Source organism: Chionomys nivalis, chromosome 17, assembly GCF_950005125.1.
Source record: "Chionomys nivalis chromosome 17, mChiNiv1.1, whole genome shotgun sequence".
Lineage (NCBI taxonomy): Eukaryota > Metazoa > Chordata > Mammalia > Rodentia > Cricetidae > Chionomys > Chionomys nivalis.
Genome location: NC_080102.1, coordinates 44,406,073 through 44,694,430, shown reverse-complemented (window position 1 = coordinate 44,694,430; position 288,358 = coordinate 44,406,073). Strand labels below are relative to the sequence as shown.

Below are 288,358 nucleotides of genomic sequence, written 5' to 3'. Positions count from 1 at the left end.
GTCTGGAAGAATGCAGTTCCCCAGCAATGCTGACCTCGGGAGCTGGCTGTTGGCCCTCTACCTGAGTCCCAGTTTCCCAACTACCCACAATACTCTGCCATCCCTGCTCCCTTGAACTCTCGGTATGGACCCCAGTTGGAGAAATGCCACCAATTCTCTTGCTACTGTTTTGAACACTACCAAGGAGTTGTTTAAATGGATGTGCACTGTCCTAGTATAACCTAAACATCTGTCCTTCAATGCAGGTTTAAAGATTGGGAAGTGTTGCTAAAACCCTTCTCTTTTAGAGTGCTAGGGAGGCAGGACACACTGGCTTGTGGAGTGAATTAACACCTCGCCGATGGCGTTGGTATTGTGACTGTCTCTCTTAATCTAGCTGTAGGAGGTGACCTCCAAATAAAGATAATTTAATCTGCAGAAATCACCCAGCAATTGACTTTCTCGAAACTGATATTAGATGAAATATCTGTTCCACTGAGCCTGCCTGTCATTAGCTATTTCCCGCTAGTCCCCATGAAAGGACTAATGTACATGGTTTAGAATCCTCCTATGATGTTGTCGGGTTTTATAAGCACAGTCTTTTATTAAGGAATTAGCAGCAATGTGGGGTGTGGGCTTTGCGAGTTTGGACAGACAACCACGGTGTTGCTTTGGGCAGAGTGGACTCCCAAGGGCTGAGACTGAATGGCAGCATCAAAAAGACCAATACCACGTGTGCACAGGACAAGAAGGATGTGAGTGCAAGGAGAAAGGGAAGACCTATCCCTCAGGTCCACAGAGCCTGCACTGAGGAGCTATGCTCTGATAGGCCTTGTAGTCACTACAACCCAGGACACACACTACCCACCCTGGGCCATCCACCACACTCTCCTCCTGACCCAAGCTTTACAGCCCACATAGACAGCATGCTGAAGGCTATATTCCCTGTTCATACACATACTAGCACATAGCCCACACTTCAGTATACCACATATATCTTTCTGGTTTTCTTGAATATGGTTATTCTGTGTTTTGGGGGCTGGCACTGATCACAGTTTAATGTCTTCCTTGCTCATTGACTTAGGTTGGGAAAAGGGACCTAGTTCAGAGATGACTATGACTTTCAGTTCTGCCCTTCTCTCCCCAAATTTTGAAAAGTTGCACCTTTGTTTTTCCTACCTGATTCCCATGTCACTATGAAATGAACATGACTGTGATCCTGGAGGTTTCACCCTGAAGGGGTTAGCTGCACTAGGCAAAGGGAAAATCTCAGCATGTGGGACCAGGAATGAGGCTTCTTGCTTCTCCTTGAGCAGTCTGCTGGCCGTGTATAGGGAACGAGTGTGTCTAAGCCCTGTGGCTCATCAGTGTCTGGTGGGGGACTTGGAGGGCCCCTGTCTCCCAAACTGGCTCATGCAGAAAATGCTAATTCTATTTGTTGTTGGAATAACTGGATGTTCACATAAAACATATGCAAACTCCAGTCACAATGTTTGCAAATGAGACCAAGACATAACATAGCCCTGAGTTAAACAACAGAACTCTCAGCATGACAAGGAGAAAACTTCAAGGACCTTGGGTACCACATTGTCATTTGTGTGCAGTGTTCGAAGCACGATCCATAACAGCAATACATGATAAGCCGTCACCAAAAATAATACTCCCTTTGTGTGAAAAACATAATAAAGAGAATAAGAAGATTAGGAGAAAGGTTTAAAGAAGAAATGTTAGATAAAAGACTCTGATCCAAAATGAACAAAAAAGCCTCTCAAGCTCGGTAGTAAGAAAACATGTAATAAGATTATTACCAAAAAGATGATGCAGAAACTTCCCACTACAAAACCCAGGCACAGTGACACCCATCACTCCAGCTACCGGCACCTGAGGCAAAAGCGGCACTTGGGCTCAGAAGGGTGGAGCAACAAAGTAAGCTCAGTCTGTGCAGGGTGGAGGGAGAGAGAGAGAGGTGGGGGTCTTCAGAAAGAGGGAGAGACAGAGACAGAGACAGGGACAGAGAGGCAGAGAGGTGAGAGTCGGAGGCAGAGCATAAAACTGTTCACTTAGGAATTAACACAAGATGCACAGCCATGAGAACTGTCCAAACCAAAGTGCTGACGGCATACGGGCCCGATGTGGGGAAACGCCATCTTTCACTCCCTGCTGGTGGGAACTGGAAACAGGACAGCCACATGGAAAGACAGCTCGTCGTTTTGCTAAAGACTCTCACTGTGTAACCCAACACTGTGCCCCATTGCCAGGCACACGAAAGAACAGAAAACTCATGTCCCTACAGCGTCTGGACCCAGATGTTGACAGCAGCTTTATAAATGCTCACTGAAGTTTAGAATCAACCTTAAATCATTGGGTGTGATACAAATACTCTCGCATATCCATTTAAAGGAATATCACTCATAGTAGGACAAAGAAAGTTACCAAGACACAGAAATACATGGAGGAACCTTAGCCATATATCCTAAATGAAAGAAGCCGATGTAAAAACCTATATAATTGCAATTAAATAATACTGCAGAAAAGGCAAAACACTAGTTATTACAGAACTTAAAAGGAGGAGGAGATGAGTAGGTGTCTCACAGAGGGTTATAGGTCAATAAATTCACCATAGGCCGTGTCATTCATCCCAACCCACAGGACACGCCATTCTAGGAGTGAGCCCTGGTGTGAACACAGACACAGGGTGATGAAGGCCTGTCACCAGAATGCTGCTGATACGGATGTAGAATGACCATGACCTAATAGTATAATGCTCCTGAACTGTCAGATAACAGCAGAGAGGAGAAGGGACTGAGGGGCCAGATTTATGTGCAAAAAGTCTACATTTTGGAGTTGTTCTTCAGTCCTAAAAGATCTCTAAAAGATAAAGTTTTGTATTTTTGTGAAAGGAAAATGACAAGAAAAATTTTAATTGCCAGATATTAATCTCAGATTGAAGGAGTCTGTTGAACTACAAGGAGCTGTGGAAAAGGCAATTCAACCCTAGGTATATAAGAATAAGGACTCCTGACAGCCAGAGAGCTAGGGGAATATTAAGAATGATAGGGAAAAAAAAAAAAAACAAGAATTTACTCTAAAATTGTGAGTGAGAAGCAATGAGCTGAGGGAGCAGGGAGTGGCACCCGAAGGGGACAGAAGATCACAGAGTTTCCTGCTTATTATACTGTCTCCCAAGAACAGGCACGACATGGAGTCAGAGCAAGAGAAACCAAAGTGCGCAAGGACCTGCCTTGACAGGCTCAGACTATAACGTCACTGCTGTTTGGATTTGGAAAACCGTGGTCGGCAGGATGGAGACAGAAGAGGAGCGGGGAGGGAGTAATTTAGAACATAAGTAGAAGTGGGGTTTTCTCTTAGAGGATGGTGATGACAATTTTATATCACAGTTGTGATAATATTTGAGGCATCTAAGGTAAGATTTTAAATGCAGGACAGCACAGGTATATTATAGGGGGGAGACCAAAGGCCCAAGATCCTGCCTCTTTAGGGATTTGTGTTAGAACATCCATCGTTGTTAGAGCCTCTTTGTCCAAAGTGCAGGCTGCAGTGTTACTCAACACTGAACAGGAGAAGTGAACCAGATAACAGGAAAGAGGACAAATGACAAAAATAGCCATCCAAAGTGCAACAAGGAGTGACTAAGAAAGCCACGCTAAGTGGGCAGGTCATTTGTGTGAAGTTATAATTAATCCTTAGCATATACTTAATTGTATCCAGTGAAATGGAGTCAGGCGTTCCTTGCATGAAGCCAGAAGCTCTCTAGCTGAAGAGAACATGACTCCAATACAGAGAGTGGCGTGGTCTGTCCGAGAATGCCCCCCTGCCCCGTTCACTCAGGCATCTCAATACTTGGTACCCATTTGAAGATGCTGTTTAGACAGGGTTGAGGGGTATGACCTTACTGGAGGAAGTATGTGGTCCAGGCAGTGTTTGATCATAGCCTTGATCCATTTCTGGTTTGCTCTCTCTGCTTCATGCTTGTGGTAGATGTGAGTTCTCAGCTTTCTGCTTAGGTTGCCATGCCTATACTTTGCTTCCATGTTCCCTTTCACAATGGACTTCCATCCCTTGGGAATGGTAAGCCCAAATAAATCCTTTCTTCCACAAGCTGCCTTTGGCTCTTGTGTTCTATTACAGAGACAGGAAGTAACTAATACAAGGAGTGTTTATAAGATGGGTAGATAGCCAGGTGGTGGTGGTGCACGCCTTTAATCCTAGCACTTGGGAGGCAGAGGCAGGCGTTTCTCTGTGAGTTCGAGGCCAGCCTGGTCTACAAAGGGAGTTCCAGGACAGGCTCCAAAGCTACAGAGAAACCCTGTCTCGAAAAACCAAAAAAAAAAAAAAAAAAAAAAAAAAAAAAAAAAAAAGATGGGTAGATAAAATCAAAGGGTAGGGAGCATGGGAAGCTATACACCACAGAAGAACAGTAAGGCAGATTAAACTACTATTGGTGTATCCTTTTTTTAAAAAAAAAATATTTATTTATTATGTATACAATATTCTGTCTGTGTGTATGCCTGAAGGCCAGAAGAGGGCGCCAGACCTCTTTACAGATGGTTGTGAGCCACCATGTGGTTGCTGGGAATTGAACTCAGGACCTTTGGGAGAGCAGGCAATGCTCTTAACCACTGAGCCATCTCTCCAGCCCCCTATTGGTGTATCCTTATCCTTATAAAAAGTTTAAAAGAAGACACACTCCCCAGAAAAATGTACCAAAGTGTGTGGCATATCAACACAGCAGGGTTTATTAGGCTGTAAGGGAGAACAAAATAGTGTCATTTTGAGAAACATGGGGAGAATTGGAAATCATATTAAGTGAAATACGTCAGGCTGGATCAATGAATAGCATGCTCTCTTATATGCAAATTATGAGTCAGATGAAGGGGTCTCGTAGGGAGGGGAAATTGGCCAGGGGTAGGAGAGACAAGAAAGGATGGAAGTGTTTTAGATGGGATTAAAGCATATTAAGCACATGCATGAAGATGTCACAGTGAAACCTACTGTTCTGTGTTAATTGATGCAACACAGAGATAGCAAAATTAAAGGAGTAGATAAGACAAACAGATAAGGACTAGGCAATGGGACCTCTCAGGTACAAAGATTTGTCTGTGAAAAAAAGGAACAGGAACTGGAAGTTGTGGTTTGGAAACAAGCATAGTGGCACATAAACTGAGATGGAATCAAGCCAAGAAGCAGAGCTAAACACGGGAATCATAACCTGGGGCAAGGATGGCTCTCGAGCTGCAGGGAGGTCGAGCTTGAAGAAAGGAGTGTTTGTGGGAAAAATGCAACTCAGTGATCCCTCAGTCATTCCACTCCTGAATCTTAACTACAGGTAGGTGAGGCATACACAACTCTTAGGCGTACTTAATACTCTTACAGAAGAACTGGGTTCAGTTCCCAGCACCCATATTTGGCAGCTTATAACTTCATGTAACTCTGGTTCTAGGGAGTCTGATGCTCTCTTTTGGCATTTTTCCCCTTAGAACACCTGGAGATCTCAGGATTGCCAATACTGTCTGCCCATACTCTGAAGAGTTGGGATGTGTTGGTAACGGGTTTCCAGGTTCTGGCTCTCACTGCATCTCCTGGAGCAGAACAGCTCTGTGTCAAGTGTGGTGAGGAGGATTCTGGTGTCCCATCTGCAGAGCAATGGGGCAGCACCAAGTCTGAGAAACTGCCAGGGAGAGGATAAGTATGGAGAACAGGTATCTACCCCTCCCAGGGTTCACTTCCAAGTCTTGAGGTCTATGGTGGAGAGGAGGCCTGATGGAGCAGGAGAGTAGGTGTGGGGAATGGGATGAACTGTAGGGGTCCCCAAAGTCAGCCTAAGGGCAGGCGCAGGATGAATTGTCACAGGCTCAACAATGCCAATGTGTGCTGAGTTAAACTGACTCTAGGGAGCTATGTGGCTTGTGGGAAGGGCAGGAGGACATGAAGACAGAGCCCAGACTGCCTCTTCTTAAGCTGCACCGAGCCAAGATTTGGCTCTCTCAGGGCACCTCCGGGAAAAACAAAGAGATATTAAGAAAAACAAATCTAAGATCCTAATTCCTCCGTGTTCCGAAAGGCACTCCGAGGGCAGGTTTTCACTCGCCATTAAATAATTCACTCTGACACCAAAAAGCAGCAGCAGATATTCTTCAAACAGCCTAACAGAGCAGGCTGAGAAGCAAGGAGTCTGAACCTCTCATCTTTCTAGAGCCCCTGTCTGAGATGCCCCACCCAAACCAGCCAATTCCAGCTGCCGTGGCAGAGGGGCTTGAACAGGGGTGCGGGGGATTTTAGAGGTCACCTTCCTCCTGTGACCCCATCATCATCTCTTCCTGTGACTTCAGGACCCAACTCTCAGGAATATGATTGCTTTGTCCATTAATCTCTAGGAATTTAGGCTTTGAGCCAAAAACCTGGCTTTCGCTAGCCAGCAGTCACAGGTACAGAGGCATACGGGCTCACCCCACTTCAAGAAATAGTCCTAAGGAGCCCCCTCCACCTTGTTTTGCCCACTGATTCCCAAGCACAGACAAGCCTAGGCGCCCCATGAACCTTAGTGCTCCTGAAGCCTGCTCCCCATCCCCGGGCAGCCTCCTGGACCCAACCTATTGCAGTAGTAATTGCTGCCCTGGCAGCACCGGAGAGCAGATGGGCAGCTGCTGCCTGCTAGAGTGGCCCTGGACAAAGGTTACAGACAAGATGTGGTCCTAGAAGAGTCAGGTGGCCTCTGAGCAGGGCAGATGGTCCTGTCCTAGAGGAAGTACCTGGAACAGGAAATGGGGCAGAGACCGTATACACCAATGGGAATGCAACAATGCTGAGGACCTTACAGGTTGCTGGGGAGTTGGGAGGTTGTTGCTGTACCAGGTGTTCACTTCTGCAGGATATATCCACCACAGAGGAGAAGCCAGACATCAAACCACATGGTCTCTGGGGATCCTGGAGGCTGGCCAGGGATGACATGAAACAGACCACCTCCAACACACACACACACACACACACACACACACACACACACCCTACACACAGAGCCTGATGTTGCCCTGTGGTACTAGAATCAGCAGACTTTTGCTGCCTGGCCTAGTTAGCTGGAAACATCTCTGATGATAGGTGAAAACTCTCAGGACATACTGGTGTGTAGGCAGAGACTTGCTTGCTTGTTTCCTGGCCACCCTGACCCAAAATAATCCCACAGAAACTATAGTAATTGCAACACTGCTTGGCCTATTAGCTTAGGCTTCTTATTAATTAACTCTTACATCTTAAATTAACCCATTTTTATTGTTCTATGTATTACCATGAGGCTCATGGTTTACTGGTAAAGTTCCAGGGTGTCTGTCTCCTTTGGCAGCTCCATGGTATCTCCTCGACTCCACTTACTTTTCTCCTCTATCTCTGTTTGAAATTCCTGTCTTGCTCTATTCTTCTCTGTCATAGGCACAAAGCAGATTCTTTATTAACCAATGGTAACAAAACATATTCACAGCATTCAGAGGGGAATCCCACATCACATCCCCTCTTCTGTCTAAATAAAAAGGAAGGTTTTAACTTTAACATAGTAAAATTACATATAATAAAACAGGTATTAAGCAAAATTACAGTTACAATATTTGTATCTATTTTATCTTTTATCATAACTAAGAAAAACTATAATTATAATTATCTATTCTTTAACTTCATCAAAGACCACAGAAGGATATAGTATTACCTAAGTTAACAGGAAGTGCATTGTAAGCAATTTCCAAAACTCTAGAATTGACAGAGAAATCTCGCTGCCTGGACAGTCACCCAAAGTTCTTCTGTAACACTGGGGCATCCATCTTCAGCCTACAGGCCCATAGTATCTGGTAGACTTTTTCATGAAGTAGGAAATTTCAAAGACAGTTCTGCCTATATTTGCAGTTTGTCAATCACTTTCTTCTGTGTCCTTCAGATTGTCTGGCAGGCTCTTTCATGAAGCAGGAACCCTGAAGGACTGTCTCACCTTCTTTAGGTACCATCAGCAGTCATTTTACTGTGGGTCTTGAATGTCCAGTTTATACAGCATACCATCAAGCAGTACGGGCAGGTGCAGTTTCTTGCCCAAATGGCTATCAAACTCCATAATGAGCCTTTTCAATGTCCATCATCCTCTTGAAGTAGATTGGTGCCACCAGGAACAGATGTGTCTCATTGTCATGAAAAGTCCCAAGTTCTTAAAATATTGTAAATTCCATATTCTGTTAGTCTTAGAAAGGTTTGAAGAATGCCTACCCATCTGAAATATATCTCTGTACATCTAGAAAACCAAACTAACATGACTACAAGCTTGACTATTACAGATGACTATATATTAACCCATGTTTCTAATTATACATTACATTTTTAAATGAGTTGCACAAACACAATATCTTAACCAAGGGCAGAAATATACATAAAAAGTTGACCTTAAATTTGTATCAATAGACCAAGAATGGTGCATATGAGCAAGAGGCAAAACAATGGACAAGTCATTGCCTTCCCCTAGTTCCACTGGGAGATAGGACATTCTAGAGGTATCTGAGCTATCATCATAACTGCCCCCACCCCACCCCCAACAGGATCTGCCCACCTCAACACCTTTCAGTAGCTGCCCCTCGGCACCCTGGGCTTAGAGTTTTCCTGAATTCTTCCTCTCCCCATTAGTCTACACAAGCCTTAAGGCTTAAGTGTTCCTCAGTCCATGTATAGATTCTAGTGCCTCCCTGAGCCCCCTCATCCAGATTTCTTGACTCTCCATCCCAGTTTCTGTTAATGTCCATGTAGAAGCCAGAAAACCCTTGGAAAACAGGGTCTAACCAGGCCTCTTTGACCTAGGATTCTGCAGTGTGGCTCCACTTGGGTCCCAGCATCCCTACAGTGTGGTTTTATGCATCTTTCCCCAGTCTGCCATCACTCTATTTTCCTTCATCCTCTCTCCTCCAGCCCATCTGACCATCCTGATATCCCCAAAGCTCCATGGCCAGGAGTCTGTCTGGAATCACCCCCTTCATATCACTGCTCCAGGATCTCCTTAGGGATGTTGGCATAGACTGTCCTTTCAGAGAGGGCCTGGTGGCAGCAGCCAAGCCATCCTTCCCCCATGGTACCTGTTACACCCTTGGCTTTGCATTTCTTCATGGTACCTAGCCCATTCCTGCTCCTTATTGTTGGGCCCCATTGGTCTCCAGCATCTCTCTCCTCTCTATTTACTACATGAGCACAAGGCCATGCCTATTTTATCCCCATTCCATGCAGCCTGCCAGCCATTTGTCTCATGATGTTACCACCCAACCCAGTACGCCACCATCTACCGGGTCCAGAAGCCTCCAACTGACCCAGGAGGCTGTCCGTCAACAGAGCTTGGGACTCTAGTGGAGACAATGGAGAAGATGCAGCTGGAGGTGTTGTATGCTCCCATGACACCTCTGTCTGTCTGTCACTTTGCCTTTGACAGGAGCCTCCGGTACCCCCGACGTAAACCCAGCACAGGAATGCAAACACAGCGCTGTGTGGTAATTGCTCCATGAAATCTAGATCCTCTTCCTGACACGCATTTTAGCCACTCGGCTAATCATTAACTGATACTTTGCTGCGCGGAGATAATATTTCTAATATGTAATGCAATTTGCTGAGTAGAGAAAGTGCTTACAGTACAAAGCTGTTACCAGAGGTCGAGGCCCTGTATGAAAATTGATGGAGATACGGCCTCTCAAAGGCAGTGTGACGTCTGCTGTACCAACAGTCCCGGTGTGTGCTGTTTATCTATGCAGGAGATGTGTTTGTAAATCAAGGAGAAAGGAAAATCAATGAATCTGCATCTTTCCTCTCTCAGAAGCCTATTAGACGGACTTTATTTAATGCGGGGCTCATTTGTCGTCCATCACTTAGGGTGATGCACGGGGGTCAAGACCCACCAATAATTTTAATCTCCTAAAAGCACATTTCTATGCTAATTTTTAATTACAATTAGTGCCAATGTCAGCTGTTAGCTCTGGTGGCTGACTTAATGATCTGCCTGTATTATACTTCTGACGTGAGACTTGAAAGGAGAGGTCGCTGGGGCAAACAGTGATTCGGATGTCCAGTGAAATGATCTGAAATGCACTCAGCTCCCGTGTCTGATCCAGATGTCTTTGTCCTGAACCTCATACAGCATGGCTCACACTCAGTCCACTGGACACAACAGGCCCTGACCTAACCGCACTCACTCGCTGAATCTGAACCTTTCATTGCCCCGTGTGGCAGCCAGCTCCTTCCAGGAGCTCAAAGCCCACAGCCAGACACAGAAGAGGGACACTGGCTAGGAGGACTGTGCAGCGCTTTAGCAGGCCATGAGAAGGAACTTTGTTCAGGTCCCCAAGGTTGACATGAGTTAGTCTTTTCGTTTCACACTGGGAAAAAAAGTCCCTGACCAACTCGTGATGGATGCTATGGAACTACAGTCCATTTCAACCATCTAAAACAAACAAACAAACAAACAAACAAAGACCCTTAAGCTGCTCAGGTCATGAGAAGCCCCAGGCCCTGAGACTTTCAGGGTTTGCAGATAGTTTTTGTGACTGGCTGTTTTCATGAGACTTTTTGTTAGGCCCAGGTGAAGATCTAAACTCTAAACTAGGGGAATAAAAGGACCTTCCAAACACAGAAAATCTCTGTCCGAGCATCAGGAAGCAGATGTGGGTGTGTCTTTAGGTTGCCTATATATAACACAAAGTCTCCCTATAGAGCCCAGGCTGGCCTCAGACTTGCAATTCTTCTACTTCTGCCTTCCTGGGAGATCTGTGATTAAAGGTGCTCATCACCGTACTGAGCCAAAACTCACTTTTAGAAAATGCTATTCGGACCGCGAGGGGTGCACCCACACACTGAGACAATGGGGGATGTTCTGTCGGGAACTCACCAAGGCCAGCTGGCCGGGGTCTGAAAAAGCATGGGACAAAACCGGACTCGCCTGAACATAGCGGACAATGGGGACTACTGAGAACTCATGAACAATGGCAATGGGTTTTTGATCCTATTGCACGTAATGGCTCTGTGGGAGCCTAGGTAGTTTAGATGCTCACCTTACTAGACCTGGATGGAGGTGGGTGGTCCTTGGACCTCCCACAGGGCAGGGAACCCTGATTGCTCTTTGGGCTGACAAGGGAGGAAGACTTGATTGGGGGAGGGGGAGGGAAATTGGAGGCGGTGGCGGGGAAGAGGCAGAAATCTTTAAGAAATGAATGAATGAATTAATTAATTAATTAAAAAAACAGTGATATGGAAGTGTAAGCCAAATAAACCAAATAAACTTGAAAAAAAATAAAATAAAATTAGATATGAGAACTTGAAAAAAAAGAAAATGCTATTGTATATTTATTAATAAATATGATATCATATATAATATATAATGCCAATAAATAGTATATACATATAATGCTAATAAATATAATAACATATATTTCCATATGTGTGTGATGTACAAGGGAAAGATCAGTCTGTGGCTAAGGCCCATACATCAGTCCCACAAGACCAGATCAGTGCAAGAGCAGCCCAGGAGATGGAGGTTGTGAGGGCTCTTGGGAAGGATTTGTCATCACTTCAGAGCCGAGCCAGAAGCCTCTGAGAGGAGAGAAACTTGGGTGACAAGAAGGGCTGACTGTCTGCAACTCCCTCAAACAGCTCTAGATAGAGGTGTTGGCCTCTGAGAACAGGAAAGGGCAGATAAGAGAGAAGTCACTGAGAGAGCAGGCCTGATTGAGTGTCCATCCCCTCTGCAGACTTTGCAGTGCCCTGACCCGCCTGGCAGAGGGCTCCTTTCCTTCCTGGTGGCCACCGTCCCTTAGTAATGGAAGCTGACAGAATGCAAATGCGTCTCTGAAGGAAGCCACAGAAGTGGCAGTTTCTCTCATTTAATTTCAGATGGGCTGTCTGTCTCCTGGGTGCGTAGTCTCATTAGAATTCAGAGACTAATTTTATCCATCAACATGAGATTATTGGTTTGAGTAAGGTGCAAGGGGCGTCCTCAGAACGACTGGCTTGCATACCAGGAGCCCCCATGAGGGGCAGAACTGATCTAGGCTCTGTGAAACCTCCATAGCACAAAGAGCCAGAGCTCAGAACAGAAGCCCTATGACTGTAGTGCCCCAAACACTAGGGGGGTTGGATCAGATGCTGGATTCCTCCTGGCAGGGAGTGAGGAAGGAGCTTTAGCTCCATCTTTTCTCCAGAGACATGCTCAAGTTCAAGACCCAAGAAGAATTCTGATAAGCTTCAATGTATAGTCCTGTAACCACACACCAAGGCCATACCTTTGGGAGTCCCAACAGAGCTCAGATGAAGACCTCATGTCACTGTCTCACTTAATCCTTACAACCCTTCCAAGAGACATCACTAAGTCCACCTAGCAAGACCCAGTCAGCAGTGCTTGTGCCACGGCTGGGTCCCAGACCTGTTTGGTCCTAAGGCACAGCTTTGGTCTTTATGGTCAACCCCTGGTGGTTACTTGGCAGGGACTGATGCTCAAGCAAACAATGCCCAGGAGAGCCAGATACCAGCAATTGCTATTTTGTGTTGTGGTTTCCTCTAAATAGAAGCGTTCTCTCCTGGAAAGAGGAGTGGGATTCATTAAGACTCCCCAAGTAAATGAAATACATTGGATTGGGGAAGCTCGGGGAGGTAACATGATCACAAGTCTCAAGGGCAAACCAGCTGCTTCGGGAGACTATTACACTGAGGAGCTGGCTGTAAGTTGTGTAGAGAGCTGTGGGATAATTACCTATACTAGGTGGAGTCTTAAGTGATGCAGCTACCTCTGATGCGTCCATGGTCCTGTGAAAACCCCAATAAGCTCACTGGTTTGCCACACTAGACTTGGGTGGGAAATTTCTTTAGCTTTCCCTTTCTGTCCTACCAGAGTGAAGAGACATTTAATCATAGCTTCCAAGCAAAGTCACATGACCAGGCAGAAATAGGAGCAAAGGGCAGAGAGCTCAGTGGGGACGTTCAACCATCCTGCCTTCTGCAGACACATCAAATGACCTCACATGCCATGCCTTACATCCTTATATTTTCTTCTCTCCTTGTACATGTCCTGGGGTCCCCACACCATGGTTTCTCTTGTAGCAGAAATTATTATTATGAAACTGGGGGGAAGATGCAGTACACAGAGGGTTGGACTCCCCCTGAAGAGTGCAGACCTCCTGCCATAGCGATTCAGCAAGGCTCTATGTCCCACGGAGAGCCCCCTCTTTATTTGCAAAGAGGGCAGAGCTTTCACCTGGGTCCTGTCACATGCTCCACCACATCCTCAGGCAGAGCATGACCCTGAATAGGTGTCCCTCTGTGAGAAATGAAAGTGGCGACAGTTGACATGATAGTGTCAGAAAAATTACCAAGACCCGAGGAAAGTAGTCCTGGCTGTGAAGGTGCAGGAGAGAGCACACTGGGGTGAAAGGATTGAGGTTGGAGGGAGCAGGCTCCCGAGGAGCAGCAGCCAGGGATCACAGGATGCTTCCCTTGTGCTGATGGTCCGCTGCAGAAGAGAGAATCACATTTCATCATTGTGGTCCCTCCAGGGCAAGTTCTCCATTATCAGGGTCATGATAGCTGGTGGGAAAAAGACACGGAAAGTATCTGTGGGTAGCTAAGAGCTGAATAAACAGCAACAGAAAAGACAGTGACAGGCCAAATAGTCTATGGAGATGCCAGCACTTAGGGCAGGTGGTCTCTACAGAACCCAGCTCTCAGGTTAGGTGACCTTTAAACATAACTGTTTCTCAGGCCAGGTGGTTTCTGGAGATGCCACCTCTGAGGCCAAGTGGTCTCCACAGAACCCTGCTCTCAGGCCAGGTGGTCTCCAGAGAACCCAGATCTTCTGTTTGCTGTTAGTGCCACTAGACAGCATCCTCAGTACCTGGATCTTGTAGAACAACACCTTAGAGCCAGCAATGGACATATGGTGATAGGAGCCTCCAATGCCATGATCACCAGACAAATGCACAACCTAAGAACTCTCTCACCACAGGTCCTAGAAACCAGGCCACAATATGATGACATGGCATTACTAACCAGATGGAAGAAACTAATGATTACAAACCAGGTTGTTAACTGTCTCCCCACTCCAACTCCACTCTGACATAACCTTCAACAAAACTACCTAACTAGGCATTACCATCATTGGAGGATGCAGATAGATGAGCATCAGCATCACATGGACCTTTAGGGGATGAAAGAAGGCAGGATGAGGGCTCATCTCTACCAGCATGCCCACACAAATCCTTCAGAAAAGCAGGAAGGAACAAGAAGCAGTGTCAAACTCAAAAAAATCTCTGAGCCCCAGTCTTCATGTGAACACAAGAAAGAGACTACGGGGACTATGGGAAGAAGATGGAGGACTCACTCAGACAGCCAAGGCTCCAGTGGTGCCAAACATCCCAAAAAGGTGACCTCTCAGAGGTTAGACACTTGCCTCTTGGAAGAGAGTCTAACTTGCCAAGGGCAAGAATATGGTAGGAAGAGAGAGAGGAATCTGGGGTAGGTGAATCTAGTAGTGGCAATACCAAGACACACTACGAGGCTGGGAGATGTCCTGGGCCACTACCTCCCACACAGGAACCTGCCTCTCAAGCATAGGAGCATGAATATCACTGAAAAGTAAGCAAAAAAAAAGGTTGGTCTGAGATTGTCCAGAGCTTCCCTGGTGAAAATGAACAGACAGTGCTTGAGGATCCCCCGGTGAGAGCATGTAGTGGATACCATGGGCTGAAAAGATGCCCCAGTGTGACCAACCAGAAGCTGAATAACAGTAAGCTGAGCGGATACAAAGAGCTCAATGCCACTGGTGAGCTGGAGGAAGAGAGAGAGGCATCAGACCTCTGATAAGCAGAGGATAGAAAAGCCAAGAAATGAGCCAGTGGAGCAGGGAGACGCAGAGAATGCCTGAGAGCTCGGAAGACAGTTTTCCAGAGAAAGAGCACAGTTTAGAAGTGACAGTTCAAGAGAAAATGGACAGAGATCAATCAGATATGTGGGAGAAAGGGGAGAAAATGGGCACAATTTTACAGAGATTAGAGAGAAATGGATAGCCAGGGAACTGAAGCAAGGAAGATGCGGGATGGTTTGAGTGGGTTCCTCAGAGGGCAAAGGGGTGGGACACAGCTTCCAAAGAAAGATGTGACGAGCAGGAGAGGTCGGTGTGCCCAGATCTGTGGGTGCGGAAAGGCCAGTATTCCATACACCTCTGGATTCTAACGATAAGGGCTTCTAGAGCAATGAGGTTAAAGGGTCAAGCGTATCTGTCTGCAGAAACATCGGAGAGACCATAGTCATGTTTGCATGTCCTCCACTGTGTGAACATAAGCCGAGGTGATGACAGACAGTCAGCGCACTCATGAAGAATAACAGCAAGACTATCATGGGACCGATCACCAGCAAAGCCTGGCACTGGGAGACAATGGAACCTCAGTAAAGAAAAACACAAGCCGAGGAATTTGTAATCTCAAAAGAAGAGATGATAATAAGGGTGTACATGGCATTAGAGACACCTATATGGTCTGTGTGAACTGCTGTGCACTCTTCCACCTCTTCCATGCACCCACATTAGCAAAGAGAAATAAATCCATCCTGGGCACATGGGAGTGTGTGCCTGAGACAGAGAAAGAGGTATAAACCAAACCAGGGGCTGAAATTCCAAGACAGCATTCCCAGGAGTCAAGGATCACACCATTAACTTCCAACACAAGATAAGTCAACCCGAAACATTGAGCAAAACAAGAGGTCATAAGAGCACAGCATTATAGATATGAATGTGTGTGAAAGCACATAAAATTGATACAGAGAAACCATAACTCAGTTGTAGTGGCTCATGCCTGCAACTTTCAATATGTAGTTATCAGGAGTCAGAACTCAAAACAAAACCTTAGCACTTCACAAATAACAGAAAAGAAAATTAGGCTTCTAGATGTTTGAACACAGCTGTGCTCTGAAGAAAGTGTACAGTAGTGTTTCATGAAATGAACAAAATAAATACACAGTTCAATAAGTGGTCACACATCGTCAAATACCTGTAGAAAAGCAATAGCGTGTAATCAATAATGAGAAAATGGTTGCATGCTGCAGGAAGGTACAAAATGACTGCATGTGTCACTCAGGTGTCCTGAAAAGATTGCTCAGACCTCCTTGATTGAAATGCATGTCCTTTTTTTCATTCCTTCTCTATAGGTCCCCTTGCTCTTTCTCTGACAGTTCATCTGATAAAGAGTATGTTGCTTCACCCTGGAAATCAGTAAAGAGATCCGTGATGTCAACCACAATTTTTTAAAGGAAAGCCCATACATCTATGAAGGAGGAGATGACAGAGGCAACATCTTCTAAAGTAGAGGACTGTTTAATCTTAAGAATGGGGAGGGGTAGATGGGAAAGGGGAGAGGTCAGGAAGAGAGGAGGGGAAGGAAACTGGTAATTATGTAAAATAAATAAACCAAGTGTTATTTAAATAAAGAACCAAAAAACAAAGAGGCAGGGCTGTGAGTTGTCTCAGGGGGTAGAGTGCTTTCCTTACAATCATGAAGACTTGACTTTGGGTCCCCAACACAGAGCAGGTACAAACTGTATCTCTAATCTCTGAGTTGGTAAGGTGGAAGAAGAAAGATCTCTAGATTACATTGGACAGTTATCTAGCTAACTGGTAAGGTACAGACTCAGTGCAAAACACTGTCTCAAAAACAGGGTAGAGTCAGACCAAGAAAGACATGTGATGACAACTGCTAGAATCCGTACACATGCACACTCAAGTTACTGTAGTTGGAAGTTTCTGTCCCCCCTGATCCCACAGCTGTTCAGTCCCAAAGAAACACAAAGAGGCTTATATTAATTATAAACTGTTTGGCCTATTAGCACAAGCTTATTATTAACTAGCTCTTCCAACTTAAATGAGCTCATAATTCTTATCTATGTTTATCCACATGGCTTAGTACCTTTTCTCAGTGCAGCATTTTCATCTTGCTTCCTCTGCATCTGTGTGGCAACTGCAGACTGAGCCTTTCCTCTTCCCAGAATTCTCCTAGTCTGGTTTCCCTGCCTAGACTTCCTGCCTGGCTATTGGCCAATCAGTGTTTTTATCAATCAATCACGAGTGGCAAATCTTTACTGGCTGCAAGAGCATTATCCCACAGCACTTCCTTTTTTGTTCTTTTCAAAACAAGAACTCTGAATCTAATCTCCTTTGTTTAGCTTTTTTCCTGACCATTATCAATAACAACTTTCAACCAACACTCCAAACAAAGACAAACATCCATAATCTATTTCTGGAGAATGTGGGTCTTTTTAGTCTACTTCCTGTTGACAAGGGATGCTGATAATCTTATAAGGATCACCCAAAATTTAGGATTATGGTCAAGTAATTCTGAAGTATTCTGTAAACCTGGATCATCTCAGCCAGCAGTCTTGAGGCTGCTAAGGATATAAAACTCAGAGGAAACTGCAACAGAGGTGCTCTAAAACATTGGATCATCTAGGCCATCTGCTCCTATTGGAGATTTTCCAGGGGATCATCCTTGGTTAAACCTTATTTTTCTTAACCCAGAATGAATCCACAGCCTCTCATTTCCTGTAAAAAGAAAAGCAAAACCTTTTCTCCAAAGTAGCATATCCTTTGACTTAAATTTTGATGTCAAGGCATTTTCAAAATATATAAGTTTAATTAATTCAGCAGCATTTATAATCAAACGTCTTTTAGCAGCTGTTGCTCTTTCCTCAGTAGTCAAACAATTCAAAGACAACACAATAACATAGAGTATCCAGATTCTCGTGTATTTTCCATCTTTACTTGGCTTTAGTTTTTTTTTTAAGTATTTCTTTTATTTTTATTTTTAATTTTTTTTTTTTTGAGACAGGGTTCCCCTGTGTATCTTTGACTATCCTGGAACTCACTTCATAGACCAGGATGCCCTTGAATTTACAGAGATCCATCTTCCCCTGTCTCCCAAGTGCTGGGATTAAAGCTATGTGTCACCACACCCAACTACTCTCTTTGTTTTTGTAAGAACCTTCTCTATCCTTTTTCTTTTCTCTACTAAGCCTACATATATTTTTAAACACACTGTAGACCGTTAGAGGTTTTTTGTTTTTGTTTTTGTCTGAGTCTGTCTTTACTGTATATCTCTCTTTTTCTGACCAAATGAGTCTTTACTTTGCTATGCATTATGGAAAGGATTAAAGCTGTGGCGTTGGCAGCTGGATCTACTCCTCTCCTTGGCTTCCTGAGAGTCTAGCTTCATGGTGGAGGTACTAGCAGGAACCACTTTTTTTTTTAACCACAGCTCAGTGGAGTTTCTAGGTCCATGACACTACCAAAAAGCATGCTAGTGGCTACTCATAAACACCATTTAATTGTTAGGTGGCAGGGTCTCTTAAAAGAGCTGCGAGGTTTTTGCTGCTAACACTGAATCAGGAAGTCTTTCTTAAAGGAACCTTGCCTTTACTTGTCTCTAGCAAATAGAATCCACCTGAGACAAAGTTGCTACTAAGAAGCTGTGCTTAACTTTGTTCTTTTGTCTGTCTATAATCCTTTGTTAAAAAGCTTTCTCAGGCTTTATGTGGAAATTCTCACCCCACATTGGGAACCATTTGTAGATGGAAAATTTTGTCCCCCCTGGTCCCACAAGCTGTTCAGTCCCAAAGAAACACAAAGAGGCTTATATTAATTATAAACTGTTTGGCCTATTAGCACAAGCTTATTATTAATTAGCTCTTCCAACTTAAATGAGCTCATAATTCTTATCTATGTTTATCCACATGGCTTGGTACCTTTTCTCAGTGCAACATTCTCATCTTACTTCCTCTGCATCTGTGTGGTAACTGCAGACTGAGCCTTCCCTCTTCCCAGAATTCTCCTAGTCTTGTTTCCCTGCCTAGACTTCCTGCCTGGCTACTGGCCAATCAGTGTTTTATTAAACCAATATGAGTGACAAATCTTTACAGGTGCAAGAGCATTATCCCACAGCAGTTTCGCACATAAACATGTATACACACTCACACATACACACGCATACACCAGAATAAGTTATTTTTATGAACTTAAAAAAATAAAATTTTAAGACTGAATTAAAAAGGAAACTGCAAAAAAAATTGCATTTACTAGTAAGTAATTCAAGTCTAGGTAGGCAGTCTAGCAAGGCCAAGTTTATATAAGAAATGAAGCAGTGTCTAGTACTCTCAGCCATCAGGCAAAGGAAAATTAAAACTACTTTGAGATTCCATCTCTTCTCAGCCAGAATGACTTAGAGGAAGAAAGCTGGAGATGAAGCACAAATGGGAAGAAAGGAGGCCCATTGACTGCTGGTGGAAATGTCATGTTGTAACCACTGTGGGAATCAGTGTTAAGCCACAATTAGTCCTACAATACGACACAGCTCCACCACCCACCCTTGATGACATACCTAGAGAAATCTAAACCCTACCACAAAGACACTTCCATACGCATGTTAGTTACTGCATTGTTTACAACCAGAGCAGAAGTCCAGCAACAGATGAATGGGCAAAGAAATTGTGGCGTGCACACACACACACACACACACACACAAAGGAATAATATTCAGCTGTAAAGAAAAATGAAATAATAAAATTTGCATGAAATTGCATGAAACTGGCAAGTATTATCTTGAAAAGAGTATCCCAGACTTAGGAAGGCAAATACAATGCTTTCTGTTGTATGAATCCTAGATTGTAGTATTCATAGGGGGCCATAGATCATGAAAACAGAAAGGGGCCATCAGAAGGGGAAAGGAGATCTCATGAGCAGGAAGAAACTTAAAAATTGGAATTTTAAGAAAGAGGGTGGCTGTTATAATTTCACTCCTGTTGCTGTGATAAAATGTTCTGTGACAAAAAGCAAAAAGCAAGAAGGGGACAAAGGGCTATTTTAATGCACAATTCAAAGTTCTGGTTCATCATAATGGGGAGGTCAAGATGGCGCTTGAAGCAGTTGGTCACTTGTACAGTTGATAACAAGGAGATATGAAGGCATGAATGATCAATGTGCGCACCCTACACGCCCACAGGCCAAATTATCCATCAGTTCTTCACTGGCCTTCTCTTCACAGGAGATTCTAGGTTGTGTCCATTCTTGGCAGTTAAACTGACCAACACAGTAACAGGATACTTGTGAAAACATAACAGGAATTAGTGGGCAGGGAGGCAGGAAAGGGGGAAGAAGTGGGGCAAGAGAATCAATAAAAACAAAGTATTATGAGAACTCTACACTAATGGCTTTGTATATTTAAATTTTATGGTGCTAATATAAAAAAAACAAAGAAAGAAAGAAAAAAGACAAAAGAAAGCTATAAAGATCTTAAACCATGAAACAACCCCAAACGCTCACATTTCACCCAATCTTTCCTTCTAAAAATCTCATTATTCAGGATTAATTAGTTTCCAAATCCTCTTTCTGAACCAAGGTATCTGATATTTTAATACCAATATTTGAACATTATTCACAATAAAAAGTCAAATTAATGACAACTTGTGCATATTAATTTGAAATGTCAAATATGATATTTAAAAATCTGCAAACAATATGACAGATGGTTTGTAAGCAGCGTCTGAGTCATAGAAAATTAACTATGACATGACAACTGGGGTTCATCCCGGGAACACAGGTGCCACTCAGCATTAAGAGGAACCTTCGGAGATTTGTCATCATATTAAGTGACAGAGCAGAAAAAGCTCATTTGGCCATCTCTACAAAATTCAGGAGAGCCTGTGAAAGAATCCAACACTCGTTCCTTATTCTAGTAATATCCAATGTCAAAGAAGTTGATCACTATATTATTTTTTAGCTTAATACAGATTAGCCAACCGGCAACCAACCTAACAGAGGACCACCAGAAGCAGCTGTATGAACACACCACGACGAGAACACCCACCCCTTCCACTCCTGCCCATCACTACTAAGCAGGCAACAGTCAAAGAAATTAGGCAAAAGAATCTAACCACAGTATTAGTGACTACAAAGGAAAAGACAAGAATTTTTTAGTTCATGGATGACATGACATTCAGAAGCCACACAGAACCATGCTGCTTTTATGACTATAGTTCTATAGTGTAATGTGAAATCAGGGATGGTGACACCTCTAGCTTTTTTTGTTGTTTTTGTTTGTTTTACAGTTCAGGATTGTTTTTAATATCCTGGGTTTTTATATTTCTAAATAAAATTGAAGATTTCTTTTTTTTTTTTTTTTTTGGTTTTTTGAGACAGGGTTTCTCTGTAGCTTTGGAGCCTGTCCTGGAACTCCCTTTGTAGACCAGGCTGGCCTCGAACTCACAGAGATCCGCCTGCCTCTGCCTCCCAAGTGCTGGGATTAAAGGCATGTGCCGCCCGGCAGAAGATTTCTTGTTTGTTTTTTGAGACAGGGTTTCCTCTGTGCAACAGTCCTGGCTTTTGTGGAACTCACTTGAACTCACAGAGATCCGTCAGCTTCTGCCTTGCAAGTGCTAATATTAAAGGCATATGCCACCACCTCCCGACTTGTGAAGAGTCACCAGATTGGGATTTTGATGGGCATTACATTGAATCTGTGCGTTGCTCTTGGTAGCAACAATACTAATCCTACACATCATGGGCTTGGGAGGTCTTTCCACCTCCTGGTATCCTCTTTAATTCCTTTGTTGGTGTCTTAAAGTCTTAAAGACATCACTGTAAACATCTTTCACTACTTTGGTCAGATTTTTTGAGGCTATGATGAATAGTGTTGCTTCACTGATTCCTTTCTCAGGAGGTTTGTCCTTTGTTTATAGGAGGACTACTGTTTCTCATATGTTGATTTTGTACCCTGCTACTTTGTGTTCATTGAACCCTGTGGTCAGGTGTTTCTGGTAGAGTATTTAGGGATCTTAATATATAGGATCATATCACTGGCGAGGGAGTACACTTTCACTTTCCCCTTTCTGATCTGCACTCCCTTCTCTCCTTCACTTGTCTTATTGCTCTAGCTAAGATTTGGTCCAGTGGGGGTGTCTGGAGAGAGCTGAATGTGATCAAAATATATTGTACAAAATTCTCAGAGATCTAATAAGAAATGAGAGGGGTTAAGAAAACACAGAAAATAAGAAACTACTAAAAAATTAAAACCAGTGGACTAGGGAAATGACAAGAGCCACTGTGCCACTGTGCTCTGAAGCATGCTTGCCATGACATAAAATGACAGGAGCCTCTGTGCACGTTGGCATTCCTTTCTACAGCAAAACTCAGTGTGGGAAAAACCAGCAATGGGGACTGATAAAGAGACAATAAAACAGCACTCTGTTTTCTGCAGCTATAACAAAGTAACTGAGGCTAGGACATCTGTAAAGAAAAGAAGGCTGTTGATTCAGAGTTCCGGAGGACCTAAGCATGCTACCAGCTAGGCTCAACGCTGAGGACTCGAGGGTGGATGTCATAACAAGGTGGAAGCATAGGAGATAAAGACAGGTCTCCTGGAAAGACAAGGAGCCAGTGTAGAATTCAGAGCTTAAGTTTGCTCTTTTATCGCAACTGGTGAAGTAACTAGAGTCCCAGGAGAGCTATGTTAACCCCTTTGTGAAGAAGACATCCCCCCTAGGACCCTGCCTCTTGAAAGAGTTGCTGTCTTTTACTTGGTCTTAACCTGGGCCCTATGGTTCCAGAACATAAATCTTTGGGCCACATCTACAGCCCTCATGATGAGATGCTTTATGCCAGTAGATGAAGCTGCATACTCTAGCACAGGAGGAGAAAGCAACAGGACACACATCTTCCTTCTCTGTTGTGGTTGTGATGAATGCAAATGAAAGCAGCAACCAGCTTCCACATGTGAACAACATTTATCCATCAGTGACTTCTCCACGCACCCAGTAGCAATCAGGCACTCCTTCGCGGGTTGATTCCGTCAACTGATCACTGTATTGCAGACATAAATTGGCTACAGATCTAAGTATTTTGTTCAAATCCAAAGAAATATTCTATGGGATTTGTCCCTGTGGACAGAACAAAGAAAAATATTGTACAGTCTATTGTGTTCTACAGAATCGTGTGGCACCATCCTATCAGATAAGTAGGTGCGCGGATAGGTAGATGGATGGACAGATGGATGGATGAACAGACAGACAGACAGATGATAGAATTGATGATAGGTAGTGTAAGTAGATAGATATAAAGACAGACAGACAGATGATAGAAATAGATGATGGATAGGTAGCTAGATCTATCTACAGTAATAATAATAGTAATAAAGAAATGTGGGGCCGAGCGGTGGTGGTGCATGCCTTTAATCCCAGCACTCGGGAGGCAGAGGCAGGCGGATCTCTGGGAGTTCGAGGCCAGCCTGGTCTAGAAGAGCTAGTTCCAGGACAGGCTCCAAAGCTACAGAGAAAAACTGTCTCGAAAAACCAAAAAAAAAAAAGAAGAAGAAAGAAAAAAAGAAATGTGGGTTGATGGGAGAATTTTAGTTTTGGTTCAACATTATGCATATTATGCATAAATAACCCAGACTCAAGGTCATACTCATGATGCTAATTTTTAAGCAAATAAGAAGATGGCACAAACATGTGTTCCCATATGTTCACGTTTGCAGAACAAGGTAATGTCACCATAAAGTAGAGCCCGAAGATAAAGGAAACAGGAAACATAAAGGGGACTGGTGGAGGTGTGTCTGTGTCCTAAACTGCCTGTGACTGTAAGGCCACTGAAGTGCTCTGTGGAGTGACAAATCAAAAGGGTAACCCATCCTAACAGTCGTGCAGCAAGCTAAGAACCCTGAACCTAATTCCATAACAAGCAGACGAGAGCAAGGTATCAGCTGGAATGAGTTCACACAATGAAAGCACGGTGTTTTGATAATGAAAAGGAGGCGGAAGTAACTGGATATAAAGTGATGCTTCTGTCCGGCCAGTGCTAGCCGTGATTCTTCAACTGTGCACATTGTAGGAAAGCTAGGCATGTCGGCTGCAGCAGGAAGGATGTCAGGGTGTTCATAAGGGCTGGTGGGAATCCTGAGCACAAACTCAGAGTATGCTTCAGAAGAGCAAGAGGTGTTGCCATGTTGGTGCTGTCTTCTTACTTGCTTAAAAATTATCACCATGAGGGCTGGAGAGATGGCTCAGAGGTTAAGAGCACTGGCTGCTCTTCCAGAGGTCCTGAGTTCAATTCCCAGCAACCATATGGTGGCTTATAACCATCTGTACTGAGATCTGGTGCCCTCCTCTGGCGTGCGGGCATACATCGAGGCAGAATGGTGTGTACATAATAAATAAATCTTAAAAAAAATTTATCACCATGAGTATGATTGTTTCTGGTTTTATTATGTATAGTGATGACCTGACACAGATTCTGCCATTGCCCCACTTTCCTTTACTTTATTACTGTGAAGAGTCTCTTTCTACCTCTCTCTCTCTCTCTCTCTCTATATATATATATATATATATATGTGTGTGTGTGTGTGTGTGTGTATACATACATACATATATATATATATAATCTGATAATCTGTATGTCTGTTTGTCTGGGCAATGAGAGACACCCAATGTCTATCCATCTGTCTCCAAAGCTGCTTTGTTCTCAAGGGATTGGAACTGTATGGAGAGACATGGCCCACTCTGGGGAAGAAGGCCCACATGGGATATCAGAAAGCAGGAAGCTATGTTACACTAGTGGGAGCCCCAGCGCTCCTACCAACCTGACAGATTGGTTTCTTCTAGACACCAGGGTGTGACCACAGTGGACTGGACACAACTCAGGTATATAAAACCTGTGAATTTATGGTGTCACATAAAAATGGTTACGTCCACAGCAACTATGAGAAGCTGCTGGGAAACCATTCATTTATACAAGATACCAGGAAAAGGAAGACTATGAAGGGTTCTGTACCTTTCCACACTGATTCACATTTCAGACCCTGAATGGAGGAGAGGAAGACATCCCGACATGCCTGGATGCTCTCTAAAGATCCATCCCGGGTGACATTTATGACACACTCAAAGACCTAGAGCCGTCTAGGCTTTGCTATGATGGAGATAACCCCTGCCCTAGTGAGCAACCCCACCAAGCCAAAGGGACAAACCTTCCCCTTCCTACCCAACCCCATAGTGGACCTAAGTGCTGAGCAACCTGCCACAGCCAGTCCACATTCCTCCCTATGCTCTAGCTGCCAGGATGAACTCACCATGTGGGGGCTCAAGCTATGTGAGGCACATCTACTCTATAAGACGGGGTCTCAGCCTTCCTTCACATTGTTCCCATGACACCTTCTGAGGCCTTCACCCCACTCCCTCACCATACCATATCAAACCCTGGAACATTCCCCCAAGTCTTAGCAGAAAGAACATTCCTTGAATGCAGTAGATGCTCAGTAATTGCCTGTAGCTTGACTGAACTTGTAAAATGAGTCTAGACCTGTTTTTTTTTTTTGTTTGTTTGTTTTTTAGCTTGCTAAGGGAGAGGTTGAGGCCTTAAGGGACCCCTTCCAGCAGGGGGTCATCTATCCTTAGCTGTGCTGAACTCTACAGAGACCTTCCCAGCCACACCTACCACGGGCAGGTGGAAGTATCAAGCCCCATGCAGGCTGCTCAAGATCCCTCCCTCAACACACACATATAATGGGCCACTGATCATGTCTCCTTTCCCTTTCCAGAATGTTTCCAAGGTGATCTCTCCCTTTGATCTCCATTTGCATATAAGGATGGCTCCAGGAGATTCTTTCCCACCAGGGATGGAGCATCCAGCCAGTTGTGCCTGAAGTACAGGTGGGAAGGCACAGCCTACTGATGCTGGGGAGTCACAGAGGGATGGACGGAAGGATGAAGAGCTGAACAGGTGAAAAGCTATGCCCAGAAAGGGAATGGATAACTGATGTGTGTGCTCATTCCTGGTTTCCTAGTGTGCAGAACCTCCCATTCTGGGTGGCCCCAGTGGGCACAGCCTCCCTCCCAGGTGTCCCAGTATGTAGAGCCTCTCCTCCCACATGATCTAGTGTACAGAGTGTCCCCACTGATATGGTCCCAGTGTGCAGAGCCTTCATCCCCAGGTGTCCCATTGTGGAGAGCCTTCTTCCCAGGAGTACCATTGTGCAGAGCCTCTCCTCCCATGTGAATCCAGTGTTCAGAACTTCCCTCCCAAATGGTCTCAGTGTGAAGTCTCCTCTCCCAGGTGTCCCAGTGTGCAAAGTCTCCCCTCCCAGGCGGTCCCAGTGTGCAGAGTCTCCCCTCCCAGGCGGTCCCAGTGTGCAGAGGCTCCTCTCCCAGGTGGTCCCAGTGTACAGAGGCTCCTCTCCCAGGTGGTCCTCAGGTGGTCCCAGTGTGCAGAGCTTCCTCTCCCAGGTGGTCCTCAGGTGGTCCCAGTGTGCAGAGCTTCCTCTCCCAGGTGGTTCCAGTGTGCAGAGTCTTCCCTCCCAGTTAACCCAGTGTCAGCACCTGCTCAGTCTAGTCATTGAGACCTCTTTATCTGGCCTGGTGTGCATGCGCATTGCTTTCCCACTTCTGTCAGCAGCAAGACTGTTCCCTGCCTGAGGCCACAGTGGCAATCGCACAGGGTGCTAATGGGCATTTTGAACAGAAGATAATCTTAATGTTTTCCAAGAGGTCTCCGTGGACAAGATGCTTTGCGCGCCCACCTGAGGAGCCAAATTCCCGCTTATCCTCCACTTAGGAGGAGGTTGATTAGGCAGCTTTGTGGAGGGCACCAGGGGAGACCCCGCAGGTCTAAATCCAACTCTTCACCAGAAAGGACAAGGTGAGCTAGGCTTGGAGCACGTGTGCAGCCCAGACAACCCTTGGGTCGCGAGCAGCCACGTGTGGCCCAGCTGCAGTGTGGGGTAGGAATCCTGGATGCTGAGCAAGTCCTCTGCAGAAAGCCAAGCTAGGACTGTCTGGAACTGTGCCCTGTGCCTCCATGTCGAAGACACAGTGGGCGAGACTGTGGGGATCTCCGTGAAAGACCAAGCTGGGTGTCAGCAGGCTCTATCACTGCCATTGAGCTGGGGGTTGGGCCCTGTCACGCAATGGTATGGTATTTGCCAAGCTTCCAAGGGCAAAGCAAAATGCAGAGCTCAGCCTCCCTTTGGAGCTGCAGGCAGGGGTAACCCTGAGACACGGATATATCAGGAAGCCCCAACTGCCCAGAGAACTGGGGATTATTCTTCTATACTGTGCAAATATATGTCACTGTGATTAGTTTAAAAAACAAGTTGACTGGTCAATAGCTGGACAGGATACAGTTAGGCAGGAAAGCCAAACTGTAAATGGTGGGATGAGGAAGTATGGAATCTGAGGAGCCACCAGCCAGACTCAGAAAGAGTCGAAGATGAACATACCATGTTAATAGAGGTACCGCCATGTGGCAGAGCATAAACAAAAAATATGTAAAATTTAGTTAGTAATACGCTTGAGATACTGACTGAGCATTTATAATTAATAGAAGTCTCAGAGTGGTTATTTGGGACTAGGCAGTCAGGACAGGAAACTTCCGCCTACAGCTTGTCCTTTTCTTTTTCCACTTCCAGATGTTTGTGTGGTGTACATGCAAATGCAAGTTTGCATACCTGCCAGTGCCCCCATCCCCGTGCCCCCCCCATGTGTGTGTGTGTGTGTGTGTGTGTGTGTGTGTGTGTGTGGTGTAGGCCCAGGGATGCTGTCTGGAATCTCTATCAATTGCTCTTACATCTTATTCATTGAAGTCTCTCAACCAAACCCAGAGCTCAGTGATGTGGCTGATCATGCTTTGCTTTGGAGATCCCCTGTATCTGTCTTCCCTTGCTGGCACAATAACAAGCCCCATGGGTATGTACTTGGGATCTCAGGATCTGAACCCCACATTTGAGTGACAAGAGTTTTAACCACTGGGTTCCCCCAGAGTTGTCCTTATCTGGACATGGATCCCCATTTAGTGGGTGTCAGGTGAGGCTGGGGAGTCACTTGGATTCACATGTTACACAGCTCATGGTGTCACGTTCCACCCACAATGATGAGGGCAGCACCACCCACTTGTCCCTGAGGTACTCTGACTCTGTCCATGCTGGTATCAGGCTGTCTGGTACAGAATCCAGACTTTAGAAAGCCAGGCAGCAACCAGCGGTGGAGGAGGTACTGGCATGGAGCATGCCTGGATCACTGACTTCCTGTCCAGCCTGGCTACCTTGTTGCTGGACTCTTCCCTTTTCTTCCAACCACACGGGAAGCTCTGTCCTGCAATGTCCTGAGCCTCCCACAGGGTCAGATACTGAAAGCTGGGCAGCCAGGCTGGGCTGCTGGCTGGGCAGCAGGCTGCCCTCCTCTAGGTTTTGTGTACTATGCCCTGCCTTGACAAAGATGCCAGCCCCTCATGTCCTGCCCAGGAAGCACATGAATGCGGGTCTCTGGCCATCTATCTCCTTAATGACTCCATTTTTCACTCCAAATGTCACCATTGGCCTGCCTGATTGAATGGGCCTGTTCTGGCCCAGACAAAAGCAAGCTAGGCCCAGTTGGTTGGAGGTCACCCACAGGCCAGTCAAGGGCTTCAATGAGGCTGTGACTGGGTGCAAACAGGCTGTTCAGATTTCTTACTCACAGTATGCTGTGATATTCCTGAAGGGGTCTCAGGTAGGGAGGAGGTCCTACTTATCCCTAAACAATATAGTTGAAAAATGGGTCTGTTTTTTGGTCCCAGCAGAGGGTCACTTGCCACTTCCCCTGCTATATCTGTTCACATCTGTCCTGGCTCATGGTATTCACTGCTTGCATGGTCCAAAGAAGAGGGCTGCCTTTGTAACTAGTTAAGTTTATAGCACAGACCAAGGGAGGTCCCAGCCAAGAACAGGGCAGGGCTCAAGGTAGTGTCACCAACTCCACTAAACCACTTCATAACAGCCATTTTGGAAAAATAACTCCTTCGTTAGCTCTTCCAGAAGATTCTGAAGGATGCAGGACAGTATCAGCTGCTCAAGGTGTCATATCAAGGCACACTCTTAACTGCTATGTTGGGCACTGAGCTATCAGGGGCATGACAGGCTGTGTCCTCCCATGAACTCCGAGCAATCCCAGGTAAGTGGCAGGGGCTAGAAGTGCAGACTTTACAGATGGTTCCTGGGTATGAAGCCAAGTGGAGACTCTCTCTTGGTGTCTGGTCATCTGCTTTTGGCACTGGAGACATTGGCAACATCACTGGCTTAGGATTTAGGCAGTCTCTGCATCATATCATGAAATCTCACCAGGCAGTCTAGACTCAAGACTGTGACATGCGAACTAGGGTAGCTGTAAAGTAAGGGCTGCTGCCAGCAATCAAATTACAGATGACGCATGGGTCACCATCCGAAACCAGTCACGCTGCTTCTTTCATAGAATAGTCTTTGATTGGATCCCTGATACCTGTCAGTCTCCTGAGACTCTGATAGGCTGTTGCTTCCTTTCATTGCAATAAGCTCTGTGACATTTTGCTAAGAAGAATGATCATTGGATGCTGGCAGCAAGGACAGACTGCACAGAGATGCTGGAGGGGAAGTTGGCACCAAGAAAAGCTGGCCATTGCTTTGGGATACTCAACCAGAGAAATGATTGAAGAGACATGGCCACATCTGTGAGAACCATGGATGAGAGGACATGTCTAGAAGAGGGACAGTGGGAACCTGAATGCTGTAAACCCCACTAGCACATTCAGGACATCTCACACAATGGGAATCATCTCTCCTGGATCCCTACATGACACATGATACCCAGAACACAAAAATGACCCAGTCAATATATGAGGAATTAAGGAGCAGAGGGGTCCTGATATATCATCTTCTAACTGTATATTTATCTTCTATATATATATCCCCTCCACAGCCCTTAAATAAATATTCAACCTCACTCTGCATGTCATGTCTATCCATGTCTCTGTATCCTGCCCGCCTGCCATGTGTCTCCCTGCCTGGGACCAGCCACTGCTTGGAGACCAGCAACCGTCTCTGCCTGGGACTGGCTGCTCCCAGAGCCCGCTTCCTGCCACCATATGGCCTGCCACCACCACTCAGGCCACTGCTCTGGGACCGGCAGCCATCTCTGCCTGGGACTGGCTGCTCTCAGGGCCCGCTGTCTGCCGCCATATGGCCCGCTACCACCATTTGGGACCTACAGCATTTCTGCTGCCTACTGCTGCTGGGGATCTTGCAGCATTTTAAAAAATATATAGGCCGGGCGGTGGTGGCGCACACCTTTAATCCCAGCACTTGGGAGGCAAAGGCAGGCGGATCTCTGTGAGTTCAAGACCAGCCTGGTCTACAAGAGCTAGTTCCGGGACAGGCTCCAAAACCACAGAGAAACCCTGTCTCAAAAAACCAAAAAAAAAAAAAAAAAAAAAAAAAAAAAACCAAAAAAAAAATATATATATATAAAAAGAATCACACTTCACCAGCCTCAAGTCAGAGGCTTGTATGGCCAGAGCATATAGAAGGCCTCAGCAAGCGCATCAAAGTTGTCAGCAAGGGCCCTGTCTGACTTGTGTCCCCCCTCCCACTGTGGTGAGTCAGTGAGAAAGACTCCAGAGAGCTTTGCCCATGGCCTTTCAAGGTGTCGGCTCTGCGAAGTCTGAGAAGGGAGATGAGATATCAATGACTTTGGTAGGTGAAACAGAGAAAGGCACTCAACTCAGGAACTTTCATCCTTTCCTGGGATTAAGGACAGCTCAGACCTCTCTCTGAGCCCTGGGATATTTTCAGTTACATTAAATGGATGATAAAAATGGTGCTATAGCCCTGAATGTGGTCCCAGGGTCCAGGCAAGCCTGAGCTACATAATCCTGAATTTCAGGCAGTCTGAGCAATATAAACCTGTCTCAGACACAAAACTAAAAAGACACACTAAGACTGGAGAGATGGATCAGCAGTTAGGAGCATGTACTGCTCTTCCAGGGACCCAAGTTCTATTCCCAGCACCCACATATGGTGGCCCACAACAGCCGGTAACTCTAGCCCCAGAGGATCCAAGGCTCTCTTCTGGCCTCTACAGGCACCACCAGCAGCAGCATATACATAATCACATATGGACATACACTCATATATATTGTTTAAAATGAAAATGAACATGTATTGATGAGTATTATGATAATTTAACAGTCCAGAGAACAATAAAAATTCCTTGGAAATGAAATTATTAAATTTAGCACAGTAAAACAATTTTTAATTTGAATTATTATTTTTTCAATCATGTAAAGGGAACAGGTCTAACATGAACAAAAATTTTGTGCTGGTGCATGCCTTTAATCCCAGCACCCAGGAAGCAGAGGCAGAGAGTTCAAGGCCAGCCTGGTCTACAGAGTGAGTTCCAAGACAACCAGGGCTACACAGAGAAACTCTGCCTTGGGAAATAAATAAATAAATAAATAAATAAATAAACAAATCACAAAAAGATGCAGGATTTACTCTTAAAATGTGCCCAAAAGAAGTCATGTGACCCTCACAAGCAGGTTTTTCTGGAGAACAGAGTAGCAGTCTTGTCTCCCTTGTGAGACCAGCAGAACTGAGACACACAAATTATTACCAGTCACATGGCCCTACCTGTGTTTACTACACCTCTTAAATCAAACCATGAAACTACTAGAAGAAAGCCATGAAAGGAAAACCTTGATCGCTTTGCATCTTGTGATGAATTTTAAGTCAAGCGACGCTGGTGTGGTCCCTGAAAGAAAGGGTGGGTCAGAGGACACCCAGATGAAAACATCTGCAGGAATCCTGATGGACAGCAGCAGGATGAGCATCACCACAGGCAGAGCTGCGTGCAGAATGTCTATGTGAGAAAGAATTTGCTCCTAAAATGTAGAAAAAGCCCTTGAACTTCAACAAGAGAGTTAAAATATGAGTGAGAGAACAGAAGAGAGCCTGTGGCTGAAGGACACATGGGTGGCGAATGAGCATGCGGGAGGAGGCTAAGTGCCAGTAACTGTGAAGGTGATGTCAGTCCAACTAAACCACAAGGTGATAGCCCTTAAATGCAGCCGAGGATGCTGAGCCATGGGACTCTCATTGACTGAGTGTGAAAATGAAAACTCAGCAGCTGTTCAGCCCCCAGGCTGGATGCCTATGTGATCTCTGTGATGCACTGAAGGCCTGAGGGAACTCCTGGAGCAATGGTGGTCTCCAGTCTATGTTGGAAGGCAAAAGACGTTGGCTCTGATGGCAGCAACAGCCACAGTAGCAGAGTGGATGCCCTCACCAGCAGGAAAGAAGCAGAGAGGCAAGCAGTACTGCTTCTTCCTAGCATCTCCTTATATCTGAGTCAACCGAGTGAGGGTTTCTTCCTCAGGTAATCCTTTCTGGAAACATCCCCACAGACAGGCCCACGGGTGTAACTCCCAACTGAGTTAGGTTCCAGTCAGGTATAGTCAGCAGGGACTTGACGGGAAGGGAGGAGAGCTGAACGGATAAAACAGGATTTCCTAGCCACTCTATGAGCTACTGTGGTCAGCTGCAACATACTGGGTATTCAGTAAAATGCACATAACTCTACAGCACATAAATCCAAAGTTAATATAGTTGTTCATCTATGTTTTGAGTATAGCAAGTTATTGTAGATATATCTATGCAATATAACACACACAGTGGAAGAGATATATCTATGCAGCATAACACACACAGTGGAAGAGATATGTCTATGCAGCATAACACACACAGTGGAAGAGATATGTCTATTCAGTTTAACACCCACAGTGGGAGAGATATATCTATGCAGTATAACACACACACAGTGGAAGACTGAGGCAATCAGGTTTTCTCATCTGTCAGCTCCAATACAGTTACTCCTCCTGTTGGAAGCAGCAAACCCCCTCTAACTGTTATCTCCCCTTCCTGAGCCCAGCCACCATAACCTCACCCCACTGTCATCTCTGTGAGCTTGACTGCCTCGGCTTCCGTATCTCAGTGAGAATGTGCAGGGTTTGCCTTTCTCTGCATGCTTTACTTCACTTATACAAGGTCCTCAGACTCTCTTGAGTGACAGTTTTCTCCTGTTAAAGGAACACATGTGCACACTTTCATAGTGTGCACACATGTACACTTTCATGAAAACACATAGGCACACACATACACATATGCATACATGTACACATGCATGAAAACACATGCACATGTGTGCACATACATGTATGCACACATGCACACACATATATAAAATGCATAGACACATATGCACACATACACGCAAATGCACATGTGTGAAAACACACACATGCACACACATAATAAAGAGGGTATGTGAAAGAGGAAGCAACTAAGAGAGAATCTAATGTCAGAACTAGAATTATTTGAACTGTGGGATAAGTTTCATATAGAAATAGTTAAAAGCATTAAAAAAATACACAAGTCAGAGTTGGTGTGACTAAATACCAGATAAATGAATAGGAGGAAATAGATCTATACAGAGCAATTGCCAGGTGATTTTTGTACTTACCACATTCACCTCAGGTGAAGGAGAGTGGTGTCTCCGCCTTAAAGCATGGACCACACTACCACTCTAGTACAAAGACTACACAGGAAAGCCTTCTACTAGAAGGAAAGCCAGGTGACCTCACCCCCAAGAGGTGAGCAGGATCCACATTCCTGTACCACCCCGGGTTGAATTTTTATTCTGGACACGGTATGGTAGAAACACAATTATGTTCTCAAACACAACATAGTCTACCAAGAAACACCATGTGAATCCCGATCAAGGGAGGCCCACAATGTAGTGAACAGGACCCCTCAGAACATCCAAGACGGTTTCAGATGAGAAGTCTAAGCAACTACCTCAGCCAGGAAGACTGAAAGGTGACATGACCATTGAATGTCCTCAGATCCTTGAACAGAGATACAGACCAAGGAAATCTGAGAAGAGTGGGCAGTTGGGTGAGTGACACACAGCAGCCTTGCCCAGTCAACCATAACCAGACAGGGAAACTGGGTGTGGATAATTCTCTGCATTGCCTTTCCAGAGTTTTGTGATTCTAAAACTGTCCAAAAAGTTAACTGTTTTTTAAGAACCAAAACAATGGCCCATGTGCCAATGGTCTGTCAAGCCTTACATTTATCCCTGTGGCTACTGTCTTGACCTGGGCTGTCCCTCTGGCCTCTCGGCTCCAGCCTTCCAAAATCTCCACCCTCTGCTGTGCAGTTTGCCCAGGGACTGAGCGATTCCCCAGCTGTGCCCAGCCTGGAATGTTGGGCAGAGAACAAACACAGTAGGTTAAGAGTGGGGCCATCAAACCCAAATAACCAGAGGACACCGAGGGCCTTGCTCCCTGCCCATGCAAAGTCACATACCTCTCAGAGAGCTTGCCGTCTCAGCTCCAAAGCCACCATCCATCCTGAAGAAGCTTGCAGAAACCTTCCCAATCTCAGGTTTTTCTCTTCAAAAATGCGTCTGCACATTCCCAGGCTGTGCCCATCCCCCTTCACTGGCTCCCCACCTCCTTCCAGGGAAGAGGGCTTTTTTCAGATGGCTTCTCACAGCTCCCTTCCCAGTCAGTGTCTGAAGGGGATGAATAAGCACCCCACGTGGCTTCTTCATATTATAGGGTAAGGAGGGCCGTCACTCTGAGACCAAGACTTCTCCAGTCTGTTGCCCCATCCAGCCCTCCCACAGGGTACTCCCTTGTACAGCCAAACCCTTCTTAGGTTTCCAGACCCCAGGACTGCAGAAAGCTAGCAGCCTCATATCCTGTGGGTTCGGATCTGCCTGGTGGAGATGGAGTCTGACTCTACTTCTCTCTTGACTGGACCTTCAGGGTCAGGCTACTGCTTCCAGACGTGTCAGTTCCTACCCCATCCCCACCATCTTCTGTTGCCTGCCTCAATGTGCTCCTTGGGCCTCCCATTAGGTCTTTGAAGTTATTCAGAACAGCTGATTTACATTATCTGTTAAGTGAACCACTGAGGCAGGATGGCAGAAAACGGGCTCTCCCTGGGAGCAACACTCTGGGGTTAAGACCCCATGCTCTCCTGGCTACCGGGCCAGTCTGCTATAAATGTCTCACCTTCAGCTACACACAGGAGGCAAGACCTGCCAACTTGCAATCATGGAAAATCCGTATCTAGCATTTTTGTTCTGGAAGACAGTATCTCCTGTTCTTATAAGTAGCTAGAGCAGCTCCCACTGTGATTAACCAGACCGTGCCCAGACTGTGCTCGTCAGTTCTTAGCTCTGAATATTCTCATTTCCACCTTGTCCTCCTGGGCAGAACTTCTCAACCAGTGGTTTGACAAGGGCTATTGCCTGCTCAGGAGAGCAGAGACCCAGCCACTGAGAAGCCTGGGCTGGCTGGATCCCAGCCTTGACCTGTCCTTGGTTCAGAAGGAGGGCCTGAGAGCATCAGAAAGAAACTGGCCTTTCCTGAGTCCTTGCCCATAGACCCACAGGTCTCCAACCTTAGAGAAGAGAGAGAGTTGTTCCGCTGCCTTCTGCTTCAGTCTTTGCTCCAGAGTCAGGAAAACCAGACTAGTGGACCAGAACCCACGTCCAGTGAAGCCATTCTTGTCCTTCCATCACCAGAATAGCCAGGAAAACAGGCCTTGGACCAGACTGAAGACTTAAGTACATTAGTGGAGGGGAGTATCCAGTCCCATAATTCCAGGAAATGCACAGAGGACCTGAATGCATTCCACTGGTATGTCTCTCCCTGTGCCCCGATACGTACATGAGGTTCTCGGCTGGAAGGCAAAGGGGCTTCTCTCTTGGCACAGACCAGCCTTGGCATTCAATTTGATTTCTACTCCCCACTGCGTTGACTGGGTGCCAAAATCCTCACTTGCCAGAAAGAAAACAGAAGTGATATGTCCAAGGTGTCACAAGACAAAGGAGCTGCCTGACCATGGGATTGCATGTTCCAGCCCAGTTCATACTCAAGCTTTGGAGGAGGCTGGGCTACTTGGCTGCAGTACCCTAGGGTACCTTGGCCAGACTTCACCCAGAGTCGACACACTTGATCCACCACGTGGACAAGGAAAAGTGGGACAACCTCAGGGTACTCTCTAAAGGCACTCAGACACAGCAGGCTTTCCAAAGGCCAGGACTTGCCGAGAGTGAGGCAGGGAAGAGGGGGAGGCCCCTGCTTGTACAGAGAGGAGATGGGCACTTCCATGGATACGACCATCTCAGAGGAGACCCTGAATGAACTCCACTTCCCATCTGAGAGCAGTCTCTGATGTGGAGGCTTCCCAGAACAGCCTCTCTACCTCAGGCACACGGTTTGCCTCAAGTGAGTACTTGATATCTGGTGTGCTCCTGATCTGCAGAGGGATCAGCAAAGAACCAGGCATTTCCTGGGCTCCTCCCTTGGATCATAAACTCTATCCTCAGATACTTGAGGAGTTTTACAATCAGATGCGTTCATCACCAAACTGATACCTTTTTTTTAACTTTGAAATTAATAATCCAAGATTCTGCTACATATTTTATGAAAGCCTCTATCTTCCCTTTAATGAACTCTATGTGACTAATCAGAAATTAAAATAGATAAAGTGGAACGCTGGCTTGTAGTGTGAGGAGGGGAGGACAAGGGGTTGCCTTTGGCTGAAGCTGGCCTTGGAGACAGCCGCAGACAGGGTGAGGGGAGACTGAGCTTTGAAGAAGGCATGAAGGGAGAGTATGAGAGATCAGTGGTGCTTAGAGGTGAAGGACTAGACAGGACGGTCCTGCTGGCCCTGCCCCTCAACCCGTACACCTCCATGGGGTGATATAGTTAAGGCCTGGGGTAGAGCACTTCAGAGATATTTCCTTGCCACAGCATCAGGGACTCAGCACTCAGTACAGAGACAGGCAAGAGCTTCTTCTACTTCCCCAACCCACACTCTTGTGGAGTTGCTGTCAGGGAGCACAGCTCAACACACTTGTCTAGGTTGTTGCCACCAGGGCTGCTGGTTATTGATTTAGCATTAAAGTTCAAAAGCTTCAGAGATAAACTCTCACTTTCTTTGTGCAGGCTCTCTTTGGCCGGAAGTAGAGTTCCCTGTTGAAATGCAAATTTCCTGGAGTGAAGCCTTGCCAGGCTGCTCTGCTGTGCCTGGAGACCTGAAACCCTGAGAGAGAAAGAGAGGTTGACCCTGCAACACAAAGGGAAAGGGCCCAGTAACTAGGGGCATTGTGGTAAGTGGGCTACAGAGCCACCAATGGCCTGAACCCTCTCTCTCTAAGCTGGCCCTGACCCCTGGGCTATATACCTCTGATTCCAGCAAATCACTTGGCATTTAAAATAGCATTATAAATGTTCAAGTGTACTTGCATAAATGGCCAACAGATGTATGCATTGAAAAGATATCCGAACTCAATGGGATCAAAGACGTGCAAATTAGAGCCACAAAGAGATGGATATCTTTCCTGTTTTATAAGCTGGCAATGATTAAGAAGAACTATAATCCCCAATTTGGCATCAAACTGAAGAGTGGGCACCCTCCTGCCCACTGCATGGGTGAGTGAGAGTACTTCTTGTTGGAGGGTGATATTGGCAGCATACAGCTGCTTTTAGAACACAAGGCCTTTCCTGCCTTTCCGCCCAGTGATGCCAGTGCCAAGAGTTTATCGTCTCAAACTTAGTAAGTGAGGTTGAAGGACTAAGATGTTACCATGCTTACCAGGGTCCTCACAGTAACAGAGCAGTAAGTAAGTACAATGACTCATGGGACGGGTCCTTCCCACCGCTTTAAGTAGTGAGATGACCTCCACTTATGGGCAGCGTTTCAATGCTAGAAAGGTATATGAAGACCATGGAGTATAAGCAGGATTCATGGTACCTACTCAGTCAGCCCAGGCACTAATGGAGCATCTATCACATGCTAGAAAATTCCAGGCTCTGAGGTTCCAGCAGGAAGCCAGCAGTTGAGGGCCCTGTCCCATGAGATGCAAATGGACAATTTGTTCATCTCCCAGGGCTCCGGTCACAGCCTCCACTCCCTATGAAAGCCAGGCTGGCTTCCCACCGGCTACACAGGGCGTTTAGATTCTGTATAAGGTTTCATACAGAGGTTCTGATGCAGGCCTCTCCGGCCCATGGCTTTACTCCCTTCAATTGCAGCCAACCTTCATCTGACAAGAGCAATGAGGAAGATGCATGAATAAATAATTCACACTTTTAATTCTCCGTCGTTATAAGATATTATCTGAATTGGTCTACCTCATTATTGGTTGCTGTTGTTATTTCCTGTGTCCGATTTATAGCTTAAACTTTGAACATGTGTGTTCAAGGACAAACTGAACTTGGGTTCAGCACTGTTTGGAGAACATCATGGATAAGGGAATGACCAGGATTGAAGTGTTTTAAACTAAAGTAATAGAAGGGGGTGGAAGGCGTGTATCTCAGCCCCTCCTCCCCCTCACCCAGGGACTGTGAGCCTGGATCCTCACTGGGTTTGACTCATGAGTAATGAGGGGCTTGATTGGGTCCCTGCCTCTCATCCCAGGATGAAAATAGTACATGAATCCAGCACTGGCTATAGATTTGCCAAGACTGATGCTGCCTCAGATCAAAGCCACTTTAGGAAAAATAACAAAATGACAACAAAGAGCAGGTGGCACATGGCCCTAGGCCCAGTGGCACAGTCATATGGAGCTTCCACCCTGGACTCTTGAATCGTATAAACACAGACTCTGTCCAACCCCAGAGAGGATCACCATGACAGCTACAACCCCTTCCCTCAGTGACCCATGGCCTTTGGCAAGTGAACCTAATCCCAAGTTAGAGGCAGGGAGGGCCAGTGAGAACCACGTTCCTCACACTTCACACCTCCAAGGGAGCAAATCAGCAGGCATGTGTGCTGTTACAGGATAACGGTATAGCCAGAGTCATGTGTCCAGTCTTGACTCCTGGGGCCTGAAACAGATCATCCGCAGTTAGAATCACTATGAAAGGTTACCTAGCTAAGTGAAGTCATAGTCTTGGATTTGATTCAGTAGGACCCATGACTCTATGCAAAGAGGAGACCAGGACACAGTCATAGTGAGGAACAACCCCGTTTGAAGACCCAGGAAAGGAGAGAGGACTCTGGAGGAGACAGCTCTGTAAATGCCTTGTTTTGGCACCTCTGGGCTCACTGTAAGGAAACTTTTTGTTTTTTCTTTCTTCTTCTTTTTTTATTGAGCTATATATTTTTCTTTGCTCCTCTCCCTTCCTCCCTCCTCCCCTTCTACCCTCTCACATGATCCTCACGCTCCCAATTTACTCAGGAGATCTCGTCTTTTTCTACTTCCTATGTAGATTAGATCCATGTATGTCTCTTTTAGGGTACTTTTTATTGTATAGGTTCTCTGAGGTGAATTATAACTTTTTTTGCTTTATGTCTAAAAGCCACTTATGAGTGAATACATATTATATTTGTCTTTCTGGGTCTGGGTTACCTCACTCATGATGTTTTCTAGATCCATCCATTTGCCTGCAAATTTGAAGATGTCAGTATTTTTTTCCACTGTGTAGTACTCCAGTATGTAAATTTACCACATTTTCCTTATCCATTCTTTGGTCCAGGGACATTTAGGTTGTTTCCGGGTTCTGGCTATGACAAATAATGCTGCTAGGAACATAGTTGAGCACATGTCCTTGTGGTATGATTGAGCATCCTTTGGGCGCATACCGAAAAGTGGTATTGCTGGGTCTTGAGGTAGGTTGTTTCCTAGTTTTCTGAGAAATCACCATACTGATATCCAAAGTGGCTGTACCAGTTTACACTCCCACCCTTACCCCACACCCTCTTGTGTTTGATGATTCTGTGGTCTGCCATGCTTTCTGAAGCAGCTCCCCAAACATAGCTGTGGTGCAGCTGCCTTCACAGCTCAGCCACTCCATTAACCACTTCTGCTTCATTTAAAAAAAAAAAAAGATGATTAATGAATTGGAGAGATGACTCAGCAACTAAGAGCAGTTGTTCTTGCAAAGGATCTGGGTTCGGTTCCCAGCACCCACATAATGGCTCACTACAGTCTGTAATTCCAGCTCCAGGGCATCCAATGCCTTCTTCTGGTCTCCATGGACACCACCTGCAAAACACAGACATACATGAAGGTAAAACATACATATAAAAATATTTTTAAATTTTAAAAGTATTTGCTTGCCGGGTGGTGGTGGCACACGCCTTTAATCCCAGCACTTGGGAGGCAGAGGCAGGCGGATCTTTGTGAGTTCGAGACCAGCCTGGTCTAGAAGAGCTAGTTCCAGGACAGGCTCCAAAACCACAGAGAAACCCTGTCTCGGGGGAAAAAAAAAAAAGTATTTGCTTTCCTTTCCCCTCCTGTTTGTGAAACCAGTACTCTCTATGTAGAGAAGTCCATGTCAGCCTGAAACTCCTGGGCTGAAGCAATGTTCCTGCCGTGGCCTCCCGAATATCAGACAATGTCTGGCATTTATACTCCCTTATTTCTGTTCTTCATATTTCTGTTCATTTTATTATTATTACTCAGATCCAACCTGGTCTCTGCAGCCAGCGGGTCACTGAGGCCCATGTGGTTAGTGAGACCTTATTCTCCAGGATGGAAGCATAGGCTGCCCCTGTATAAGAAGCACCCCGCAGGCCAGAAGTCTCAGGGACAGGCTGCTTGGTTTAGGTCCACACTGCTGCAGACTTTCCTCTCTGACTTGGGACCTCTGGCCTCGGAAATAGTTTGCTTTCGTTGGTTGAAATAAAATGCACTTTAAGGGCTGGGGAGCTGGTTCAGTTCGTGAAGCGCTTGCTGCACCTTCACAAGGACCTAACTTCTGTCCCCATCACCAGTGTTGAAACTAAGCACAGTATTGTACACCTGCAACCCCAGCGCTTGAAAGCTGAAAATGGGTGGATTCTTGGGGCTCACTGGCCAGCCAATCTAGCCAAAATGGTAAATTCCAGGTTCTCTGAGCATGCTAGCTAGTTTTATGTCAACTTGATACATGTTATTATCACCTAAGAGGAGGGGACCTCAATTGAGTTTTCTTAATTAGTGATTGATATGGGAGGTCCCAGCCCATTGTGGGTGGTACCATCTCTGGGCTAGTGGTCCTGGGTTCTATAAGAAAATAGGTTAAGCAAGCCATGAGGAGCAAGCCAGTAAGCAGCACCTTTCCTTGGCTTCTGCATCAGCTCCTGCCTCCAGGTTCCTGTCCTGCTTGAGTTCCTGTACCTACTTCCTTCAGTGATGAACAGTAATATGGATATGTAAACCAGGTAATCTGTTTCCTCCCCAAGTTGCCTTTAATCATCATGTTTCTCCACAGCAATAGTAACCTTAATTATGACAGTGAGAGACCCTGTCTCAGGAATACAAAGTAGAGAGCGAATGAGAAAGACACCTGATTCCCGTCTCTGGTCTTCACATATAGGTGCACAATGCACATGCACTTGTGAACATACATACATGCATACAAACACAGGAAGTTTAACTTCACCCCATCACAACCTTGCGAAGCAAGATCTCTGGCTTCTTAGGAGCAAAAGAGGAAACTTGCAGACAGGATTGCACCAGCCCCTCCAGCCTCCACCCTGTTAGGACTCTACTCACGGGTGGGAAGAGCCAGAGCCAAGACCAAACCAAACTCTCGCTTGGGTCAGTGAAACCCGTCGAGCCGGGCACTTTGCTGATGTTCAGTTAAATTTCAAGCAAGTTGCTCAGAGTTTTGCAATGTCCAAGGTTACAGGAAAATAAAGGCAAATGGTCCATTTTATGGCTTGACATCAGCTACCATCCACGGGTAAGTGGGCACCTTAGCATGGAAATGGGTGGGTTAATCTCCCCCACACCCCGTTTCTTCCAAATGTAGGGAGCAGTGCCCTGTCCATTACTTCTCCCCGAGCTCCTTTCCCTAGGACATTGGGCACTAGTCATAAGAGCCAAGGCACTTTTCTAGGGGACGGTATTCCTGGACATTGGAGAGGGCACCAGCACCGACAGCCCCCGACTCTGTCCTGATCCTATTAAGGGTATCTCCAATTTGCCTTAGTTTCCCCCAGCAGCCAAGGACCCCACAGTAGCAAAAAAGTGTCTGTGGTTCTTATTCATAACACATCACTGCCCTGGCAATTCCCACAGTGGCTCGCCCTCCCTCCCAGTGACAGCCAGGGTTCTCAGCGATCTTCGGTCCTCTAGAGTTTCATATTCCATCACTATGCTGATCTCACTCACCCCCTGCTCCCACTCTGACCCTAAAGCATGCCTGCTGCCCATAGCGCCCCAACTATGCTAGGTCAGGAGCTCCTCCAAGCCCTCTGCCTCCAGCTCCTCTCCTCCCACGCCTCTCCTCCCTCTGTCGATGCAATGTCAGCTTCATGCTGCAGCAATGACATGTGTTGTGTGACAAGTCTTCCTGGGGAGATGCAACACACATACCTACTTACCCAAGATAGGGACACCCAAACAGTTCAAGTATAGGTACCACCAAAGTCCACTTTGGTGAACCGTGAGTTGTATTGGGATTACTTACCAGAGTGTGGGTGAGGGGTTACTGACAGGAGTGGCAATGACTCCAAAGACAGTTGCTCCACCAAAGTTCACCCCTGAATGGCTGCCAGTTCAGGAAAGCTGGGAACCTGGAGCTCACTGCACAGCCTAGAGTCGCTCAAGCTGTCAGAGAGTGTCCTTTCCAAGTAACTCTGTTGTTCCAAACTTCTTCCAGGTAGCTTGGCTGTTTTCTGCTTCTTCTGGGCAGCTGGTCTGGTCTCAGAGTCTTCTTCGCCCTTTGGCTCTGTGCTTCTGAGAGGACCTTGCAGCGTTTATTGCTTACTCTGGCATGGAGAAGCCTAGTGAGTCTGTTTGGTTTCTGGGACTTCCTGAAGCTAATCATGAAGGAAGCTGTGTCCCAACAACAATATATCTGAGACGAGGAAAGCAGAGATTGCTTAGCTCACGGTTTAGGAAACTGAAAAGCAGGGTTGCCTGCATCAGCTCCATTGTGGAAAGCAAGAAACAACATATCCAGAAGCCCTTATCTGTAGCAAGTGCCATGACTTAAGCCATAGAGTGGGGGAATGAAAAGAGTCTATCATTTCTTTTGAGGGCACGCCCTTGTGACTCTCGTGGTGATGAACGTACCTTCCACAAAGACATATCCCCAAGGTTTTGCTGTCTGTTGGGAGTGCATTTGTGGGGACTGAGCTGTACCCAGAACACCAGGGAAACCAAAGCAAGTTTAGTGACTATAGATCTCAGTGTTCACCCTAGCCTCCTACAGAATAAACCCCCAGAAATCCCAGCATGCATGCATCCACACACCACCATCCATGCATGAACATAACACTACCATCATAACCCAGTCCCCAGCTCAGTATCCATCCAAGTCCTCACACTAGTACCTCATAGCTCCATCCCAGCTTAGCACCCAGCGCTAAGTACCCCTTCCTAAGCACCCACACTCCACCACCCACATTCCAGTGCCCAGAACCTTGACCTAATCTCTTTTTCTCTGTGGTGACTTCTGCTTCTAACACAATGAGCAATGGCAAATTCCAGAAAAAATGGCTCTGGGTGCGTGTATTCTATGATCTGTCTTCCTTATCCAGAGCAGCTGTAGAAAGAACAACCTGGGTTCACACCTATAAATCCTGGGCTCCTTGAGACCATGCCTTAGAAACAAGGTTCACACACCAAGTGAGATTTGCTGTTGGATTTCACTCCTTCCATCTCTCAGTGATAACATAAAGGGTATGAAGAGCAAAGAAGGGGAAACCATAGCCTGTTGTAAGATTGGGCAGAACTGACACTGTCTTCAGTATATTTACAAAATCAAAACACAAAGAAGGCACTATTAGCAAGACCCAGGCGCTCTCTGCAGTCCCAAGGAGGGTGGTGGAACATGACGTGCCCCCCCCCCCCAGAAGGCACTGCACTAGGCTGCTGTTCATGCGGATAGCATGGGATAGCCCATTGTCACAGATTCCCTAAAACCACACACACTGAACGAAGGATGGGTGAGGAAAGCAAGTCTGATGCCTTAGCAAGGACAGTTAGTCCTCAGTTAGAGACCCAGAAGGGCTGTGGAAGGCTCTCCAGTCTGGAAATGTCGATGACAGATATGAAGGTGGAGTGCAGGGAGAATTCACACCAGATACCATGTGTGGGGCTGCCCAGACACGTAGACAGAAAGACGTGCTTATAGACACATGCATGTAGACAGAGACAGACACATGGGTGCATACACAGATGCATGCATGCAGAAAGAGACAGACAGACACATACAGTCATACATAGAGACACCCAAACACACATTCTCATACACAGTCTGACTCACACGGGACTGAGAGTCAAAGAAAGTTGAACAATAGCTAAGTACTAACTTTAGGCCCTTTTCCCGTCTCTATGAACATCTGGCTTGAAACTATCTCTTCTCATCTAAACCAAAATAGAGAGAGATAAGAAGAAGAAAAAGGAAATAATGTAGAAGAGGAAATTAACCATATATTTGACCTGGGATCAGATTGAAAAACATTAGTAGGAGACATCTCATCACATGAAAGTAAAAAGACTAGCTTTATTTTTAAGATATAATGAGTCAGGAAATTGGGGTCTTAAAAAACAAAATGCCAGAGGCCCTGAAAGCAATAACGAAAGAGACGGAAATTAGTTGTGACAGAAGGGAAAAGGTAGAGCAGTCGTGACAAGAGGAAGCTATGCTAAGTGCATCCTGTGGGTGACCAGCCATAGTCAGGGAAAGACTGGCACAGACAGTATCAGGGAACGGAAGCAGGTAAGAATCATAAGATAGTTCCAAAAAAAGGTTTCCTAAATATGATTATATGTCTTTATATTTGTATACATGGATATATGTACACAGATTCTGATATATATTTATATAATATATATATATATTTGTAATTACATTTTATAGGCACAATTATATAACATATATGTAATTTAAATTGTTAGCCATAAAGGAGAGTGAAGCTATTAAGAATGAGAGATAAAGAAACACTACTTACTGCAGAATTTCACTGCTCCAAACATGTAGTTGATATAGAGGACAATACTGAATTATTATTGGAATTTTCTGTAGGCTCTTTCAGTGTCAAAAGAGTGCAGAGCAGCATTCATAAAGACTTTAGTGGAATGAAAATAGCACTCAATAATTTTATATCCAGCTAAGCTATTCCCCAAGTAAAAAGTGAAGTCAGAGCTCTTTCATCAAACACAAAGGTGGAGGCAGTGACAACTATGCAATGCCATTGTCAGCTCAGGTCAATAAATAATGCATAAGGCTCATGAAATAAAAAACAGAAGCAGGGATATATTATGCAGTATTAGCATGACCAAGAAAATAACTAAAAACAACTATACCAGTAATACACTTTACACACCCTGCATTTTCAGCCCCAGCCTAATGCAGTTGATTTGGGCCAACAGAAATCCAGCAAGTGATCTAAGAGAGAAGACAAGAGATGGGCACAGAGTCCCTCCATTGAGACCTTCCTTGAGCTGCTGGTCCCATGGCTGAAGTCACTGCTCCTCTCACGCCACCACCTTCACCTTCCAGTTTCCAGTGACCTCTTTCTATAATGACCCTGGGCTTGGTTCTGATTCTTCCTAAGGACAGCGAAGAATTGCTTTCCAGAGGAAGCAAGAAATGAGGGAAAATAAAGCATTCAGACATAGGACACAGAATAGGCTACCATGAAGTTGTATGTGCACAGTAAACACTCAATGCAACCGATTCTAACAAAGCCAATTCTGACAGGTAGGCATAAGCTAAATACTGGAGCCATACCTATTACAAAAGAAAATGAACCTTGAAAGCAAATGGAAGGACAGAATCCTGGAAATGTGTGAGAGAAAGAAACCATTCTTGTGGCATTAAATTAAAAACAAAATTAACGTTCTAGAAAGGAGAAAAGCCACTTAGCAGTGAAAAAGAGAAAACCACTGTGCTGTGGGAACTCATCCAGTCAATAGCCTTTAAGATGCCGGCCCACTTTGGGCATGGTCTCATGTACTATAAATGCAGACAAAAAGCATGCATGGGTCTCTTGGCTGCTGGATTCAATTCCAGTTCCCAGCACATGCAGAGGACTGTCGATCACTACACTTCCTGTGAGTTTATCTCCAAATAAATATACTCCATTCCGGGCTATTATAGAACTCTTTTGTACATCAACACCACTGGGGAACTGTAACATGAATTCTAATTGGTCTTATTAATAAAAACCCAGAGTCAGATATTAGGGGGTGAAACACGAAAGATCAGAGAAGCAGAGCAGCCAGTTACTTGTTCTTATCTCTATGAAATCCTCAAACCGAATGGGGTATCCTGTCTCTACAAGTCCTCAGACTGAATCCTGAACTCCTGTCTCCTCCCACCTTACATTCCTCTCTCTGCCTAGCCCGATCACTTCCTGTCTCCACCTCCCTCGTGCTGAGATTAAAGGTGTGCTTGGTTTTTTTTCTCCTTCAGACTGATTCAATCTCCTGTAGTCCAGGTGGCCTTGAACTCACAGAGATCCATCTACTTCTGTCTCCCCAGTGCTGGGATTAAAGGTGTCTGCCATCATTGCCTGGCGTCTATGGTTAACTAGTGTGGCTTGCTCCCCGCTCTTATCTTCAGGCAAGCTTTATTTGTTAAAACGCAAACAAAATTTTACCACAGGGGACAGGTTATATTTGTCTGGCACATATAAAAAAGTACAATCAACATAAACATATAGGAAGATTGAAAAACATGACAGGCAGGATGAATGGGAATCCAGACCATACCATGCTTTATGACAGAATTGTAGGCTGTTGTCTCTAGGTGTACACAAGACATTCATGAAAGTCATCTGTATGAGGCCATCCATCAGATCTCAATATAGCGTAAAGCAAACAAAATGGTACCTTGAAACGGAATATATAGTCTGTGAGCATGAAATCCAGTGCAGAGTGACAAAGAGGTGGAGACACACTGGAGCAGAGTGAGCTGTGCTGTGTCTACACCATGGGCTGTCCTGGTGGAGTTGTCTATCCAGGGCTGGGGTGGCCATGTATTTCATGTTTCATACTTCTTTAAGTTGTCTATACACAACTTTGAAGGCATAACACAGGTCACAGAAACACAAGTTAAGATAATTCTACAAGCAGATTCTTGCCCTGATAAATGTGAAAACTTAAACTTATTCCTAGAAAATTATAACTTCAAAGAAAAAATGACCTCCAAAGTAATACCAAGCCCAAGTAGACCTATAGCTATGAAAGAAATGGATTAATTGTATTTTTAAGACCGTCTATGATATGTTTTTATTATTTTTTTAAAAAAGGCATGAGTGGTTTTATGGATGACATCTACCAAGTAGACAAGGAATAGATCACTCCAATTCATAAAGAATTTTCCAGACAATAAAAAAATGAATGAACTTACTTTATGACATGAGTTTAATCTTGATCCCCAGCCAGGCAAGGACATCATAAGAATGGAAATCACAGGTCAATATAATTAATGGGCATAGACTTTTAAACAGCATTCAAAATATTAACAATTCAAGAGCAGGAACCCATCAAAAAATGACTCATGACCAAATTGGATTTTCTTAGGAGTAAAAGGGTGCATTAACCCTTCATGCTACGGCTCACCACATAAAACCACACAATTATTGTGATGGGTTCATGGCGGTGCACTTAAAGATGTAACTCCACCTTTAGTAGGAAGCTCTGAGTGAGGCATGCACAGGAGAGCATCCCGCACCTGAAGGAGTTCAGCTGTGAACCTTGCAGCGAGCACGATCCTTCTAGAAACTCTGCTTAAAATTCGCAGCCAGTTAATGATACTCTAGCCTAGTGAAGTAAGACAAGAGAAACAGGTGAAGTGTAAGAGGATCATCATAGACATTAGTACCAGGTTACTTAACTGAATTGAAATTATTTAAATTAACAAAACACCCCCCACAGACTTAGTGTGTTAAAACAAAACAAAATGAAATAAAACCCACCAAACAACAACAACAAAAATCAAAACCCTGAGAGGTAAGTCTACTGATGAGAAAAATCATAAATGTCACCAAAGGAACAGATGGTTTAAATAATAATAAAAGGCAGAAAATCTGATCAAAGGAATAGCATATATGAAACTATAAGGGAATGGAGGGATGGCTTAGTGGTTAAGAGCCCTTTTCTCTCTCTTTTTTTTTTTTTTTTTTTTGGTTTTTCGAGACAGGGTTTCTCTGTGGTTTTGGAGCCTGTCCTGAACTAGCTCTTGTAGACCAGGCTGGTCTCGAACTCACAGAGATCCGCCTGCCTCTGCCTCCCAAGTGCTGGGATTAAAGGCGTGCGCCACCACCGCCCGGCGAGCCCTTTTCTCTTGCAGAAGACCTGAGTTCCGCTCTCAGCACACACATTAGGCAGCTCACTATAGCTTGTGTTTCCAGCTTCAGGGGATCTACCACCCTCTTCTGGTCTCCATAAGCACTGCATGAACATGTATACACCACACACACACACACACACAGAAACACAAAGACACACACACTCCCCACATACACATAATTTTTTTTTTCTTTTTTGAGACAGGGTTTCTCTGTGGTTTTGGAGCCTATCCTGGAACTAGCTCTTGTAGACCAGGCTGGTCTCGAACTCACAGAGATCCGCTTGCCTCTGCCTCCCAAGTGCTGGGATTAAAGGCGTGCGCCACCACCACCCGGCTATTTTAAAAATATCTTTCTAAAAGCATAGCATTTAGGCTATATATATATATATATATATATATATATATATATATCAAAGGAAACACTTAACTTGCTGGATGAAAGTAGATGACAGAAGAAATAGTCAAGATAAATAGAAATTTAAAAAAAGATTAAATGTCATTTTTAAGTTTTAACGAATAAAGAATTTTCATGACAGAAAATGACATTTTAATATTCAGGAACCAAAACTAATAACTTTGGTGAAATGCATGAATTTATAGATGCAAGAATTCCAAAAATAGCTAAGAGTGGTGGTGCATGCCTTTAATCCCGCACTTCCTGTGCAGAGACAGGCAGATCTCTGTGAGTTCGAGGACAGGCTGATATACAAAATGAGTTCTGGGACAGCCAGTGCTATACAGAGAAACCCTATCTCAAAAAAAAAAAAATCCAAAAAGATTTTTTAAATATATCAAATGAAATTTTGGGTGAGCAAAGATGAAGAGAAATCATTGAGGTTAACTAGAGACAAAGGGCATGTGAGAACAGGAGAGAGAAAGTCGGCAGGCAACACCCTCCAGTCAGGGCGGGCAGAGTCTGGAAAACAGGTCTCAACATCCTCAAAGTTAGAGGGGGGGGGGTGGGGGAGAGAGAAATGAAACAAACAACAAAACCATCGAAGCCTAAAAATCCTTCAGGAACAAAGGCAGGGCACCCTCATTTTCTCATAAAAGAAAATAAGAAGCATTTGTTGCCAGGAGACCTTCTCCAGGAGGGAAACTGGGAGGTGTCCTCGGGGCCACAGTGAGATCCTGCAGGAGGGGAACTCAGATTCCCCGGGAACAAGTGAAGACTGCCACAATAGATGAATAAATACACGGGGAAATAGAAAGACGGTTTCCGTTTGAAATGAATGTGTCTAATGAAATAAAGTGAAGAAGATTGCATTGTCTCGGAGCTTTTCAGTGTTTGAAGAAGTCTACGTGGGGATAGAATAAAATACCATGATGAGAGAGAGGGGGTCCTTATAGCGAGGAGCGTTCTACATTCCACACAAAACAGAGTCAACTCAGAGTAGACGGGGAATATATATAATATATCCTAACTCACAGAAAAGTACCTAAAGAACAATGCAGACTTGCAGAGTTCTAAGTCAAAGGCTAAAAAATGGATGTTTTAAAATGCAAGAGCAGAAGAAATGCAGAGGAACATGCAAAAATTAAACAAGCAACAAGAGCCCCAAATTCCACTGATAGAACTAAAAAATAGGCACGGGCTGGGAGACAGGTCAGTGGTTAACAGAACTTGCTTCTCTTGCAGAGGACCTGAGTCCAATGCCCCAAACCCAACTTCGGGTCACTCATAACTGCCTTTAACTCCAGTTCCAGAGGGCCTGGTGCCCTTTTTTGATCTCATCGGGTACATGTGTACATGTGCACACATATACATGCATGGATAAGAACAAGAATAAATCTTGAAAAGGACAGTTTTCTATAAGATGAGCAATAATAAAATAAAGCTGTCTGTTAGCTATGGGACTTTGGGTGTGTGATGCCAACCGGGGCAAACCACGGTAAGATACAATCCCACAACAAGAAAGCTATTGTGCCTACTCATGATTTATAACTCAACCCAGGTAAGGAAAAGCATGAATTTTAAAGAGCTATCCAAATGTGTTGCTCAATGGCTATTTACAAGCATTAAGGAAAACTGTAAAAGGTACCTAGAAACGGTCAGCATCACACTCAGCACATTTTAACATCCTCCAGCCATTTATAGAGAAACCTGATGCAGGTTCCATAAAGAGAGAACATTTAAAAAGCCCCCAAGTCTTTCCTCTAAGTGTGACGGACAAAGTGTTACCCCTGACCTTGCAAAGTATCATTTGCTTAAATTTATTTCTTATTTATCACATTTATTTATGGGCTTTGTTTTGTGTAGAGGTGCCTTGTGCACGGGAAAACGACCCCCTCACCACACCAGCATAGACTCCACCCGCAGCGTCACCTTGGACCTGTGGCCCCCGGAACAAGGAGGAGCTGTCATTTAGCCTGCCGTGTCTCTGGGATGCTGCTGAGATGGCTATGGTAGACTGGGACAGGGGTGAGTGCCAGACTGAAGCTATATATTAAAACCCACAATTTTATGTGTTAAATGCGTGCTGTTAGCTGTCTATTTGTCATACCCCAAAAGAGTCATGTTTAAAAGCAAAAGTTTGCTTTTGTTACCATCTGTGTTTATTCATGCTCCATCTTGTTGTGGCATTTCATTTGTATGTTAATAAATAAAGCTCGCTTGAGGATCAGAAAAGTAAAACAGCCACACTGGTCAGCCTTACACACAAGGTAGCAATGACACACGCCTTTAATCCCAGTAGCCATACTAGCTTGCCATAGAAACCAGGCGGTAGTGATGCATGCCCTTAATCCCATAACTAGAGAGGAATATAAAACAGGAAGAGACAGCTCTCAGACACAGTCTCATGCTGAGGTTTCCTGGGGGCAGACCACTATTTTGGAGTGAGATGGAGGTAAGAGCCAGTGACTTGGCTGCTTTGTTTCTCTGATCTTCAGGCTGAACCCCAACATCTGCCTCTGCGCTTTTATTAACTGTGCATCGTCATCTGATCATTTGTACAGTGTTCTCTGTACCATGCTTTCTTCTGTGGGGTTCTCCTACCTGCTCCCCTTTCCCCCTCAGCACTGCACTAGGAACAGGTGTATTCAGGGTGTGCTGTGTATTGTTTCTCACATTCTGATTCCTGGAATTTTATTTTAGTAACACGTCACAGTCATGCATGCTAATGAGGTATGTGTATCAGAACACGCACATACCTACCTGTATGAATCAGACCAGGGCAAAAGAGGGGTGTGTATCAGAACATACTCGTATTTACCTGTATGATCAGATCAGGGCATCTAGTGTTCTCTGACCTTGTCTTTGTTTAGAGGCTTTGAGCTCCCAGGAAGACAGACCAGGTGCCAGGAACTACACCCGCCTACCGTGTTATGGAAGCTGCAGCCTCCATTTCACTGTTTGTTTCCTTTCCTGGTTTGTTTTCTATTGTTGTGATAAACACCATGACCAACAGTTGCTTGGGGAGGAAAAAGTGTAGGTTGTAATCCATCAGGGCAGGAACCCAAGTGGGCTCGCAACTGAAGCAGAGGCCATGAAGGAACACTGTTGACTGGCTTTTCCCCCCTCGGCTTGCTCAGTGGTCGGGGTTCACCCTCCCACCTCAGTTGGGAATCAAGAAAATTGTCCCATGGGCATACTGACAGGCCAGTCTGAGGGAGGCAATGCTTATTTGGGGTTTCCCTCTATCTCAGTATGTTAACATCCAAGATTCGCCATCGCAGTTCCCATAATCCAAACTCACAGCAAGCATTCCCTCCTTGACTCTGCCCAGCGTCCCGTATTTTCTGGGCTCATTTGATTCTGCCAGTCACATGTTCAGGTTCCTCTCTCTTCACACACTTGACATCATCTCTTTTCCTCCTTTGGTCTTTCGGGTACCGGCCATTCACCCACGAGTCCTAATTTGAATTTCTCCACGGCTGATAATACTGAGTTTCTTTCCCATTTGTTTGTTCACCATTTTCCTTTCTTTAAGAGATGCTTGTTTGGAAGCTCTAAAAATATCTTTACAAATTCTTCATATTAGTTAATTACTGGAAGAATCATTTGTAAACCTTTTCCCCCAACCTTTAACATCTAACTCCAGTTCCAGGAGATCCAACGCCCTCTTCTGGCCTCTCTGGGCACTGCATATATGTCTACATAGGGGTGTATGTAGGCAAAACACCCATACATATAAAATAAAAACAAATTAAACTTTAAGAAGTTACAGAGATAGTATTTTCTACACTGTGTACTTTGGTAATGAACCAGTTGGCTGTAGGTACAAGGGTTGATTTCTTGGTCCTCCCTCTGTTCAGCCCCATTACTCTGTGTGCTGTGCCTGTATGTTGTTCTGTAGTTACTGCATTCTGTAATATGTCTTGATGTCTACAGCTTTACAGCTTTTAATATAATAATTTTATTAGTTCTTTGAGAATTCATTCATGTATAATATATATTTTGATCATATCTACCCCTATTCCTCACCCAGTTCCTCCTAGATCCAAATCCGACCTCCCCACACCCTCCCAATTCCATGTCCTTCTTTTCAAATAACTCACCGAGTCACATGTGTGCCATATACTCACGGGTGAGGGGCCATCTGCTGGTACTCTATCATTTTGTTCAAGATTGCTTTAGCTAGTTGGGATCTTTTGTACTGCTATACGAATTTTAAGATTGCTTTTTACAGTTCCACGAAGAGTGTTATTGCTATTTCAATGGGAGTTTTAAAGACTCTCTAAGTCACTTTGAGTAGTCTGAGCATTTTAACATGAATTTTTTTCCACCCATGAACAGGGCACATCTTCCTTTCGATGTGTCTTTTTATTTTATTTTTATTTATTTTTTTTGTCTCAATCAATGTTTAGTATCTAGCATTGAAGAGAACTCTCACTTCTTTAACAACTTATCCCTAGATATTCTTCTATTAAACTATTAAAGGGATTTAATTCATGTTTTTTTCCAGTAAATTCATTACACATGTTACTGATATTTGAATGCTGGATTTGAATCCCCCAACTTTCCTGAACTCATTGTCAATTCAAGTTGTCTTTTATACTTGATCTTATCCAAGGCCAAGATGCAATTTTAATCACATTTAAATAGAGTCTTTAGGTTTTATGTATACAGAATCCTAACATCTGCAAACAAGGGTAATGAGACTGTCTTCCTTCTATTTGCATGCCTTCGGTTTACCACCCTCATCCAGATGTTCTGGATTAGTCTTAGTGTCCTGCGGAGTAAGTGCACTGGTGGTAGACAGCCTCATCTGGTTCCAGCTTTGGATGCATGTTTTCAGTTTTCAGTATGATGTTGGTGGTAGTTTGTTTGACACATGTATCCTTCATCATTAAGCCACAATCCTTCTATACCTAATTTGTCCAGTTATCTTTAAATCATGAAGGAACGTTAAATGTTATCAAATGCTTTCTTTTTAAAGGAACATCTATTGATAGGATTGTGTGATTTTTATCACTCATTCTGCTAGTATGATGAATTACAACCATTGGTTTGGATATATTAAACAATCCTTGCATATCCTGGGTAAATCTAGCAGGATCATGATGGATGCTATTTCTGGTGTGTTGTTGAACATGTTGGCTAGAATTTAGCTATGAGCATTTACATGTATGATCATCAGGGATGCTGCATATAGTGATCCTTTTGGTGTGTGATTTTTCTGCTTTTGGTATCTAAGTAGTGCTGACATTATAGAACGGGCTTCAACTAGTTCTGTCACTTTTACTCACTACCCAGATGATCCCAAGACTGTCTGAACTACACAGAGAAAACTATTATCAAACAACCAACATATGCATCCATCAAATGAGCAACACCAAACAAATGAGCAACAACCCATAAACAACAATCGAATTCTGTTAAGTCTTTTTGTTGTTGTTCCTCAATTTCCCTTTGGTTCAGTCAATGACCCAGGGTTCATTCAATGACTTTTGCCAGTCTACTCCTGTTTGTGTAATTCCTGAATTGTCTTATGTTGCTGATTTAGGCTTATTCCACTGTTGTCAGAAATGATATATGATATGATTTTTATTTCTTGGATGTTTGAGGCTTGTTCTGTGGCTTAATATCTGGCTTATGATGGAGGGGCTGTTCCACATGCCCTGAGAAGAATCTGCTCTAACAGGCCTGGAACACATTGTCTCACATATATGCTAGGTCCATTGCTCTACAGTCAATTGGCTCTGATGTTTTTTTGGTTAATTTTCTGTCTACCCAGTCTATCCACCAATGGGAATGGAGTGCTAGAGATCTTACTGTCACCACCCTAGAGCTGCTTGCTCCTTCTATCTCGGACAAGATTGATGTTCCTGACCTGGGTACATTCCTGCATCACTGTGGGGTGACCTTTGTCCTGTTTCATGGTTTGGGTTTTGAAGTCAGCTTTTCTGACACAGGAATAGCCATCCCTCATTACTTTCTATTTCCAGTTCTGTGACATCTCTTTTCCCTCCCTTCACTTTCATGCATAGATTTTAATAAATTATGTTTTTGTCATTTAAATGCAAATATTTTAATATATTCACTGTATAAAGCTGAAGCTCATCTTTCTCTTTTGAAAATTGTAGTTTGTGACAATTAATTTTAAATGTTTTATTTTTCATAATATTTTTTTCTTTAAAAGCTTCATACATTTATATACTCTATGCTGGCCATGTTCATCGGTCATCACCCTCCTCCAACCCCCAGAGTGTCCTTCATCTCCGTCCCAGCCTCACGCTTTCTACTTTATTTTACTTTTTATTACTAATAACATCCTTAGTTATATATAACATGATATTAATGGGAGCTACCTCTATGCATATGGATGTGAGACCTCTATGAGTGGCTTACCAGGGGCCATCTCCACAAAGCAGACTGACCCTCCTTCCTTCTTCAGCTGCCATCATCTGACGTTATCCCTCAGTTGGGAGTCTCTTCTCTACCCCTGTCATGCCTTGGTTGGCCTCGTGCTGGACTTGTGCAGGTGATCTCAGTTGCTGTCAATTCCTGAGCGCATTGCCAGGCAATATCAGAAGTCGGCATTTTAACGCTGCCCGCTCCATCCACTAAATCTTACATTCTTTCTGCAGGCCCATGCACAGCTAGGTACTTAGAGCTGTTATCCTCAGCACTTTGACCACTTACTAATCTCCACTTTAGCTGTTACTCACTGCAAAAACAAACAAACAAACAGAAGCCAAAAAATAAACAAACAAGACCTCCTCTAACCAAAGCTAAGAACAATGATAATTTGTGGGTGGAAACATACATGTTTAGAATGCACTTTGACATCATGACAATTCAGTGAAATAATGACAGTAGGTTCCCTCCACACCATTGCGGGGCCTGGGCCCTCTCCACAGTCCTAAGCTTTTAACTAGGGGCTTACAGTGTCAAGCATGAAATCCTTCCTGTAGAGCATACTTCATATGCAATCAAAGAGCACTTGGTTATCCCCCTAACCACCATGCTACTATTGCACAAATAGGAACATCTTGCTAGTGGGACAGTGTTCTAGCATGCAGGGTCCAGTCATGGTAATGGTAATAATGACCCAGTCAAGTAAATGGGTAAGACATTGATGTCTTTTCTCCTCCAGCAGCCTACAAAGCAACTTCTGGCACCGTGAAAGCTAACCACTAGGGAGAAGATGGAGTTTTCTATGTCCTGCATCCAAAGTGAGTTGTGTCTGGAGTAATGGAGTCTTACCATGTAGTTGTGGTGGGCACCCAAGAGCAAAGGCAATAGTCTATGTTTTTTTGGGTGCCTCCGGGGCTACCTTATTTAATGAATCATAGGGATTTATCCTATGGCTGACATTGATATAAATTTAATAATGTGTTGTCTGAGAGCAGTATTGTCCTCGCCTGTCCTCTCAAACTCCATTTTTTCTTCCCAATACACAAATGTGTATGTATATATTTTTAATTAATTTCAAGTTAGCAGACTTCCATAGAGCTTCTTTATGTATACTTAGTCATGACTAACCCACCTGCTACCCTTGCCTCATCCCAATCCCCCATCCCTAATTAAACCTTTAATCTCATGTCTATCCCCCTGTCCTTTCATGGCATCTGTGTCTTAATTATTCCCTCTAATTAGATTTTTTTCTTAGGTTGGAAAAACCTATGTCTCCACGTAGCCTTTGATGCCTCTTTGTCGTTTTTATTGGCTTTATTAGTCTATCAGTCAATTGGACATATGTGCACCTCTATTTCTTTTACACTGTGCCGTCCTATTCCTCTTGGCTTATTCCTTTCTGTCTTCTTCGTGGTCATAAAACATTTCAAGCTTGTTGATTCAATTCTGTTGTCAAATATAATTTTTGGAATTATTTTCGAACGCTACAGATCACAAATATGTCGTGTCAGTCTAAGGTTAAAATTATATTATTTCTGAAAATAATAAATTTTAAAACCATCATTTTCTATTCTGCCACCGATTCTTTGCTCAATATACATATATAATATAGACTTTCTAAACCCTTTAAACCCAAGAACATACATAACAAAATGATTTTTATTTTAAATGGTCATGCATATTCTAAATAAACTAAGAGATGGTGCATACACATACATGCATATTTAATACTTCAACATCTCTTTCAGTAGGGACCCTCTGGCCATGATTTTATCATCTCTGTTTTCCTGGAAAGGCCTTTGTTTCATCTCTATTTTTGAAGATTAATTTTTCTGGCTATACCTTTTGGCTGGCAGGTATTTTTCTTTGTCACCGCTCTCCTAAGTCTTAGTATCTCTGGCCTCCTGCACTTTGGATGAAGACTCATTAATCTCACCATTGCCCATCTATGAAAGGTGTCATTTTCTTCTTGCTGTTTTCAAGAATTTATCTTCATCTTCATCTTTGAAGCTCTGACTCTCTTTGCTAGCTTAGTTTTCTGATTTTTTCCCCCTTATTTGGGAGTGACTCTGAATAGATCTGTCTGTTACTCTTCTGCCTAAGGCTGGAAGATTTGAGCCGTGATTTCTTGAAATCTTTTCTCCCCATACTATATTTTCTGGAGCTCTGATTACAGGTTGGACTGCTCGGTATGGGCCCAAAGGTCTCTGAAACTTTCAAATTTTTCTTCAATCATTTTTCTATCAGTTTCTCAGATGAAGCCATTTTTATTGATCTGTCATAGGTTCACTGGTTCTCTTTCTGGTCCCTTCAATCTGCTCTTGAGCCATCTGGTAATTATTTCCATTTCTTTTCTGATATTGTATTTTTCACCTCTAGAACAACTATTTCACATATATATTTCTCTCTTGAAATTCATTCATCAATACCATCTTCTCTCTTAATCATGTGGACTTATTTATAATGACTATACATGTTAATAATCTACACTGTCATAACTCTGAAACCTTTGCCAATGCCAACAAAAGGTTGCCTCTGGTTGGCTTCTATGCTTGGGTTTTTCCCAAGTGCCAGCCAGTTTCCTTTGCTTTTTTAGTTGGTATCTGCATGCTTGTGTGATTGCACAGGGGTGTGTGTACATAGAGAGCAGAAGCCGATGTTGGGTGTCTTCCTCAGCTACTTTCCAAATCATTTTCTGAGGTAGGGTCTCTCACCGAGCCTAGAGCTCAATGGCATGGCTAGACTGGTTGACCAGAAAGTCCTAGGAATCCTCCTGCCCCTGTCTTCTCACTACTGGTATTGTAGGCATGTGCTACTTCACCAGTATTTTTTTTAAATTTATTTATTATGTACACAATGTTCCTTGTGCAGGTTCATCTCCATGCCAGAGGAGGGCACCAGATCTCATTACAGATGGTTGTGAGCCACTATGTGGTTGCTGGGAATTGAACTCAGGACCTCTGGAAGAGCAGCCAGTGCTCTTAACCTCTTTACATCTGAGCCATCTTTCCAGACTCCAGTTTTTTTTTCATGGTTGCTGGTGATCTGAACTCAGGTCCTCACGCTTGTATAACAACTACTTTACCATTTGAGCCCTCCACCCGGCTCTCTAGTTTTCAGTGTCTTTGCATGTCTAATAAATGGTGTCAGGAAACTCACTCACATGTCATGGGCACTCTGAAATATCTTAGCCTTTGTTTAGGGTATTTGGCCAGAGCTCATCCTTAAATTTGAGGCTCACCCACCCTCTGGATGCTTGCTTCTGCCTTTTCAACTGCTGATGCCTTCTTCAAGGCTGAAACTTCCTTCTTCAACATGAGGAAGGCATAGATGGTAGAGCAAGGTTGGCCGGGGACACAGGATTCTTGCAAATATAGCCTATCATTTCCTGTGCTCTTTCTGCCTTCTCTGTGGGCCTCCCATGCATGCATGGCATTAGTGGTCAGCAAGGGATTCGGATAAAGTCTCTCTCAGCTTGCAGGTCTCAACCCACTTGTGCCCCAGGCTTACAAATGTCCCCTTCACTTTTCCAGCTGTTCTGTTGCTCAGGGAACTGTTGCCACCTCTGCTGGTAGGGTCATGGTTTTCACAGCAGGTGGGGTTCTAAGGAGCAGCCATAGGCAAGCAGCTGCAAACCTGTGGTCCTCAGGAGACACAAAGGCATCCCTTCAGAACCCATTCTGCTCAATTCTGGCCTTTTTTTTTTGCTTCCCAGTGTCTTTCACGCATAGCTGTGTTTAGACTCTTCAATTATCACCTGCAGGAGGAATCATACCCTGGCCTCTTCATCTTCCCTCTGGGTCTCCATGGTCAGCTGATCCTACTTCATCCCCCAGGCTCCAACATTCTCCTGGGGTCAGGAGATCTCTTTTCTGCCCCTTCCTTTTGGGGTTTTCTGAGGTGAGCATCTGGGGGGAGTACATTCTCCCCATCTCCAAGTATGTCCATTTCACATTCATTTACAGGTATATCTTTACCAGATCTAGACTATTAAGTTGGGAAGCTGTATTGGCCTTTCATTTGTATTTTAACAAATAAAACTTGCCTGAAGATTGGAGAGTAAAACAATCCCACTGGTCAGCCGTACAGACCAGGTAGTGGTAACACACACCCTTAATCCCAGTAGCCACATTCGTTTGCCATGGAAACCAGACAGTGCATGCCTTTAATCCTAGTGGTGCATGTATTTAATCCCAGCTCTAGAGAAGATTATAAAACAAGAAGAGACAGTTCTCACATGAAATCTGATTCTGAGATTTCTGGAGGCAGGATTGTCATTTTGGGCTGAGGTTGTGGTACTGGCTCCTTTGCTTTTCGGATTTTCAGGTTGAACCCCAATTTCTATCTCTGAGTTTTATTAATCGTGCTTCAGGAAGTTTTGATTTTTCTCCCTATCAGAACTTTCATGGTATGTTGTTGCTGTCAGGCCATGGAATGTCAAATACACACAGCCATCCCCAGGGTCAGCAGATTGAGCATGGACCTGGCTGGCTGGTGGCTCGTGACTTTGGTTAGCTGGGTCCTGGGGTAAGGGGCTTTCTCCTGTATTCCTTGCTTCTCTTGTAGCATTGTGCACTTGGGTGCAGTGTGGTCTGTCCGGAGGTGCTGTGAGTGAGCAGACCTGCATGGCCAGCTATTCCCACATCACTGCAGCAGCATTCTTGCAGCCAGCGACTTAGCCGGAGGTCATGGGACCAAACTCAGAGGCAGTTGTGGACTGCACAGGGAGGTGTGGGATCGTGCACTTGGCTCCAACCATCCATCAACCCAGAGTGATGAACTTGAATCGGTGGGCATACCTTTTCTCCCGGTGGGCCCAAGCAGCTGCATACTACTAGTGTCCAGGATAGTGCAGCTAATGCTACATTGCTCCACATCTGATGCTAAGGCTGCATGTGACACATGCACTGTGGAACCTTCCAGAAAATGCAGACTGACCCTAAGTTAACTAGTCCACATTGCTCATAAGAGGAACCCTTCTTCACCCAGAGCCTCATAGTGGACAATTGCACCCCCTCCCATGGAGCCTAGCATTGAGGTTTTTGGGTATAGAACAGGATTTCCCATAATGTTTCATACAGAACTTTCCTGGGGATCTCATACATCACCACCTCACCTATAATCTTTTCTGTGGAAATTCTGTGTCCCAACACACACACAAGCATGCAGTTAGCAATGCTAGGCAAGAGTTTGCACAGTGAAGACAGATATTTAGACCTTTCCCTGTAGGAAGCTTCCCTTGTGTTGAGGGAGGAAGTTAAGGAGGGACATCTGTCTCTGCAGATGTGGAGGAAAGAAAGAGAAGAGGAGAGTTGGGGCACACCAGCCTTCCAATAGACAAGTATGATTCAAACCTGCAGAGTGGGTGGAATCTAGATCATGGGGTGCTGGGGTTGTGTCAGGCAGCAAGGCATTCATGAGAGTGTGAAGACACGTGATCAGGATGGAAACAGACTGGCTGGGTGCAATGATAGGGCTATCCTGATCTTTGCTCTGGAGGCCTCCCTTATCCTGCTCATGGGAGCTTCTTTGTGACTTGTTTTATGTTCTGTCCAAACACAAGATTTACTGCAAACGATTCTTAAGGTGACTACTATAGTCTGACAAGTCAACACACCCACTGCCACTGACAGTACTGTGTGTGTGTACATGTGGGTACATGCATGCATACATTTGCATGGCATAACTGTGTTTTTATGTGCATGTGTATGTGTATGTCTATGTGTGTCTGTGTGCATGTTTACAAACTATGTGCATACATCCACGCATGTACATCTATGCATCTCAGTGCACACGTGTTTGTGTGTATGGAGAGAATGTGTATAAATATGTATACATTTGATTATAAACATGTGCATGTATTAGTATGCATGTATTATGCAAATGCAAGTGTATATGTAAATATGTGTGTGCTTATATGTGTGTGGTACGCATGTGTGTGTTTATATGTGTGTATGCTCTAAATGTGTGTATGCATATATGTGTGCGTATGTATATATGTGCATGGTATGCAAGCATGTATATACATACATGTGTATTGCATGTGTGTGTGGTCATGACACCTGAAGTTTGCGCTTTTACTCAGGGTTCAGGACTCATAAAATATCACTAACCAGAGTTTCCTGCTGCACACTTACACAAGGCAACATGACTCACACGGGTTTCTGGCTTCCACATGACTACTGTCAAGAGGAGGACCCCAGGTCCTGGGCATCATGGGAGCCATGACAACCAAGATTTGCACCATCTAATCCACAACCTTCTCAATGACCTTGATTGGCCTGTGTCAGAAGGAGGGGCTTTCTCTTTGAGCCCTCCCACTTTAGGCAGAACAGCATTTGCCATGGAGTCAGGAAATGGATGCTTTGAAAAGTTTCTTCTGTTTGACACAACTCCCCCTGGGCTATCTCCACATGCCTCTGCTAAGGTGTTACACAGCAAGGAGGCATACATCACACATAGAACATGGGCTCATTTGTCACAGAAGAAGGGGAGTGGCAGTTGTTGGATGCTCCACTCTTTGGAAAATGATGCTAGATTCCCCAAGTTGCTGGATACCTCGGACTGATCTGGACAGGGGACTCTGCTCCAGGGCAGGTTTAGCTGTAGCCCCAGGGCAGGTGGCAGGGGAGCCAGCGCAGATGTAACTCTTCTTAGAGAAATGCCTACAATTCCAGACTTTACACCCCACACTTGAAGGTGGATGAGGTGTCATACATGGTCTCTGTTACTAACGGGTAAGGATGCATTATGGTGGGGTAGGATGTGACCCCTAAATCTTAGAGGTTCCAACAAAATACCTTACACTGGTCCCAGTGCCTATCCATGGCATGGCAACTACTGTGGGTCTGTTTTCATTCTGAACCCCTTACTGGAGCAAACCTGTCTGCTGGTAGTAGGATCATGCAGATGAAAGCGTCTAACAGTGACCTGGTGACTCAGAAGTGCCCATAGCCATCAGCCACTGCCACTGGTGATCCACTGATAGGGAGTGCAGTGGCATTTGCTTCCTCCCACAAAGCTCACGTGGGGCTCATGAGCCAAAGGGGATGCTTGTTACTGGAAGCATGAAAGTCTCGTGTCCACCCTGTACCATTTTGCCATCAAATGGGGTTTGCAATTTCCCCGAGGTGTAGGAAAATTGGATATTATCCTGGAGTAAGATCACTACAGCCCCCACGGGGTGGCACAGGTCCACTGTCCAGTGTCATGGTCAGAACTCTAAGGCAGGCTCTCTTCCTTGCAGCTCTTCCTTTCTGGAGAATGGACTCCATACTGGGCTGATGAGTTCCTATACCCACGCCGCGTTGACTGGTGGCTGTGCCAGAATGCCCCGTCTCGTTATACCAGAGAGTCTGCCTGTGATGGTGAGTTTGTTGTCAACTTGACACAAACTAGAGTCACATAGGATGGCAGCTTCCCAGAGTGTCTGTCTCCATCTCTCTCTTCTATACACCCCTGTGCCCTGGGAATCACAGAGCGGTGTCATTCAAGAAGAGGTGTGACTTCCTCCTGCCATGTGAGTCCCCTCACTTCTCCGAGCATTCTTCCCTCTACTGCTCAGGATGGTGAGTGGGGAGCTCTCAGAGGCTCCATGCTGTGTCCAAAGAAGACTCACGACAGAGGTACTTCTTGATCATGCTTTGCTCAGACTTGGGGTCTCCTCTTGTCCAGGAGGAAACTTGCGCTACTGCGTGTCCACGCCCCAGAGTCCTGTGTAGTTGGGGACCCCCACACTGCTGATCAAGCTCTGCTCCCCCTGGCATGGGTATCTGTGCCTGTGTCCTGCCTTCCACAGGAACTGTTAGTCATTGTCCCCATGTGTCCTCTTCATTCTGCCCAGTTCCCTCCGCTCAGTGGCTAGAAGGCCTTGTCATCCTCTGTGAGTGGAGTTTATTGAGGTTCTCTGTGTGTCTCTCTGGTCTGGGTTCCTGCCACCAGGGTCTTGAGGAAACATTTCCTTTCTCATCTTGATTAATGGGAATCCAAACAGGTTTTACTTAATACTCACTTCCGAAGTCAAGGGCCATGTCCCTCCTTAGAGTCACTGGCCTCTTCTGAAGCAGGACTGGGCTGGGCCTTAGACAGAGATTGGCTCTTCTGGTTGATTTTGTCCAGGAAGAGAGTTTTCTCACAGAAAAGCCCGAGGAAGTGAGACAGGAGCTTCAGTTGAGCCACCAAGGCCGCCCCAGCTTCATGGGGCCAATGGCTACCCACAACCAGTGATGGAGACAAATTCCCCCCCTGAAGCGTTGGCGGAGGGGAAATAAACGAATGATATTCTTAAAAGCAGAAAACAAATGTGGTTATTATTTCAGAGTAATTCCATGACTTCAGGCACAAACAAAGAAATGAAATATATTTAGGATGCAGCATATCCCAGAGGTGTTGGCTTCTGGATGAAGGTACGTGAGGCCACAGAATGAGATGAGTCCTCACTGCAAGGAGCCAGCACGTAGAAGCTCTGAGGAGATGAAACCATGAGTTACCCCAGGTTTGAGGGGGCACAAAGATTAGATTGGATCTTGGGCAATATGTCCTATCTCCATTTGGCAGGAACCTGGCCAGGAGTGAGGAGGGACCAAATCCTGCACCCCTTCCCACACACGTTGTTGGGGAGTTGACTGGTAAGCAGGCTGAGCTGGGTAAGCAAAGAGGGACAGAGGCAGAGGCAGAACTCTGAAGTGGGGATGGCTGGGTATGTGTTAGGACAACAATGGGTCACTATCCTGAGATCTGAGATATTGGTTTTTCTGTGGAGCAACACAGATGACCCTCAAATCTAGTCCTTCATCCCTGAAAGATGGCATGCACGACCACGCCACTCAAAGCCCATTCTACCCTTCCCTATCTGCCTTTCCCAGTTGCTGCTCAACCCTTGGCTGGCCTTGCTGGGGAATAGCCACAGTCAGCTCAGACAGGTAGGAGAGAAGAACCTATCAATGACCCTGTCGACTGAAGGATAGAAGTCCATCTCTTCCTGTCAGGTGGAATCCTGGATTCCCCCAGGATCTGGGGTCTCTCCATGCTAGGGACAGTTTTGTGAGAAACAAGCCCTGTATGTCTACCCACTTCTCAAGCTGAGGAGCAGCTCATGACAAGATCTCCATGTGCCTTTCCGTCTAGATGTCAAGTGTCTAACAGGAGGCAGGGAAGACTCAGACATGGCAGGGAAAGGGGAGCAAAACTCTCTCTGGGTGACAGTAGCTGTCACCTTAGGTCATTTTACCTCAGTTATCTCCTACCTTCAAGGGACACCTCTGATCACCATCTTGGTGTTCAGTGAGGTGGGAAACACCACAGGGACCCTTTTAGGACTCCAGATCAGAAAGTGCTTTGCATTTTCAGTGACGGTGAAGACGAGCACGTGTGCATACACACTCAGACACGTAGTCTATGCCAGCCCCAAGCACCCGCATTCTGATGCTGGTGTTCTGCCACCGTCACCAATGCTCACACGCTCACCTGACTTCTCCCCGCCACCTTTTCCCACTGGTTCTGGGTCCTGGAACTCCGGGCTTATCCACAGAATAGCATCTCCTGGTGTCAGAATACCACCAACTTACATCTCTGAGCACAAGCACTGGCTCATGAACTTCCCACTGCATGGGTCCATGGCTTCACAGGTGTGCCTACGTGCCATAATGTGGGGCGAAACTCAATTGATTCCCAGAACGTGATGCTGGAGATAAGGCTCAGAGCATTTTGTCCTGGGTCACTGTGGAGGGTACAGTTCTGAAAGGCAGGAACTTGATCCAGGCACGGATGCTCAGAAGGTCCCCAAAGGGGAGAAGGAAGGTGATTTCTTGCTTGGGCTGTGGTTCCCAACACTGAAGCATGCTCTTGGTCCAGAAAGCCTCCCCAAAGTTCTGTCATTCCTCTAATGGGTAAACTGAGGCACAGGGAGAAAGCATGACTTCCCAGATGATCCATAGAAAATACAATCAAGTGGTATCAGCCTAGGCCTGAATGATTCCGCTACTATGCATCTATCTACCCAGCAGGGGCCTGGTGAAAGGTACGAAAGCCCTGCCCACTGGACAGCTGACCTGGCTGCCATGGTAGTCAGGCCCAGAGGGATCGTGATGTCTGATGGCTTTTGAAACTGAATCAGTTCTGGAGCAGAGCTGTCCTGGAGTGGGCTTGCATCTGCAGAGAGGGGAGATTCTTGTCCCTGAATTCTCTTCTGTCAGGTGGCATCTGGGCTTGTACAGAACTTTATAGAGGTGTTCACTCAAATGCGGAGGAGCCGCTGTCAACCCTCAGGTCCCTGGAGGGCATCACGAGGAGGGAAGGAAAGCACCCAGGGTGACTTTACGGGTGGGAGGGGAAATAAAGGCTTCTGACTGACCACAGGGCCCAAGTCCCAGCAGCAAGGATGGCTCTCTCAGAGATAACAAAAGCCCGTATATGCCATGCCCTTACTCAGGAGAAGCACACCCCCCACCTAATTTAGTGCCTCTGGGCCAGGGATAGTCTTCCCGTCCTTACCGGACTCCAGAGAGCTTGCTTGCCCAGGAAGTTTCCTGAATGGAATGTTTCCACAGGCCTATATTGGCTCCTCACCCAAAGAAAACTCCTCATGCCCTCCTGTGGCCAATTTGGGGAGGAAGGGATGCTTGTTACACAGCGCAAACCGGCCCCAGTTGTGCTGGAGAGGGAGCTGATCTTCCTCTCGGCACCAGACTCCTGTATCTCTCCTATGATGACTCCTTAGGGCAGTGGTGTGTGCCAATTTATCACAACTGAAACATTCCATCCTGGGGGAAGCTCCTTAAGACTCAGGAAGTACACAATCCACAAGCCCCCCAAAAAATCCTTTAAGCTTATCGGTCACAAAAACCTCCCTCCTGAAGGCTGTGTAAGCCATAAAGATGCTGAGAAGAGACTCATCTTTTGAGTTGCCTGCAAGTCATGCAGGGAGCTCCCTCTTCATGAGTTGTCACCCATGCTGGGTGGGTTTTCGGTGATGTAACCGCCTTGGAATTCACTATGCACCTGTCAGTAACCCCTCTCCCATCTCCTGCAACTCCAGAAAACTCATTGATACAGCACGTAGGACTTAGTTGGTAGTTATGGCTTTAGTCTATTGCCAGTTCTCTATCTGGGGTGAAAAGACATCTCCCTGAGAATAATGCCATACATGTGTTTAGAGGATGGAGGAGGGGACCCTGGAATTGGTCCCACTGTCTCAGACTGACTATGTTCCGACTGTCATACTCCAGGGTAGCTTACCATATTATACCATTGGGGAGGAGCCAGAGGGTGCTGATTCTTCCTGGCTTGGGCATTCAGACTTCACATGAGAAGGGGCAGGGTTTGGTTGGGGCCTTGGTAGGCTAATGCAAGCTGCCTTGTACTATTTCCTCAACCCCAGCTCAAGCCAGATCCCTAAAGGCAGAATGGTCTTGTCTACCTACCTGTGGCTTTGAAGATCGATGAGAGTCTCCTTGGAGGAACACAGCACAGAATACCAGAGCATCGTATCCCACCCAACTGCCACAGCTATTCAGGGTTGGTATTTGTCACAAGGAGCTGGCAAGTGGCACTGGGTGGCGACTCTAGGCCTCATCTCCAAGGACTGCTTTTTGGAGGCTAGAGCAGATTTCTGTGAAAAGGGAGTCCTTTGGGGAACAGGACTCCCCTGTGTCCTGGCCATTATGGCCCACAGGAACTGGGAGACAGGCAGATACATATGGCAGTCCATCTTCCCTCGGGTCACCTGGGATCTTTCTGGTCCACAGGGATGAAGTAAAGCAGATGATTATGTGTCTTTAATGAGCAGAGAACCCTCTGGGTGTGTCTGGGAGGCTCAAGGGTTCATCCCAGGGGTATGGAGTATAGCTGAGCAGGGCTCTCATATAGTATAGAAACCATGGGTACAACCTCTGAACCAGGGATGGCTTCAGAGCCCACTGCGCAAGCCCTGAAAATTCTTGGCACTCAACTCCCAAGGAGTGCAGCAAGCAGGAGCTGATGACAGCGTCAGCCTCAGGTGCAGTTATCAGGAAGGACCCAGGGCATGGTGCCCACCTACTGTCCCCACCAGCCACACCGACTATTCCCCTCTCCCAGGACACCACGGCCAGGGAACAAAAGCCATGCTTATCAAAGGACTTTTTTTCTTTATTTTCATAATTTAGCTGAATCAACACAAAATTGGATACCGTAAAACAAGGGGAAAATACGCTGCAACATCTTAAATCTCCCGGTCTCTGCCCTCAGATGGAGGTGTCTATGCTAGCTTGCCAAAGAAACGGCTGAGGGGAGGCGGAATGTATGTTGAGGTTCAGAGGTGAGATGAGACCTCCTGCCCTGCTTGCCCCCGGCGACATAGACCACCGGAGCCTGGCACCGTGCAGACAGTGGCCTTGCCTGGCCACCTCCTCTGACGAGAATCCCTCATCTCAGCCTTGTCGCTCTGCCCAGGATGCTCATCCCTCTGCATGAATGAAGGGAAGACACGTGGATATTGGAATGTGTCTCACAGAAATGGGCTTTCTTTCCTATCTTTAGCCTATGGTTGCTGGAACGGCATCTATATATTGGAGTTAAATACATTTTTTTTTTGCTTTTTCCTTTAGTAGCATATTACTAGCATGATAGTCATGTTAATTGGACGTGTAGGTAGTATACTTTTAGAAGAACTCAGGAAAATGAATGGGGACTGTGGCTGTCCCTTATCCACTGGCCTCTGGCACCACAGTGTAGGGCAACCAAGGAAACTGACTCTTCCCCAGTTCCTCCGCCCCCCTCCAGCCCTGCTGTCTCAGCCTCCTGGTGTGGAGACCGAGGACCTCTGAGAACCAAAGGGGCCATTTACTGGGGAAGGGCAAGTTGGCCAAACATGGACTCAAGATCTATGGGATGGTAAAAGGGGGTTAAGAGAGAGAGGGACCGAAATCCATCAGAGGAGGCATGACCAAAATATTGTACACGCAATGTTTACCAACACACAAACTCACAGGGGGTTGTGAGCTACCAGACCAAACCAAAGCAAAGAGAGACATAGCTTCCTAGAGTGAGCAAGGTCCTCTGCACCTCACCCACAGCTTGGCCCCTCCATGCCTGCATTGAGGTCCTCCATGGCCACCCCGGAGTCTCAGGGGGGCCTGGCCACAACTCTTGGGATGGTCAGACCTGCCGTTCAAATGTTAAATAGGATTTTCTACAAATATACAACATATAAAAACTGTTAAATATATAACTTTAGGCTTTTGCAAAATACATTTAATGATCTCTTTCAAACAGGGTTACTTCAGTTTTCTTTAATTTGCTTTCTGGAGCTAAATGGTGTATCAGATGAGATAGCAGTCACGGGAGACCCAGCATGCTCTTGGCAAATGGTGGATTATCCAACTATCAAAAATGGAGCTGTGGAAGAGGCATGTCTAACTGGTTAAAACAGAAAGTGATTTTAGTACGACAGAGTTGGTCTAAGCACAGGGGCAGAGGGTCTGTGTCCGGGGCCCTTGCTGTCCGCTGGGGGCCATCTCCGGCCACGCCCCGGCTGGGTCCTGCAGGTGCCCCACAGTGGTGTCCTTCTGGGCAAAGCCATCCTCCTAGAGCACGCTGCAGTGTTCGTGGGGCGGGGGTCTTGGCCGCGGATGGCCTCTCCATGCTGCCTGGGTCACCAGCATGTCTGCCACTGTGCCCTCCCCTGCCCCACAATCAAACCCGGGAACTCTTGGCAGCAGGGACGCGTCCACGTTAAAATAGATTTGCTCTTTGGTCTATTGAGTATACTGAAAGTATAAGAAAATAAAAGTGATTCAGACAGTCTGGGACACAGGAAGTGGTGGCTTCTGCACCGGACAGTCCCTGGACCTTGCGTTGTGGCTCAGCTGGCTGGGCTGCAGCCTCCTTGTTCTTGTCCTCCAATTCCAGGGAGCAAGTGGCTGTGGAGGGTGGGTGCAGCCAGGCTCCACACACCAGGTATTGCTGATTCCTGGCACCACCCCTGACCTGTGGGTCTGAGTCCCGGCCTCCTGGGTTCAGCTGGACAGACTTGAGCTCAGAGCTACGAGGAATTGGGCTGTCCTGGTTAGGCCTCTGGGAAACGGTGGGTATGTGGAGTACAGGCGGTGTCCACACGGGATGGAGGACTGTGGCTGAGGTGTAGAATCTCCAGGGAGCCACTCGACCACTCCCAGGGGCACCACAGGGGCTGCGACTGTCAGGAGACCTGAAGAGCAAAGATACGGCAGTCAGCCTTATACTGGAACCACCCAGTCACGTTTCTGGCACAGTCCCTGGCACATATACCTCCCCTCTTGCCCGTCATGGGCAAGTTTATCATCTTCCAGAAGTTGACTAAGATTGCAGACCTGGATGATGGTGCGGGGTGGGCAGATTGGGGAGAGGGGTCACTCTGCCTAAGATTATGCCCCAGAAGCACCATCTTGTCAGTGTTCCAGGGGAGGCTGCCCTCTGCTGGGGAGCCAGAGGAACATCTGTAAGCTCCCCAGCTGGTCTACGTCCACTTGGTCTCCTAAGAGTGCTTGCACCAAACTGCAAACTTAGCATTCACCCCATGCTGGCCCAGGAGGCATGCATTTCCCCTCTGGACCCTTTAACAGCTGTTGGGAGGAGAGGAGGCACACCCTTCCCCCACCTTTCAGCAACCAGACCAAGACAACAGACAATAAAACATCTCCAGGAGTCCTACAGTGACAGAAGGGAGAGGTGAAAGGCTGGTGTCAGCCATGGGAGAGGCTTATCTCCCAGGAAGAGCGCTCACACAATTCTGACAACTTAGCAGAGCACCTTGGAGGAGAGACTTGAGCTGAGACAAGTATGGGCCAATAATGGGAGAGACCACACCTTGACCAAGACTCTTGAGTCACACATACACCTTCTACCCTCTGCGCCTGAATTTCTTCAGTATCTCACAGATGTAGGGACCACTGGACCTCTGATTCCTCCTCCTACTGTATCTGAGTGGAATAAATCTGCTTTCTCTGCTTTTCACCAAGGCTGGTCTCTGTTGTATTAGGATGGATGATGGGCCTTGCTTGTTGGGGCTACCAGCACTCAAACTATGAACGCTAACACCCCTACTAACAACTCCAGTTCTGTCACTCTGGGGAAGTGCCCTGGGACTTATTCCAGAACATGGGATTGGTATATATACATAGAGTGAGCTCCAGCTGCCGAGTGGCCTCTCCAGGCCACATGCCATGGTAGGGGGGCTTCAGGGAGACCATGGATTGTTGGTGGCAGCCACACTCCATAGACTGGGCAAGTTTATAGGTGTAGCAGCTTCTTTGTATCCTTGCATACTTACCAAACACACCGGGGCAATTGTGTCTGAAAAGCTCAGATTGTTCTTATCAATATCCCTCAACAGTGCATGCTAAGAACAGCTCACACAGCATTCACACCATAGTTAACAGATGTTTGGTGCGGGAGAACTGTCTGTATTCTGTCAATCATGTTTTAAATAAATACTGATTGGCCAGGCAGGAAGTATAGGCAGGTCAACCAGACAGGAAGTAGAGGCAGGGTGATGAGAAAAAAATTCTAGAAAGGAGGAAGTCCATTCCTCCCAGTCCTGCACAGACCATGGAAGAAGCAAGATGTGTCCTGCTGAGAAAGGTACCGAGCCATGTGGCTAACATAGATAAGAATAATGGGTTAATATAAGTGATAAGAACTAATAAGAAGTCTGAGCTAATGGGCCATTCAGTTTATAATTTATGGAGACCTCTGTGTGATTTTCTTTGGGACTTGCCGGCTATGGGAACTGGGTAGGACAGAAACCCCAGCTAGCAGGCCCTGTTACAGATGTTGACTAAGACCACAGCATCCTACCTCTCTCTGTGGCTTGACAGACTTGGTGTGGGCTTCAGGGATGCTTACCCCCTCCCTCTACTGTCATACTGAACTGATGGGTCTGTGGTCTGTGTCTGCAGCACATTTTGGAAGGTGACTGTTAGATATGATAGGATGATGGGGGCTGTCTGCAAACACAGGAAAACCAACAGCTGAAACCACACACATTTGTTATCTGGTGACATTTCCTTGGAAGACAAATATATTGTTGAATTATCAAAAAGTCACTCTTTCTAAATGTGTTCTGGGGGCCGCTCTCCCACCACTGTTCTGTAGCAATAGTCTCTGCTCTTTCTAGAAAGGAACAATGTGGAAGGTCTTAGTATTACTCCATCTGTCACACACACACACACACACACACACACACACACACACACACAGCTGGTTTCTGTTCATGCTCTCTTATTCCACTATAAACCCCTCCTATCTTCCAGCACCATGAAGATTCTTCATGGTGAGGGACCAAGCAGGCCATGCTTAGCCCTGTGTGCTCCCCCTCCCTACACCTAAAGCCTTCTACCTGATACTGCAGGACTGGCTGGAACGACCCTTTCCAGAAGCACAGAAGCTCTTGACTGTCCTCTCCCTCCCAGACCCTGCCCCCAGGTGCCAGCGTCACAGAGCAGGGTTCACTAGGCCAGGTCACTCAATGGTCAGTGAGGCCATCCCTGAGCATGGACCTGTTGGGACATAGCTCATAGGCAGCTTCCCACCCAGCCAGCAGGGATAGCCTGCTGGCCACTCCCTGCTGAGCTCCTGCTTCTGAGTTTGCCTGGGTCTGCAGACACGATGGCTGCACATGGATAGCTCACAAGATCAGCAGCTCCGCAGCTCACAGTTCTAGGGCTAGTGTTTGAGGGCAGCTCAGCGGGGCTGGCTCCAGCTGCAGGGGATTGCCCAGATCTTCTTGAGGTTAGTTACTCTGGTCTCAGCCTCATGGTGACAGGACCCTGCCCCAACTCTCCTACACAGCTCAAGTTAGGGCAGTTGCCACTTGACACTCTACACATGGAAGTGCACTCTGCCTGGAGGGCCTTGTCACTAATGCACTATTGTAGCCAAGATGCCGCACACTTATCGAGCAGAGACGTTATTCCTCACTCTCTGTTGTCTCACTTAATGGAATATTGGCTACAGAGCTGTTATCTACTGGTTTTACTGTGCTGAAGTATAACGACACACAAGCATGAAAAATGCTCTCATGAAATCCATTACTTTATTGCCAACTTGAAAGATAAATAAAAATTAAAATCCTGTTTAAGAATTGATAAAAAATAGTTTACAAATCAGAGATGAATCTATGAATGTTTTAAACCATGAATATAATTAAAAAAAAAAACATTGTGTGAAACTCCCAGAACAAATTCTAGTTCAATAAAGGAATATACAGACATAGACTGGAGGGATGGCCCGGTGGTTAGAGCACTGGCTGCTCTTCCAGAGAACCGGGGTTTGCTTCCTAGCACCCACATGGCAGCTTACAACAATCTTGAACTCCAGTTCCAGAGTACCTGATACCCTCTGCAGGTCATCATGGGCACTGCATACTCCTGGTGTATAGACATACATGCAGACAGACATTAAGTAAATATTAAAAATACAAGAGAGAGAAATACAAACCCAAGCAGCAGAGGAGATGACATGTAAGACTTAACCCTCCTGATTACGGAGCCTGATTATGGGGGATGGGACAAAGGGATCTGCATATCCGCATTAGCAGTATAAAAGGTGCCTATGCTTAATCAGCATGCCTGCTCTCTATGGGTATGCCTGACTTTTCAGAGCCTTAGAATTAAAAAGTCCTGCTCTTGCTCCTGGGCCTCCAGTGCTTTTTTTTTTTTTTTTTTTCAGTGAAGTGAGGTGAGGGTCCACATGTTCCATTTAGTCTGACAAGTGGCAGAGCAGCATTTTGTTTGGTCTCCTTTCCACTTTCTTTTTGTGGTTGGCGGTACTAGTCATTCGCCCAAAACATTTTCTTGTCATTGGGTACGCCTATCCATTGTGGTGTGTCACTGAGATTCGCTTTTCTTACTTAATGCATCTGTGGCTCCCTAGCACAGTTACTGTAGGCCAACGATCCACGACCTTTTGCTTTTATTTATATCACACTGGTCAAAGGCTCGGCCTCCCTCCCTCTTCCTTCATTTGTTCCTTTAGACAGAGTTTTGACACCCATAGCCCAGGTTGAACCTCCTTGTCACAGCCTCTGAGTGTGGAGTGCTGGGATTTCTCTGGTGAATTCCACCACACCCTCCTAGAGGTCTTCACTAATCCTTCCATGTCGGCTTCCTCCATCGGCGACACAGTGAGGGCTCATTCTACAGATTTCCGTCTGCAGCAGCCTCTTCGGCACCGAGCTCTGGAATCTTCTGGAATACCTAACCACCGAAACAGGCACTGTGCATGCCACCTCCCTTTCCAGGTCTCAAGGGGGCCTCAGGTAGAATAAGGGGATGCCAAAGATCTCTGGAGAGAACTTGGGGGTGGTAGGTAGGTGTTGTGAACTCCTCCAGGGACGTGACTGTCATTCTGACAAGGGTCCTCATGCTGGACACAGAGGGACACTGAGGACTGCTGCTCCTCATTGGCTACTGAATGAGACCAGTGCTGGATGGTTCATGGTGTCTCCAGCTCTCAGCTTGGATGTCACTGCCACAGCTGCCCAAGAATTACAGAGGCAGTATGACAAAGATTGGAAGTTCATGTCCACACATGATCTAACATTACAGAATGATCACTGTAGGGCCTGACCCCCAGGCTGGGACATTTGGAATAGGTCTCTTCTTAGCTGCCCCCAAACCACTCTGGGATTGAGTGGAGGGCAGGGTTATTGGACAAGATTCTGGGAGAGCAGTCTGGTCAGCACTACACCTATGTGGCCACAAAAGAAGGACCCACAAGCCTTTCTGGGCTCATGCATTCCAGGCTATGATGGATTTCCAACATCAATCTTTGTTGGGGAAGGCCAGCCAGAGGGCCCAAGTCTGTGACTCATATGTTGCTGACTGTCACAACTGCCATCTCAGCAGTATGCCATCTGTGTTCCATGTATGTGCCCATGATAACTGACTTGTATAACCAGGCATGCCCAGAGCTGGTTACAAATATTACCCTTGAGAGTCCTAGACCTTTAGCTACATCACTTTCCCACTCACTCTAACCTCATGCTCCCCTTCCCAGTTGTCCAGCTGAGCACTGTCCCTTTCTGGTCCTGGATGTCCCCAGATACTCCATCTAATGGGTCAGCACAATCCAAGATCTGTCTTTTTCAGCTGGACCTGAGACCAAATATCCTGCCCACACAGGACAGAGAAACCTGCCTCAGAGCCCAAACTGTGTGGGGGAAAAACAGGGGGCAGTGCAGTATCCTTCTGCTTGGTATAGAAACTGGGAGCCATAGTAGGCTGGTCTGCAGTCAGACCCTGACTGGCTGTCTTCAGGCACCAGCATCTCCCAATACTCTCCTGAATGTGACACTGAATGAGGATTATGGTGTCTCCAGAGGCTGTGCTCAGGGACAGACCATAGGAAAAAGAGGTAGGCATATGGCAAAGTGATGTGGGATTCCCCTCTGTATATTATGAATATGTTTTATTATTATTGCTTAATAAAGAAGTTGCTTTGGTCTATGGCAGGGCAGAATATAAGTAGGTAAGAAAACTAAATGAATGCAGGAAGAAATAAGGCGGAGTCAGGCAGATGCCATGTAGCTGCCAATGGAGAAGAATGCCAGAAACCTTACAGGTAAGCCACAGCCTTGTGGCGATACACAGATGAATAGAAATGGGTTAACTTAAGGTGTAAGAGTTAGTTAATAAGAAGCCTGAGCTAATAGGTCAAACAGTATTGTAATTAATACAATTTCTGTGTGATTATTTGGGTCTGGGTGGCTGGGAAATAAAAGCAGAGTCTCCATTTACAGCAAAGCTTAGCAGACAGTGAGTGACAGTCTCAGACAGTAACTTGTGCCCACCTGATGACCCTATCAATGATGGTGACTGCTCACTGGTCCCCCTGGCCCTTTCATGTAGAACTCATGCATTGAGTGCTGTAGCCCCGAGGAATGAAGCAAGGTCCAGAGGGGATTGAGATGATGGCAGAATCCACAGGGCCCTAGAAAATCATCTGCAGTATGATGGGAACACACTGTGGCACAGATTCTATGGCTAGGGGAAGTCCTGGCACTGTCCCGTCCATGGTTGTGACTTACAAGTACCTGGCCCAACAAGTAATGAACACACCCAAGCCTTGGCATAGTGCCATGCTGGAACAAATTCCCACCTCCACACAGGCCTTGTTCTGTCCCTTAGGAACCACCATGTCTACATGGTATTCTGAGGATAGACCTAGGGGATACATGGGAAGCCTTCCTGGTTCTACATGACATCCTTCTTCATTTACCTGAGCACCAACTTCCCACTCGGCCAATAGCAGGGCACAACAGACACTCCAGGGTCTCCAGGCTTGTTGGGGTCCTATTGGACATGTCATAAGGCTCAAGATGACCTATACATGTCCCGTAAGTATCACATGACTTCATTCCTATCTCCTGCTCACTGCCAGTACTGTGGTCCTACCCTACCTGGCCTTGCTTTCTGCTCCATCCTCAAGAAGGGCACTACAGAGGCCTTTTCTCCCTGCTACCCACCCCACCAATGGCTAGAGTGTCCCGCAAAGCCTGTAAGCTGAACTCAAGGAGCAAACCTACCAGGAGGCCTGGCATGACTTGGGAACTCAGCTCACACTGATATCACATCCCAGATAGGTGACTGTTCACTCTGCCTACAATGCCCTCTCTCTTGGACGTCTGACCTGTCACTAAACCATTGGTGGTGCCGAGTGTCTCCCTGATGCCATGGGAACACTCCAGACAGAGGGGTGATCTCTATGCCCCTATCCTGAGCTCCACAGTGGGCTGCCTACAGCTCATAGGGTACTGCCGCTGCTGTCCCGTTGAGTTCTCACCTGCCCACGGGGCTGTGGCTCTGTCTGTTAGTGCCCAGATGAGAACTGAACTTGACTTAGAGGTAAAACAGACTTGCCAGCCGAGGTGAGCCCTCTCCTAATCTCATTTATGCCACTGGGATAAAGGATCCTGACAAAAAGCAATGTCAGGAGAAAGCTCTTTCAGTTGACAGTTCCAGGTCACACAGTTCATTACTTCAGGGACATCAAGGCAGACACTTGGGGCAGTGGGTCACATCACATCCACAGGAAGAGAAAAAGAAATGAGTGCCTGATGCCCATTTGCACCAACTTAACCTCATAGAGTTCAGGGCTCCTGGTCTAGGGAATGGTGCTGCCCACAGTAGACTGGATCTTTCCACATGAACTACAATACCCCTCCAGACATGGCCACAAGCCTACCCAGCGTAAATGATCTATCACAGAGATTTCCCAGGCCATTCTAGGTTGTGTCAAGTTGACAAGGTTAATAGGCACAAGCCTAACCTCGGGCCTTCTGGGGCTGGCACTGCTGTTCTGTACTATGTACCCAGGTTTAGGCTAATCTGGTATCAGCAGATTCATGAGACTTCCCCCAGTGACTGGCCTAGACAGGGTGGTGATCCCATGCTCCCACCAGCAGAGACTATTCTGGTTCAGTCCTATCCACCTCAAAGGTGTAGTTTGTTGACTTCCCTGTATGTGGCTGTTCTGGCTTTTCAGACTGAGCACTGGTCAGACTGACTCCAAGAATAACCCTAAAGAATCCCTGAGGCTGTTGGTTTGGAACAATCCACTCACACAGGATTGTACTTTGCTCCATTCTGAGTGATGGACAGCAGTATGGTGAGGTATGGATATGGCTCACATCAAAGGACATGACTCGGGCACTTCTATGACCTGGGTACCAGTGAGGATGCTGTGGCTGATCACCTCTTTAAGGTGGACAGCAAGGTTTGCCTTCAATCTGGAACCAGCAAAGCATCATTCAGAAACAACCCTTCTGCTCTGTCCCCGGGTGTGTGACTTGTGTTATTCTTATTAAGAGTTTCATGTGACACTGTGGTGAGGATATGTCTGTCTCCTGGACAGTGGAAGACCCCACAGGAAGACCCTGGGAAAATCAGGAAGGAAGGAAGGAAGAGCGGTACTTGGCAATAGCTTGTGCCCAGCAATCTCCTTTCTTTTATGGATTGTTCCATTTCCTGCAGGAAGATAGAACTTGCAAGGAGCCAGGGCCTCACAACTGTCAAGTCACAGATCCACAGAGGGCAGTCATAGTCTGTGATTTAATTTAAAATCATAACACATGGCTGGGTATGGTTAGCCATATGCTTTTAAATCCTGACAATCAGGAAACACTAGAAACATGGATTAAGGTAGGTTAACTCCAGGCACCCAAGGAGTACTATGAAGGGTGGGGAGTCAGGGTACCCTGCTCAGGCCGTTTGTTTATGTCTGGATGGTAGAGCCCATCTGGTCATGTCTGGGAAGCAACAGAGGGTTTGGTCCTCTGGTATCATGTTCATGGCCTGTCTATCTTCAGCCCAGCAACTTATAGCTTATCTTGAGTCTAAGACTTCAAGCCCCAACATCATGGTAACCATCATGGTTCAGAGATGAGAACCAGGATACCTTTTCATGACTTTCCCAGTCTGCTGTGTATCCCTCCTGCTTTGTTCTTCCGCTGGGCTACTTTGTCACACAGGAGGGACTAAGGCTAGTCCCTCCCCAGGGCAGAATGTATCTTCCAGGCCCAGTGTTGTACTACATATTACTTTTTGAACATCTGGTTTATACATAAAATGTGCCTCCTTTTACTTAAGTTTCCCTAGGTTCAAACATAGCTACAGCTTAAGTTAGTGTTTACCAATGAAGAGATTGGCAGAAGGTGGCAACCTATGATGAAAAAGAGAATAGTTGACATTCTGGAATGTTTTTGCCCAGCTTAACATCCTTGGGTATCTCTGACCCTGACATTCTAGGGTGGGGTGTCTCTGCCCTGGCTATTCTTACAGTCCTGGGGCACTTAGTGGTAAGTCCAGCCTTCAAACCTTCATGACCAAATGGGTTCCATTCTAAGTTTTGCCTGCAAGTTATTCACATCTGGGAGGGAGCAACTGTCAGTTGGAACAAGATGATTGTCTCCAGGAGACACGTCTGCCTGCTTCCAGAATGCACTATCCAGGGAGTCCTACACCCACCGCAGTGACTCAGCTCCTGAGAACACATACTGGGCCGCAAAGGACACCCTAGTGGAATGAGTACAAGGAAGGCCAGCCTGCAACCTGCTCTGCTCATTTCACCCAGGAGAGAAAGGCCAGAGGGTGATGCTACCAGGAGTAACCAGCTATTCAGGTGGCACTTCTCTGGATCATTTCCTACAGTGCTGGTACCCAGACGCACTTCTGGGGTTACAGTCTGACTGTGAGCTCGGGGCAACAGAGCCACACAGCAGTTACAAGGCTACTCTGGCATCCTGCAGACTCCAGCTCAGCACTCATAGTGACTGGGGTGGACTGAAGGATACATGGCAACAGGTACTGCCTGACTTCTAAGCAAAAGGACATATCTGCTGAGAATGGAAATGGGGTTCAAAGGCACTGGGTCATTTCTGCAGTCAACACACAGGGTTGAGCCCTGAAACAATAAGTACCGTGCACACTTTGATAGCATGCTGGTAACTGGATGAAGGGCCTGATGGGTCATTGTAGGCGACAAAGATGTGTTCCTGTATAAGGAACCTGCACATTGACAGCGCTGAGTATGGAGCCACCTGTACTCAGGTTCAAGGCATCCAGGATCCCCTGCCTGGCTGACGATGGTCCCAGGAACACAGCAGAATGACCTCCTGCCCCTCCAGGCTGGTTAAGAAGACAGCAGGACATGGTTTGTGTGGCAGCATCTGATCAGATCTGCATCTTCAGACAGCAGCTGTGTGAGCTACTTAGCTTAGTTAAGCTGGGTTCTGTTTGCAGAGAGCCTTTGCTTAGGGCTACCTAAATGTGAATTCCCCAAGACACAGTAGCAGAAGCAACTGCAGGGCTCAGGAAAGGCACTGGGCCTAGGTGCCTGGCTCTCACTCCTGGGATCTGCTGCTCCATCTCCAAAGGTGGAGCTGCACCATAGTTGGCCTCATTTTCAGTCCATTGGAGACCTGAGGTAAGCAACACCACTCTGCTACCTGAGGACCAGGGTCGACCTCCAGGAGACAAAGTCCCTCACCCAGGAAATGTCAGAGACTAAGGCTTATCTTGGAATAGCCCTTGCCAACAGTCAAAGACAAGAGCTCTGAAAAGTGACTTAGATCTAAGGCCAGAAGGCTGGGCAGACAGCCCAGCACAGACATGTACCTTCAAACTGCCCAATGGCAAACAGCAGCCCTGATAAAATTCGCAAGCAATGTCTCCCCACAGTATAAAAATGGGGTGTGATCACTGAAGCACTCCAGGGCCCACTGGGACCCATGGCTCTATGTTCAGGACTCGTAGGACGCTCAGAGGAAAGCCTTGGGCTTGCCCGAGGAATCTGCCCACAGTTATTCATCCTTCCATCAAGTAGTTATTGATCTTCCATAAACAAACTCCTTCACAAGGAGGGAACCAGAGAGGAGTGGATGCGGACTCTCTCCTCAGCGGGAGGGCTCTGCCTATGCAGCTAGCCTTGGAGGAAAGCTGAACTTCTGAACTTGGCTCTTGTGCCTTTGTGACTGGGAACAGAGACTGTGCCCAATTACTCTTGGTACCCTGGATGGTAGACGGGATGACCTGTCTACCCTGACCTTGGTTCTAGCAGATGTAATCAAGGTAAGATAGATTATGGAGGATGGTAATCTAATGGCTGGTGTTGTTACAAGGGCAGGATTTGGGGTTTGAACACCGATACAAACAGTGCTGTTAGAAACAGCCACATGGAGACAGAGGCAAAGACTAAACTGGTGCAATCATGAGCCAAAGAATGTTGGGAGCACCAGAGACTTGGCAAGGCACAAGGAGTCTTCCTCTATGGAGGCTATGGAGGGAGCTGGCTCAGTGCACACCCACATCTTAGAGTTCTGCACTTAGAGCTGTTAACAAGTTAAGCTTCTGAGGTTAGAGGCCACCTACCTGTGCCCAACGGGGCTCCCACACTGTTGCCATATGAACCCCACAAAAGCAGGCAGGACTCAGGTACTACAGGCACTTGCATCTAAGATGGTTTGGGGTGTCACTGCTGGATTAGATTAGCATCCACCATTCCAGAGTCTCTGTGTACTATCCTGACTATGGGCAAGGGCTGTGATGGGCTGAGATCGGAAACAAATACCTCTGTTAACCTCCACAATGAAGCCCATGGGCAGTCTGCCTCGAGAAAAATTAGAGGCCTTCACAGCACCCAGGGGTTCCCCTATCCTCTAAGAACCCCAAAGACTGTCTATTGCATAGCAGGCCCTGAACAACCAGGTCCTGATCTCCACTGTGTACAGCAGGAGTCATTCCCTATTCTCCTTGCTGCCGTCATGGGATCCCCTGACCCTCTTCCAGCTCCCAAGGTTCCCTTTGGTCTGCTAATATTGCTCCTTCTTGGCTGGCGGAGATAGCAGGTGAAATGAACTTCTTGCTGGGCTGAATAAGAGCCAGAAGAAGATGGGAGATCACCCTCTACCCACACAGAGGAGGACAGGAGCGGGACTGTAAAGAATCAGCTCTTTAGGTCCTAAGCCCACCTCCAAGCAGACCCCACAGAGGCAGCTAAGGAAAGGCAGGTAGGCCTGCAATCCCAGGTGACTAGCCCCAATCCAGAGCAGAGAACACAGGGACAGTTCAGACCCTCATACAAAGGCACAGACAGAACAAGTACAGCAGGGCCATGTCAGGAGCCATTTCAGGCTTCACCTTTCTCACATCTCACAGGGCCTTGAAGGAAAAATCTTGAGACAAGAAAACTTAAAGTTAGCCAAAACATTACGTGCTGACCGTGGAGACTCAAGCTCTGGAAAGCACCACAGAGTGTCTTCATGGCTTCCTGCTTATCACTAACAGTAGGTGTTCTAGCCACTGACCTTGCAACTGCCCTTCTTAGCTACCAAACTGCCCCACTTAGTTGCCTAGCTACCAAGCCCCTCCTTCCCCTCCCCCTTTCCTCAGTTCCCCCTTGCCCTAGCTCCTTTCTGAGGAGTACTTAAGACATGAAACTTGCTTCAATAAAGGGGATGCCTTGACAAGGAATACTGCTTGGCGTCCGTTTCTCTCTCCCCCCATGTCTTTCAGATAGTGCCTCTTCAAGACCCTGGAATAACTTAGGACCTGCTGGTTGGGTCAGGGCCAGGCTATGAGAGCAGCCCAGGACACACTCAGGAAGATGGACAGAACATCACATGCTTCTTCCTGAGATCCCCCTTAACCAGCAACAGCTAAACTTCCAGAACCTGAGCTGGGAGGAAGGTAGACATGACTAGAGGGGCTGAGGCAAAGGTCTACCCAGTGACAGCAGTGGAGTGTCACTAGCTGCTGAAGGACACTGTGGCTGGATACATGTGGCTAGACGGAGAGTAGAAAAGCAAGAACCAGACAGCCCTTCTATGCTATGACGCGATGCTGGGACCCTCTGAGCTATATGTGTACTGTCCCCAACTTAACTGTTACAGGGAGAACTGGCTGCAGCACTGCTTTAAGCAAGGTACAAGCGGCATACACTGGTGAGTTAAATAACCTAGCTCCTCTTGAACATCAGCTTGAGTTCTAAATGAATTTGAATATATAGTACTTATAGTTCTGCCTTCAATGCTTTAAAATCCATTTTGAGTTTTCAGGTGTTCTGTTAGCTCTCTAGTGTGGGATTTTAAAGAAGCAATTCACCCAGGAGCACTAGACAGTAGGAAATAATCAAACTGAGAGCTGAAATAAAAAAAAAAATAATAGAAACAGAAAACAATACAAATAATCAATGAAACAAAGAGTTGGTTTTTTGAGAAAATCAATAAAATAGACAAATCTTTGTCCAAACTAACCAAAAGGGAGAAAGAGAATATCCAAATCAACAAAATCAGAAATGAAAAGGGGGACATAACTACAAACACGGAGAAAATCCTGAGAATCATTAAGTCATATTATAAAAACCTGTACTCCACAAAATTGTTAAACTTAAAAGAAAGGGACAATTTTCTGGATTGTCACTTACCAAAATTAAGTCAAGACCAGATAAACAAATTAAACAGACCTATAACTGCTGAAGAAATAGAAACAGTCATCAAAAATCTCCCAAGCAAAAAAAGTCTAGGACTAGATGGCTTCAGTCAGCTGGTTGACCACAATACCTATGAGAAAAATACTGGCAAATGCTGTGGGACAATGGTCTGCACCCTGTCATTTCTATTTTAAATAAACACTGATTGGTCAATGGCCAGGAAGGAAGTATAGGCAGGGTGACCAGGAAGGAAGTAGAGGCGGGGCAATGAGAATTCTGGGAAGAGGGAAGTTTCAGTCTGCAGTCCTCACCCAGACACAGAGGGAGCCAGACACAGAGCAAGCAAGATGTGACTGCCTCACCGGAAAAGGTACCAAGCCACATGGCTAACACAGACAAGAATTATGGGCCAATATAAGTTAGAAGAACTAATAAGAAGCCTGAGCTAATAAGTCAATCAGCTTATAATTAATGTAAACCTCTGTGTATTTATTTGGGACTAAATGACTGTGGGACCTGGTGGGACAGAATCATTAGTCAACAGGCAAATATGTGTATGTGTGAGTGTATTTGTATGTATGGTGTAGGCTATATGTGCATGTGTATGTGAATGTATCTGTGAGTGAAAGCAGGTGTGGTGTATGTGTGTGCACATGTGGGAGTGGCATGTACATGTATGTGCTTGCAGGTATGATATATACACGTATGATTCATGTATACATGCAATACATGTGCCTTGTGTGCATATGGCTGTTTTGTATGCATGTATATAGCTGTGAGATAGAAATACACATGGATGAGGTATATGTGTGAATGTGTAAATGTTGTGGGGATCATATACTGTGTGCACACAGCTATAGTGTATACCTGCTAGAGAAGCTAGTCAGTAGTGGAACCCCTGACCTCAGAGGCATGCCAAAATGGGTTGCTAAGTCTGTGAGTTCAGTATGCAGCAATAGAAAACTAACCCATCCTGCCCAGGAAGAACTAGCTTCTTATACATTTTAAACTGGAATGAGGTTAGGCACGAGCACATCAAACTGTCACACCCCTAGCTTTAGCCTCCTTCCTCAATTAAGTGACGGTTAGCAGTGAGGATGGTCCCTGGTGAGGTGACATCCCTCCCCCACAGGATCCACAGCAGTAGGTCCTTGAGGGACAGAGCTAGAAGCTAAGGTGCTCTGGATACCTTTGAGGGGTGCAGACCCCCAAGAGAGCAGAGATAGGGACTCGAGGGCAAGTATCTGGTTCACCTTTGCTATCTTGAATCTTGAGCCGCAGGGTGAAGAGTTAAACCCTGCAGCCCAGCAGTGAGCTTTGGGAATAGAGTGCTGGCTAGATTTCAGGTTCTGAGCAGGACTCAAGGCATCAAAGAGATGTTATGGTCGCACAGCACTGAAGTCCATCAGGAAAGGGCTCCTGAATTCAGGCTAGTGAGATGATTCTGAGCAAATCTCCCTAGGTGGAGCGCACAACATCAATATGGCCACGGTAGCTGTTTTACGGAGATGGTGCTATTTAATGATATTTAATCAGGAATTGTGTTTGTATATTCACAGGGCTTGGGTAATCACCACCACAGTTTGGCTTAGTTTAATTTTGTGTTCTCAATGAGACACCATACCATCAGTAATCAGCCATCATCCACCTTCTCTATAAGCTCCTGGCATTTTCCTATCATTCTGGTCTTCTCAGACTGGCCATTTTACAGAAGCAGAAGAGGCACGCAGTGAGGACTCAGTCCTGGTTTCTTTCACGCAGTACGAAGCGTACAAGGTGTACCGCATGGCAGCAAGCAGCAGTGCCCATTCCTCTTCACAGCTGAGGGCAGTGTTACAGTTATTCACCCACTGGCCACTGATGGACACCTGGCCATTGAGTGGCTGGCTGCTTGAACAACGTCACGATGAACAGGTGTGCACGTGTATGGCCAGGCAATCCTCTTTCGTGGGTAGAAAAACACGAGGAGTGGAACTGAGGGTCCTGTGCCAACTTTAGGCTCGATTTCCTGAACAATGGCAACCCTGGGCTCCAAGTGCACTGAACACTTCTCTCTGATTATCCAGACTGATGCTGTCCATACACCTTCCAGAAGACTGATGAGTTTATGCATCCTCGTATCTTCTAGAAGGCTACAGAGGTAGCTGGAAGGAGAGAAAACCAACTGCAATGTCTCTGATGACTGCCACCTCATTTGTGTTTTTATCAACTATGGTAGGAGAAGAACCTCCACACTTTCTTCTGCATTCTTGCTTCACACGGCAGGAGTTGGAAATTCCCACATCTCATTCCTTTTCCTCTGTTGACTGTTTCTGCAGCATGCAAAATTGTCCACTGCTCCATCCAATCTCCAGATTACCTCGGTTCTACCTATAATTCTTCAGCTTTACGATGAGTTACGTATTAAAATGATTTCAGTAGAACAGATATTTGGGACACTGATCCTTGAGAGGAAGGGGGCAGTGGGCTAGGGGTTAAACAAAGGGCACCAGGCATCCTAGGCATATGATCTGCCATAGAGCTGTACCTCCAGTCCAGAGGTTTCTCCACCCCAGCCTAGAGGTCTGTGGTACTTGAAATGCCTGGCAGCTGCAGTCTGTAAGTCATGCCACGAAGTCAGTGCATTCATGCCTCTGCCACATTTGGTACGTCCTGCCTTCATAGAGAACGCTGCCCAGCTCACAATGCCAGGGGGCATGAGCTGCTGCTATGGAATTTGGCAGGTGGGGCTTGAGCTTGCAGAGTTCTTCCTCTTTCTGAACTTGGTTCAGTGCTCCTCCTTGCTCTGTCTTCACCAGCCAGCTCTGTTTTCATCCCATTCTGCAATCCCTAGGGAATTTCATCTAGGACATGGCACGTGGTAAGGATCCAACTTGCCCTTTTCCCAATATCCTAAGGCAATCCTCCCAGCAACTGCCGATGCTCAGAAATGCTGACGTGTCCCAAATCCAACTCTTAGGAATGCTTAGCTCCATTTCAAGGCCACATTTCAGGGTCTGTTCCGTGGGTTAGGAGACAATAGTAACAAGCGCTAAGCATTGCCAGACTTTAATGAAGTGTCTGGGACTTTGTCAACACGATTCTTACCGCATGTCATCTAGGCCAGTGGCAGAACCAGAGCTCAGGCTTGGCCAGAGCCTCAAGCCCAGAACCAAGACCCTCGTATGACTCTCACGTGACCTTTGTCTCCATGCCAACGTTGGCGTCATGTGTCTGCTGTAGCAGGGCAAGGACCTGCACACCCCCCTAGCTGAACTACCTTGAAAAAAATGTAAAACCATCTTTAAAGCCCCTCCCAATTTCACTGGAAACTTAATGGAAATTGTGGCGTCAGATGTGAGCGAGCACAACCGATCCCCCCTCCCCCAAAGGCTTTATCTCTAAACAGGGCAGCTGGGTCCGGTCTACGTATCCACTGCTTGTCCAACTCCTTCACCACAGGGTGTGCGTGGGCACGTCACACTCAAAGTTGAAGACACTGACTGCAGGTCCAATTTTTTACTTCTGAGCCATCCTGCTGAGCTTCTGGGGCCCACGGGGCTTGCATTTCTCACCTCAGATCTTTCCAGCACTGGTTTTTCAAGAACGTGCAGAGAGTGATCAGTGGTGGCGGTAAACCGAAGCTCCTGACTGGCCTCCCTGCAGGGCTGTGCCTGCCTGCAGGACAATCAATGCCTCTGGCTTTAGGCAGACACAGTACTGGGAACACCAGAACCACGGTGACGCTGAAGTCTGAGGCTGAGGCTTCCAGTATTGCTCATTTGATTTTCACAATTTACATGTACAGTTACTATGTGCCTGCTGCCTTTCAGGTGCACTGGCTGAAGGAGAAACTCATTGGGGTGGGGGTGCAGGTAACAACTTACTGAAGTATCTTGTACTACCTAACTTTGAAAAACTGAAGTACGACTTCATTTCTTATACAAACCCTGCTGTATGGCCACTGGCTTTGTCTTACTTTTCAAGGGTGCTGTGGTTTCCTGCAGGTGTAGATGACACGTGTCCCATTTGATAGTGTCATTGGCAAAGGCATGCCGCAGTAGCAGGAACCCAGATGTATCTGCAGTGTTTCAGACAGCTGAGGGCTCAGTCCCCAGGGGTACTTAGCTGGGTGCTTCCTGTATATCCATAATGCCCTGCAACACCAGCCTCAGTCTTCGTGACAAAATGCAATGTTGCTTTTCCATTCTTGGGGATACATCTGCAATCAGGGCTTCCTGAAATTAAACCAGCATTTTCCCATTTTCTCATTACTTAGGAGGAAGAGTCCTGCATGCTAAATACTTTAAAGAATGTGCCTATTAAACTCCCTCAGCCTAGGAGTTTACAGGAGATTATTAACATCATTTCCCTTTCTGATATGTTTGTTCATTTTACACACACACACACACACACACACACACACACACACACACACAATCATGCATACAGTCAAAGCTCCCATTTCCCAATGAATACACGGGCAGTTCCTGCGCTTTTGAACAGTCTGAATGCGAGACTGATATTGTTCCTTCTACATTTACTTTTTGGCCTTAAAAATATGGGTTAAATAGAAATTAAAAACAAAACAACACGTCTAAAGATACAGTGACCGAGTCCAGGTGTTTCTTTTTTAGCTAATTAATAATTTCAATGTTAATTTTTCCTATTTTTGGATGGTTGCTTACCCCAAATCTAGGTTCTTTATTTTCACGGTTTCTGATTTGTAAAGACTCACTCACTCTGAGAACACCTTTCATTAGAGACGCTGAATTCTTTCTGCTTCAACCTAAACGGGACCTTAGTTCCATGTGTGACTGTCCAGTGTGCTCCAGCCCCGTTCTGATCACATCAGTGACCTTACCAGTGATGGCTCACTTTAGCACCAACGCTGGAGGTAGCATCTTGCTTATTTTATATGGACACAGACCAAAGCTCTGCGAGCCAGTTTACCTCTGAGGTAGCATGCTGCAAGACAACCTGTTTTCAATCCTCTGTGGCCTTAAGAAAGCAGAGCTCCATGATTTAGACTGGAAAGGAAGGCTGGCACACCTCTTCCGTCTGGGAGCTAAAGATATTTTTGTGGTGATTTTGAAAATGATGATATATGAGGAACAGCCTTGCTCATACTCCAGTTTCCACAGGTAACTACGAAAGCATCTGTGGGAAGGTGGGATTCACAGGACCCATGTCCTGCTTTTCTGGCCTCCTGCTCTTGGCGGTGATGATTTGATCTCTCCCAGTCTGCCAGATATACAACTTTCAAACTCCATGTAACCTTTAACTTCAAACACCAATTCTGGCCATTTCGTCTGCAGTCATGCTTTCCTCATCTGTGTCTCTAACACGCTTGTCAGCTGTGGGGGTCCCAGACTTTACTCCTTATTTTCAACTTGAACTACAATGTGCAAAACAACCACAGCATTAAGTAACTGTACTGACATGACATCACCATGCTCCAAGTTCTTTTATCTCCTCTCTTGCTTTCTTTTTGATCTCATCACTTGGTACAGTTTTCTTTACTCACCTTAAACCTTCCTGTGTTGCTAAAAGTACCTTCAGATAGCTCCTAACAGTTAGTATTTTGAACAACTGCCCTTATAGTCCTTGCTTTTTTGATGGTGACAGCTGGTCCATTTACATTTATTGTTTTCACAGGCAGTGATGTCCTGTCATCCACAATGCTCTGTAATGTCTTCTGGCTACCCTTCTCTCCTGGCTCCACTCATTTTGCACACATGCTCAGATTTTCTTTGCTCATTTGTTTGTGGTGCTTTAGCAGACAGCAGGCTTAGTTTCATTGGTAGCTTTCAATGTCAATCAAATTGAGGAGACCATTTCCCAAAGGACCGAAGCAAGCCATCCTGGATACTTCTAACTACAAAGAGGGATGCCCCTACACTAAGGATGGCCTCGGGTGATCCTTTCCACATTGCTGCTGGTAGCTCCCTGGCCATTCTGAATCAACCACAGGTGACACTAGAGCATCATTTACATAAGAAGAGTTTTGCACAATTCAGAGGAAATTAAGGAAGAGGCCTGGGAGTTTGCATTCAACTGTGTAGCCATAGCAGCAGGCTGGCTTCAAACTGAGATCTTCCTGCCTCAGTATCCTGAGTGCTAGGGTTTTATACATGTGTCCATCATACACTGAGATTGGTGTCAGTGGTGGACATCATTCCTCCCACACATAAACTCTTCTATATTTCCTTCCTGATTTCAGGGTCTTCTTGCTTTATTGATCTGAGTGTTAGAAAGAAAGACTTGGTCCCCTGGGCAGAAGAAAAGTTCCAACTAGAGAAGAAACTTGAGTAGATCTGACATGTATCTTTTATTCGCCTTTTTAGCAACACTCTATTAGGGTATGCTCTCCCAGTCATGGAAAATATTCCTGGTTACTCACTTAGTCCAAAGCAATTAGAAATAGGATTGCATTCATGAGGGAGATTGTGTTTTGGTCTCCCGTGCTGACAGCGCTTTCTTTATCTTCCGGCTTCAGGTCTCTATGGACTCTCAAGACTGTTTGTGTCGGCATGGTTCCATGGACTTGCGTTCTTCCAACTTTATTTTTCTTCAGTGTCCTCTAAAAGGCTATCACACAGGTTTCCTTCATTTACAAACTCAAACCCATCCTATGATCTAGTAGAGTTTTTTCTTTTGTTGGGACTTTTCTTGGCCCAGGGGACATGCATCTTTCTAACACCTTACTTCCCCCTGAAGCTCATCTTTCCCCTTCCTGATGCACCCCTGCTCTCAGGCTGCGTGTCCCGTCCCTGACCTCCAAACCTGTATCCTTCATTTTCTTTGTTCCACTTCTTCGTTGTTTCCTAGTTCTAAGATTGCTCTCACACTGTGGTTTTCATGTCTGCAGGGACGGTCCTGTTAGTTGTAGCTTCCAATACATATCTGAATTCTGCTCTTAGGTTGCCAGTATTTTTACAAGCACCACATGTCTCTGTGGGAAAGCACAGAGGGTCTGCCCTCACTCTAGGCTCTTTTCTGCCATGTCATCCCATAATAATGGCCATGGCCATGTTCAGCTCCAGCAAATCCAGGCAACATCTTTGGGGCTGCCATTGTGAGCCCAGTGGGCTGCTACAGGGATACCTGGCCCTCTCTTCAGTATATTCCTCCTCACAGATAATGCTCATTCCCCCAGGCTCCAGTCTATGGCCTGCATCTCATCAGGCAGAGACCAAAGTTGCCCTGTACTCAAAGGTTTGGATGCCAAGTCTTTAGATCCTCTTTACTCCCCTGGATATGAGTTGCTTCATCCTCTTCCAGGCTGGACCTGGGTGCTCATACTTGTGAAGAAATACTCATTTTCATGTGACCACCAGGAGGCTCCCACCAGTCAGAGGTGGCCTCAGGACTCGGTTCCTGCTATTAGAAATTTGGGTTCTACCTCAGCTTCGTTAATTTCACTCCCCTCAGAGATCAAGGAACAGACAGGATGAGTGAAGGGTCTGAACTAGGCCCTCTCTTTGCTTCTCATTCACAAAAGATGCTCTGTCCACCAAGTAAGCTTTGCCAGCCAATTCTCTTGAGTGGCCATTGTTCCTCTTACAGGAGCAGAGTTCTGGTGGCTCACCATCTGCCTTCCTGTGTTCCCATCTTCACCATCCTCATATATGCAGGATTCTTTTTTTTTTTTTTTTTTGGTTTTTTTTTTTTTGTTTGTTTGTTTTGGTTTTTCGAGACAGGGTTTCTCTGTGGTTTTTGGAGCCTGTCCTGGAACTAGCTCTTGTAGACCAGGCTGGTCTCGAACTCACAGAGATCCGCCTGCCTCTGCCTCCTGAGTGCTGGGATTAAAGGCGTGTGCCACCACCACCCGGCTATGTCCTAGGATTCTTTTGCACGGTGACTCACAGTCAAAGTAGGGATCACTGGTGACATGTGCTGTTTGCTCTCTAGAGGAGCCCAAAACCACCTTACAAGGGGAGTCTTTTCTTGCCCTTGAGTCTCGATGATATTGAGAGTTCTTATTTCATTATTTTAAACACCTTCTGTAACTTGAAGCTGGGCAGAAGATGAAGCCAGCCTGTTGAGTCCAGCCACTGTATTAATTTACAAATCATGGATCCTTCTCCAAGGACTTGGGAGAGGCACTGTGCTCTCTTCCCATAGTTACATTTCTCCTACAGTGAAAAAAATACAGCTCTCTCACCCCCACTCTGGAAGCCTACCCAGCAGTTGGCCGCATGCCCTGTGAGATCCTGAAGGCCATGGCTACATATAGCAGATTCAATCAGAATCAAAACAGCACACTTGGGAGATGCAGGGCCCTGATCTTGCCCACTGCATGAATGCTATCACACCAAAAAGGCTTCCCAGAAGAGGGTCCTTCATCTTACACAGTCAATGGGGTGTGAGCACCCCAGGATACGCTGGGTGTAAAAGGACAAAAACCTTAGATATAGAGACCCCCTAATATCTCAGAAGCCTTTTCCCTCCATCCTTTCCTTTCCCACACCAATAACCTGTGAGGCTAGCTGAGGAACCCTCCTGCCTTCTCCAGACAAGAAAACCAAGGCTTGGGGAGACCCGACTGCCACAAGTCACCTGCCCAGAACACAGAAGTGTCAGTTCCCTAGGCTAGGGATCAGAGTGTCTAACACAGAATGTTCACTTGGTACCACACATCAGTCCTACAATAGGGCTCTTCTCTCAAGATGTATCTAGGGGTTATTATGCATGCCGCAGACTAATTTATGAGATTTATGCTCCAGTGCAGGGGACGGGGCATTTATGGGGACCTGGTGGCAGATCTTCAGTGTCCACTAAGCTGGTGCTATTGCTGGGACAGATGCCCTAGGACTTGATGCACCTGCCAAGTGCAATTTAAACAGTGCAATTTTAACAGAGCAATTTAAAGCTATGTGGATAGTGACACAAATTCCTCAACTTTGCTTTTTTAAAAGATGTATCCCAAATACTGTGCTGGAGAGTTTTATGTCAAGCCTGAGTTATCTGAAAAGAGGGAACCTTAATTGAGAAAATGGTCCCCCATAATACCCACTACAGGGCATTTTTAAAGATTAGTGATCGATAGGGGGAGGATCCAGCCTATTTGGGTGGTGCCATTCCTGGCCTGGAGGTCCTGGGTTATCTAAGGAAGCAGGCTGAGCAAGCCATGGGGAGCAAGCCGTTAAGCAGCAGCCTGCTCCCATGCCTCTGCACCCAGTTCTACCTCTAGGTTCCTGCCCTATTTGAGTTTTTGTTCTCATTGTCTTCACTAACCAACAGAGATATGGAAGTGTAAGACAAACAAACCCTATCTTCCCCAATTTGATTTCTGGTCATGGTATTTTGTGACAGCAACAGAAATCCCAGGACAAATACCTAGGCCAAAGGCTCACATTTCATCTATTCATATATCAAAGGCTCATATTTCATTGCCTCTATTAGCACACAGAGGACACTGCAAAGGGTCGGCTACCAGAAAAGCCACTCGTGCTCACTCATTGCTATCTCAGCTGGCTAAGGTCAGCAAGTCAAATCTGTACACCCTAACAACAAGGACCAACTCAGGGAACCTGGAGCCATGGACCAAGGGATAGCCTCCTAACACCTCAACAGCTTCCATGATGAACACACAGGCACTGACTAGTCTTCCAGCTTTTATGCTCAATAATATCTCATTATTTCTGATATAGCTGAGACCTGCATTTACTTCTGTCCTTAATGATAACAACACCATTTTTATGTGACAGAGTCTAAGGGCAAATTACACCAACACAGAGAAATAAACTTGAAGCACTCCGAATGTGCTGCCTGTCAAGATGGAACTTGTCCCCTTCTTGGTGAAAGGCTTACCTGTTGGACACATGCCTAGTCCAGTAGGTGGCAGTGATCTGGGGTGGTGCACCTTAGGGTGGTCACCTGGGTACCAACTTCACTGTGTGTAGGGGAGCCTGAAGGGCCTATGAGAGTTGACCATTGTTGATGTGGGATATTCTTCTGTATATGTGCTGCTTTTATTGGTTGATGAATAAAGCTCCTGAGGCCAATGGCTTGGCAGAGTAAAGCAAGTGGAAAATCAAAACAAAGATAGAGAGAGTGAGTAGGCGGAGTCAAAGAGACACCATGCAGCTGCAGAAGGAGAAATATGTCCCTGGAACCTTTCTGGTAAGCCACAACCTTGTAGCAATACACAGACTAATAGAAATGGGTTATTTTAAGATATAAGAGCTAGCTAATAAGAATCCTGTGTTAATACACCAAACAGTGTTGTAATTATCATAGTTTCTGTGTGATTATTCAGGTCTGGGCAGCCGGGAAATGAACGAGCAGTCTCCTTCTACACATTGCGTTGGTATTTTATTTGTGATCTAACAAATAAAGCTTGCCTGAAGATCAGAATGCAGAATAACCACACTAGTTAGCCACAGAGGCCAAGCAGTGGTGGCACACCTTTAATCCCAGCATTCAGAAGACAGAGGCAGATGGATCTCTGTGAGTTCAAAGTCACCCTGAGCTATATGAAATTGATCCAGTCTGAAAGAGAAACAGGGTCATGACTCACACCTCTAATCCTAGTACTTGGGAGTCACACACCTTTAATCCCAGCACTATGTAGGTGGAAATAGGAAGGGATATGGTTGGGCAGAGAGAGGAACATAGTGCTGAAGGAGATAGGAGCTCAACGCATTCAGTATGAGGACCTGTAGAGACAGGACGCCCCATTTGGTCCGAGCATTTCGTAGAGTTAAGAACTAGTGACTTACTGTGCTCTGCTTCTTTTAGCTTTCATCCCACTAGCTGACTCCAGGTTTTTATTATTAAGACCAATTAGAACTCATGCTACAGATCATCCTGGGCTCTACTTCAGCTGTGACTCTAGGGCCTAACACAGTTTTCTGGAACATTCTATAACCTGCCTTTTAGGAGCAGCCTTCTTCAAGTCTAGAGGGCCATGGAGGAGGGTGGCTCAGGACATGGGGTCCTATGTAGAATTTACACTCAGGAGCCCCATCTTTTCTATGGATAGCATAAAATCATTAAGTGCTCAGAATGCTGGACCGACACTTCCGGTGCTGGCTCCACTACCACATTCCACGGGCAGAGGCCTGTGGCGCAGCAGTGTCTACGTGACGCAAAAGTTGTGAAACTGGAAACAGGTCGCACCTTAGCGCTGTTCTAAGCAGTGCACTAGGCACCAAGATAGATGAGTGTGTCCACTGAGCACCAAAGACTGACCCTGCAGAGAGCTGTGAGGGTTTCAACAGCTTCTTGACATAGGGGACCATGCACTTCAGACCTACACCCCTGGCCTCCAACACACAATCAATGTGCCTGAGAGATGGGAGAAGGGACAGACAGGGAGACACAAAGAGGCTGAGCATGTGTCTTGTCCCCAGTTTCACAGGCTCTACTCTGGGAACACAACCTTAAACAGACCCTGAATCTTAAACAGACCTTTAATCTCACGGGAACCCTTAGACATTCCAGTGCCACCTTCAGGCATGCTTGGTGCTGGCCCGGCTTCTGGTCACCTCCCTTATCATGCCACTGCCGTATGCCCTTCCCGTGGCAATGGGCTCACCCCATACCCACCTATCTTGTAGGACTGGGCCTATTTCCCACTCCCCACTGAGCTAGTTTCCCCAGCTTCAACCATTTGCTACTTATGTATTTAAAACAATTCAAAGAACAAACGCTTTAAGGAAAATTGAGATGAATGCAGCCCAATTACAGAAAAGAGGGACCAGCAGTAATGCCTCTCCTTCTGAAAAATGCCGACAGGAATAATGTAGCTTGGTCAAACCAATCTCTTTTTTTTGTTTGTTGTTTCTGGGCTCATATCCACCGAGAGCATGAAGAATGCCTCTGCTTACAATACTACTTGATGCAGCACCGCCATATACATTTTTGTTTACGCACGGAATCTATTAAAATGTCCGGCTATTACCGTGGTGATGAACAGGGTGACTCAGAGGAGCAGAGAATGGACCGCGTACAGATCCAAGTAATGACTCTAGTCTTTCATCACTTGCGCCGAACAAAGACGGGTTAGGGTGCAGACAGCGGGCTCCTGGGCTGCCCGCCTCAGGGCTCACACCACTTTTTAATCCAGTCTGCTTTGTCCTTGTAAGGACGTCACGTCCAGAGAGCATCTAAATCGATCCGAGGTGCAGGGCTGCTGGGCGAGAGGCCATCCCTGCTCGAGGGTCGCAAGCAGGATTTTCTCCTCCTCCTCCTGTTCTGTGACACTCCTTTTTGGCAGTCTGCCTGCTGAAAGTATTTTGTCTTGCATGATGGTTTTCTTCTGCCCTGTGAGTCTGGGCTGGGCTGCCTCTGATCACACTGGAGGTGGGGACAGCAGGCTCTAAGCTTTGGCCTAGGTGTGCCAGTATACTGCAAAGTGGACGAGAGACCTGATTTGCATTCTAAGGGTTGGTTCCCTGGGTTCTCACGGTACTGGGCCTGGCATCAGGACTCAAAGGATGATGGGAACCAAGCAGGTTTAAGAATGAGAGGTCAATGCAGCACAGTTACGTCAGCTGTGTGATGGGGGCTCACTGACTTCCCTCCTGTTGTGGGATTCAAACAGAGAATCTCCCCAAGAACACCCAGTGTCCACTGAAGGCAACCCATGACCACAAACCACTCCTCTTGCTCATGTGAGATGCAGGAAGGCACACAGGTGCCCTCTTTGGAGCCGCTACCATGCTGTCACAGGGGAGAAGTGTCCCTTGAAATGATCTCACTTGCCACCTCCTTTCCCGTTGTGTCCCTTTGTGTCCTCGGGGAGGGGTTCTAGGTCCTCAGCCTTGCCGTCTTGGCCTCATGGATTCTGCTGCCCCGTTGGGGATCAGTATTGTCTGGGCTAAGGAAGTCTCTTCTACCCGAAAACACTGATAGAACATTCTGGCAGCTAGGGAACTAGAGGTCAAGAGTCACATCTGGCACCTGTGTCCTGCAACATCTGGGCTGGGAGAACCTGGATGCCAGTCTCTGCTTGAGTAGTCCCCTGAAGAGCACTACATTCTGAGGTCTGCCCCTCTCTCTCTCTCTCTCTCTCTCTCTCTCTCTCTCTCTCTCTCGCGACTAAAAGCAACTTGGGAAGGACAGGATTTATTTCCCCTTATACTTCAGGAAACAGTCTACCACTGAAGGAAATCAGGCCAGGAGGTCAGGAACTCAAGGCAGGAAGGATACTACTGCCTTGTTCCTCTGCCTGCTTTCTTAGAGCACTTAGGGCCACATGACCACGGGTCACACTGTCTACAATGGGCCGGGACCCTCCCACATCAATCACTAACTAAGAAAATGCACTACAGACTTAGGAAGGAATTCTCTCAATTAAGAGAAAAAATGACTCTACCTTGTGTCAAGACAGGACAGTGTGGGACTGATCTCATCCTTCTGATGTTTAGATTCTTTTCAGCACCTTCCAGGGCCTCATACCTCACTCTGGCAGCTCCAGGATGGAACTCTCTATACACTCATCCCTGGGATGTATAGGAAACCTGCACCTTCCAGTTCTGCAAATTTTATAAGTGTGTGTGTATGTGTGTGTATATATGTATGTATGTATGTATATATATGTGTGTGTGTATATATATATGCGTGCATTTGCGGGGAGAGGTGTGGTTCCTCTCTGTCACCTCTCAGGTGCCATTTACCTTGTTGGTTTTAAGACAAAGTCTCTCATTGGGACCTTGGACTTGCTGACCAGGGTAGTCAAACCCCAAGACACTGCCTCTGCCTCCCTTGGGCTGGAAATTGCAAATGCATGCCAACACATCCAGCTTTTTATGTGGATGCTTGGGGTAGAACTTGGATCCTTATGCTTCCGTGGCAAGCACTTTATCAATGCGCTATCTGTGGGGTCTGAGGCTTCCTAGGGTTTCAGCCCCTCTCTTCTGCTTACAGTCACCACGGGTCCCCTCCTAGACACATGCTCTTATCTCCTCTGTGGCTGTCTTTGTCCTTTCAGGAATAAACTATTTCCTTTGTCACGTCCCTGTCTCCTCACAGGGGTCTCCAGAAGGCTAATAGGCAGCATAGGGTCTGGTCCTTTTTAGCTGGGGGCTGAGACTAGCATTTGGTAAGTATCCACAAAGGCCCTCTGAGATTTGTTGCTCCAATATGGGGGAGCCTGGAGGTGCTCCATTCTTCTGTGGAGCCCTGTGTGACCCCCGACACTAGTGGGAACCGAGGCACATGGGTAGCTTGGCACACAACTAGCCATGCTCAGGGACCCATGTTGATTCCTGGGAAAAGACCAGTCCATCCAGTTTTCTGAGTGTTTTGGTATGGCCACCAGACCACACAAAACCTTCAGAATTCGATAATGAAGACCTCAAGGTTCCAGCTCGGCATGCAGCAGCTCCTGAGGTCAGCTCTTTCCCCGACTCCCAACTTGGCAGGAAGCTGTAGTGGCAGAGACGTGAGTGGAATGGTAGAGCCCACTGAACAACTGGCTGTGCATCAGAAGGGACCAGGGCCCTCCCTGCTCCAGGGCAGCTCTCCTGAAGAAAGGTGCTAAGCATGGTAGAGAATGCTGTTGGAACGGCTGAGAAGCAGGACTGTCTGCATTTGTGTTCTTTGGTGATATGACTGATCTTGGTGCTCTTGACCTCCAGATGCCCCAGTGGGTCGAGGCACAGGCTGCCCAGCTCAAGTCAGCAGCTAGTTGCAGGCAGGCTGAGAGGAACTGGCCTCAGACTGACTGCTTGAGTGGACTCCGCATCTGTAATAGAGGCCCCCAAACATTGGGTGCAGAGGCCAGATATCCACACCCACATGTGTTCCTCCAGTCGGCATCTGGACGTCATTGACTCTATGTTCTCTGGGGCACACACTTCTGTGGAGTGCTAACCCTTGAGCAGGACTCCCAGAAAGCCCTCCCCAAACCTCCCTACCCCCACAACCGTGTGTTTATGCATATGGAATCAAAATGTGATGCTTAATAGCTAATTGAGAAAGATGGATTCCAATCCAGCTGGTTTATTCTGATTTAGGGAACGGTATGGCTCACCACCGAGCATCTTGCAATTCATAAACATCACAGAAATGCAGAGTAAACACTGACTAGAATATTCCCGAAAGCCACTAACATATGCAGGGCGCAGTGCAGCCAAAGCCAGCTAACATCTGCACTGACATTGTTGGCCAGCTATGAGGGACCAGAGTCCCCACCTGGTATCCTCTAGCCCTTTCATTTAGGTCCCCTGGATGTCCTGCTAGTGGAAAACAGGAGTCTGGGAGCTGTAGAAGAGGAAGAGAATCCTACTCCTTGCCCCACCTCTAGAAACAAAGTATCATAGAAAGGAAGGGGTGTTGCTTCCATGCCCAAGGAGAACCTTCAGCATTCACTCTTCACCTGGCTCAGTGCTGATGGATGCTCACAGGGCAAAGTCTAAGGGGCAACTCCAGAGGCAGCAAAGCTCGTTTGTCTCCTGAGTCATCGGGGCCATGGACTTCCCACTTTCCACGGTGACACCCATCTCACACAGCACCACTGTGCTTATGTGGCTGTAAGTGGCACTCGTTCCGGTGACCCGAGAAGCATTCTAGTATTTTTATGACCTTTCTTATTCCTTTTACATGCTGATCATGAGCCAGTAAATTAATTTCATGACCCACTAATGGGGTGGTGACCCACGCTTTTGAGAAGCAGTGATTTCAGAAATGCGAACATCAGCATGTGCCTGGGGTCTGGGCTGAGCTAATCAATGGATCCATTTATCACACGTACTTAGGAAGCCCCAGGAGGGGACAGGCTATAGGATCCCCAGACCCAACGAAATGCCCGTGAATAGCCCCCCCCCCTCGGGTGACACAAAGAGAAATATAAACAGCAAGTGACACCGTGCTAGGGTTAGGGTATCACAGTGGAGCGTGGATGCAGAGTTGGCATAGCTGGGGTGCAGAGTGGACAGGGGTCTTGGTTGAAGGGAGGTTCTATCTGGGATGAGTGACGCTGGAAAGAAATTAATAGCCACTACGTGGTCACCAGGCCTCTTAAATATAACATGTGACAACTGACATCTTGGAAAAACAATTTTCCAACAATTTATGGTGACACGTGGAACCTATGCTACAAATTTACTCTATAAGAGGCCATGATGCAATCACACAGTAGAGACTTTAACTATGTTGTTAGAGACAGGGTTTCTCTATGTAGCTTTGGAGTCTATCTGGAACTCTCTCTGCAGACCAGGCTGGCCTCAAACTCACAGAGATCCCCCTGCCTCTGCCTCCCAAGTGTTGAGATTAAAGGTATGTGGCACCACTGTCCGGCTAACAGTGGTTTCTTTAGATCTGGCTTGAGAAGCAACATTTTAGACAGCTTAAAAACACGTCACCTTAGGCTCAAGATTCCGGTAGGAGTCGGGTTTCATTTTTTAGACTCAAGGACACCATGTGGACTAGACTGCAGAGCTATACAGCTCCCTTCTTGCTTCTGAGGGGGTAAAGTTGGCTCAGGAGTCCCTCACACTCACCCAGTCCACTGTGGTACCCAACTGCAATTATACATGTCCATCATTGCCCATCCCTTCTCAGTATGACTCCAGGAAGTGGGGAATACATCCAGCCTAGGGCTACATCTGGTCCCCAAAAGGACACAGGCTGGGCATTAAGAACATCTAGCCTTGTCGTGACTCTGCACTGAATCATGGGAGGCACTATAGATATGCAACTCCTTTCCTGGCACCAGTTTTCACCACTGTAGCACTTACCCAGGTGCCCCGATAGCTTGGGGCGTAGTCGGGGAGGCTAGGCCCTACACAGGAGACCACGATGGGGCACTGGGCGAGCCTTCAAGCATCCCTCTGCATGGTTATGGCTGATAGGGCTCATCACTATCTATTATCTCACCTCATACCTATCTGTGGCCCAGGCAGCTCAGGGGGTCAACCTGTACCTGTGGTCTTCACAGGGCAGAGGCAGACATAGGGCAGCATCCTATACCTGTGGCTTCCCCCTCCATACACCTCTACAGGCATCTCAGAGCCTAAATCTCTTTGAAATGTGTTTGATTCTGTGTCCACTCAGCCCAACAGGTTCCCACACTAACCCCGAACAGGTCTCAGCCTTGTTCTCAAAGAAGCCAGTGATAAGTGAGAAGTCACCAACCCGAGGAGGCTTACCCATCTGTCTTGCCCAAAGACTTTTCACCTCTCAGTTGCCTATCAGATGGATAACTGTCTGCAGTGCCCAGGCACTATGTGGGGCCAACACACCTCAGAAATTTCAAAGAACGGGCAACGAGAAAAACAAAAATCAGAGCATCCCAGAGTCCTCAGTATTCAGCCATCTGTGGAAAGAGTGGCTCTGGAGATGAAGTTGTCTGTGGCCTCCAGAAAGAGCTTAGTGTGCCTGGCTCGATAGGATGAGGGGACTGAAGTTTCGGGAGGCATTGGGGTCTCTTAGCAGTCACCAGATCATATCTAGGGCAGCAGCAGAACCAGAGGTAGCCCCTTCCCTAAACCTGAATCTGGATTCCTCTTGGCCTCAGGTGGGGTACAGAAACTTGCTCTTAGATTTTGAGGTGCCTGATGTACTTCCACATCATCCCTACAAAGTAAGCAACCTCGGTGCCAGCAATATGCACCGAGCAATATGCATTGTGTTAGCTTCTCTTCTGAGACGACCAACCCAGCTGATCAGTCTATGTGGTTCTGCATTCTGTGGCATGGTCCCCGTGTACCCAAAGACCAATTGATTAGGGACAGGCTCTCTGGGACTCAATGCCAGAGGGTGAGGAGGAGCTGACTGGGATGGAGTTACCAGTGGCCACTTGTCCCTGTTTCATCCCGAAGTATCCACATCCATCACGGGGCCGTGGTGTCCGCTCACTTCTCCCCAACATGCCCACAAGAAAGAAAAGGGGCCACATACCGTGGTGGTCTTTATCCGCCCTCCGGGCTGTGTGCAAGTCCAGCCTGACCGGTTGATTAACAAGTCGCAGCCTTCCCCCTCCAAGCAGGGGAGCATGTCACACCACTGCTTTGTCTTGATAATTCGTGCTGTGGGAGAGAGCAGAGAGCTGGTCAGTACGCCACTCCCAACACGCAGGCCTCACTGAATGGCTTGCCTGCATCCTAAAGCTGGGCCTGGCATCTGGACCACACGGTGGGAAGTTCCATGAGTGGGTACTATGCCATTCAGAGACCTTCCACATGGAGGCTGGCCACACCCTGCCTCTCCTGGGTGTACTATCATCAATCCCCACTTGCAAGTAGTCACTGAGAGCATCAGAACATCTTCATCACGGCGCCATTCCCCTTCCAGAGGGCAAATGCCCTAATCTTCTTTTCTGTTAGAAACTGATAGGGCATGTCTTAAATCTATTGAGGTGGACACCCACAGGACAGCTTGGGTAGGACCAGGGCTCAGTGTCAGGAGTGAGGCCTGATAGAGAGTCAGCAATTCTATAGGAACCATGACCCCCAGTCATCTACAAACACAGACCTGACTCAGGGCTCTGAGACTGGCTTTGTCTTGAGCCCTGGGGCCTACAGGGGTCTAGAGAAGAGCTGGAAGTGGGGAGGTGGTCACAGTGTCCATCTGAACAAGACGTCAAAGCCTAGACATAAGAAAACCACCCTTCTCCTTCACTGGAAACCCACCCAGGTTTGGTGGTCAGGCCTGGTAGACAGGAAGTCTGTGAGAAGCTTATGGGAAGAGGTACATAATGGAGTTAGTATTCTTATTACCAGAATCTTCCATGGCCTGCTCACCTTGCTAACCTCCTTCCTGAGGCAATTCTAATGACTGTTGCTTTACTCAAGAGACCCATAAACAAGGCTTGTGGTCCCAGTAACAGCTAAGTCTTTGAGATGTTCAATCATGCTCAACATGATGGGACTTATGATCACCTAGGAGATGGTGGAGCACACCCATGGGTGTGTGTGAGGGCTTTTCCAGAGAGGCAAAGGAGGCTGACCTACCCTGAACACAGACAGCATCATCCATGGGCTGGGTACCCAAACAGAGTCAAGAACAAGGAGAAAGTTAGCTTAGAATGGGCATTTTGTGTCTACCTCCTGGTGTGAGCCATGCAAGCACAGGCTAAGACCCGTGAAGCAAAGAGCTGAAATCAACTCTTCATCCTGTTTCTGCTAGGTATTTCATCACAGCAGCAAGGGAGTGATAAACACCAACACCCGTGGGCACTGTTGGAAGACTCAGCTATGCAGAATTCCACACCCAACTTTAACCTCAACATCAGAGATTGGAGTACACTTAGAAACTTTCACGAAAAAGAAACCAAAAAACAACCTGTAAGACCTTTGGGGTCTAGGGTCACAAAAAGACCAGACAAAGAATAGGGTTATGCCTCTTTTATCTGCCTATTCTACAACCTTCATGCCTGACACACTACTCCGCACGCAGGAAGGCCTAGCCTGGATTTCTCATGTTCACCCAGAGTTCACTGCCTCAACTATGAGCTTGAGTTCATTCCCTTTGGACAGCAAGGACTTGTGCACTGAGAACCATCGCATTTTCTGTTTGTGCTCCTCCTTCAAAAAGCCACATACTGATTGGCCCCACAGCCTAGGAGGTGCAAAAAGCTGGTGGTTAAGCCTCAGGATTGGCCAACTCTGTCAGAGCAGAGTGGGAACCCATCTGTCACCCTCACAAGACACAGCTGCAGAGACCTTTCCATCCCCAGGAAAGAGGGGATGACAGTCTCCACCCAATCCAGCTCCATCCCTGGTCCCACTCACAACCTTTCCAACACATGGGCTTCCTCTCTTCTCCTAGACTTTCTTTTCAATTTCGCTCTAAAAAAAAATATTGATGTGCAGGACTCCAGATTTGCTTAAATGAGAGGTACAATTCCGCAGAATATGTGTATTACAATTTCTCCCCACTTTCTCACAGTAAGGGGTGACAGCTGACAAGTAAGCTCTGAAAAGACCTATGAGCTTGGGTGTTGTATACTCAGACACAGTCCTTCAGCTGGGCAATTGGTGGGCACCACTGCTTTGACAGAGTATGTGCCCAGGACCTAGTAGAGGAAGGGTGCAACTGGCAGTGCTTTGCTCCCCATTTCTTGATATCTTGATTTGAACATGCAGTCCTACAAGTCACCCTTCACATAGGACCAGAGAGCTGGCTCTGGAGGCAGTGATGGCCCTGCACTACTTAGGCAATGGGCGGCAAAGACATAGGACAGAGCTCACACAGTGAAGGCTGGGCTCCAGGGTTACTACAAGGATCATGGGTCTGGAGAGCCTGGAATAGTTCAGAAGACATGAAGGCAGGTATCCTAGATAGATTGATGGCCTTTCTGTAGCAGGCTTGACACCCGGCAGGGGCTCCATGATGAAGTGCACGCAGCATAGAAGACAGGAGTTTTGTAATTGACTAGCTATGCCTGCCACAGGCACCGGAGAGAATGCCACGGGATACGGTGCTTGCCTTACTCCATCCCGGGCTCTTTATATCAGTTGCCGGCAACAGCCAGGATCCCAGGCTGTTTCACATTACTGAATGTTAAAGCTGTAATATAAATTTGTGTGCTGAAGTCCCTAACCCTTGTATTTAGAGACAGGACCACACGGAAGTAACTGAATTCAAACAAGGACACAAGATGAATTCTGAATTGGAAGGATTAGTGGTCTTATAAGGGACCCAAAGAATACCCTCCCCCTCCCTGCTTCACAACACACCACCAGTGAGGACACAGCAAGAAGGTAGACTCAGCAAGCTAAGATCCAGAAACTGGCCCTGCAAGTATAGTGGCCTTGAACTTCCAGTGCCCAGAGCTAATGTTAAGCCAATAAGCTGCCTGTCTGGGGCATTCTGCTATGGAAGCCTAAACTGATGGATGGAGTGAGGACTGCCCCATGCTTATGTGAGTCATTTTGGAGTCCCCATGAAGAAGAGACCTTGCTCCCTCAAGGGTCGGGGGGGGGGGGGAACAAAAACAAAAAAAATCCCTTGGCTTCCTGGGGAATGGCTTTAAGAACAATGGCTGCCCCAGGCTGTGACCCCACCCACACCCCAGGCCATGGGTATCCGCCCAAGCCACTCTCCTGAAATCCTACTAATCACACAGCACAGGTGGCTCGTGGGCAAGCAGAGTTGGCTTGTGTCACACATCTGTCCCTGCCTGTTCATTAGTTGTGCAAAGTCACCAGCAGCTGCTTCTCCCAGCCTTGATGTGTCATTTTTGGTGACAGCAAAAGATGGCATGAAAACCGTCTCAGGCACCAACAAATGTAAGCCCAAAAGCCTGAAATCGGCTGCCTCAGGATCCACACCTACACCTCTGCCCCCAAACTCCTGTTTGCAGTGCTTGAGAACTTTCTCAACTCTCTGTCTGTCTGTCTGTCTGTCTGTCTCCCCCTTTCCTTCCTCTTTCTCTCTGCCTTCAGCCACGGAAGGATGCAAGTGACAGATCAAACACTGCCATGAGCAATGTCCCTCTCTGCACCAACCTGTCCCGATAAAGCAGCTCAGAGTGGGGTTTGCAGGTTAGGGAACCATAGGCTCCCAGTCACTCTGTCTCTGCCTGCCTAACAAGTCAAGAACAGAACTGGTTGTGAAGGAAAAGGAAGCCTCCAGCTACGAGAAGAAGCAAGATCGAAAACCAACATATATGTCACCCAGAGTAGGTCCTGAGGTGACGCAGTGTGAACTGGTTAGGGTAGGGTGGGAGCACCGAGAGCCAGCTGTGGCCTGCCTATCGGCAGGACATACCAGGAATGTGTGGGCTTTGGAAGTAGAGAATGACTGGTGGGCTAAAGAAACCTGGGTCTGAGTTCAGATCCCATCCTATATTGTATCAAGACTACTTTCTGTGAAACACACATAGGGCTTCTGAGCCTCCTTCACCCTTTAACATCCGGGTAAGAAGTGGGAAGAGGGATAAAGCTTGTAGTCTGCTGCCACTAGGGAAAGCCCATACATGTCAGGACAACATACACAGATATGCACAGGACAGAAAGAGAGTATCAAGGTCCTAATGGCCTTAGGTTATGGGAGGGACAGAGCTTCTGTCCAGACCATATGACATACACATCCTCACAAACATACATGTGTACAGACATGGGTGTGCACATAAAATACATGGACAAAAACACAAGCACATGGTATATATTTCATACGGTGTAATTACAATACCTTTCAATATAAAGCAACCTATGTGGATACACATGCAAGCAGAACACACATTCATACATGCACTCACATATGTAAACCTAGGATATCCACCCACATGTACCTGCACCGCACAAACATATTCACACACTGCATATGCATGTATAAATCCTCATATAGACATACCACAAATACACATGTATAGAATAACATAGATATACCTACACAGGTGGATATGTAACATACACATAAACACACATGTATACATACCACACTATATATGTATACATATATCATGCACAAATGCACACAGATACACACATATGCTTACACATGCACTCACAGCACATACATAGCACACTCACAGATATATGCACCATGCATCTCAAACATGTGCACATGCATGGACAATAAGTACACATATGTAAATATATACACATATTCAGACACCATACATGTCATACATATGTCTATCTACACACGTGTGTGCAAGGATATAAGCACACACAGCTAGACTGTGTTGTTGGCTGGTCTGTAGCAGCACACAGACAAGCAGAGCCTGGGCATACCCGGGGACCAAGCCTCTGAGGACACTGAACAGCAGTGAACACACACAGGTCCTTTTGTTCGTTTGCTGGAACTCAGCTCACCCAGCCCAGCCTACTTCCTGTTGGGGGCGGTGGGAGACACAGTGCCGGGCCAGCACCAGGCTACCACATCCTAGGGACAAAGGGGCCTTTCATGCCTCCACTTCACAACTTCATCTCACCCAGAGCATGGGCTGAGCTGGTCCTTCTCTGGCCCTGTTGGCACAGAGCTCTCAGTTCAGGGGAAAGACGTCCAAAGGGGCTGATGGGCACTCTTAAGGAGTGTAAGTGAAAGTGGGCAGTGGTCCGCATTTGGGCAGACAACTGCCACAGCCTGCAGGGTTCCTCAGCCTGTGGCAGTCAGGAGGTGGAGTTTCGTGTATAGCAGAGTCCTAGAAGAAAGTGGATACTCTAGAAATACAGAGAGAGGGCAAGCACGTGAGCTTCAGCCTGGGAAGGAGAGGAAGCTGCCCTTGAGAGGGAGAACATTCCAGAGCCCAAGCCTTCCACAGGGCTGCAGAGTGGGACCCAGAGACACTGCCACACCAGTTCCATATATATGCTTCCCCAAAGGCAGCATGGTGGACTGCAAGTAGTTCCTCTCCACAGTGGCTGTCTGCATCACACACATATACATTTGTGCAGATAGCATGCCCCTCCACAACACACACACACACACACACACGACAGCAGTCACATGCCCATACCATAGGGCAGCACACACATACACTACAAAATGCTGTTTCCATACACACCACACATCCCTATCACACATGTGCAAATAAAGAGCACACACACACACCACATGCACACCTTAAGCTGAGTGCAAAATCTCACACACATACACACCCCATTCCACAGAGACCTATACCAATGTCCATGACTGACAGCCCCATACTGCCAGGATCTGTGGCAGTGTTCTGAGGACAGTGGGGCAACTTGCTCCCTTCACTAAGCCTCTCTTGTGGACACTTGGGCTGGTATGAGACAGAATTTTGTCCCCAATGTCCCAAGATCCAGTACGGAGCAGCTGCTGGAGCCCAGACCCTGGCCAGACAGGTGAAGACAAGTAGCCTGCAGGCAGAATGCAGAAAGTAATGCAGGGTACAGGGGCCTGGGGCTTTTCAGGCCTAGGATGGGTCATAGGTTGTGAGGGCTTCTGGGCAATTTGCCACAGCCTGGCAACCTTAAGTGGAGTTGAAAGCAGCTGTTTAGCTATCAGAAGCTCAGACAGAGGGTAGAATTTGGACAAAAGAGCACAGAGTTGGGGAGAGAAACAGATCTGAGGTGGAATGAACGCTCCCCACAGGGTGATGTTAAGAGAGAGGGGGCCTTGTGGGCTAGAGGACATGGGCTTGGGCTCTCAAGTGATGTTTAGACAGGCTGGGAGGACCTCAGAGCAGGCTGGGAGGACCTCAGAGCAACCGAAGGCTTTGTCGCCTGTGCAAAGCGCAGATATGTTTTTGTCCCCAATCTTGGCAGGTCTGTCATACACCACCATGTTACTTCCAGCAGTGGCAGCCACTCACCTTAGTTCACTCTGTTATAAAATGATTTTATATTCTGTTTTCCAAAATATTCCCCAAGCCACCTAATATATCACTCACTTCCATGGCAGAATCCTTTGCTGGGCCAGCTCAGGCCTACGTTGGATATTCCTGGGAAAGAGGAGATGGCAAGCCCATTCCTGTATCCAGTTAGGGAACTCACAACTGGCCCTAAGCACAGGAACCAGTGATGACACCCTACATTTGGGGAGATCAAATCTTGTAGACCCTGCTTTCTGCACTTCAAACAAGGAAGGCTTGGCCGGGCATGTTATGACCCCAACCCTGGGGTTACTCCTCAACTGTATGGCAACCCCAAACTCCCAGAAACAACACTTGGTAACTGCCCAGCTGTAAGACGCACTGTCTGGAGTCATATTCCTGAACCCATCTCGGGGGTAAGGGAGAGAGAGAGAGAGAGAGAGAGAGAGAGAGAGAGAGAGAGAGAGAGAGAATATGCTACCAGGGTCCATCATGAAGAGGCAAAGCCCCACACCTGGGGCCATGAATGTTCTGTGGCTACCTATGGGTCCTTAGAGGAGATTCCTTGGTCCTGGCTGTTCTCATTATGGGAGGACAAGGAGGACAACAAGAACTGTGAGCTTTCTCCCAGGTCTCCTTTGCTAGAAAACCCAGGCTAAGCCTCAGGAGATGAGCCTTCTCTCTCCTGTCTTTTCTCAGTGTGTGTCTTATCAACAGAGATTCAAGACTATAAAATATACAGTACCTCCTGTGTGGTGTGGAGGGGAAATTTTTGATGGCTGATCTTGACTGTGTACTTGATGGGCTTTAGAATCACCATGGAAACAAGTCTATGGGAATGTCTGTGAAGCATTATCTAGATTGGGTTAACTGAGGTAGGAGGATCCACTTGAAATGTGTGTGGCACCATCTGTAGGTTGGGGTCTGGACTGTGTTAAAAATAATAAATAAAGAGAAAACAAGATGAGTACAATACTCATCCTGACTTTGTATACAATTCTTATACTCATCCTGACTTTGTATACAATGTGACCCACAAGTGCTAACACTCATTGCGGCTCCCTGACTTTGGATACAATGTTACCTGATCACTACCACTAATTGCTGCTCCTTGACTTTGGATACAATGTTACCTGATCACTAACACTCATTGCTGCTCCCTGGATTTGGATACAATGTTACCTGATCACTATCACTCATTGCTGCTCCTTGACTTTGGATACAATGTTACCTGATCACTAACATTCATTGCTGCTCCCTGGCTTTGGATACAATGTTACCTGATCACTAACACTCATTGCTGCTCCCTGGCTTTGGATACAATGTTACCTAATCACTAACACTCCTTGCTGCGCCTTGGCTTTGGATACAATGTTATCTAATCACTAACACTCATTGCTGCGCCCTGGCTTTGGATACAATGTTACCTGATCACTAACATTCATGCTGCTCCCTGACTTTAGATACAATGTGACCAGCTGCCTCACACTTCTGCTACCATTCCTTCCTGACCATGAGGGGCTGCACCCTCAATCTGTGAGCCAAAGTAAACCCTTTCTCCCTTAACTTGCCTTTTGTCAGGCATTCATTTACAGCAATGAGCAATGTAACTAACACAGGCTCCCCATGCTATCTGCCCAGCTTGTTTCCCATGAGTACAAAAGTGTGTCCATGCACTCAAATGTAGCAGAAGTTCCCCCATGAATTCCACAGGCAGGGCAGTGGGGCACAGCTCCTGGGAAGGCTGATGCCAGCCTGTAGTGGCAATACCTAGCTCCTCTGCGGGCTCTCTGCCTCCCACTCCCTGCCTTGCAGCAGTTCATTGGCACTAAGCACGGCAGTAAATAAGCAACGAAGATTCCGTTCCCGGGCCCTGCAGTAATTGGATTACTCCCATTTAAAGCAGCACCCTGTCAGGCTGCAAGGTAGAGCTGTTGGCACGGCAAGGAGACAGCGTAAACGAGTTATCAAGAACCCGCTATTAAACATGCCTTCTGGGATGGCTCTGGGTTAAATGGAAGGTGTGATGACAACAGACAAAGCCTCTGTTATTAGCACAGTTCAGGCAGCTGCCCTTACGTATGTGCGAACTGGCATCCCCTGAATGAACACAGACGCTATCTGAGTACCAGCAGGTAGTTCTTGCACCCTGGAGTCTACTCCCTGAGCTGTGGCTCTGGGAAACACCTGCCCTGTAAAATTAATGCTGCAAATTTCAATTTTACTGGTTTTGCAGTTTTGTTTGTGTTTAATTGTAAATGGGCTTTGGTTTATTCCTACCCTACAGTCTGGAAGGGCTTATCTTGGCTTGAGTTCATATCCCTACATTATAATAAAAACGATACAGCTCAGCAACAGCTGTGAGGGAGCCGCCCTTCCAAGGGCGTTCTGCATTGTCTGAGTCTGAGGAATGTTCCTGTCTGCCCATACCCAGGCCACAGAGAGCTGGTCAGAGGAGCAGAAGGTACAGCTGGGGTGGGGTCTACCTGGAGTGGGGCTTATCTGGAGAGAAGCCTGATCTGCCCCAGGATAGGGTTAAAGAGGTCTCCCCACTAGTGGGGACACAGCCCTGTTACGTTCTGACCTTCAAGAGCCCAGATAAGGAGCTCACACTGGGCCCAGAAAGCTCCAGTCCTCAGAGACAGGGCTATAGCTCTCCTACAGTTCTGGCCTCATCCCGCTGGGATTCCAGCAGGGGCTCATAGGGAAGGGATGATGATGATGGGCCCTGGCACAGAGATGTTGGGTAGAATCAAGGAACAGCTCTGAAACCCGTGGTCAGGGTCCATGCTGGATCACACAGATTCTGACACACATGAGGCTGTTTTCGTCCCTTTGGAGTAAGAGAACATCCTGTCACCCGGGCGGTAATCGGATACTGGTTCTAGGTAATCAAGGCAGAGAACCTGAATGAGCATTGATTTTAGCTCACAGCTGGGCCTGGTCAGCTGCCTCTCCTTTATCCAAGCAGACCTGGGAAGAGATATGCACGAGGGTACCATGTTGAGCTTGGAGTCCCTCCAGCACATATTACTGAGGCCTAAAAGCCTACGAATCAGGCTGCACAGTCTCCTCTGCTGCCCACCCTGCCAAAAACTCTATTCTATAAGCCCAGAGAGTTCCCTCTGCAGGAAGCATTGACCCCACATCCGTCCTGCTGATGCCATCACTATCATCATGTCCACTACGGTCACTATCACCACTCCATTAACATCACCATCATCATCACCGCTGTCACTAGCGCCATTTTCACCGTCATCATCCACCATTGCCATGATTCTCAGAATTGCCACTGTTCTTAAAATTATCATCATTAGCATGTCTGCCACCACCACCAATACGAGCATCCCCACCATCTTTATCATCATGGGCCACATCAACATAATTATTACTGCCACTATGGTGTTCACCATCATTACAATGACCACCACCACCATCTCTACGCTCATTATCAGAATTACCACCAACCCCATCCCCATCATCACCATCATCACCATCACCTTCACTACAGACTGTGAAGACAAAGCAAGGGTTTAGAGAAGCGTGATGTGAGTTCTGAGGTCTCCTTCGGGCTAGGGATTTCCGTACTTACCCTAGAGAATTTTTTTGGCTATGCTATGCTGGTAGCAGCAAGCTTGGGGTCTGTAGGCCAGCACTCTACACAAGTAGCCTACACCCCTTGCTACAGAGGGTTTGAACTCAGAAATGGAGGACCAGGCTCCAACACTACTCCACCTTCACTGGAAGAGGAGGAGAGTGAGGAGGCAGGGAGTGGAAATAGTGAGAATTATGGGTGGTTTTAAGGATAAAGGGTGTCAGGCACTAAGTCCCAGGTGCCTGAAATCTAGAACCACCATTTGTGGTTGGTTGAGCCCTGACCTGCAGTAGAACTATGACCGTTCAGTTCACTCTGGAAGACCCAATAGGTCCAACAGTAAAAGTTCCCCAGTTCACTACTTCCCTTGGGTCAGACCATACAAGGACCCCAGCAAATTTCCTAATGAGGTAAGAGACAGGGGACAAGTGTAAGAAAGGAGGAAGAGAGGGAAGTAGAGAGCCCAGAGCTGCCTTGTCTCACAGGTCATGCTGGGCTCAGCACTGAGCTATACTGCCATTCTTGCCTCTTCTCTAGGCAATGTCTATCTCCTTCTTTCCATCCCAGGAAGACTCTGTGAGAATCCTGTCTACAGATCATGCAAAGCCCAAAGACCATCATCTGAAATTTGCCATGGTTTAGAAATGGTAGCCCCAAGACCTGGGCTGAGCACAGGTCATGGGCACGAAGACAAGGGCATGCCTAAGAAATTCAGCCAGTCAAGGCCTTGCTGCTCTGGATGGATGTGCCTCCTCTCTCTATGCTTGTCACTTTGTTTCTTCAAGTGCCATAGGGAGGCCACACAGAGGGGTCACCTGTAGGGGCTATCTTAGCCTTCCAGAATCCTCTCTGCTCCTCTGTAGCTCTGGCCTGAGGCAGGTCCTCTCCTGATGCACTCAGAGTCTGAGCAGTTCCCATGACCACAGTGGCCAAGAGAAGACACTGTGTTCATGTGCGGTGCTCATGTCCTGTTCCCTCTCCTCTCATACAGGTCCAGGTCCTTTGTTGACCCCTGAACCTCCTCAGCATTGACCCTCAGTGAGAACAGGCTGATATCAAAACACAGACACTCCACTGTAGAATGAGTCTCCACAGTTTGAAGCCACACATGCCTCATTCCTCCAGGTCCACAGAAACCTCTGTCTGAGGAGGCTCAGATTGCTGGGCTTCATAAACTGGAGGATCTAGCCATGCCTCCCTGGCAGGCCTTGGAGGGCCCAGCCCTTTGGGTGGGCTGGGTTACCTTCATCCCAACTCTAACACCATAAAGCTCTGGCTTCCTGCTTCCAGATTTGCTATTGGTCTCTTTGGTTACATAAGGGGCTCTACTTGGGAGAAAATACTGAGTCAGCACTGTCATGGGTGAACATGGCCAGCAAGCTTACTGGAGCCTCCTCAAGATGCCCTGATCATACTGGGATGAGCTTAGAAGTACTGGTGTCTTCTTACAATGTTAGGTGCTCAGGGCCCATGAGGAAGGCAGGGCAGGGGCCTTTCATGCTGTATCTGTGCTGAGGAGGTTGACTCTGTGCTTTCTGGGCAGAACAGAGCAGGGTCACTGATTCAGGCTGCCCTTACCATAGCACGTGGGGACATACCCAGCTCAGAGTATAGGTCTGTCCTCAGAAATGTTCTGAGCACACTATCCCAGGTACTGTATTACATAAAGGGCCAGCATACAGAGTACACAAGGCAGCGGTGGTTCCAAGGCTTTCCCCAGGCAGTCAGGAGTGCTTCCAGAAAGAGGTGAGGCTTGGAGGATGAGGTGGCCCCATTAAGTGTGTAGGGCTGATGGAAGCGATGCAGGAAGACACAGAGGCCTGTGCTAACAGATAAGCTCATAGGTACTGCTGTGTGCCTAGAGTACACTGGCCAGTTCATATCCTGGGGAGCCAGCAGCAGCAGGAGGTAAAACCAGGCTTGGCTGGCCCAGGAGTTGGGAGTCACAGATATGAGACCTGCCCCGTGGCCATCTGTTCCTGCTTTGAGAGGAACGTGGCCCCAATGAAAGCAGGTCTTTGGTGGGCACTAGTAGAGTGTTACTTGGTCACAAAAGGATGACTGGAGTGACAGCACTGAACCCATTCTGCCTCTGTCACAGCCTTGGTGTAGGACCAGAGTTGTGCAGTGGAGCAATGCATGAGTCCAGAAGGACTTCACACTCAGGCTACTTCACAACCAGCTCAACAGCTGCACCACTGTAGCACATGCAGAAGACCCCCTTCCTTCTTAAAACCAAGACACCCCTTCCCACAGGTGGAGACTTTTCCCTTCCACTCCACCACCGGGGAGAACACAAGAGTCTTGTGTGAGGAACACCAACCATCATTAGGGCAGGCTATGGGCTGAGTTGAAGATCTTGGTGGCCATTCATGGGGCGGATGCCAGACTGGTCCAGCCTTGCCACAGGAGCACCAAGGGCCTGGGGGAAGTGAGGAACTAACCAAAGGAGGGTGGTGTTCTTGAGCACTCCACCAGAAATCTTCCCATCACTTGGGGAAGAATTGTCTCTAAGACCCGGGCTGCGTCTTGAAATGACAAGTTCCTTCCCGCAACCCTTAGACAACATAATTTAGTGAGAACTGCCACGATAATGATTTTGTCTTTAAATAGTTGCAGTAGAATGGATTAATTTTCAAGATGGCTCTCTGATTACAGTGATTCATTAGCTGCCTGGAACTGTCCCCCAGCCCTCAAGAATAGGGAGTCCCACTTTATGATTAGCACGTCATGCCACGCCAGTGCAAAACACTTCAGATTTGGGTAATCAAATTAGATTGAGAGAGGAGGGAGAAAGCACAGCCTGGAGTTGTCATGGGGTTCTTGTTTCATTATTTCATTAGGATCAAGGCAGGTACGTGGAGGGGGAAAAAAGAAAAAGTACTCCAATCATTTTGCATGGGCAAACTCTACTGAACTGATGGGCAGTTTAAGAGCAGAGAGAGGTGAGGAAGAGGCTTTAATTCCCATGTGTGGAACTGAAACATCTCCATTCCAGGGTTGGTGCAGCAGACCCTGGGAGCATGAGGAATCCTGGAACATTGGTCTTTACTATGTGGGAAAACCACATGTCCCTGAACTCACAGAAGGGGCATTCCTTCACTTTAGGAGCTAAACTGGAACTGCAGAGCAGTCCACCTAGGGCTAGTGTGGGAGGGTAGGGGGCAGTCCTGCCTACAGGTGAATGACATTTTTTCTGATGAGACACTGACCATGGCAAATGGGCATTGAGGATAATAATGTTGACAGCCTCCTCAGGCAGCCCTCACTAGGACTGAGACCTAGGGTTAGAGAAAATATCACTGGCAAATTCTTGAATTATTTAGTCTCATACCCTGCCATCTATCCATCTATCTACCCATCTATCACTCTAACCATTTATCTATCTTCCCATCTATCTACCTACCTATCATCTTTCTATTGATCTACTATCTATCCTTCCATTTATTATTAGCATGTACCATTCATCCCAACAGCATCATTCACCCATTTATACATGCAGTGTTCTTCTATTTACTATCCATTTGTACCAGCCATGAAACTTCCCTTGAGGCCACAAGGAAAGCTGGGCAAGCACAGATGGAAATGAGAGGGCAGAGGAGGCAGGAGGCAGGATCTTGGCTGCAGCTGGGACCATAGCATGTGCATAGAAGGAAACAGGCTCCTAGATCCTCCTGGAAGATTCCATCCTAACTGCAGAGTCACCTGCTTGAGCCTATGGCCACAACACATTAGTTATAACACAATTTGCACTGTCCCTGGGTCTTGGCTGACCCATTGTGGGCCACCTCACTCCCACTGTTCTGCACTGTGAGTTGTATGTGACCTTGGTTCTGGACCACAGTGATGCTGCACACAAACCTAGCCTCTAGGAAGCAGCAGATAGAAACCTCCCTCGCCGGTCTATTAGAGCCATCGTGACTACCTACCTCTTCTAGGCTTTGCCTGTCTCTATGACCCGCTCTACCTGTGTCTACCTCCAGGAAAGTGCAGGCCACTGTCCTCCAAGTACCTTTTCTGCAAAGGACAAGAAAGGCTTTGAGAAATTCTGAGGTTCCTGGCTCTGAAGTACGAGATGAGCAGGTTGGGAGTTCAAGATTACACCAAAGGAATTTTGAGATTATGACCTGGTAATGTCCTAGACAGGAAACCACCCAGGGTCCTGGTACAGACACTGCTAATGGGACAGAGAGAGGCAGGCTGTGACCCAGAGGCTTGCCTCCCACACCCCCAGCTGTGGTTCTCTCCTTATGTAAAGTCACTTTGGCAAATGGAGCCCTGTGTCCTCATACAGAAACACGGTTTTGAGCAGCATCTATAGATAGCAATGGTGTATGAAAAATATCGCTTGAGTACAGCATTACTACTCAAGCTGGAAGGGCTGGTAGCATGTGCCTTCTGTCAGTAGCTGCGTCTGTAACCCATGTAGAAACCATCAGCCCTCACTCTTGCCTCCTGTGTGAGAGCTGGCCAGATGACCTAGCATCCATCAATAGCTCATCTCAGCCTCTAGTGACTTCAGCCCAGAATGTGTTCAATCAAGAAGTGTTGTACCCTTCCCAGCCTTTAGGGGCCTGTGACAGTGGGCTGTGACCACTGATGAATGAGTGACTTGTGTAGGAATGTGAGGGGCTGCTCCTGCCAAACAGCAGCAACAGCAACAACTACATAACACTAGGCAAAGATGTAGAAGCGTGAACTTACAGAAGCCGTCACGTGTGTCTAGGATGGCCACATTTGTTGGGGGCGGGTTGGGAAGTCGGGCTTCACACTCAGTGCTCTTTTGCAAACCCAAGGCAACACTGTGAGTGAGTCAAGTGTGGAAAACAGTCACAGAAGCACAAATCACAGGCTTTGCCCACAGCAGAGAACCCCCAACCCCAGGTCCCACACCAGGAAAGTACCTGCTGAGTACAGACACACTGCATGTGACTCTCTCATCTCACCACCTTGTAGAGTCAGAATATCAAGGCTTGAGGATTGAGAGGGCCTTGGCCTGTCATGGGCTACTCCATCCTGTCAGGAGCAAAGAGGTGTGGGTGGAACAGAAGGCCCAGGGAAGGCAGATATGGGCATAAACCTGAAGCCACCAGGATGAAGAGGCAGTGTTTCACAGTGCCTGGGCAGCTCTTGAGTAGGTAGGGTACCTACAAGGTAGTCCAAGGACTTTCCATACCAAGATGACCCCAATACTGCATATGCTCATCATCAGAGTTTTAGACACTGCCTGAGGGGATACATCTGGGTTCATAGGTCAGTGCACATATTGAGGCTACTCCACTGGTTCCAAGGACCCCGACAGTCAGTGTGTGGCTAACTGTCCCAAATAATAAATGTACTGCTGGGCCCCACACAGGGAGGGAGATGCAAGGCAGAGACTGGGGTCTCATCTAGCAAGGTGGCCCAGTCATTGCATAGAGGACCTGAAGCTCAGGCTGCCATGAAAGAAGGGAGGCAGAGGGACAAGTGGACTTGGCCCTAGATTGCCTGGCATGGGGAGGAGCCAGCTCCTCTGGACACAGCTGAGTCCTGGTGTGGCTGTAACAGGTAGTGCACTGTAGGCTGGAACAGAAGTGTGATGCGTGGCTCTGCAGGTCAGGCATGTAAATCTAGGTATGTCTCAGCCGTGCTCCTCCAAAAGGCTCTAGGAGATGCTGAGGTCCCCCCACCTCCTGAGGTCCTGGGGGTTGTGGACAATCCTATGCTGTTGACTAGTAGATGTGGCACCCACTGGGCCTCTGTCACATGGTCTTCATTCATGGTCATCTGTGCCCAGATTCCTTTCACCAGGAGAATGACTATAACAGACGAGGTTCTGCCTCCTTCTCATATGACTTCATTTAACTTGAGCACATCTGCATAGAACTTCTGCCCAAGGACACTTCCTGCTTCCCAGCAGGCTGTTATTGTCCTGCTTTGAAAGACTTATCTTCTACACATAGCTGTGTACATGCTTGAGTGTAGGTGCCATCAGAGGCTAGAAGAGGGTCAGGCGACAGATGGCTTGGAACTAGAATTATAGAGAGTTGTGAGCTACCCGATGTGGGTCCTGAGGACCAAATGTAGGCCCTCTGTAAGAGCAGACAGCACTCCACCACTGAAGCCATCTTTTCTGTCCCACCCTGTCCCCCTAACCCTAGCACCAAATGCTTTATATCGAGTACCCCCTACCACAGGTGCCTTTCCTGTAGCCAGAAACAATACTGCAGGCTTGTGGACGGCCGAGAAGACACCACAATAACAAGAGAAGTGGACTGGCCTGTGCAGAGTCCATGACACTCTCCCTAGACTCCAGACCCTAGGACAGGGCGCTGCTGCTTGCTCAAACCACGAGGAGGAAGCTACATTTGGATACCAGACAAGGATCTATCCTGTCTGCAGAAAGGGTACGCCACTCTAAGAGTGCTACACCCGAACACAGCCTTAGAACCGAAGCGAGCAGTGTCCACTGGGAACCTCTGCTGGCTTTTGGTAGACTCATACGAGGGGCTTCTAACATGTGCTGTGTAACCCCTCCTGGCATGCTTCCCATTTTCTCCTGAGAGCTTTTAAACTGGAGAAGACCATATTTGGATAGAGTTTCCTCATAGTTAAGAAGCAGCAGAGACATCCCATCAGTCTGGGCAGCTAGTCCTTCTGGAAGGCGGAGGCAGGTTTGGGCTGGAGCTCTTGTTTCATGCCTCCACACACTCGTCCCCAGCTACTCTTCCCCAAGACTTTGGTCACAGTTTGGGTCCCAACTTTGTGGTTCTCTGAGCGTTCCACAGTTCCAGGCTCCTAGGATTCCTTCAGCATGATATTTTGGCAGCTTCTATAACAGCATTCCTGGGGAACTGCCTTCTTCCCAGCGCACTGGCTTCCCTAGGTAAGAATTTCTTCCTCACTTCCACAGGAGTCTGAAAGCACAGACTCTCTGCAGACCAATTCTCTAGAAGATGCCTGCAGGGTGGCCCTGTGCTGTGCAGACCCTGGTCCCCCCAGCTCCTATTCTGTCCCATGCTCTGTACCTGATTCCTACTTTCCTCTTCTGGTTGGCTGTTTCAGGACACACTTTCTATCACATTTCGGTTGGCGGTCTTCTCTCCGCTTCTAGTCACTTATGGCCTTTGTTGCTGAGCATGCAGGATAGCTTAGCATTGACCCGGGCAACAGGACAAGCAGTCTCCTGCCAGCATCGGCACAGCTGTGAATCCATTATTTATAGTGTTGCCTCTAGCAGGGGCAGGTCTCCAGCATGGTCTGGGACCTCATGTTAAACAGGCAGAGTTCAGTATGAACTCCATACGGGGTAGCTGGGGTGTCACCATGGCTGCAGTAGCTAGAGGAGAGACTCCACAAGTAGCCTCAGAAGGCCCCTGTGACTCCTAGAGACACCTGCCCTTCTAAATAAGGAAACTGGGGACCAGGAGGCCTGCCTAAGGCTGTCAAAGAAGAGGAAGCTGGATGGGCCCAGGAGTTCTCTGTGCATAGGCCAGTTGGTTACCACTAGACTGTAGAACACTAGGAAATGCTGGAGTCTAGGGTCCTCCAAATGGTATGAACCGTGCAGAAGTCAACAAGCTTTCTTCAGAAGGTGTTCTGTCCATTATGTGATCCAGAACAACGGCAGAAGAGAGCCCTGTGTTCATCGGTCTAAGTTTCTACTCCAAAGCCATTGTGGCTTACAAGGGTATATCTTGTGTTTCATGCTTTATTTTTCCTCTCGGTTCAGCTGTATGATTACTCGCCCTGTGAGACATGTCTCCTCAATGCCATCAGATGAGCATTGAGTTTCCATCCTGGGGTGGGAGACTCTGCTATGCACAGACTCTTAACCCTGCTCTGCTTGACCATGCTCCCACCAACATCTCAAGACTCATTCAATTCTGAGGCTTCCCAGGACCACAGGCCCAGCATACTCCTGGTACCTTGGCTCCTCCCAATATGGCCAGTAATGTATGGATGTGGGGCCTTGACCAGTCCTGAGAGATCTATTTTATAGGACAGGGCACGGTCTGTGCCCTTTGTGGCTTAATTTCCCACCCCTGCTTGGGTCCTCTGCACAGAGGAATCTAATTTTGCTAAAACATTTATGTTTCCTATTATAACTCCATGCTCCTTTGTCCTCCTGAGCTATTCCCCACCCCCTCCCTAACAACACCTACTCCAACATCCTCATCTCTACAAACATACTAGAATAAGGGAGGCATTCCAGGGTCACAGAATGACAGACATTTCCAGCACACACCTTTAATCCCATCACTCTGAAGGCAGAGGAAGGCGGATCTCTGTGAGTTCGAGGTCAATCTGGTCTACAGAGAGAGTTCCAGGATAGGTACCAAAGCTACACAGAGAAACCCTGTCTCAAAAAACCAGAACAAACAAAAAAAGTAAGAAAGACATATTTTTGCTCCCTGTCTTTCTATCTACCTAGAGAGTGACAGATTAGTTCTGTCCACTCTCCCCACCTGCAAACAGGACCTGAAATTGCCCCAACCACTGACATTCCTGGAGGAAGTAGGAGCAGACGGATCCACCTGCCAACTGTGTCAGGCAGCGGAAAGCTTGATGCTAGGACACGAGGGCATCAGAACACTTACTGAGAGTGTCCCCCAAGGTGGCTGTGCAGCTCTCATCTCAGACCCTCGCTGCTACCATGGTGTGGGACTGTGGGAAGCGTCCTAGCAAGTGCTGGTCATCAGGTTGGCGCATGCACGCCAGAACATGTTCATCGGTCTGTGCGAACAGCAAGGGTCTTAAGAAGGAGTGAGTCGGTTTAGAACTGAGTGCCTAGCAAGCATACCAAGATGTGCTGTGGGGGAGATGTCCTGCCTTTCTGTCCTGGGAGCCTCACATGCTACCTGGGTAAGGGAGCAGACCACACCTGCGTCTGAACAATGGCATCCTTGTTGTTCTGTTGTAGATGACCTCACTCAGCTGAGGTGAAGGTCAAGGAGCAAGAGAGGTAAAACCTGGGTCTAGACCCATGTGGACAGCTGACTGAGGGGACAGAGATGCTTTCTACCACTTCAGTAGGGAGGCAGGGATCTACCCTTGGGATATAGAGACTGCCCCATCAGAGGCTCAAGCTATAAAAGTGACAGCCACAAAGAAACAGGGGAACAGGAACGAGCCTTCAAGTAGCCTGGGGATTTTAAAGGGTAGCTAGTGCCCAACATTCCCCTAAGGGAATTATCAGATGTTCATGCACACATATGCACTCACATGTACATACACACAAAGGCATGCACACATATACACGTGTACACTTTCACACACATTCACATGTAGCACACGTGTGTACACATATGTGCATTCATATATAAACACATACTCACACTCAACCACACACTTAGAAACACAGGACAGAAGTCCACCTCCAGATCATAGTCTTCTCAATCCAGCAGTAATAGATATCAGCTGTCCCGCCTGTCACTATGCTGTTCTCCCTACCGCAGGGACAGTGGATCCTGGGCAACCTGAATTGGCATCCCCCTAAGTTTCTCTCATCCAGAAATAAGAGACAGGAACTGAGAACGGAGATAGGCAACCAATTCCAGCAAGATCTGAGCCTTTCAAAGAGGGTCCCAGGAATGCATGGACATTAGAGGGTAGGAGGTGTTGTATTAGCAAGCAAAGGGAAGAATCCCATAGAGGATATGAGTCTCAGTGTGAAGGACCTAACTGAGGGGTAGAGTAACAAACCTATGACCCCTTGCAGACCTGTCAGGACTTGGCGACCTGGGTTCAGAAGACCAAGAGCCCTGAGCACCCTGGCCCAAACGGCCGTTAATCACTCACACGTGCTCCAGTGCTCAGGCCTGTGCTGACTGACAACTTCCCTGCAGGACTTTCAAGAATGGCAACTACAGGGGAAAGAAAAATCAGAGCTATCAGGTGAAAATCCGTCAGTCCAATTGTAACTTCTATTCCCAAAGAGGCAAGCCAGTGATGCTACCCACTGGGAGCACTCAGATGAATGGGTGCAGGTACTGGGGTGTACGGGAATCCCTGAGCTAGGATAACATACCAGAATGAGTGACTATGGAGCAGCTGTGAGAGCGAAGCACAATCCCAGCTCTGCAAGAAAATCAGCTGGGCTGCAGTTCTATACCCTGCTAAAATACCACTCTGTAGACCAGGCAGGGCCTTCAACCATATGCTCTTCTTTTTTTCCATGACAAATTAATTCAAGGGATGGTCATGATGCTTAAGCAGTCTCTTTTGGGTGGTAAAAAATATTTCCTTTTTTCTTCTCTAGACCCTATTATCCCCTTCTGTCTAAATATTTACCACTGGATGCCCACTGTTAAGATAAATAATGTAGACACTATTACAGGGTAAATCTGGGAATAAATGTGTATGAAGCAGGGCAATTTCCCATAAGCTGTAATCCCCCAGACAGGATGACTATCAAGGTACAAAGGGTGTCTGTGGATGACGTCTCTGTATGTTGACTGATCTTGGGGACAATGCCAGCTGTTTACTGATGTTGCCTCACTGATGCGACCTCTCGACCTTGGTTTTGGTGTCCTCCCCGCATGACCAGAGAGAAAAGTCAGACTCAAGAAGGTGTAGGGATTACTTCAAAGGCATGCAGCTTCAAGTATAAGACTTGGGTTCTCCCACAGCCCCCTCATCAGATATAGCTTGGTTCATGGAGGGAGGTATCCTCTTTTCTACCTTGTAGACCCGGGCATAGGGCCAAGCAGCTGAGTTAATGATGCTCTCGCTTCTGGGTAGGATCAGCACCAAGATGGTATGAAGAAACATGTACAGCAGGCAACCAATGTCCTGCCCTGTAGAACGGGAGGTGCCCGAAATCTCCATAGGCCTCACATGCCAAGGTCTTTGCCAAGAACAGTCTGTCTGCTGGTGAATGTGTTAAGTGCCGGTTTGCTGGCATCTAGGAGATTCCTCTGCCAAATAGCATCCTTCCGAAACTGGTGTTAATGAGACATCTCTGTTACAGGTAAAGAGAGTAGGGTGGACCCATCAACTAAAGTGAAGGGTGCTACAGGCTGGAACCCAAGCAGCCAAACTTGCAGGTAGACATGGACACTAAGTTGGAAATGCCCAACAGAGGAGAGAAACCCAGGCTCCACATAGTCTGGGAGGGCACCAGGACTCAGGACTTACATTTCTTCTGCTGCTAGGAAGAGTGGCAGAAGCAGGGTGGGGGCAGTTTCCCCATTCTCTGTGCAACTGGACTCAAACGTGTCATTTCATAAGCACGTTCTGCTCCTCCAGGTGTACGTGTCTCTGGGATACAGACGACCCACGGGTGTTTTCTGATAAATACCCATGTGCAATGGTCCCCCTGGCCTCTTACTTTATGGGTAATGAGCAATGACAGTTTGACTTAACAAGGCTTAAGATTTTCATCCAAATAGATAAGTTAGTACCACCTGTCCCGGCCTTTGGAAATGGTGTTTCCTAGCCTTATTTATTATCCGGAGTAGAGTCGCCAGGGGCCTATAAAGCCCACTACGGAGAAGCCGTGGTTCATAATGGTCTCCATCATGGAAAATCACCCTCATATAACATGGGAGGCGCTTTATGGCCGTCAGAGCCATGACAAAATGCCTGGACCCACAGTTTTTGTATTAACTGACGAAACAGCAGAATTGCCAGGTTGGTACCAACGGCTCTTACATCTTCCCAGATGCCAAGCGCTTTACCTGAGGCTCCTCTCTAATTAGATCATATGGGTTGCCTTCCCAAATCCCATTCACAGATGCCCTCCTATCAGTGAGCTCCTGAGCCCCCTCTTGGGACTGCTGCGGCACGGGGCTCACCCAGTCCAGATCCTCCCATGAGCGTGAGCTCACAGCATACAGGCTTCAGGCTCTGAATAAGCAGACTGATATGGGTACACAGATCAAGTGCCCCCCAAACCTTCCTGCCACAGCCTTTTATGGGGTCTGTATTTAGATCGTCCATACAGCAAGAACCTTTGTTCAAAGAACATTCCACAGCCTCTCCGTAAACCCAATCATAATAACCTCTTCAGAGGAAAACTGCCCTAGATAAAGGAGCTGTAACCAACACTGCACTTATTTTCCATAAAAGCCACTATTAAGGATGGCAGACCCGCAAATGCACACAGTGATTAGTGGCCAATTACAGGATTACGGGTGGGCAGAGCTAGGGCAGAGCATGTTAGCGGTCCAGAGCAGTCATGTGGGTGAGATTCAGCCACCCTAAGAGACTCTAGAAGAATTAGCGGTCCTAGGGTTCACACTCCCTGCCTCTCACTGTGACTCGCGCCCCCTCCCAACATTATAGGATGAGCTGCTGAAGGACGGAATGGCCAGACTGGACAAGCTGCTAGTAAGTTGAGGTCAGCAGGGGCCTGGCCTGGAGACATAGTGGAGGGGCCTGGGGTTGAGGTGTTTATTTCCTGGTGTCAACTAACTGGAGGCTGCCTGGCCCTGAAGCACATCAGATGACAGACCCACAGCTCAGTTTTGCAACAGCTCAGCTCTGCAACAGCCTTCAAGGTGACCAGCAGGCTCTCTGAGCACATAAAACCGGAGATGTGGAGGAGGGAAGAGGGAGCATCTGGTAGACAGCCTGCCTGTCATGGTGGCTCCCATGTCAGAGGACTACGAGACCTATTTCTGAGCCATAAAAGACATCCTGTTTAGGGATACTGAAACCCTCCTGGCAAGAAAGGAATGGGGACTATTTAATGGCTCTAAAGAGATTGCATATCTAACAGTTAATGAAATCCCAAAGGCAGGGTGCTGAATTCCACTCCAAGGACAGAGGTGCATGGGCTGGGGACACCAGGTTATGGGAACAGTGAAGCTCTACCAGGGATGCAGGCTGTGAAGATTGACAGACAGTAGTGAGGTTCAACATTTTGAAGGTCACAGCTACGTAGACTTCAAAAGAAGGAAGGCTAGGGAGTGGGGGGCACCTGTGCCCTGAGTAGATCCCCACATTTCCCTACAGATGGAACTCCACATGCTGATCTAGCCCACAGCTGCATCCACCTCCCTTGGAGTCTAGAGATGAGGCAATGGCTTAGTTTATTCGTCTGCCTGGACACATCATCACAGACTGAGCACCTTGCAAATGGCACACACTCTTTCCTGTGACTCCAGAGGCTGGAGGCCAAAGTCAAGGCATCAGTAGATCTGCCATCATAAGGACCTGTGGTTCACAGGTAAAAATACCCTCTGGGGTTTCGCTTTCATAAAGGTACAGAATCTATTACCTATTAGCTGGGTCAAAGACCCTACTTCATAATTCCATTATGTAGGGAGGGATTAGGATTTCAGTCTTTGGATAGGGGAAACACAGACGTTCAGACCAGGGCTAGCCTGTTAGGCAGCTTTATCTTTCAACTCCATTCATTTGTTGCCGAAACAAAGTAGGTGAACAGCAGGTGCCTGGTCCAAGAATTCAGCCTCAACCTCTGCGCTGGGGCCTGTTCATCTAAAGATCCAGGCATGTACAGGCAAAAATCTCTGCAGCCTTGGCATTCGGAAGCCATCCGCTCTTGTCAGGAGTCAGAATGGAGGAGAAATTGAATTAAGCGGGCAGCAGTTATAATGCAGTGCGGAGCACCAGGGAGCATCAATATTCAAGCAGAGCCCACAAGATAAATAAACATCAACGGGAGCGAGCAGGCGCAGAAGCGGGGGAGCACTGACGTGGAAGACTCCTAACACCCAATATGCAATTCCCGTGTCAGAACCCATAAGGCTGCAAATACATCAAGCTCACAGTTACACTATTTCAGGAAATGTAATTCTATTAGAAGTTTTCCAATCTTTCCTCCCTTCTTCCCAGCCCGTCTCCCAGTGCTGCCCGTGGCCCCTCCCACTATGACACGCACCCGCTCCCAGGTTGCTGGACAATACAGGTGGATAATCATGCCATTAGATGGCAGTGGCCAAGCTGGGCAGGTATGGGACTGGTTCTTAGCAGGTATCCTCTGTGACACCAGATACCCTTGCCAAGCCTGGGCATGCAGCAGAACTGGCCCTCCCCAGTCTGGCAAGGACACCTTACAAACAGCTTCCCTGGTAACCTGCTCAACTCTGCCACATAAGATCTGGTTTCCAGGAAACAGTCTCTGTGGTGGGCACAACTGGCCAATTGGGAGTAGATGACTCCTAATCTTGTCCTACTCCCTGTCACGGAAATTCCAGCCATTAGCCATGTGGTGGTGGACTGGGCCAGGGCTGGGCAATTAGAGCCATCATCTTAGGAGAACCTGTGGAGTATCTCCCATACAGTGTTGACAGAGCATGTGCAGACTCAGTCCATTTGTTTCTCACCATGGTAGCAAGGGGCCCAACCTGATACTATCCTTAGGGATGGCAGTTTTAGGGCTGAGGAAATAGGCTGTATGATACTGCAGTGGTGACCTATGACACGGTTTATCTGGTAAAGCCCAGAGCCCATCACATCACACTAAGGGGAAATACACAAACCATACTTCTAGCTAGTATAATGATAAGTTCCAAGTAACTGATCTCACTGGTGCACGGGATCTCGCTGGCACATAGAATCTGGCTGGCATACGGGATCTCGCTGGTACATGGGAACATGGGTTAGGCAGGGAGACCTCTGTGCTTTCTATTCTCTTTTTTTACAAACCTAAAACGCCCCTAATATAAAGTCTATAACTAAAACAAAATGCACTGGTCCTGCTCAGTCACAATGGGACAAGTCAGATGTCCTGCAGCTTGTCTCTCAGCTAAGGCTCAACATCTTCTCCTGGCAGGCAGGATGGGGACCAGGGGCTTACTACACAGCTGCAGTTCCTAGAGGAGAAAGAGGGAAGGTCCCCACGGGGAGAAGCTCCTTTCCAGACAGGCACACTGTGGTCTCTATCACGCCGAGGTGTACACTGGACCCCCTTCTGCTCCCATGAACGCAAGAGTGAAGGCCCAGGGCTTCTCAAGGCAGCCCACATACCAATGCCTTGTGGCACCCACCCCATGTGATTATGAGCTGGGCATAGGAAAGTGATGGGGAAGGGGAAGCAACTGTCCCTAACCCACTGCCAACCCCGGATGTTTATAGAAGTGAAAAGGGAAAAAGGAAACAGAAGGGTTTGTTAGCATTTCAGGGAGGGGAGGAGCACAGATACACAGGGTAATCTGTGAGTGATGGCAGCCTCCGCTTTCTGCTGATTAGACAGTACAAGATGATTAGCTAATTAGACACAAGATAATCAGAGAAAAGGCCCATCTCCTGCATTCCACCTCAAAAAGTGGTTTTGGAATGTTACACAAAAATCACCTCAAGAAAAATGCTAGAACTTTCCAACAAGTGGCACCAGGTCAGGTTTCCAGCAGCAAAGGTGAGACTTGGGCTCCCTCTCATACCAGAGAGGGCAGGGATCAGAGACAAACAGGACCTGAGTGCAGGACCCAGGCACCGGATCTCTAGAGCAAGTGAGGCCATCCCTCTCCACACAGGGTAGATGGTGTTAGCTACCAAAGGACAAGCACATGGCCTGTAAAGCCAGAGCTTGATCAGACAGAGAAGATTTCTCTTTATCAAATCGCCCTATTAGTCACAGGGCAAGGTTACCCGCTCATCAAGTTAGGGCACAGGTAATAGACTCCAAAGTAAAAGGCAGAGGATAAGATGTACCTGGGGGCAGCTCAATACATCAATCACTGATGATCTCCACACCATTCAAAGGAGACATGGCTGTCCCTCAGTACCCTCAAATACATCTAACAAAGGACCAGGAACCAGCAATGGACAGGGGGCCAGGTAGACAGTCTATAGAGGTGGCCATTTAACTCCTCAATAGGGCACCAGGCCACTTTCAGTCAATAGAGAAAGCCAAGTCATCACCACCAGGATATCTCATGTGCTTCCAAGAGAGTGGCTAAAATTAAAGACTGAGGATGGCAAGTGTTGGCAAGAACTCAGAGCAAACGGCAGTCCGTGGCTGCAGGTGGCACATTACATAGTACACCTTCATTGAGAAACACTTGGCAGTATTGATAATCAGTGACTCACAGCTCCACCGCTTGTAGGCATTCCTAGAGAAAAATAAGCACACATGGCTACCAAAAGATGCAGGTGTATGTTCATAACAGCTTTGCTCATCACGACTTAGAATTCAGAATAAACTACACGCCCGTTTTCTGTAGAGCAGACAAACACAACGGTGTGGTCACAGAACAAAACTGAGCATTGGAAAAGACTTCGAAACACGGCTACTCATGGTGCAAATGCCTCTCACAAATGACATATATGGACACCAGAAAGGCTGCTTGAGTCCAGCTGTGGAGCCGCCCACATCCAGGAAAGTAGACACGGAACAGCAGACATGGGTCAGAGTTCAAAATCACAGCCATGAGCACACATGTCTATAATATGTCTCAGCAATGTTTTTACAGGGTAATCACTTATCTTGAATCTGCAGCTTTATGCGATACCACAACCTCTTCTACAAACTGTCTACACACATGTATGTGTGTGAACCTGTGTAATGGTTTAGACGCTCCTCCATAAAGATCATCTGAAGGTGTAAGAATACAGTTCTAATGCAGCAGTTTCCTCCTAGCTTAAACCCTCCATCATGGAGGGAAGCTTGTTAAGATCAGGATGATCTAAAGGGAGGTGACACACTGCATTCTGCAGGGAAGCAACTCAAACTCAGGAAGTAGACAACTCAGAAGCTTTAGGAAGTCCCTAAAACAGATCAGATTCATGATGCCCCTCACTCTTCAAGCTAAAAGCCCCTCCTAGGCAATTCAAGCTGCTTGGAAGGAAACCTCCTCCACAACTGATGTAGCTGACTGAATGTTGCACAGTGAGCTACATTTTCTCAGTTTTTGTAAGCTATTACCTATGTTGGGGTGAGCTTAGAAGATGTAGCTGTCTTGGACCTCTGCTCTGATAAGTAACCCCTCATTGGTACTACTGTATGTGACCAACTCCAGTTCACAAAGTTGGATGTCAGTGGTACCCTATCTCAGGTCTCTTGTCAGTTCCATAGCTGGGGTGAGTAGATGTTTGTTCATGACTCCACTGGAATTGTATCACACAAGATGGAAACCAGGTCACAGGATAAGATGTACCTGGGGGCAGCTCAATACATCAATCACTGATGATCTCCACACCATTCAAAGGAGACATGGCTGTCCCTCAGTACCCTCAAATACACTTAAATCCCTAGATGATCAGATTCTTTATATTAAAAGGTGTAATATTGGCAGAAAGATCTATGCAGATCCACCACTAAGCTTTCAATCACTCCCGGATTACTTATAATACCGAACACAAAATAAACACTACGTAACGAGTTGTTATTTCACAATGTCTAGGGAATAAAGCAATGGAAACCACGGGTACAGGCTTAGTACAGATGTATTTAAACCTGCTTCGTGCATGGAAACCAAGGCCTGGCAGACACACCGGCCTTCTTTCACCTAGCTGCTCAGGTAGTTAGACTATAAACACAGCAGGCCGGGGCTCTTCACCCCCAGCTATGACGTCAGCTCACACAGTTGTCTACCTGAGTTCAACAGCCCAGTTTAGGCATTCCACACTGAAGGGCTGGAGAGCATCACACTGGGAGAAGGAAATGTCTTTAGAGGAAAAGATCTTATAGAATCCCTTGATTTACAGTCCTATTATGATATATCCAGAGTTGATAAAAGTCTTTGGTGTTCCTCACAGCAATCTGTTCATACCTCCACAAACAACAAACAAACAACCCCCTGAGCCCATAGGACTCACACAAGAATTAGATTCCAAATGTGTTCAGGAGCAAGTTCAGTTCAAGGTCTTGGAGTCACATTCATCCCCTGTGCTAAGCAGGAGTGTCCCCCAGGGGTGTTCCCTATGGGTGCTTGGTGTGGCGGAATCCTGGGGGAATGGTATGTCTAAGGTCATTTTCCCTTAGGTTTTGGAAGACAGTCGACAGATGAGCCTGCATTTGGGGCCACTGCTGAAAGGATGCCGATCCCAAGGAGCACAGATTCCAGGAGCACAAAGTCAGGTCTGCTTCAGTGGTGACCAGAACCATCCACCCTACATCGATCATAGGAATAGAGAGGAGACAGGCAAGCCTCCATCCTACACTCAGCCACACCATTGATGAAAGTTGATTCAAACATCAAAATGAAAGGCTGCTTGACTTTGATCTGCTCTTCAGTAAACTGTTTAATTTGGTCTGAAACCTCAGCTGCCATCAAAGACAGCAATTGGGTTCAAGGAAGGGTCAACACTAAGCCTTGAGCCAGTCAGGAGTGTGTGTGGGTGAGGCTAAGCTTCAGTAGGCAGGTCCCTGCCCTCAGTTACCTGCACAGTGAGTTCCTGCTACACAAGTCCTTGGGACACCTCATCCTAGGCCTAGTAGTAATCTCCAAGCACGGCTCACAACACAGTGGGGATATAAGCAGCAGGATGCCACGTCCTCCAGGAAGTCACCCTGGAGGACTAACACTGTAATTTGGAATACGGATGTATTAATGACGGAACCCAAGCCGTCAGTGATGGACTCAGCTTGTCGCAGGCCTGCCGGGTGGGGCTGAACTCCCTCCATGAAATGATTCCCCAAGACCCTTTATCCTGTGATCTAGTGTCCATGGCAAATGTTCCACCTGCCCAAATCTGATGATGTTCTGTGACACTGGGGACTGTGTGTGAGTGGGTGTGTAGAGTGGCTGGGCATGGTCCTTGTGAACTGTGTGCCACCTGTGCCACCTCACTCTGAGTCTGGAAGGTACTGTTCCTGGCACCGGTCTCAGGTTTGCCCTTGACTGGGTCAGCAGCCCAGTGTTGCCAAGTTCACTGATACACTGCCTGGAGATGTGACCCGTTCCTTAGGAGAAGACATATGGGTGGACGCACCACCTCCAGGAAGCCTTCCATTGATGCTTCCATTTCAGTCTGTTGATACCTCCTCATGGCACTTGTCATAAGGCAGATTCCATCTTCTGAACATCTTACACCCTGACACCCTCACTCTGCTTGAAGCCACAGGTCCCTTTCCATCTCTTTCTGTACCCCAATGTCTCAGGCCTGGGCCAGCTCAGATGTTTCTACGAAGTAACAGGCATTCCATGTGGCCTATTCTTCAGCTGTGCGCTTTGAGCCAACTGTACCCTATATGGGCCTCAGTTTCCTCGTTTGTAACTTCCCTTCCAAGAGGCCAGCAAGGCTTTCGTGAAACTGTATGAAAGTGACTTGCGCGAGGCCTCTTGTGAGCTGGAGGGAACAGGGATGTCACCTCCACGCTGGTGATGGTTGGGTATCAACAGTACAAAGAGTCCTGTTGCCCAGATTAGGTGTGTATAGGCATCACCCACGTTTACATTCCATTCTGAGAGTCAGCAGCCACAGAGCTGGAGCTACCTGTCGATGGAGCTGTGGACATCCACCCAATAGAAACCAAGGAAACACAAATCTGTCTTTCTGGCTGGCATGCTTGCTCCCACTCTGAGCAGAGAGGAGTATCACACTTCTCACAGACGCCACCAAACACACCGCCCATAGATTCCCTCCACTCCAGTGAGGAACACTGTGGCTCGCAGCTCTGTGGCAGCATGCAGGCCTCCTGCATCCTTCCCCAGGAAGTATCAGAGTGTCCCCCACTGAGGGCCACAATCAGGGCAGGCAGGCTGTCACCACATGCTGAGCGCATCACTTCTGGATTTCCTGGAGAGAATTTCCTCAAAGACTTCTCAAAGCTATCTCTTCTTGGACATGCTGATTATTCGCTCACACTGATTAAGCCATGAAGATGGAGTGGCACTATCAGCACAGTGTGCTGAGCACATGAAATAAAGGACGGGGGGGCTTCCTGCAACACCAGAGCGGCAGGATCCCCACATTCCCGGCTGTGGTCCTGCAGGTTCACCAGCCTTGCTCATGACCAAGTTGCTTAGAATCCAGCTCCAGTCAGGTATCATAGAGAGAGAGGACAGGTGGATCAGAAAAACCCATTGGAGCAATGTCAGACCCAGGAAATAGGCGCTATTCAGGAGATGCTGAGTGAAAGAGACAGTCCCTCCAGGTGGGACACAAGACAGGGTTACTTGGAGGGAAGAGGCACACCAAGGGTGAAGTGTACTGCAAAGTTTAACAGAAATACACACACACAACAAAAGACCAAAAAGCTGACCTGGGAGAGACGGAGCTCCCTTGCTAACCTCAGCCTCATTTACTTCATAGATTTGGTGTAAAATATTACTTCTTGGTAAATCAGTTATCTATTTATTGGTTTATTTTTAGGGACAAGATCTTTTGTGGCCAAGACTGCCCAGAAATCCCTAAGCCTTGGGCCTCTCTTTTCCAAGTGCTGGAGACACAGGCGTATGCCACCACACTGGCATATTAAAGTTATTCTTCTTGGTAATACATGGGGTTTACTTTTTTTGTTTGGTTTTTGAGACAAGGTTTCTCTACAGCTTTGGAGTCTGTCCTGGAACTAGCTCTTGTAGATCAGGCTGGCCTCAAACTCACAGAGTTCTGCCTGTCTCTGCCTCCCGAGGGCTGGGATTAAAGGTGTGCGCCACCACCGCCCGGCGCTTCTGGAACTTTTTGATGACATCAGAACAGTTCTGTTGGCCTTCCAATGCTGACTGAAGATCGGTGGCTCTCCAGAATCCTCCAGGCCTCCAGCAACAGACTGGGACTGCTGAGCCATTGGCCTTGTGGGCTGAGCAGTTAAAGGATTCTCAGCCTCTTCAGAGGGAAGATGGTCATTGGTAGACTACCCAGACCACAGTGTGTAAGCCAAATCTAATAAATCCTATTTAATACATCTTTATTTGACTGGTTCTGATCCTTTAGAGAACTCTGGCTGAGACGGAGTGAGGTGTAGAAGTGGTTTCAACATGTCCATGCTCCCAAGGGTTTGAAGACAATTGGTTCCAATTCTCTGAAGATTCGGTGATTCAACAGAGGACCCATGGCCTGGGATTTTCCTGTTTGGAGGCTTCGTGCTCACCAGTTCTGATCCTTCTTGTCATACTTCAGCTCGGTTTGGCTGTTTGTGTCCTTCTATGGATGTCTGTGTCCCTTCCCCTGGAGTCATCTTACACACTTGCAGACAGCTGTCTGCTTTGTTCTCTGTAACCCTCTTGATGTCCATAAGTCGGGTGGACCCGCCCCCTGTTCCTGATGTGATGGTTTGAACCTTCTGCCTCTCCTCTCTTGCCCCATGCCTGATTTCTATCTACTTACCAACTTCAGGTTAGCTAAACTTCATTCTTTGTCTAGTTCGCCACTTCCAGCACACACCTTTACTGTTTGCTTTCTTCTGCTGACTTTGGATGTGATCTGCTCTTGTCTCCCTAGCATGGTCAGAAGGTTACCATTGCTTGGATAGCTTAATTTCAGATGAGTTCATATTCATAATAATAACGGATATATGTACCTGTCAACTTGCAAACCTGAATCTTTCATCTGTGGTTCAGCCAAGTTAATGTCAGTCAACTACAAGTCCTCAGTGAAGATCTAGGTTGCAAGGAGACAATGATGCCAAGACACAAAGAGGGTGCCAGGCTGCAGGAAGGCACCACACAATAGCTTTCTTGTGCTTCTCTGCTCACAACTCAGAGATACCAGGGGCCCTGCCTGCAGTTGCACAGTTGCTGCCTGCAGCTAGCTGCACAGTTGCATTAAGAGTTTACACATTTCCACAAGGCCACATCTTGAAACTGTCCCCCAGTGTGTACACTGAAAACTAAACTCCAACAGCACATGCTGAGTCATGGAAGTTCTGCCATGAGAACTGCACTCTCATCAACAGATTCATGCTGCCAGTCAAGGTTCTGGAAGAGGCAGTTTGGCCCACGTTAGAACATAGCACTCTTAGCTTCTGAAAGGCCTTGGCTGACACTGCACAGACAATGCTGGACTTGGCCTTCCTGGCCTCTGAAACAGAAAAAATGCATGTCTGTTTTTATTTCTTAATGAATTGTCCAGTTACATAGATTTTGTTGGAGCAACAGAGTGGGCCAAACAGAAACAGAAGGAAAAGTACCCTCTCCTAGGAAAGGAGGCCCTGCTGCCAACTGTGCCCTCTGCTGGCGGTCAGCTCTCAAGGTGCAGCAAGGGTTGGGACAGTGTTGGCATGTGATCACCTGCCAGCTGAGAGAGCACAGGTGGAAGTGCCCCACCAAGACACACAGCCCAGCAAGATTCCTTCCTACATTGCAATGCCAAAGGCTCCCTTTGTGGGACCCCATACTGCCTATGATGGCTTTGTCTGTCCCCAGTGCTTCTGCTGAATTGTGAGGTGAAGCAGAGGACACCCTGTGGGAATGCTGAACCATGCCTGAACCTTCTGCTTGTTTGTAAGGCTGCAATGCTGGGCAGGAGACCAGCCAGATTCCCATAGCAACTCCCTAAAGACCAGCCCATTATTTTTTCTTAGTTAGTTACTAAACTTCTCACTAGCTCCCAACATCAGAACCTGAAGTAATAAATAGCCCTGAAGCCCCTGGTGCTATTGGGATAAGGACACCAATACAGGATCCCCTCATCAAGATGAAGGACCAGGGAGGGAACTGGCCTGGCATCAGCATCTCTCTGTCCCAGATAAAGAAAATCATGGATCAGGAACTGTATACTCAGTCTGGATTCTATAACTCCATATTCTGGAGAATGGACTCTCATTGCCCATCAGCCAGCAGTCCTCACTGGGGGCTAAAGGACAGTGGGCTTTGTAGACAGCAGCAGGGGTGTATTCCCGGAAACCATGGGCTCCAGCATGGCTTAGCACACACAGCAGGCACGCTTTCTCCGCAGGATTCACACCAACGGCTTGTGAGATCAGTGGACACTGGAAAACATCTTCTAGACCACAGAGGAGCAACATGGGAGGCTCAATGTTCCAGCCTGAGGCAGGACAGAAAGATAAGAAGGATTCTAGAGACATGGGAAGGGAAAAGGAGCCCCTCACTCCAGAGTCTGGTTGAAGTTTCTTGCCAGCTAAGAATCCAGACTTCTAATACAACTAACATTTGCTGTGAAGGTTGCCAGCAAAGAGAATATTCCTTATTCTTTTGTTTCTAATATATTTTTAATAAAGCATAGTATTCATATACCCTGAGTTGTTCAGTATGGACTCTTTCTAAATCTTTCATATATATAATATTTCATATATATGAATTTCATATGTATGATTTTTCTTTCAAGTGTATATGACCTTATACCTATAAGTGTATATATATATATATAATATATATATACATATTTCCAAATAAAAATGTTACAATATCAAAGATCCATGTGTGAATTCCAAGCTTGTATGAACCTGAACATGGCCTTACTCTTTTCCCCAGATTTATTTTCTGTGACTGTCAGAAACAAGATAAATTCTGTTTCGTGTAAAAGGCACCTTTATTCCCTGCAACCCTTGTGATCTAGGGTGTTACAAGCTGACCAGGGGAACCTCCCTATGGCCTCTTTTATCTCCTCAGCCACCTTTTGTGATGTAATTGTCTGTGTGGCTACTGAAAAGACAATTAGACATCTTCCTGTCACCTTTTCTTGTAACACCCACACTCACACTTGGGTATCCTACCCTTCCTTACTGCCATGCTGGTCTCTTAACCTTCCTCACTCAAACTAAGTCAAACCTGTTCTCAGTGAGCTCCGACTCTGCCTCATACTGTCTTGTCCTGAAATTCTCCGCAGCAGAGTCAGGAATCCGCCTTCTCCTGAGTGGAGGTCTCTGAACAGAGTGTCTTGGAACACTACAGAAGGCAATGTGGAGCTGGGTCTCCAATCCCATCTCACTGCCACTGGTAACCCCTCGGTGTGACACTCTGCCCTAGGGAAAAGTGACGGTTGGGTGACCCAGGGACCCTGTGTTTTCACAAGAGGAAGGAACTTGAGCAAGGAGACTGCCTGCCTGTCCCTTCCTCTGTGGTTGCAGCAAACTGTATCTAGAGTCACCATGTTGAAAATTAAGCATGCTCAGCTCCACACATGCCCAGCAGTACCTTAGCCTGCTTCCCTCCGTGCACAGAAAGCCCAGCATCTCATGCTGTTTGCTGGAGACACAAGCAAAGGTCTTCCACACTCTGTGGCTTCTTTTCCTTCACTCAGATCAGGTGCCCAGAGGCAGGGCAGGGCCTTCTGCTGTGGGCACACTCAGGGGAGCCCAAGTCCTAAGCAAGAGTCCTGGGACTCATCCTCTCCGCTCTGCACAAGTATCAGATAGCTACTGGGTTGCTGTGCCATGTTTCTGACGCTGAGAACAGTAAGATCTGGAAGGATCCAAGGCACATTGTGCCTAATCACCCTATTATAGTGCGGAACTATGAGGAAGCATACAGGCTATGGATGCAGTGGCCATCAAACCCTGTGGCCACAGCTGAAGCTGGACAAGCCAGTAGACTATGTTCCCGTTGAGATTCCCCCTGGGTGGTCCTGGTGCAAGTTCATATCCAGGGAACTGAGACTGTCCTCACGTCACCTCCATCCCAGATGCCAGCCACAGCTTGTTCGGAGCTGACCAGGTCCTGATGCAGAAAGAGACCCAAGCTCCACCTGGGCCAGGCTGATCTTCAGGCATGAACATGTTGCGCATGGCTGTGCTGGGAAGGTGGAGTGCAGTGAGAGTATCCTAAGTATCTCTCAGTTTCTAGGAGTCTACAGCGTAGCCTACCTCAGGCACGGCGAATTATCAGATTTAGTCGCTGCCTGCTGCATCTGACAAACTGAGGAGTCCTAGGATGTACAAGCCAGCAACGCCAGCAACCAAAGCCTACGCTGGGAAGTAGAGATCCATGTGGGGTGAGGCTGGTCATTACCAGACCCACAGGCTGGCTGGGAGCTGAAACAACAGATGTGAGAGAACCACAGAGCTGTCAAGTGAAAGACCACTGTCAACCGACGGCTGCCGAAGCTGAGCACAGCCTGGCCAAGGCAAGCTGATTTTGTCATCCAAGGCAAACACCTCTCTGCAGTCTGACGACAAGGAATCTTTGTCTCTGAATTTCTGCAATACATTTTATAGCAACAGGCTCAGGGTGCAGTCTCTGGGGGGGCATGGCTTCTTTTCCCAGCCCTGAAGCTCCAACACGTCCTGGCCTGGTTAGCCACTGTGGATAGCCACAGTCTGCTTCTTCCCAGGGGCCATGATGGCCACTCCACTGTGTCGACTTCTCAGCTGCTACTTTCTGAAGCTCTAGATATCTGTGCACATGCCTGTGCTCCTTTTGCAATCTCCGTATTCATGACATGACTCTGTGTTAGACATTTAAGGAACTCATATTCCTGCATTCATGAAATTTTATTTATTTATTTATTCTTTAAAAGGTTTTTTTTTTATTACATTTATTTATTTATTTTGTGTGGGCATGCAGGTGCCATAGGGTGGATATGGAGGTCAAATGACAACCTATTTCTCTTCTTCCAGTCTCTGGGTCCTGTGGATCAAACTCAGGATTGAGACTTAGCAGCACGTGTCTGTACCCACTGAGTCGTAGCCCTGGTCTTTTCTCTTAAAAGTTTTTGTTAAAGATTATATTTACTTACTTATTTGTGTATGCGTGCACGTGTGTGTGTGTGGGGGGACATGCCATGGCATGAGTGTGGAGGTCAGAGGACAACGTGGGGAGTTTGTTCTCTCCTTCTACCATGTGGGTCCTGGGGCTCAGACTATGGCCGCCATGCTTTAGCAGGCACCTTCAACCACTAAGTCATTCCACAAGTGAAATTGTCACTTTCTTGATGGGACAATTGGATGCAGGGACTTTGTGCTTCGGTGAAGTTCAGTGTCTTTTCCTTCCTTTTCCTTCCTTTTTGACTGTTGTGTGGATGGTCATACCTAGGAAGCTTTAGCCCAAGCCAGGACCATGAAGATTCACTGACATTCTGAGGGCTGGACAGTGCTCCTCACATCCACTCTGCTGCCCGTGCAGATGTGAGGCAGGGCTCTGCCTTCACCCTCCAGCATGTGCAGATCTAGGTGCCCTAGTGACACCTGTTGACAGACCTCTCAGGAGGGGCTCTGGCAACCTTGTGGGAAATAGGCTCACTGACTGAGGGCTGCTTTCTGCATTCTCAATCCCTTGTAGCCATTTCCAAGAGTGGAGGTCACTTGTTCCCTCAGCCTTTCTGAACCAACTCCCAAGTTAAGGGCGCCAGATGAAGGCGCAAGTCATAAACAATCCCACACCAGTTTGGAATTGTGATTAATAGGGTGGTATTTATTTAAAGGGGAATAAACTTACAGATCACCGTCCCAGACAACAGCCCTCTGCGCACGCAATTAGGAAGAAGTCTAGTCGCTGGAACCGGAGCAGGAAGTAAAAAGAGAGAGAGGAGGGAAGTAGCCGCTTTTTTTAAAGGGAAAGATACCACGCCCCAATGGGCTGGTATCTCGGCGGCTATTGGCTGGAGGAGCGGAAGGACCTCCCGCAACACCTCCCCCTTTTATTTAAGTAAGAGAGTTCTAAACCTACTATGAAATTATATACAATAAGTCAAATATCCTATTCTAACTAGCTTAGGTCTTATATAATAAATAGCTTGGCTAAGTCATGAGTCGAAAGTAACTACATTTATATAGCCTTCAACCCCATCGAAGATCTGAGAAGGGAAATAATGTTACCTGAGTGATTAGGAAGTGCAATCAAACAACTTCTAAAACATGCAACAATCCCATCCTTACCCAGAAACATAGCAGCCTTCTTCATGTGGACCATCCCTGGAACCTATTTCCCTTTCCCTACTTCCCAGCATAGCCCCCCACTGCCTCTTGTGTGCAAGTCTTGTGTATTACTAGGAGAAGGTTGGTGGTCCCCAAATTGGTATTGTGGAGCACTTGGTATCTTGTATAGCGCTCAGAGTTTTAGACTGCTGAGCTGCTGTCCCCATCACTTCAGGAAGATATGGGCTTTGCTTGTGAACTCTGGGCCGTGAGAAGAGATGCAGATGGAGCCTTGGGTCAGAACCTTGGATCTGTTTTGCCCCCCAGCCCATGCTGCTGTCCCTACTAGAAAGTGCAGACTGGCATATTCAGCCAGGCAGGTGGCAAAGTCATCAACATCAGCCATGCAGAGACCTTGAAAATCTCCTCAGGGGAATGACACTGGCCGCACATAGAAGAGAGATATGACAATTATGGGGCACCCATCTGCAGTTGAGGGGACTCTTCTCATGCTGGGGCTGCTCAAGGCTCTCGGGGGAGCCCCCTCAGGTCTAGATGGGCCATCCATGGTCACTGCTCTTCAGTGGACTTCAGTACCCTGAGCATCTCGCCTCCAAAGCAATCAATCAAGCGTCTCTTCGTCCTCTGCCCACTGGCGCCTAACAGTCACATTTTATTTGGATTTCTTTCCAAAGGAATCTCATGAGAACTCAGCAGAGGGGAAGGAGGCAGCCCCTCTATGCTTTGGCCAGAGGGAGAGTGTATAGTTTTCTGCTGAGAGACAGCAAGGGTCTCGGTCCACAGGGCAGCACCATGAAGGGGGCAGGACCATGCGGGGTAAGACAGAGCAGCAACAATTCCAGCCAGTGCTGCTGGGACTGACTCCATAGCTCACAAAGCATAGCCATAAGGTTATATCTGCTTGTTGATATTTGTGATAAAATGTTAACCTGCCTTGGGGCAGGTGACCAGATTGTTGTCAGCTCTCTTTTCTTGTGGATTCTGTCAGGTGGATCAATGGCTGCTGGCACACTGGGTCATGATGCTGGAGACTGGCTTTTGCAGAATTGCTTCAGCTCAGACTCAAGGCCAGGGAAGAGCACACCTATTCAGTCAGTCTCACCGTCAGCTCCTTCTTTCCACAGAAAGGAACGTCACTGGTGATCTCTTCATTCATCAGGACCGCACTCAAATACTGCCTCGGCGATGCATCCTTGCCCAGGTGAGGTACCCCAGTGTCACCGCACTGGGTGTGCCTGTATGGGGTGGGCTATGGACCAGGTACTTTGAGACATGATCTCCCTTATACCTGCCTACACCTGACACACCACATTTGTATGAATGAATGAATGAGGAAGTGAGCAAATGTATCCACAGGTACAAAGTCGGCCAGCAAGAGAACACCCAGCAGCAGCCATGGGTTACTACTTTCATTCCAGGTCAGCACAGACCATTCCAGGGTAAACATCACTGGCCCAAACTATCTTCAGCAGACCCAATGTCATGCAGGAAAACGTATTATGCACACAGAGCAAGAAAACAGAAATGCAAAAATTAAATTACAGGGCAGCCCCAAAAATGCCCACTGTGCAGAAAACTCAAGCCAACTAATTTGTTTGGCCTCCCTTGAAAATGGTGAGGTTTTAACATGAGTCTCTGGGACCCAGTTCCTAAGGCACTGGGAGGCTGCTTGTGGGGAGGGACCAGGATTTGGTTACAGATGGGCAGATCCAGATTCAATTAGCCTCAGTCCAGACCCCATCTCCCTAGGCTGATGGAATGAGCGAGGGAAGAGAAAGTGGTGTGGCTGGTGAGCTTCATACCACCCCAACCCCTGCTCCCAGAAAATCAATCTATGTTACCAAGAAGCGGCTTCCACTCTGCCCACAAGGATCAAGATGCTGGCCTCTTGGAAATTAGGGTGTATAGAACTCGATCCTTAGACCTCACTAGCTGTATATACGGTTAGCTATGAACCAGGCAGTTTATGGTTCCCCAGCACTCTCTGCTTTGGTCAGCATGTTTAGCATCATTCTGCACTTTCCTGAGTGCTATAGACAGTCTTCAAGTCCTTCTAAGTCGGCAGCAGGAATGTGTGGTGCCCACAGCCGTAGGGGTCTAGGGAAGATGCTGGGGGAGGTCGGGTTCAGTAAACTTAGGATACTTCTTCACTATACCCTAGGGTCTCCACAGAGGAAGGCAGATCCCCAGTCAAAGCAGAGCTAACTCTAAACCCCCAGCTACACAGGGAATCTAAGATCTGAACTTCTTGCCTAAGTCTTGGGCAAACTAGAGCCTGATCAGGTACCAAGCCAGATCTGAGATCCACAGTGGGCACCATCTGGGATCTAGCTCAGGATGTTGTCAGTCCTGTTGTGACCATGCCCCAGATTCTGCAGATCCCTTTCTCAGTCACCTACCTGGCTTTGGCCCAGCTTGTTCTAATGAATATCTCTGTGGGTTGAGAACAGGAACCATATCTGGGATTTCAGGTTTTTGATACCTGGAATCATGTAGTTAGTAGCCACCCCCATGTGCACAAGATACGCTGCCCATAGATAAATCATACCCGATTTGCCAGCCCAATGAAAGACTGCCCAGAGGCCTGATTCTAGGAATACACCTTGAGGTCTTGGCCTCAGAGCATTCTGAAGAAAGCTACTCTAGAGTGATACCTGTTGGCACAGAAGCCCTCAAAGACTGGGCTCAGTACCCTGAAGGCTAGGTGCTCTTACCGTCCACACAAGCAGGCCGGGCTCGCGTGGTGCCTGCAATCTGCCCCTTTCTGCATGCACAGCGCGCTGTCTGCCGGGCGATCGTCCTCCGTGGCTGGCTGCTGTCCCGGTCTAGGGTCACAATCTCACAGGTTCCAGCGGCCAGCTGACCTGCAAGGAAGGAACAACCACAAGCTGAGTGGCCATAGCCTGGAGTCTCACACCCTGGAGTCCACCCAGCACCCACCTAGAATGGGGTCCACCACAGCTGGCTCAGCCAAAGCGATGTGGAGAGAGCTCTCTGTGACAGCCAGCAACCCTTCTGTATGCTCTGCCAGGGATTTTAGTCAGCCTATCCCAATGTACAGGAAATTAAATGCGGCCATCTCTGCCACACACGGAAATGAAATCTCAGAATTGCAGAGAAAGACGCTGCCTCCCCTTCATCCCCCACACACTTGGATTTCACAGAAAAACCACCTGCCCAGAGCACAGGGTCCCCAAATCAAGCCAAGCCTTGCAGCCTCCATCCCAATATGTCAGTCGCTACCTACAGGATATACTATCTTGGACCCACAAAATGGAACAGCCATAGTATATATGCTACCATATTGCAAGGAAGAATTATCATCCTCACCTGGGCACAGAAGGCAGGATGGCCAGGGACCAAGTCATAATTTTCCTGAAGACTTGTACATGCTAATACACATGGACATACATAAGAGGAACACATAGACACACAGAACAGATATTACAAGCCACATGCCTGGCTGGCAGACATGGGGAAGACTATACAGGTATACACAGGAGATATTCAAGTGAGAACATACATTCTATATGGACACAGACTTGTAGGGATGTCATGTGCTGGGTAGATACTCACACATACACAGGTATACACAAGTTCCAACATGTTCACCTACACCTAGAAGTATACAGATTATATGGGTGTGCTCATGTGTATACACAGGCCCAAATGAGTACATTCAGCTATACTCGTGTGCTTAGATGTACACAGGCTACATATAAGTTCCCATGTAGACACACAGGTACACATGGGCACACTCATCTGTACATGTTCCTGGTATTGTTCATTGTGGATACTCAGGTACACTGAGTGCACTCAGCTGCACACAGGCACACATGGCCCTGGAGTGATCCTAGAAGAAGAGACACGTCTCTCCAAAGCGCCAACCTCACCTCAGGAGAGGGAATCCCAGTGGGAAATAAAGCCCTGTGGTTTAAGCTGTCACTGCCCGGCCAGTACCAGGAAGTTATAAAGAGCAATGCTGTCCAATAAAGATAGCGTGGTGCTCACAGTGGGCCATAAAAATGAAAAACTGGCCACCTTGTAGGAGGACAGAGGGCATCCCTCAGCCTGGCTGGTGCTGCACATTTTGTCCCAGCACGGTGAGCTCCATCACAGTTTCACAGTCTCATTAGGGAGCATTCACAGAAACCCTGGGATCTGTCACTCACCCATCACCAGGATCTTCCATTCACACAGCACACAGTAAGCACCTTCTACTTGCTGCCCTCTGTGGGCACCAGAAAACTTCATGGCACATGGTAACCATCCCCACACACACACTTGGGAGCTCCTTCAGGCTACAGGGCACACCACAGAGATGCTGGGTGTGAGAACCCCACCCTCCAAGATGAAAGCCCCAAGGTGTCTAGGTGTCAGCAAGAAATAGAACAGGGGCCGGGCGATGGTGGCGCACGCCTTTAATCCCAACACTCGGGAGGCAGAGGCAGGCGGATCTCTGTGAGTTCGAGACCAGCCTGGTCTACAGAGCAAGTTCCAGGACAGGCTCCAAAGCCACAGAGAAACCCTGTCTCGAAAAACCAAAAAAAAAAAAAGAAAAAGAAAAGAAAAGAAATAGAACAGGGTCACAGGGACAGACATGAGAAAGAAAGTGGAACAGGCACACAAGAGTGGTCATCTGATTTCCAACCAGATTGACTGGTAGCTCTCGGGGCTTCTCAGTAATAGTTCCTACAATTCGGGGTGTCCTTCCTTACCACAAGGTTCCTTTTGCTACTGTCACCACTCTTTCTCCAGGCAACTGGCTCCTGCGTTGTATCAGCCTTGCTGCTTGGATACTTCAGGCCAACCCAGAGCCTGGTTACAGCGGGTATCACACATATTAGCAGGAACTATGGGGCAGGGTGGCTCAGCTCCAACAGCCCAGCAATGCTCAGGCCAACAGGAGCCTGGGGTATGCCCTGTCTGGATGTGACCTGGGCCACTTTGGTAAGGCAGGACTGGCAGGAGCTGTCCAAGGTGACTACACTCAGCTGCTCATATCTATGATGATGCCGACAGATCCTGGCTGGTGTACCAAGTTCATGTTGGGAGAATGGATCAGACACATTCAGAGGAAGGATGGGGCAAGTAGGACCTCCCAGACAACTCTGAGCCGCCCCTCCTGCAAATGCCTATGCTGTCCCAAGCAGAAGGCAAGGCCTCAGCTAGAGCTGCCTTCCACAAGCTGCAAATTTTGACTCATTCTACCCAATCACACTCTGAATTACACGCTGTTGTTAAGGAGCAAGCACAAGCAAATGACAAGTGAGGAGATGGGCAGGGTAGGAGGAGCACCCAGAACAACCAATGAGCTCTAGCACCGATCCCAGAACCAGAGCGCCGGGACTGATGGGAGCTGAAAGCAGACAGCAAGCTCTGCAGCACACAAGAAAGAAGTGGTTTCCTTCTTGTGCTTGCCACTGCAGTGTGTGGCTGGGCAGCCACGCGGGCACTACCCCGCATTTCTATTTAAAATAGGAGCGGCACACTGGCTCCAGTCACTTTGCTGTTCCTACCCAGCTTGCCCCACTGTAATTCTGGCCAAGGTTTAGAGTGTCTGGGCCACCTTAGTACATATGATTTCTCTGGAAGGCCTGGAAAGTTGTCTAGAGCTGTCCAGCTAGGGTCTGTCCCAACAAGGGTTTTGAAAGTGGGGGAATACTACTAAGTCAATGGCATCTTACAGCTATGGTGACTCCTGGACACTGGGGAAGTCTGCCCTGGGCCAGCAGCAGCACCACCCTGGGCCCCAATTCCCTATCAGCAACCACTTAAAGGTCAAGTGGCATGATCAAGGGGACATGCACATGCACCTGTCTGCAAAGAGCAGGAGTGGGAGGGACAACGAATATCACAACTCCCAGGCTCTGTTCCTGGAGAAAGATACGACATAATTTAGGCAAATGTCAGATGACCAGGAAGTGTCCCTTCCCCCACAAGAATAAGCCCAGTCCCAACAACTGACCAGGCTCTATTTGCACTCAGATGCACATAACTGTGGCAAGAAAAAACATCCCTCCGTGACCAGCTGACCTCACTAAGTCACTCCTCCATAGAGGCAAAGTGGCCTTCTACTTCTCTGACATGGTGGCTGTCCATACGATACCACCAGCCACCTTCACACTGACCTGCATGCGGGAATTCCATGGTGACATCACTACCCCAGAGGCAGACAGATGGACACCCTCTCAATCTTACCACTTCTCTCTGTGTCTGCGCTAAGAAAGGTCTCCACACCTCGTCCCCACATAGTGGGTGGGTGGAGAACCTGTGCTCAGGGGAGTTGCGGTTACTGCGCCAGGTTGCAGCCTACCGGCCTGAGTCATCAGCAGCAAGGGCAAGGGCCTGTACACTCAGGACCCCAGCTGTCTCTTTAAGAACGCATCTTGGGAACAGGTCTTTCTCCACTTGGGCCCACCTGCCCTGTTTGCCCTGTGTGGGCTCTGAGCTCAGGGTCTCTGAGAAGCCCCATGTGGGACTGTTGAAGTGGGAGTGGCGGGGCATTAAAAATGGGTTAATCTAGATATGAGAGCTAGCCAGTAAGAGGCTAAAACTAATGGGCCAAACAATGTTTAAAAAAATACAGTTTCCGTATAATTATTTCGGGGCATAAGCTATCCATGCGGGCGGCTGGGTGCCGGGGACGCAGCCCCGCCGTTCTTATTACAACATGGGACTGTGTCCTTTTGGCACGAGAGATAAGCAAACTTGACTGTGGAGTGTTTTGAACTTTGAATTCCTGGTCTTCAGCTGCAGGGGGTTTCTGCAGGGCTAGGCCTTGGGCCACAGCAAGCAGGGATAGTGGGCCTGGTGTGCCTTGATGCCTGCTCGGATGTCAGCTTGCCAGCTCAGCACTGGGATTAGGCCTTGACACAGTTGTATGATAAACACAAATGCTCTCTGCTCTGCTGGGTGCTGATGACAACTGAATCAAATCCTGGGACTTCCTCAAGGCAAGAGCTGGCACTGTACAGGAGCCTATCGGAATGTGACACCCCCATATGCTGGAATCTGAGCAGTGGTTCCATACCACGCGGGCTGTGATCTGCATCTTGTCCTAGATTGCAAAGGTTGGGTTCAGAAGTTAGCCCAACACTGAATGGGTCCCGGTAATGACTCTGGTCTAGGGGAGTCAATGGCTACACTTTCTCTGGGCATTCAAACCAGGCCCACCCTGGCATCCTTCTCCCTGCATCTATAGGTCCTGGAGAAACACTTCTCTCAGGCCATGTCATACACAGGCATGACATCGATGCTGCAACGAGATGAAGGCCATACTGAATACATCTACATGAAGATTCCCAGAACCACATTCAGCCCTCTGACCTCCTGGGTCTCTAGGATCCTGGAGGCCACATACCGATGGATGTCCATCCACTTCAGCCGCTTCCTGTTTTCTGAGCAGGATACGATTTGCCCAGAGGACATAGCCAGGTCCAGAGAACATCAGATTGGAGATGACAGCACAGAACAGGCCCCACTAGAATGCCCAGCTATCTCTCAGACCAGCAGGTTAGGACCAGGTCAATAAAGGGAACAGAGTGCCCTGAAGGCAAAATTTGCAAACTCAGTCCCAAATGCTGGATGAGGAAGGCAGGACAGCTTTCACACCTGTTAAAGATTTCATGTGGATATAGCAAAGGCCACTGGCTTCGGACAGGGTGACAAGGCTAGACCTCAGCAGCCAATGTACAGGGTTTCCAGGGCAGTGGGCAGAAAGCCTGGTGGAGGGGGGGTCAGTAAAAAGCAAGGTCCTAGGTTCTCTCATGCAGCATCTCTCCACCTGGGGCACACACCGATAAGCTCTTTAGTCCCACAGGGTTGTGACTTACTTCTGAGAGGATATAGGGTATGATGGGTGTCAGAATAAAGATTCAAAGTGACTCTGACAGGTATAGAGTGAGACGGTGGCATTTAACAATCATAAATGTCAGCCTCCGTGTTTGGATTAGAATGAAAACAAGGTGGAGTCAGGAGGCCATGGAGGATCTAGAGCCTGCATCAGACGACTTAACCTGGCTATGGGATTCATTGTCATTCATAAGACAGGAATCAAGGAGGGCCAGTAAAGAGAGACCTGGCACTCACAACCTGTCTGGAGTTACCAGGTCAGCCCACAGTTCACAATCTGGGTAAGATACAAAGGTTGCTGGTCCATGGCCCACAGTATGTTGGGCATGACTGCTGGCCCCAGGTCAGATCTACTCCAAAATGTATAGAAAGCACCGCGAAGCTCACAGGTTGTTCGAACAACAAAGGGGACACAGAGGCCATGGGCCTTGGAAGACTACTGTGGAGAATCATGGGATTGCAGGCTAACAAGATTTCATGTGGACATAGCCGAAGCCACTGACTCCAGATAGGTGACAAGGCTAGACCTCCGCAGCCAGTGGACAGGGTTTCCAGGGCAGGTGGGCAGAAAGTCCCGGGGGTCAGTAAGAAGCAAGGTACCAGGTTCTCTCATTCAATGTCTCTCCATGGGGGATACATGCCAATAAGCTGTTTAGTCCCACGGGACCAAACATTTTCTATATACCTGTGACAATGGAGAGTTGGGGGTCATATGGCTCAAGAGAAGGCCTGCAGATTCATCAGGAGTGTCCTTGGTCTGGGGTCTACCGTGAGCCTGCTGGCTCCCCAGAAACCCTGAAAGGTGGTGTTAAGGTTTTTGGTTACAGGGAAGCAAACTTTCACTAATGCTCTCAGGCCACCCACACCAAGACAATCAGGAGCAAGAGCTTAGTGGTTCTTTAGACTGAGAAAGAGCTGGATCTGGAGGCAAGGACAGGCTACCCAGTGGAGATGTTAGTCAGCACCATAGACTTTTGGGCTTCAGCATGGAGAAAGGGAGTAGTGGCTGAGATTCCTGGAAGCAGGTTCACCATTTCAAACTTTAATCCTAGTAGCCACACTCGCTGCCATAGAAATCGGGTGGTGCATGCCTTTAATCCCAGTGGTGCAAACCCTTAATCCCAGCTCTAGAGAGGAATATAAGATGGGGGAAAGACAGCTCTCAGACACAGTCTCATTCTGAGATTCCTGGAAGCAGGTTCGCCATTTCAGACGGAGTTCAAGGTAAGAGCCAGTGGCTGGTTGTTTGGCTTTTCAGATCTTCAGGTTGAATCACAATTTTTGACCCTGAGCTTTTATTAATCGTGCTTCAGGTCCTGATAGGGTGAAGTGTTAATCTGCTCAACATAATGCAAAGGGATAATGAACTAACTTACTTATCTCGACCATTGCCCACAGAGGGTAGGGGATCAAGACAGGTCCAAAGGCTCTGCTTGTGTCCCTCTTGTCCCCTGCCCTGTCTAAGGATCCCTCTCTTTCCTGTCAGTCCTGGAAGGTGTGATAACTTCTGCTAGGCTGGGCGCCACCGAAACCCCTATAGCCCTGACTCATCAGGGCAGGCCTCATACCCAGCCAACTTGGGACTCCATGTGGTGGTATGTGAAGTTTGGAAGTGGCCATGGCCAACCTGAGTCAAGTATCTCCATCTCTTACCCTGCACAAGCCCTCAACTTCAAAACAAAGACAACTAAACCACCAGCCCTGTGCAGTGCTCAAAAATTAAGCTACTAATGTTTGGTTTTATCCCCAATTCTATAGACACATAGTACGAAGATTAAAAGTGCAGGAAAAAAAAATGTTCTTAAGATCTGGAGGAGACTCCATCTCAATGTTTGATATAAGAATGAAATCAAGTCTCAATTAAATCCCAGTATCAAATTCTCTCTCACACCCAACTACTACTGAGCCAATTAAGTGAGTGCCACAGATCACAAGCCCAATTCTGCAGACCAGCTGAGGATTATCCCTGTGTGATAATAAGCATGGGGGGGGGGGGGAAGATTTTAAAAAACTGAGTAAGACAGGCCATGCTGGTCTGCTACCCATCTAGGTATGTAACTAGGACAGAAGATAGCAAGGGTTGGATCAGCAGACCACAGGCCTGGTCCCTCTCTGAAAAGACCAGGTTCACCCCACAGTCAGTGGTCAGACCCCTGCAGAGGGCAAGGGAATGCACAGCTTTGTCACTAGGAGACAAGCCAAGCCCAGGGACCAGGAAGCATGAAGACAGGTTCACTGGCCCTGAACTGCTTACAGGGACCCTGGTTTCAGATCCACAGATCCACTTCTCTGCCTGGGGTGAGCTATGCTTCCGGAGAGCGCCATATGCATTGAGAGCTACAGTCTCAGGGAGGCTTCCGAGGACTCCCTTGGCCCAGGCATAGCTGGCTGGGGTGGTGTCCCAGAATAAGAGAGTGAGGGCAGTACAGAGGAACAGCCAGCAAGACGGCGCTGAACTAGTACTTTGGGCACAGTGGCATCCCTGGAGTCCCATGTGAACATACACAGAACCCTGAATAAACATGCCCGACATGTTTTAGAGACAGAGCAGAACCACAAAGCTATCCCAATCTGCCCATAGGTCTGTGTAGGTTCCTATAGAGATGCAGGTACATGGTCACATGCCACTTATACCAATCTTTTAGGGATGTAACAGGCTCATGGATGGGAAGCACATACGTACCTAGGCAGATACAAACATGGTGCTGCCTACACACAAATGCACCCAGACATATCCAGACCATGCTTTGTGCATACAAACTTTTTACACACCATATGACACACGTATTCTAATACAAACACACATGTACATAAAGACCACAACACGCACACATACAAACAGGGCATGTTGTACATATACACCATGCTACATTATCCTACCATAGAAACACACGACAGAGCAGAGGCTGTGCACACCACAGGATGCACCTGCATACTTACACACTCAGGCACATGAGCACAGCTGGGGATGTGTGCAATGCTCTTCTGGCTTAGCACCTATTTTCTATCTGCAGAAGCAGTACTTGCCCAGTTCAGCAATCTTCCACAGGGGACCCATGAACTAAGGCTGTGTCCCTTACCTCTCCACTGGGACAGATCCCTACAGCCACTTTGATTTGAGGACACATGAAATATGTGCCACCACTGACTGTAGATGTACACAGGTTAGAATGTTTGGGGGAGGTGGGAGGCACCCACAGCCAAGGCCTCTCAGTCCAGTGCTTCCAAAGCAGCTGCTTTAATCCTCATCATAACTTCACAAACCAGAACTCATGGTTGCCCTTTCCAAATATCTTCACAGACTAGATTCTCCATGTTTCTTACTCGCATCCAAAGCCCCAATAGTGTGAATCCCCTATCCCTGCTCCCAGCACATCTCTCCAGGGTAACAAATGGCCTTGCTCCTAGCATGGAGGGCAGTAACTGTGCCCTGTAGAAGAGGCTGGTCTAGTCCCAAGGATCAAGATAAAGTTGAGCCTGGGTAAGGAGGCATGAAGGCTCTCATTCTAAGGGTTTCGTCCAGCTGCCTGGCCTAAACACACTTAGAATACCCACAGCATTCTGTTGCATAGCAGGAGTGCAGAGCAAAGAGAAGATCCCATCACCTCATGACCCATCGGCTACAGGGTACCAGGTGTTCTGAGAATTTCTTCTCTGGGGAAACATAACCAACATCTATCCCTCCTTAATAAGGCTCCACTGACAAATCAAAATACAATTTTGCCAAAGTTCACCCTGGGGGGCCAATGAGTTGACTGGGCTTCCAGGAGACTGACTGTCTGGGGCATCCCAAATCAGCAAAAGATGATGATGTCTCCATAGCTGCATAGGTGGAATCTCCCCTCAGCTAACCTCCCATAGTCTATACTCCAGAACTTTCCAAGACGACAAGGCCACGTACAGCTAGGGCAGAATTACATATTTACATAATTACTGTCCAGGAAGTCCAAGAGGGACCAGCTGGAATCTCAGACCAAAGTCCTGTGACTTCCCGGACTCCTATGCAGAACTTTCACCAGCAGCAAGCTCGCATCGGGTGCATTTCAAGCAGCCACAGGGACGGCAGTGATGGCTGCTATGGGTTATGCTGAGGACAGTACTCAACAACACTGGGGAGCCCTGACCTCAGGGGTCCTAGAAGAACCAGCTGCCCAGGGAACCCCTTTCCTCCCTGAGGAATCAATAAGCCATTACTGCTCCCGAGATAGACAGAATTGTTCCCTTCCATTCTGGACCTATGCGGGCACTTAACACAGATGAGGCTGCCCCTAAGAATAGATGGCAGGATATATGCCCCCAAGAGGGGCTTCAAGTCCCTAGAGGTCGGTGAGCTCTGTATGTCTCCCAGAAGGTACCTGGCATCCTCAGCAGCTGGACGCTGCAGGCCATTAAGATTGCTTGGACTGAGTGATAGATAAGAATTCTCACCTGATCTATGAGCTGATCCCTGTGGGAGGGCAGAGTGGGGGCAGATCCTGCTGGAGGGGTTACTACCTGTAGCTCTAACCATAGGTTGGGTACTCTCAAGTACCCGGCAGTTCCTGTTGCCTTTTTTTTATCTAGGTCTGAGTATGCACCGCCTCCCATGCTGCCTGCACCTCAGCAGGCAGGCCATTCTCTTGAATTAATTATCAGAGTAAAAGCATGTAGCTTAGGGCTCCCTCTCAAGCTTGTCCCTAGGGCCTAGCTAGATGCAAACAAGGAACACCCCAAGCCTCTGCCCACACAGGCAACCCAAACTCCCTGTTTCTCCTAGCACGGTTAGCTCAGTGACTTGGGGCTTAGGATGCGCTGTGAGTGTCCAATAGCCCACTTCTGTGCTATCACCCAGGCTTTGGTGGAGGGCAGGAAGAGACTGGGGCACGCTTGCTGACTTCTGCTTTCCGCAGGCTGAAGCTGTTCCAACGCTCAGAGAGATGTCCACGGGGATGTGCCTGGCCAGCTGGCCTCCATTCAATTATCCCCTTAATGTGTATATTAACGAGGTGCTGCGGCCTGCCTTGGCCGGTACAGGGCCCAAGACTGATCCTGAGATCGTCTTGGAAAGCTGTTGCTACAACATCATAAACACAGCAATTATGCCTCAGTTTACGACTTCGCCAAGGTCAATAAAAAACAGGCTGCAGGCTAGCTGTGAGCATCTCATGGCGGGTGAGTAGGGACCAGAGTCCAGGAAGGCACAGACATCTGACCTGAAGCAGCAGGGTACTTCCTTGATCTTGATGCTACAGTAACAGGCCTTTCCTAGAATGTCCAAATCCCACTTGCAAGCATACGCCGTGGGCAATGACACTGGGTAAAAGGGACAGTGTCACCCACAAACACTCAGCTAAAAAGTGTCCAGTGCACCCTACAACCCAAGTTGCTTCTTTAGGAGAGCTAGTTCACATGGCCTGCCCTAACCCCACCTTCCACCCTACCCCAAGTTAGGTAAGTCCTGGATATGGTCTCTTCAATGCCTCTTCAATGCACGGTACACAGAGATTCTTGGTTGCCTGGGTACCCTGATATTCTTACAATCCAGAAAAGGAACAAGAGCTTCAAGCAGAGACAAAAACTCAGACCCCATCTTCCCAGGTGCCCAGAATACCTCTGCCAGGAGAGAAGGGCCACAGGCCTCGTGAATCTAGAAAGGGATGGAGTCTGGAATACTCCTCTTGTACGTTCAGGGTGCTCTACCTGGGCAGCCCTCAATGACCACAGAACAAAGAGATACCAACTAACGTAACATGGCAGAAAAGGCAAAGCCAGTCCCAAGGCCAAAGTGGACACATAAGGGTAGCGTGTGCTCACAACATACATGTGTCGATTCTACACAGCAGCACGGAATGGTGCCAGTAATCAAACGGATGCCTGGTAAAACCATTTCAGCCGGGCGGTGGTGGCACACGCCTTTAATCCCAGCACTCGGGAGGCAGAGGCAGGTGGATCTCTGTGAGTTCGAGGCCAGACTGGTCTACAAGAGCTAGTTCCAGGACAGGAACCAAAAAGCTACGGAGAAACCCTGTCTCGAAAAATCAAAAAAGAAAGAAAGAAAAAAAAACATTTCAGTCTTCAGTGAACCCCTGTGTCTTTCAAACATTTCTGAATAACAAGGATGCTTAAGAGAAATACGTTTAACACAACAGGCAGTAGCCAGGGCCGAGCCCCAGGAAGCTCCATGCTTGAGGAGGTAATAAAGATGGCCAACTGTGGACAAGGACATGAGTTGGAAGACCAAGATTGGGACAGGGGTAGAGATGCAGAGGAATCTGCAAGGTGGGAAGGTCAAGGCATGTCACTTGGTCAGTCTGTCCTTTTGAGTTTGACCACGTTGACAGGGAGGGCTCCCACCTTTCCTTGTAGCTAACAGTTTTCTATTCTTTTTGTTTGTTTGTTTAAGGTTTGGGTGTTTTATCTACATGTATGTCTGTATATCACTTGCATTTCTGTTGCCAGTGAAGGCTAGAACAGGGCATTGGCTCCCTTGAAACTGGAGTTACAGACTGTTTTGAGCTACCATGTGAATGCTAGCCACTAGCCACTAAACCATGGTTCTCTGGAAGAGCAGCAACTGCTCTTTAACCACTGGGCCATCTCTGCAGCCACAGCTGCAATCTGTCTGCAAACCTTCCACGCTTTGCTGCTTCAGGTTACTGGCTCTGAGAGGAGGGCATTACCAGGCACCTGCTCCTTGGTAACACTGTGTCCCTGCCTTCTAGCCCAGGCGCTGCAGAGCCAGCTGCCTCTGTCTCGTTAACTGGAAACCCTCAACCCTGCAGACACACAGCACACAGAACACTTGGCAAAACAACCAAAGTGTCTGACAGTTCCCAAAGATGCCAGCCATGGTGGGGCGGTTTCCAGCGATGGCTAGCTGTCTGAGAAAGCAATGCCCCGATGAAGAACTAGAAATGTTAACCATCGCTCCTATCTCTGGCTCCGGTTCTGGTTCCAGGAAGGGACTGGAGCTCTTCTCTTCCTGTCCATTTTGAACAACAGGCCAGCTGGGGACACTTCATCTCATGTCACTGTCTGCTGTAGGGCAAAGGAAGGTGCTTTGGCTATACTGTTTTCACTGACGGCACGCCATAACGATTACACACGGGCAGTAGGTGAAGTAGGTGATCCTGAACAGGAGCCAGCTGACCTGAGGCAGGGCCCAGCATCCCAGAAGAGGGATGGTGGAGGGCCATTCTCTAGAGGCAGAGGATAAAGATCCAGACATCTGCAGGACCTAGAGGTGGCATGGGAAGGCATGCTACCAACAGACTCTGCTGGCATCCCAGTAGCCTGGGCATTCTGGCTCCATGAGGACTCTTGCCGAAGCCATTGTAGAAACTAACAATGATTACACATACAGACAGTCGTCCTGACACTCTCCTTTGCACTGAGTGTCACTTCTCCAAGTAGACCTTGATCCTGAGGACCCCTCAAGGGCCTTCAGGCCAGACCTAGTGAGACCTGTCCTGTCACTCACTGCCCTCCTTCCCTGCCAGTACAGCGAACGAGTTTGGCCAGCATCATGTCTCCCACAGCAGCTGAGGCACCTACCCTACTAAGGCCTTGGTTTTCTGGCCTATGCATTGAAGGAGGAAGGCCAGTCCATCCACCTGGGAGCATATGGCACAGCATATAGCTCCAGGCTCTGAGGCCCAGACTTGACATGGCTAAGGGGCAGCAGCAGCACCCAGTCACCTGTCTTTTCCTCCTGTGGCCTCTGTGCTAAGCTGCACAGCAGGGATGCTTCTGGATTCCAGCTCAGCTCTAGACCAGTGTGCCACATGCCATTCCATGCCTGATAAACATAGAGATGAGGTGGGGGGCGGCAACTTTGGGGGTCCCAGGTCACAGAAAAGTTTCACTTCTGCTCCCACTCTGTTTCAGTGCGGCTCTGCCTTCTGCCTCCTTATTCACAGAACGCCATGATGGGTAGCGTGTCATGTTCAAGATTGAGACAAGGGTTTTCGGAAAACCACTGGCAGCCCTGCAGAGGAAGCCAGCAGCCAGGTACCTGTCTAGCCTGTGCCCTGTTTCTGGGGACACACCTTCTCACATATTCTGCTGCTGCTCAGGTTGCCTCTGTACCGGCAGCCAACAGCTTTTCAGCACAAGCAGCCAGGGGCCAGAAGCTCAGGAGCTGCTGCTAACCCTCTGTTTGCGGAGGCCATGAATGTAGAGGCTTGGACAGTTCAGGAGGATCGAACCACTATCTGACTTCTTGGTGAATTTTCTTCAGACCTTCCTGGTGGCATGGATGCTTAGTTGGTGGAAAACCCAGCCTTCCAGCCCTCCTGTGTCCTGCAGATTACAAGAAACAGAATCTACAGGACCACTGCCTGGGACGGAGATCAGATTACTCTGCTCACAGTGAGGAACCCTTCTTCTTTGGAAAAGGTCTTCCACCAAGGTGCAAAAAAAGCCCATGAGAAATAGGGGTGTCAGCCATAGGTTCATGCAGCTATGAGCCCTGTGACAGAAAAATATAAAAAGGAAAACACTGGATCTAGACATAGACTTTATACTTTCCCAGAGAAATTCAAAATGCCTAAGAAACCTAAATATAAAACACATTAACGTGAAACTTCTAGAATAACACAGGAGCGAAAAAAAACATCTATGCGAGATTGGATTTGGTGACAAGTTTTTAGATAAAACACCAAATTCAAAATCCTTGAAAGAAGAAAATGTGACAAATTAGACTTTGCTACCACAGAAACATCTGCTCTGCAGAGAGGCTGCGAGGAGGAATGAAAAGACCAGTTAAGACAGGGGGATGATATCTGCAAGCCACGAAGCTGAGGATGAAGGGTGTCCAAAACACTCCAAGAAAGTCTTTAAAATGCCAGAGTGAGAGACAGATCAAAGATGGCAGACAAAAGATTGCAACAGACACCTCACCCCAAGTGGCAAACGAGCCACCAGGAAACATCAAACCACCACATACTGATTAAAATGGAAAAATTCCAAGTCCTCCCCAAATACCAAATGCCAGCCAGAGTGTGGAGCAAAGGAGTCCTCAGCCACAGCTGCTGGAACACAGAATGGTGCAGCCACTTGGAAGACTGTTGGCAGCTTTGACAAAGCGAGATTCTCCCACCAGACGAGACCACGCCCCCAGGGACTTAGCCAACTGATGTGGAAAGTTCTGGGTGCACACACACACGCGCACACACACACACACACACACACACACACACACACACAGAGAGAGAGAGAGAGAGAGAGAGAGAGAGAGAGAGAGAGAGAGAGAGAGAGAGAATTATAAACATTTACTTACACTGGAACCATGGAGGTTGATCTCAGGCAGAGTACATTTAAAAAAAAAAGAACGAAACAAAACAAACAAAAAACCGGGGCTTTGTCCTCTTAAGGAACATTGTTTAATAGTAAATGGGGCAGAGCTGCAGAACCACGAGAGGGCACAGGGGATCCATGAGTATCTGTCTCTAACAGAGGATGGGCAGTGGAGAAAGCCACAGACCACGGGAGTCTAATTATGGCATTCCTCAAAGGGCACAACCGCAGAAAAGGCCAAGCAATGAGGGGTCATTGCAGGCTTGTGGGGGGCAGAAGGAGGGAGGAAGAGATGGAATTCACTGGGGAGGGGGACTGTGTGACTCCTGTGCAGAATTGCCATGGGGACACACAGCACTGTGGCTGTGCCCAGACTCTACATCGCTTCCAAGGCTGAGGCAGATAGCAGGACTCAGGTGGTGCACAGAGCCACCTCCATGACAAAGCAACACTGGAACCCAGCAGAGCCTGGGAGACTGAGAGAAAACAAACTGGCCTCCAGGACTGTGCACTGGGTGGTAGAGCCGTTTCCATAGGGACACACTAGCGGTCTGACACCCGTGTATGTACATACTTGAAGACACAATTGTATAAGTGGATGGCAGTGGGAGGCAGCCTTCTGTACAGGAGTGGGAGGTTGCAGATAGGCAAGAGGAAGGGACAAGATGGTCCTGGTGGTGACAGGTTAGACTCAGAGTGGGCAGTGTGAGGTCACATTTGTGCGAGAGAGATACAGACAGTTACACACACATGTATCAGATCAGTCCCTTCGTCCGGCAGCTGAGAGGGCTGAGGGGCAATGACACCCATCAGCAATGGGGTCCCTAATCCATTGGTTTCAGGGCTTCTCCACAAGGAAACGGAACATGAACTCTCGCAAAGTGAGTGTATGTAGGACAAGGGCAGAAAAAATGGAAGAAAAAGCCAGAGACCTGGTTGCCCCCAAAGTAAAGAAATGTCCAGAAGACAGAGCAGAACTGTGGTGAATGGTCAGGGGACCCAGGAACCACAGGACAGACTCACAAAACCAAAGATAATGGAGAAAATGCTACTGGTTATAACTCAAAGGTCCAAGATGCATGATGCCACCTTGCCCTGCATAAATGAACCAATAAACACAGGGACAGGATAAAGTCTTCCACGAAGAAATCCACATCCTTTGTGGACACTCACCTTTGCCAGCCCAGCATCACCTCCAGTGAGACTTTATGTGGTGACTTCCCTACACAGAGTGTACTATGGCATGGGAACGATCAACTCCCTGGTGCAGAAGCCTGGCAAACAGAGCCTCTTACAGGGAGTTGAGCCAAATAGCTCATATTGAATGTATGGGGGGCAAAAGTAGCTCAACCCTCTTCTTGCCAAAACCCTAGAACCCCAGTCCAAGCAGAGGGGAAAACACTAGATGCAGACTAACCATGTGAGACTTTCCAAAGCTCTGACCAGTCCAGTACACAGCACAGTTGCCAAGGTCACGGTCATCAGGATGTCTTGGAGGCTCACGGTTCCCAGGTGCCAACAGGACAGGATGGTGAAACGCTGGGTGGCGCTCCCAGTGGGATCCAAATGCACAAGGACACCAGGTAAGGAAAGAGGATTCAGAACTTGGAAACAACAACACGCTGGTATTGTTCCTTCCACGGTAACAAATGGGCCACACCAAGGTCAGGATTCTTGCACTGCTGACTACTGGCCAGGACCTCAGTAAAAGGCACATGGGGTTTTTTGAACTATCTCCACAATTTCCCTGTAAACATCAAACTTTTCCAAAGAAGGAATAAGCTCGATTGAAAAATCCATGATGGCATGCAGGATGATGGCCTCTGTGGCGCACATGCTGGGGAGCTCAGTGAAGGCTTTGTGGGGCCTGCGCCAGCATCCGATGCGGTTAAATGGGGCATGCACGGGCCCGCTGGCCTGTTCCTTCTTCACACCTGTCTCTGACTTTCCAGGAAATGCGCTGAGCCCTGGGAATTTCACATCAGCTGTGTGCTTAGCAACAAACGGCCCATTTCCCTTCTCCTGGGTACCAGGAGTCCTGGCTGAGACATCTCTGCTCAAAAGGCACCACCAGGCATAGCCACATCCAGTGGGCTACTGCCCATGAATACCTTAGAGCAGACCTTGTAGATCCACGCAACAGGCTGCCAGGGAGCTCTCTGTCACACATACACAAATAAACAAAAACAAGAAACCTGTACTATCTGAGCTTCTTTCAAGGTCAAAGGTGGCAGCTGCAGCCTGAGCTCACCCCACACAGCTTCCAGAACACGTTTCCATGGAGCTGGGCTCACCTTCTGCTGGGGTAATTAGGGAGACACTGGGAGGGCAGTCTGGAGATGAGACCTTCTGTTAATGAACACAGCAAAGAATGGAGCTCAGAGTGTTCAGAGGTACAGGTCCTCTGTCTGCACCTGTTGCTAGGATTGAAGTAAGGCAGCCAAATGCAGCTCCAACTACCAACCATTGTCCAGCTTAAGACCTCAGCCCAGACCCTGCCCACTTCAGCCTGAGATGGCTGGGCAGCTCAAGGATGGACCCAGCAGTGCCGTTTGTCCAGCCTTTCTTATCTGCTCCAAGAAGTGCCCTATGGATGAGCTATCGTCTAGATCCGTGGTTCTCAACCTGAAGGTCATAAGCCCTTTGGGGGTTCGAACAACCCTTTCACAAGGGGTCACATATCAGTTATCCTGCAGATCAGATATTTACATTACAATTCATAACAGTAGCACAATTGCAGTTACGAATCAGCAACAAAATAATTTTATGGTTGGGGCTCACTATGACAAAGGGTCACAGCATTAGGAAGGCTGAGAATCACTGCTCTAGAAAGTCGCAGCCACAGCCCCACAGCATCAAGCTCTGATTAGGCTCCTGGAACTTCCTTAGCGAGGCCTGGGCCTCAGCCTGGCCAGGCCAGTGTCAGCACAGCACCCCATGGAGCCAGTGCTCCAGCCTGGTGTGCTCTGTTCTACAGTGTTCACAGGTTGGAAGCTGGTTCCCAATGTGGTGGTTTTGAAGTGGGGTCTCTGAGAGGTGGTGGTACACAGTGGGGCATGGATAGGTCATGACGGAGAGACCCCTAAAGGGGACTCAGGCAATTCTCGTGTAACTCGAGCTACTTCACACAAAAGTGAACTGATACTGAGGAGGGGACCAGGACTACCGTTCCACTCTGGCTCCATGTGTCATTGTATGATCGACTGCATGTGATTCCACAGGGATTCAATGCCAGGAGGCTCACCCATGACAGTAGTTTGTGCTTTCGGTCTTTAAGACTGTGAGATGATTAAGCCTTCTGTGCACACACTCGGCCTCGGGTATTTTGTGTTAGTAACAGACACTGGATGAATACATCCATTTCAGGCCACTCCCCACATCCTTGATATGCATCAAAACCCTTCACCCATCATATGGCTGCCCAGGGCCCTCTCAGTGTCGAGGTGCTCCTTAATCCTCTAAGCTCCACTTGTCACTATATTAGGTTAAGACCCCCCCCATTGTAGAGTCGTGGTCAGAGTCACCCGTGTTTTTTCTTTAATAACGGGCCTATGGCAATTACTCTCAACTGTCAACGTGACTGGAGATCAGTAAACAGTGTTCCTGATGGGTCTGTGAGGGCATTTCAGGGGACCGCTGGCATGTGGGCCAGAAGCTGGGAGAGAGACCATCCAATAGACTGGGGACCCGGGATGGATCAGAGTGGAAAGACGGGGAAACCAGCCACGGGCCTGCAAGTGTCACCATTGTCTGTGAACATCAGACCCTGGCCTTTTCAGCTCTTGAGCATGGACTAAAAGTCAACAGCTCCAAAGGGGGTGAAGCCCTTCAGCCTCGGAGATTATACACCATGCGCTGAGGTTCCCTGCTTCATGGACTAAGCAACTACAAAGTTCTCCAAGTATTCAGTATACATACAGACATTGCAGGACTTCAATCATTCAAGACAATACAATAATACCATCTCTGTGTGTGTAGGGGTGTTCCTCTAGTCAACCAAAAATAATACAAGTGTTGTATATTTTATTAAAACACAGCCATTGTAGGTGCAGAGGTCTTAACCCCATGTGTAAGCTGCCAATCACCACGGCCAAGTATCTCTTCATTTCTGGATCAGTGAGAGCTGAGGGCGGTAGCAAAGGTTTTCTGAGCAGAACAGCCAGTAGGGCTTCAGAAGTTTCTAATCCTGAAAGGCTTCATCATGACATTTCAATGTCACCCCTTCATGCAGGTGGGTGTGACAACCCTACCTCAGGGTCCACTCCTCTCAGCAGCTATCATCAATGGATCATACCAACCACAGGTAGAAGAAGAACTCTTGGATGAAGGATGCATAGGTGGAAGGGTGGTAAATGGATGGATGAGTGGGAAGGAAGACATAAAAGGATGGACAGATGGATGGACCAATCGATGAATGGATGGATGGTGGATGGATAAGTGTGAACGAATAGTAGATAGCTGGATAAGTGGGTAGATGGATAGGTCAGTATGTGGATGAATAGGAGAAACGATGGATGAATAGGTGGATGGATGGATGGGTTGACAGTTCAGTAAATACGTCGATAGATGGTTGATTGTGAGGGTAGGAGATCAGAAGGATGAACAGTGATTGGATAGATGGTTAGACTGATGGATAAGGGGATGGATGAATGAAGGGATGGACAGATGGAATTTGGATACATGATGGATAGATGAATGTCCGTGTGGGTAGGTAAACGGAAGAATTGGAATGTGGATGGGTAAATATGGATAAATGAATAGATAAATCTGTGAATGGGTAATAGATATCTCATAAGTGGACAGATAAATGAATGGATTATGGAGTTGTATAGTCCAGAAGGTGTATGGAAAGGATACGCAGATAAAGAGGGAAGTTCTCAGAGGGGGAACTTTGCATGTGAGCCAGCAAAGATACAGAGATAGAAGAACAGTTGGACCAGTGGATGGAAGAATGGACAGATAGCAACAGCTGACCATCAAGCACTCAAGCATTAGGGCCATTCCACATTCACTTCCATGTTTCCTGACGGTGGGCCTAACATGGCGTAAGTGCCCTGAAATAGAAACTGAATAAAGAACCTTATGTGCAAACAGGATTCCATCCCTGCAAGATCCAAGACATTCATGGAATAGAGGCTTGCCCCTAGAGACTGAGCCAGCATCCCTTGCAAGCTTTGGGACACACACAGTGGAGCTGGGAACACTCACCAGAAAGCAAGCAAAGGCTTTGCAACTCACATTTGGAGATCAAATTAAATTGTTCTCAACAAAAAATAACAAAAACAGGAGACTAAGGAAAAGTGTTCTCTTCCTTCTCTGAGGAGGCGGCTGCTGCAGAACTAACTGATTACAAACCACCTCCCAGATTCCATGAGGATCAGAGAAGTCCAACTCCAAACTGGGCCATTTTGAGATAATGAAGTCAAAATATGTGCATTGATTTGCATACATGTGGGAAGGAAAGGAAAGCTCCAGGCAAGACAGAGCCCTGACAACGAGGGGCTCATAGAGCCCCAGGGATGAGGCCTGAGATGCAGATGAGGTCAGGGGCCTGGGATGCTATGGAGAAGATGCTGGGGGCTGTGGAACACAAGAGAATATGTGGGGTCACTAGACAGACCAACAAAGTGGGAACAAGTAGCAGCCTGGGACTTGCTGGGAGTAAGAGTAGAAGAGGTGAGCAGTGTACCCACGGACTAGAGAAGACACAGAGAAGCTTCTCATCACAGCCTGCTACCTGCAGTCCTGGACGACTCATCAGTCAGAAGAAAAAGAAAACTACCCTGCTCCCCATGGGCCAGAAGCATGGCTAAGTTGCAGGCTCCACTTACATGGCTTGCCCCAGCCAGCCACTACCCAGCCAGCCAGGATAAAGGAACAATTGTGCTTTGGCTCAAACAGTGTATTCCTTCTGGCCCTTTACCCAGCACTCCTAATTCCCAGGCTCTTAAGACCTAGACTGGCACATTCAGAGGCACCAACAACCCACAGCAGGCATATCACTACCTAACCACCATGTAGTTCACCTCCTGGGAAGAAGCTGGGGTCTGGGATTGCCTGCAGTAACCAGTGAGAAGGTAGAGGATGGAGCTTCAGGTCAGCTGAAGTGGAAGGGATGTGATGGGGTTCAGTGGTAGATGCTCTGGAGCAGGGCGGGCTGGTCTGGATCCACTTAGAAAGCTCTAGAACCTTGGCCCTTGTGTTTGGCTCTAGTGACGACAGGGCCATGTGTAGGCGACAGGCCAAAATCAATACTGCTGCATAGAGCCTGAGGACAGGGGTGCAAGGAAAGAAACACCTGTGCAAAATGTTAGCAAAGGCAGGTGTGGCCTTGATAAAGGAAGAGACAGGAACAGTGGCCATGCCTTCCTTCTTTCTGATCAGCTTCTCTGACCAGGGCCTCAAATCTGGAGTTGCCTCGGTTCCTTCCAACAGGAGCTAAACATCCCCTTACAGCAACCCCATGACCAAGGTAATTAGGAGGCCAGGATCCTGACACACTGGCACAGCTGGCGATGCCTGGCGACATCTATAGAGAGGAGACTACAGCACTGGCTCAGGGAAGATTACGCTCTTAAAAATCACAAACAGCTGATACTTTTACTCTTGGCTAGTCATTGTGGGCTGCAGGGGGGAAGGAAGTGAATGAGACAGAGATAATTAGAGGCCCTTTTTGGCCATCCGATGCCCTATGCCAGCCACCTGCCTGTACCCTGGTGGCCAGAGGATCTGTGAGACACCCTGCAGAGTAGCAAGAATCTTTTCACACTCTGCCACAAGGGCCTCCCAGTCTCCATGAGGGTGTCAAACTGCCTGATTAGGAATGATGAACATTAAACTTGACGCCAGGCAGGGCCATCCAGGCCAACTTTATGAGCAACTAAATCCTAAGCTCATTCCAATAAAGTATTTACGAGGTCTCGTGTTTCAAAACTGTGTACACAGCCTTTTCTAGCTCATCCATCCTTCAAAGGTAACGATGAGGTCTTGGAGATGTGTGTACATATATGGTATCAGCCCACATAGGTGTATCTGGATCCTAGGAAGGTGATTCTGCACTCATGGAAGGCCTGAAAAGGACAAGAACCCTTTAGAGAGACAACTAGAGAACATGTGCATTCTCTAGATCCCACTGATAGACACACCGGGCCTGCTGTAACCACATCCTTGAAAGAATGCAGAGAGTACCTCTCCTAAGATACAAGCCCAGTGTATCTAATGCTGCTTGCCTTTGCAAAAAGCCTGGGGGTCCACCAGACCACAGGATGCTCTTCAGGTGTTGGTTCTGTTGCTTGCCAGTTGCCACTGATGGCCGAACTGAGAAGTGGGTCAGGGTCCCAGCACTGGGCAGAGCTCTTAATATGGATGATGGAAGGCGCATGAAGGCTGCTCACTGGGAAGCATGCATGAGGATGCACTGGACCCACGGGGACCTGTGCCTCCAAGTATTCTGTGGGATGAAGGAGACCTTGACCCCAAGCAGTCACTGGAGGCGCACTGCCAGACACTCCAAACACTGATCAGAAAAATGGCCAAATCCGAGTCTCCAGGCTCCCAGGAAACAGCCCCAGGAGCCATAGCTACAGTAGGTGCGCTGTGGGCAACTGGTTTCACATTGAACTTTTGTCCTTGTCTTGTCAGTCACTGGACCAGCGTGAGGGTAACAGTGACAGGTCACTGGGCTAGAAGAACCTGTGAGAGATCTAGTTGTTCTCTTTTTACATAGTATGTGCACTTCCTATAGCTGTTCAGACAGTGGCCACAGCTGGGGCCTATGGGATGGGACATGCCCCTCCCTCACAGATCCTATGTTCCTGAATCAGCCAAAGTGTTGGGTCTGGCTCCTTCAAGAAGATCCAGGTAAAATCTGTGTCTGCTTTTTCTAGCTCCGAGGGACCACCCAAGGGCTGCTGTATCCTCAACCAACTCCTTCCTTGCCCTCTGTCCTGACCTTTTTTCCTTGGACCTTCCTGTGTCCCCTTGACAAGCTCTCCACGACTGCATTCATGACCACCCATATAGCTTTCCTCTCAAGCGTCACCGCTGCAAAGTCTGCAACACAGTCCCCAACACTAGGTTTTACCTAGTGTAAGACCACATCCATTGGAGTTCAGGGGTCAGGATATAGGTTCATTATCCATGGTGTGGTACCACTTGGCTGACCACACCCTAGATCTACAGGAAGAGCCACACAGAGTGACCTCAGTAATCAATACTTCTAGAACACTTTCGTTTCCTGGACTACAGATAATGATGAGATGCTGGTGTTCCGAAGATATCCACTGTCCCTGCCTCCTGCCATGCCTTCCTCGCCATGACAGACCATCCCTCTGGAACCGTAATCTCTTTCTCCCTTAAGCTGCTCTTGTCAGGGCAGTCTGTGACAGCAACAGGAAAAGAAACAGAGACGCCAGCCCACCACAGATGACTGGAAGGGTATGTAAACAAAACGATGACAGTGCTGACCTTTCTGTCCAGAGCCAGCAGCTCTCTCCTTTTGCTCTGACTGATACTCTAGACAGAAGGATACTCCTTCCAGACAGTCATGCCCATGCCATTCTGGAACAGCTACAGTCCTCAGTGTCCAATGAGCCCACTGATTTCATATATTTGTCTCTTATCCCAGGCCTGTTTCTAGGGTTCAAAATGATGGGTGAGGGAGGAGGGTTGCAGGACCGAGGCACGCCTGACTGTGTCCTTAATGTTCCTGCACTGGTTTTAATAGTGGACCTCAGACATGTGTCAGAAGGATAGTATCCTGCAGGAGGAAAGGACCCTGTGGGGACTGTCTTTATAAACCGAAGGCATATCACGGGGTGACTAATGGGATTTATTTATAACTGCACTGAGTGAAACCATAAAGAGACATGTGTGCCCTCAGAGACAGCCATAGAGGTCACTCATGAGGTCAGCAAGGCCCATGAAGAACAGTGCAGGGCCAACTGAGATAAGCAGAGGCCACTACTGTCATCAGTGCCTGCTCTTGCTGGCAGGCTTGATACCCCATCCTCCTCTTCCCACAAGTCAAACCAAAGTGATTTCCATGTGTACCAGCAGCAGCAGGGTACAGTGTGAAGACTTGCCAAACGCCACGCTCTAATCAGCATCTCCATCTTCCGCGAGGCAGCTCCGTCACCGGGGGAAACACACACACCTGTCCACCCCACGCAGCACAGCCCGTCCTGAGGTGCAGCGGGGCCTCCAACTACAGGGGGCATCTAGGGGACACATGGCTTTTAATCTAAACTCCCCAGAACTGCGTTGGTGGTTTTGCTTATAAGCCAGACGATGAACAGTTAAAATTCGGTGATTCCCCCAGGTTCGGGAGGCAGCCGTGTATCTTTATTACAAGGTTCTGCCTTCATCCTCAGGAGACCCATCCATGTACAGTGCCTGCCTTCTCCGGGAGGCCGAGCCTTCACAGGGGATCTACCCATGCAGAGTGTCTACATTCCCCATGGGGCCACGGGATCATGGCCTGCTGTGGTAACAGTAGGATTCTGTATTCCCTTATCTGCCACATCCTACATACTGTGTGCATCCTCATGCATAGAAGGCGTGGGGAAATACCACTAGCCCACTCAGCCCTGCTGTACAGAGTCAGGACTTGTTTGCAGAAAGACAAAGACAGCCCACCCCTGTTTCTGGAGGACACACAGAGCATGCAGGAGCCCAGGCGTGTTCACCTAAAGCGTATCTACAACTGAGAGGTCTCCTGAAACATGGGCGCAGAGGAAGCCCAGCCCAGTGTCCATGTACAAACCCAGGCTTCCCTCTTGTCAGGTCTCCCTTGGCATAGCTGAAGGACCTGAGGAGCTTGCTCTCCTGTCCTGGAGTCCTCTGTTCTTCCTGGAACTCAGGTGCCACTGGGAATGCTCAGTTTTGAAAACCAAAGCTCTCCAGCAAATGGGGGCAAGTGGGTCTCCTCAGTATGGTTACCATGGGAAATGAGTAACTGGAAGTCGACATGTATAAATAGACACACGTGTAGACCAATGTACCTATGTCGGCGTGTTGAAAGCAAGCAAACCCAGCAACAGTTGAAAAGCTGTGGAACTCCTCCATGAGGTTATCAAGTGGGGAGGATGCCAGTGGGGATGCTACTTTCTTCACTACTGTGCTCCCATAAGAATGTCCCAGTGTGGAAGAAGAGAACGTCAGAGTCAGAGGACTAGGAAGTCAGCTGTAAGATATTGTTTTCTATACACGACAGCGAAGTTGCACCAAGGAAATATCACCAATATGGTTGCCTAGACACGACCTGCACAATGGTGACAGATGAGAGAAATTCCAGAAGGTGTGGCCACCCCTAGATGAAGCAAATGATGGCTGCTATCAGGAAAATTCGTTTTCTCCAGGCATGCGCAATCAACTCTAAACACACATACACGGGAGCAAAACAGAACGGGATCAGTAGGTTATATTTATATATACACATGCATATATTAATGTATAACAATAATAAAGAGGTCATGAATTTGAGAGGGAGCTGGAGGCATGCAAGGATTTCTGAGGAGATGAAGAATCAGAAATGATATAACTACAGTATCCATATATAAGATTCTCAAAAATAATTCAAAAAAGATTTTCATGGTAGAAATATAAGGATTTTCATGGTGGAAATCTGATGAGGTTCTGGCTGCGTAAGGCCACTAACTGATTTTCTGCTCATTTTGGCCACCTTCTGTCCACTGCCATGGCTACATGAGCTAACTGGACACTCCTGTCTCCTGGAGTGCCTAGAACTGGGATCTTAGCCCGTGGACCTGAGGACAACTGGAGATGCTGCGTCCAGGAGAAGTTTTCACGACAGGCAGAGGAGATAGGCAAGTTAGCTCTCAGTCAGGGCTGTAGATGGTAGGAATGCAGAGACAGATACAGGGGCATGGCAGACACAGGGGATATGACACCTGCTTGTTGACTGACAGTCATCTGAGATCTGTACCAGGAGTCTGTTGCACAGGGGATTGGCAGGGTGCTGCTCATGCATGGGGCCTGGCTGTTGGCAAAGCTGTAGGTGACATCCTGTGATACGGGCACACACTGGAACCGCCAGCACTGGCTGGAAGGCAGTGTACGATTTAATCCCCTTCAAGTTTCCCAAGATTTACGCGGACTGTAAAACATGATTGGCCTGCCGTGAATTTTATACTCTTGCTTTTGATTACACATTAAGATGCAAATAAGCGGCAATATGCTCATGTGAGAGTGCACTGTAAGTCAAGCCTGTTCGCGGCCCGGGGATTTGTTCCCATAAAGATTACAAATCGTTAACGCAAGGGGCAAACAGATGCCTGATGTTTAGCTGTCCTGGCCTCCAAAGCAGGAGGAAGGAAACAACCTCTTCCACAAGGCACAGGGCCACCTCCCTGCTTCACAGTACACTGGCCACCACCACAGGAAGATCCCATACCCAGCCACATACACCCCAAAAAAAAACCCTGCCTGACCCCTGGAATTGACAGATGCAGCTACCTACAATAAACCTAAAGTTACACAATGGGAACGAGATTGGCGAAGTTCTAAGGTTGCCCAGATCTTCTCTTTTCCCGAAACAGGTTACTGAAGAGTCTTGACAATGAACTCAAGGACTGAAGACTCACTCGGCAGGGCTAGCTATTGCTGGCAGGGCCCCCTTTGCACGCCTGGGCAGCTACAGCACATGGTGGAGAGCAGGATGCCAGAGTTCCCTGGGATGCGCCAGCATCCAACACAAAACTAACACAAAACTCACTGTACGAAGAAGGTAACATTCTACTTCAAGTAGGGAAACCAAGGCTCAGAGCAGCATGAAGCCACAAACAGGTGACCTGGATTCCAGAAGAGCTTCTAATGCCTGCCTTCCCATTTCCTATTCGTCTAGCAGCCCAAGAGAGATAGGCTCCGTGACCCCAAACCTTAGTGATGCTTGAGATGGTGCATGTGGGATGCCAGCCTCATAACCTGTGCAGTTCCCATAGTACAGGGAGATGCTTTTTGGAGGAGACTCTGATGCTGGCATCCACTGCCTCTTGTATATAGTCTTCACTCTGCCACACCATGAGACTTTCCCACTAGGCAGGCCAACCTGTGTGAGAGCCTGGCACTTGCAAACGGTGGAATAATCCTTTGGTACACTGTAAAGATGTGTTACTCAAATTGGTTTAATTAAAACGCCGACTGGCCAGTAGCCAGGCAGAAAGTGTAGGCGGGACAACCTTAAGGAAGCTGAGATGAAGAAGCGCAGAGATGAGGGAGACACTAGCAGATGCAGAGGACACAGGGTTTGTGGAAAATGAGGCAACAAGCCATGAACCACGTGCAGAGGGCAGATAAAAAAATATGGGTTAAAGTGTAAGAATTAGCTAGGAACAAGCCTGAGCTATGGCTAGGTATTTACATTTAATATTAAGTCTATGAGTGGCTATTTGGGAGTACTGCTGAGGCAGGAAAACTCCACCTATAAATGGTGCCTCATATTGGGTGCCCGATGAAGTATTAATCTAATTATTTTTAATCAATAAAAAATCAGAAGTCAGATATTGGGGTAAGAACCTGGAAGATCACAGAGGTGGGGAAGCCACCAGTCACCTTCTCTCTCCTCAGTTTCTCAATCCAAAAGGGGTGAGGTCTTCTCTCAGTCTTGCCTTACTACTTTTGTCTCCTATCTGTCCTCAGTCCTCCAAAACCTCTATGGTTAATTTTGGCCAGCTTGTGGCTAGCCCCACCCTCTGACTCCAATCAAGCTTTATTGTCAGAACATGATCAAAATATCACACAACACTTCCCACTCCTCTCTGGATTTGTTTAAGGGATCTCCTGTTCTGATAGACCCTTTGGTCCCTTGGTCTAAGTTGCTTGTGTGTGTGTGTGTGTGTAAAACCATTTCACATGTCTGATAGCCCGCAAGCAGCAGAGACTACATAGAGGACACTCTACCCATCAGTTGGTTTGTACACAGAAGCCCACTCCATATGTCCTATGTCCTAGCTCGCTCCATATGCTTAGCAGGCTGCAGCCACCGGAAGTGGGTATGACGGAGAGAGGTAATCCTAAAGCATAAGTCCCCTTAATGTCAGGGCATCCAGCACGAACCAGTGTGAGTTGAGTCAGTGTGGACTGGCCAGAGTGAACTACAGCTCAAAGAGCAGAGACCCAGCTAGAAAGGTCAGATGAGACCTCACAAAGGGGCAGGCGCCTGACCTTCCTCTCTACCATCTGTGAGTCTTAAACTGACCCACAAAGCTGAGACCCTGAACCAAGTTTGCACACTGCCTTTCACATGGACGAGAAGGGTTTCCACAGCCTCTTAGCATAACTCTGCTGATGCTTCAGCAAAGGCAGACAAGTAGTCTGGAATCCTCACTCAGGACAAAGACAGCATGGCAGGCACTCTCCCATGCAGGGTCTTTGGGAGTTCTGGAAAAGAACCTCGGCAGGAGGGAACATGACCTACAGGAACTGACCGGTAGAAAAGCTTTCATGGTCGCAGGCCTACAGCATGCCTGGGCAGTAGACAGCAGTAATTTTAGTGCTTACAGCCGAGCCATATGGGTTCAAGGGGTACAGGTCTTTAGCTGAAATCTCAGGAAGACTTGGACAGGAACAAATTTAGAAACAGTCCAGAGCGTCCTGCATCTTGGGACATCCTCACACACACTCTTCAGGTAGGGCATAGTGAGCAGGCCCACTGCAAGCTCCCGGAACTTAGCTCTGATAGACTTGCTACCTTTGGTGGCTCCGAGTCCACCTCCGCTCCACAAGCTTCTCTAATCACAGCAGGCATATAGAGAGGCACAGCTCCATCTATTCCCATCAAGTGTGACCTCTTCCATCCATGCCTCGGTGACACATTCCCCCAGAGTGGCAGGAGGTGGTGACCTGCTGACCACAGATGCCTGCCTCGGTCCACAGCCTTGCTCTGATTCACACAACTTTAATTACTGTTCTGTGCTGGGCAGTGCGATCCATGTGATTAACTCTACCAGAGTGATTCACCGGGCTAGGGACACCAAACACTGACTCAGAGTCCCAGGGCTCCTGGGCAAATAAGGCTGATGCCTGGGGCCCCACCATTTCGTCAAGTCAGGCACTGTGTGTGTAGGTCCTAACTTTTTCAGTACCCTCTACGCTGCCTCATCACAGGGTAGACCAGAGGTTCTCAAACTGTGGGTCACGACCTCTTCGGGGGATTAAACAACACTTTCATAGGGGTTACATAGCAGAGATCCTGCATGTGAGACATTTACATTATGATTCATATCAGCAGCAAAACTACAGTTATGAAGTAGCAATGAAATAATTTTATGGTTGGCCATCACTACAACATGAGGAACTGTATGAAAGTGTCACAGCTTTAGGAAGGTTGAGATCCACTGGGGCAGCTACTCTGCCTTGTTCTACGGTGAGGGACTTCCCACCTCTACTGGACCTAGTGCCTGGATACACACCCATGGGAAGAGCTTGCAGATGGTCTGCTGTAAATGAGTCAGCAGAGGGGAGGGAGGGAAAGGAGAGGGAAGATGCCAACACACTTTCCCAATAAACCCAAAGGTCTGCCCCACATCGATACAAACAGGACACCACACGCAGTACTCTGACAGTCCTGGGGAAGACCTGAAAGGAGGAGAGACCACAGCATAGCCTCCTGTGAGCCCTCGTGAGAAAGTTAAGACAGTAACTGTGGAGAAGGTCTCTGAGCCACAAGACCAGGGCAGTGCCCACTATAAACCCTGTCCAGCTGGGTATATCAAGTCATAGATTCCCAAGGGCAAATTCAAAGGCAAAAACAATAGTGACGATAATGGAAAATTCCAGAAGCTGCAATATCTATCTGAACTGGAGCTGAGAGCTATATACTCACACTGCCAAATGGACAGATTCTGACACACAACAACATTGAAAAGAGTGAGAGAGATACTACAGGACAATGGACCAACACGAAGGAAAAAGAACTGGAGAAAGTTTGCTAGGGCCTGGCGGTCAGCAGTTAGCAGAGCTTCACTCATGCACATGGGAAACCCCCAAACGTGGGAACCAAGCGCTGACCCTGGCCACCCAGCCGGGAGGGAAGTGAGAGTGTAGACTTGGCAGTTTTGGTCATTCCTTTTCCTGCCATCTTCACAAAGCACTTGCTGATGGAAGCTGCCAGCAGGCAGGACTTGGGCTGAGAATGGACCCCACCTGTAAAGTCACCCTGACCCAAGTTCCCCTGCAGGGATCACCCCACTCTCTCTTGTAGGCCTGCCTGCCTTTGACCCTGGATGGATGCTAACTGGATTTCCTTGAGGTCCATGTACCCATCAACCCTGATTCACACACTGATGCGGTGTGAGAATGGGATGGCATACACATTAAATAATGAATGCCCACAAAAGGCAAAGTTAAAGGCCTGGCACCATAAAGACTGATGTGGGAGATCCTTCTGTATATATGTTGATTTTATTGGTTGATGAATAAAGCTGTTTGGGCCAATGGCTTAGCAGAGTAAAGCCAGGTGGGAAATCTGAGCAGAGATATAGAGAGAAAGAAGATAGAGCTAGGGAGACACCATGTAGCTGCCAAAGGACATAGATGCCAAACCTTACCAGAAGGCCATAGCCTCATGGTGATACACAGATGAACAGAAATGGGTTAATTTAAAATGTAAGAACTAGCTAGGAATACACTTAAGCTATTGGTCAAACAGTGTTGTAATAAATAGTTTTGTGTGATTATTTGGGTCTGGGCGGTCGAAGAACAAAAGTGCAGTCTCCATTAGCAAAAGATGGGGAAAAAAAGGAAGAGTGGGGATGGGTAAACATTAATTTTGTCTTTAGGCTCTCCTCAGCACCCCACCTCCTAAAAAGTTGGGAGGCCCATATAGCCACCAATTGTTGGAAAGTTTTTTTGTTTAGATCCTACTAAGTTGACCCCAAGTCCAACCTCTGATGCCCCACCTTAACCATAAGAGTCCCCGTCAATGCATGGGTTGAACTGTGCACACCCTCCCCCAATTTATATACTGAAGCCCTAACACAGCAGACCCTGATGTAGTTAAGTTAGAATGAGGTCACTAAGACTTTGATTTAGCATCACTGGTAACCTTACATGGGACACAGGAACAGAGGGAACACAGCTATGATGAATGGAGATAGAGACTGGCCCAAAAAAACGTATAGAGCCACCAAAAGCTAGAGGAAACCCTGGACAGAGCTCCTTCACAAGGGGCCAGAGCAGAGCCACTAACCAGTCTAGTCATAGGAAGAGGCTTGAGTCAGCTTCTCCATCTAAGAAGGACACAGAGAGTTCTTTTGTTAAGAGGATTCTAGGACATGATCTAACTGTGTTTTGTACTGGTTAGAACAGAAAGCTAACAGTAAAACTATTCTAGCAGAACATTCAAATTCTTCAAATTCACAGAAACTCAGAGAAAGAAAGAATGAAAGAAAGAGGCAGAGACCCAGTCAAGGCATCTATGACCACCCTATGACAATGGTATGTTGGTGGCTTCTTGGAGAGTAGAGTCTGCTGAGAAGTTTTTGGGTTTTTCAAAGCCATGATCAGATCAGAAAAAAAAAAAAAGTCAGCCATGATGGCAGGCAAGAGGTCATGAAGATGATGTAGGCCCTACAGCCCCAGGCATGTGAGTAGGACCTTCTACCTTCTGGAAACAGTCTACAGTTCCCTGCACATGGTAGGCCATGCCCTTAAGCCCCAGCCATGAACTCATGAGCTATGATACGCCCTTCCTTGTCCTACACATCCCAGGTCCTTTGGAGCTCAGAGAGAGGCAGGGTCCTCCAAAGGAGGCTGACACACCCCTTCTAGGGCTTGGCCTAAGGGCCCTCCTTCCCGGGATGCCTGTCATGGTCAGAAAGGGGCACAAGTGAAACAACACAGCAAGGTAGGGGATTTGTTTTGTTTTTGTTTTGTTCTTATTTTACTATGAAATAAAGCTTCCTTTTCTTTTGATGCACTGAACACAGCCTATGGGTTATACAGGAGTGGGTGGGCACCCCAATCTCTACCCTGGGTAACTGTCTTTAGGCTGAGTACCATGTTGTATCTGTGTTTCAGTAATAGGGCAGAACCTTATCCCTGGGGCTGAACAAAGAACCACAGAGTGTGAGGGCACAGCTTCCTCCTCAAGATCAGGAGCCTAGGCTGGATCCACCCCATGGCACTGAGGTCACAAAAGAACAATGGTGATGTCAGCACTGCATCTCTCTGTGACACTGAGGACACAGCAGGGCAATGGTGATGTCCGCACTGCATCTCTCTAACACTGAGGACACAGCACGGCAATGGTGATGTCAGCACTGCATTTCTCTGTGACATTGAGGACACAGCAGGGCAATGGTGATGTCAGCACTGCATCTCTCTAACACTGAGGACACAGCAGGGCAATGGTGATGTCAGCACTGCATCTCTCTGACACTGAGGACACAGCAGGGCAATGGTGATGTCAGCACTGCAACTCTCTGACACTGAGGACACAGCAGGGCAATGGTGATGTCAGCACTGCATCTCTCAGTGACATTGAGGACACAGCAGGGCAATGGTGACATCAGCACTGCAACTCTCTGTGACACTGAGGACACAGCAGGGCAATGGTGATGTCAGCATTGCATCTCTCTGACACTGAGGACACAGCAGGGCAATGGTGGTTCAGCACTGCATCTCTCTGTACTCTAAAGCCCTAGCCTCCACTATGTTGATCCCATAGGTAGAAGTTAGGCAGAAAGAAACTGCAGTTAAATCATGATAGTTACTACTCCTGGACAAGCAGAGAGCTAATCCTACCACAAAGAGCATCAGCAAATATGCCCCTTAACAATGCACTACCATATCTAACAGTCAGCTCCAAGAAGAGACTCAAAGAAGGGAAACAAATGACCTCACAATCCTACCACCCTGATAGCTGCTATGAGTTTTGTGGCACACACCCTACACCTCTTCTCAGCAGATCTTGATACAAGTGTGCAAGTTCACAAAGCAGACACACTCAGAGAGTGCAGGATCACTGTGCGTTGAGCAAACACACTTCCTTCAGTCTTTAATACATCAGCAACCTTCCCAGGTTTCAGGGTGTTCTAGGGACATAGGGTATTTTCCCAGATGAACTCTGAGCGGTTTAAGTTGCACTTGGAATGCTCCTAATCTGTGATGGTCCCTTCCTGAGACACTTGTCTTTACTTCTCCCTCTCCCTGTGTCCCAAGGAGACAATTCTCCAGTTTGGGCTTCCTAATATTTTTAAAGGTTTTGGTATGAAGGGTGAGTGTCCTCCAGAAGGTGGAGCAGAAAAGAGTCCTTGCAACTGACACTCAAGGTGGCTTCCAAGAAGGGCACACCTGCTGTCATATGAGGAACAGGAGTCCTTAGGGTCCAACTTGTGCTGACTCATGAGGCTCGCCGGGCTGAGTCATCGCGTTGTTACTGCCCACTGCTTCCACTCCCTGCCCTAAGTATGCCGAGCTCATGTTCCACCAGGGAGAAACGTTTTCCCTCCATGCTGCAGAACACTGTGAATAAAGAAGCCTCCCCAGACCCTGGGCTCCTTGAGGCTGACTTCACAGTCCCAAATTAGTACCACTCCACCCCAAGAGGCAATGTGGGAACACTGATGACCATCCAGATATCTGATCACTTAGCACTGTGAGACCTTGGGTGAAAAAGACGGGGCCCTGATTTTGGAAGTAGCTGTGCTCAAGTTCAAACACAGGAGAGTATCATCTCATCCCATGCTTTGGACATGGGGCAAGTTGCATTACCTCTTAAGCCTTAAAAATGTCTTACAGGTAAAATGCCTGCCTCCAGCCTTGCAATGTTCTTACGCAGAGAGGAGATGGTGGGTAGATTGGATGAGAACACACTCCTCACCACCGTTACCGTAATTATCTCCACTAAGACCATCATAACTCCATTACCCGTACTATCATCACCATCTGCATCACTGGCATTGCACTGCCATCGGCATCACGATACTCATCATTACCATCACCATCACCTACACCATCATCGCCGTCACTGTTATCATCATGATTATTACTACTATCACCTATGCCATCATTACCATCACCACCATTGCCACCACCATCATGAATATCATCATATCACGATCACCTACACTATCATTACTATCACCACCACCATCACCCATACAACCTTATCACCATCAGGTTTCTCATCATGATCGTAAGCATCACTATTACCATCGTCACCGCTACTATCATCACCAACACTGATATCACCACTATATCAATATGGCCACTGATGCCATTTTCATCACCATCGCTCTCATCACCATCAGCACCACCACTATAACCACTATCACTATAAGCACCATCACTGTCATTACTACCGGTATCATCATCAATGATTATCACTGAATGCTTATCAACAAATCATCACTAAGATTATCATCACCATCTCTTTCACCAACATCACCACCAATATAAGCATCATCACAATCAATATCACCACTACTATCACTATCACCATCTATGTCATCACCATCACTATCACCGTCACAACCATAATCATTGTAATAATCATCTCCCCCACGACCAACACCATTGTGACCCCATGGACTAATAGAAAAACATACAATAAGCCAGTGGTTCTAAACTGTACTAACACTGTGACCTTTTAATACAGTTCCTCATGTGGTGACCCCAAACCACAAAATTACTCTGCTGCTACTTCATAACTGTAATTTTGCTACTGTCATAATCATAATGTAAATAGCTGATCTGCAGGATATCTGAAATGTGATCCCAGTGAAAAAGTCATTTGACCTCCATCAGAGGTCATGACCCACAGGTTGAGAACCACTGTTCTAAGTTAAGTTCAGGTAGTTCCTTCATTTCAAACGAACATGTTCCCTATGCATCCCTCCCACAGGGATCCCCAGCCTGCCCAGGACCCTCAACTTCCCCCATTTTCTCCTCCTTGGAGGAAATTAAAAGAAAGAGACACTAACCCTAGGCTATTGATAAGGCCAAAGAACAGACAATCTGCTAAGGGATTCTCATAATTCCCAGACTCATGGCAGGGATCAGAGACAACAGAGGAACAGGCCCTGCTCCAAGGTCAACCATGTAGTAAGTAAAGGCATTAGAACCAAAACCAGGAACACAGACAGACATCTACTTGGAGCACTCCTGTGGTATCAGGGTAGCCTGGACAAGGAAACAGGATCAGGCCAAGGATCTTCTGTAAAGGCTAAGAATGGAGACTCATCTCTTTGTTGACCCTCACTACTGCTGATCCAGAGTCACAAGTCTAAGTACACAGAACACCAGCAGCTCCGCAGCAACGTGCATAGCTCTGTCTAAAAGCTGGCATGACCCTATATCAGGACTCCAGACACATGGGGTATCTCAAACAAAGATCATGGCCCTCTGCCCAAATCAGTGAGGCTGCTCTGTGATGTCACCGGTTGTGGGGGAGGGGAACCTAAGAAGCCAAGATTCAGAGCTGAGTGTCTGAGCCCCAGTAATGCATTTTGGGAATAACAGCTTCCAGGCATCAAGGTCTTACTGATGGGGAATATGTTGGCAATATGGGCAGCAGTGATGGACAGAACATGCAGAAGATGGTGGTAGGCCAGTGCACCATGCAGGATCTTGAAACACTGGCTTGGCGTGGGCACCAAGAGTCAAGAAGTGTCTTTCATGAATTCATTCTGTCATTCTGAGTGTGGGGACAGGTTAAGTGGCTCACAGAGCTCACTGTGGGCTATTCATTTAGCACACCCACCCAAAGCCTGGTGGCTAGAGAAGATACACATACCCGGAAGGCAACTGGTCCTGAATAGGAGAACCAGATGCTGGTGCATTTCCATGGAATGTTGCCAGGCATTTCTCGAACTGTGTAATAGTAAAAATGTCAATTACTTCTGGTGTGGAACCTGTTCAAACACAGGCATATAAACATAAATATGTGTGTCAAGATGCCTTTAAAAGACTTGCATGGATGCACACTAATGCAAATGCTTTAAAATACCGAAAACAGAGGCTGGGAAGGTGGCTTGGTCAGTAAAGTGCTTGCCACATGTTTAAATAGACCTCAGTCTGGACCCCCAGCACCCACATAAAAAGCTAGGTGTGGCAAGGTACACCTGTAATCTTGGTCCTGGGGAAGTGGAAAGAGACAAACCCCAAAGGCTTGCTAGCCTTCTCAGCAAATCTCAAGCCTCAGGTCTCAATGAAAGACAATTCTCAAAACATAAGATAGATGATAACTATAGAAGACACACAGCATCGACCTCTGACCTTTAATGTTCACACATGCAGCTGCATATTTGTGCACACACACAAGAGCACATATACAAACACACAAGAACACATTTACACATGTGCACACACATATGCACATTTAGGAGGGCTAATTTGAGAACGCTTTACAATGTGAGTAGTGTATCCATGGTGACTGTTGTAGATAGGTGGGGCCTCTGTGCTGCCCTGCCCACTGGTACATCCTGCTTGCCATGTAACATGGGGGAGAAGCCAGCCAACTGTGACAAATCATGTCACAGAGAACATGATATCCAAGATCCTCAGGAGGTACCACCCTCTGTCCATGCATCCTCTGCTTCTTAATTTTTACTGGAATATCAAAAGTGACAGAAACAGAGAGACAGAAAGAGGGCCACTCACAAAGAGGGAAAATCAAGTGACAGAAAGTAAGCCACAAGCACAGGCCAAAAGGTAATGCAGGCCGAAGGCTCTATCTGGATGACAGCTGGTAGTCCATGTTTTGGGTCATGGTGCCTCCTTCCCTAACTGCAGTGGCTGCGAGCTTGCATTCTGGGCATGGCACCTCCTCTCTCTCTCAAGTGAGGGCTTAGGAGCTGTGGTAGGGTCTAAAAATAGTGGTGACTGTCTCTTCTCACGGGAGTCCTACCAGAAGCTGCCTATGAGAACAGAACTTCCCTTTTATGCCTGCATGCCACCCTAGAAACATTGGCACACAGAGACAAAGCCCCAAACCAACTCCACTCAAGAGTCAGAAGGATGGGGACTTCTCCTGCCTCATTCTGTATCTAATTAAACCCCAACTCCAGCCTGACCTATCTCTGCTGAGTGTCCAGGCTAGCCTATCCCTAACATGCCCACTGGCCCAGAGTGCTCTCATGGCCCTTGAGATAAGCAATAGAGACTCTTATCTCTTTGCCCCATTCTTCACCCACATCTCTTCTGCATTGCCAGAGACAGGAAAGGTAGCTAAAAACAGAGGGCTGCTCAGGAGAGACCAAACTAGGCAAGAGGGTGGGACTCCAATCCCATGGCTCAGTTCCAAGGAAGCAAGGGGTCAGACACAGAACTAACCACCATGATGACATTTTAATCACATCCTGGCCCTTGACTTACAAAAACCTCCCGGAAGGGGTTCCAGGAGTTTTTGATGGGAGGAACACCAGTACAGGAAGGGGATGTCCAGAGAAGGCCCAGTATTCCATACTCAGTTCTATCGAAGTTTGCAGATCGAAGTTCATCCTTTATAATAAAAGTTTCCCTGGCTTATCAGAAGTTCGAAGATGGAGCCAGACAGAGGTGTGCAGTCCCTGGTCCCCAACCAGTCAGTCATAAGTACAGGTGGAGGCCAGGATGGGACCCAAACCTGCAGCACGGTGGCTGTGCACAGAGCCCTAATTCTGTGCCTGGCTTTGTTTTCCACGCTGCAGTAAAATGCTAGAGAAAGGCTTAATGGCTGAAGAGTTGGCAGGTGTGAGAAACCCATGCTGGGAGTGTGGGAAGGTAGAGAGAGAGGAACCTGTAACCCATGGACCCCAACAGCTCACGATATCCTGCCGGCCTGAGTGACAGGTCACACAGCTGTCTGAAAACAAGGCCACTGCCAGGTTCCTGCATGGACAGACTCCTGGTGCTGGCCCTCAGAGTGGCTGTTGTAAGCCTTGTGCCTTGACATCAGGGGCTTTCACCACTGTCCTCCTGAAATAGTATGTTGAGTTTAAGTCTCGATCGATCGAGCCATGGTGCTCAGGTCACTGTTTTGCTGGTTCTGTGTGGATGTTAAATGAATGAGACTAACATTCCAATCAGTCAACCCCATACAGACAAGGAGACGGCCCTCCATAACGTGGGTGGGCCTCAGCCAGGCAGGAAGGCTGTCAGAACCAAGGCCAAGGCAACTGAGTCAAAGGAGTTTGGCCAGCAGAAACCTTCACTGGACCCAGGCCTGCTACCACCTGTCCCACAGTAGTTCCAAGTGCACACCACATGGGCTAGTCATTGTTTCTGTCTTTGTCTTTCTCCCCGCCATCTGCCCCCAAACCCCTCGTTTCTGTCCACCCCTCTATCCCCAGATGATCCTTTATGATCCCTTATCCAAGGAGGATCAGGAACTCCTGCATCTACTCCATTGCCGTCCTGGCCAAGGGCTCCATCTTCAGTCTTACACGTCTGAAAAGTCACTATCCCTTCTACTGGGTCCTACCTGGGGGCCTAACTGAGCTGCTCTCCACTCTGCCCAGCCTCACCTCCTCCGTGAGCTACACTTCCGGAGGAAAAGCTTAGCCTGCAAACCTCAGTTTGCTGCAGCCAGGCCCCTGAGGACTTCAGGGGACATGAAGGGAGCAGAGGCAATGGGGCCCACCAGGTGCTACGGTGGGAAGCGAAGTGAAGGGGAACCATATATGGGGGCTGCTCTTCGCTCACAAACCAGTGGAGGAATGAGAGGGAAAAACTCAGGGAGGGCTTATGGAGCAAAGGCGAGTCTCAGGGCAGAGACTACTCTGCGGAAGATGGTTATGGCGGGCACATAGCATGACAAGTTTGTCCAAACTCATAGAATATGCCTCCTCAGGGGAGTACCCCAACATAAACACAGCTTTTGTGAATAGTGAGTCAATAGAGGCATATCAGTCTTAACAAATGTAATAAACCCAGGGCACCTTGCTTAAGACGGGAAACTGGGGGGCTGCGCTGAGAGAGACTGCATGAATCTTAAAGAGCTTATAGGTTAGCGAAGGCCAGCAGGGCAGACACCCGGCCACTCATCCTTCTGGCCCAGAGCCCTGAAATCAGGGAGGCCACTAGAAACAGACAATGGGCCCTGAGCCTCCAAAGCAGCGTCTCTTTCCCTTCTCTCCTGCTCCACGATGCAATTCCATCTGTCGAACTCTCAGGAAAGCAACGTATTTTTAATTAGATGGAAACTCCTGATACGGCAGGAATGATTTCTCCAGATGATCTCAGCTTTGAAAACCCTCCCGCTCACTCTCTTTAAACCTGTGAGATCCAGGCACGACTTTCAGCTACGTTTCAAAGCTTTGGAACATGCCTGCACAACACAAAAGTTAAGATTTAAACAGTAATACCACTAATTCCCCTGTAACAGAGCTTAAACAGAACCGAATGAGAGATAATGAATGTCCTGCTACAAATCACGCCCAAAGATGCATTATCATACTTAACGATTTTTTTGCATAATCCCGCCACTTAATAAGGCTACAAGATCTCATGTAAGAGAATTTTAATTTATTCAGCTTGCAACTCAGCCGTAGTCAAGAAAAAAATCTCAATTCTAAAAGGATTTAGAGCACATTAATGTTAGCGTGGCCCTGCGTAGGCTCTAATTAAACAGCATGTGGGGACCACCAGGGCTGGGGGGAACCAGCCCCCAGAGGAGCCTCGTCCCCCACAGAACAGGCACTGAGCAGCCCTGCTCCCAGACTTCACACTGGGCTGCTGCCTTATACTGTCATTCGTGGCTCCTTTGCTGTGGTTTCAGCACTTGCTCTTCCAGTCTTGGCAATCCCTGTCTGGTCCCTGCAGCCCCTGGAGCCCTGCGGGATCCCTGGGACACTGTATAGGGCCGGTTAAGACTACGCTGAGTCCAGAAAAGTGCTTGGTAAGACGCTGCCAGCGGCTGGCCGTGTGTGCCAACCTATCTAACACGCAGGTTGACTTCTTTAGACGTCTCCAAGGTGACAAGGACAGTCTGGCTACTACTAGCAGACACATCTGCTTTTGGACCACTCTAGTGGGTTCATGGGCTGAGACTGGCATCCACTCAGGGGATGGAGGGAAGAAAGGTATAAGGTGCTCCTGAGGTCAGAGTCAAGGTAGCAGAGCTTCCCCAGGCCCTGTGGGTGTACCACCCTGGGAAGCCACTGCTGGGCCTTGAGGGCTGCAGGGCACTGAGCTGGACAAAGTTTCAGTCATGCTCAGAGTAACTCCAAAGCAACTCAGGACTCATAAGGCCCATAGGACTTGTAGAAATGCTGATTCCCAGAGTCATCCAATGGGAGCCATGCTTACCAGTGTAGACCAGTAACAGAAAGTCTTACAGAAACCCTTAGATGATATAACCCACATACAACTCACGGGGTAGGAGAGTCAAAAGGGCTGCTCTGGGCAGATGAAAGGCAAATGTGGAGGTGGGGGAAAACTCCATTACATCTGTGAACTATCTCTCAGCTCTCAGAAGCAAGACAGCATATGGGAGCATGGCAGCCACAGCTCTGCACTGAGGGCTTCATGCACCAATTCATTCTCACATCAACCTACTTATCCATCCACCCATCCATCCATCCATCCATCCATCCATCCATCCATCCATCCACTTATTCACTCACCCACCCATCCACTTATCTTTACATCCATCAACCCACCCATCCAAACATCTTCATATTCATTCAACAATCCATCTAGCCACGCATGCATACATTGATTCATTTATCCTTCCACCCATCCTTTATCTACTGACCCATTCATCCATCTACTGCCCGCCCATTCATTCAGCCATTCATCTCTCCATCCACAAATCTATCCATTCTTCCTCCACGTATCCAACCAAGCACTTGCCCATCCTTCTTTTGTCATCCCTGAGGCAGATAATGGTAAAACAAAGACTATGAAGTCCCAGCATCTTTACATTCATCCATACTACTGCTCTCTCCAAAGGCTTGTGGATGCCATAACATGTATACAAAGGCTAGATGCTGGGACAGGACAGCTGATCAATCACGATAGCAGAATATCCAAGAGCACTAGCCTTGGTGTGTGTGTGTGTGTGTGTGTGTGTGTGTGTGTGTGTGTTGGGGCAAGTCCACCTTCACATCACAACCAGTTCTTAGCACAGCAACTACTAGCTGGGAAGTGGGGCCCTGACTCTCCTCCATGGGCACAGCATCCAAAGCCATGTATATATACATGGAATCACCTATTGCCAGCTCACAAGTGTTGTGGTACTTAATGCTGAGAGCATACCAAGGGGATTCCCTACATGTATGTACCCCAAGGTCCTCTCTGTTCCTCAACTCTCACACCAACTTTCACCACTTTGGTAAAACAGATACCAAGAGGCCAGCCAGGGTTTGCTAGACAGTTCACTCCCCGAGCCTGGTCTACACTCTAGGATGGATCAGTTTTGTGCAGCTCTCTGGCCTCATACACCATTTGCAGCATGGGAGGATACAAGCATTGCTCTATAAGCAGGAAGAGTAGAGTACGGAGGTTTAACATCATGCAGGGAGGCTTTTGTTTTCTGTCATTTTCAATGGGCCTCCCAGGAAACAATGCCTATTAGAAAGAATATTGGATATACATGAAAAATAATACCAAAACCAACTAAAGTAGTAGCCAACGTGGATCAGAAACAGAAAATCTTACAGACAGAGAGAGAGAGAGAGAGAGAGAGAGAGAGAGAGAGAGAGAGAGAGAGAGAGAGAGAGAGAGACCCTTAGATAACATGCCCCATTGTGATGCTTACGGACCAGCAGAGTCAAAAGGACTGATCCTGACAGTTAAAAGGTGTTATGGTGGTGGTGGTGGGTACTTCATAGAATGCTGAATGCAAGGATTGGATCTTATAAGATGCAGGCACTGCCCGAGGGGCAACCACCCCTGTCTTCATAACCTAGTGGCTTCTCATAGTCATTCTGAAAGACTCAACCAACGCAATAAGACAAGAAAAGGAAATAACCTTTCAGAAGCACACACAGGATCCAAAAATACCCCTTATATACTACAGAGCCATCGGTGATGTGAATCAGACACTCAGGCTGGACTCTAGCTAAGAGATCGCTTAGGGAGAGGGAGACTGAGAGTTCCATGAACACTGGTTATGAACATGCTCTGCACCCACTGCCTTTATATTACTTGTCATTTCTGCCTAGGTTTCACAGGGACATCATCCCCACAGCCGCGGATGGAGCCACCTCCTGTCTACCATTCCCGCTACTCTAGCCAGCTCTGAGGACCCTTAGGCTCGGTACCCAGCACTAAATATCATGATGGACTGGCTACTCCATTGCCTGTATCCCCTGATAACAGTTCAAGATCACAATACTGACTACCAGAGTCCACACTGAATGATGGCTTTCACTCTTCAACCCAGTCTCTCACCCCTCTGTGAACCCTGGAGGTCAAAGGCAGCTGTAGGATGGAGTTTTAACTGTCAACTTGACACATCTAGAATCATCTGGGAAGAGGGGAAGAGCCCCTCAGAATATCTGTGACTGATTATCTTAAAGATATTAACTGATGTGAGAAGACCCATCCACTATAGGCAGCACTATTCCCTAGGCTTCATGATCTCGGGCTGTGTAAGGCTAGAGAGGGTGCTGAGTATCAGCATGCATCCATCACAGCTTCCTACCGACTTTGGACTTTAACAAGGAATTAGAGGTTAGATAAACCTCTTCCTCCTTAAATTGCTTTTGTAAGAGTATTTTAATGACAGAAACCAGAAAGGAAACTAAGAGGAGCAGAAAAGAGGGATGGAGGTTCATGACTAGGAAGGGTAGACCAGAGTAGGACTGCCCCAACTCGGAACCCCAGATACCACCAGAGCCCTGACAGATGGCTGCAGTCACCCTGGAAAATTCACCTTGAACTGCAGGGGCTCCCTCCTCCTTCCCCACTCACAGACTTTACTGAGATAATGGAAAATAACCCACACAACCAAATGCTTAGTTCTCGCTGCCAGGCTGCCGGCTTAATGGAAAAGAGAACTATCTCACTTTCAATTAATGAGAATTAATGAATGAAGAATAAATCACAAATAAAGAGAATAAGCATTAGGAACACATTTTTAATAACACACCAAGTAACTCCTAAATTGGCCACAGTCTCGTCCAATTGGAATCAGAAATGCCTGTGGGGAAGCAGGATACAAATGTCAGGCTGCTTTTTTGCAATTTGATTTAAAAAATAAAAAGAAAACAAGAAATGGGGAAAAAAAAAAACAAGCTTCCAAATGAATATGGGCTCCTGGGCTCCCAGAGGCACTGTCCTGGACCCATGAATAGAATAGTTAGTCCATTTAACAGGTCCAGAGGATACAGAAATGGCCTCATTGATGGCAAGAAAATGGCAGGGGAGCCAAGGGCAGGATCAGATTTAGAGGACACTACGGATGAGCAGGCACATGCAGGTAGGTGGCAGTCCCCTCCTGGCCTCACATGACAGTCTTGAATATCCCATTGTGAAAAGTGGCCACCTATGTTACTAGGACCCCAGAGCTGACTGAGGCTAGAGCTACAGGCACAATTCCTTCATGTTCCCACACGGTGGGCTGAAGAGTGGCCTCAGAGATGTGTCCCTCGAACCAGCCCTCTTTGTAATACAGTAGAGGAACTAGAGATAAGACCAACAGAGATTGAATGGGTCCTAAGAGCCATAACTGATGCCCTTGCCGTGGAAATAAAAGACAGAGACTGCAGAAACGCCGCCAGGAGCTAGGAAGATGTATATGTGGCTGCTGGCAGCCAACAAAAGCCAGGAAAGGCCTACAATGGCTTTGCCCTGGATCCCCTAGAAGGGCCCGCTCTGCTGATGCTTTGGTTCAGATGTCTGACCTCCAAACCCACTCTGCTGATACTTCTATTTCAGATGGCTGACCTCCAACCTGCAAGAGGGTCAACTAGTCTTTCAATCTGCCCAGCCTGTGGCCATTTGTCACCATATCAGGACAAGTCCACCTTTCCATTCCAGAAGGAGCTTGTAGAGACCTTATCCATTAGCCTTCCATGGTACATCAGTTCATCCTGTGCATTTGCAAGGGCTGGAGCAAGCCTCCTCAAGGTCTGGTCCATGTTGCCCTCCACATACCTATTCAAAACTTCCAGAGTACCTACTGCCTACAGCCAAAGACCTGCTGTCTACCACGTTAAGCCATGGCTCCCTGGTTCTGCCCACCTTGGTTCAGTCCATTCTGAGCACGGGTGCCAAATAAACATGTTCTTTCAACGAGTCCCACCCACCCTGTGACCAGGGACTTCACCATGTCCATGCATCACTTTCCTATGAAAAAGACACTTTCCATCACCCTGTAAATAGAGCCAGCGCCATTCCATAAATAGAAGGCAGCCATAAAAGTAAACTCATGCCATTAAAATGAAAAATGCCATCCACATCCCGTGTAAAACCCTCTTTCAGGCTAACAACAGTATGTGCCCTTGATTTGAGAGGAGGCTGTATTTGAGTGCGAAGGGATGTTAGGATGTCTGAATTTCCCGTGCCAACCCCACTTGATGGGAACAGCAGTCTGCCTGAAGCCCCACATCAAGAGGTCACTTCCGTGGGGTCCCATCTTTGTATCAGGACGTCATACCTTCATCTTCATGAAGATAAAGCATCTGCCTTGTCAGGACTTCCAGAAGGTACAGAAGAGGAGATGAACCAGGCCCTGACCTGACTCATGAGCCATCCTGCTCAGAACGCACACACGAGCACATACAGAACACAGAGCACAGCACAAACATACACACACCCAACAGGCACACCACACATATGCATACATGCACACCACACATACATTAGCACATATACACGTCCCTCCTGCCATATATACACACACACATCACACATCTCTCACACACATATCCTCCCACACCACACATGCACACCACATACATCACATACACACACCTCATATCCACCACATACACACCACACACATATCCCCACACACAAGACAAACACAACACATATGCCACAACACACACATCACATACATTTCCCCAACACACTACACATACACACCATACACCACACACACCACACATACACACCATACATCACACACACCACACATACACACCATACATCACACACACCACACATATACCACACACATACACACCCCACATACATAAGCACATCCACCTCACACACACCACATACACAAACACACCATACACATATCATAGACATACCACACATACATCACACACACACACAACACACACATAGTACACCAAATATACATGTACACATATACACCACACATACCTTACACACACCACACATAAAATACACACACACACCACATACACATATATAGAAATATTTACCACACATACATATACATGCATACACATATACCCCCATACACAGGGGCAGGCTATAGCTCCTGGAACTTAGGATCCCTCCATTACTTGTATATGCTTCCATTGTTTCTTGAAACGAGCCCACAATTTCCCATAAACCCCTTGTGTAAAACAAGCCACTTTTGCCTTGGTTACATAAGGCCTGATCTGAGATCAAGGTGTGGGCTTCTCCCACATGTGAGGCACTCTTTCCCCACAGGTTCCAAGGGACAGTGCTCTCTGCAGCATGTCCCCAGACACTGCTTCTGGCTTTATGTGTCTCTTCCAGCGCTGTGTCTGCATGAGTGTTATCTGTGCATACATTTGATGGCAGTAGGAGAGGGGGCATCTATACAAGGGCTTCTTTTGGATTTTAGAAACAAGAGCTGAGTTCCTGAGTTCACCTGTTTGAGGACCAACCAGTCGCTGATCCCTCAAGGCATCCTGATTTCAGAGTGCACAAATTCTGCTCCTGTTCCATCTTCCACATGTATCCCAGGGAACCCTAGCCAGAGACCCTCATTTCCTTCCCCCAACACACATTCAGAGCCTGCATACAGTAAACACTCAATACTTGCACAGTAAAAGGAGTCTGGCATACCTATTAAGGCTGTTCCCACGGCAACAGGCAGAAGGAACACGAACTGTCACTGTGCAGATGTTCCCTGGGGACAGGAGGTCTGAGGATGCAGTCCGTGTCTCTGTGAAGGTGGGGCTATTTATAAGGAGGGCTCAGGCTGTATCAGTGAGGCGGATCGGAGGGCCCGCTTCACTGCCTCTGTGCTCCTGAGAAAGGAGGGAACTGGCTAATAAAATCTGCCTTTTCTGAGGCAGGAGCTGGCTTTGAAAAGTGTATGTTTTAAAGGCCGTATGACCTCTTCTAAATATACCTGGAAAGATCACATGGGCCCAGCAAGCTCCATGCAGGATGATCCTGGGGACAGGTCTGCCTATGGTCTCCTGAGGCTTTTGCTGGGCCTTGTCCTAGAGGGTAGCTTATTTGCCCCAATTTAGAGCTTCTAGACATGTCAGGCCCTGTGTTGCCTGAGATGGGACAAGGACACAGAGAAGAATGGCTAGGGGGCAGCATAGAGGAAGACAGCATTGTTCCCTCTTCTGGTCCCTGATGTCAGAGCCAGAGACCATTAATCCAGAAGCCAGCCTCAGCACCAGAGATCAATCTCCCACAACTCACAATGACTCAACTTGAGTCCCACCTAGGGGATGGTCAAAGAGTCTAATTTCCTTTGTGGGTGGCCTCTTACTTTACGTCTTGAAACTTCTGATGGGCCCTGTGTCTTGCATGCCCATCCCAGCTATGCAGGGTCCCTGAAGGTCTTCCTCACTAGAAGCAGATCTAGAAAGAGCCCTGGCATAGTTACCTGGCCCTTGCCTGGGCTTCAAGTTCATACCTCTGGAGCTGTGGCCAACATTCTGTGCCTCTGTCCTAGAGTTTCCCCAAGGGCAGAAACAGTCAGTCTCTTGAAGATGGGCTGAGGACTAAACAAGGTGACGGCTAAGAGCTATCATTTTGATCACCTGCATGCTCAGCACCCCCAGAACTATGCCTTGCCTCTTTGTCACTGCAGAGTTGACCCCACCTTCCCTGCAACCATCCATCCTGGCTCCAGAGAACCATGACAACCAGATCAGTCTGTAAAAGCATAAATACAAATGCCGTAGGTGTGAGGGCATGCCAGAAGCACGTTTGCTACCCGACTATACTGAGAGACCCCCAAAGGAAGGCCACTCTTGCTGACATCATTCACATCCAGACCCATTCGGGCTCCATGCTATGAACCTTGAGCCCACAATGCCCAGCTTAGGTTAAGTCAACAGTCGCCACTGTCCTGAGGCCTACAGTGAAAACTCTGAGGTCCACACCTGGATGGCCTGTTAGTCATCCCTGCTGTACCAGAGTCCAGGAGCTGCATGAGAAATCAGGGCCTAATGGGTTCTCTGTCTACACAGAGGACATAAGACAGGCAAGGCCCCTATCTACGCTCCTGGAATAGCCAACTGGCAGTTCCTAAGAGCAAGACCAGATATCTAAGACCCATTTAGACCTTCAACAGAATGGGCTGAAATGAACTGGGGGTGGGGTGGGAGCCCCTTGTCCATAGAGGCTGTTCCTTGACAACCTTAGCCTCTACATTCTCTGAAGAATTACATACAACAAAGAGAAGAACACACAAGACAAAGAGAAATGTCAGGAGAGCGAGCGAATAGTGAAGGCACGAGACACTGCTGGTCTTAGTGTGGACTTCTATTGCTGTGCTAAAACGCCTTAACCAACAACGTGGGGAGGAAAAGGTTTGTTTCATCTTATACCTCTCAGGTCACACTCCATCACTAAGGGACACCAGCGCAGGAAATCAGAGGCAAGAACTGAAGCAGAGGCCATGGAGGGATGCTGCTTACTGGCTTGCTCAGGCTACTTTCTATTAGTACCTAGGACCACCAGCCCAGGGATGGCACGGCTCACAGAGAGTGGAGCCTCCATGTCAATCATCAATCAAGAAGTTGTACCACAGGCTTGCCCACAGGCCAATCTGGTAGGAGCATTTTCTCAAGGGAAGTTCCCTCTTTCAAAATGACTCTAGCTTTTGTCATGTTAAAATAAACTAGTCAGCACAGTTGACCCCTCATCAACTGGACACACCAACACTGTTAAAACATAAGATCTCAATATTAATATTATTGTAGTGTAAAACATTCCAAATTCTACAAGTCTGAGAAGCTTTAATAATTCAAATACTTTAAAAGTTCAATCTCTTTAAAATGCCCAGTCTCTTTCAAAGCTCAAAGTTTGTCTAAAACATCCAAAATTTCTCTAAAATTCCAAAATCTCTTGAGTAAGGGCTTCTGTAAGAGCAAAAATAAGTTACTTTCTTTCTTACTCTTAGAGGGAAGAATCAGGGCACAGACACAATCAAATCAGCGAAAACCAAAGGCCAACAGTGTGAAAGGTTCAGTGCTAGCTATCTTCTGGGCTCTTCCATGGCACTTAAGTCACTTTTCCAATCCTGTCCTTTACAGCCTACATGGCTTTTCCCCTTGGGTCCAGAATGGCTCCACTCCGTGTCTCCCATTGTCCTTGGCAGTCATCCCATGGTACCTCCAAACCCACCATGGTCTCTGTAGCTAGGATGCCTTCACCAGCAGCCATTCCTGGTCTTTCTTCAGGAACTCACTCTTCCACTTGGTACCAAGCCTCAACTTCTCTCCATGAGTCAGTTCTGGGGCTCCCACCGCAATGAAGGCTTCACACGCACTAATGGCCTGTCTTGGCTTCTCATGGTGTCAAGCCTCACTCTGAGCTCTCCATAGCCTCTTCAAAACCAGTCCCCCCTGGGAGACTCTTACACATTGCAAGTTTGGCTGTCAGGATGAGGTGTGGCTATGGTCACCTCTGGCCCATACCCTTTATGTGCTAACTCTGAGGAAACACTTCTCAGAAGGTTCTGCCTCGATGATGTTGGTCTCTTCTTAGTTACAAACTGATTCTGCAGCCCCAAATGACCAGAACCACAAATTCTTAATTCAAAATATCATAGCCCAAGTGGAGTCTTATTTCCTCCCAAAACTTTAAAAGTCAGACTTCCATCATCTACACTGTCCTCAACATTATCGTTCAAGCTCTTACAGCTTCCCATTAAGCTCTGAGAACTCAATCACTTTTCCAGGCTAAAATCCTCCCACAATTCTCTCCAAGACAGCCAGGCCCATCACAGCAATACCCTACTCCTGGTACCAATTTCCATATTTGTTATAGTTTCTATTGCTATGATAAAACAGCACGATTATAACAACTTGGGAAGGAAATGATTTACTTCATCTATTATTCTAAGGTCATAGTCCATCACTAAGGAAAAGTCTGAGCCGGAACTCAAGCAAGGTAGGAACCTGGAGGCAGGAGCTGATTGCCAAGGCCATAGGAGCGCTGCTTACAGGCTTGCCCCTTGTGGTTTGCTCAGCCTGTCTTTTTATATCACCAAGGACCACCAGCCTAGGAATAGCACTGCCTATGTAAGCTAGGCCCTCCTACATCAATCACCAAGCAGGAAGATGCACTACAAGCATGCCCACAGGCCAATCTAGTAGGAGCATTTCCTCAACTGAGGCTCCCTCTTCTCAAATGACTAGCCTGTGACAAGGTGACATAAAACTAGCAGCACACAGTTGGTGCATCTCCTCAAGGACCTGCCTGTGGTCATCTTCACATGGGCAGACTGGACTAGTTTGAGAGTTGTGTCCTATTACCTAATCTAGACCCATGTCTGCATGTGCCCTGTCCGTGGGAGCAGAAAACGGAATCAGCAGGGAGCTGAAAGTGACTAGGGACATCACTGTTCCAAGGTCTCCTCTGTCCTTCCAGTCGCACTAAGTATCCCCTGCAATCAGTCACGTGCACAGTCACACGGCTACTCTAGAGTAGCCAGCCTGATCTGACTCACTGGTAAACTTTCTCCGAAAGATGGGGACCTTGGAGCTTGCCTGTGGCAGTGAACTCATATCCCTGGAGATGGGGCTCGAAATGTGTATAGTGGGTCTGGCCCCCACTTTGTGCTACACTGTTTCAATAAATTGGCTATTTGCTGAAGAAAAGGCCTAAGATCTCTTGGGCACTGTGAAGGTTGCAGCTGTGTACAGCGGCATCTAGATGGGGCTTTAAGAATGCATCCAATGGTGCCAGATTTAACAATCAGGAGTTGAGCAGGATGCAGGTACCATCCACAAAAGTCAGGCCTTCCTGAGGGACACCATTTCCTCCAGACTGCCAATATTTGCTTGTCCTTCCCCGAAGAAGGTGACAGTGTTTCAGATTTTGTCATCTCCATGGAGGCACAGTGATCTACCCTTGAACTTAGACAAGGTCCAGCTGGGAGTGGGGCAACCATAGGTCAGCCGATGCCAAGCACAAGTGACTAACCTTCCTCCCCACCCATCTACACTGCATGACCTTTGCAGCACTAACCATATGGATGTGGCCCTTGTTGTCATCTTGACAATTAGTAACCAGGTCACCAGCCTCCTGGAAGAGGTCTGTGGTTTCCATCACGCAAATCGCTAAATGAACCCTCCAAAAGAGCCAAAGTAATGAGCTTAAGAACAGGGTGTCCCCTATAGGCCAATGCTCACATCTGTTCTAGCTCCTCTGTGTGACCTAGACCCCACGTTTGGCCCCAGTTCTGAAGGGGACCAGAGTGGAAGTGAACCTGTGAGCCACTCCAGGTCACCTCCCTCATACTGGTCACAGGGTTTCACTTTCTTCATAGGAATCCCCTCCCTACAGATGAGATTGTAGAAACCTTTCACTCTCAAAGGACATCTTTGCCCTTCCCCCTCCCCCGCAGACCAGGGAGGATACAGGATTCAGTCAAGCGAATCATGATGCTAAGAGGAGAGAGAGGCAGAGCCAGGCCTTTCCGTGGATACTCTAGCATTCATCCAACTTGAAGAAGGCAGAAGTGAAAGGGACCCAGGCAGAAGGAACAGGGGGAGCCAGGACCATTGTGTCTTGGTTGCTCAACTGAGACGCTGAGACCCTGCTTTCCTAAAAGGGCCTGAGTTACTCCACTTCATGCACCACCTGTCTTCAGGCTTCCCAGTGACCACTGGGTTTGTCTTCTATTGACCTCCTGTTCTAGCCTCAGGAATCCAAAGTCCGCCCTTTGTTCTCACTAGGCCACACTTGTCTCTTCATCTGCAAAAATACATTGTCTGCCCTTCCTATGGACAAAGCCTAGCCTCTGTGGTATGCAGACTGTTCTGGGAAGGCCTGGGTGCTAGGTTCCAGGTGCAGGATGGGCAGCAACAGCAGAGAACAAACCTTGTACGGGTCCATTTTCTACCATTCTCCTTCCAGACGAGAAGACTGGAGGGAGAGCATGTGGGGTTTGCAAGTGTGGTGTGTGTTTATTTGGTGTGTGTGTGTGTGTGTGGCCTATGTCTGTGTGGGATGTGTGTACAGAATTTCTTTGTATGCGTGGTGTGGGTTTGTGTGGGATTTATGTGTATGTGTGAGTATGTGTGTGTAGAATTTGTTTGTGTGGTGTGGGTTTGTGTGAGATATGTGTATGGTATGTTTTCACGTGACATGCTTGTGTAAGGTATATGTGTGTGGCAAATGTTTGTGTTGATAGTGAATGGAATTGGCATGTATCTGTGAAGTATGTGGTAGAGTAGTGTGTGTAGCACATGGTATGTATGTGTTTTACATGGATGTATCTATAGCGTATATTTTTATGTATTCTGTCTGTGGGAAGTATGTACAGATATTGTTTGCATGGAATCTGTGTAGTATACCCAGAGTATGGTGCTACCATGTATGTGTGAAGTTTAGCATGTGTATAAATGTGAAATATTCATACATATGTTTCCACTGTATCTGTATGCATATAAGGCCAACATACATCATATATGTATGTACATGAGGAATGTGATATGCTTGTAATATGTTATGCGTGCATATTCAGTATGTATGATATATATATGTCATCTGTGGTGTGTGCTCAGTGTTTATGTGTTGTGCTTATGTAGTATATTGTGTATGTATATGTTCTATGCATGTGGTTTGTATGGGTGGGGTATTACATGTGTATAAGCTATTAATATGTTATTTATAGATGTGAGATGTATATGCAAGACATATTAATATATGTACATGTAGGATACATGTATATGAGCTATTAATATGTCACAAATATATGTGGGGTATGTGTGCATGAGGTGTCATACATCACATAGCTATATGAAGTATATATGTATGAGGTGTCAATGTGTCATATGTACATGTGGGTTACATGTATACATGGTGTGTGTTAGCTTTACTTGTGTTGTGCTTACATGGTCTACAGTGTAAGTATGTGTTTGGCATGTATTTGTAGGTAGTGTAGTTGTATGGCATGAATATATACATTGTGTGTGGGTAGTGTGAGTGCATATGATGTTAAAATGAGATATACATGTATATATGTCATGTGATAGAACAAAATGCGTGTATACAGAACATGTGTTTATGTGGTACATTGTAGCACGAATTCTAATTGCTCTTAGTTATAAAATCCTGAGCCAGATATTAGGGGGTGAAAACTGAAAGATCAGAGAAGCAGTGTGGCCAGCCACTAGAGAGACCTTTTACCTCAACCAATGCTCAGACTGAAGGGGCGATCCTGCTCAGACTGCAACTGTCTTCACCAAACCTCAGTCTGCCTTGAGCTCCTGTCTTCTTCAGTCTTACATTATCCCTCTCTCCACCCAGCCATAGCACTCCTGTCTCCACCTCACTAGTTAAAGGCGTGGGATCCCAAGTGCTGGGACCACCTCTGTATGATCTCTTGTTTCTCTTTTAGACAAATTCAACCTTGTGTAGCCCAGGATGGCCTTGTACTAACAGAGTCCCTCTGCCTCTGTCTCCAGAGTCCTGGGATTAAAGGTGTGTGCTACCACACCCTGGCCTCTAGTAGCTTACCTCTGCACTCTGATCTTCAGGCTAGCTTTAGTTGTTAAAACATAAACAAAATATCACTACAGTACATTAGATGTATTACGGTATGCATATACCGTGCATAAGTGTTGTGTGTACTTGGTTTGTATGCATGAGGTGTGTGTAGTGCTTGTGTGCAGTCAGGTGGTGCAGTGCCATGCCTCATGGACAACGGTGAGTTAAGCTGCACATGATATCCAAGTGAAAGGAAGAGAGAAGACTTTGGGGGAGGGGTGGCAACATAGCAGGACGGGGCCTGCAGATGGAAGAGAGAGATCATAGCAGGCAGACCTGACTTAGTAAACAGAATGTTAGCTAGCATCAGTGCCCCACAGGCCGACTTGCAATTCTGTGACTCACAGTGAGTATTTCATGTATGCTCAAGCCATAGGAAGCCACAGGCTTTCACACAGTACCACTTGTGTATAAGCAGTGAGAGGAAATGGCCCCCACCATCACCCTCATTCCACAGCTGTATTTTTAATCAAGTTCATAATACATGTTCATAAATTTATATGCTTATGCAAATTACAACTGTACAAACATCTCGGTATTTAATTAAGATATAATCATATGCATAAACACAAACACCTTACTTATTAAGAGGTCAGCGGTGGACATCCTAAGGCCACCCACTCTGACACCCTGTATACACAGATATTAATACCACATATACACATACCACCTGGGTCGAACAAGCAGCCAGTTCACCAGAGTCAAGGACTGGGCCTGGCTTTCTAATACCAAGTTTACATCAAAGCAAGATAAAAGACTGGGCTTCCCAGGATGCACAAGGAAGACCAGTCATGTCATTATGCAGCCAGGCCCAGTGTGTGTTCAGATGTGGCCAGTGTGCTCAGATACCCTAGCACAGCCCATCCCTACTGCAACCTGACTCTCAAGGGTCTTCCTGCTGGCTCTGTGCTGGAGAACTGGGAAACTCAGACTCCAGACTCCTGTTCGGCAAGCAACAGTGAGCCGGTGTGTAGTCACCTCCGTTACCAACCCCTTCGTGCTGTAACTTTCAGAGTTGTCAGCCACGCAGCCAGTGAGACTCCCAGTACAGTGACTGTGGGTTCTATTTAGATTCCATGTGGCACAAGAAGTGATCGTAAATGAGGATAAAGAAGCTGGTTATTTCCAACTCTTTTCTAACCCCACCCTTCCTAGCTGTCAACCATTCACTTGGTCTCTCAGTAAAGTATAGGGGAAGGCTGGGAAAAACAACCTTCAGGCACTGGGAAGGCACAAGCCCTGTCCTATAACATATCCTTACAGAGCTCTGCATCCTAAGAATGGAGAAGGAAGCACTGGGAGCCCTGGGGTCCACCTGAACAGTGGTGGAGAGGTATGAGATCTAGGTCAGCTGTGGGAACTTAGGAAGACACAGGTTCCAAAAACTTTTCCTGAAACATTCAGGCTTCATCCCTTCATTACCTCATAGGATCCACGCAGGGGCCAAGCACAGCTCAACCTCTACCAAGAACAGCAAGGTTGTTCTAACAGCCTCAGGCCCCTACCCAATGCCAGTGGGCCCCACCAGTCCCCACCCACTGCCACAGGCTGTACAGGGAAACAGGTATTTATAACAGGAAATACACACACACACACACAAACGAACATTAAGCCTGAAAGTATGCCTGTTTGTCACGTGGTGTGCCTGGTCCCATGGAGGTCACAAGAGGGCATCAGATCCCCTGGAACTCGAATTACAGATCCCAGGTTCTTTGCAAGAGCAACCAGTGCACTTAACAGCAAAAAATCTCTCCAGCCCCTTCAGTGAAAAACTTTAATGATTTCTTAGTGCCAGTAACTGTGTTATGTTGTTCAAATTCTTTGTCAATTTTTTTAGAAGCTGGTCCAAAACTGGGAAGATAGGGTCGTTGGTAAAGTGCTTGCCTTGTGAGTATGAAAGCCTGAGTTTGATCCTCAGAAACCATGAAATAAACAAACAAATCAATCGAAAAACCAGTCTTGGAATTGTGGCCTGTAATCCCAGTGCTGGAGAGGCAGACAGGGGGGTCCCTGGGGCTCAACCAATGTTGACCTCTGGCCTCTTCATACACATACATATGAGCATACACACATGCACACACACACACACACACACACACACACAAAGTAAATAAACTGATCAATGTCACAGATGCACAAGTGTCCTGGGATGGCTGGAGGGCTTGCACAGATGGTGCTAATTGTGTTCTCTACTGAGACACAACCTAGTACCAGTGCATACCTGCACAGGGTTTTAAGTGTGTCCCTTTCAGTCTGGCCACGCCACACAGGCTCACAGAATGTGCTTGACTTCCAAAGTAGTAAGCTAACTAAATAAATTAAAGTTGGATCCTATTTGCTCAATCAACAGTCAGCCCTCCTCGGAACCGCTGAGGAAGATAACACTGGGTGAGGTGACTTTGAGTTCCTGGGAATTAAGATGCTGGGACGTTGCGCTGGGGCAGCCGGACACAGGCACTCAGCTCATCCACAAGCTTTCAATATTAACCCGAGAAAGGCTTTTGAATAGCATACTCAGTTAATGCAATACCCGCCCAGCCATCAAAAGGATTTACAAGGACAGAGAGCTAAACTTAAATCCATAGTTAATGGAGACACATAGGGATGTCTCCTCCAGACAAATCCTAGTCCTGTCTCGTTTGGATCCGAAAGGCCAGAAATCCATGGATCACTATGGACCACTGCAAGTCTCTCTGTACTGGAACTGTTTTTCTATCCTGACAAATATCCAAAACAGAGATTGGGCTGCTGTGCCCTACTCTAGGTGCTTCTAAGAGTTCAAAAATGTTTATAAACCCAGCTGTTACCCTAACTCTATGTCCCGAGTCCCACATAAATAAGAAACTGTGGGCACAGCCTCCTGTCCCCTTCTCCTTCCATCCCACACCCTTGTCTGCTCCCACGAGGCAGCTGGATCCAAGCAGGGTTCCCAACACATCACTCTTTCCCTGACATGTTCTAGCTCTGAGAAACCAGAGTGCACAAACCCTGCACAAACAAGTAGGGCGGATTATGCTTCAGTAGGGTAGTTAAGGCACCCTACTAATGACTGAACCCCACGCTTTAGTACACACACCAGCCCCCAGCCCTCTGCCTGCCTCCACTGAGTAGGCACGGTGGGCAAGGCTTGTTCTTACAGAAACTGGACAAACCAGGGCTGCAATTAGGACCACAATTCTCCTCTCTCTGGGTTCACAGCCCTATTCATCTGTGCAGTCGCTGCAAGACAGACCGGCCAGAATGGGATAGATTAGCCATGGGGTGGCCTGTATCTCCACACAAAAGGGAAAGTGTGGAAAAAACGGTTCCCTGGGCCCCTCATTCTTCACCCCTGGAGGGGGAGGGGACCCAAATTCATGGAAGTGGCTATTTATACAGCTCCTTCCCACTCCATCCCCAGGCAACAAGTAACAATTGTCCAAGCTGCCTGGCTCCCTCTCCCCTAGCGGATTTCAGTCTGCAGCCCAATTCTCCAATAAGGGCCCTGTGCCTCCCCTGGGAACCACAGTCTCCAGCCTCTCACTGCAAACCCTAAGACCTATCCTGAGGCTCCTGCTTCTGTTGCCAGAGACAAAAAAAAAAAAAAAAAAAAAATCTATGCAAACAAGGACAGGAATGCCAGCCCTGACCTCCGTGACAGAAAGAAACAGCAAAGGGAACTGGGATGCAGGGTCATAGAGGCAAACACTCAGGGTGGACAACAGGAGCTCACAAAGCCCCATAGGGCAGGGTAAACGCTTGGGCTTTTCCTCAACAGCGAGCTCCAAGACACTGTGCCTTTGGGTCCTATGAGCCATGGCCAGTATGTATCACCTTCTCTTTTACCCTACTGTCTGTCACGACATGATCGTGTCTATCCGCATCCAATACCCAGGCTTCTATAAAGGGCTGCCTTGCAAATCCACCCTCGGGGGACATCCCCCTCCACTTCAGAACACAGGCGCCAATGCACGCTACCGGTGTGACCTCTTCCTCTTGACCAAAAGACGGAATCTAGCAGCTTAGAAGACTCCTTGACTAGTACATCCCCACCAGGCAAGACAGGATGAATGGACCCATCCACTGGATCACGTCTCCAAATGACCAGGATCTCTTTGTAGTAAGCAGCTTACTACAACATAGTAACTCTAGTAGGCTAGATAAACTCAGAGGAGCCATGGAACCTCAGTACCCATGCTCTTCCCTAAGATGAATGCCCCAACCAACAAAGAAGAGTGGAAAGCTTTGGGAGAGAACTTGTGGCCCAACAAAGTCTCAAAGTATAAGGACCCATAACTTGAAGTCTGAGGTATACCATGAGGTGATCCCCCGCCCCAGCTACCTGGCAGAGGATACCTGGTAAGGACAGCTCTCTGGTGGTGAGGGGGTTGCTGAAGGAAATGACTCATATTTTCAGGAAAGAGTTATCTCAATAGCAGGGGACCTCAGCCAGTGGCAGGATCACCCACTCATGAAGTAAGTCACCTAAACTTGAGGAAAGATGGGCCTCCAACTCTAAGAAGGGCCTGGGAGTTCCAGCTGAGCAGGATCACCTACCTTCAGCAAAACCTAGCTAGCTTCTCCAAAGTAACACCTGAAATCAAGGGAGAACAATGTGGAGCAGGCCCATAAGCCCTCCCAGGTTCCAGGGGGCTCCTGGTGTCCAAGTGCTCACTAGTTAGGCCGGGAAGCAGCCGAATGTTGCAAGCCCTTCCTCCTCAGGAACATGGAGCTAATGAGAACAGTTGTCGGGAACCTGTACCAGCACTTTCCAGGGCTCAGTGTTCCCTGCCCACCTGGGGAGTGCTAGCCAGTGCAGGCACAGCCTGTGGACAAGGACACCAACAACAACCCTAGCAGGCTGAGCCCAGAGGCACCAAGACCAAGAGGTGCTACCAAAGGGCAGGCAGTTTCTGAAGGTGCTCACCATTTGCTGTCTGTCAGCGCACACCAACTAACTCAAAGGCGGGATTCCCAAAGGGCTACTGTGACCATAAGATCACAAGTTCAATGTGTACCACGTAAGTCTCAACAGAGTCTCGAGAAGTGAATGGGACAACCCTGCAATCTAGAGGGGACCAGGAGGGCAAAGGAACCAAAACTTGCGCGGACCTGGGCATTACGGTGATGAAGAATTTTGCCCACCTAGCCTGAGTCTGATGGGTACCCAACTCCGCACGGAAAGTAGCATGGGTCATGTCAGTTTCGCCGTCCTCACCCCTTGACACCTTTGCTTCCCCAGCCCCCAATCCATTCAGTCCTGGCCTGCTCAGCACTGGCTTCGGCCAGGCTACCAGATGGAGCACTGGTGCCACCTACCGAGGGTCGATGGCATGCGGGTAGGCGCAACTGCCACGGAGCCTTGCGGGGCAGGGGATGGCAACTGCAGCCTGGGCATAAGCCCGGGCTCCGGGACTATACCGGAGCTCGCCAGGCCCCAGTACGCCCGGGCTCGCGCCTAACCCGTGCCACCCCTGAGCCCCGAGGCTCCTAGAGGCGGCAGATTCAGCGCTGGGCTCTGAGGAGGCTCACGCCACTGGCCACTCCAGCCCCGCAGAGCCTCGGCCCACCACGCTGGCAGTGGTGGAAGGTGCTGGAAGCAGTATCACGCGCAGGGACCGCCACGAGCAGTGCGGGGGACCGCGCGCGCCGGGAACAATTACCTTCTTTGAGGAACTGCGCGTGAATCACCAGGACCAGGAAGCAGCAGAGCGCGGCCCCTGCGAGTGCCCAGAGCGCCTTCAGGAGCTGCATCGCGGAGTGCCAACTCGGCCGACGCCCCCGAAGTCGCGCAGCGAAGGTCCAGGCGCCGCATCAGCGCCCCGCTGGGTGCAGCCGCCGTGGCCGCCCGATCGCGCCCTCCATCCGCCGCCAACGCCGCGCTCCGCCGCGACTGGAGGCGCCACTCCGGGAGGCGATCTGTGTCTTTTGGGCAGGGGGAGGGGACGGCGCGAGGGAGGGCGCCGGGGAGGGGGCGGGCGGGGGCGGGGAGGTTAGCAGAAAGTCTCGGGCCGCGGCGGCCGCCACTCCGGCCACTCGGCCACCATCGCGCGCTGCGGGGCGCCGGGGGCCCGGGCGCGGGGGACTGGCCGCCGCGGCCCCATGAATCAGCCCCGCCGCCGCCCCCGGAGCCGCGCCGCCAGCAGGGCCCAGACCGGCCGCGGATTGCGCAACGGCCCGGCGGGCTTGGGGGGTCCGGCGCGGCCCCGGCGCTGATCGCCTGTCGCCTCGCGCCAGAGATTCTAGTCGCCTTCCTCCGCTGCTCTGCCGCCGCCGCCTTCTCAGGCTCCGCCGCCGCCGCTGTCCGCTCTTGCTCGGGCGGGGGGCTTAGGGGGCCGCTCCGCCGCCGCTGCCACCGCCGCGCAGGGCCAGCCTCAGGGCCGGGGCTGCGCACCGCTCGCGGAGCTGCAGCACCATCGCCGCCGCCGGGGCCCGCGCGGCCGGGCCGAGTCCGCCGCAGTCCAACTTGCACTGCCCGGGAGCAGCCGGGCCGGTCCCCTCGCCCGCGACGGTGCCGGCCTCCGCGCCCAGCCGGGAGAGCGCACCTCCGCCGCCGCAGCCGGGACGAGGCCGGGCCCAGCCTTCCCGTGAGCCGCCCGCGCTGGCTGGGGACGCCGGGGGCGACGCTGAGGGTGGCCGCGCCGACAGGTGGGGCCGGAGACGCTGCGCGCCTCGCCGCCCGCGGGACGCCGCTGCTCCGGTGCTGGTGGCGCGCGCCCGCCACTCGGCTCGGCGTCTTTGCAAGCTGCGGCGGGAACGGGAGCGCGGTGTGGGTCTCTGTCGGCCCAGGCGGCCAGGCCGCGCTGCCTCGGACTCTGGCCCGCGCCTGCCGCCGTCTGTGCAGCACCCGGGCTGCCGAGCTGCCGATGCGCACTGGGCCGCGGAGGGGACCCCGGGGACCCGGCCGCCCTGCAGCGCCCCCGTCTGGCGTGCCGGCGGGTCAGGTGGGGCTGGTCCAGCTGAAAACTGCGGGTCGGGCTCCACCTAGGTGCGTTGGGGCCTCACTGCAGAGCGGCCGGGTTGGCTCCGTTGATCAGGGGAAGCGAGCCCAGCCCCCAATCCGTTTCTACCCCAGGTCCTCGGAAGAATGCAGAACCAGAAGGAGGACTGGCGGGCTGAGGAGCAACTAGATAGGTTTAGAGGAGGCTGCTGTCGGTAGGCGGTTCCGAGGGGTTTGAAAACAGCACACCCTTCCCCATCACATTGTATCCTAGGCCTCCTGTGTGCCCGCCTCCAGGCAGCTGCGGGACACCCAATAGCACAGGCATAGTGGATGCACACAGCCTACCCCAGAAGAAGCCAGCAGGCATTTCCCTACTGCCGCCTCCATTCTTCCGTAAGGAAGAGCCGGCATTTGTGTCTGGAGGCCCAGAGCTGGAGGCAGTGCTGTCTTTTTTAGAGGGTCCTTCCATGCTAACAGCACCAGGACCAGCACGGTAGGCCTGAAAGTACTTTTGTCTGAATAGAATTTCAAATGCCCAGTTCAGGGCTTTGGATAGGAACCAAGGACCTGTGCTTGGTCTTCTGTGTGTCATTCAAGAGCGGTGTGTGTGTGTGTGTGTGTGTGTGTGTGTGTCTTAAGTCTGGGGCTCACCTGCTTCACATAAAGGCCTCTCTCTCTCTCTCTCTCTCTCTCTCCCTCCCTCCCTCCCTCTCTGCACAAGTGTGTCGGTGACATGCAAGAAAAGAGGCCAGTTCTGAAGGGCTCTTAGAGGTCAGATAGATCAAACTTAATAGGGTGCACTTGGGGAAATTGAGGCCTATAGTAGCGGGGTGACCAGCACCATTAAAGGTAAAGCTGACAGGCCACCAAACTTGATGCTGTCTGCTGACCAGACTCTATTATGCCCACACCTGGGCAGAGGAAGAGCTGTTCGGAAGTAATTTGTCTCTCTGGCTGCCAACACCCCTCTCCCACCCCAGAAGACATCTAGGAGAGAGAGAGACAGAAGTTAGTCAGAGCTCTTCACCCCCAACCTGAAGAGGTGGTCCAGTCTTGCACCAGCCAAGCAACTGAATGATTCAGGATCTACCATAGGAGATCTACCGTAGGAGATCTACCATAGGAGATCCACCATAGGAGAGACTGGGCATTCTCTTGCGCAGTTCGTTGGAGCCCCTCCATCAAATAACTGCCCCCACCCCATCCATTTATATATTCCCGTGCATCTTCCAGCAAAACCATCCACACAGCAGCCTCAGGATCCTGCCCCGTCCATCTTAGGAAGTCTGACCTCCGCCAAGGTCGCTGGCCTACACACCGCACCTGGAACAGTGTGCTCCACCTCAGAGGGCTCAGAGTCAGGCAGGTGCTCATCACACACACAGACTTAACCCCCAAAAGACAGCAACCAGGAGAGAAGGCCCCACTCCTGACATTTGCTCTGTCCCCAATCAGGCGTGGTATTTGAAATCCTGAAAACGGATCACTACCTAAAAAGAACTAACCATTTGAAGGATCCTTCTGTAAACTGAGTTTATAAAAAGAGAAGAAAGTTCCTAAAGAAATGCATGGTCCACCAATGAATTCATATCCACTGGATAGAATGGGTGCGTATCTCCAATTTTAAGGACCCGAAGCATCCTCCCCCAGGTGCCAAGTTCTCCTACTGAGCTGGCAGGAAGTGTTGCTGGTACCCTTTGCAGAAACCACAGGTGAGAAACAGCCTATGCTTGGCACCCAGAGGAGCAGGTGCACTGCAGACAGGGGAGCCCACCGGACATTCGACTTAAACCAGCAGCTGGATAGAGAAAACCACCACAGTCCTCAGGAGGGGACACCAGACCAGTGCAGCGGACACAGAGAAAAAGACCCTTTAAAAGTAGTAAGACTGTGACGGTGCTGAGAATGAGTATCAAGGGAAATCCTGGTGCTGGGGGCAGAGAAGAAGAGGGGGGCTATGAGGAATGCCCCTTCCTCCAGCCATAGCACCTGGAATGCCACTAAGTTGGAACCATTTACGGGGTTCTCTCCAGCCGGCCCATGGAAGGATACTTAGCCAAAGAGCAGCCTCGCCAAAGATTTGCGTGAGCGAGGCTCTGTACCCCAGTAACTGCTGCCGCCAGGGAAGTTAGCTGAGTAAACTATGTCGTGCTGCCCAAAGAGGGGACAGTTCCTACATGCCATATGCCCCAGGCACAGGAACTCAGGTGGGGGGGAAGGGGTATTTTATTTTACATGTCTGAACTTGCCTTCAATTAGGCATGGGGGCAGTAAACACAATAGTTCAGTCGTTACCGTGGTTTTGTCACCAATAGAAATCACAGGTATTTTCATATCAAGTTACAGATCTATGGCTATCATAGTACATTGCTTATGTTCACCATTATTTCAAATTACAGTCATTCTACAGCTAGGCTTTTTATGTAATACTTTAATAAAGACGCAAACATACCCTTGTATCAAAATGGGTTTTTTTCTTTTACATTTGATAACTGCATTTAATATAATTGGTTTTCTTGGTAATCTTGCATATGTTTATGCTATTCTAAGACAGGTTATTCATAGACTTAAGCAGTTAGCCAATTATGCCCATGACCTCTGCCCTCGTGGAAAAGTCAGAGCTGCATACATAGCTGGTGTGGAGTGGGGTGGAATGCAGGGAGTACCTCTACGCAACACAGCCCAAATGTCTGGGCACCACAGTGCCCTGGATGTAAAATTCACTAGGCCAGTCCATTCCTAGACTCTATGCCCACTTCCAAAGAGGCCTATCTATAAACACAACACTATTTACAGAGAACACAGGCAGTCCTCTGACCAGTCACTTCGTACTGGTCCCTCGCTGTGCGCTGGCAAATTCTACACCCCGATCATTGCTGTGCACTGTCCAGTTCTGGCCCCTTACAGGCACTAACCAGTCAGTGCACACAGACCATTTACCGTGTGCTGACAAATTATAACTGTGTTCTGATCATATCCTGCACACCAACCAGTTACTGCCCTCTGGCTCTATGACTCTAGCTCCCCCTTCCATGTAACATGGACTGGCAGATGGGATCACCAGGCATCTCCAGAAAGCCAGGACAGACTAGATAAGGGAGGCTGAAGACACACATTCCACATCTAGCTCCAAGAGGACAGAAATAATTCAGGAAAGAATAAAGGAACCATAATAACCCTAAATTCCATCATATTAAAAACACAAGAAAACACTGTAGCTATCACACAAAGTCAGAAAAAGAGAAGCTTAAAAGGAATGTCATGGTCTTATGTGGTAAAATGTGCAGAAACACTCATTTAGGCCAGGAGTGGAGAATCTATCAGGCCAAGAGTGTGGAGCCTATGGAAGAGAAGCAAAGAAAACGCCTGGGGGTGTTACAGTGTGGAGAGGATACCTTATGTGTCCAAGCTTCCTATTAAAAATTGTGAAGTCAGGAAAGAGAACATAGAGGGGGGAATGGTAAGAAATGGAAGGGCTTGCTATATTCTAAACAGATCTGATGGGCAGACCCAGAGCCAAGCAGCCATGAAACCCTGAAAAATCGAATAGAAGAGTAAGTCAGTTCTGACCTATCAAATCTGAGGTGAACCAATAATGGGCTTTTGTTCGAGATTACTGGCTTTCCCCTGAGAGCAGGGCAGTGTGCTCCCTTGCTGGTGGGGAAAGAGAAAGTACCAAGGTACTGACCAGCCTCTCTGTTCATAGAGGGCATCATGTCACTAAGAGCAGCTGAAGGAACCTTTCCACCCACCCCCACAGGGAAAGCTGACCGGGGCTCCAGCAGAGAAAGGAATCACAGGGAAGAAGAGATAACCGGGAGACTTTTGAGATGCAGACAAGGCCTGTAGAATATGCACAAAGAGGCACTGGGCCCTGAAATTGGGAAGAATCTCCTTCAACCGGCAAAATCTTAACAGTAAAATACCAGGTCTCTCTCTTTCTCTCTGTGGTTCTAGTCAGTGGTCTCTTCTGTGGGAAGCTCCACGGATGGAACGGGACTGTAAACCCTCTGTTGCTATGCACGTCTTAAAACCAGCTCTTAGACAAGTCTCAAAAAAAGTCCAGCAGCTAGCCAAACGCGGAGCCCTAAACTCATTAAAGATGCATGTGCACAGGAGCTTCGGGGACAGCTCTTTGGGTACCAGCACTTGCTCTACAAGTAGAGGGACCTGAATTTGAGCACAGAGGTGGATTCCTAGAGCTTGCCACCTGGACAGTGAGCTTCTTGTTCACTGAGAAACCCTTTCTCAAGGCAGTATGGTGGAGATGGATAGAAGAGGACACCCAGGGTCCTGCTCTGACTTTGGCATTTGCACATGTGGGCGTGCACACACATGGGTACGCACATCTGCACACTTATGTGTATGTACCACACACACACACCACCCACCATGCATAGAACACAATGTATTTGTACACGCATGTGGATGAATGAATGAGTGAATGAATGAATGAAACAGTGGGCGTGGCTTGGACACCAACTTGAACAGAGAGCCAGGGGAAGGCAGGATGAGAAGAAAAGGGGTATAGGCTGGCTCTGGGAGGCACCCATGGGCACAGGTCAGGGAATTAATGGGCAGCAGGTGACTTGGGAAAAACGAGGAAGGCATACTTCAGTAGGGCACTGCCCTCAGTGAATAGGGCTGGAGAGGAAAAAGACATACACATAGTTCCCAAGCAAGTGCTGCAGCCTTGAGGTGGAAAAGATCTTAGTCACTGCAGCACAGACTGAGCCTCTCAGAGATCCGGGCCCTGCATGGAGGGACCCATGAAGACATCTAGATGCATAAAGACTGGAACATGAGGAGCTGACTTGCTCCCACCCAGCAGGTTACCTAGGTTGCTTACAAGCAGCTTATGAGCCATGTGTTCATTAGTAAAAGTGTCTTTATCTATATGCACGTCTACAGGTATGCGGTCACAAATTTCTGTGCATGCTCACATGTGTTTGTGTATACCAAATATGCAGATACACCTGTCTAAGTATATCCCTATGTGCACATCTGTGGCTGTTTGCGTTGGAGAGAGGTCGTTGTGCATCCCTATTATGTTCATACAAGTGTGTGCCACCATACTTTCTCTAGAAAGCCACGCGGATATTCTGAAAGCCATATTACCTGGAGACCATGGGCTTCCCTGCGACCTTGCATCTCAACCACAAGGTGTTGGCATCCATAGGATAAACATTTGTTGTACCTTCCTTATCCATCCACCCACTCCTGATCTTCCCGGCACTGTGCGGGGCGGGTGTCTTTCTCAGACTTAGGGGGAGAAAGTAGTAAAGTCTTGGCCAGTTGATCATTGTTGACACTAAACGAAAATCTAGGAATATTTCGGCACCCTCCTTTCACTCAAAAGGTTCTAGAAATATGATATCTCAACAACTACTGTGGGTAGGGTAAGTCGGGAGGAAGTCAGCACCCACTTACACACACCTGATATCCCCAAGAGGATTCTACAGAGGGAGCACAAAGGCAAAGAACATCAAGACCCATCCGGAGCCTGGCTTAGACACCTATCCACCAAGATTGTTTCTCAATCTATGGTATCTAGGTCCATTTTCATGTTGGCTTTGGGGAGGATGAGATGGACATGGTTCAGTTCTTATAGTTTAAATTTTCTCTCAAGACTGTGTTATTATAGCCATTATGGAGACCACTATGAAGGAACCTCAGACTGAACACATACCTTCTGTAGGATCCAGCTGTCCCAGTTCAGGATCCATATCCAAAGGGAAGACATCAGGTAATCAAGGAGATGCCAACATTCCTATGTGTCTGAGCCCAGTTCACAACAGCCAAGATGCAGATTTGGCCTTGGAACCCACAGATTTGTGTGCAGATTAAGGAATCAAGGGAGAATGATATATGTGGAGAGAATTCTATACTATTGTACAAATTAGTGCATTAATACACTTATTAAATACTGGTATAAGCGAGGGAATACTACTCATCCTAATGCAAAATGAATGAGGCTGGAGGATAATATCCTAAGTGAACTCACTTAGGCACAGAGAGAGACGTGGTCCTTCCAGTTTTTTTTTTTAGTATAATAAATTTAACCTCACTGAAGTAGCTAGTGAGGTATGCCCACAGTGGCAGGAGAAAACACAGATGGGGTGGAAGGAGGGTAGGTACAAAGCTACAGGCAGAAGCAGGGGGTTCAGGTGAGCTGCGATACATGGGGTGGTGTCAGAAAGCCTCTATCGCCCAGATAGAAAAGTGAGCCCTTTCCCTGCTGCTCAGCTGGAGAGGAGCTGGGAGGGCAATGGGACCAGACATGTCTGATCTGGCACTGGGAAGGTTCCTGTCTGATCCCCTCAGTCCCACATAAGACTCATCACCGGCACTCTGGCTACCGCAGGAAGAGACCACACTGTCAGCTTCAATGTATGTTTTCATCCTTTCTTTCCATTTTGTGTAAGTACAGGAGCCAGTGTCCTATCCCAAGATAAAACATCTTCATGGGCTTCTACAGGTCTCTGCTCATTTCACCTATCCACCCATCTACCTGTCCATCTACCAACCATGGATTCATTGATCAATCATCCATCTATCTACCCACTCACCCATCATCCATCTACCAACTATCTATCCACTGATAAATCACTTGATCTATACACCCACTCACCCATCATCCATCTAGCAACTCAACTACCCATCCATCCACTGCCTGTTATCTATCTATCCATCTGTGCATTCATTCATCATCTGTCTATCCATTCACAGAGCCACAAATCCCACTAACCTGTCTACCATGCATAGCACAACTGCCCATTTACCCATCCATTTATTCATTCAACAACACATCCACTTGTCAATCCATCATCCATTCATGTACCAGTCTACTAATCCATCTACCCTCCATCAACACAACTGTCAGATCTATTGGTCCATTTATATACCCATCCATCCATCCATACACACATCCGTCCATCCATCCGTCCATCCATCCGTCCGTCCATGCATCCTTCCATCCGACAATCCGGATGCTCACCCGTCCATCCGTTCATGCACTCAGTGTTGTGTAGCTTGCCTTTCCCATCTGAATTGCATCATTTCCTTCTGGAGGGAAATGGGAAATCGACAAAGCTCAGGAAGGGCCAGGAAGCTCAGGAAGTTATATAAGCAGCAAACAATCACCAGGGAAAAGGAGACTCTCTGGTGGAGCTACCCACAAGTTGGGTTGATATCTCCAGGGATGTATTTTTCATAGGTTATCTCCTGTGCTGGGATGAAGCAGATGCTTTTGAGTTATTCACTGTCCTGTAAGTGATTCCTGAGAATTTGTTGGCTCAATAAACTAGAGTTGAGTGAAATTGTTTCATTTTGGACTATGGCTGACACCCTATCTGGGATGAGTATTTGTTTGCTCATATCTCTCTAGAAATCACACAACCCCCATCAGTCCACTAATCCATCTCCCCATCTACTCTCCTTTCCTTTTACCCTTCTATACATCCTCCATCACCCTTCTATCTCTCCATCCATCAGCCCTCCCACCCATCCACTCACCTTCCCTGGATCTACCTAGGAAAGGAGTACTCTTGAAGTAAAATCTAGACCTGCCAAAGGAAGACTACAGCCTGAAGTGGATAGTGCTTGGGGCAATGTTTGCCTTGCAGGGCAAGCTCTGTGGCAAGGGTAATGTGCAGGTACCTAAGGGTTAATCTCAGGCCTGGGTGGGGGACCAGGCTCTGGAGACCCTTCAGAGATTGGGAAAGAGGCAGAGCTCTACGGTCACAGATGAGAGCTCAGGACCAAGGACCTGGGAGTAGCAAGACTTCTCAGCGGATTCCTCAAAGCTTTTTCTGAAGGGGAAGTCAGTAGATTCTGTCCAAAGTCAGTACAAATAGGTAGGTGTAGCTAAGCAGAGGGATATGGACCAGTGGCTCTGGGTTTATTTAAAAAAAAACAAAAACAAAAAAAAACCCAAAAAACTTCTTTCTTAAAACATCACAGGGAATGAGCTTTCTCCACTCCTGAAACTGGGACAGCATCATCATCCAATGCACTGCAGCCTAGAAGGGCGCAGAGCTCTTTATGCTAGTTCCTGGGCCTTGGACTTAACGCTCACAACTGAGCGAGCCCCCTGCACTCTGATAGCCAGGGAACATGAGAGGAGTCCCATTTGGCCCTGCAGAAAGGCCAGGCTAAGCAGGCATGGGAGAAGCAAGGCAGAGTGACCATGCCCTTGAGATCAATTCCATGGCCACTGGAACTCCTTTTACCTCACCACCTTTCTTGGTGAGTCAAACGCATGCCATATAGTCATTTGAGGAAGGCAGCTAGCCACTCCTCCCAGAGTGAGCGCGCAGTTCAGGTTGGCCTTCGGGTAGCTATAAGAATAAGACTCCAGCACCCATAGCTCCAGCAGCTCCATGTCTTTGACTCCCTTTGCACCTTGCAGAAGCAAGAACCTGTTCCAAAGGGCTGCTGCTGAATTCCTTTGGGAACTAGCACCTACTTTTCAGGAACAGTGAGGACATCACCTGCATCTCACATGAAGAGACTCCTGCACACAGCCAAAGGCAGCTTCTCACATTCCCCATGGATTCAATACTGATCCCCAAGCTACTTGTGAGGCCAGACATTCAGAGCATAGATACCCACTGTTGTCCTCATGGGGAAACATGATGAACCCAGGGATAGTGGTGTGCTACCTGCCTGCAGAACCTAAAGGACCCATGCAAAGGCTAGGCTGAGAATCCAGGAGAGAGGCAGTTGCATTTCCGGCTAAATGTCAGAAATGGCTGAAGGCCAAGGGCCAACACTTGGCTGCAGGGGAGCATATGGGCCGAGTGTCTGGTGTAAGAGCTGCCCTACGTTCCAGTCTACCATGCATCCAGACATCCCCAATATCAGGAGAGGGATCAAGCAGCAAAAATCACAATGTCCCGGAGCATCTTCTATGTTTGCAAGGATTTCCCTTCTCTGTGGCTGATGTGTCCAAGAAAAGCAGTGTAGAGGACCAGGTCCCAATCACCTTCACCTGACGTAACCAGGTCCTATAGTGGTCCAGACGGCCCTCTGATAGTCCTGGAAAAGCATGTAGAGCCAAGGGTTCTATAAACAGAATCTAGAGGGTCCTAAAGCCCTACCATTGGATTCCTCATCAAATGGAATCCTGGCATTTCCTCCCGAGACACAAGTCTACCGCAAAGGCTGTCCCCTCTATGTCGCGGGCTGCTGTGCCAAGTCTGTGAAGCCGCCCACAAGTCATCCTGTGGTTCCCTTCTCTAGAAGGAGTCTGGCGTTAGCAGGAATGGTGGTTTGTACAGCTGACATCTTTTAGGGCTCGCTATATGACAGGAACTAGCAGAGGACATAGAACACGCGATCAGTCCATGCCTTAGATTCATCCTCAGGAAGGGAAAATGAGGCACAGAAAACTCAAGTCCTCAAGCTTGGGCTGGACACTGAAGCTATGGGCCGAGCCACTGCCCTCAGACCCCTCCCCTTACCATGCAGCAATGAATGGAAATGATTTTGGCCCCGTGTCACTTTTTTTTTCCCCAGAGTGTGGGCAGCTGGTTCAGTCCTGGGCAGCAGCGAGAACATCCACTTCCCGAGGAGGTCGGAGCTCAAGTCCACCGTGCGCCTCTGTCCTGAGCGTCAGAAATAGCTTATTGATTTTAAAATCTATGGGGGATCTCAGCTTGCAAAAGTAATTCACTCCTGCCCGCTAGCATCCAGAACTTTCTAACAGGGATGTGGTCTGTGGGTTGCAATTATATCCCACTGGTGGAGGAGTCAATCACCTCAGTCCTTACACTGGGGAGAGGAGGATGAGAGAGCGAGGATGATTGGTTAGGAGCTGCCAAGTGTCCTGGCCCCAAGAGGGCAGATCAGTTGGGAACAGCAGGCTTGAGTTTACTTTCAGCCACGCTTGTGGCTAGAAACATCTTACTGCCACCTAGATGAGGAGAAGTTGAGATTCCCCTAACACACACACATTCCCTAGCCAGCAGCCTGCATACTTCTGGGACAGCCTTCTCCCCTGGAGAGGTCCCAGGATATTACAATCTGCAAAGGTACAGGGATTGAGGAAGGGAAGAGGGGGTCACAGAGATGAGGAGACTCAGCCCAGATGCAGGAAAAGCTTTGTGTTCTATGTGTCCTGAGTTGGATTTGCCATAGGCTGAGTGAGTTTCTCTTTAAAGCAGAAAAAATATTGTAGACAAGTGTGCTCGATAGGTGTGCCAGGAAAACATCCCAGAAACATGCAGAAGGAAGAAGGTACCACTCATGTGACATCATTAGCCTGCTTACCCTCTTGGTCAGGTGGCTTGTTGGCTTTCCTGATGGGACAGGCGACATGTGTTGTGCCACTGTAAACCCCATGGCTCCCTATGCTATCCCTTGTGGTCCCCTGCTTCTGCCACACTTGTTATTTCATTGCACAAAGTTGCCATACCAGAACAGGGAACTCTGATGAACGTGGAGAGGGAAACCTGTGTCCTCCATGGTCAAGTCCGAGTCCACAGCTGGGCTTCTGTAACATCATGTCCAGAAAGAGTAGTCTAGTGGTAGGGAAGAAAGCCTCGGATGCCCTTGGAGAGGCCTTGGATCACAAGGCCTCATGGTTGACCTCTTCAGATGTCTTCATAGCCGTAGGGCTCTGTCACAGTCACTGCTCAACTGTCACAGCATCTGAGCTCTGTTGTCTTGGCCCAAGTGAGACAGCAGGAATGCCCACTGTCCGTGTCAGCTTGCATGCTGTCTCAAAGATCCACAGGCCAAGCCACCAAGAGTCCTGAAGGTCTCACGGCCAGCCACAAGGTCCTGGCCATGGTGCTGAGGAGGCTCTCTGTTTGGGTCTCAGAAGGACCCTTGTCAGTTTTCAGTGTTCACACGGTGGAAACAGAGATTATAAAAGTGTTCTCACATTTTCTCTTCAGGGTACTGGCACCACTATCAGGGCATGCCACGTGACCTAAATGACCTCTAGAGGCTTACCTCTGAGCACCACCACTTTTTAGTTAGTGCTTCTGTAGATTCATTTGGTGGGGCTGTGACTCCACAGGTGGGTGGCACCTGCTCCTGGTGTCCCCTAAGATCCCCAAAGAATGTCTCTCCTTTGTCTGACACAGAAGGTACCTGCATGCTACTGGTCCAGGAACCACTACCCTCCCATTTTCATGGGCTTGATCCTGACCCCTCCCTGTCCTGGTTTACTCACTGACATGGCTTTGTCACCTGCATGCACCTGCCGACATGGTCCCTCTCCTGCCTGAGGGTGCTCCATGGGCAAGATATGAAGGCACACACGGGTTGACAGACAGTGGAATGAATTAAAAATGCAGAGAACAAAAGAACTCTTATTGACACCAGCCTCCAAGGAGCAGGGGCAGGAGAGAGACAGGGAGGCCCTGCACAGAGCCCACTCCATTCACTGGCTTCATTACTGGCGTTGAGGACATGTCCCTGTAAGTAATGTGCTGCTTGAAAATGCAGATGATCGTGAGCTCCGAGCCCCGAGAGGTGCGACGGCTATTAAAACACATTATGTCGGTTCTGGAGAGGGACACATTCAAAAACAAGATTTAATTTGTCTATGTGTAAAACCTAGACTTTAAGAAACACCTAGGGCACGCAGCAAATGAGGGTGTGCTGAGAAAAAGCAGGCGACGATTTGCTGGCTCCCAGCAAATTGAACATAAGCTCGCATTATAATGCGGCTACAGAAAGCAAAAACGCAATAATGACTATATTGGGATGTTGCGACCATGGTGCTGAATGAGAACGAATCGGCACAGGCCAGCTCCTTAGCCATTTGGGAGTTCCCGTCACCTTCCCTGCTCCCTAGAGTCTGAACTTATCCTCCTAATGTGCAGAACCCAGCAAAGACGTGGAGGGAAATGGAGGTCACTGTTCCCATAAGCAACAAGGGCTTCTGCTAGAAGGGGGGGGGGGTGCACCGAGACTAGACCCCTGCTATGAATTTGGAGGTGAACCATCTGTTTGAGAACAGCCAAGTGCCTGGTATCTGGGAGTGGCTGTGAATGGCCATGACCTTGGAGAGCTTGTGTGTGGAGGGTTGGGTGAAGTTGAGTGGCAGTCATTAATTTGGGAAACCTCCAGGAATTCAAGCTCCGTGATCAGCACACACCCCCCCCCCATGCTTCTTCCTTGGGTGGTTCAACGTCATGGTGAAACATCACAGAGGGGCAGCTGAAGCTGAATAGAAATTTATCTCCTCTACCACAGTAGGCTGGACATCCCAGAGCAAGGAGTGAACCAGGCTGGTCAAGAGAGGCCCCTCTCCCTGGCACTTGTGTCCTTCCAAGGTCACCTCCTGGGGGCTGGCCCTGTTCTGATCGCCTCATCTTACAAGGTCACCAACCAAGCTGGATTAGTGTCTACACTAATGACCTCATTGCACCCTAATCACCACTGTAGAGACCCTCTTTAGATACGTTCAAAGTCTTAAGTACTTGGATAGAAGACTTCGGCACATGCCGTTGACAGGGAGACATAATTGGCCCATAATTCACCCTAAATACTGGTGATGTCACGAAGCATGAGTCCCCAGACCCCGTGCTCCTCCCCCTCCTTCAATAGGCTCTGCCAAGTGTATACACGCGTGACGGGTATGCTGAGCTTTAAAAAAAGACCGTTTTCTCTCTGTCCAGGAATAAACTCAGTGTCATTTTCTCCTTTAATTCAAGGACCAAGTGGGGAGGGGATGTGGGTAAAGCCAGGATTCCAAGAGCTGTGACGCTTGGCATGTCTGTTGGCTTCCCTAAGAAGCCCATGGAGGACCCAGAGGGAAGTCAGCTTCTCAGGAGCTGCCTGGTGAGCCTGAGCACAGCTCTGAGGAGGGGATCAGCCCTGTTTCTGCCTTTGGCTGGGTCTTGGGAGCTTTCCTATCTCCAGAATTCACACAGGAATGGCTCTTACTGTGCTTGGAGCTTGCTTTCTTATGGAATCCAGGAGAAATAACTGCCTCTCTGTACAATGGACCCTACGATCTTATTCCTGCAAGCCATAGCCAGGAGTGGATAAAAGATTTACCAGTAACGCAGGCAGGCCTGGCGATTTTCACAGACATGTCTGGAGGGATATGGAGGATCTAGTGGGTCACTCCAGTTTTTAAAAGTCCATGCCAAGGGGACAAGGAAGTAGCCCAACTCCATCCTGACCACCTTTAGGCGCTGGACCCAAAACTGGGTACTTTCCTGTGCCGTGAGGAACAGCCACAAGGATGACCACATGAAGTCGTGCTGAATGAAGGGGTTGTGCAGCCACGGCAACAGCACAAGCTAGGCACTGCCTTCTCCACCCACTTCCAAGGGCCCAGTTTCTCTGGCAACCTTGGCAGGGAGGGGTAGAACATGCGCTTACATTTTCACAGGAGAACCTGAGCCCGAGGCTCCAGTTCTGTCGGAGACAAAAACATTTTCTTTTTTACTTATTTATTTATTTATTTATTAAAGATTTCTGCCTCCTCCCCACCACCACCTCCAATTTCCCTCCCCCAATCAAGTCCCCCTCCCTCGTCAGCCCTAAGAGCAATCAGGGTTCCCTGCCCTGTGGGAAGTCCAAAGACCATCCACCTCCATCCCGGTCTAGTAAGAGGAGTATCCAAACTGCCTAGGCTCCCACAAAGCCAGTACGTGCAGTAGGATCAAAAACACATTGCCATTGTTCTTGAGTTCCTCTTTTTGGGTCTGGCTTATATCTTGGGGTAACTCTGACCAAGGAAGTGAAAGATCTTTTTGACAAGAACTTTAAGTCTTTGAAGAAAGAAATTGAAGAGGACACCAGAAAATGGAAGGATCTCCCTTGCTCTTGGATTGGGAGGATCAACATAGTAAAAATGGCAATTCTACCAAAAGCAATCTATAGATTCAATGCAATCCCCATCAAAATCCCATCAAAATTCTTCACAGATCTGGAGAAGACAATAATCAACTTTATATGGAAAAACAAAAAACCCAGGATAGCCAAAACAATCTTATACAATAAAAACGTTTTCTCTATGGGTTCCCTACCCGAGACACTATGACAAGCACCAAGCTGCCCCTACTGCAGGTGGGGGACGGAGAGGCATAAACTCCTTACCAGGACATCCCAATTTCCCAGAACTTGGAAATCTAGCTAGACTGGAACTCACATTCTCCATTGTCCTCCCTGCTACTCATACATTTCCCTCACATTTAGGAAACCCACACTGGCTGCAGGTTCTCTGAAGACAGGGCTAAGCTCAGCCTTGAAACGAATCAGGGAGAGCCTCTGATAGAAGCACCTGATGTCAGATTCTTTCCGAACACTCTGGGGGGCCCTGCAAGCAACAGCAGAGCTCAGCTACCCAGGATGCGATCAACCCCAAGGTCCAGAAGTGCTCCAAACTGTGATATTGCACTTGACCCCTTAGGATTCTTCCAACAGAGATGATGATGGATTCCACAGCTAGGATCTGTCACAATGATGGAGCTGGGTTCCCACAAGGGCACACCCACTAACTCTCTAACTCTCCTCTGCCAGGCTGTGGTTCAGCCATGTCATCCACCCCTAACTGCAGAGCCACCTTCCTCTCAGAAGGAGCACCACTCCCAGGCATCTAACTGGTGCCTGGCCAATGATGACTTGGAACCTCTTGCCCCCCATGCAGCTACGGGCACCAGGAATTGTCTCGCACTTTGAAAAGAAGGAGAGGGAGTATGGAGTATGGTAGAACAGAGAACCACAGCCTAGATCCAAGTCAAATGCCGAAGGCAGAGACCCACAGTTTGCACAGGGCCAGGGCCACTGACCTCAGTGACTGATAAAAAGGGCAGGAGCATCTTGCCTCTCTAGCGTGTGCCTGTGGGGTACGTTCCTAGGCCAGCCTGTGCAACATTATGGCCTTGCCTGCCCCACTCCCATATCAGGTCTCCCTGTAGGAACTCTTTTGTGGTAGCCCTGGTTACCCCACATCGATGGCACCTGTTGGGTGCCATTTCCTGGAACTTAGCATCACCGGCTCCTCTGAGGCCTCCCAGATTCTCTCACAAGGCTGAGGTGTTCCAATGTAGGCTGGCCTGAGAAGAAAGCACTTATCCTTGCTGAATACAGATGGCGGAGGCTGATCTAAATAAATCTATTAATTATCTGCAGCTTAGCATGTGTGTGTGTGTGTGTGTGTTTGTGTGTGTGTGTGCAAGCAGCACCTAAATAATGTGATTTTGGAAGCCTCAGCATCTATTACATTTAATTACTTTTCCTTGTGGTGTGGAAGATACAGAAGCGGCGATAATGGCACAGTCCTGGGAGCCTGGCAAACCCCAGAGAGACAGCTCAGTGGGGGAGGCTGGCATGGAAGGGGAGGAGGTGAGGATTGTCCTAGAGGCAGGGACTCAGCTCTCCACAACACAGCATTTCCATTTGCCAGAACAAACCTCATGCCCCTGTGCCATAAGCCCACAGCGAGGTCCCAAGCCCCCATGCCTCAAGTGCTTGCTAACACCGTCAGTCTCCCTTATCTGCAGGAAGACTTAGTCTCAGAAAGTCTTGGTTAAGACCCTGGATCCCAGTTTTACCTATAAAATCCCAAGCCCCAAGATGAGGATACCCCTGCCAGGGAGGGATAGAAGAGGAAAGCAGTGGGCCTTAGCCTTCATGCCCCATATGCACAGATCCGTCTATCTGCCAGAGCCTTGGTTGGGAGCCACCAGTCTTAAGAGATGCTAGGTATATGTGCAACCTTTAGACAGGCAAAAGCATACCCATCTCCCAGATACCCCAGAAGGAACCATCAGTCAGCTATAGCCAAGCAATAACCCTCCTATACCCTGGGCCTCAGCGATAAGGATGGGCACACCTTGGATGCAGAAGGCCTCAAACTCCAGGGTGCTGACATTGTGGAAGGGCACACACTCTAGCTAACATTAGGGCGTCTAATGCTAAGCTTCTTCTCTCCTTCTGTAATGATCTTCATTTCTAAAGATACATTCTCACTTGAAGATCCACTGTGTAGAGGTGAAGGATAACTGAGAAAAGCCAGAAAGGGATCTCCCTAGGGAGTCAGCATCCTTGCACCTGATGCTCTCCTGCAGAGGGGTCTGAGCCCCTGCCGGGTACCAGAAGCACTATGGGATCCACCTGCTGTGCTGGGAGAGAGGTAGAGCTCGCTTTAACATCGAAGGCCATGAGGGGAGAACGGCTGTACCACATAGTCACCTTGCACCAGCCCCACACTGTGGTGTAGCTGTTTCCTCGGAGATGAAGACAGCTGTGCACTCATTTCAGTCCTGAATTACAGCCACTGTGGCGACCTGCAGGAGACCCTCATGAGATCAAATAACATTCTCTGGTTAAAAAAAAAAAAGTCAGGAGACTCACGAGGGGACCATAAGATGTTCAGGAGTCCATCACAAGACTCCACTCCTGCCCGAGGGTATTTGAAAAGGAAGGATTGATTGGTTTGGGGCTTCCAAGTGTAGCATCTTTAGGCCACTCATGTTCCTGGAAATAACCCTAGTACATTCATTGGTTCACCAGGCAGGATTCGGACAGGATCCTTTCTTTGTTCTTTCCTATATGGAGTGACTTGATGCTACTTATTGTCACCCCAGGAAGGTCATGTGACATGCGCTCACTTAGGTCTCCCTCCTCCCTCGAGTTGGTACCACAAAGCCTGCAGTATTGCCAGGCCTGGGCTGTCACAGAACAACAGAAGTGAGTGTGACAGGAACAGGCCAGGACACAACGCCTCTGTGGTGGTGTCTCCCACATCCTTCTTCAGCTCCCACCTCCTCAGTGGCTGTGCTGTCACGGTGGGGCATTACGAGAACACTCCTGAGGACACGGAACAGGATCCTGTGAGGGGACAGCAGGTACCTCTTCTGGGTAGACAGACCTAGCCACAGTGTCGAAGACCAGTGAGAAGAACCCGCAGTTGATATCTGGGGAGAGAGATAGCACACATCTTTCCAGGACTAATACCCCTGGAGAGAAGCCTGCAAGTCTGAAGAGAGTCCCAACATTAATAATTCTTAAATTATATTCAGGCACCTGGGAAATTTTGGAATAATAATAATTTGGAGGTCTAATCTGTTAAAACAATAGCTTTTAATATTCATTTGTTACTGGCAATAAATGACCACAGTAATTTGATGATTAAGCTTCTGTGACCTTCATTGAACCTTAAAGATCCTCATTTGCATTCTCATTAAAATGACAGTTTCTGTCTCATTCTTTGAAATCTGCAATGCCCTCCTTTCCAGAACTTTCAGGGCCTCCCTAAAGAGTAATTAACTCATGTGATTAAAAATGTAATATGTTGGGAACATTTTTTACTTTACAAAGGTACCAGGTTAAAAGTTTTAATATGTACTGTATTAATCATAACTCGTTTTGATTTTTTCCAAAAAATAAAAAAAATTAAAAAAAAAACCCTTACAGAATGAGAAGAAAATGGGAGAGCTCAACCGTCAGTGTTGGATTGTGTTAAATTTCTTTCCTACCTCAAGTTTTATTAATGCAAAAAAAAAAATGACGGAATAAGGTAGTCAAATCTCTGTACCTTCAAAGCACACCCCAGGCTCCAAGGAGTACCCCAAGAAGCTGCCTTGCTGGGCCTCCTCCACAATGCTTCAAAGCCGCTCTGGTCCCCCAGAGCCCAGGTGGGAGGTGAACCCCTCTGAGCCACTGTGAGAGCACAATCCAGGAGCTGCGGCTGAATAAAAAGGAACCTGTGGTTTGTTCCTCATTTTGCACTTTGGAGGAACTTCCATATCTGCTTTGATGCTCACACTGGGTGTGGGAGCAAGAAGGATGGTCTACAATGGGCAGAGATGGGAACCCAAGGCTGGGCACAGGGCATGTGTTCCACACAGGAGCACACGCCATCATCCACTGGTGCTCACTTCTCTGACCTCTACACACCCTCTGAAGAAGAGAAGTCCACAGCTGATTAGGTGGATTGTGGGAAAGCCAGGAGTCTGCTGCAGCCAATGGGCAACACACACCTTGGACAGAGTGGCAGATGGGCCTAAGTTGGAAGGCAATCTTAGGAAGTGCTAGAGTGCGGGCCCTCCCAGCATGCCAAGGCAAAGGGGGACAGGCAGGTGCAGTGTGTAGCCATATGAAGGACTTGGGAGAGCATGGCAAATCCCACTCTAGTATCAAGCACAGGCACTGTGAGTCATGTCTTTCTGTCTACTGGCCTATTTTAACCCTTTCCAGGAATTCTTCCAACCCTTAGTATAAAACAGAAGTACCTCAGGATTGACCTCTGACCTCTCCTCCAGACTTGTATCTGCCTCTCACCTGTTCAATATGCCTTTCTCCAGCTCAGTAGTCCCCGAACCAGAAGCTCAAACCCCAGAGTGATTCCCAGTCTATACTCTACCACACCCATGCACAAATTCCTCCTTGGGATTCCTCCTCCTGTCTTCTCCAACCATCTTATTGGCTCAGCTCCTAGACACACATCTTCTACCCAATCTAAACCTCTTGACTGCATGCCCTGGGCATGCTGGGGAGGGAAGGCAGTCTGGTCCTCTCACGATTCCTCCTACTCCCTTGGGCCTTCCAGGAGCTTCACAAATGTTCAGCCTTGGACATGGTCCTAAGATGTCTTGGACTTCTGAGTCCAGACTGGGCACGGGGGCCATGCACCAGCCATATTTTAGAGCCTCATTGGTCAGGAAGTAACATATAAATAAGTGGAGTCAGATGCAGGAGGTGACCCTTGTCAGGTGGTCTCGGGATGTACCACCAGCCAAGAGGAAGACTAGGAAAGGACAACTCTGAAGAAGATGGGTGGAAGTGACCAGAGGCCAGATCAGATGTTGAGGCCAGAGTAGGCAGTCTCAAGAAGAGAGGTAACTTGTAAGAGGGTCTGAGCAGGGAGGGATGTTGTTGGTAAGGTGTATGGAATCCCCCAGATCATGTAGACAAGCTGTCCTCAGGAGGCCAGTTAGGACAGGGGTAACACTGGGCAGAAGTGGGAGGCAGGCTACCAGGGTAACTTATCAGGTAGTGACAACAATGACCCAGGAGGCAGAAATGGGCCTGGCCCCTGGTGACTGAGTCTGTCCTGTGTGGCAGATGGACTTGAAGATTGTAGGTTGAGGTTTCCTCCTGGGTGACACCCACAGATTCCTTTGTACCCCAGTAGACAAGGATGGAGAGCTGTGGAAAGAGAGGGTGTGAAGAGAAAGGGAGAAAAGGAGAGAGAAGGACAGAGGGAGGAAGGGGAGGAGGGAGAGAAAGAGAGGGAGGGTCGGGGGAGAGAAGGAGAGACGGAGGGAAAGAGAAAGGCTGAGTGGGTAGGTGAATGAATCAACAACCCTTCCTCTGGGTAGTCCCAGGCAGACCTTAGTCTCTGAGAGTTTTGGAAGGGACTCCATCAATGGTGAGCACCTGTGGGCATCCCAGATCTGGCCCAGAGGGCAAGAGAGCTCTTCCCTTAAAATGGCCGTCCTGCAGGAGTTCCAATAGAACTGTCTACACCCTTGCTGGAAGCCAGGTCCCTCTGAGAATGATAAATATTTATTTAAGGTTTTTCCAGATGTCAGCATGATGAACGGACCCTGACAAAATCAATGACTCAAGAAAGCTGAGTTAATCTATGGGAGACCCTCATAAGGGTTGTCCCCATCTGCCTGGGACTCAAGAACCCCTTGAGGGGTGTTTGAAAGATTGATCCAATTAGGCTGGAGCAACTCAGAGGGCTTCCGGCTCTGACCAGGGAAGGTTGCGTTCTCGGTCTGCATAGCGGGAAAAATAGTCTCACTGACCCTTTGGGAATCAGCACAGGTGTGTCTTTTTACACGTACACCCTATGGTGAACTAAAGTTAGTCCCGGGATTCAGCAGCTAACTAAACCTTAGAGGGTTTCTTTGTAAAGAAGCCACACTGTGAGTGTCCTAATGTCATCTTTTTTCTCCTTAGAATGTGTTTTAAGCTTTGCTCCCAAAGATCCCGTCCAGGGATGGCAGGTGGGGGGCAGCATGAAGAAAAACCAGTGTTCATGTTTTTTGGAGTGGAGTTTGTTCTACATTCAAAGGTCATTAACTTTCTTCTAGCGATTTTGTTTTTTGAGGGATTTATCCAATCCTAAAGCCCCAGAAGACCTGAGGAGATGTCTCTGCTTCCAGCTTCCTTTATTCATGCAGTGCTGACTGAACAGCTACTGAGTGTCTGGTTCTTGAGTGGTTATAATGTGCAGCTCACGGCAATAGCATCAAGGACGGCCCAAGTTTTGGGGCAGGGAGCAAGTGGCACCAGTCTCCGTGTCTGCTGGCTGATCCATTCCCTACATCTATGTAGTGAGAGGCCCCTCAATTCTCACTCAGAGAATTGTACCTGGTTCCCGTACAAGGGGATGGAGCAAGCCCACAGGTGGGGTGACCCTGGGGTGGGAATAACAGCCCAGAGAAAGTACAGTAGCAGATGAGTACCCAGCAGGTATCCCCAGGGCACAGAAGCCAAGTCACCAGCTTCCGTCACATGCTGGTCGTTCATGTGCTCAATTGTTTAAATGCTCTGTGACTCAGCTCCTTCTTGGAAAAGAGGGGCCATGGTGGCACCTGACAGGGGGGGTTTGGAAGGATGAGTCACTGTGTACAAATCTGTTGGATCCATGCCCAGGGCAGAGTGGGTTGTCAGCGAACACCAACTACGAGAGCAAACTGTTGAGCGTGTGATACTCTCGTGGGGGCTTGGCCCCGTGAATCGTCACTACAGTGAGCAGCCCATACACCTGGGCAGGGCCAGCGTCTTGCCTTAATATGCATGCAGGTGCGGCTCTGGCCAATGTTCAAAGCTTCTGTGGTTAGTTAGGGTGCAGATAGGTGCTGGGCTAGGCTGCCTGAGCCCCAAAGCCCAAAGCTCATCTGTGGCACGGCCACACCCCTGTCGAAGGGATGGACGGAACCAGCAGGGCTGGCCAGGAGCCATTGGCCCTGAGAAGTACCTGCGCTTGGCTTCGCCTCTGTTGAGTTTCTGCATGCAGATTGGCATTGCCATCATGTCCCCTTCTCCAAATGCCACCACATGAATAGATGAATGATATTTAAATGCAAAGCAGGGCCACTTCTGAAATGCATGCAGAATCACTCCCTGAACCAAAGTTCAGATTAGCATGGATCTGGAAGAAAGCATACCTCCTGCTCTGCCAGTGGGTCTCAACATCTCTCAAATCTAGGTCACTCCTGGCATCTGATGAGGGCCCACGCTAGTCAAACACTTTGATGCTGGGGAGGGGAGGTATAAGCCTCGGACCAGGACTGGATAAACTACCAATCACAGATAACACAGCCTTTATCCTCATCATTGGAATGAAAAGAACAGAAACAATACATGAGGACCACGGACATTGCTCCTAGCTGGAAGAATCACGTTGGCTCCAGATGAAGAACGAGTAAAATATTTGCTTTCAGTATGTCTGTTTAGGGGAGGGTTTGCAATGAATCTGACTGTGTCACTTCCGACCAACAGATCTGTACTTCGCATTTGAAAGCCCTTCTTTTTCTTTCCAAAAGGACTCTCTGACCTGCCAGCGCTTTGCAACAGGGATATCGATGGATAGTGCAGCAGTGCATCATCCTCAAATTTCAGAAAGGCAAAGAACTTGGTGAAAGCCATTTGAATTGGTTCAACCGGGAGACAAGGATTAGACAAGCACCCGCTATTATGTCCAGTGTTGTGGGAAACAGAGAAAAGAGGCGGAGAGAAGGAAGAGGTGTGGATACTGGGTGAGTATTGAGAGCACGCTTACTCCCACCCATGAACGGTGGCTGTGGTGGGTTGGACGATAAATATCCCCCATAGGCTGGGGTATTTGAATCCTTGCTTCCCAGTTGGTGGTGCTGTTTGGGGAGATTGTGGAACTTCTTGGATATGGAGCCTTGCTAGAGGAAACAAGTCACTGGGGCAGGCTCTGAGAATCAAAGCCGCCTCCCTCAATTTGCTCCCTCTGTGCCTTGTTGATGGCTGGAGGTAGGATATCTCAGTGTCCTGCTCTCGCCACCGGTTGCCACACCTTCCTTTCCATCACGTCCCATAAGCCCTAAGAAGCCATAAGCCCAAATTGAACTTTCTTTTGTAAGTTGCTTTCAGTCATGGCATTTTTATCACAGCAACAAAACATAGCTAATACAAGGCCTGGCACACGGCCAAGTGCAGCCAGTAGGACTTTTGGTGTCAAGTAGGGATAGGGCACATACACATACATATTCACAGAGGCATGGGTCAGGAGCTCAGGCAGTCCTCTGAATAAGGGCACTGACAAAGGAGCCTGAGCCCCCAGCTCTAAATCCATAGGTTATAAGAATGTCAGAGAGCAGGACTTTCAACCATGTCCCTAGGTGATACTGCTGGCTTCTGAGACTGTGCCAGTTCTGTGAGGATCGGTCATGAACCCACCCCACAATCTGAACCCATTGTACTCCGCACTCTGCCTGGAGTGCAGACTGTGGATAGCGCTTTCAAAGCTGAATCAGAAACCCTCAGCCGAGGCCTCCAGCTGACCACAGCCACAGAGGGCTTCCTGCTGTGTGATCCAGCATCTTATTGTAAGAACTGTTCTTGGTGCCTCATTTAAAATATGTTCAGACTGGGGAAGAATCCAAGCAAGCTCATGATGCCTTAAACCCAGCAAGTCACATTCAAGGTCATAGCTCCGCTTAGTAGGAGTGCCAGGGGAGCATTGGGGAGCATGATGGTACATAGCAATGTAAGCCATCTATCTTTGTGGCAATCAGACTGGACAATGAGTCAAAGGTCAGAGTTCCAAGTGTTACTAGGTTACAGGAGAGTTGTAGGGACTTTAAGAAAGGGCAGAGTCTGCACCCAGCACCCTAATGCCTCTGGCCTAGTCTACCAGCATTGAAGGATCACTGCTCTCACCTCTCAAATGTTAGGATATGTATGAAAAAAGAACACACATCAATGTGGGAGCATGTACACATGCACACATACAGACACCATATAGGTAAACATTCAAAGATACATAAACATGTATACCATACATAACACACATGTAAATTTATATTCACACATACATATACATACATGCACTTACACACACATACATATATGCACAGAGGCATGGAGTAGGACATCAGGCAGTTCTCTGAATGAGGGCTCAGACATTAGAAAGTGCAGGAAGGAGAAACATGCATGCATGTGCGAGCATGTGTGCATATGCACACACATACAGACACACCACATGTGTTTACATTCACATATACATGCACATGCATACCACACATAACACAGGTAAACACACACATACATTCATACTCACACATGCATACATGCATTTATATAGGCACACACATACGTATGCACAGAGGCATGGGTCAGGAGCTCAGGCAGTCCTCTGAATAAGGGCACTGACAAGGGAGCCTGAGCACCCAGCTCTAAATCTATAGGCATAGGGATGTCAGAGAGCAGAACTTTCAACCATGTCCCTAGGCAATATTGGTGTACTGGACATGGTTCTGAGGGTCCACTGGCTCAGAAAATCATTGAATATCACTAACATACAACCATTCTGGAGCCTTCCGTGAGGCCTAGGCTCGACTGAGCTGCCCGCTCTGCACCCGTGTGTCAGCACAGCTGCCCCAGTATTCTAGGATAGCCAAGCCTTGGGCCCAACGCATGCACCTTTCCCCCTGTTTCTCATCCGGGACAGGAGCTCAAGGCTCAACATCACGTGAACATTGTGGCCAAGGACTCCACCACTTCCCTCTCAAGGATGGGCTCAGTTACAGGGGACCTCAGCATCCCAGGGAATCCCTGGGCAGTTCCAAACCACAGGGCCCAACAATGACCCCTGAACAATTCAGGGACTCCCTTGATGAATCAGACATCATCACCGCCACCACCTGTGGAGGGTGACCCATGAGACCTGCCAGAGGAGGGGGTGGGCTCCAACCTGCCTTCTAACTGCTTTGGGAGATGAGGTCAGCCCTTGGGCTCATGGATCCCCCCTAACTGGGTCTGCGGCAGGCTGCCTCTGCCTTTTCATTGGAAAATATAGATACCATCAGACATTTTGATCATTTCTATTTTTGTTTCTACACTTCAATTTTGGCAGTACTCTCTTGGGAGCTGGGGAGGGGAACACATTTTTCTCTACCATTTTTAATCTTCTTTTATTTATCAAACTTAGCTCCTCTTTGGGTGGATTAAAACCGACTTGGAAAGAGTCTGGAAAAACAAACCCTTCAAACAAGACGAAGACTGAGTCTGGCCAACTGGCGACTTTCAATCCTTGTTGAATTGAGTCAGGGCAGCCTACTGGAGCAACCTACTGCCATCAGAGACTGAATTCCATGGCACATGGTGGGGCCTTTCTTTCTGCACATGCAATTGTAGTCAGAAGTTTCCAGAACTCTCTAGTAGGCACCACCATTGTGTCTCCTAAGACTTCCTGGTGGACCTCTGACTCTTCATCATGTGTGCTGGGTATATGTACAAGGCTGACCATAGAATGAGGACTTGGGAATTCCTGTCCTACACAATTATAAGCCCTGGATCTCTACATCAGTGATCTGTCCTATAATCAACACTACCTCAGCCTCCCTGGAACCATGGATGTAGATGTGCTAGCAAATTCATGAAAACAAAGGACCTAGTTTTCTCCTTCCTGGCTCTTAGAGGCAAAGCAACACTCCCAAGATCACCAACAGATCACCAGATAATTGTGTGTCTAGAGCATGTTTTCTGAAAATATGTATTTACATGGCTAAGCCTGATGACTCTACATGCCTAGGCACGGAGAGTGGGCAGGTTGTTCAGAGGAAGTCATTGAGATCTGCCAGGAGTAGGGAAGAAACCACAGATGCTCAGCAAGGATTTCCTGTGAGGACTTCAGGATGCTAGGACCCAGGAGTGAGCACTTCCCTGGTGAGACTCACTGAGAGGACATCTTACTCAGGGCAACTACAGGTCTTCCACTCTCCCTGGAGTTTACTTCCCACCAGCTACTCACAGAGTCCTCCAACTGCTAGCCCAGTCTGCCTGGGCAATTTCACTCACAGTGAGAGGCCCAGACACTGATATCTGGGACGCAACACAATCCATGCTCCATCCCTCTACTCCACGCTTGGCGCAACCACCAGGAACCTCAGGAGAACTCCGCTGGACAAGGCTGGCTGGTCGTTTGGATCCTGGAGCATGGTCACGTTACGTGGAGAATGCAGCCAGTGCACAGGACAAGGCATGCACTCATGCACACACCCTAGCGCTCTCATTTGCTCACTCACAGTGACCGGGTGCTTCTGCCCTACCTGACTTGTGGCTGTCTGCTAACAAGGCACCTTTGTCAGAGACCGGCCCTGGAGATGCTTTCCCCTTATTCTTTCCTTGGTGGTCTCATGAGGCTCCCTGATCATCCTTATCCAGTCTACAGATGTCCTCCTCCAGTTAAAAGGGCACCAGGACCTGGCCCTGACCTGCCCAACAGGCACACACAAGTCTGGAGCGGGATAATCTAGGAACCCCGGCCTCACCCACCATCAACAGAGGATACTCCACTCTGCCCAACTTTATTCTACGAAGACTGTCAAACAGTGGCCACATACCTACCCAGTGAGACTTGCAGCCCCCGCTGAGACAGGGCCCATCAAGTATTTGGACAAGTAGTGTATTAGGAAATTCAGAGAAAAGAAGTCAGAGCCCCAGAACATTAGACAAAATGTAAGTCATGGTTACACTTGGGAAGCTGGGTTTAGTGGGCAGAGGGAAAGGCTGATGGGAAAGCAAGTGTGTGAAAGTCGAGTCTACAAACAATTCCCTTGGGACTTGAGGCTCAGCATCACTTGGAGGTGCGTTTGGAAATGACGGCAATCATTTCTTTGAAAAGTCTTCCTTTCATTAACAAACTTCTAGGACCGATGCTTGCACTGCGGAAAGCACCCCATGCCTCTTGCCCTACGTGAGAAAAGGTCCTGGGAGCTTCACCTCACTTCTGACTCTGCAAGGCCTGAAGGCAGGCAAGAGACCTTCAGAATTTCATCCCTGGTTGAGCAAGTTCCTCTAGGAATCCCCATGCTCCTCCAACCAGATTGGGACATAGAACCCTAAGCTCATCTTCTTTGCAGACTCTGCCTAGACTGAGGTGTGCCACACTGGCCCTTGGAGACTGTAAAAGTAGGTAAGACCTAAAGTTCTGTTAGGTCTCCCCATGGCCCACATAGGCAACTGAGATGCACACAGGTTCTCATTGGCAGGCAGCTCACAGGACCCGGTGAATTCTCCAAGCTACTGTGTAGCGTGCATCAGGACTTTCAAAAAGTGTGTACAAAATGCAAGCCACCTCACACAGCTGGCGCCTGCTCCTCCCCAGCCCCAGGAGAAAGCTGGCATGGCGCTAATGTAATTAACACTATTCCCACCCTCTTGGTGCCACTGCTCATTTGAATAAAGCCCAAATTAGCATTCGGTGCAGAGGTCTGCATATTTCAATAATGCAAAGCCTTGTCAGATGTCTGCTCGACTGAGAGCTGATGGAAGCCCCGACAAGCCTAGAATTGGCCTACGCATGAAAAAGGCGCCCGAGACAGTTCCCAGTGGACACACTGGTTCGGTCATCCTCAGATAAAATGGGCAAACAGCTCGGAGAGAACAATGCTCCAGGTTTTCAGCAGTGAAGAGATAGGACAGGAGGCTACGATCTCGACCAGTGTTGAAAGGCCACAGAGTTCACTTTGGCTGGGGGATGCTGCAATGTCCTGTGGTCACTCAGATCTAATGAGCTGGAAAACACTGTTGGGTCCAGAGATTGTTTTTCTCAGACAGTGAGGACATCAAGGGAACATATGATCATCCGAGAGCTGTATGATCCAGTAAGACAGTGACAGTCCTGGGGTCCCCAGCCTGGAGGCTACCATATGCCCTGGAAGCTGGATCTGATGTTTAGAGTGCACTTAGGAGCTCCTTGGCTTGGGAGAACCATCAGCAGGTCTTAGGGAACACACATATGGTGCAGGTGCTGGCCACATGGCTATTAGCAGACACCCACTGGTATGAATGGGTCTGGATGGTCATGCAGGACCCTTGCTCCCATTTCCTGCACCTCCAGATCTGCTCGCAGGCTGTAATGAGCCACCCACGATCATGAATGCTCCCCAGTCTGTCCTGCAATCAGACCAAAGAGTTCAGGGCTCTTCCAGACTGGCTGGGCCACACTAATTTCCCTAGCTCTCCTTATTCAGACCATGTTAGGAAAGGCCCTGCTCCAGGAACCATTTAGCTCCTTTTCTTTCTCAGGAGGGTGGCTGACAGCCCAGGGGGAAGCTGCCCCATAATGGAAGCTCTCATAGCCCAGTCTTCTGGGTGACATTTTCTCCAGAGAATGGCCTGAAAGGTCACCTCCCCTCCACTCCAGCCAGTCTCATAGTCATGATTATATTTTATGATCTTTTTATGAAGGTTTTTGTCTTTACGTTCCACAAATGTTATTACAAAAATTGACTGGGGCCCAACCTCTGCCCCAGGAAAGGATGCACTTGGCTGATGGGTTGGCAATAAACACCAATGCCTCACACACAGATCCTGGTTTTCAGGGAAGCCCACACGGGAACAGGATCTGAGAACTTCTCAGGGCAGGTTTCATACCAGGGAGGGATGATCAGGGGCCGGGTGTGATGCGGACCACACTACTGTCCTCCCTGCGTGCTCCTGGGTAGATCACCCCCCTACCCGCTCACCAGGGTCCACATCTGCAGAACAGGTATAGACAAGGTGCCCTATGGGCCTCGAGGTGGGTGTCTCTGTAGACACGACTCCAGTGGAACAGGATCCTGTGGTCACTGGGTCCCTGCAGACAGGACCTTAGTCACAAAGAGTCCTCAAGTGGTAAACCTTGCTGAGAGTGAGACAGTTGGGGCTCAAACCCCAGAGCCTCATCTAGACCAAATATTGTTGGGAATATCATATGCTCCGGGTCTCTGCTACCCTTTTGTTAGCACCACTGCAGGTTCCCAGATTCCAGCACTGCATACGGGCATGCAGAGCCTGGCTCGTGATAGGTGCTACCTGACTGGCTTTCGGTAAATGGCTGCTTTGGTCACTGAGGTTGGAAACAGCTCGACAGGAAAACAACTATCTTACATGGAGCCCCACAGGCCATCTTCTAGACATCTGAGGTCACTTGTTCCGTGGTTCACAGGCGACGAGGTTCTGAACTGCACCATGGGGAGAGACAGAATTGTTTGGACTGAGCACGGGTTAATGCAGAAACTTGTAACTGGTCAAAGCGCTGAGAGTAAGTGTCTGCTAAGAGCTCAGCCCTAAAAGAGACACCTGTAGCACACCCACCCGAGGGACACAGAGCAAGGCAGGGGAAGCGGCAGAAAGAATGGGAGAGCAAGAGAATGGAAAGGAATGCTATAAAACACCGTCTTCTATATACAACGGGAACTGCTGTACCCACGGACTATGCACAAACTTTCATCCACCAGTTATTTCCCCATCAAGAATGAGGAGTTATCATACACCAGGCTCCACCCTCCCGAGGGGCTAAGGCAGTTAATATTTCCTAAAGGATGGAGGAGTTATTTTCTTCAGTGGTGTAGTTGCTGGTAAGATACCTTGCTCAAGCATATAACCCCCTCCCACCCTCATGCAGGCAACCCTCATTACATGCAGTGAGGGAAACACACACACACACACACACACACACACACACAATGAGAGTAGATAGAGGTCTTTTTGGAAAGGAGGGGTTCAGTGGGAAGTAGATGAGAGACTAATGGGGGATTATGATCAAAGTATATTGCAGCTAAGTATTAAATCATGAAAAATCAAATACATTTTTAAAAAGAAGAAGCAATTGACTTACAAAAGGATTTCAGCACAGCAACTTGGGTGGAGAGTTCCAAAGGGAATGGGAACCTAACTGGGGTTCAGGATAGCATAAAGGGTACATGTGAGGTGAGCAAGTGTGAACCCTGGGACACGTCTGCTGTGGAGTCCCCATCATGTTGGGATTCTCCTGGCTGGAGCTGCAGACCTATAGGTCAAGAGTATAAGCATCTCATTTAGACCAAAGGAGGCATCGGGGCAAAGGGGCTGGGTGTTGGCTGGTTTCCTCCATGGAGAGAAATATCTGACCTCCAAGTGACCTGAAACAAGTCAAAGAGTCACCTGTGACTCTGTCATATCTGAAACCTGTGCAGAGTCTTCCAAGCCTTGTAGTTCTGGTCCCAGTCTCCCTGATGCTTGCCAGGCTTTCTAGTTCAGCAACAACACGACCTCATTCCCAACCTGCTACAGCCATGGTAAGGGGTACTGCTTGCTCCTTACATGCTGTTTCTTATCACCTTTTAGACATATAATTGCTCCAGCCAGAAGAACCTCAGTCTCCACAGCCAGGCCATGCCTCAGAACTGTCCCCAGTGCAGGGAGGGCACAGACACAGCCTGGGACTGGAGGATGAACGGGCATGTAAAAGATGCCAGCCCAGGAGGGGTATGGCAGGACAGAGGCTGGGTTAGGGGCTGGCAGTCCACCTAGCCCTGAATGCTTCTCTCTGTGACAGAACCAAGAGACCTTTGCATTGTAATACTAGATTGTGTCGAGCTGCCATTCAAAAGAGAATCTCTCCAGAGCTATGGATTCCTGGAGCTCAGATTCTAGGAGAGTCAACATGCCATGGAGGCCAGCCTGGGCTGGAAAAGACCCAAAGACACCAGTCAACAGGTCCAAGGTCACCCAGAAGGTCATTCCTTCTCTCTAAGAATCAGGTCAAATCAAGAGGAGTTGCTGCAGGTTCCAAGCACCGACCCACTTCCGTCCCCCAACCTACTCTGACAGGCCTGTCCAGTCATGGTTTCTGTTAAGTTTGGAGATTGGAAGAGTCTCCATCTCTCTCCATGTGGTTCAGGCTCAACTAAAATGTCACTTCCTAGGAATGACCTTTTTGATTGGCTGATTCCTGAAGTTGGCCTGCTGCACCAGCCCCCTACAGTAATCCCACAATGGCAGCTGGCTGCAGAGGCCTGGGGCCTGCTTACGGACTTGCTCACCATTTCCTATGCCAGGAGAAGGTACTCTCTGAGCATAGGGGTCATCAGGCTGTAGGAGCCCCAAGCTGCTATGCTCTCCCCACCCTAAATACTTAGGTAGTAGTATTGCAGATAGCCACTAGACGCATGCAAGCCTCTTGTCAGCTCTTCCTGCTTTAGAATGCATCCAGATGGAAAGGAAAAGCCAAGCTGATAAACTAACACACACGTAAAGGTAACTTCGTCTTAGGAAAAGTCAACACGGTAATTCTCTTTGTTTCATTCCAGGTGCCAAGAGGGAAATCAAAGAGCTTTTTCTGCCTGAGAATCAGTGAGAGCCCGGACCACGCTCCCCCTACAGAGCTGAGGACTACAAAGAAACCCATGTCCTATTACGGAGTCTTCTTCGTCTCCGATTATCTGGCAAATAAACCAATTTGGGAGCCCACCAGGGTCTTTCTGGCCTCCTCTCCAGGGCCCTGGCTGAACTGACCTTATCTTCATTTCCATACAGCCAGCATCCTCCGTGAGATGAGAAATGTCATTATTTACCGAGAAAGCAAGGTCTGAAAATGGCAATTACTCAGCAGGTCAGCAGAAGGCCCTGGGGTATTTTTCTCAGTAGAATTCAGCCTGACTGCATCGGAGGTGGGAAAGAAAGAAGGCAATGTCTCTAGCCTAGAGGTCTCCAAATCCACATACTTGGTTCTCTGACAGTGTGTGTGTGTATGTTTATCTGTGTGTGTGTGTGTGTAAATAAATATATGTGTGTTGTATAAATATATATATATGTTTATGTGTGTGTAAATAAAATATATTGTATAATTTATTCACATTTAAAACACAAACCCACATATATATGTTAATATATATACATACATATTACTCACATTTAAAATACAAACCCACTGCCAATTTTATGAGACCTAAATAAAACAGACATTAGATAAGAGAGACCCTATCCTGACATCTTCCTTATAGATGATGTTCTGGTCTCCACGCTCCAGAATGTGGACTGGATTACTGCCTATCATCATCCCACCCCTCTTTACTAGTCTCTGTAGTACAGGCTATGAGAAGACAGTCTTTCCCAGTCCCGCTAATTCCAGTCACCCCAGGGTCTTGTCCTCACAAAGGACATGCAGCAGGTGAGTGTCCTTCAGGCACTCTGAGCCTGCAGCTTCCAGTTTGGTGTCTTAGATGCCTGGAATGCACCACTACAACACCGTGCTAGGAGGACATGAGGAAAGAGCTGGTGGAGACACACCAAAACATCTGAGTCCACTGTCCAGATGTAAGGAGCCTAGCTCTGCAAACCTTCAGCTCTTCAGGTAAGATAACCAATGTCACTGTAGTAGGCCACTGGAGGAAACACGTCAAATGACCTGTGTAAAAGGGGCTGATTGTCATGCTGACTTAGGTCATGATTCTGTTTGGTCACAATACCCCACAAACACTCCTAAGTATTCCAAAGAGTTCGATGGAAGGAGATTCTGTGAATCAGGGTCTAACTGTCCCAAATATCTGAAAACTTGGTCCCTGAACTGCCAGCTTGAGGGCCTGATCCAACCCTCAGCCCATCAATCTGTTGGCCGTGTGTGGTGGTTTGAGTGAAAATGGCCCCACAGACCCAGAGGGAGTGGCACTATTGGGAGCCGTGACCTTGTTGGGTTAGGTGTGATCTTGCTGAAGGAAGTGTGTCACTGGGAGTGGGCTTTGGGCTTACAGAAGCTCAAGCCAGACCCACTGTCACGCTCTCTCCCTGCTTTCTTCAGATTGGGATGTAGAACTCTCAGCCTACCTCTCAAGCACCATGCCTGTTTGTAGGCTGCCATGTTTCCTGCCATGATGACAATGAACTAAACTTCTGCACTGTAAGCCAACCCCAGTTGTTTTCCTTTATAAGAATTGCCATGGCGATGGTGCCTCTTCGTAGCCAATGGAACCTTAACTAAGACACCAAAGTTGCTCTATTCCATGGCCTGCTAAATCCTGGCTCCCATTGCTTCCTTTCTATCTTTCTCTGGAGGTCTTGAAAACCATGGTTCTGGCTTCAAAGGTCACTACACGCACTCCTTTGTTAGAAGATTGCCAAACACATTTTTCAAAACCTAGCAATGCAGAAATGGGGCCGAGAGACTACAGAGGCCCCTCTGGAACCCTGAAGGAAGAGGAAGCAACACTGCCACACAGTTGGTGGGAACCCATCTAAAGTCTTAGATCACTATATCCGGATCAAACAGTGACCCAGCAGAGACAGAAGGACAACTGCCCTAGCTGTCCTTTCATCTGTCCCTGACTCCACCAACTCCTTAACAGCTTCCAGAGCACCCCCACCTGACAGTCTTCTCAGAACAAAGGTCCTTAACTTGCTCCAGACTCTTCCCGCAACCTTCTCTCTTCAGGAGAGAAAGCATTTAGCAGGAAGCCTGGGATCTGTCCCAGTAATGAGCTAGCTGCTAAGTATCAGGGTAATCTAAAGCCGAAGGGGTCCTTGATTGCAGGGACTAGGGTATGTGCCAGCCCTCAGCAAGTACGAGGCTGTGGCTATTTCATGCCCACAAGGAGCTAAAAACTGCCCAGTCCTCAAAGAAGTCCTGGCAGACCTTCTCAGACCCAATGTCTGAAACCCAGAGGGGTCAGCTATCTTCAGTACTGGGCTGCGTGACCCTCCCCCAGCTGACTGCTATCTGGCTCCCACCCATCAGACACACCTCTGTCATTTTCCACTCTTACTCAGAAGTGCTCTGAGACTAAAGAGGCCCTCAGCTTCTCAGGTCCCTGAGGGAGTGGGCCATGTGGCTGGTAGCAACCTTGCTTCACAAACCTACTCAGCATCAGAAGAAACAGCTAGAGACTGAAGGCAGACCACAGCATCCCTACCTCCTGTCTACATTACATCATTTGGCTCCAGCCTGCAGGGCTCTTGGGTCTTGCCAGAATGGAGGCCAAATGGGCTTCACTTTGGGGTGGCGTCTTCTCTGGCCACCACCAGCACCAAGGCTCCTCAGACAAGAAAGACAGACCTAGTGGGTATACTGTTCAGTGTCCAGGCCTTCCCTGACATAACTAGCATCCCTAGTCTGCTTTTCCATTCCCAGGACAGCCTGGCATAACCCTCTTCCAGAGGAAACTCCTCTATGCACAGGACAAGTCATCCCAGAGCCTAGAGAGAGGGATGGTGAGCCTGTGCACGCTGCAGCGTGTGGCCCTCAGCTGCCAACACACAAAGACACTCTGTCCTCTCCATGGCGAAGGGACACCCAGGCCGGAAGCCAGGCGGCAGATGAAGCCAGACACGCAGTTGACATGGAAACCCAATAGTTAAAAAACCCTCAGGCTATTTTGAAATGTCAGATTTTGATAAGCAGGCTGGAGTCCATGTTCCTCCACAGTGCGGCGTTTGGCAAAACAAGCCCTGCCATGGATTCCTGACAGCACGTCAAGGGCAGCACGCAGCTGAGTGTCCGCCTCACCGGGCGGTGTTTGCTCGTTACCGGCACCACTCCCGTGCTCACACGCTGTATACTCAACGGACCACGCGGCTGTGGGTACATCTCTCTTTCAGACACAGAACTTGCGGGTGAACGAGGGCAATCTCCTTGTTTCCTGGGCTGGAGGAGAGAAAGCCCTCGGACAGACAATTCTCCCTCTGTGGCTGCACAAAACCTGGTGCTGCTGGCATTCACCCGGCGCCAAGCAATGGTGGGTTTCCAAGCCCCGTCTAATTAACTGGAATGTGTGTGTGCGTGTGGATTCACGAGTGTGCGTGTGAGTGCCTCTGTGTGGGGACTGCGGGGGACACACCAAGAAACAGTCCCACACCTACATATGGACAGCTGCCTCTGCCAAGTTAGTTTCAGAAGAAAACTGATTCAATGTTGAGAAATAATGCTGGCGGTTGCTAAAATTCTCTCCCTGGGGGAGACACGAATGTCTACCCGCTCCTTCTAAGGTCCTGAGGACAAGAGTCAAGGTTTGATTCCACCAGAAGTCATCCTGGGGGACCAATGGGTTTGCTGGACTTACAGGGTATAGGTGAGGGGTTACTGACAGGAGTGTGGGTGACCCCAAAGCAGCTACACTGGCAAGTCTTCACCCAGGATGGATAAAGGTTTCTCCATAGCCACCATTGTCTCTCCCAGACTAAATATTCTAGCACCCTGCACGGTACGCAAGGCAAACCCCAATATAAGTGGCAGGGAAAAGTGGATGGAGCTCATATAAAGAGCCCAGTGACCTTCTTAACCCCCTTTTAATGGGAGGGAACACCAACCATTCACAGGCCAGACCATGATAGACTCTAGCAAGTAGACATAGCTGATCTCAAGAAGAAAATGGCTATTTGGCTTAGAAGATAGCATTGTGGGACACGACTGGCACCTTCTCAGCCTGGATCAGAGAGCAGCAGATCATTCTTTGTGAGGGTTTTGCCTGGAAGTCGGGAAGCAGAGAAGGAAAATGAGAGATACAGGATGTACTTGAGTGTGCATAAGTATTCATTTGCAAGTGTTCTTCATGTGTGCACACATATATGCATGCTTGTGGTGGTGTGAGGTGAGTGTACACACATGTGGATGTATCAGTACAGGCTTTGTGCATGTTTTCACTGTCATGCCCCACCCTGAGATAGGCATACCCATGGAATATGAAAATCTGACATGACTGGTGACCAGACCACAAACCAGCCCATACTTACCCCTTCCTCTGCTCCCTCTCCAGGGGTCACCCCATATGATAATTCAATTTCATCTCCCTGACAGACCTAATTTTTGCCAAACCCAGCCAACCTATGTTCACCTGGGCAAAGGGTCTCTGGGAAACTCATTTCCAAAATAGGAGCTTGGTGCAAAAACCTGGAAGGGGGGGGGTGACAGGCACCATCCAGCAGCTGTTAGCGCTGCTGAATATGTAAAAAGTAAATAAAAGGGAGTAAATACCGCAAAGATTAGACTCCTGTCCCTGTAATCTCGGCAGAGCCCTTAGCAGGCAGCCCCAAGACTTCACAGACATTTGCATAATCTCCGTAGAGAAATCCTCCAAGGGAGAATTCATCTGCTAAGAAGACAAGGAAACTCCCTCTTGCAGCTACCAGAAGGCTAGGGAATTCTTGGTGGGAGGGAGAACGCAGGAGGGAGTTACCCTCCACCATCTTAGCCTAGTAGTGAGGCACCCTGGAGAGGAGAAGCTTAGCCTGGAACCCCAAACACAAGAGCACATGTATGGGGCAGGGTTGGTCTGCACATCTACCTACCAACCCACCCATCCTTCTCTCTATCCATCTATCCATTCACCCACTTATCCACCCCCGATCCACCTCGGCATGAGCTCTCTGTGCTGCTACCCACTTCAGGGTCACCCCTCCAATACTGCCTTCTAGGGGTACAGTGCAGAGTCCCTGCATTTCCAGACATCCTCATCCTTCTCCATGTCTCCCTCCCTCCCTCAGTGGCTACGGTTTGTGGGTTCCAAACCCTCAGGGGACACTGTCCCCTCACCCGCTCATGTGAGGAGGTAGAGTCTGGGCTAGCATCCAGCACAAGGCTCAGCTATGAGATACAAGCCTACCACTTCCAGCCTGTCCTCCGCACCCAGCCCAGAGACTCTGTCGCCTGCATTGGTGGTGTATGGTCATCTCAGAGACCTTAAGAACTCAGGTCCCATGCCAGGGGAGGCTGGGTGCAGAGACCGATGACTAGATTAGGAAAAGTGAACTCCAGGGAGGGGCAAGGAGGAAGTCCCTTTATGCTTCCACTGCCCCAGGCTCCTCTTCACACCCTCTGCGGTGCCACCAATGGATTCCCCGAACCATTAGCTGAGATACTGCATGTGGCCTTGTATAACTCCATCTACAGATATGGCCTCTAGAAAGGCCAAAGTGCCACAAGTGGCAGACACTGAGACATATTCCTGGGATACAGACACTCTGCATCACCCTTACATACTGTAGCTATTCGGGTCACACTCTGACTGACTTCCTGAAATGACCAGCCACTGGGCACACTCAGGACATCATGAAACTGGGGTCTACTTTCACTAGAACCCCAGGGGCATGGGAAGGGGTGCTCCTCACTTGGCCAAGGCTATTTCCTGGAGCATTACTCTGCTGGTGGGGGAGTCACTAAAGTCTGGCCTATGGCAAGTTGAACCAGATAACCCTGATACCTAAAATAGTAGGTCCCAGAGATTAAAAACAACTGGACAGGAAGGATGGGGACCCACTGCCAGTGGCCTCAAGAAGTCACTCTGGGGCAATCTTAGTTTTCCTGTCTCATGTCAAGCAAGGGAAGAAATGGGTAATCTGCAAGATGGCTCTCAGTTTCTCGCTGTGTGTAAAACAAGGGCAGGGCACACTGGACTCTGGTCCCCTAGCTCCTCTGCTTAGCAGAGAACTGAGAAGAATCTATCTCTTACAGAGTGCCCCTCCTAGGAGGGTGCTCTGGTGCTCAGTGAGAGGTTTCATGCTGGGCTTCCACCTTGTTCCGGGCTCTGCTGACCAGGCCCAGCTGACTGTGGAGGCTTGCTCAGCCCTGCATTTCCTCAGGAAGACTGCAGCACCAGGCGGCGGTACAAAGCCGCTTGATTGCCCCATTTGTCTGAGGATGTGTGTAGATGTCACAAGAGCAAGGAGACTTAGGCTAAATTTGTTCAGCAGGCAAAAAAATGTAGATGGAACCCCGCCTCCTACCTCCTCCTCACGTCACCATGGTGACCAAGCCGGCTGTGCAGGTCATCAGCCCAGGAGGGAAGACTGCAGAAGTCAAAGTACTCCTGCTTGACAGTGTCCAGTAAGTCCAGGAACCGCAGCATTCACCTGGTCCAGCATTCACCTGGACAGCTTCTTCTTCAAGAGTCCTCTTCCGTATCAGTCTGCCAAGCTCACTGTGACAGAATGGTCACAACTACCTCATCATTCACAGATCAGGGCGGGAGTGAGACACACACACAGGCCTGTTCCTGCTCCGTGCTGAACACATTCCCACATGGACACTGAATCCAACCCTGTCACAGACCATCCTGTGGAAAAACCTCCCATCTCCAGCTTTGACATGACAGCTAATCTGACTGTCAATTTGACAGGATCTAGACTCGCCCACGAGATGGGCCAGTGGGCATGTCTGTGAGAGTTTCTAGACTGGGTTGACGGAGGTGTGAGGATTCACCTTAGGCAATGGTGTCACCATTCCATGGACTGTGGTCCCGGATGGATCTGAAAGAAGACGCAAGCCAAGCACTAACATGCATCTCCCTCTGCTTCCTGACTCTGCGAGTGGCAGGACAAGCTGCCACGTGACTCCTGCCACCACAACTTCTTGACATGGTGGGCTGTACGTCAAACTGTGACTCAAAGCCCTTTCTTCCTTCAGTTCCTTCTTGTCAGATGTTTTGCCACAGCAGAAACAAGTAACCGGTACCATCTCCTGCTTGGGCATCTCATCTCTTACATGGACATGACTTCCCGGGCACCTACCTCCTCTCCTAGATATGTAGCTTGCGTCCTGCCTGCACACTTCGCATCCCACGTGGACACTCTAGTCTCTTGGCTGTATTCTCTTCTCTTGCATGGTCACCTCACTTCAGAATCCCTGAGAATCTTCTGAGCATGTACGTGTAGAAACCCTCCAACTGTATGTGGGGTGCTAGTCTGCTGGTGAGGTCCAAACTTAGCCAAGAGTTCTGCCGCAGACCCCGACTCCCTGGCACGCGCTAGCTGTCAGAAGGATTGGCTCATCATAAGATCCAGAATGCACCCGTGTTGACCTAAAACATCACAAGTTAACTAACCAGTTATGTAACCGCCTCAGGCAACACCTGCCATGGCCACATCTCAGGGATACTGACACAAGCTCAGCTCACAGTCCCAGCCCTATGATTGAACCAGCAGTGGCTTAGACAGGACAGGAACCTTAAGGAGAATGAGTGCACGGTCAGGGATTAGCTACAGTCCCACGGCCAGCCCAGACTGAGTGCACAGACTGAAATCCACTCTCTGCATTGTTCCTGACTTCTGCCCTAGGCTCTATAAGCTAACCAGAGTGGGGTGGGGGTTACCCCAGAATGCCCAGTGGACTAAGGGAGGGTCACCCTGGGATAGTTCAGCTATTCACAATAAGATGGCTACCTAGCTAGCCATGGGGTCAGGAAGGCATACTGAGTACAGTCTCTCTTCTGCCCTGGGGATTCACCATACCTGTCCCTTAGCACACTCCCAAGGAAATTCTCTCATGTCATCAGCCAGAGGGGATACAGGCTCTCTGCCTTGGTGATTCTAAGCATTTTTAATTTAGTGTCCTCATCAGTGCATTGTCACCAGAGCATCCTCGGAGCCCACTCAAGGTCACAGAAAGAAAGGAGGGACATACAGTCAGGGGGACTGCATGGGTGGAGAGTCCAGGGTCAGCTCTCACCACCTCCACTCTCTTCTATCCTCCTGGATCTCAAGGGTCCAATCTTACTACGGAGAAATCAGAGACCCAGAGCCTGTGGTCCAAAAAGGTAGAGCTGGCTGTCAGAAAATAAAGGTGGTGCCAGCAGACACCAGGGAAGATCAGAGAAGGCTATCCACAAGGGGACCAACCATGCCTGTGCTCAGAACTACATGTATTCCAGAAAAAAAGATCAGAGTAGATGAGACAAACTTTCCCATGCTGCTACCCCAATCCAGGGAGAGCCCCCCACCCTCCACCCAGCTTCCACAGTTACCTTCTGACTCCTATTCCTGATACCACAGCCATTAGTGATGGTGAAAAGTCAAATGAACCCAGAATGACCAGGCTAAGCCTCCCTAAGATCTTTAGAGATGACAGTGGTGGACCACAGATGCAGAGGGGCAGGAAGGCAGAAAAGAACTTCTCAAATCTCACCCTTCCTGTGGCTACTTTTCAGAAGGAAAACCAATTATTTCCCCCATGTTCGTACTCTCTGTGTGTCTTTTCATACTAGAGGCTGCAGCCACGTGGAGAGTGTCCTTAGTGTGCAAGGGTTAAAGGGCAGGGGCTGAAGACCACTACTCAGGACAAGCAGGTGCAGGTGTGGATTCTTGACAGCCAAGCAAGCTAGTGCTATGGTCGAGCCTTCTCTACACTCACACTCGCACACACAGGAACACAAATGATACACAATGATACACATGCTCTTAAATGTGAGGGCATACATGTGCACACACACACACACACACACATACACCCTACACAGGCACACATGTGCTTATGAATGTGTGTGCCTATGTGTCTGTGACTGTCATGTGATGGTGTGCATATACATCTTACATGTGTATGGGCTGCTGTGAGTGTATGCATGCGTATGCTTATGAATACACACTAGTATATATTGTATGTTCATGTAACCATGCATGTATGAACCTTGACTGTGTGAGCGGCTATGAGAGTGTGTCTATGTCTATGTGAGTGTGTACATGTATGTGCCTGTGTGTAAGTGTTGTCACGTACCCACAGGTACACACATGTACACATACACACATGCTCATATTCACAGCTGAACCAGTTTCTATGGGAGAATGAGAAGGCCAGGGACCCTGCTGAGGAGCTCTTGGGGCTGGGCTACCACATGGAAAAAAAAAACAGATTTTTTTCAAGTGCATTGCCTCTGACTTTCACAAAATGGAAACAACCAAAGTTATGATGGGCCTCATCATGAGAGAGATAAGATTTAAAGGCAAAGAAACCACTTTTTTAAAAGATCACAAGGACAACTTCACATCTTCCCCCTTTCAGAGGACGGCAGTCCCATCTCACAGTCGATGTCATTGTTAATTTTTTCTAATGACACATTCAAGAAACAAAGCAAAACAAAAGAACCATCAACTCAGCATTTAGAACAACATATTTTGACAGCATATTTTTAAACTGATTCCCCTCTCCCAATGAAAGTGCCGCCTTGCAATCTTTTGAAGTCTATTCAGTATATACCAACATGATTATCTCATTCTTCTCACGATAAAAACTCCCAGATACATAATGACAGCGTGATCAACATGCAGATGTATTCAGGGGACATTGTTTCTCCTGTAAGGACCAGGAAGGAGGGAACAATGGGGATGCGCCTGCAAAAGCTCCTGACAGTGAAGGTCCACGTGACACATTGTGAAAGGTAAGAGGTGAGCAAGAGTCCCCCACATTTGACATACCCTGGTCTCCAAGGGCACAGGCAGGTCTTGACATGGAGCACAAGATTTTAAGGTGACACCTAATCATTCTCTGTCCTCCCCACAAAAGCATTTTGGAGTCAGCTGATGATACAGGATGTGGTCCCCCGACAATGGCTGCAGAAACCAACCAAAGGCATAGGCAATGCAGCTCAATAGTGGGACACAGAGGGCCACAATGGAAAGAAATCAATGTGGGAAAAGGACACAGGCCTGAATCCAGCCAGGACAGGTCACTACCATCTTTCAAGAGTACCAGGATAAGGCCACAGGAAGTACCTACCCCTCAGGCCGCCTGACTGTAAGGCAATCAAAGTGAGGCTTGGAACAGGAACTATCACTGGACATAGAGGGAGCAGAAGTCCATCAAATTTGCATAGCCAGCCCCAAGTTTGTGTCCCCGATGGCAGCAGCTATGACCTCCTAATGCCCTTGTCCTCCCAACCACTACCAGGAACGGGAATCCATGTTCTCCATGGCTGCCACTATACCCTCCTGGTGCCCTTATCCTCCCAATGATTGCCAGGAACATGAATGCACACACAGATATACACATGTACACATACACACATGCTCACATTGACAGGTATGCACACACAGACATACACATGTACACATACACACATGCTCACATTGACAGGTTTGCATACCCTATGCTACAACCAGAATTCCTTACTACCACCACAGGTCCAAGGGGAAGCCTTACCTGGAGACCCAGGAGGTGGCAAAAGGGCCACCCCCATGCTGGTAAAAGTACCCCCAAGGTGGTGGCCAACCAAGCACAGGCCTGTAGTGTCACTGGGGAAGGCATCAGCAGCCGTGCCCTCTCCTCTGGGTAGCGGTCACAACTGGGTTCAAGAGCCCTTGGAAAACTGCCCAAACCAAGATATGGAAAAAAGGATCACCAATCAACTATCTTGAGGACCTCCTGAAATGCCACCAGGACAGAGCCTGGGGCCTTGCAGGGCAGATGGGCCTTCCCCAGAGGGTCATCAGAATAGTCACTGAGGGCCAGACAGAAACACCTTGTTGGGCACAGAGTCCTCACAGTTCCTCACCACACCTGGACTCCCTTGTGTTGTCCCACACTCTCCCAGAATCCTCAGAAGGCAGAAGCTACTGAGCTCCAAGACACAGCAAGTTTCAGAAAAGAGACTCCCCAGAGAGGCAGCACTGCCTGCTCTTAGGGCTGAGAACTGTCCTCGCCCACAGCTGAACCAGCTTCTATAGAAAGATGAGAAGGCTGGGGACCTTGCCCACCAGAGCAGAGCAAAACAACAAACAAACAAACAAACAAAACCAGTGTGAATAGCTTCAGAAGCCAAGATGTGAGGGGAAGGGAGAGAGACAGGGAAAAGCCATTCTGTTGGCTTTGGAGATGAGTAAGAAGCCCAGGAGCACAGGCTCTAGAAAAGTCACTTACACTTGTTCAGAGAGAAGGAGCCCTTTATTTCAGCCCAGGAAGCAACAGACAGACATCTCCTCTGGGATTACTGGATGGTCCATGTGCTGGGGCTGGGCATTGTAAGGTTCCCTGCTACAGCAGATACTGGAGGTCCCACACAGGGCCACTGCCCCAGGCTCAAGAGCTACGTTCCACCATCTGTCACTCAATGGCCATGAATACAGGTGTCTCTCAGTTGCAGGAGTTCCAGGGCTGGCCCAGAGCCCGAGAGTCTGACTGACCATCCTCAACCCTTCTATAATGATAGATGCTGAGGACTGGTTTGGGCCTCGGCTGTGCTCACAAGTTGTGGAGTTGTGCTTCCCAAAGCAGGTAGAAGCCTCTAGAACGAATTGCTGAATGAGATTTGAGGCTCCAGCCACTGCCTACTACACAGAAAGAGTACTATAAGCGTCATGTGCCACTAGCCAGGATTCAAGTCGCAAGTACAATCGGTACTGAACGTGTGTCACTTTCATACCATCATAAGGTCAGATCAGTACATATGGCGTGTGACCATATGTGTTCCTGAATAAGGTCACAGTGTGAGCCTGTGACAACCCCGCTTGGCAGCCCAGCTCACTGGCTGTTGTACCATCTGGGGTCATATTCTCGCTACACAGCAGGGGTGAGTAGGTGCAACAGAGAACATGGATCTACAATGCTCATGGGTACTCGCTGCCTCTCAACAGAGCAACTTAGCTGATGGAGGATGTTAGCAGACAGTCCACACAGGAGGAGGCTGTTGACGGAGTCAGACTCCTGGGAAGGAGACAGCAATGCGTGTCAGGGTTGCTCTCTTCAGGGTAAGATCAGTCAGGACAAGTCACCTGTGGGTAGAGAAACGGTGAACAAGAAGCCCAGAGGCTGGAGGGAAAGGGGGAGGAGGAGCGGCAAGGAGGAGGCTAGGGTTGTGTTGGGATAGGAAGTTGTGAAGGTCAGGAGCATAGCCAGAGAGGTGGCACCCCAGTATTTTACCTTCTTACCCTGACCTCGTTGCTTCCCCCAGACGGAATATTCCAAGGGTTAGAGGACAAGGTTCTAGTTCTTCTGGCCTGGGAAATGCTAGAGAAATGTCTCTAGAGCAGACAGCTAACCTGGCATCACGGGAGATCCTGAGACTGGGTGGAATCTAATCTCCACAGGGCCACCTGTAAGCTGTCCACGGGGGGTATCCAAGTGGACATCACAGGAGATCCCGAGGCAAGTAGAATCTAGCTCTGCATGGGGTTACCTCTGAATTGTCTGGTGTATACCTGCTCATTTCAGAACAATGATCCCACTAGTCACTCTGCAAAAACGAAGTCTGTCCCTCCCTGAAAACAGACCCTACAGTGCCCGAAGGACAGATACAGCCTGGTGTCAGGGACTTTCTACATCAACAACAGACTGACCTCCAGCTGAGCCTGCGACCTTGTTCTCCGCAGGCTTCCGTGGGTAGGTGCTCCTACAAACTATGGTGTGGCCCGGTCACCACAGGAAAACTTTCCCAGCCTGCTCGAGTTCTCCTAATATCTCCATTAATGTGAACAGATACACAGATTCTAATAAGCAGAAACCTAGTCTCTCAAAAGCGCTGCTAGCAGTGGCGGCAGCTGCGTCCCTGAGGACCTGGTGTCACGGGAGGTTCACCAGCCACCGTGGGAATTACAGTCACACCTTCCCCAGTTTCCACACAGGTCTGAATGAAAGTTTCAGAAAGAGACTGATTCCCACCACCACCAGAGCACCTTGCGACTCTGCACTGGGCTGCCGATTTCACAGAGATACAAAATACAATCCCTGGAGACATGGAAGCTTACGTACTCGCTAAGACACATACACAAGTGTTTACAGCAGCGTTACTCTTCACCAACCCAAACTAGAAGCAGCGCAGATGTCTTCTGATAGTGGAATTGTGGAATAGATAATGGATATATATCGGCATCAGCCTGAGAAAGGAAGGGAGGTGGGCTCAGGAAACACCCAGTAAACCTCAGCTGTGCCAGGCTGAGTGAGAGAAGCAGAATCGAAGCTCCAGAAATGAGTCCTCTAGATACAACATCTATAGACAAAACTAGTGGCCACCAGGGCCTGGCACGGGACTTGAATGCAGAGGGAAAAATGAAGGGACTATTTGGATGTTGAGATAATCTATGTCTTGCTCACAGGAGCCTAAGAGAATTTGAGGAATTCTTTCTGTTACTGCAAAAAGGACCCATCCTACAGAGCTGGGTTGAGAGTGGCAAAGGTTCACGGCTCTCTGCTTGAAAAGAGCTGGGCGAGAAGAACCTTGAGCAGAGGCTTTTAGAGGAAGGACGGGACTAGATCTGAACTTCCCCTGGATCTTGTAAGAGAAGACTCTAGGTGTTCAGAGGATGGTTAATGAAGATGACGGTGATGAAGACAGTGAAGATGTTGGTCTTGACGGAGATAATTATGGCCGGGAGGAGAATTAAGAAGACGATGGTGATGATAATGAAGGTGATGGAAACGTCAGTGAAGCAAAACACGGCAGTGACAAGGAAGGTTATGATGGAAACCACAGTGATGACGAATAAGATGATGTGATGAAGATGACGAAGGTGATGATGATGGTGGCAGTGAATGATAGTGAGGATCACAGATAGATGAAAGCACAGACGATGGTGATGCCATAAAGAAAATGTCAAAGAAGACGATGAAGGTGGTCATAATGAAGGTCACGGTGATGGCAGCAAAACATGGTGGCAGAGAAGGTGATGGTTGTGATGAAAACGATGGTGGTGATGGCAAGGAAGCCATGAGCGTATGATGATGAAGATGGTGGCTATAATGATGATGATGATGGTTATAATGATGAAGACAGTGATAGTGATGACAATAAAGACAGCAATGAAGAGGATGTTGGAGATGACAACAAAGATGATGGCTATGAGGGTGCTGATGATGAAGATGAAAACGATGATTATGATGATGATGGCAGTGACCATGACGATACCTTGAAAATGACAGTGATGATAATTTGATAATTAGCATAATGATGAAGATACTGTTTGGGAGGACAGGAAGGTGGAAAGGGTGCTTACCTATGAAAAGATGTTTCCCTGGCTCTCAGGTGGATCCTGAGGTGAAAGAAATGCTGCCAGGGCTTTTCCTGGCGACCACGTGAGGACCACGTGAGCCCACATTCTGGTGTTCAAAGTCTGAGCCTCTCACTTAGCATGCGCACTCCTCCTTTTGGGTCAAAAATGGGGACAAAGGGCCTCTGACAACATTGCTCCCTATGGAGTTAGGTCCATCCTGACCCAAGAGGCCTCTCTCTGTGACCCTATGCCACTCTGTACTCTGACCTCATTCAACCAAACAATCCATGGGCTCCATCCTGACACCAACATTTATGAAAATGTCATAATGAGTCCATGGGAAGGTTATTTTCCACATGTTCCTCCAAATGTCACAGTGGGACATGGGACCCAAAGCAAAATGAAAAGCAAGCAAAAGACCTGCTCCCAAGCGGACGGAAGTGACTGTCGTAAGTGCAGCATATCTAACCATCTCTACGAAGAGTAGGCATTTATCCACAAGTCTCACTAAGAGTGAGTAAGTACCCTCTTGGAGCTAGGTGACAGCTCAGGCCAGGACAAACCTGGTCTATCTATGCTCCTCCACGCTCCCACCCAAGACAGCCCACGCCCCTGAGTGAAGCAGGCACACCTACCCTACCTCCCATAGTGCTGGGAAGGAATCAAGTCAAGGGAATATTCAGGAGGCCTGGTGCATGCTAGAAGTCATGTGACTGTTGTGCAAAGAGGTGGGGCAGGGTCCTCCTTCAGCTGCAGGAAGCCCGGGGTGAATGACAAGCTTACAGACCCCTGGATGGCAAGGTAGGGCAGAGAACTTCTTCGGCTTTAACACTCCAGGAAAGCAGGTGCCCAGTCCCTGCCAGCAGGGCCTTTCTCTTTCCCTCTGTTCTTTCTAAATTCCAATCTGGCCCAGGTGGGGTACAATGAGTCTAGAAGACCCCTGAGAGACATGAACTCCTGCATCTACCTGACGGTGTATACACACCACCTTTCTTTCTCCTCCTCCTCTTTCTTTGCCTCCACCCCTCTCTTCCAAAGAAATCCAGAGTCTTCAGGAAATAGGCACACAAAGGCTTGGGCCCTGGCATGGTTCAAAGGTGTGCAGCCCACTTACCCTCCTAGGTAAGGGTTCTGGGGTCACCAGAGCAGAGACATGCTCTAAGACTCACAGTGCACCCCGAAACTGGGAATGAGGCAGAGACTCATCTTGTTTGGGTGGTTTATGGGCCAGAGCTGGATCCCCTTATAGACTTAACACCACCAGGAGCAGGAGGGAGGTCTGGCATAGGGAGCTGAATGCCTTAATTTCTCTTACTCCTGAAGCCCTGGGGCTCCTAGAACAAGCTTCTGCATTCACCCAGGAGCCTTTGTCCAGGAACACCATACACCTTAGTTCTTGACTCAGCTATCCCTGGCTTTGCCTACTGCCTAAGGGTCCAAGAGACAGGCTACTTCCTGTCCCCATTTTTGACCCTGGGGAGAATGGGAGCAAGAGCATGTGATAAGGGGATAAAGGCAAGTGTTCCAGCTAGCTTCTAAGTTGATACTCATAAGATGAAGTCTCAAGAGCTCCATGGAAGCAGAAGACATCATGTTTTAATCCTCAGATGTCCAGAGAGTATGGTACAGGCTTCCAGATGGCAGAGGATGCTGAGATAATTTCATCGTGGTCCAGGGACATGGAGTGAGGACATCTTTATCAACTTCCTATGGACACACAGAACCCCGGAGGACTGTGTTTACAAATGAGCTTCCTCTCCACTCAAAATGACAGAAGGCCCATCCAGCACGACCCCTATCACCCCAAGATGCTGTATCCACACAAGTCTTTGAAACAGTACTGTTGCAAAGATGAATGTCCACACATCAGTGCCAGAACTAGCCAGGCTATCTGCTGGGAGAGGGAGGCAGGCAACACAGAGGGGCATAGTGAGATTCCTGGAAAAGCAGCCAGTGTGGACCAAAATAACACAGTGACAATGAAAACGGCTCACACGGCATCGCTTCATCTTTCCATTCACTCAGCCTCACACACATCAAAGGCTGCCTGGCTGAGAGGAGCAGGTGGGGAATGAGCGTGGGCTGGGGAGCTCTAGGCCCAGTGCCCTGTAGTCAGGGCTATCATCAAAGGCACTGCCAAGCCTTAGCCCATCCGTCTTTCCACACATGGACTTGCATCCATGCTCTTCTTCGCCTTGCTTGTAACCCTGGTTTGTTTTCAGCTGCTGGGGACAGGTCCCTCCAAATCGCCTTGGTAGTAGAATAGGAATATCTTAAAGTGTGGACAGTCCGTATGCTGTCTCTTGGACCACTGGACAGTGGGCAAAGTCAGGGGTAACCGAGTCAAGACCTAAGGTGTGCGGTGTTCCTGGAAGGAGGCTCCTGGGTGAACACAGGACCTTGTTCCAGGAGCCCTAGGGCTTCAGAAGTAAAAGAAATTAAGGTATTCAGCTTCCAATGCCATGGTTCCCTCCTGCTCCTGGAGAGGCAGGCAACCAGGACTAACTCAAAAGCTCAACCGAGAGCCTTGAACTGGCACAAAGAGGGTCTAGCAGACTACAACCCTGCCCAGAAGTCGTCCTGGAAGAGCTTCAAGGCCACTCTGCCTCGACAGAGTCCAGCGGAGCTTCTGCCCATCCTCTCAATCTTTCAGAAACGAATATAATGTTGTAACAACAAACCCAACAAAAAACTGGGGCAATACATGTGGCTACTGAGCCCCACATAGTCATGCTGAGCTCCTAATAGATAGGTCTGTTTGCAGCACGCCTCCTTCGTCTGGGTGCCTCTGGCTGTGATGGATACCTCAAATCCACATTCGTAATAAACACCATTCATTGCAGACACAACGCCCATCCTGGAAACAGCGCTTAAGATTTTTTTTGTTTTGTGTTGTTTTTATCACCAGCTTAATGATGACTAATGCCGGGGTAATTATCTTGTGCTTTTTCCGTGTGGCACCGGGAACAAACAAGATCATCAACATTGCGCGAAGCAGGAGAGAAGGAGAGAGGAGGCAGGCATAAAGGAGAGCTAAAAGTCAGAGAAGAAACCTGCTCTAGGCCTGGCAGGAGTGAGCCTACCAAACCCAAGGATTCCGGGCTGTGATCTGGAATCTTCCTTTCCTTACTCTTCGAGGAAGAAAATAAGCCCAGGATCAGAGAGAAGGACTCCCTGAGGGTGCTGGCTTTGTTTGTTAAAAGTGCCCAGATGTGCATGTAAAAGCAACACCCTACTGGGAAAGTAAAATCAGAGGCAGGAGCAGGGAGAAGGCAGAGGAAACTCTGTAGCTCTTCCTGCACTCTGGACTGGGAAGATGTACCCAGCAATAAATTTCAAAAGAAAATTCCACCTATGCACTCATGCATGTAGCTCCACACGAACAAACATTTCTGGGGAATGGCACTCCACTGTCTCCACCCAAGCCTAGTTCTAGGTCCTTCCCACTCCCAGCCAGAGGGATGGTTAGATGCCACAGTCTGAGGACAATACTGGGTCTCGTGGTGGAATATCTCCAGACCTAACGCCAGGAGCGACAGGAAGTGTATTGGCACATTCTGGAAATAGGAGGAAAACTACCTGCTTGAAATTCACCCTTGACCTCTCCCAGGCTCCCTGCTTGTCTCTGATCCTCAGGTGCCCTCTCTAATGTCCACCTACCATCAGCTTGCTCATCCCTCCACGGTCAAATCAGACAGTCCCCTACTCTGCCCCTAAAGACGCTCTTTCACACACCATCCTCTCAAACACAGCAGCTTCTCAGCTCTCCATCTTGCCCCCTGCTGTGAGCCATCACAGGAGCCTTTTTCCCAATGTCCTCTCATGGTCCCTGCCATAGCAGGGCACCCCAAAACTTTCTGCTTTGTTTGTTTTAATTTACATGTTTTGACTTTTTCTGTCTTTGTTGAGTGTGCTGTGTGTGTGCACAAGCCACGGCACACACAAAGAGTTCAAAGGTTAACACACTAAAGTCTTTTCTCTCCCTCTGTTATATGGGATCCAGGGACTGAACTCAGGTCGCCAGGCTCAGAGGCACACTCTTTCCACTGCGTCATCTCACAAGCTCCAGTCTGCTTTGGTGAAGGCATCACACCCGAGTCTGCTTTTGTGAAGATGTCTCCATATTCACCTGGAGTGGCATGTGAATTGCCAGGACCAGTGAGGTGATGGGCTCGCCGGCAGGAGAGTTCCCCCGACCCCCAGTACTGCGGTCACCTCAGAGACAAGGCCTTCTCAGAGGCATGTGAAGTCAGCTCCCTAAGAGCGGGCCCCTCTTCATGGTTGTGTAATAAATAGATTAGGGTATTAGGCACCGGAGTTATTAAAAGTGAAAGATGCTCAAGGAGAAGACGAGGGATTCTTGGAGCCCCTATCTCTTACAAATATGTAATGAAATTTAAATTGAATCTGGTTTAAAATCATTTACCTTTTGACATCATGTATCAGTATACTAAGCATCGGTTGAGAAAGCAAATAACCTCTCAAGCAGAATGAAAAATTACTCTGTCTCCTTTGATTCCATGTTAATTTTCAAATTTAAACTTCCCTATGGCTCCCTGCTTGGGGTCAGCTACTGAAGGATGCTGCCGGCACGGGGTTCAGGAGGAGGGGGTAGAGTGGTTGGCCTGCCCTATGGACCACAGGTCCTCCCTCGGCAGGGATATGTGTTGGTGGGAACCGGTACCCTGTCACACTGAGAAAGGTCTGCTCTCCTGTCTGTCCTGCTTGTGGGTGTGCCCATATTTCTGGAGGGTAAAAAGTGGGAGACAAACAACATCTGCCTGTCCCAGGATGGTTGTCTCCTTCCAAGTGTGGGAAACTCAGCCAGAGGCCAGAGGCGTGCTTAATGTCATCGTGTCCCTGAGAAGTTCCTTTTCTACTGGAGGACCTAGTTTTCCATCAGGAGCTCCACCAAGCCCGAGCCCAGCTCTAGGAGAGACAGCTATGTCTGTGATACAGGATGGGGGTGTATCCAGCCATGGGGGAACATATGAGGTCCACTGTGAGTCATGGCTTCTTCTCAAGGCTGTATGTAGAACCTGATACACAAAAGAAGGTGTGAGGACACTCCACCCCACTCTCTGAGGGATGACTCGCCAGATGGGGGGAAGTTGTGGCTAAGCATCCAGAGGTACTGGGTCCAATGCTAACAGCTCTTCTACCTAGCTCTCTGTCTCATCACAGTGAGGCCCAGAGGCTACTGCTCCCTGTTTAGATATGTGGACTGAGACCCAGGCTCAGTGATAGCTAAAGAAGAGCACAGGTCTGTCCTGGGTGGCAAATTTTCTGACGGTCCTCAGCATTATTTCACTCCATGACTCCCCCCCCCCCGCCACCGAAGAATCAAAATATCTTATAGACCTACTCAGGATGCACTGAACATCAAGAGGGTGTGAGCTGGAGCTGGGGTCTTCCGTGAAGTCTACAACTGGTTGTGCTGCTTAGCCCTAGGACCAGAGCTGGCATCCAGAGAGGACTCAGGGCCCGGCTCCCTGGAGGCCTGCTGCTATTTCTTAATTAGCGAGAGGAGACAAAGGGGCTTTTCATGGGATTGCCCCGTACTGTCACATGCCAGCGTCACTGGACTGGAAAACAGGGTAGGCCTTTGCCAGCATTCACCCCCATCTCGCTTGCCCGGGAGGACAGCAGGGGCGGGGGGGACACAGAAGGAAGGGATAGGGGAGACAGAAGGCCTTTCGGGCACCCAAGCAGAGAGTCTGGCCCTGGAAATAACCATCTGGCTTCATCGTAGACTCTGGACATGGGGACAGGGGAGTCATCAGCAGGACAAGACAGCAGAAATTGGACTACGTTCTGAAGCTCCCTGAGTATAGGCTAGCTTTCTTCCTGGGACACAGTTCAAAACCTGTGATAGCTCAGAGCACCAAGCCAGTGGTCCCAGGTGTGTGTGTGTGTGTGTGTGTGTGTGTGTGTGTGTGTGTGTGTGTGTGTGTGCTGGATAGAGCAGACACAAGCTTCCTAGTCAGCTCTGAGCATGCTCTAGGCCTGGGCCCCAGCCTGAGTTGGCTTCTGGGACATCCTCTCAGATCCAGACTCACGCTATGGGTCTCAGAGGACTCAGAAGTCTGGGAGGGGGAAGGGAAGAGCAGAGGGCCTGGAAGGAGTTGAATAAGCTGCTTCCATTAACACCCACCACAGGCAGCATACCATAGCACACCTCCCTGCAGCCTAAGGTTTAAAGTTCTTGCCTCCTCTGGGCACCTACTGGTATAAACAACACGGATACAGACACCCTGTCAACCAGCCAAAAAGCCTATCTCGGAAAGAACTGCAGGTCTGGAGGATGAGGCCACCTTGGAAGCCCCTTGCCTGAGAGCAGAATAACCCCCAGCCCTACACATATAGACACATACCAGTCAGAGACTAGCTAGTTTCCCCGCTATAGATGGGGGGCATTTGGTAGAGTCCCACATGCCAGATCTAGGGGGGGTCTCTCTCATAACACTTGCAACCCCTGGGGATTCTAGGGCAGAGGGACAGAGGAGTGACCATCTCACAGCACAGTTTTCTTTGTCGGGGAGTAAGGAGGACATTTGAGGACTTGTTACAAGCCATGGTCACACAGGGAATGGCTAGACCAAATGCTTCTAGAAAGCACGTGGCCATAGTGAGTTGCACTAGGAGAAATTCATATCAAATAAACCCAACCCAGTGAGGTTAGAGGAGCAGGGGGATCTCTCTGTAAGTGTCGGGGGTGGAGGCTATCTTCTGGGTTGACCAGGCCTAGACAGGCAACTACACTTCTCCAGGCTGGGAGACAAACTCTACCTAGAAGGTAAATTCCAACATGGGCCCAGCAATCAACCCACAGGAAGTCCTCCATCTGACGTGGGAGACATCGTGAGCTTCCACACAGCTGCCATCCCCAGCCCCTGACCTCGGCGAAGCACCGCAAAGGATTGAAGTCAGTGGGCTTCACTCCGCAAAGTCACAGTGTCCCATCATCAGGGATATGGCCTTTTGAGGGGCATCCCCAGCACTGACAGGAGTTGGGGAGGGGTGCATGTTCCCATTCTGCTCAGCAGTCATGTCCCAGGATGCTCTGAGGATGTCTGTGGAAAATATCCCACTTGCTTAAATTACACCACGACCACGCGGCTGGGTGACAGGGATGAGACAATGTGAAGTGTGTGGTGCCACGGGCCCAGGCTGTACTGAGCTCTGCAGGGGAGTATTAAGCGAGGCCCTTAATATGTAGTTAAAAAATTCTCAATCTCCACCAGCATATGCCATTCTCCCTAATTTTGATCAACTTAAATGTAAAAGTGGCTCTGTGCTTCTACTCGGGTTTCACCGCCATCTGGTTTAATTAGGCCTTGGGTAGTGCGCCATAAAGTTAACGGCAAGAACATTGTGGGGCCAATCAGAAGGCGGACTGGGAAGCCGTGTCACTGCCTTTCTTTCTCCTGACCGATAAGAAGTCAAGGCTGGGGGTAACTGGGTGGCCGTGCTGCTGGGCAATGGCACGGGGTAAATAGATGCCCAGAGGATAGCCAATTCGGTTTCCCTCTGACCTGGCAGGGTGGAACCTGTATGCTGAGCCCGCGTGGAGGAGGGACACCTGTCCACAAAGACAAAGGGAGGATCAGATGGCTCTGGTTGTAGTTCAGGTAAGGAGCCCACAAAGTCACCCATCGGGTTGAAATGACAACTTTTGTCAGAAGTGTGGCTCTAGATGTCCTCTAGACACTTCCCCAGCCTGTTGATCAAAATTAGGGAGAATGGCATATGCTGGTGGAGATTGAGAATTTTTTAACTACATATTAAGGGCCTCGCTTAATACTCCCCTGCAGAGCTCAGTACAGCCTGGGCCCGTGGCACCACACACTTCACATTGTCCCATGGGATTTACATGATCACTACTCTCCACCTTCTGTCATCCACAGAGACGCCTGAGGGGCTTGCAGTAGCTGTTTCTGTGCTGGTTCCAAGGTCAAACTCCCAGTCCTCTGGGGAAGAAGCTCCCACAGAATCAGAAGGCAAGGCGGTCTCAGTTGTTGCTGGTAGGACATTCAGGAAGTGTCGTGGGTATGCTTCCATGGAGTACTGGCCTGCTTCAGGGACACAGTAAGAGAAGCACGCCCTAAGGCTGGAAGGGGTAAGGCCCTACACAGAGGCCTTGGAATTGGCTAGTGAAAGGTCAGCAGTGACCTTGAGAATGTCCAGGGGGAAAGGAGGACCACGGTGGAACGGAGGTGAGCCGGAGGGAGGATGGGACAGGTAGAAGGAGTAAGGAACCCTGGGCTGAGAGTCCAAATGATTGGTTGAGTGGGCGTGGCCAAGAAGGCAGGGCAACAAAGACTTGAGACAGGGATCTAAAGTTACTGGCCCTTGCTGGGACCTGCCTGATGTCACAGTTGCGTGATGGCCACCTAATTCTGCAGAAAGGTCACTAACAGAGTTTGGCCTAAAAGGGAGGTCTGTGGTTCAGCCAAAATTGGGCCATGATGGTTTTATCATCAAATGGTAATGAAAGCAGAAGCCTTGCAGTTTTGAGATTAGACATGAACTACTGAGTGGCACAAAAGGGTCAGCCCAAAACGACAGTCCTGGGACAGGGACTTTAATACTCTGGGACACTCTGAGTCATGCAAAGACCATTGCATGTGGACAAAATTGCAAAGTCATGTGACCAGTGGAAATTTCCTTTTCTGCTTTGCCTTCCAAAGAATGCAACACAGCAGCTATCAAAGAAAACTTCAAGGGACACCCCATGTCACCCCAGGACACCTAAGACCATGTCTACTGGAACACAGCTAATGGAAACTCTCCCTGCATTTAGGCAAGTCTGGAGGAGAGCCTGTGGCCAGTCCACAAGACAGGAAACCCATGCCGATGCCCACACAGGGTGTCAAGACTCAAAGGTCATAACAAAGTCACCCCCCAATACCAAAATTAAATTTATTAAGAGTTAACGGCTCTTCAGCGAATTTATTAATCAATTTGACAACGCCTGGGGATTGTAATATAAAAATAATCAGTTGGCCTACTCACCAATGTGAGGTGCCAAGAAGGTGTCATTTCATTTTCCAGTGCCCACTGCCGCAGCCTGCAGAAACTTATTGTTACATTAATTGAGATGAAAATTTCTCAGTGTGGAATTTCGGGGGAGCATGTGCGCATTTCATCCATTTGCACAGGGGGATGGGTGGCAGTTAGTGGACCAGCATTAAATTGCCATGCCCTGACTCCCCCACTGTACCACACAGCAACTGGCCTCAGGATAGGGAGTGAGCATCCCAGAGAGACAAAGAGAAAACACACACATGGGACCGTCTCACAGAAATGCACGAAAGGCTCTAAGAACCGGAAAGGAGCCCAGTCCTTCCCTCTCTCCTTGTCCTGTTAGGCAACTAAGAAATCTCACCCAAGCTGAGGTCATTGTACTGATTCCCAATAGACAGCTTCAGCTTCATCTTAGCAGACACTCTGCTCCCAACAAATGAGACAGCCCGGAGTTCTCTAAAAGTCATCAGCGTTACTGAACGGCCACATTCAGAGCATATGGGAGCCTCCAGGGAACAAGCAACACACGGGTCACTCTTTGTGCACCCGACCCAAGGCCGGGCTACCAGGTCACACAGCAGACACGAGTCATACCAACTCAGGGATGCAGCCTGCACCAGAGTGAACCACAGTCTCAGGAAGTTCACAGTGGCCATGCTGAAGGAGGAACGAGTGTGTTACACCCTCTCGATCCCACAATTTCCCAGTTCCTATAGCTGACCCTGTCACTGAAAATACAACCTGAACCAACAGGATATATTCTCACTCTGCAAGCACGCTGCTAGGTGAATGCTGGCCCTGAGGAGACACAGGCTTCAAACTGCTCCCTCTCTCAGAAGTCCCCTGTGTATGAATAGCACCATGTTAGGAAACAGTGCTTCTGAGAGATGCTGCGCTGGCCCTGCAGCACGAGTGAGCACAGGCTGGCCCCTGGCCTACCTTCTGGTCTCCCTGCCAGTCTGCACCCAGGGACTCTTAGTTTCAGATTTTATTTGCCTTTAATTCTACGTTAAAGTCTCCTGGAAATGACTGCTTGTCTGTAAGCACAGTGAAGGACATTATTCTATACTGTAGTGTAGCCAAGACACAAGAGGGATAGGGATTCCTCTACACACATCACCCACAGCGAGGCAGCCCTTCCATGGGGCACCTCGACAGGCTCTCATCACCTTGTTGCCAGGGTCTTCCAGATGATCTGCAGATGGGCTTCACAAACACAGAGACACAGGACATACAGTTTGTGGGGGCCACTTTCTCCAAATCACAGTCCGAGTCCTGGCCTCCTTCCTAGGCATCACCTCCCTGAAGCCCTCCCAGCTTCTCTGTGTCCTGGGGTTCAGGGCTTGGCCACCAATGTAGGGATGCTCATGAGTGCTGCTCCCTCTCTCCGAGACCATTCAATACCTGTAACTGTCAGGTGCCTTTTAGTTGTAGAGACCTGAGTTTACCTGAACAGGGGAGATGTATTACCCACATGCTAGTCTCCAACTCTTAGGCTGTCCCTGGCTCCCTGAGGCAGACAGAGCCTCCTCATAACAGCAACTGAAGCACAAATAAAGTTTCTTTTCTTTACCATGGCAAGGTGCAAGGGCTTTGCCACAAGGTTTCTGGGCCTGTCTACAAGGCTTGCTTGATGGGACCAAAGAAGAGGTGGCTGTAAAATAGGAATGAAGAGACACTTTGCAGCTTGGGAATATGGTGTTGATTGAAGGCTATCAACCTTGTTTTCATAAATTTCCCCCTCTGCTCTGTGAGAAGTCACACCCCGTAGTATAGTATTCAGGCTGGGGACGTGGGGTACATGCTAAGGTATAATATTCAATGTCCACACAGGTTCGTGTGCTGGGGGCATGGTAGCCAGATGGTGGGATTTGAGACGTGATTGGATCCTGAGGTGGCTGGGCTAATCAGTGGATCGTTTCTAAGATGGGGTCATTACATGATGGAATTTTTGGGTGATTAAGGAAGTAGGTCACCAGGAATATGCCTGTGAAGATTACACCTGCTCCCTCACCTCTTCCTCTGTCTCTCTGCTTCCTGTCCTCCATGACATAGGAAGCTTCTGACACACTTCTGGCTATGACACATATGGCTCTGCCTCGAGGGACAAAGGTCATGGGCCTGAGATCATTGAAGCCATGCTCTGAAAGGAATGTCTCCTTAAAGTATATTGTCCTGCCTTTTGTCACCGCAATGCAAAACTAACATGGTGGCCTCAATTCAGGCACCAGTGGGGAAGACAAGAAGTGGGGAAGAGAGGTGACAGTGGCTGTTGCACATTCCTTCCTGGGAAGCAGAGGTTTTCCCAATGTCATGTGCCAGGAGACAAACCAAGTCGGGCCACCAAAGGCAGACCTGTGGTGTGCCAGGTCAGGTTGGACTTTCTGCCTGGTGGAGAGACCCAGACACTGGTGGGTGAGCACCAAGGGCTGAGGTGTGGGTGAGTGGTAGGTTGTAGTTTGGTGACAACATATACCACAAGCCCTAGGGTCAGTCAGGTGAAGACTTGCCAACACATATGGCCACGCAATAGTCCTGGTTTGGGCCAACCTGTCTGTATCGCCAGATAGACTTCTCTTTAACATAAAAATGTTTACAAAGGCCAGAAACTCCTAGGAGCACCAAACCAGGGGAGGAGTGGGAAGTGAATGAGGCCAATACTTTCAATACTTTCTTGGAGCTTAAGTGCTTTGGATGTTGGAAGGACGGCTGCCAATCTCTAGCCACATACAGTCTGACATCTCCAGGGCATCTCAGCATCACCAGCTCTTCTCTAGCTGCTCCTGCAGCTGGAGGACTTAGTGATGAGGGGAGAAATCCAGGCTAGCTTCCAGAAGTAGGGGTCTTCCTGCCTCACTTTACAAGGAACACTCGTGAGGACAGTCAGCCTGTATCTCTGGAACTGTACCTCTGCAGATTCTCAGGTTTTGCAGTCTCCACTCTAGAATGTACCACTGTAATCGAGGGCTGTGTTTCTATGATGCTTTCCACTCAAGTCCTAAGGCTATAATCACCAGAAACAACATCATTTCTAGAAGCAACGGTTCCTGAACTTCCACAGAACAATGGTAGAGCCGCTGCTAAGGCAACAGCTTAACAGGGTAGGAACCAGAAGATAGGTTTTGGGATTCACCAAGACATGTGGAACTCTAGGAGTCCCAGCCCCTACCCACTGACCCCCGGAAGGCCAGGGGATTGCACAGCCTCCAGTTGCCCATCTTCTTGCTCTCAGTATTGTTGGCTCCATCTCCCCTCTCCTGGGCACCTTGGCTTCCACTTCCAGTTCAGGTCACGAGCTATGAACTTGGGTGTCTCTAAGAGAGGCAGCCCTGATGTCTGGCCAGGTCCTCGCTTAAGGCCCAGCTGAATCTAAGAGGCACCTAACTCTCCAGCCTCAGTTTCCTTGTCTGTAATGACAGGTTGGCATGCCCAACCACCTAAGGCTCTGAGTGCAAGAAACAGCAGCTTGGGAGAGAGGAACTGAGACTAAGAGCATGAACGTGGCCTGGGGCCCAGTGTCAGGGCTCCAGAGACAACACACAGTCGTCTCTACACTGGAGGTCCAGGATGAACATACTGACTTACAGTGAGGATCCCAAGGCTAGTGGGAAAGCCCTCTCACACAGCTCATAGTCACCGCAGATAAGGCTAGGGCTAAAGCCTGGCCCCCCAAAAGCCAAGCCCTGAGAAAGAGGAGTCCTACTATGCCAGGCAGCTTCCTTCAAATCCCTGGTGTCTGGGAGTCGGAGAGGTGTGGAGTGGTAAAGGATCTCTGTTCATGTTGACACATCTTTCTCCTGATGCCACCCAGTTTTACTAAAGTCAACATGGTTCACTATGGCAGCACTCCTGGTCCAATCTGAGGGTTACCAGTCCATTGCACTACCAAGACAAAATCACCCCCCTCTGGAGAGCCACAGCCCAAGACACAGCGTTCATAGCATCATTAGTGGTGAGGGTTCTGAGGCCAGAACATGCCCAAGAGTCCATCCATGCCTGGCATGGGAACACACAGGTGGAAGGGGGCTACTTCCAGAAGCCTACTGCAGAAGTAGCTCCCTCTTAAAAAGACAAGGTCCCTGGCTAATGCCTCCACATTTGAATGCTTTTCAAAGTCTCCTTAGCCCTGAACTAGCCCCAGAAGGGTCAATAGAGAACTTTCCGGAAAAGCCAGATTGGTACCCCACTGTCTTTCCAAAGTCAGGGTCTAGCTAGTCACTTCCCACCTCCTTCTCCACCCTGCCCCAAAGATAACTTCTTCTGAACAGCACACCTGCCCTAGTGCCAGCCCTATCCCAGGTGGGCCTGGCTCTCTTCCCTGCCAAACACAGAGACGTGATGTAATGTGACGTTCTCCACAGCCCACCTAGCGCCAAGAACCATAGAAGAAGATGGGGTATCTTCTGCAGAGCATCAAATGGTTCAGTGAAGCAACCAAGAGTAGTGAGCACCCAGCTCTCCACGGGCAGGAAGCAATTCATACTACATAGCCTGATCTGGAGGTGAGAGCTCTGAACATGGAGGTAAAAGGGCACCACGGTGTTTCTCGATGACCCTCTGCTTTTCTCCGTGTGTAGAAAGTAGATTCGTGAGTCTGGCCTCCCACTGGGAGGGTCACTGCAGCGAAATACATACAGTGGCTGGTACCATCTGTTTGCAATAAGGAATTTAAAACACATGTGCTTGCTGAAAACAAAGGATTCTGGTGAGGATGGTTGGCTCCCTGGGGATTAAGATAGTGCCAAGGCAGTGAAGCTGGCATGCTTTGCGCATGGCCATGTCATCAGACAGTATTCTTTGGTCCAACACATGGCATTAGAGGTGAAGTATGTCCTGAGACTTCAAAAGGCCCAACAATGCCTTCTGGAAGATGCAGCAGCAAATGGGTGGACCGTCTACAATAGGCTTTCTCTCAGGAACTGCAAGTACCTGTCAGCCAACCAGTGCCAATCAGTTTCTTGCTGAGTCACATGGCCCATGGCCCACCAGAGGGGACACAGCCAATCAGCCATCACCCAACACTGGCACACCACACTGTGGGGTGGAGAGGCTCTGGCTTTTCTGAACATGAAGAGCACTGAGAATTCTTAACTTTTTGTGTGCTGTGGAACATCCCACACCGTCTACAGCTAACAAATATTTTATAACGAGAAAAGAAGGGCACAGAAAGGATTGAAGGGACTGTAAGTCTTCCTGTGGAGCTAGGGTTCTCAGGGATTTCTGCTTAGGCAAGGTGAGCTCAGAGGCCCCCAAGCCCTACATCACACCACACTAGCCAAGATGCCCTTCTCTCAAGGTCTTTGTCCACACTCCTGTCCTTCATCAGAGGGAAATGGACTTCTCTATTGATCCTATCCACTTCTCCTCAAACCCCACCTCATGCTCCACCATCAGGTGGCAGCTGCCACTTCTTCCAAGAGATATTCCACAGGCCAACGATCTCTGTGAGATCCTGGTGAAGGATCTTGCACGGGTACTTGCTACTGCTTTGGTTTTAAGTAAGGAGCAGGTACACACAGCCTCAGAGTGTGGGTACTAGCTTAACATTTTCAGAGAGTTTGCCCCAGACTTCAAGGTGGCAGTGCACAGTTAACAGGGAGTCCCATGTACAAACAAACCAGGCAGAAATCCAGGTAAGGACACAGCAGAAAGCAAGTCTAGATTCCCCGACCAGTGTGGAGCAGGTGAGACAGGGAACCCGTGAGTCACATTTCCCAAAAACAGTTGAATACTGACAGGCACCTTGAGGGTCCTTTATGAGAAAGTTCAGGATTTTTGTGTGTTTAATTCATGTTTGTTTAGTTACAACATGCACTTCGTGTTCAAAGAGTAGAGAAGGCATGGGTAGGCTGGTTCCTTCCACCTGCACTATGATTTTGCCAAGCATAGGATCAGCCAGTCCTGGATTTGTCCTCCAGAGCCATTGTCCCATGTTCTCAAGGTTACCTGACACCGACATGTTCTCATTTCCCATAGCATCCTGACTCCTTCTGAATTCCAGAGAAACCACATGGCCACCTGAGGAGAGGTCGGTGACTGGGATTTGTTCGGTGTCACTGTGATGTCAGCCCTGTGGATGCCCTGATGCTCACTGAAGAGTTGGAGGCTTTCAGAGTGACTTTACTAATGGCTTCTGCTCCATTCAGGAACATCGGGGTGCGGGAAGGCAAGCAAGAGAAGTATGTTGCTATGCTCAGGAAAAGCATGGATTCAGACCAAACTGTGGCCTCCTCAGAGAAATTCCTCCTCTCAATGGGACAGTCGTTGTTTTGAAACAGGAAAAATGCCAGCAGCTACACCAATTCCAAAGCCTCAGTATTTGTACTCACTTCTTAAGAGTTTTTCTTAGTCGGGGGAGCTCAGGACTCCAAGCCCTGGCCTTCACACACGTCTCCAAGGTCACTATCTACACCAGCTCTAGCAGCTAAATCCCCCATTAAGACTCAGTTCTAGTGGGTCCCTCAGGTTTCTGTCTTCAGGGTCTATCACATGAGTTTGCCAAACACTTAGGTTCACATGGAGTTTCAGACCCAAAGGTGTCTCACCAAGGCTAGAATTCTACACATTATCAGTCCCAGAGAAGCTGAGAGTTTTGCCCAGGCCAAGTGCCCTATGGCCCTCAAAGATGGGAAAGATCAGCGGGACACAGAGGGCGCCTCCTACTCATCTCCCTACACCAAGGCAGCGGCTCCTTCCCAGCAATGAGCCCGCGAGGAAAAGGGCAGAAAGGGTAAAACAGCTCTGCAGCAGGCTACAGATGACTCTGCCTGGCTCTTTCAGCCACTGGAGCACCGGAGCCGAGAAACATAAATTAGCACCAATTAATGAACCCATTTCACTTTATTTAGGATATGCCATCATGTAGCAAAATGCTACAGGAGAGGAGCAATTTAAACCAGGGTAAAAGTATCTTTCTGGCTGGAAGGCCACTAGCATGAGGCCACACGGCATTTAAGAATCCTTTGGAGCTTTTAGCATTTTATCTGATAAAAACTAGCACAGGGAGGAGCCTCTAGAGACCTCCAAATATTCCCTAAAATGAGCCACCCAGGTTCAGGCCCCAGGCTCCGTGGTTCCTCTAAACTGGCTCACTTGGGTGTTCAATATAATCAAATGCACAGCAGAAACATGACAAGCCACATCTATTGCTCTCTGGCTCAGCCTGGATGTTTCATAGCAGTCGAGGACATTAACAGGGTTTTAAAATCTGTTCTCAGGTCAATCAGGCCTTCTGTTGTCCTGTTACCCAGTGGCTTCTGATATGAATAAAGAAATTTGTGTACAAAACAGAGGTGTGGGCCTTCCTAACCTTCAGAAGAGAGATCTTGGGTCATGGCTGTCAGTGGCGAGACTAGGAGAGGCCTAGGAGGGTTAATGGTCCCTCCCACTTGAAGCTCAAGATCTACAAGATATGGCAGGTGAGGCCATTTGGTGAAATTAACAGGGTCTCCCAAAGTCCCCAGACCCTAGAACCTACATCTGTATCACTTCTATTCTGTTTTTGAGAAATCCCTCTGAAGCCATCCACCAGCTGGGGTATGGTGTGTAGAACCAGGCATGCTGCCTGGGATGCCTGGAAGGTGAACGGAAATAATCAGGAAATGTTCCACCCTTCTCCGGCATGCACACACACACACACACACACACACACACACACACACACACACACACACAGAGAGAGAGAGAGAGAGAGAGAGAGAGAGAGAGAGAGAGAGAGAGAGGAGTCTCTGACAATAGAGAAAGTACTCCCTTCTGGGCTCCTCGATGAACTTAGTTCCCATCACCCCACTTCATCAGATGTTCTGGAACTTGTGGGAGCTTCCAGATAGAGGCCAGAAGCACCGTCAACAATGTTTATCTACATTTCTAACAGGCAGTCAGCACAGCCCATCCACAGCCTCGCCCTGAGTCCAATGGAGGCCTCAGAGAGATGCTAGCAGGAAAGCACCTCCCACCAGACACACACTGTGTTTCTAAGAAGATTCAGTGGCAGAGACAAGACTGTGAGGCCAGCTCACCCTGGAAGCCCCTCCACCTTTAACACCCTCTATCTCTACACTAAAGTCCGTGCTGGGGGTTAAGCTGCCTGAAAACGGGAGCTTTCTGAGAGTAGCAGACATGGCTGTCCTCCTATCTCCCACAGAACAGAGAGCTGAAGGGCAGAAAGATGCACTGGGAACCCTGTGCCACACAACACAGACCTTGCATTTGCCCTCACAGGCAGGGGCCAGTCCTGAGCTCCTCTGAGAGTAAAGACTGGCTGTGCCCAGAACAGAAGACTTTCTTCAGTTCAACCAAGAATCTCTAAGGAGCCAAACGCTAGTGAATTCTGTGGCCACAGGGAAGAGGGGCTGAACAGGGAGGGGCAGCATCTCAGGCAGGAGCTGTAGCCACACCTGTCTTAGGCCTCTGCAGGGTTGAATAAAGGACAAGATGTGTGCAGGGTGTGGGCCAGCTGTTCTGAGACAATAGGTTGGCTGACCTGGGGTAAGGAAATGCCCAAGTGCACGGGACAGGGAACAGTGCCACTGAAGGAGAGAGCAATCTTTTAACAAGGTAACGAGGCTGACTTTCTAGGCTATCCCCAGTATGAACTTAAGCATCTCTCACCCGAGCAATTCTTCTCACTGCAAATGATTCAGGTACCTATACATACAGGCTCAGGCTTCTCCTGGCTTCCAACATCCCTGGGGGCACAAGGAAGCCCCTACTTAAGTTCTGAGGTATGCCACTGTATACTGCTGTCAAAGAGGTAGCCAGGGTAGATAGAAACCAGCTGACTCATGTCCCAATCTTGCAGGCACAGAGCTCATAATCCAGCCAGCCACCACCAGTCTTCCAGGCATCCCCGCCTCAGCAACAACCTTGGAGATCAGCGTATGCCCAGGGTCCAGACACCTACCATGTTTTCCGACGTTCATTTTGATCATCAAAGTGAAACACAGCAAAGATAGATGTTCATTGGGAAATGCACCAGCTTCACTGAGGGAATGGAAGGTACATCCCCATAGGTTACATGGTTAAAGCCAAAAGTAAGCAGTTATCACTATAGCCCCATGTTGGTCAATGACAAGGGAGAATGTCGGAGTACAGGGGGCTTGTGGCTGCATGCTGTGGCCTTCCAGCTTTATTCTGAGGCTGCCAACACACTCTGTAGGCCCAAGTGAGACATCTTCAGTCCATGCATAATAAAACCCCAGCCCTGGTGGTCAGTGGTCACCATCCATTCCAAGTAGGGGAACCAGGACCCAAAGAAGAGAGGTAGACTGTTGCTTGGAGTGTGACATGCACAAAGGGCACTCAAGTAGCAGGAAGTGACAATGACCATGGAAGGCCTAGTGCCGAGGGTCAAGAGCCCCAGGGGTCTGTCTCTACCATCTCCTCACTGGCTCTCATTGTCACCTTTGTTGGGTCACACTTACAGTTCCTTGCCTTACTGGATGAAGGACAGATTAATGAATGAACCTTGAGGGATCTATAAGAACAGTCTAGCTTTTGTCCCCTCTTGTTCTGTCAATCTGGGGTCTTCAAAGGCTACTGAGGTCAGAGACTTCGATGATAGATTTTGTTAAATACACACTATCAAGGAGGGAGAGCCAGGATGTGTAGTTCCGTCCAATGATATGGGGGATAAGGGTAACTCTGTGTGTGTGTGTGCAAGCGCGCATGTGTATGCGCGTGCATGCACAGTGCTGACCACCACACCAGAACACACGTCTCAGTTCTCTCATGGGGCACACGTGACCATCCTATGTACAATAGGAAACCAGAAAGGGTCATGTTTATCTTTGAGATACAGAAACACAGAAATCCTAAGCCAAGTGCCCATAAGAAAAGAGCATATTGGCAGAAAGAAGATACTCAGGCATGAATGGGACTGAGTACCCACAGAGCGTCTGAGGGAGCCTGCACTTAGCCAGGGCAGAGTGACCAGGGTCTAGAGAAGGGGCAGACTGGAACAGATCCACACATACTCTCCACCCCCACAATGTACAGTTTCAGGCCACAGCTTCCCAGACACTAAAACAAAGCAGCCAAGCCGCCGCAAGCAGGAGCAGAACTTCCCGCAGAGGAAAGGAAGGGCTCTTGACACCCCCAGAACACTGAAATCACACGCGGGAATTGGGCTGCCTCCTCTGAGAGAGGCGAGCATAATTAAGCAAGTGGGTGGATGAAGAGGGGCTGATGGGCGCCTCTGCTGCTACGCTGGACCTGGGATGTTTGATTGCCGCTAAATGGCTTCATCACCATCAGCACTACGGTTTCATGTGTGATAGACACAGAAAATGAAGCCTCGAAGAGGAGGCTGCAAGCCACCTTCAAAATGCGCTGGTCCCAGCTCTGGCAAACAGCAGCTGTGGAAACTTGTGGAGACACCTTCCCTGCCGCAGGAAGTGGTTCCAGCAGTACCGGCAGCCAGGAAGGGGCCTCGCAGCATCCACAAAGCCCACACAAGCCTTCTGGGCAGGGGGAAGCCCGACTGGGTCCTTGCAGTGGGACATCCTCAGATCCCCAACAGGCTATGCAGCTCAGAAGGGGTGCAAACCTCACCCCCTTGTCAGTAGTCCAGAAGCCCGAAGTCTCAATTCTCCAAGCTGAGAGATGCCTCCACATTCTTGTCCACTGGGGACCCACAGGCAGGAAACTCAAGAGCATTCAGTTCAGTGTCCAAGGTGCAAGTGGCTGGGGCCAGTTTTGGTCATCACAACTGGGAAAGGAGACTATGGGTGTGTGTGTGTGTGTGTGTGTGTGTGTGTGTGTGTGTGTGTGTGTGTGTGTGTAGGGAGGTACTATTCATGTCCTCCAGTGCACTGAGATGGTCCGGGTATCTATGGAGCCCTTCAGAAACTGGCCCAGAGTTAGAAAGGAGCAAAGAAAAGAAAAGACAGGGAAATGCTGATTGAGAGTGAAGCAAACGAGGAACTCACCCAAGGGTGGAGAGCCTTCGTTCCAGCACCCTGAGAAGCCCCCTCTACTCCCAGGCACACTTTTTAAAAGAGTGAGTACAGGTCAGAAATGCCACTGTTTGCTTTCTTTTCAATAAAACTGTCAGAACGCAGAACTGAGGGTCTTCAGGGATCTGAACGGCTTAGTCTCTTTGCAGAAGGAAATGGCTCTCTGCTCCAGCCAGGGCCTGTTTTCAGTCTCCAGACTCTTGCCATGTCCACCCCCGTCCCCAGGTCCCATTGCTGCACTTCAGCATCACCCCTAGTCCTGCGGCCAAATTCCGTTCTCTACAGAGACACCACTTATCAACAGTGTCACCCAGTCGTCCCGGCCCTTCCTAGTCATAGAAAGATAGCAGCGGACGCTGACCCAGGATCATCCAGCAATTTCAATCACTTCCCTCCAGGTTACCAGCTGTGGTAAGGTAGAAATGCTACCTTTTCTGGAATTTTCTATCACTTGTCAACATAGGCAGAAGGCAGTGAGCACCTGCAGTGTTCCAGGAAAAATACTGCTTATTCTTTCTACACAGAGGAAGGTTGACCCCAAGCATAAAGGAGGAAGAGTTGTTTGGAAAAACTGGGGAGCGGAGAGGGACACAGCCTCAGGAATCAACAGGCAAAGCTTCCTATGAGTGGGGCCACTTGAGAGTGGATAGACATGGCCAGCTGAGAAGGAGCCGAGACCCATAATCAGGTAGGCCAGCAACTCGCATCCTGGATCTCTGCATCCAAGATCCCAACGGATACAGACAGACTCAGACAAACTTAGCAAGCAGACTCAGGCTCCAGGGTGAGACTGGGAGAGTAGCAGTGGGTGGCTCTGCGTGTGTGTGTGTCTGTGTCTGTCTGTCTGTCTGTCGTCTGGTTTCACATGTAGCTTGTGAAAGTCTACCTAGGGGTTGGCTTCTTTGTGGTTTGGGGCTTTTCTCTGCAATGGAGAATAGAAATTGGGGCCTTGTGCATGCTAAGCAAACACTCCCCCACCGAGCTGTGAACCCCTAGACCTCTTTACCTTTTTATTCTGAGTCAGGATTTCCCTAAGTTGCCTGGGTTGACCTTGAACTTGGAATCAGATCCTCCTGCCTCATCAGGAGTACAGGCTGATCATTCTGTGTTTTGTTTCATACACATTCAGAGAACTGCACCCATGCCCCATGCCCCAGAGCCATGGTCAACTGGTTCTTCAATCTGGACAGCCTATTCCTTGTGACAATTCTCTTGATATCAGGGACCCCGAGGGCTGGATTGCCCCATCTGCTTGTCATAGCCCTCCCTGTCTCTCACTCGGCAAATAAAGCCCAAACAAGCAGGCAGGCTGTGAGGGGCCACTGGCTAACCACAACGTGGATGGGGTGGGCGGTGAGGGGAGACAGTACAACCAGTACAGGGTGGGCGGTGAGGGGAGACAATCCAAGGGCTATAGAGAGTGCAGAACACAGATGGCCTTGCCAGCTCTCTCCAGTCTTTCCTCTGTGTCGACTGCCTGCCTCCCAATGGTAATGTCAGCGCTAGGACAGCAGTCATTGCATCTACTCCTTGCTCCACAGCCTGGCACAGGGCTGAAGCACCCCAGCACACACCAAACGCACAGGCCAGAGGCTCTGTCTCCAGCTTGACCCACCACTCTGGCCTGCCTTGTGAAGCCTGGAAGGTAAGTCCAGGGACAGGTCTTTGCAAAGGGGAGACCAACCACAAAGAGACACGGGAGTCCTTCCCGCCATTCACCATCCTTAATGGCAGAGTCTGCCAAGCTGGGACTTGCCTTCCCAGGATGTGAGAGGGTAAGATCCCAAAGGAGCCCCACTTACCTCCTTAGAGGTACAGGGGGTACCCTCTTTTCTCTGCCACCAATTTTAAGAAGTGGGTATTACAAAGAACTCTTCAGTCCTTCACCAAGCTCTTTGCGCGACAGAGGGCCAGGAAGTCACGGAGACTCCCTGCCAACGCTGTCTGCCCCCCCCCATAGCTCAGCTCAGGACACCTCCCACCAGCTGCTGCTTCATTTAGTTGGTGCACTCTGGAGCAGTGGGGTCAGTGACATTCAGGGGATGCCAGTGGCCTGCATAGAAACCATAGAAACCCCAGCTCACAGAAATCCCTGGGACAGTTCAGAGGTTCTGGTAAAGGCAAGTGAGCCTTTAAGAAGGAAGGAGGAGCCTCAATGGGTTCTGTTCCAGCCCCTCACAGGCCTTGAGCCAGTGGCGGTGACACACACTAGAAGCACCTGCAAACCCTTGTCAGCCATGCCTAGATGCTAGCCAGGGTGTAGCCCTGGGCGATCTCAGGGGCGGGGCATCAGCAAAGCCCTAGGTGACAGGTTGCACTCTGTAGAGGTCATTAACTCCAGCACGCCAAGTTTTAAAGCAAAAACGAGGTCTTCTAAAGAGGCAGCTGCCGAGCTATATAAAGAAATGGGGATTTTAATGTTTTGCTTTTTCTCCCCTCGTCTACTGTGCCATTATCATAACGTTTCCCCATAATTGCGCCTATAAAGTCACCTGAAAGTACTTTGACACCACCAAAGTTGATCTACATATTTTATGCCCTGAGTGTAGAGGCAGGGCCAGGGCTGGGAATTTAACAGGGAGGAGTGTTGTCTAGTCAAGCTTCTTCTGTCTGGTCCCGTTGTCAAGCTCTCTCCTGGTTCCCGTTGCCTCTGACCTCACTGAGGTCCAGATAGCTCACAGCTGATGGGAGTAAGAAGCCAGCCCAGTGTGAAAGTGTAAAGCAGGCAGTAGACACTGGTGTAAGCAGCCCCAAGGAGAGGTTGGGGGAAAGGCAGGGGTGGTCCAGACCCTCTGTCCAGGCTCTGAAAAGGAGATGAATAGTCAAGTCCATGTTGCCTCTTGCAGGTCTATAAACAAAAACCCTCCTTCTCTCTGGGCTCTAAATGCAGTCAGGGAGAGCCGTTTACCATTATATTATGTGGCTGAAAGAAACAGCACATTTCAAGCCAGACATTCATCAAAGAGAGAGAGAGACAGAGAGAGAGAGAGAGACAGAGACAGAGAGAGAGAGAGAGAGAGAGGAGACCCCAACTGACTCCTAAAAGGCATCAATTTTTTGAAGCTTCTGGTATTTTCAATTTTACCTCTTTGAGAACTCTAGAAAACACATTTGATCAGCAGGAATACAGCACATTGTCATCGCCACTAAATATGCCACAAATTGTATTTGTAGAGGAAATGCATGTTGGGGACCAGCAAAGTGCCTACGCTCGGTTAGTATTCTAATGGATTACAAACAATTCAAAACTCGTTTGTAATTTCTTCTATGTGCGGCGTGCGGCCATGAGATTTAACTGAACTGCACAATTCAATTTTAGCAGGATTTATTTGAAAAAAAAAATGTATGTTAAGCAGGCAGCCCCAATGCCTGTCCTGCACAGGACTCCCCAGTCCTCTGAAACGAGGCTGTTCTTCCAGCATTTAGATGCTGGGAGCGTCTGTCCACCACGCGGTTCTGAAAGCGGAACTTGCCATCTACGCTAGAGCAGTCTCCTTTATTCCGGAACTGAACATGGCTCGCAAGAATCAAAGTCAAGGCTCGGGTGTCACAAGTCTTATCATTTTCTCCATGTTCCTTGCTGTTATTATCTCCAATAGACCACAAGCCAGTGTGGAAAGAAGAACTCTTAGGTGTGAGCACGGCACACAGTACACCAGCCCTTGCTACTACTTCATTCAATAACAGCGTCTGGCCAGCTGACCTTCCTGCTCCACAAGCTGGAGCAATTTAAACATTTCAGCCCCTTCTAAGCCACAGTCTGAGGAGTTTCCCAAGCCCAGAATAAAGCACTTTTCCCTTCTCACAACACCTAACTTTACCGGGAGCCCTTGGTAAACACGCTGAGTGCTTGTTTATAAAGTGGACCTTGTAAGTAACATTTAGTACATACGAAATAGAGCACCCATTTTAAAAAGCAGCCTCATAGGGGCCCTGTTTCTCTCTCTCTCTCTCTCTCTCTCTCTCTCTCTCTCTCTCTCTCTCTCTCTCTCTCTCTCTCTCTCTCTCTCTGCTTTTCCTGGCAATTCTTCCCCAATCCCTGAAAATGACAAGGCTGAGTCACCATAGCAACCATCCTAATTGGTGGACTGCAGGTCTTTCTCTAGCCAGAGGGTGGAGCCCACCTCCTTAATATGAATCTCAAGCACATAGCAGAGGACATCCAATGGGCAGGAGCAGTTGAATCCCCCAACAGAAACCAGGCCAGGAAATAATCCAGTTTCCTCTGATTAGTGCCAGGAAGTGAGCACCATGGTGTAACAGAGAAATATACATACTATAGGCAACACCCCTGAGTCCCAAAAGATGGACAGGGGCTTCCCAAATGTATCTGCTCTGTAGCAGAACGATGGTTAGGGTAATAAAAACCCTTTACAGAAACATCTTGCACACAGGATGCTAACTATTCTTCATCCCAGATATGTTGAACGAGAGGCTGGAAATCACGGGAACTATTCCATTATCATTTTTCCTATGCATTATCGATTCTAAGAAAAACGAAATATTCTTTCCCCCCAGGATTGCAGTTCTCAGCTATAAATTATTACGATGTTATTTTGTATTTTAGAGCAATGTTTTAATTTCTCCAACTGCATTTCTGGTGTAATGGGGTGTGTCTAAAAAACGTTAGCTCATTGTCAATTATTCCATTATGTGGAGATGGCAACCGCCCGCAAAATGTGGATGCTGAGGATTTCTGTTCGTCTGGATAAGATTCTTACCAACTGCCCTGGTAGCCAAGAAATAAAAACAGAGAAATAAAGAGACATGTACAGCAGGCCCTGTCCTTTCTCTGTGTCTATGAGGCTCCTTCCCTCTAGTCAGATCAAGGGGCAAGCCAACAGGATGAAGAGGTAAGAGTAAATTTTGATTCACGCTGGGTCTAGAATACAAGGGACAGAGGCTGGGAGTGGATACGAGGTACAGCTTGGTGGTACCCTGAAGTGCCGAGTGATGAGGTCACTAGTGGATATCTGTTCTTTTCCCATGTGCAGAGCTGCCTCTATTGACCCAGTCTGTAGCTCTGGGCTCTCATGCTAACCCAAGGATACTGTTACCAGAACCTGCCCGGGAAGTACTGCCAGCTCCCCATTTCAGCTCCCCCCATGCCCCCTCCCCCCAACACACACACACACACACACACACACACGTATGTGCCACCCCTGTGAAAGCACCAGAAGTGTTATCTGACAGCCCCTGTCCAGCTCTTGAGTTTACCTGTCTTTAACTCCTCCTGTATCGCTAAGGAATCAAGCCTCAGAGGTACCTGGGTAGCCCCTGAAAGCAGCCAGTAGGCTGCAGAAAGCTAAGCAGTGGGCACTCTCTGGTGGCTCACACCATGGTACTCCTTTCCTAGGGCAGCTAGGGCAACCAGGTTAGAACACTGCCAGCAGTAAGCCTCTTGCTTGTTGAACCTCAGTGGAAGGTGCCACAGCAACACGGGGGGACACAGATGGCTTCAAACAACTGGGACAATTCCTGCTCTGGGCCTACTCGAATTTCCCTCAAGACGCCTTCATGCTGGGGGTTAAGCTATTCCCAAGGCAGAGTTGTCCCAGGACTCTGGCGACAAATTTAGCCATAACTTGAGCCTCCGAGGCTGCTGCAATCCCATTTCAGAGACAGGAGGAGCTGGAATTGGGAGCTAGGAGACCCGAGGTTCTGGTGATGACCGGGGGGAAGTGGGAGAAATCGCTTGGTGATGGCCTTTAATTTTATTTTAATTTTGTAAAGAATCCATATTTTCTCATCAACCCCCACCCCCTCCGCCCGTGGCAATTTTCCATGACAGGTGTTCCCTGGCACTAGTTCTTCCTTCCCACAGAGACGGGAAGGCAGGAGCCAGCAACCAGGCAAGCTCCTGTCCCTGATGAAGCCTGTGCCCGGGACGCTAACCAACCTCCACCCATCCCACCAGTTACCAACAGGCACCAGACACTAGGCACCAAGCAGGACAATGCCTCCCCACCCTACATCAGCCCCAAGTCTGTACATACAGGGCTCAGATAATCGTTTCCCAGATGCGACCTACCACCACTCACGGTCCTGCTCCCAGCCCAGCCCAGCTCCAGCGCCCCGTGCCAGGCACCGACCAGCCCGCACCTCCCTCCGCAGCCCTTGCCAGACCCACTGGGTCGCCAATTCATTCCTCCAAACCACCCTCGCAGCGGTAGCGGACCCTCCCCTCCAGTGGCATCCGTCCCCTTACTTCTCCTTTTACAGAAAGCATCTGGCGAGCCCGCTTCTCAGAAAGGCAAGAAGCTCCGCCACGCGTTGGCACCCAAGCCGCGCTCCTGCCTGAGGAGTCCCGCTTGGGCTCGGCTGCCGCGTCCCCACAAGTCCCCGGAGGGAGTGTCGCCGGCGGGAAGCTCAGCGCGCGCAGTTCCGCTCGGTCGCCAGCCTGGGCCAGAGTGGCGACCGCACGGCGGGCAGTGGGCACCCCCGCGCAGGGACGCGCCGTGTTGGCCTGGGCCTGACGCCGGCCCTGCTGGCGAGTCCGCGGAAGCACGCTCGGGCTGATGCGCCCGGCAGCGGAGTGCCTGGAACCCGGAGCCGCCAGCACCCAGCCCTCGCGGGCCAGCGGAGCAGTGGCCAAGACCCGGGACCGCGCGCCACGCGCTCGCAACTCTGCACCGACGCGGGGCGCCCCGCCGGGGCAGGGGCCGGACTGGGGACCCGAGGCCCGAGTGGGGCCCGGGTGCACGGTACTCACTGCAGTAAGCGATGAGCAGGCTGGCCAGGATCATGAACGCCCAAAAAGTTGAGGACATGCTGGGCAGGGCGGTCGCATCTTGCCGGCTGCTGGTCCTGGGCGATGGCGCCATTGAAGCCGCGGTGCCCGCGCGGGGGGCAGCAGCGCGTCTCAGCAGCCGGCCCTGCCCGCGCCCCCGTGCCGGCCTCCACGTGCGGGCCCCGCGTGTGCCATCTCCTCCTAGTCTTCCTTCTCCTCGTTGCCGTGCTCCTTTACCGCCGCCGCCGCGCCCGGGCCCCGGCCCACTGCGCCCCGCACCGCCCGCGTCGCGCCCGCGCCCGCGCCGCCCGCGCCCGTGCTCGCCCGCCCGGGGACGCCAGCCCGCGGCTCTGGGCGTCGCTGCGCGCCCCAGCTCGGCGCGCCCCGTCACCAGTGCGAGGGGCGCGCCTGGAGCGCGTGCCCGGCGTGACGGGGCCCCGCACTGGCCCGGGACTGGCGAGGGAGGCGGGCAGAGGGGACGCCGCGCCCCAGCCGAGCCTCTGGATGGCGACAGAGACGGCCCAGCACACCCACAGCCTGGGCCCTGGGCGCGCAGGACCCGCAGGGCCAGCGGGAAGTTTGTGAACTCGGGACCCTCCAGAGGCTTCCACAGAAGGCCTGTGACACTGGGGTCCCAGACCTTGTTTGATATGGACCGGGAGAGTGAACCCAGAGTTTATTCCAAGCAAAGGATACTTGGAGCCCGATCCCCATATGTGCCCAGCACTAGGGCTCCATAGTATGCGCTGATGTTCTGGGTCCACTAGGGAGCATCTGTGGGCACTTGCCCTGTCCTATCTCCAGAGCGTGCCACCCTGTGAACTCTGTGTCTACCATAAGAACACATTCCTTTACACCTGCCCAGAAATACTTCCTTGCCCCCTGAGAGCACTTCAGCCTCTGTCCAGACTCTGTGCCATTCCACTCCTCACCCATCTTCTAGAGTCTATACAGGGCAAAGTCACTTTGCTGGTGTTCTGAGGAGGGCAGCAATGGCTACAGCTCCTCTGACGTACCTGTCACTGTAGAACAGGTTTGCACCCGCAAACCAGCTGAGCCACCGTCCCTAGTAAGTTCCTTGAAGCCCAGGAGATAACTCAGGTCCATGTGTTTCCCAGGTGGCCCTACAGGTACATGGCCATGAGGCTCACTCCCCTTCCCTTCCTCTGCCTCAATGGACGTGCTAATAGAAGCCCCAGTCTAGGTGGCCACCAGCATGAGCCTTTTGCTTTGCATCCTGGTCCAGTGTGGCATTTAAAGGGTCTAGGAAGTAGAGAAAATTCCTGAGGGACTAAGGAAGGGCAGGCACCCAGGCCCTCCCTTCACATATACACACATGCATGTACTCCGCAAGCACAGCTAGATCACATGTGCATTCATGCCACATGGATGCATGAAGATACTCAACAAACACATATTCCACATGCATATATGCATGCCACAGGCCTGTACATGCACACTACCCACATATATGAATATTCATACATGTCATCGTATGGCCACAAGCACACACTCTCCCACATATGTACATACACAAAGCACCAACATGAATATACATGTTACATAGCCACACATACCTCCACTTATATGCACTCATAAACATCCACACATACAGGTATATAAACACCATTTACATCGCACATGTGCATGCACATATGAAAAACACATATACACATGTGTGTACCACATTATTATACTCCACACACATATGCATGACACGTGGCAACACCCCCACATCAATGCACAGGCACACATACATACATGCATATACACCATGTGCACATGCAGATGTGCAAGCCACGAAACCACCTACACACGATGCAGAGAATACATAAGTACGCCCTCTCACAAGCATACACACATCCAAGGCCGTGCTAGTGAATGTGAGGCAGACTGCACACTAAGATCTCACAGTGCTCTTTCTACAATAAGATCGTGTCCACCGACGGGCTTTCCCACTAATCTCCAATTCCTGTCCAATTAAGACCCAGGTTTTCCAGGCACCATCTTCTCCAGGACAGCCTCTCTCAGCTTACTTTCCTGCAGGGAGGAAAGTCTGCAGAAACTAGGTCTCCTGACATTCTCAAGTGGGCAGGGTGGTGGCGCCTCTTGTCTTGAGTATTCCAGACGGACTTCTCTGTCCCTAGCCCAGGGAGGGGTCCCTCAGCTGGCTTCTACAAAGTTATACATACCATGGCTGTCTGAATTGCCTTCACACACTTTCCTTTGGTCTGTGCCTTTTATCCTGAAAAAGAGCCAGAGCTCTAAACCCTTACACACCCCACTTCATCCTGTCCACCCTGAAAGTCTGCTCTGACACAGGAGTTCCTTCACACAACATATATCTGTTGAGTGTCTACTAGATGCCAGGCACACAGTGCCAGAGAGACAATAATATTTACATTTTCTCTCCTTGAGAAGTTTGCAATGGACCTGAAAAATACGCAAGGAAAATGCAATCACGTTCATATGCTAGGTATCATGTTGAGAAAGACCCAAGAGTACTGCTGAAGGTTTGTGCTTGTTTTGAAAATGATCTTTGTGTGTGCATCTCATGCTCGTGCAGTTTTGCTGTGCAGCGCTGTGTGCATGCTGCTGTGGCCAGAAGAGGGCATCAGGGCCCCTCGATCTGCAATTACAGGTATTTGTGAGCCACCACTTAGGTGCCGGAATCCAACCCAGATCCTCTGGAAGAGCAACAAGAGCTCCTAACCACCGAGTCATCCCTTAATCCCCCTGTTGGAACATTCAACCCAAGGTTAAGTTCTGGGCTACTGTAAGGAAAGTGCTGGGAGAACTTCCATGAGATGTGTTAAGAGACAGACTTTGATGACACAGACATACACACATATATACACACATACGCACACATATACACACACATAAACACACACACACACACCTGAAATAAAAGCTTCACAGAACAGCACTTACCCACTTACTCTCTCTGGTAGTTTCTGTTCTGTCCTAATTTCTTTCCTAAAATGCTGGTTGGTTGCCCACCCAATAATGCTGTTACACTAACAGCCTTTGCTTGAAAATCCCTTTTGCAGGACAGATGTGATCTTCTCTGAGTTGTGGAGATATAAATTGAACCAACCATACCTTTCCCAGGGAGAAGTGACAGAGACAGTGCTGAGAGCAGGGTACACGGAGGTACACTACCCTGTCTATTTTGCACTATGACCTTGAGATTTCTGGTGGCTGAAGTGTTGGGGAAAGTTTAAGATTTTGGAGAATGGTTCATGTTGAGTCCTAAAGACTCCTGCAGAGAGGGACGTGAGGGGAGCCACTGTGGGCTTGAGTCTCGGGATTCAGCATGGAAGTGAATTCATGAGACACGGAGGCTAAAGAAGCCCAGTACTCTGCCTCGGGCTCCACATGCCAGGAGTTGTGGAAAGTGTAAGAGAGATTTCAAAGCTACAGTTGGAATGTGGATAGCACCCCCTGACCTAAAGATCAACCTGTAGCCTAGACGGAAGGACAGGTGCCTGGCCCAGCATGCTCCTTCCAGGTCTTGTTTCCAAGGCCTGGTAAGAAAGACCAGGATGGAATTGAGGGTGGGGTGACAAGCAGCGTACTGAGTTCTGTTGCTAGGAGACAGAGGCTCAGTTCTAGAACCCAACATGTGCTACCAATTGACAATTTTTGTTGTTATTGTTGACGGGCTCCTTTTGATCACCAGCCAGAATTAGCAGGACTTTAAAATGTGAAAACTGTAAGCTGACTAGAGAATCATACCCTCACCTTAACTATAAGCCTGAAATAAAAGAGATGGTGACTGTTTAGCCAGAGGAGAACCCCAGGTCTCCCAGAAGGCCAGTTCATAGCCACTGAACTCCAAGAGACATGGCCAAGCCAGAAGCATCCAGCCTGGTGGCTCCTGCATCAGTCACAGAGTATAACAGAGAGGGTGGACTCCTAGGAGGGGATTCTGAGCTTACCTCGTGGGAAAGTTTCAGCACTTCAAGGTTTGTTGTCAGTGTTTCCCACTCTGCTTGACTGAGCCACAGGCTGGCAAGACTTTCCATCATCTGCGTCTTCCATAGTGTCACCTTTGCTGTTTGTCCCAGATGCCTGACTGACCAAAGCACCCAAAGACCCTGAATTCAGATCTTTGTCTATTGACACAAAAATAGGGTTGTCCCCACAGAGATGGTGGAGAGGGAAGCTGATGTCAAAAAGAGATAATCCTGTTTATAGGGACTCTTTATGGATGGCAAGAAGGCCAGATGTTTAAGGGACAAGTTGTGTGTCCTGTCCTTAACCTACTCTTCTTCCGGCAACAGCAGCAAGTCTGTGTTCAACACAAACTTCCACGTCTCTGTATTTCTCTGCTGTGCACATTTACAGAGAATACCTCTATCTGCCAAGATGGGAACAGGAGGAGAGGCTAGACTACAGACCTAAGTGGTAAGGGTCTGCTTCCTCTCCCACCTGCGAGCTTTGGAGACCACAGTGAGCTCAGCAGCTTTACAAGGATATGGCCAGGACTGAAATGGCCTCTGTGCCTCTGGGTTTCTGGTGCAAATGCTGTGAATTTGATCTTCATGTATGTTGAGACAGTTCCTGGTCAGCTACAAGGGACTGAGCTCAAACAAAAAGGGATCACCTTTCAATGAGAGGGGAAAAGGGCACAGCAGAGAGAAGAGTTAGCAGCAGGCAGGAAGGAAACACAAGGCAAGGAGTTTCCCAGCAGAATGTAAGCCGCCTGAGGATGCCCAGGCATCAGGCTCCTGTTTCGAGCACATAAGCACAGGAGCCGCTTTGAACAGTGATTACCAGTTGTGTGGGCACCAGCCCTAATGCAGGAAGTAGGGTTTCAATACCCCATTCTATGTGCAGTCACTTCCCAGGATTCCCTGGGCCTTTCATAACATCCTTAGAGTTTATGGAGCTTAGCAGAAAGGGGTTGGGAAAATGTCTCAAGGATTATGAGCAGGAGGGTGGCAGCTGGGGTTAGAACCCATGCCTTCTGGCTTCTGAAAATGTTCTGATACCCTGTGTTCCTTGGCCTCTTGTTCCTAGAGTGGGCTCATTTTTTAAAGCTGCCAAATGGAGAGAGATTCAAGAACACGCCCCCCACTTCTACCACCCAGAGCTCCCACATCCCGTAGTTTGCTCCTCTTTTTCCATCTCCTCCTTCTGCAAATGTCCCATGATCCCCTGAAGTATGGGTAAATGTTATTTCAGGGTGTCATCGCTTCTTCCAGCACTTTGCGGTGACGTTGCTGTGGTGGCAATCCGAAGTTCTGTCACACATAAATACCACCATCTCATTCATCGGTCTTTATTTTTGGACAGTTAGGCTATGTCCCATGCTTTTCTTGTTTAAACACTTGCAGAAATGAACACGATTAGACTAAATGTTTTTTGGATCGCTGTGGCTATTTATAAATAGGGATTATAAAGCCAGAATCATTAGGTCAAAGTAAGGACGTGATTTTAGACCCGGCTGTGGATCACCCTGCCAGCCCCCGGCAGCGTTAATATGAATGCTCACGTTCCTGCCACTGTGCCTGGGAGCATTCATTGCCATCCACGCGCACCAGCTCCCGATGAGCTGGCAGACATCAGTCTTGTGGACATCCTCACAGGTGGCAATCGGCTCCCACAATGGCTTTCATTTGCATTCATTTGATCTAACAAGGGTTAACAGTTGTTATGAGCGCATTAATGTCTGGGGGGTAATCATCTATTTATATCTCTTTCTAAATGGCTCTTGGGGTGTTTATCTTTTCACTATTGACTGGAAGGAACTCTTCCAGTCTCTTAAATAAACATTCTCAAGTTGAGTGGGATTTTAAAAACAGGCATCGGTGGAAACAAGACATTGTCAGCATCGGCAGCATCTTTCCCGTCAAGGTCATGGTCCCTGTGGGCCTTGTCACATACCAGTGTTTCCTGATGGAGACTGAGATGCACAGCCAGCGGGAATGTGGGGGAAATTCCTATCTGTCGGAATGCCTGGTATTTGTAACAGTAGAGATGTTTACAATTATCCAAAGAGAAAGAATCAAGAATCAAGGTGGGAAGGTAGAGGAGGGAGAGAGAGAGAGATAGAAAGTTTTATAATGGAGATATTGAGAGAGATTGAAATAGAAATCAAGATGAGAGATTTGAGCAAGATTGAGAATGATAACAAGAAGAGATTAAGAAAGCAGTAGAAAGAGAGGTGAGAGACAGAGAGTAAAGAGAGGATCCTGAGGGCTGGCTGGCATCCTGCTCAGGCTGCAGGTTCAGAACACACAGGGCAGATTGAGAGGCAGGCAGCCACTGCAGGGACTGCTCTGGCCTCATGTCACTTTCCAGCAGAATTCCCTGCTCTCTGGGTGACCTCAGCTTTTTTGTCAGGACCCTAACCTGATTGGATGAGGTCCACCCACATTAGGAAGCATCATCTGCTTTACCCAGAGTCAACTGACTTGAATGCTGAGTTCATCTTTAAAAGGTCTCCCCAGCAGCAGCCAGACTGGTGTTTCACCCTATAGCAGAGTGCTATGCCCTGGCCAAATTGATGTAGCTAGCTACGACATGCACCCCACATTCACAGTGCACTGTGTGACTGACTGTGATGTGTGGTGATGGGGAACAAGTCACTGTGGTCAGAATGAAGAGAGTTTCCATAGCCATCACCTAAATGTTGGCATCACCACTGCCACCCTTTCCTGCCCACTCCATCCCAGAAGAGCCATAGATTCTCCTGTTCATCGGTAGCAATGTTCTAGAAGTTTTTATACCTTGAGCCACACAGTCCATACATCCTTTCTTCTGGCTAGGATCAGCATATAATGGCTTTGGCCCCAACCATGCATGGAATGAGATAGTCCCTCTCTGTTGCTAGCAGGATGCCATGCCAGGGGAGTCATATTTGCTCACCTGTTGATGGTGGTCAGGTCATGATGGTTCAGGCTGGCTGTTAGAAGCTAAGTCCTGGACAAGTGTCTGCATGAGGACGTGTTTTCCTTTGTGATGGCTGGCGGCAGAGACAGGCTCACAGCTGCCTCATGAACCCCAGCTGGATGACACCACTGCACATTCACACCAGTGTGAGCTCCCTGCTTCCCTTTTGCTTGCTGTGCCTTGAGTTGCACACAGTGTTTTGACTACTGTCCTCTGCAGTGCAATCTCCTCTGTCAGCTCGATTGGATTGGAAACCCCTAAAAGGCACACCCAGTGAGTCTGTGACGGACTGTCCAGGGGGGTGTAACTAAGAGGGAATGCCTACCCTGAGCGTGAGCTGCACCTTCCCACAGCTGGGCCCAGAACTAAACAAAGGGGGAAGGAGGCAGATGAATACCAGCATTCTTCTCTTTCTCATTCTCATTCTCTTTCCCTCCTCCCCTTCCTGCCCCCACCCTCTCTTTCTACCTCAGTGAAGACATAATGTATCTGGCTGCCTGAGGCTCCCACTGCCCCACCTGAAGCCATTCTTCTTACTAGTCTCTCTCCATTGCTATATACTGTACGACCCTCAAAATAATCATAGCATCAGACCTGGAGAGCAGCTCACTTTCAGTTCTTCCAGAGGCCAGAAGTTCAGTTTCCATCCATGCTGAGAACCTCACAACCACCATTAACTGCAGTTGCAGGGGATCTCACACCCTCTTCTGGCCTCTGTGAGCAATGCACACACACCATACACAGACATCTACATGTAAGAAATTTTAGATTAAAATACATTATCAAGACAAATGAAATGCTCAAAGAATAAAATAAAAACGTATCCAGCAAATCCCAGCTTTCCATTTTTCTTTTTATGTTCACACTCTACTTCGGATACCAGTGACTAGCCAAAGCTGATACGGTTTCCAGGTGTGTTTGCTTCTTGAACGTATATGATTTCAGATGTCATCTTTCAGTTTATGATTCATTTGTCCTAGATTGTAGACACACTTGTTGTTTTGGTATGAATTTTTAAAAACATAATTATTTATTGATTCTTTCGGAATTCCACTTCATTCCCTCCCCCAATCATGCTCACCTCCCAGTTCCTCTGTATCTGCCCCTCACCCTTGCAGCGTGCCTTCCCCAAAGAACACCCCCAGAAAATTAACTAAAAACAAAGCAAAACAGCCTATCTCACTCCTCCATCTTTCCAACACTTCTTCGCTCATGCCTGTGGTCTCAGTGTGTCACACAGTATACCCTTGTCCAAGCCACCCCATCCACAAAATGTTCACTGCAATGAGTCTTCGGTCTGGTTCAAGACCTCTGGCAAACCATCATCACTGAATCCCCACTAAAACTCCTCTTGGATACCCTGCTCTTGCCCTGGGTCTTGGAGCTCCTGAAGTTATCATTCCATAGGACCAGTTCCTTCATGCTCTCTGGCAGGCCACAGATGGGGTGGAGTGGATGCCAGGATGGACCAAACCAAGGCCCAGGATGTGGGTCTGGGTGGTAGCTGAGCTAGTTAGTATGGGCCACTGTCCCCATCAGGCAAGGGGCAGAGCCAGCCTTTCTAAACCCAAGCCATTAGAGTCAGCTCTCCCATGCCCCTGGTGAGGGATGGAACCATCTCTTCCAAGTGTAGGGGCCAACTCTCCAATGAGGAGTGAGGCCAGATCTCCTGCTGCAGTGTCCGGAGAGAGCCATGGCCAGCTACCCCAGAACCAATGAGGAGTAAGGAAGATTCTGCTTGGCCCTCAGATTTCAACACACATGGTTGCTACAACCCCTATGGGCATTAGACTTCATTGCAAACCCCAGATGAAGGAGGAAAATAGACCCAGACATGGCCCTTGGCAGCAGCTCTGATGTGGGTTTTTAACTGTTGTATTGTTTGTTCGAAAGATAATTGTACCTTTACCAAAGCTCAGCTGCCAATATTGGATTTATATATTTCTGTTCTGTTGACCCATTCATCTTAATTTATCCATGCTTCCATGGTGAGCATAGTTTCAAATGTCTTGAAATCACATAGTGGTGTCATTAATTCTTCCCCTGGAAAAGCATTTTATTTCTTCTTGATTCTTTACATTTTCCATATGAATTTTAGAATCAGTCTGTCAATGTGTATATGTGTGTATACATGTGTGCGTATGCATACGCATGTGTGTGCACATGTGGACACCAGAGAGCAAACTAGACTGCTGTTCATTAGGTGTCATGCACCTTGTCTTTTGGGGCAGGATCTCTCACTGAGACCCAGGGCACAGCATCTTGTCTAGAGTTAGTGGGCATCGAGCCCTGGTATCCATCGTCTCTGGACATGGCTCCTTACCTGGCTCCTTTTCACTTAGTTTTTGGGGATCAAACACAGGTCCTCGAGTTTGTACAGTGGGTACTTAACCAACTGAGTGGCTCCCCAGCTCCATTTGCCAATGCCTATAAGTTTTTCTCTATGATTTCATTTCATAGCTGAGTGTTGAGTATATAAATCTGTTTGGAATGTGACTGAATCTTCATGCTGAGCCTTCTGATTTATAGACAGTTTTCCTCCCCATTTATTTAAATTTTTTCTTTAATTTTCAGAAACGTTTTTGAGGCTTTCAATGAACAAATCTTTATCCGCTTTTGTTATCTCTGCCATTGTCCTAGTGCTTGCTGTTACTGTGGTAAAAGATCCTGACGATGAGCAACATGGAGAATGGGGGCTTATTTCAGTTTATAATTGCAGAACGCCATCCATCATTATGAAGAAGTCAAGGTAGGAACTCCAAACAGCGAGTCTCACCTCATTCATCCATAGTCAAGAGCAGAGAGAGAGAGAGAGAGAGAGAGAGAGAGAGAGAGAGAGAGAGAGATGTTCACTTGCTTGCTTGTGCTCAATTCAATTTCTCCTTTCTTTTACAGATCAGGATGCTCCACCTAGGGAATGATGCCACCCACAGTGGTAGCATTTGTATCAATTAACTAAATTAATTCAATCATCCACAGACATGCCCGTAGGCTAACCTGATCTAGACTATCTTTCACCAAGACTCCTTTATCCGGGTCAATCTAGATTATGTCATTAACTATTGCTTCCATATTTTCTATTTTTAAAAATAGATTTGGGCATTATTTAATTATTTTCTCAAAGTGTTTGACTGTTGGCTCCCACTGTGCAGAGCAACCTTTGACTTTCAATATCATGAAGCCTTGGTAAACTCTGATTTCAGCTCTGTTCCAGCTGAGTCAATTCCACCACTTTCCCCACAAGCGCTATCTTACTAAAATCTCTAGGCAAAGGTAAGATCATCTTCTTCTTTTTTTTTTTAACACAGACATATAACATTTTATTTTCTTGCTTTATTGCAGTGGCTACAACCTCTACCACAATGTTGAATATAAATAATAAGAGAGGACGTGGTTTCTAATTTCTGATCTTACATGCAGTCTTTCACTATTATTCATGACATCAGTTATTGGTTCTGTGAAGATAACCCTTTCAGGTTGGGGAACTTCTCTCCCATACCTATTTTTTGAGATTATTTTAAAGTCAGAATTGGATGTTGAATTTTTCGAGGTGATTTTTTCTGTGTCTTCTGAAATAGCATATTGCCCCCTACTGCTGCTTTAATCCTAGTCTCATTTCCATTTAGTCTAAAATATTCCTGGTACCTATTGTGACTTCTTCCATGAGTCATTTAGATGTGTACTCTTCCATCTGGATGATCTTAAGATGTTTCTCTAATTGATTCCTAAGTAAGTCCACATTGGCCATGGGTATTACTTAAGCTCATCCTGATGATTCTAGAGCTGCTTATACCCACAAGGGTCTGTACGCCAGCATTTCAAGCTCACAGAGGAAGAGCGTGGACTGCTGTTAGAAGAGGGTTCTCCCTAAAGCTCTACTGCATGGAGTTAGTGAATAACATTGTCAGTCGTCTGCACCCTCCTTGGTCTTCCATTCACATATTCTGCCAATTATTGAGAGAATGTCCCCACTCCCACTCTTTGGTTATCACTGTGGCTTATCTATTTATGCTCAAGTTACATCAGTGTTTGAACTTCTGCCATTAACTTCAAGGTGATTTATAATTGTTAGGTCCTTCGTGAACAGATGTCCCTAGCCATATAATGTAGCCATCTTTAGTCTTCACAATCATTCACTTTGAAATAAATCTACTCCTCAGAGTCCGTCTTTTTTCTCTGTATTTTTAGCTTTCTCAGAGATTAAGTTTTAGGCAGTATAGCCTGACCTCAAACTTGTAATCCTCCAGCTTCAACATCCTGAATGCTAGAATTATAGCAGCAAACAATATACTTGACTCTTTTGTTACTTTTTAGTAATTAAGTGGGTGTTTTGTAAATAATTTTAATTTATCTTTGACAATTTCTTACATGTATGTAATGCATTTTGACTATATGCTCCCTCTTCCTTGTCCTCTGATGTGGGATTCCCCTCTGTATGCTAAGAATATGTTTTATTACCATTGGTTAATAAAGAAACTGCTTCAGCCTATAGCAGGGCAGAATATAGTCAGGCTGAAAGAGATATAGAGAGTAGGCAGAGTCAGAGAGATGCCATGTAATTACCAAAGGAGATGCCATGTAGCTGCCAAAGAAGACAGACGCCAGATCCTTGCTGGTAAGCCACAGCCTTGTACTGATGCACAGGTTAATAGAAAGATGTAAGAGTTAGCTAAAATATGCCTGGCTATTGTTCAAACAGTATTGTAATTAATATAGGTTTTTTTTTTTTTTTTTTGGTTTTCGAGACAGGGTTTCTCTGTGGTTTTGGAGCCTGTCCTGGAACTAGCTCTTGTAGACCAGGCTGGTCTCGAACTCACAGAGATCCGCCTGCCTCTGCCTCCCGAGTGCTGGGATTAAAGGCGTGCGCCACCACCGCCCGGCTATTAATATAGTTTTGTGTTATTATTTGGGTCTAGGCAACTGGGAAACAAATGAGTAGTCTCCACCTACAGTCCTGTCTCATGCCCCAATCCCCAACCCCAATCTCTGTAGAGCCATTCTTCCTAGTACATTCCCCTCCTACTTTATGATTAGATTTTATAAGCCACTGAGTTTAATTGGGGTTTCTGCCATACGTGTGGGGTAGGGATTATTTATTGGATCATGAGTTCCTTAGCAGTGACTGCACCCCTCTACCAGGAACCATTAACTGTGGATGGGACCCTCATGTGTCCTCGTCTTAATTTGCTTTCTGAGGATGTAACAGAACACTGACTAAAACCAACTTGAGGGGGAGAAGGTTTGTTTCAGAGTATGCTGTGCAGTTTATTGTCAAGGAAAGCAAAAGCAGGAACTGAAGGTAGGGACCTGGAAACAGGAACTGAAACAAAGGCCATGGATGAAAGCTGCTCACTGGCTTGCCCACTACTGTTTGACCAGCCTGCTTTTTTGTATAGGCCAGGAGCACTTGCCCTGGGGGGTGGTACCACCCCGAGTAGGCTGGGCCCTCTCCCATCAATCATTAATTTTAAAAAAAGAATGCCCCCCAGGCCAATCTAAGGGAGGAATTTTCTCATTCCCTCCTCCACGGGACTCTAGCTTGTGTCAGGGTGTCAAAAACTAAGCAGAACCTCATCCCACCCTCCTCCATGCTAGGATGCTGCAGGTCTTATGTAGGTGGCCTACAGCATGTCACAGCACTCCCCCATCCTCCAGCCCTTCCATGCTTCTCGCCCCTTCTTTGAGATCTTCCCTGAGCCTTGGAAGGAAGGATGGATGATACCCCAGATGATGCCCCAAGCCACCTGAACCGTTTTACTTGCTTTGTGCCCTTCTGAATGTTACACCGTTTGCTCTTGTTTTCAATGGAAAATTGACTCTGAGTCTTATATTTGTTCTTCTGTATGTCCTTTCTTTACCATTTTTAAGGTGTATTTATTTTCCCTTTTGCTTCTTTCTTTTTCTCTTTATATTGACATAATGGTGGTGTTGGGTAGAGCATCATGGCTGGAGGATGTGGAGAGGCAGGACTGCATACTCCATAGAAGCTGAACAGAGTATGGCAGCCAGCCAGAGACCAGGGACAAATTCCTTTAAAGGCACGCTTCTTCCATGAAGAATCTACCCCCTATCACATTTCCATAATACCTCCCAATTATGAACTCATCAGCACAAAAATATTGATGAAATCAGAGCCCTCATAATCTTGTTATCTTCTCTTAACTGGATATACCACCTCAGATCCAATATTCAACACATTAGCCTTTTGGGGGATACTTGATACAGAAGCACTGAATCATATATAATATATGTTGATATTTGGAATGCAAAGTATTATGGTTATTAAAGGACATAGCCTAAACAGTCTTTAAAAATGAAAACTAGAACTGTCATATGATCCCCCTTGCCCACTGCTGGATCTATATCTGAAAGAAGGAAAATCAGAAACCAAAGAAACAAATTCCCATGTTCATGGCCTCACCACTTATCACAGGTGAGACAGGGACCCAGTCCAAGGGCAAGGGCCACCTGTGGGCAAGGAGATGAAGACAAAGTGGTGCAACCACTGAAGCTCTTCAGCATGAAAGAGGGAAAATCTGTCACTTGTGACAGTGTGGATGGACTCTGAGGAAGCTGACTCAAGGAACAAACATGGTTGAGGAAGGTAGTTTCATTGCTGGTGGGCTTGGCAATCCTATGTGAGTGGCATAGTTTTCTTTATGTCTCTTCTACTTGGAGTGTTTTCAGCTTCTTGTATTGTTGGCTTCACAACATTCATCAAATTAGAAAATAGTTCAGTCTTTATTTTTCAAAATTTTCGGAAATTCAAAGGTATTTTTCAAATATCTCTTTTTGCCCCGTTCCAAGAACACTCATATTTTGGAAGTATTTAATAGCTCCATGGCATACTTATTATTAAAATTATTTTGAATAGGTTATATTACTATGCATGTCTTCAAATTCATTCATCTTTGTGCTCCTTTTTGAGAATTTCATCTGTGAGTATTGTGTTTATACCTTTTCCCCCTCCTCCATTTCCCCCTCCTCCAATTTTCCAGCTCCTCCAGTGCCCCCTATTCCTTCTTAAATACACAACCTCTTATTTTTTAATTTTAATTGTTTTACACACATAAACACACACATCCTGTTGAGTCCATTTAGTGCTTTTCATATGTATATGTATTTAGGGCTGGCCACTTGAGATAGAATAACTATCAAGGGACTCTTCACTAGAAAAAAATGATTCTTCCCTCATTTAGGAGTGAGACTTTGTAAGAATTCACCCATCCATGTTGGTATATCAACTGGTGTCATTTTCAGGTCTTTTTTAGACAACCAGGTTGTTGAGATTTCAGAGTGCAACTTCTCTGTTGAACACAGAAGGCATACTCTAGCACAGATATCCTGGTCCTCTGCCTCTTGCAATCTTTCTGCCCCTTCTTCCGGGATGTTCCCTGAGCTTTAGGGGTAGGAATTGTGTTGTAGATGTACCGGCTAGGGTTGGAACACTGTCTGCATTTTGACCAGTTGTGGACTTCTGTAATGCCCTCTATCAGCTGCAAAGACAAGCTTGTTTAATGAGGGATGCCCAACAGTTGTCTAATGGGCCTTTTCAAGAGGAGGGAATTCATGTCTGGTACTGCAAAGTTAGCCAACTACCCAAGGCTGGTGAAGCATGAACCCTAGCAGAAAGCTTACTACTACCACTTTGCTAGCCAGCATCATTCCTAACCAGCATGGTTCCTAACCAGCATCATTCCTAACCAGCATGGTTCCTAACAAGCATGGTTCCTAACCAGCATCGTTTCTAACCAGGATCAATCCTAACCAACATCGTTCCTAACCAGCGTCGTTCCTAACCAGCATCGTTCCTAACCAGCATCGCTCCTAACCAGCATCGTCCCTAACCAGCTTCGTTCCTAACCAGCCTCATTCCTAATGAGCCTTGTTCCTAATCAGCATGGCTCCTAACCAGCGTGGTTCCTAACCAGCATCGTCCCTAACTGCTTTCTAACTAGCCATAGGTGAGCATAACAGCTGTGTTTCTAATTGCCTTTAACCCCATTGGTGTCACTTTTATCTTGCTTATAATTTCTACCCTCTAGAAATTCATAGAGGGCTGTCTGGTCTCTTCCACATCTCTAGCTAGCTTTGTGAACATATGGATTCTTGTTTTAATGTCTTTTCAGACGTCTTTGCCTGCTGATTCGAACACTATGTCAGTTCCGGGTTGGTTTGAATTGATTTATCCCCTCGTGTGTTGAAATTTCCAGCTTCATCACATTCCCGACAACTTTTTATTGGACATCAGTCAATATGAACTGTCCCTGTGATGCTGGATGTATTTGTATTGCCATAAATATCGCAGGGCTTCGTTCAATGCAACCGTGTCCCATTACTTTTGCAGGTCTTTTTAGGTAGAACGTAGGCAGCGTGAAGCACAGTGCTTCATGCCCCACCCTTGAGGCCACTATCTCAGGAACTTTGATGGTACAAAAATAAAAACAAACCAACAAAAAAATTACCCTCGCCCCTAGGTGAACAGCAGGAACCAAACCTTCCAGCCATGCTGGGGAAGATGAACTGTGTTGGTCTGAGAGTCCTCTGTGTACGTTTCTCAGTCCTTCACCTGGTTTTTCTTCTCCTGGACACCTCTTCCATTTCCTCCATACAGAAGGCCCGACTGCACCTGTGTCCTCCTCTCAGGGAGTCCACTAGGGTCTCTGGTATGTTCTGTCTCTCAGCATCTCTGGCTTCCATCACCTGGTATCAGTATCTCTCAAAGCATTGCTTTATACACATCCACGACCACCGTTTTGTTGATGCTGTGGGCAGTGTGCTTTATTTTTGCCATTTCGTTGTTTGGGAGGCAAAAGTCTCCTGTTTTGCATTTTCTCCATTAAAAATATACTATTTGATATAAAAATATAATCAAATGTTGTCTCTTCACTTAAAATTCACAAGAATGGGGCAAAACTGCTCCTTTGCTGGAGGGCTGGCAGGAGAGGACACAGCACAGCTCTGCTCTCAGAGCTGGGGAACAATCACAGCTGGGGTGACACATGCTTCAACAGAACGCATGTGACCTCAAGTTGGGGAAGAACTCCAGCTCCACCAGGCTGCTGGCCAAGGTGAGAAAGCAGGCAACCACAGGGCTGGACAGTGTGGAAGGCATGTCAGATACACAGAATCAGGACTGGCACACCCTGGGCAGGATCTGAACCTGGAGAGTGTGGTGGAGCAAGATGGGATGAAGATGAAAGTCTTTCATGTGTACTTGGTTGGGTCGTCCTCGTGGAACTAAACACCCTTGCCAAGTGCTTAACTTATGGTTACAGTAATACACTGAAAGAAAGGCAGGCCATGCTTCAGCCCGGAGGTTAGGGCTCCAACCTCCTGGAAGGAGGAGTGATGGGAAGGAACAAACAGAACCTGAGGCAGGTCAGACTCCAGTGAGAGTCTTGGGTGTTTTGTATGGACTGATGACAAAGGACAGAGCAATATGAACACTGACTACTATTAAGTCAGACTTGCAGCAACAGGTAGCCCTGCTTGCTGAGAGTATAGGCTTCTTTTCACGTCACAACTGCTGTGGGATAATGCTCTTGCACACTGTAAGGATTTTTCACTCATATTGATTTAATAAAACACTGATTGGTCACTAGCAAAACAGGAAGTATAGGTTGGGCAACCAGACTAAGAGAATTCTGGAGAGAGGAAAGGGAGAGAGTCAGTCATCATCCAGATGCAGAGGAAGCATGATGAGAATGCTGCACTGAGAAAAGGTACCAAGCCATGAGGTTAAACAAAGACAAGAATTATGGGCTAATTTAAGTTGTAAGAGCTAGTTAATAATAAGACTGAGCTAACTGGCTAAACAGCTTATACTTAACATAAATCTCTGTGTGTTTCTTTGGGACTGAACAGTTGCAGGTTTGGGCAAGACAGAAACTTCCATCTACAACAACCAGGTAACAGAGAGGGACTTTGGGGCCTGTGGAGGTGAATGTAGCATCTCTATGAGATGAGGCTACTTGGAAAGAGTCTTCTCCTGGATAAGAGGTAAGGATAGAGCATGTGGTCTGCAGGAACACTGCCCACTGTGATACAAAGAAAGAAGAGAGCAAAGTGTGCCGAGGATATGACCTTAGGTTGTAATAACTGTAAGTAGGTCACAGGGATGGAGAAGCAAAGTTAACAGAAGCTCTAAGCCAGCACACCCTGTTTGAGTCATGGTTTGTTAAAAACTACCTGTCAAAAGTAGAGACTTAGATGACTAGAGAACTCTGGGTGGTGCTCTGAGTCATCATTGGTTCTGGGAGGTACAATAATGGGTCTAGGGTTCTGTGACTGTGTCTATTTTCAGGTATTTGTGATTAATTGCTTAGAAGGTAGACTAACACCAATGTATGACACTTACTATAAAGTATTTCAGAAAAAATAAAATAAGGGAAAGAGAGATGATGGAAGGAGGGATGGAGGGAGGGAGGAGGAAGAAAGAATAAATGGAATGAGGAAAGGAAGACAGAAGGAGCAAAAAGGAAGAAGGATTGAGAGAGGATAGAACTGTTCTGGCTGAACACTATCCAACCAGTTGACTTTTAAGTGCCTTTGGGTCTCTACCATCCCTGTCTTTAGGACCTAGAGCATTCATTATTCTCTTCTGCTAAAGCTAGGAAACCACCCAGGCTGTAGAGCTTCAGAGCTGGGCATCTCAGAGGAACTATCTCAGCTCTGTAGTAGAGCATGAGGAGTAGAGTATGCTTGATACATTCACTGTCCAGCTAATATTCCATCCTGATATCACTCATCCTTGTGGAATGACCCCCATTCTGGACCCACCCAATACTACCTGCCCTGGCCCTACAGTGTATCACCTGAACCTGCAGTTGGCTCTCTCAGCCTTCATTCTCCATGATCAACTAACAATTCTTGTAGTTTCCTTTCACTTTGTCTCCAGCTGTGATGTGTGTTGTGGAATATTTGTTCACTGTATGGTGATATGTTGTTGTGATTGGTTTAATAAAGAGTTGAGTGGCTAATAGTTAGGCAGGAAATATAGATGGAACTTCTTGCAGAGCGAGAGGAAGGAAGAGATGAATTGATGTGTGAGAGATGACATCAAGATGCAGAATTAGTTTGACACACAAAATGAGAGAGAGGTAAAGCCACATGGTAGAACATAGATGATGTGGAATTTCTCTCTGTATGCTGTGAATTCCACTGATTAATAAAGAAGCTGTTTGGGGCCTGTGATAGGGCAAAAGAGTAGAGCTAGGTGGGGAAAACTAAACTGAATGCTGGGAGAAAGAAGGCAGAGTTAGAGAGAAGCCATGTAGCCTTGTCAGAGACAGAAGCCAGAACTTTATCTGGTAAGCCACAGCCTTGTGGTGATACACAGATTAATAGGAATGGGTTAAATTAAGATGTAAGAGCTAGCTAATAAGAAGCTAGAGCTAATGGGCCAAGCAGTGATTTAATTAACACAGTTTCTGTGTCGCTATTTTGGGAGTCTGAGCAGCCCCTTACAACACAAAGATTAACAAAAATATGGATTAATTTAAGTTATGAGAGCTAACGGGCCGAGCTTTCATAGTTAATAATAAGTCTCTGCATTGTATTTTTGAGCTGAACGTCCAAAGGAAAGTCTGATTACAGATGTGCATTGTGCAGACAGGTGGGATGAGCCTTTCTAAGACTGAGCTCCTACTGTTTCCAGTGCATCTTGCTGCTGCTAAGGCCCTTCTTGTACCTTTTAGAAATAGCTCCCATGATAAAGCATGTAGACTCACCATCTTAGAGTGTCTCTACAATAACTGTGGATCTCCTGCTTGGGAACACTAGGCTCCATTCAAGTGCTATGACATGTATAGCTTCTAGCAGGTGGCTAGCTCTGTAAATATCTCCCACCACCAGGTAAAAGTTATCAATAAGTACTCTTTCTAAGTGATCTTTAATTTTGAACATCTTTTGGAAAATTGCAGCTATTGTAGTGTCCCCATACAACTGCATTCAACCCCCATCTTGGCATGTTACATTGGTTACATAAGCTAAGCCCCAGCTTTTC

At 48.1% G+C, this 288,358-nt stretch overlaps 1 protein-coding gene across 2 annotated transcripts; it reads right to left on the bottom strand.

The window, feature by feature from the left end:
• Window positions 1-67,086: 67,086 nt before the first annotated feature.
• On the bottom strand, window positions 67,087-269,753 carry Tafa5 (TAFA chemokine like family member 5). 2 transcript variants are annotated; one of them, XM_057792523.1, is made up of 4 exons: window positions 269,431-269,753; window positions 138,989-139,138; window positions 99,747-99,874; window positions 67,087-69,156 (listed from the first exon to the last, which is right to left on the bottom strand). In XM_057792523.1, exons 1-4 carry the CDS (start codon window positions 269,540-269,542, stop codon window positions 69,148-69,150), a joined length of 399 nt encoding a protein of 132 aa, XP_057648506.1. In that variant the 5' UTR covers window positions 269,543-269,753; the 3' UTR covers window positions 67,087-69,147. The 2 variants fall into 2 exon arrangements, with proteins under 2 accessions (XP_057648506.1, XP_057648507.1); XM_057792524.1 differs by lacking the exon at window positions 269,431-269,753 and adding an exon at window positions 196,853-197,094.
• Between the last annotated feature and the right edge of the window lie 18,605 nt (window positions 269,754-288,358).

Excerpts from the sequence above, each read along its gene's own strand:
- Tafa5 (XM_057792523.1), bottom strand. The coding sequence starts at position 269,542 with ATGGCGCCATCGCCCAGGACCAGCAGCCGGCAAGATGCGACCGCCCTG. Across the intron at positions 139,139-269,430 it reads CCTGCTCATCGCTTACTGCA|GTCAGCTGGCCGCTGGAACC; the intron begins GTGAGTACCGTG and ends CCTTCCTTGCAG. Across the intron at positions 99,875-138,988 it reads CCGGCCTGCTTGTGTGGACG|CACGAATTATCAAGACAAAG; the intron begins GTAAGAGCACCT and ends TCTCTCCCACAG.